Source organism: Cheilinus undulatus, linkage group 5, assembly GCF_018320785.1.
Source record: "Cheilinus undulatus linkage group 5, ASM1832078v1, whole genome shotgun sequence".
Classification (NCBI taxonomy): domain Eukaryota; kingdom Metazoa; phylum Chordata; class Actinopteri; order Labriformes; family Labridae; genus Cheilinus; species Cheilinus undulatus.
This window is the reverse complement of record NC_054869.1, coordinates 32043727-32286762: the sequence shown is the minus strand read 5'-3', so window position 1 is coordinate 32286762 and position 243036 is coordinate 32043727. Positions and strand designations below refer to the sequence as shown.

Sequence of the window (243036 nt, the reverse complement as noted above, 5' to 3'; positions counted from 1 at the left end):
AGACTATGTCGCTCGGCTGGCCTTGGGATCCCCCAGGAAGAGCTGGACAAAGTGGCCGGAGAGAGGAAAGTCTGGGGCTCCCTGCTTAGGCTGCTGCCCCCGTGACCTGATCTCGGATAAGCGGAAGATGATGGATGGATGGCATTTTAACTGGGGTGTGAAGACTTTAGGGGTGGGAATAACTAGTGGCCCCATGATACGATATTATTGTGATACTTGGGTCATGATACGATATTATTGTGATACTTGGGTCATGATTCGATATTATTGCGATTTTGAACATTTTGCAGTACCGTGTGTATTGGGATACCATACATTGCGATATATTATGATCTAAACCCTTTTTTTAAACTGTTTAGCTGATTTAGCATTAGTCTTGCCCTCATGTTTGTCGTATTTCCGAAGTATTTTATTGTCATGTAGCACTTCTTGCAAACTTCATGTTTCATGTCCATCTAGTTCATGCCCTGCTGCATTCCTAATGTCCTTCCCTTGGTCCTGCCATGTTTGTTGTACTAACTTTCTCCTGCTCTATGATGGTCACCTCTGCTGACCTCACTGGATAAACAATTGTCCAACATTTTATTTTATTTTTCCATTATCATAGACTTCAGTTCATATTAACAACTAATATGAAAGAATCGATACTTGGTGAACAAGACGATTTGCTATATCACCAGACAAAATATCATAATACTATGCTGTATCGATTTTTTCTCCCACTCCTAGTAGACTTCTTAAAACCACTGTATAACATGCATCACAACGAATGGAAAAGTTTCATTTAAATGTTGTAGTGGCTTATATGCAGCTCATGTAAAATACTGAAGCTAGTGTTTTTATGTAATAATTAATAATTTAAATCATATTTTATCATTTCTCTTGTCAATATTAGAGTACTAATTGGCTCAATTCTATATAAAATATCTAAAATTCAAAGTGAATATGGTTGGAAACTACATGTATTTGTTATTTAACCTTTATTTAACTTTGTTACTCCCTTTGAAATCAGCGAACAGGTAGTCATTTGGTCAAAAATAAGGAATCTGAAGACATTAAAGTTAATAGTTTTCCTTTCAAATCTTTGGATAAAGAAATGGATTTAAAATGAGCCAAAAAATTAAGTTGGTCTGAACTTTAAATGTGTTATGGCATCACAGTTTGACATATTTCCCCTGGATTTCTTCCATTGGGCTAATCCCATTAGAGGATGTTTAGGCTTAATCCTCAGGACAACTGTAAACAGAGAGGCAGAACTGCCATGTGATCCCGAAACACCAGACGGGGACTTTTCAGGCATCTACGTCCCAGTAAAAACATTCAAGGAGGGAGTCTTACAGAGAGTCTGTGAACATTGTAACAGAAGATCCAGCTTCATTTGTGCTTCACTTTTAAATAATGTGTTAAATTGATGTGTGACTTTATAGTTGTAGGGTTTTCTTTGTTTCATACTCATGACATACTCTAAACTGACTCCATCCTTTCCATACTCTTAGACCTATCCTTCCATCATTTATTGTATACCATTGGTTACTGTAAAAGTGTAGGAATTCTCAGCACTCAAGCTGCCAGTTGACCCCTGTAAGCCAATCTAAACTGGTCTCTGACTTGACCTTTCTGACATTTAACCCTAATCCCCAACACCTTAAACACTATTTCTGGCTCTAGCTCTAAGCTTATTCCCACTACCTCTGCTGTGTTTGTGTGTGAGCAGCAGAGCTGAATCATCTCAGCACCTTCTCCTCTCTCTGCTCTTCACTCTCATCTTATTTGTGACTGACGATGCAGTTTCCTGACAGACTCGGGCTGCGTTTCGTCATCGCTGTTAGGGCAACATTAAATGAGTTCTGGACCAAATATGGCCCCTGCAGTGATCAAACTGCTGCGTGCCAGCACTTTGGTAAAACACAGGTGTTCTCTCTCTGCGCAGCAGCCGTGTTTACTAGATTGTTCCTGTGAAATACTCACTTTTTCTCTTTTTTTTTTCTTTCACACGGAACGTTTGTATTTGGAGAGCTGCAAGCTGCCCACATAGTGTCGTCACTGGAGCTGCTTTCCCCGTAAACAGTTTGGATTCAATGAGCTAATCCACCTACAGAGTTTGGCTCGTGGCCACGTAGCACACCAAATAGACCCTGATGTTGAAAAGGGCAAATTTATGAGCAACAATTAAATATTTACTGCAGATTAGTGACCGATTAATCACCTGTTGCTCCTTATACAAAACAGTCACTGTGTCTGGAGTTATCAGAGGCTAACACTCATAAAAACTATGATTAAAACCGTCAGGGAAGAAACTGTCACTTGTGTTGTTTTAGCGTTGATGCATCATCACTTTGCACAAAGATTTGATTTAATCTCAACCTTTTTCATAGAAAACTTCCTCTTGAACAAGTTTTCTCCAGAGCTATCTCCCTGATGCATGTACTTCCTACTGACATGAATTAAAGTCTGCTCTACATAAAGCCGCAGCACTTTCTGAGAGAGCAGCCAGAACACAGCTGTACTCCATACATGTTCATGGACTCTCCTGAAGAGAGAGGCAGTGCTCACACTCATACAGCCCTCCCCTCTGTTATCCTCTGTTTTTCTGAGCTGTGACAGTAAATTCTACAAAGTCCACAACAAGGACGGTCAAAGCGTCACGTCTGTCCGTCTTCAAAGAGTTATGACGAGAGTGAATAACAAGTAAAAAGGGAAAAGTCTGATAGCCATCAGTGGGATGGGGACTCTAGTAAACACAGCACTGAGTCTAGACCGCTCGAGACGGGCATGTTAAGGTCATGCTCATAAAAGTTCCCATAGACACGGTACTCCTTATAGGCCTGCAGGGGAAGAGCCGTAGCAGGAGTCACCTGCATAGATGGGTCAGGAGCTGCTCCGCTGAGAGCTGCTACTGGGCCCCCATCGCACGGCCGGACAAAGCAATAGGTTTCATATGTGGCACATCATGAATCAGGCTCAGCTTCAAATAACTCTAAACCAGGCTGTGTGTGGTAGGTATGTAGGGAGAGCGGGGCGGCTATCCTCAAAACATGACTGCAACATGACAGAGGTGATATCATACGGAAGAAAAATGACCAAGAGTGGGACTGTTCTATGCTATCTTTAATTCCTCTTTAAATGCACATTACATCCTTCAGTGGCCACCACTAATTGACCTCTTAAAGGAATGCAACACCTCCTCCATGACTGACATTTGCTTTTAGCGGCTCCTGTGGGATGGGGCTGTGGGCTGGTGGAAGGCGATAGTGGGGGAGATCCTCTGGAGATAAACCGCCGTGCCCCCTGTCCCTCAGACAACAAAGAAAGTGAGTGATGTTTGTCTGAAAACCAAGAGCCGTGATCCCCCGTGTTTTGATGTGTGGGCCACCTGGGATGCGGGTCTCCATCAGCACTCGAGCCGAGGAGAGAGGAAGAGAAACAGGACTAACACAGATCTCGTCCCCAGGACAAACAATGTGAGTGACATGCCTGCTGGAATCCCACGGAAGTCACCCAACAGACGAGGCATTCAAACACGCAGGAAAAACAAGAGGCGTTTAGGTCGCCACAAAGGGCTGGAGGAGAATTGCACAGCGAGCTCGCCTCAGTTTAAACGGGACATAAGCTGATGTCATTAAAGAGCCTGTGAGGAGATTTAGCTGGTTATTAAAACACTGAAATTAATCTGTATGAGATAGAAATCAAAACAGATCATAAGTAACAAGCAGATTATGAATTTCTTATTGTTTGAAGCCTGTTAGTGCTGGTTACATTTTCTTTCTTCTTCTTCATAGACTTTTGCCACCATTTTTTCCCAGACACACATTAGCGACCCAGGGAAAACAGCTCCGCAACCCACCTTTGGGTCCCGACCCACCAGTTGAGAACCACTGATTTAAAGGGTATATAAAGTTTATACCCACTTCTTGGGGTGTAACATTTCACAGAGGTCATGATTTGATTCAGAAATCAGTTACAGGGTCATGGTTCGGTACCGGGTCAGTTCATCGATAAAAAAATAAAATAAAGACGATAAAAAATTTTTGATTCTAGATTTCCCTTGCTTAATATTATTTTTTCTCTCACTGACATCAGTGCAGCTAATACTTTTTTTACTAGTCAAAATATACATTCGAATCAACCAATTAATCAGTCATTAAGTGTTATTCAGAACTATCAGTGATAGTTGGTACAGCCTGTGATTTATAAAATGAGATTAAAAAGTGGGGAAAAAAAACAACAACATGAAAACAAAACAGAAAACAGCCTAATATATATACTGGTTTGAAAAATTAAATATAAATGCAACATAATTTGCCAATTAAAATACACACTTTTTAGAGCAACACATCACATTTATGATTTTTGAAGAATACTCTGACACGGTTTTTAATAAAAACCCAGTGCAGTGGTTACTAATGTAAAATCCTGACTGTGACATCCTGAGCAGTGGATCTCGCTTCTCTTACAGTGGGAGCCGAGCAGAGAAAATTTGTCTTCCTTGTCTGTTTTGATATGCTGGCTACTTCTTCTTTGTTGGTGGTTTAATAGCGGTTATTGAACACTTAGCAGCATTACTGCCCCCAAGACTGACAGGTAAATACTGTCACATTTGTTTTCTGTTATTTCATTTTCTTTAATGGATGTATTCGTCATGAGACTACATGCACCAACCATGTCCCTGTTCAGGACAAACACAAAACCCGTTACACCTCTACCCACTTCTATAGGGTATATGTAAGTTAAACGTATATTTAGTTTCCAGCATTTTTCAGTCTGCAGTAATGCTCCCCTGTATGTGCTAAACAACACGTTATTATCTAATAAATGGGTCACTCAAGTTTTCATTGTTCTTTTGTAGTGTCAGACTAACACAGGATCAGAAATTATGCATTACATAAAGGACAGAAAATGTAAAAAGTAAAAATTAATTTTTACCTGCATTTACCTGTAGATCTACTTTAGCTATACGTTTACAAACTTTAATCCGTGAAAGTCCAGTTTGTAAATCTGAGGCAGTGCCAGGAAGGCACCTCAAATTTGTTTCTAAGAAAGAGATTTATGAGGGTTTATGTATTTTGACATTAAGAGAAATGTTAGTTTAAGGGATAATAAAAGTCTGGGTGAGAAAGTCTGAGCTTCCAGTCATCCCAGACGAACAGGACTGATTGGAAAGAAATGACTCTAACAGCTGTCTGGTACACTTTCCAATATTCTCAATGTCCACGTCTGATTGAATTACTTTGGTATACTCAGACTAATTCAATAGACTTGGATTTGCTTGTTTCATGATCATTATATCAGATGTAATGAACTGAAAGAGTTTAAGAGGTCAAGCAGACATCAAAGGAAGTCTGAGGTTAACTTCAATAAAGGCTTAAACTTGAGTTAAAAAGTAGAAGCACTATAAAGGGCAAATGAAGTGGATCAAGTTGTAATTAATTTGGCTGTAATCTTGATTATTGTACTATGCTGAAAAGTGCACTCAGGCGTGGATGTAACTTACTTAGACTTCATGATGTTTGAGGTTATTTTGTTTTCCATCTTGAACACAAACCCGCTGCATCACATGCACATCATGAAGTATCCTCCACCTTTATTCAGTGTCTGGGGAAGTAGACTCCTGCAGCACATAAGTTCACCAAGTTAGATTAAAAAAAGACTAAAATTTAGATTTGGAAATTTAAGACAGAATGTGAAAGTTTTATTGTGTCATTAGAAGAACGTGTCAGCATACATGCTTTATAAGCTATGCATTCACTTTAAACCTGCCATTTATTAGCATGCCTTTTAGCTGGATAATGGCTCTTTATAAACAACTACAGCTCCAAAAATCAGAAGCTCAAGTAAAAGTTCATTTTTTTCTGTGATTTATTTCAGTTACATTTCCATATATTCTAAAATTATCTCACACAAAGTGAAAATTTTCAACACTTGTTTTTGTTTAAATCTCGATGATAATGGCTTACAGCTCATCAAAATCAAAACCCCACTATTTCACTTCTTATCCACATACAGCATCATAGGTGTCTCACCTGGGTTAAGGAGAAAAAGAACTGGACCGCTGCTCTGACCATGATATCACTGTGCTTGATTGGTCAACCAACTGGTCTGACCTGAACCCCACAGAGAATCTCAGAGAATATGTCTAGAGGAAGATGAGAGACACAGACGAGCTGAAGGCTGCTTTCAGAACAACCTGGGCTTCATAACGCTCCAGCAGTGCCACAGACTGATGGGCTCCAACATTGCAACGTTGCATAGATGCAGTCATTTGTGCAAAAGGAGCCCCAACCAATCACCAAGTGCATATGAGAATAATTCTCCAGCAACACATTTCTGTATTCTAAATCCTTTTTTGGACTGATGTTTTGTGATGCTCTAATAGTTTGAGATAGTGGACTTTTGATTTTGTGAGCTGTAACCGTGATCATCAACATTAAAACAAATAAAGGCTTGAAATATTTCACTTTGAATGACATTAATCTAGAACATATCTAAGCAGATAAGACAGAGAACATATCAATTATACTCAAGTAAAAGTACTGTTACTTTAGATAAAATTACTTTGGATAAAATCAAAGTACCAGTAAAATTACTGCTTTATAAATCTATTGTATTTTCCTGCGCTTTTTAACTTTGTCTGTGGTGTCCATAATGAGTTTATCTGAGTTCTTTAAATGTTTTTAAGTGTTGCCCCTTAATCCCATAAATCACTGTATGACATGCCTTTGGTTAAACTTTAACCCGAATCCTATTTCCCATGAAGGTTAATCCATTTAATTAAGGAAAAATACTACATGGATGACTTAGTTTCCAGATCGTTAAATCAGAATTTTGTGGACTGACGCCCTTTATTGAATATTGCAAAGCTAATAACTGTACGTATCTTTGGAATCATCACCTCTCATATCTGGGAACGATTATTTTGTCCAGGGAACATTTCCTCACTAGCTTACATCATGTCTATGCATTTCCGTCATTTGTGTTTGTTATTCAAAGGGGTGTGCGTGTTGGTCACAGAGGCAGCAGAGTGTTGAAACAAAGAGGAAACACCTCGAATGAACCCAGAGGTCAAACATACACACATGAAACATGAATGAAAGCAGCGTCCCGGCTGCTCTCTGTGCTGTGTCACTGCTCCAAGATCCTGATGAGGGGAGCGGGAATGTGGGGTGTCCTGCATGGAGCGTCAGCTGTGGGAGGCAGAGCAGGGGTACTAGGCCCAGATGGATGTAAGGGCAACATCTGTTATACCTCCTGGCTGGTTCTTATCAGCAGAAAAGCTGCCACACACACTGGATGGGAGAAGACAAGAGAGAAAAGGGCATTCTTTGGAGAGTTTAAGAAAACATGCCTGCTTTTGTTTGTCTTGTAAACGAAAGTTAGGTTCCCTGTCAGGTCGTGCATTTGCATTGCACAAAGCTCACAGGCTTTATTTTGTCATGTGTGTGATTGAATTTGTTTGTACTCATGGTAAGTCGTTATACTGCATCAGGCACACTACCCTGTAATTATGACTGTGCTGTATATCCTAAACTACAGCATTACAACAACCAAATTAATCTACTTTAATTGGTCCATAAAAGGGCACATATATACTGAGTTTAGGATTTGGAAATTCTGTGTCAAAATCAAAACTTGAATAACAATCTAGTAACACTAAAACATCTTTAAAAGGGCATTAATGGAAAAGGTAATCAAGTTATTTTAAGTGTTATCAAAGTAATTATTTGCCTTGATAAGGAATTGTTTTCACTGTGACTCTGACAGCTGAAAAACCTATCTAACTGATAATTAACATTGAAAAAAAAAACTTGATAGTACTTTCTTTGCAGCACACAAGCTGTAGAAGGAACATGCAAGTTTATAATGACAAAGTGATAAATCAACTTTGAACTCTTTTTTTAGTGTCTTATAAACTTTGGGAGGTTTGGCGTTTTGTACCCATGATAGGTTAAAAAAGAATCAGTCATAATATCACAGGTAATTTTATGGCTGTCAGGATGTGTCCAGTAAGTGCAATGTAATCAAGTTCTACAATTAGTTCAAACTTGTGAAAACTGAGGCAGTAAAATCTGCTCTAGGATGGCGTGTCAGTGAAATGAGCAGAAGGCAAACCCACTCACATGAAAACAAATCCTTTCAGATATGAAAAATGGCTTCTGATCAGAGCTAAGCTGCCTGGCTTTTTGCCATAGCAGGGAGACAGAAGTTAGGAATTGAATTGACTGTTTTCTGGCACAAATCTCCCTGTTATCATACCAGAGTATGAGAACATAAAGGGGAAATTTACCTCACAATGAACAGACACACAGCATGTAGCTTGCTGTTAACTTTCAATAAAGGCAGTGACATCAGCTAACAACAGATGAGATGAACTGCTTGGTGATTTTGTATCATTGTAACATTAGGCGGACGGGGTATTTTCCCAGGAAAGAGGTCAACAACTTCCTTAAGATCTGAGTCCAAAATGTAGTCACACAGATCTAAGTGTTTTCACATGTTTACGGCAACCTTATTCCAACATATCCAGTACGTTAAGACACAAGTCTGGACTTTACGCCCAGAGACTTAGGCACACTTTGGTTAAGCCACTGCACCATCTTCATGCAGCCGCAGTGATGTAAAATAAGTCCACTACTGCTCTTTAATGTCTCATTTCACTCTAAAAACTCACAGAAAGGTCAGTGGACAAGTCAAAAGTTATATAGAAACATTTGCTTTTCCACGGTTTCCTTCATTTTTTTTCCTTCCATAACAAGTTCCTTTTTCTGTAGTTAAGTACATGTCTTTGATTTCCTTGTTTTATTCCATTCATTTATATATTCATTTGTAGAAAGAAGGTCTGTATCCTAAAAGGAAGTTAAACACCCTTGGTTCAAGACAATATGATAATCCAAAAAGTTTTAAATGAAAAACAATGGAATTTTAAATGCAACAAATGAGGAGATTAATCACAATAAAATATTGTAATAGCTCTACAGCCCAGGTAAATAGCTAAACTCGATAAATGTGCTTGCTCTGCCATAAAAGAAAGTTATGAGTCTTACATTTGTGATCTTTGGAGCAAGGTTATGATAGTTAACTAAAACTAACTAAATAACTAAAACTAAAATTCAAAAAAAATTTCAGTGAACTGAAACGAAATAAAAACTAAGCTTTACTAAAAAAACGAAAACTAAAACTGTAAAGTGCGCTTACAAAACTAAAATAAAATAGAAAGGGAGACAAAATATCTTTAGTTTTAGTCTTTGGCACAACCATACTAACCTGCACCTACACTCAAGTCTGTGGAGTGTAAAATTGCCTGATCTTATTGGTTAAGACTTTACACAATGGTAGTTTTATGTCTGGAGTTACATTCAAACATCATTATTAAGTAAATAAAATGATAAGTGAAGAGTAGCCTGTTTGAATATGTTTTTAAAAATGTATTATGCTCTCCCAGTCCTACACTAAAACTAATAAAAACTACACTAAAACTAAGCATTTTTGAAAACAAAACAAAACAAAACAAAACAAAACAAAACCTAAACTTAACTAACAGACCAGCAGTCAAAACTAATAAAAACGAAACTGAAATTGAACAAAGAAAGTGAAAACGAAATAAAATAGAAACTAATGAAAAATCCCAAATTATTATAACGTTGCTTTGGAGGCTTTAACAATATCCTATAATCCAGCATACATAAATCAGAGCACAGCTAGAACTTGCATTTCTTCATGAATACTTAATAAACTAATCATATTAGGACTCAAAGGCCTTCTTAAATTATTTTCACAGCTTTTACAAGGACCTACAAAGTGCTGCAAAATACTTGTGGTTGGTGTTTGACTGCTGTGTGATGTGTTGATTTTTGTTAGTGGATTTACTAAACAGAGATGTTTTTCTCCAAACATTTTCTGTCCTAAAGTAAATGGTCGCAGACTTTTTAAAATACAAAGAAAAAACAATTCACTTGATCCTTTTTTTGATTTTTAAGAAAACTTGGGGGGACGAGCAGTGAAAACCCTTTCAGACAGCTAATACTTCATGGTTTAAGGAGTCACGTTGAAGTTGTTCTGAAAATTAGAAAATGTGGCAAATGTTTGAGGAGAGTCTTTTTAAAATACTCACATGGTTTTATTCATGCATCATACCGCTGGCCAGCCTCCTTCCTCCACAGTAAAATCAGAAGTACTGATTTACAAACCTTCAGTGTAAAACTAAATGCAGCCCATATCTAAATAAAATCCACACCTTTCCTGTGCTCTCATTCATCCTAGTGTGGCTGTAGTGTACACACTGTAACCAGGCTGTGCAAACAGAGATGACTAGTGAAGACATGAATACAGGGCCCTTCCTACGTCAGAAAATCATTCAGGACAAATGATTTATAAACTACCCTTGAGGCTACTGCTGCATATTGTCTGTGGTTTCAGAGTCGAACTCTACAGCATACTTTTGAAGGTTTTGTTTTATTCTTAAAAATGCAAAGCTCTGGCAATCAGTGTGCTCCATTTTCAAACACATTGAAAGCTGAAAATTAGGCCTGCCATTGTTTGATTGGATATTCCATCCTTCCAGGCAGCCATTATTTACCATTCAATTTAGTGAATTATAAAAATCAGCATGCAGCGACTTGAAGTTTCTAGAGATACTGTATCCATCACAATAAACATCACATCCCTGTTATTGTTGCATGGTAATACAACCGTGAACACAGATTGATTAAAAAATATCCAGACGGTATTACAACACTGCAAAAACAAAATAACTGAAGGTTTTTATCTAGAAGCCACATTGAGGGTCTGCTGAAAAGAGGATGGGCAAAAATAAATGAAAAAACACAGCCAGACTCCAGCAATTAAACAGTCAGAGCAGGTAAAGGCATGCGTAAGAGGGGAGGGCTTGCCACATCTTTTCAGAGAGTAAAATTAACAGTACAGAGAGAAAAGAGAGAGTGAAGAAGCATGAGAGAGAGAGAGAGACAGAGATCCCCTGCCTCTGGTCTTTTTTCTCCCAGGAGGGCTGCTCGCTGAGGTCCTGGCCTTTTCCCTTCCCCTGGGCATCCTGGACGCCCATGTTGAGGGAGGGCTGCTTCGGCGTGACCAAAGAAAGCAGAGAGAGAGAATGAGAGGGAGAGACAGAGAGAAGGGGAGAACCTGGGAAATAAAAAAGGGATAGGAGAGAGAGAGATAGAGAGGAGTCAAAAATCAGAGAGAAAGTGAGATTAACAGGAAGAAAAAGGGGGGCGAGGCGAGCGCAGCAGCCCGTGGTTTGTCTTGGGGCTGCAGCAGCTTCCAGAGCTGGTGTGCAGCAGACTGAAGAGAAGCACGTCTGCCCCAGAGGCAGAGACTGGAAAACAGGATCAAAGAGTCGCCACGGCAACCTGCATGACACACATTGTATTAAAGCCACACGGTTAATTTGAAAGAGATGGAAGAAGGGCAAAAGGAGAAGAAAAGGGGAGGCAGAAGTAGCACGGAGTAGAGTATATTTATCAGGAACTCCTGTCTCACACAGTTAACTTTCCACTCTGAACTCTCTTCAGCAGCTACATTTGGACTTGATGGTTTCTTTGAAACCGTTGTTTTGGTTCAACCTTTAATGGCTCATCTGTGATTACACCATTATTCTCCAGTAACTTTTCTTTAAAGGTCACCTAAATCACAAATCTGAGACATCATGAAGCAACCGTTTCCGAAGCTGTGTGTAATTTAACTCAAATCACGCAGATATAGATAATGAGAATGTTACGTTATATGAGTATTTACTTTAGAGAAGACTATGAAACCAATCAGAGTCATACCTGATCTGACTGAATTTCAGAAACTGGCGAAAAGCTACAAACAGTAGCTACAAAAAATAGCACTAATCCTGTGAAGACAGAAACAGACTAATATCCATGCTGTTAACACACTGTTACGCATTAAAGACTCAGAAAGCTTATGGTACTCTAATGGGGCTTTAAAAAATGTAAAACATCAAATGTTTGAACAAGTAAAAGTAAATACATTTAAAAAACAAAGGCAAGATTTGACATTTTTTAAAACTTTAATAACCATATAAGACAAAAAGCTTGATTGGAAAAAACAGACAAATTACAAAAACAACAACAAAATAAAAGAGACTGTTGTGAAAGTGAGAGCTGATGATATGCAAAGTCCAACATTTGTTTAATCCCTCGTCCACACTGATTTTGCATTCAGGTGACTGTATGCAGCACAGATCCCTACTCCAAAAGCTACCCGACAGATCTCAGTCAGGTACAAAAAGTGATTCAAAACTTGACAAAACGAAAACAACATAAAAATACAAAACACAACGGGAGCCAGTGTGATGATTATTCGTGACTCAAGCACGTCTTGGGGAAACTTGTGGCACAATACGACTCATTTTAGAGATGTGAAGTCCACATGAGGACAGCCGGCTGAAAGATGACACGTAGGATGATAACCCTACGGAGTGGTAATTGGGATGGGGAGCGGAGCTGCAGTGGCAGGGTGTACTGGGTTGGGATGAGGTGGGGCGGGGGTCCATGATGATCGGCAGACAGGGAGGGGTCTTCACAGACAGTTGGAAGGCATTAGGGTGTCGGACAGGGACTTGTCAGATGCAGCTGTTGCTGCGGCTGATTGATAGTTTGTATTCCACCCCGATGGGGGACTGAAGCAGCTCTCCAGGGCAGACGGGGATTATGTCAGTTTTAAAAGGAAAAAAAGAAAAACAATAAAAATATGGAAGTAAAAAAACAAACATAACATTTGTTTAACATTGACAGAAAACTAAATCCATCACATTTTTCTACTTCAACGAGCCCAGTCAATCATCACTGCTGTTGTTTTTTTTTTCTTTTTTGGTCTTTGATTTAAAAGAATTCATAAGTGTGGTGCAATATATAAAAATCTGAACATAGCTCTAAGAGGTTAACATACAGAGCTATAAAATATATCCTAAGTTGCACATTTATAAAAGCATTCAGACTTGCTCTCACTTCACCTCTCAGTAAAGTACTTAAAGCACTTAGTCACATGATTATTAGTACTTGTGTATGGCTGCACAGGAGGGTACACAGCAATATACTGTTTGCATGTACATAATACTCCATGAGATACTCAGACTACACTAGACTTCGGATTAGATATGTAACTACCGTACATAACACAATGCTTTGGACTATGCACTCCAATCACACAACATTCGTTGTTAGCTGTTCAAAAGGAGAAGCACACTGACAGCCATACAGTACTCCTCAGTGACAACATCAATAGTGCCCACCCACACATCCTGTAAAGTCATTACTGAAGATGTTAAACGTATCTACAGAAAACCTGTGCTCACTTTGTGTGTGACAGTGTGTGCGTGTGTAAGAGTGAGAGTGTGTGTGTTTGTGTTCATGATGACTGCAGGAATGCCATATGTCCCACATGCCGCTGCTTTAATCCCAAAGGCGCAGACAGTAGTAAACAAGATTTCCATTTCTGGCAGAGTTCAATGATTTTCCTGTATAAACTGCTTTACATCGGCTGTTTTGATGGCAGCTCTCCTCGGTCCCTCTGTAATAGCTTACTGCTTGTGCACAATCTCAATTTGAAAACATGAGAACCCAGTGAAAGGTGGATAACATACAATACACTTCTCAGAGAGAGGCCAACTTCTGCTCTATTTTCTTTAGTGTACATGTGTGTGTCTGTGCATGTGTGTGTACATGGGCACCAGCAGCATGTGGTGTTTTTCTTGGTCATCAGCTGCTAATGTCTCTTAGCATTAGCAGCATTAGCATCATATCCTTGCAGGCTCTGTGTCTTTGTCCTCCAAAAGGCTAATGAACTGACCAAAAATCTCCTTCACTGTCTCCATGTTGTCAGTGGAGCTCCCCTCCAGGATCCAGCGCTTCCCTCGGGCCAGTGGCTCCAGCTCAAAGTATTTCTTGATCTGCAGACAAAAACAAACAAAGCAGTTAGTCAAAACACTCAGGTTTTTAAATCATGTTTAATCATGGATGCATGTGCAAAATCTTGTCTTTACTAACAGCTATACCACTGACTCCAAACTATGCATCATTAAAAACAGGCAACACAGCTGTATAAGGGGTATAAGGCAATTAAGATACCCCAGACATGGGACAAATTCTTTTGTGTTTAAGTAGCAGGTGTGAATAATATCCCTTTCTAGGCAAAGCTCTTGGATGCCTTTAGATTGATTATATTATGTAGTTGTAAAAAGAAATTTGAGCAGATTGCAGGAAAAGCACTGAGTTTTATGGCTATATTGCTATAATCAGAGGTTGCAGAACATTTAAAAGAAAAAAGCTCTTGTATTATCTCTGACCTCACTACAATGACACAAGCACTGACTGAAGCTGCATGCCCCAAAGTAAAGGGAATAAACACAAGTTAAAAAAAATAGTGTGACTCAATGAATTAAGGCAGGATTCTTCTTCGAGAAATCAGTTGCTGATTGTTTGGTGTTGTTCCTTTAAAGAGTTAATTAAAAAGCTCATAAGTTGGATTTAAAGGGCTCGTGGCAGAGGGGGTGCAGAGAAGTTGGTGGTAGAAGCAGAACCAGCTGTTAGGAAAATGTGAGCAGAGGAGAAGCATTGTCTCAGACCTCCACTGAGGGGTACTGAAGGTTGTTAGGAGTTCTTACATTTTAAAGCCCAGAGTAATGGAAGCAATTTTATTTGCCCGATGTGGATGAAGTTCAGCTATCTCCTCCTGTTTGTCTGATAGCCAGCATAAAAATGTGGCCTGTCAGCAAGTCTGACAAAAAATATATGACAACAGATGCCATAGATGCAATGAAAAAAAGCAAAGCAGGTTTATCATTTATCTTTAATTTTAAAGAGGTTTATTTAAAAAAAAAAAAAAAAAAAAAAAAAAAAAAAAAAGCCTGAATAAGCCATTTTTTCTGTCCTGATTAAGCTACACCTAGCCTTGATTAAGCCTTGGCTTGGGTGATAAGTCAATTTAATCAATAAATTGTAAAAGTTTTAAAAAAATGAAGATGGAGAGCTCACTGAAAATGAAAGCATCTGCATTAAAGCAATTCATGATGCTGGATGGTCTCTGAGACAAATATGACAGGTGTTCTAATAAATTTGTTAAGCACTGTCTATTTCACATTCATCTGGGAAACCTCCCAAACAAAGCATTTGGGAGGGGAAGGACTTTCAGAAAATTCTCAGAAGGTGAGTGGTTAAATGTTCTGTCTGTCCCAGTCATTATGGGCAAATCAGAGAAACAAGACAAAATGAGGTAGTAGGCATGCGCCTAGTTCAAGCACCTGCAGCAGCCATTGTATACCCTGGCTTCCAGTTCATAATTATTATTTGTTTTGTCTGTATGTATAATTTAATCTGTACCAACTTGTGGTACTTGACTCGTGTCTGCAACACACGTGGAAAATTACTCCTTGTACTTAAAATAGCACTTTTCAACATACACTTTATTCAGCACAATTTACATTCATCTCGTTATTGCGTGTTTGCACATTGTGAGTACTGTTTTATTGTCTATTAATAATTGTTACCTACTAAGGGACTACGGATGTATACGAGCAATTTTGTTAACTCCAGCATGTTTACACTGGTCTCTTCTGCTCATGTTCATTAAGGTGCTCTGTCTCTTTTAAATAAATAAATACCTAAAATAGATAAACACTACAAAACTCATGCTGAAGCAGACTGTTAGAAGAGCCAAAAAATCTTTTCTATCATGAAAAGCTTTCAGTGAAGTACTTTGCTCTTTATCATATGAGGAATTGTGGTCCAGTGCTGATAAAAAAGTGTGGCCATACTCTTGCTACACCTGAGCTAAACCCTGGCAGCAGCCATTGCTATCGACTTCCAGTACAACTAAACCCTGTTACCGCTTTGTTCAACTCAAACGATGCTGATTATTCAGGCACAATCACTTCAGACTTGAGCTTTGCACAATGGATTTGTGTGATAACAGAAATGGAATCTGGACGACCCATCTACTTTGAAACTATTTGTATGGGGAATGTTAAATTAATTAGGGCCAACTTTGTATTTATAATACAATGTACAATAGTAACAATAAAATTCCTTTATGTTACTCTTAATACTCTCTTAATAAAAAAAATGCCCTGCTGAGACTACATAATGCGCTTTCAAGACAAGTTCACAGCTTATACATAAACTCACAAAAGGGAAATTCAGTTCACCTTTATTAAATGTTGATACAATTAGAGCAAAACATGTTTCAAATCATTTATGTTTCATATGTAGTTTATCTCAAGCATGAAAGAAAACTGATTAAAAAAAGTACTGCAGATTAGTGTGAAAAACCGCAGATTTAATTTCTAGGCCATATTCCCCAGCCCCCAGCAAAGTCTATTTCTTTAGACTTAATATCAATAATGTAGGGGAAAAAAAGTTGCAAAGGAGACCTTTATCAATCTCTGCACAATCAGCAATGCCAAGAAGCAATTTAAATATGTGAAAAAATACTTTAAATACATTGATAACATAGCTTTGGTCATATTTTATAAATATAATAAAATATTGATGTATTTGCTTTTTTTTTTTCAATCAACAGAGCAGATAAATTTAGTACAATTAGTAGCTCTTTTCTCTACAAGAAGGCAAAAACATGAAAGCACACCAGCAAATCGACACAGGTGCCTGTCACACAGTCAAATGACTTTTCAACTTCAAGTGAAATTGCTTTTGTCTAGACCGTGCTGGGCTGTCTATTTGTGCCATGGTGTGTGGCATGAAGAGGATGGGGAGGGGGTGGGGGGGGGGTGAAGGGAGGTGGGGGTACTCTTTGTGTCTGCTCAAATCCAGCCAGCCATGCCAGTGAGTGGGAGAGCGAGCGCTGTCTCTGCCCCTGAGCTGAGTCTCTGTCCGGGTGTAATGTGAGTTTAATGACAGATTAAGTCACCTCAGCCGCGTTTGGCTCAGAGGTCTGGCTAGAAAGCTGAGCGGACCCAAACAGTGTTAACAAATCTGTCTGGGTAACTCGAGCTGCCCTAGTCCAGGCTCTAGCCCCAAACCTAGACTGCAGACGTTGCGGCTGGCTGCCTGTCTGGCTGGCTGGCTCACTTGTCTGCCTGTAGCCAAGGCCCTCTTCTGGAAGACTCTGGCCCCTGCACTGGCAGACAGTCAAAAGGGCAGCAGTGACCTCTGTGCAAGTGCAGACAGGCTCAAGCTTCTCTCACTTCCCCTCCTTCCCTCACGGGCCAACAGAACACAACCAGGGGTATCTCACAGTGCGGCGAATGCTTCCAATCATTTGTGACATCAGACAGCTGATCTTACAAACCTGACACCGGATAACTTATCAAGTTTTCAGCACAGCTTTACAGTTGTGCAGTCATGAAATACCAAAGAATCTTCCATTTATTTAATACCTGGTTGGCATGAACACCTTCTTAGGGGCCACATTTCATTAACAGGGCACACTCACTCCAAATATTTTATTCACACAACAACAGGCAGCCAGATTGGTCACCAAAAAACACAGTCTCAGTGTTACATGACCAAAGGAACCCCATGACCTGCAGTAACAGACGGGTGCATCCACACTGGCAGTTGACAGTGTGGCCCCAACCAGTTTCTCTGAGATTAAGTCTTCCTAAGCACACTTATGCTTGCTTAAGGAATTGCGTGAGGCAGTGGGAAGGGTAAGCCACACAAGACGAGGGTTGCCAGATGGCTCCTAGGATGACCAGTGGGTCACCCAGTCTAGCTCCTTCTAGGTCATAAAGACCGAGGGCCTCGCCTGGTGCATGGGAGAAAGCGGCTTATGCATACATGAGGGTGTCAAAAAAATCTATAATCACCTGTGTGCATACGTATGCACGGGTGTGTAAACTGTATACCCACAGCTGGAACACACTCATGTTGTGGGGAGAGCCACATTCCATTGATGAGAAAGCAAAACTTCTTGGAAACAGACCTCAAGTGTAAGTAAGGCAGCCAGGAGATTGTTATGACTGCATGGACTAATCTTTATTTAATCTAATATTAATGACTATTTCACTGACTATTACATTGAGTAAAATTGTATTATTCTATAATGGAATAACTATCAAAAATCAAATTTGCACAAGGGTTTGTAAAGCGGGTATGTATCTTATGTAATTTACTGTATAAAAGCCAAGAGAGGTTTATTCTGAAATCTGACTGCTAAACATCAGTATGTAATCGAAACTGATGAGACTCCCTAAATATTATAAAACTTCTGAGGTAATCATCAAGCTGCTAACAAAGCTGCAAAATTAGACAGGTGTGATGTAAACAGTGCTAGAAGGGAACATCAGCACTGTAACTTTGCAATTTGATGGTGTTAATGCCCATGTTGTAGTGACCTAACATTCCCATCAAGTTCACAGAAACACAGCAACTTTGCTAGTTGATTTGTAATAAATGGTTGATGGTCTAACCATGGTAACTGTCAGAGCATGATAAACCAGCAGTTGGCACAGACGTCTGATTTTTAATTGCAAAAATGATTTCTGTAGAACAATTTTCCTCAATAAGGACCTGCATTGTTGTTGGCAATTACTCAAGTTTAGAAACATGTTAGAAAGACTTGATGATAAAATGATTGATGGTGGATATACTTAGCAATCAAGCACACAACCCTTTAAATGACTGATGTAGAGTTAAGGGACATGTCAGCCAGGCTGGGAAAATGTATATCAAGGAATTTCTAGGAACATTTCTTCAGTCACTGTTGGAAGTCAGAATATAAACTATTTGTGGGGCGGAAACCAAAATAAACTTGGCAAATGGGACCGAAAGATTCCTTTAGAAAGAATTCATTCTTTCCAATATTTGTGTTAAACTTCACGTTGATTAAAAGAGACAATTCAGCAATTTCTTTTTGGAAAATGGGTCTTGAGGAAATGTAAATTCATCAATGACAGGCTGCTAACTTTGACACTGAGTGACCCAGTGTCTGAAGGGAGAGGCTTGCACAGCTAGTCAGCTAAGCTTAAGCTCCAAACCTGGCAAGCCAACTTCATGCTCCTTAAGACAGAGGACTGGCGTGTATGGCACGTGCACCCAGCTGCTCCTTGACCTGTCTGCCAGATTACTACATTTGATGGTCACTGTTGGCATTGTGTCAAATCAAGAGGATATTCTGGTCGAATAAGAGGAGCTTTGGCAGCTGTCTGCTGTCGGCGGAGCCCTACTCTGGCCTCCTGACCAACTAAACACACACCATGGAGGCAGACAGAGGCAAAAAAAAGGACTGGCTGGAGAGAGAGAGAGAGAGAGAGAGAGAGAGAGAGAGAGAGAGAGAGAGAGAGAGAGAGATGCCTGAAGCCAAGTCCAGTCATGGAGGTGCATAATGTTGGCTGCTGCTCAGACTATACGTGAGAAAAGACCCTGACAAATTTATATCCCTCACAAATTTATATCCTCTGTTCTGCAGCAGTGTTCAGGTCAAAAATAAAATTGAGAGTTCAAACTAGAAAGCAGCTGGTATTGTGCAGTACATCATTCTGCTGGGTCTTTGAGAGGGGCTTACAAATTGCAGTGGAAATAGGCACATGGATTAGAAGCAGGAGAGGGTCCAGTTCAACCCCAGGCATGAATGATGTACCCTTGAGCAAGGCACTGAGTGCCTACCCACTTGGAGTGTAAAGTCTGTGGCCTCCCCATCACTCTGTTACTACATCGCTTTCCACATTATTAAGCAAATTACATTTTTCTCTTGTTTTCCTAAATATTAATGCAAATGACAGTCAGAATATTTTTCAAGTCATCAGCCATTACAGCATAATTCAAATGTTTTTGAACAAACTTGATAATGATAACAGTTTAAAAAAAAAAAAAAAAACTCAAAATGCACTGTTCCACATTAGTAAGCACGACAGAGTTTTAAAACATTTTATAGGTTGTAAAGAACTGAAAATGATCATTTTTTTGAATTTGCAGCATTAAGAGGTCATATTTACTGAAATCAAAATCTATTTCAATCAAAAACATCTTAACAGGCCAAGTTACATGTTAACATAGGAGCCCTTCTTTGATATCACCTTCACAATTCTTGCATCCATTGACCTTGTGAGTTTTTGGAGAGTTTCTGCTTGAATTTCTCTGCAGGATGTCAGATTATCCTCCCAGAACTGCAGTTTAGATGTGAACTGCCTCCCACCCTCATAGATCTTTTGCTTAAGGATGCTCCAAATATTCTCAACAGGGTTAGGGTCAGGGGGGATGGGGGCCACACCATGAGTTTCTCTCCTTTTATGCCCATAGCAGCCAATGACACAGAGGTATTCTTTACAGCATGAGATGGTGCATTGTCATGCATGAAGAAATTTTACTACAGAAGGAACTGCTCTTCTTTTTTTACCGTGGAAGAAAGTGGTCAGTCAGAAACTCTATATACTTTGCCGAGGTCATTTTCACACCTTCAGCGATCCTAAAGGGGCCTACCAGCGCTCTCCTCATGAATCTGGCCAAAAACATGACTCCTACCCCTCCTTGCTGACATCACAGCCTTGTTGAGACATGGTAGCCAGCCACCAACCATCCACTACTCCTCCATCTGGACCATCCAGGGTTGCACGGCACTCACCAGTCAACAAGACTGTTTGAAAATGAGTCTTCATGTATTTCAGGGCCCACTGCAACCGTTTCTGCTTGTGAGCATTGGATCGGGCGGCCGAATTGTAGGTTTATGCACGACTGCAAGCCTCTGGAGGATCCTACACCTTGAGGTTGGTGGGACTCCAGAGGCACCAGCAGCTTCAAACACCTGTTTGCTGCTTTGTAATGACATTTTAGCATCTGCTCTCTTAATCTGATGAATCTGTCAGAAACCTTCCTCATTATGCCTTTATCTGCATGAACCCGTCTGTGCTCTGAATAAGCCACAAATTCATTCACAGTATGATGATCACGATTAATTTTTCATGAAATATCTAATGTTTTCATTCCTTGTCCAAGGCATTACACCATTTGACACTTTTAAGCAGCAGAGAGATCCTTTTTCTTCCCATATTGCTTGAAACCTGTGGCCTGCTTAATAATGTGGAACATGTGGAAAAGTGCATTTTGAGGTTTTATTAAAAAAAAAAAAAACGGTTGTCATTATCAAGTTTGTTCAAAAACATTTGAATTATGCTGTAATGGCTGATGACTTGAAAAATATTCTGACTGTCATTTGCATTAATATTTAGGAAAATAAGAGAAAAATGTAATTTGCTTAATAATGTGGAAAGCAGTGTAACTAATGCATGTCTTTAGGTTTTGATCGTGTGCAAGTGTGTTTATTTATAGCTAGTGATTCATAAGCACAGCCCTTGTCACATCGTTCCAGGTTCAAATCCCACCTGGCGCTATTTAGTTCATCCTCTACTCTTTTTTTCTCACATATTTTGTCTATCCGTCCAATTAAAAGCAAAAGATTAAAGATTAAAGAATAACCACAGGTCATGAATGGATTCATTTTGTGTCTCAGTGTGATATAAACAATAACATAATATGACTGATTTTTCCCAGAGAGAATCAATAATGTAACTCTTTCTGTACTTCCAGTTCTTTTGAATTGCCTGAACAAAGTACCTTTGTTCAACAATGTCAAAGAGGCTTACAGGACACAGGTAGTTGATAAAAAGCAGCCTGCAGCGGAAAATGACACATCTTGGTTGTGTTTGGAAAAGTGATTTATCAACTTCAGAACTAAGGTCATTTTGCATGGTGCATTCACAGTGGTTTATCTGTATCTGGTATGTTTCTTAGAGTCATTCTGGCAGTTTGAACCGATTAATTCGGGTTAAGTGCCTTTCTCAAGGGTGCAATGGCAGAGGTCCAAGGCAGCGCAGTACACTCAGTTAATAGGCATGTTCAGGATTATCTGATAGCACGACTTGCTGTGGTTCAATGGCCCTGCGCTTTTGTTCACATATTTGGGAAATCTGAAGTCAGTTCTAACGTTCTTGCAGAAGTTAACAGCAAAGCCAGATGGTACAGATGCAGGTTTTTTGGAAAGACTCCTACAGCAGATCAGTATCGTAAAAGAAAGTTAAATGACCTGCCCTGTCAACTCTCAATTTCTCATCTAGGGGAGGTTTTTCTTCTATTTTGTTTAGTCTGGTTTTTGTAGTTGCCTCAGGTTACAAGAAAAATATCGAAACTAAATTCAATAATATCAAATAATATTAATAATCTCTTCCTGTTCAAGTAATTAGATCATAACAAGAAGAGAAGGCACTGTTTACTGGAGAAGAGTTTGCCTTTCAGCCATGTTTAGAAAAGCCAAACCCTAAATAGAAGCTGATGAAAAGACTCACTCAAACAGATAAGTTATCCTCCAAACACTGCTGTCCTGCAGGCAACTATCAAAACGCCTCTGCAGAGCAAGGAGAGCTTTACTCAGTAAACTCAGCTGAGAACCAGTGAAATCAGCCTTGAGGTTTTCACTTGGATAAACTTCAGCAGGGATCCACTTTCAACCAAAATAACATCCGTTGTTGAAAGTGTTCTTTGGAACATGTGTGCATAAGAAAACTACATGGACAGGCAACAGAAAGTGGCACACAGTAGGGCTGGGAAATATTGGAGTTTTAAAATATATCTGCACATTTACAAACAAGACATACTGTAAGACAACACTGATTATAATGATGTAAATAATAAAATACTAGGCCTAATACTCAGTAAAAAGAGGGTTTACAGTAAGAACCACAAACAGTAACATGCTTACTGACGACAAGGTATTCTATTTGAAACGTTAAATCCAAATAAGTAATCATCCTTTAATCCATTTCATTTAATGCAAAATCATTTCTGTTAGTTGTGAAGTTCTTGTGATATTGATGGTGATCTTGAACACCCAATATTGGTTCATTTATTGTTTCAAATCATGAAAAATTACAGGCAAACCATAATATACGCTCTCAATTGCACAAATATGTGGGCAAAATTCAAAATTGTGTGGAACTGTTAACAGTGCTCACTCTTTGGTTGAAATATGTCTGTAGATCTTAAAATTTCTGTAATTTTTGACAACCATTTGTAGTTTTTGTAAGAAAACCAAAATCAAGGTACTGACTTGTATCACCATTAAACTACAGCGGGGGGGTTCTAAAACTTTTCGGGGCCAGGGACCCCTTACAGAGCAGACCCCCACATAACCCTTGCGCTGGTTAAACATATGCTAACTGCCATTTGTACTCCTAGTTGCTGTATTTTAAACTCTTCAACCTAAAAACAAGCTCTTGTCCTGTTAAGTGTGGCTTCGTACTTTTTGCAATCCTTTGAGCAGCCAAATAAGAGGGTCCCTGTGCTTTTTCTTGTGCTTTCTTTATGTGTGAAGAGTAATACATTTACGTGTTATCTTACAATGATATGTGAGTTTTTATTGGCCCAAAGCTGAATTATGTAGGAGTCATTGGTTTAGTACAGTTGTTTTGTGATGCTGTGGTCCCTATATGTATTTATTTGACTTTTAATTACATGACATTACTTAAATAATTTATTTTGAATTAATTGCGGACCTCCAAGCTGTGGCTCACGAACCCCCAGGGGTTCCCTGACCCCAGTTTGAGAACCACTGAGCTAAAGAACATCAGAATATGAATTTGGCCCATACTACCCATCCCTAATATAAACATCTTTGTACATATATTTGTTTGGCATTATCAGTACATTCTTCATACATTATTTGCTTTAAAACACCTGTCTCAGCCACTCAGACGAAGACATGGCCTCCAGTGCCCTTGTCTTGTTTTGCACTATGACCATCTCTACCCTACTTTACCATCAAGTGTCAAGTGCTTCAACACACAAACAAGCTTTTTAACTGGAGAAGGGCGCATTAGGGGGCCTCTGAACCGGGGAAAGTGGTATACTCAAATATCCAAGACAATCAATTACACCATCCCTTGACATGTTGGCCCCTGTGAAACTATCAGTCACTTGGAAAGTGTCCCACACTGGCAACTTCATTGAAATGGGAGGTAATGGGAGATCCACTTACCATATAATAGATATGTCTTTGTTTGCTTTTCCGGCTCACCTAAAGAGCCTTAAAGACAAGAGAAAGCCTGGAGGTCCCCAGGAGTGAAACACTTGGGAAGCCTTTGAAAAAACAAACATTGCACCACAAACTGTGGGGGGTGTATAATGCAAGAGCCCACTGGCCTGTGAGTAAAGCCTAAAGCCTATTTAAGCCAGGCAGTAACACGTTGGGCAATGGACCCACACTTTCCCATCTAAGGGGATTACTGTCCCTGAGCCTAACCAAAGGTATATAATGGCCTGATCACCTGTTAAGTGAAAGAATTAGCTGTAGGTGAGGCACATGACACCATCAACTTTGTGTCCTGATACCTGAATTATGGAAATAATGGCCTCTTTTGTTGGGACAGTGAGAAGGCTGTAGAGCACAGAGAAACAAGAGTGATATTTAGGGTTGTCCTGATCAACACTTTTGGCCGTCGATCCCGATTTTTTAATACTGAATATCTGCCGATACAGAGTCCCAATCCGATATTCATAATTACTTAGATTAGAGTTTCAATTGTTCTGTTTACAAAAATAACTGAAGTAAAAAGAATAACTACTAGATGTCTATAACGTATTCCATTGAAATTAGTACAGCCAACATTATTGTACAAAACAAAATCACATTTCTACTCAAAATGGTGTATTAGCTCTGTTTCACTTTAATAATCCATCAGTAAACAAAGTTACATATTAACTTGACTATATTATGATGGCAGGGCATAGTGTGGGTCTGAAAGCTCAAGATGACGAAAACCCAAATTCTCCACCACAGAGATGGGATGGTTGTCCAAAGCGATGAATTCAACCACTTTTTCTGTTATCTTTTTTAGGGATGTACCAATCCACTTTTTTTCAGCTCCGATCAGATTCTGATAAATATGTGCCGATACTGATTCTGATTCTAATATACATACATATACATATATATACATACATATACATATATATATATACATATATATATATATATATATATATATATATATATATATATATACATACATATACATACATATACATATATATATATATATATATATGTATATATATATACATACATATACATACATATATATATATATATATATATATATGTATATATATATACATACATATACATATATACATATATATATATATATATATATATATTTATTTTAACAATTATTATTGTTGGTATAATGTGTGAGGTTACATGAGGCTGTAGTAAACCACCCAGCTCCTCTTATTAAAAAGCAAACAGAAAAAAACAAACAAACAAAAAAAAAACAAAATGAACTGAATTTAAATGTATTCCAAACAAATTTATTTGAACTACTACTAAAAAAGAAATATCAACATTATCCAAAAAACGGCTTGAAATCCCTGTCTAGAATGCTCTTTAATGAACCTCCCGCCACTAGAGACCGCTGTAGCTTCAGTTAATGGCCGCAGCCTTCCTCTCTGACCCTTCACCGGATGTAAACAATGATAAGCTCGGCAGTGGCTAAGCTGTTAGCGTATAGTAGGAAGACCGCAGTATGGCAGTTTTCCAAAGTAGTAAATGGAAATAAAGTGGTATGTCGGCTGTTGAGGGTTATGCTCATGTATGAATACTCACCCAAAGAGAAAAGAGGCCAAATATCAAAGCACGATATTTATCTGCAAAGAGGAACGAAGGCGGGCGGCGCTAGCTTTCGATACTAGCCACACTGTAGAGAGTATTATCAGGCTAACGTCACACCCTCTCTTCTTTGTGTTCTCTCATCTTTAGACTAGTTTTGACTTTTCTAAATATAGATTTACATTTAATCGACTAGGTAATTATACAGCTAAGAACATCCTAACTAATACTAGCTCAGTTACACACAGACTGTCCCGTGTTAGACTGCGGTGCATTTATGGTCTACCGCAAACTGTAGGATGGATTTGGATCGGTCACTTGGATCAGCGTCGTCAGTCAGATATCCGATCTATTAATTACGTCTTTATCGGACCCAATACCGATATTGGATCGGATCGGTCCCATTCCTAATCTTTTTTACCTTATCTCTCTCTTGAGGGTACTTGTCTGTTCTCTTAAAGTCCAGAGGTTGTTGCTTCGGTGAAGCTGCCTGTTGCTAAAGTGAAGTCAACACAAGGTTTCCGCTACATGTAATTGATCGTGGCGCACCGCCACGCCGAAATAAAAGCCGCCATGCCTTCAGAATTACGATCTTTTTTTTTCAGATGTTAAAAATGTAAATAAATAAATGGATCCATATAAACATATCGTCTATATTTCCGCACATTTTTGAACCATAATAAGAGTTTGAAACTGTAATCATGAAATGTGACACTGCTCTGTAACTTCCTCAACTTCCTGTCTGTTGTCACACACAGACGGCTGATAAACTTTAATTTTGTTAGTTTAGTACTTCCCTGATTATAACCTGATGATTAGCAGTAAACCTGTGTAGATATATTCATCATCAACCGTGTCTCATGATGGAGATGAGACGCTAGCGATCTTAAAAGAGCTTATTGTCGTAAAAACTGCGGATCTTTAGCTTCGTTTCTGTTATGATACAAGACTGGATAAAAACAACAGGGATGGACCGTCAGGCTCCTGTCAGGAGCTGTTGGGTGGGTGTCTGTGTGTGTGTGACAGACTTGGGGAGAGCCAGTTTGTGTGTCCGTCTGTGAGTGCGGGTCGGTCTGACAACAAGCATGAACGAACTAACGTTAGCTTGTTGAATATAAGAGTGATAAATGTGTATAAGTTATCATAATATCAACAACTTTAATAGGCTGAGGCTTACCTGTGGTTCCTCTGGGATGAAATAATTGCAAGAGGACATAATAAAAGCAGAATCCCACTACAAGAGTCTTTCATTTAAATCATATCCCCAGGCTGTTGTCATTAGTATGATCTTAAAATGTTTTTGTATGTTTGTAAGGAGGGAGGTAAAGTAAAGGCATAAAAAATATCATTTCCATTTTGGAAAGTTTTGAGTGTGTTTATTCTGTGGCATGTCCAAGCTATCTAATTTAACAGAACCAAAAAAAAGTTGTTTTCAGAACATAGACATTTAAACTCTTAACATTATTTGATAGCTTTGGAATATCCACGTTCAATTTTTAGTTAAGGGACCCTAATCATATGTTATTTGTAAAAGTCGTGACTATATGTTATGTTAAAATTTCTGGGGTCCGAGTGTGTGGGGGGAGGGTCAGGCAAAGCCCTCTCCCACAGTTTCAAAAAATCCTGGAGGAAACCCTGTAACGTATTCAGCTGCATGTTTAGTTTGGAGACGACGGATCACATTTTTAGTGTTTACCGCTGCTACCAGCTCCTGAAATGGTCATATTACAGATGCTGCAAGTGGCAACTGGACTGTTTTCACTCTCATGTTTAAAGTTTTTCCACACCGCTGACATTTTAAACACAGGAACGCTAATGTTGCTACTGGTGCTTTGTTGTGTTACTGATGCGTTTACAGCCTGTTGTAAATTGTTCCCTGTTTACAACAGCTGACGTAAATGATTGGCTGGGCTGATCAGATCAAAGTGCCGGTCTCCGATCAATTAAAAATGCTTATATTGGCTCCGATCCGATACATACGATTGGGATCAGGACATCCCTGATGATATTCTTAGCATGGTTCCTAAACCAAACTAAATTTCAGTTCAGCATTTTTTTCCACATGCTCATCCTTGCAGAAGATGTCAGTGTTCTCTCTCTCAGTGGTGAAATCTGTGGTTAGCATTACAGGTAGGGTTGTTTTTCCTAAAGATTCTTTTTTGGGGGTTTTGCCTTTATTTTGATAGGAAAGCTGAAGAAAGACAGGAAATATGGGGAGAGAGAGTAGGGGAAGACATGCATCAAACAGTACCAGGATCTGGAATCATTTCTAAAACCAGCATACCTACGACTCTAGCCTCTGTGTACGGACACCTGCTCTGCCAACTGAGCTAACGCGGCACCTAGGTCGGTTGACTTTGGAGTAAACAAAGCAGGAAAAGCTGAATGTGATGCTTTGAGAAATCTCCAAACAACTCCATATCATCTCTATAAAACATATGTTGATTTCTTTATGATTCTTTACTCATTTTCAAAAATGCTGGCTTGGCATTCAATTGAATTCAGTTGGCTAAGAGAATTTAACATCCACAGGGGAATTTAATGCAAGGTGCACAGTTGGCACAGTTGAAAATCTTGATGTTTCTTATGAAGTAGGTGCTGAGCCAGATACAGATGAATAAAATACAGTGGTTACTCGGTGCATCTAGAAGTATGAAAAACCAGAACCTTGCAGCAGGGCTTGAAAAACATCAAGAAACTATGTCATCAGCAAAATACAACACAGGAGCCATAAACTAAAAGTTCAAGCATTAGATAAGGGAGTTGGGGAAAAGCAGAAGATATGGACTTTCAGCCCAGTTTCTTTTGCTGTGGAAACGATCCAGACTTAGCCAGCACGTAAAAGTGTTAAGACCACCCTGGACCCTGGCCATAGTTTTAGAACTGTTGGACCAGTGGTTTCAACAGGCAGCAAATTAAGTCCCAAGTCCTTATGTCACAGGGCAAAAACTGAGCTGCCTTTAGATTTACTGTCCTGTTCCACTCAGATGGGACCATGGGTGTCCCTAAGGCTCAGCTCAGTGCAGGTTCAAAGTGATAACTCGAGGTGCACTTCTCTTCAAAGCCAAGTGACCACTGCCAGATCAGAGCCGTCCCCAAAGGTGCTGTAAATCTAAGCAAGACTGCACAGGGAACATTCTTCCCAGCCCTTGCAGTTGCACAGAGGCATTTATTCTTATTTTTCTCGTAGCAGATCAAATGATTTCCAAAAACACTGGCTGCTGCTACCAGGGTAAATGATCCATGCCTCAAAACTGGTAGTGACAACTGCAGATGCAGTATGTGTTTCCAGAACACAGTTATACAACCTTAAAACTTAGTAAACAGGGTTGGGTGACAATTCACTAAAGTTTATCCACTTTATCTACCCAATCATTCTCATTAGTGTCACGATAAAGCTTCTAACCAGATTGTTATCTCTACAAGATCAGTTATCCAGACAATCTGGGAACAAATGGATTCTGACTTGAACTGGAATCAGACACATAAAACAAGGGAAACACCATTACAAGGTTATTATAGTTAACTAAATAACTAAAACTAAAATGTGAAAATCATCTTAGTTAACTGAAACTAAAAAACTATAGCCTAAACTATGCGTAACCAAATAAACGAAAAATGAACAAAAACTGTATAGTGCACTTACAGAACTAACTAAAATAAAATAAAAATAGAGACAAAGTATACTTAGTTTTAGTCTTTGACACAACCATACTGACTTGCACCTATACCCAAGCCTGGGGAGTGTAAAATGACCTGAATTGATTGGTTAAGACAGTCATAGTTTTTTTTATGTTTTGAGTTGTATTTAAACATCACCTTTAAATAAATAAACAAGTGAAGAGTAGCCTGTTTGAATATGTTTTTTAATATGTATGATATTCACTCAGCCCTGACATGTATCTGAAAAAACTAAAACTAATAAAAACTAAAATAAAATGAAGCATGTTTGCGAAATAAAAACTAAACTAACATACCAGCAGTTAAAACTAAAACAAAACTGAAATTGAACATAGAAAGTGAAAACGAATTACAAATAACTAATGAAAAATCCAGAACTATTTTAACCTTGCACCGTTGATACCATTTTCCTGAAAAAGATTATTTAACCTGATGCATTCAATTTCTGTTACATCATAACATCTTGAAGTGCATTCCTCTATGGATCAGAACCCTGGCAGAGATCAAGAACTGTAGGTCAGAGACCTGGTCATGTTACAGTCTAGGGGGATAAATGACATTTTCTGTAGTCAGAATGCAAGCTTGAGGCACAAGGGAAGAAAAACATCCGTCTTCTTGAGAAGGTTGGAAGTAATTGGCAGATTCAGTGGCTGGAACATGGCCCCTTCCCCAGGGGTTGACCTGGTGGACACCAAGCAAAGTCTGTGAGGGCACAATATCTGGGTTGTGTGTGTAGAGGGGGAGTCTAGGTGCCCATGTTTGCCTTGCTTTATTACAGATTTACAGTAACTCAATTTATTAAAGGCCAAGAGCTCCCTGACAAGGAACATCTGGTGTGTGGGACTTGAACGGGTGAGCTGGCGTCCTGCCCATGCTCCCCGCTGCAGGGGCCAATGCGCCAGCACCTTCCCTCAAGCCCGCCCTCCCACTCTCTGAGCCTCTTGTGAAAGGAGCCGCCTTGCTGTAGCAGCCCACACAGAGGGCCCTCAAAGCCCAGGGGGTCCATTACAAGCCACCCCTCCTCCTCCGGGACCCCCATATTGGGACCCTCCACCTCTTTCACTCTAGGGCCCCCCTTTCACGCTCCAGTCCTGACAGTTGACCAGCTTTAAAGCTGCTGCAGGCCCCTGCTTCAGCACACAGCACGCGGCATTACTATCAAAATGCTCCCCTTTAGACCATGCATCAAGTTGGAGTCTACAAACACTCACGCACATTCTCACTCTCAAACAAGCTGCAGAGCCATCAGATTTGAAATCCAAGGTTCCTGTTTCTTCTTACCTTTTCTGTCTTACATACACTTTCCCTTTGTGTTCATGCTTGTGTATATTTTGTGTATGTCCTGTAAAACACTCCCTGAGGTTTCTTCCCATAGAAGTCAACAGAGCTGACAAATGGGACAAAAGTCCAAATCAGACAAAAAAAAAAACAGTCAAGAAAGATTGCGTGTCAGGTTGCCCTTCAGTTATATGTGAGTATATCCTGACACAGCCTCTTGGCAAGTGCACCAATTTTATGGATCAAAATTGTGCTCAACCATGCTGTTCCTATTAGATGATATTGATGTTATAGCAGTCATACTGACTCATAATTCTGGTGCTGACTACAAAAGTATCCAAAATTTAGTGTTTAAGCCTGCTAATTGCATTCATCCCTATTCAAGACCAATCTGACTGGTATCTGTTACAACTGTTTCAAGTTTCAAGCTGCATCCAATTGGTTTTAATCATCACCATGATATCAGGAGTGCACGGTCAATGCTGTGAAAAAGCCTGAGCAAATGCTCCCAGCTTCAGCATTTACAAATATATTCATTTCACAACTGTGGAAAATAGTTATCCAGTGTGTTCCTTATCTTTTAGTTAATTGTGGGTACTTGAGAAATGAGAACAAAAGAGACTAAAATTTGTCTTTCTTAACTGTTACGTAAAGCCTGGAGAAAACTTTTTCAGGAGAGCCACATTTGTAAAACATTGTTATGCCATCAAGGAAACTTAGAAAAAAATCATTAGTCATTTTGTTTTTTTGTCAAAAGGGTAAGTTTCAATGGACAAAAAACTCCATGGAGGAGAACCCCCAGAGATTCCCAGTGTTTGATCCCTGTGAGTCAGCAATGGAACCTGGGGGTCAAATCGCATGCTGAATAGGCTTTTCGGAAGTCTTGTCCCGGCTAGTGGCGGCCGGTCATCCAACCCCGCTTGACCAGCAGACAAAGGCAGGGCACTGACCACAATCAGGAAGGGGGGGGTGTCTTTTCTCCTCCAATAGAGAGCCCAGCCCTGAATAAGGTCTGGCTGGCTGAATTGTGCTCCACTCTGATTTTGAGAGTGAGGACCCAGTGGGGTCAGGGTTCAGCAGCATTTGATGTGGGAAAAGGCGAGCACAGTGCCCACACAACCTGCCGACTGCCCTCTCACCCACGGTGCCCCTTAACCTCCTAAAGGGATGGACCACCAGCCCAGGACTGACAGGATGAGAGACGCAGTATGGGTGGGAAAAGGAAAAAAAAGCAGAGGTGAAAGTGGGTGGGAGGGTTGGATATACAAAGATGTAAGAGAGATAAACCATCAAAGAAATGCAGAGTTCCTAAGTAGCTTCACATATTGCGCTTTGAGGATCTAGCAAACGTTCTCCAGAGGGTAATCAATACGTGTTGCTTAGTGCTTTCCCAGCCATCCCCTCCCAAGGTGGGACTGATGAAGCACTAGGTGGTTACTGTAAGATCTCTCCTGACACTGGGGGTCCGCCGTCCTTGAATGTGCAATCACTCAAATGTTACTGATGCAAGCAGAGGTCATAGGCACCATGCAGATGTATGCTACAGAATCCTTGAAAGTGACTTACCATTTAGAAAACAACAGTTATATTTACAAGCAAAAACATCTGGACACAACTCCCTTTAGCAGTGAATTCTGACACAAAGCCACCTGGTAAAACTGCATTGTACTATAACTGTGTTCCTCTTCCAGATATATTACCCCACACTGTGACTCTGTCCTGTTTTCTAATGTGACTAACTAATGGGACTGACAGTTGTGTTTAATAGACTTCTTAGGACAGCTTTAACACTCCTGTGCTCTTAACATATTATTAGAAAGAAGTAATACTTATGGCATCACTTGCACTACCTTGGGGAAATATAAATGATAAAAACTCCAAACCTGACAGGCTGAAGCAGCTTTAAAACATCTGTATTTAGTTACATTATTAAGTGATTAAATAAACCGTTGGAATGCAATCACAAGGTAGAGTGTTACGCAAGATTGAAAGGCAGATAGCTTGAGTGTAACAGTTTAACGTTTGGCTGAAAAATCAAGCTGCCAGTGCTTTGTTTTACCAGGGGCGACAGAGTCACTGACTGCACATGGCAGAAACACTGGCTGGGAGGAGATACCTCTTAAAAAACGATCACGCACTGCTTTAAATGGACTGTCACACTTCAGAGTGCCTGAAAGCACACCTCATTGACTGACCTGAAAGAAGACAAAACACTCAGGCAACAAAGTATGCTGCATCAGGGAGTGGGATTTGTTTGAAATGCCATCTCAGAGGAAAAATCCTCCACATAGTGTAATATTGTTGATGAACAGTATGATCTTTACTTAAATAGTTTACAATTGAACATGTCTGCAAGAGCAAAGCCTTTGTTGTTTTGTTGACAGTGTTTTCCGACTTTACACCAGATATTTTGCTTAAGTACATAAAAGCTGTTATCTTTCAAATTCCTGCCAGCTGATTAAAACTGATTTCCCAACACAACAGTCTGTTTGTGCAAAGTAAAACAACAAAGACCACAATTATGACAGGCATGCGTTAATCAGTTAGCTGCCAAACAGGAAGTTAAAAATTACTCATTAAAGTGAACATCAAACGAGTGCACTCTGGCACTGGTATTTGTATTTCATATAAAGAGACAGCCCTCTTTTTTAACAGTTTACACCTTGTAAGGAAAAAGAAACAAGGTAGATTTATTCTAGTTTAATGCTAACAATAGAGCCCTGTCATTCATACATAGAGTACATGCAGACATTGCTATGAATTTAGGGGAAGACTTGACAGCAAAGGGAAAAGGACTTGCACATCTGCTCCCATACCAAGTTGAGCTTTCATTACATTGGCACACTGCGGTCATTGTGTTTATATAATCCGTCCATAGAGCCGCTTTACAATCGTTTACAAATGAGGGACAGGGCTCAGCAAGGTCACCTGCTCCTCATCCGTTTTTCCACTGTAGCCAGCAACTCACAAGTCAGGGGCTGAGGGTGGGGGGCGGGGAGGGTTGGTTGCTGACTGGCTTCAGTCTAGACGGCTCAATACGCGGTTGACTTTTTAAACCCGCTTGTCTGGAAAAAAGAGCAGACGTGAGGTAAGAGGGGGAGAGCTGCAGCAAAGTGGCGGTGGTGCATTTTGACAGGGCTGGGCTCACTACGAGCAGAGAGAGAAAGAGAGAGGGGATGAGAAGAAATAAAAGGGTAAGGGAGGTAGAAAGAGAACAGACTGAGGAACAGGAACAGACATTGAGAGTGAGACAGACATGAGAGTTGCTATCGGAGAGAGGTATCTGAGTCGCTGGCTGTGGCTCCATTGTCAAGGTCAGTGAGCTGCCGAGTAAAAAGTCAAGCCACCTGACCCCCCTGTCTGCTGTCCTGCTGTTCATCCTCTGTCCTTCCCCTCACTTTCTCCATCAGCCTCCTCTGCTCATTCAGCATACACAGGGAGACTTATCACTGACACCACATACACCTTAAAGTTACCCCATCTTTATACAAAAGATATTTTACAATATGAAATTTGTAGTTCATTAATGTGATTACAGAGATCAAACCAGGCGTATGTGATACTGCCAAGCATCTGATCTCTTCGATTTTTCTCCAAAACATTTCTAAAAATAATGACAACAGTATGGTGTCCTCCCTCCTGACACTTTTACTAAACTGCACCAGAAATCTTCATGTAACAGCTGGAAGTTTAAAGCTCATTCTTCTTCTTAATAAGAAAATTGCAGAACTCAAAAATGTCCCTTGAAATGCTGACTGTACCCAACGTCCAGCCTATATCTTCTCGATCTTTAGCTGTCTAGCTGATAAAAAATATTTGACACTGCACAATGATGTCATCTTTACAAGACTGGCAATGCGCCCTTTTAGAAGTCCTTTTAATTATTATTCTGCTAGGAGAGAAGAAGAAAAATTGTATTGGCACTCTTCTACTTTTGCAACATTACTTCACTCTAAAAAGGCAAAAGCAAACGGCTAAAGGATACTGACATCTGCTGAATGATCTGACAGGACTGCAGCAAACTGTTACTGATTGTCTGGTGGCTCTCAAAGCTTACTACTTATGATTAAATCTAGATGGGCAGACTTAGAGAGGTTAGAGCTCACAGCCTGCCCTTCTGATGATTAAGCACTGACTGGAGCTTATTCCGGCGATGAGGTATGTGTAGAAACAAAGGGCAAGCCAACGCATCAGTGACATGCTGTGCAGTGTTGAGCAAAGCATCACTATTGTCGTGAGCATCAGCCTTTGCTCTCAGTAAAAAAAAAAACATCCATGACAATTAAAAAACAAGCCCAGTGAAGAGAGAACACACCCATGAGGATGCATAACTTGTTGATAATCAATCAACAGACATGTTACATTAGATCATCCACTGTAGCACCCCTCACTCATGACTGACTCAAAACTTTACTTTTGCAAAGGGCTGTGCTGGCGTCACTTCATAGGCAGCTGTCAAAGTTGTGTGAAAATAGCTATTCCAGTGAGAGACTGACATAAATATTTTTGAATGAAGTTGAGATGTTCTTGTTTTTCATACAATATCATTTGGCTCACTGTCCTGCTACGTAAAAGCTGTCCCCTCTTCTGCAAATGTTAACTGGACATATTTAAGTTCTAGTTCAAATAAAACCAGAAAAGCACTCAGAGAGCGCAGACCTCCGCCATTAGCCCTATCTCCTGATAGTGAAGAATTCTTCAAAAACATTCCTGGATCCAGACAGTGATGCGGATCACTCCCAAAATCTAATTCGCCGATTACTTCCTCCCCAGTGGGGTGGAGACACGGTGAGGCAAAGCATTGGCTTTGCTACGTGTGGAAGTCATGGCAGAGGGTGAATATTCCTCTATTCCTCCCAGCATTGTGAGTATTCTCGCTCCAATTTGCTGTCTTTCTCTCTGTTACACTCCGACTCATCTCCTCGACCGGGCGGATGTCTTTCAAACTCTATAAACTCCAAAACGTTGAATAAGTTACTCATGTCCACCATCTCCTGGTGTAAAGTGGTAACAGCACAGACCACTGCCATTAGCCCTATCTCCCAATAGTACAGAATCCTTAAAAAAATTCCTGGATCCAGATGGTGATCCGGATCAATCCCAAAATCTAATCAGTTCTTCCTTATGCCATTTTTGACATTTCCTGAAAATTTCATGAAAATCCGTCCGTGACTTTTTGAGTTATGTTGCTAACAAACGAACAAACAAACGTACAAACCCACCCCATCACATAATCTCCTTGGCGGAGGTAACAATAAAAAAAAACAATATTACAATAAATCATGTATTATTTTAATGTATTCTAGTTTAGATATTAACACAATTAGCACAAAAAGTAAGGAAATTTGTGTTTGGTACATTATTTCATTGTTGTAACAATGCTTCTTGGCAATAAATCTTATACTGCTGGAAAGCCTGTTGGTTTCCCTTTCCAATGGTGCTACGTTTGTAAGGAACATGCATCTGTGGGATGAGCAGCAGAGCTGAGTATGTGGGTTGCACCCATGAAAAATTTGCCAAATCTTCTCTGCCAATGCCAGACCACTTATTCTGTCATTGACTCTGGTGTGGTGGATTGGATGATTGAAGTATGAAGAAACAAGACATATTGGCAATTAAACAATTCATTCATTTAACAAACAGGAGCCCCAGAAGGGGGTGGAAGAACCATACACAGACATGACAGCCTGGTAGCTCCTCCTCATGCTGGTCACCAGCCTGGTCACACACTGCTGTGGGATGGCATCCCATTCTTCAACCACCTTTTCTGCAAGTCAGCCAGTGTGGTTGTGTTGGTCACTCTGGCATGAACAGCATACCCAAGCTGGTTAAGTGTTTAATGGGGTTGAGTTCAGGACTCTTCTCCATTCAATAGCTCTGGAGGTAGACTATTTTTCAAAATTTTAATGGGCACAACCCATTCAGCTCTACTGCTCATCCCACAAACGCATGATCCTTACAAATATGACACAATTTAAAAGGGAATTAAGAGGGCTTTACAACAGTATTTTTAAGATATGTTGCTAAGTACACTTGTTACAACAAATAAATAACACACCAAACACAAATTTCTGTACTTTTGTGCCAAATGTAGTTAGTTTTACACATTATGAGTTTTTTTTAATGCTAATTTTAAGTTAATTTTTGAGACTGGATTTGTTTTGTCTTCTTCTGCACCACAAAAATGCAAATCTTAGCAACAGCATTTGTCTGCTTTTAGTCCGAAGTATCTTAAAGTAATTATATGAAAAGTGAATGAAAATAATACGTTTAGACAAACATCATATTTTGAGATGTTGAAAATGAGTCTTGCATTGATAGTATTAAGTATTTTATCTGTAAGTATCAATATCTGACAATGGGATGAGCTAATTTTACTTGAGTGTCTTAAAAATGAGACGGCTGTATCTTCCTTAATTAGTAGGTCATCTCATTGAAAGAAATATAACAAGCACAATTAAGTTTCCCAATCAATGCTTTTTTTTTAATCATATGTAGAGCAGGCCTTCCTTTTTTGTATTACATCTTGAACAAGAAGTTTATCAGATTTTGTTGGATAAATGTGGCTTAAATTATGCATAATGAAACACTTTGAACTAAAAAAATAGAAATCAACAAAATGGAAATAGACACTTTCTTGGATATGAGATTTAGGGTATTCGTATTCCTAGAAATTACCTGGTTAAATGAAATTCTGAATAATAAGATAACATAATTTTCAAATTGCTGAAAGGATTTCTAAAATGAAATTAATAGTCTTTTATCAATTAACAAGGTGGTATGTCAAAATATTTTCAAAAGTGAACAATTGGTCTGAAAACTAACTTGGAAATGTGAGTGATTTTCCACTTTTATCCTGTTGATTATTCTAAATGAGCTGGCAATAATAAGACATTTCCACTCAGTAATGACGCAAGTGCAAGGTATTGTCAGGGTGATCTTATCAAGTATGTTGGAGCCATTTGGTAGGGATGTTGCTCACACTGTGTTGTTTCCTTCTTAAGTTTCATTGATTGGCCCTTACCTGTGCCTCATCTTGTTCACAACCAATCAGCAGCCTCGGGGGAATTTAGAGCCACCAGCGTCACAGGCCAAAATGACACACACACCATGTGCCAGACATTTGACGAAAGTTGCAGACACTATGCGCCACATGAGTCATGAGCACAGCCACCACCCAATGTGTGCCAAGGCCTGCAAGTTCACCATGTGCAAAATGTGACAGAGGACAGTGGTTGACTAGTTTATTTTCCGACTCAGACTTTTCACAACAAAGTTTGATCAAAAGTTAGATTTACTTAGTGCAATTCCATATGACTGCAATGAACTCTGAAAACAGAAATACTTCTTTGTATACTTTGAGCTGAAAGGGTCTTTCACAGCTGAACACAGCAGCATGAGCACAATTTTATTCTGATGATTGCTCAATTCAACATTCAGCATTTAGAACTGTAACCTAATCTTAATGGGTAAGTGAATTTGGCAGTCAAAATGTTTTGTAAGCTACCATTCATACTTGTATAAGATAATTAGAGTTAGAGATTAGAGAGCTGCTTTTTAATAAGTCAGCAGATACATTCAATGAAATGTATGTATAGAAATTCCTGTAATTCCATGGTTATCAAAGCATGATTTATATATACTGTCTGTCATTAGCTCGGACTCAACATGAATCATTTTGAAAGCCTCCATCTTAACAAATTATCTGTTTTGATCATAACTGCCAGAAATTGTGCCAACAATTATGAGGAAACTTTTGACATTTAGATTAGAGCAGTGCTCGATATGTTAAAGATGTACAGAGGACAAGCAAGATACAGCATGTGCTCTGCTCCATAAGCTGTGCAGGATATGACCTGTAGCAATCCATTACTTTTTTGGCAACATGAACTACCCAAGTGCGGCATGCTAAGCAAATATATCAGGTAAGTAATGGCTAAGAACAAGTGGTCTTTTGGTTGAAACTGCCTGGATTTTGTCCATTTTTTTCAGAATTCTTTGAAACGAATTTCAGTTCTTTTAGAGTTCTATCTATTACAGCAGCACTATGTTTGATCAATTTCTTTATTAACTACTCGTTACGTGCTTGTTTTGATCTGGTGATGTCACCATACGACAGTGGGGAATGACACCGCCCCTCACACAGAGCAGTTCATGTCAGCACAGTCTTGTTGTTCGCGGATATCACTGCCTTAATTGAAAGTTAAGTCAGTTAAATGCTGTCTTTTGTTCGTTGTGAGGTAAATTTCCCAAATCTATCAGCCACAGCTGCCTATGGATCATTCAAAATATCAGAGATTTGAGCCAGAAAACAGACTTTGTCTCTACTTTGGACCAGAGCCAGGCAGCTGCGCTCTGATTGCAAAGGTCAACGTAAGGTCAAGGGACAGGTTGATAGCATGCTTTACTCCCTTCAGATTGTAGCATTTTTAAATCTGAGAGGGTTGTGTTTCTCCTGCGTGAGACAGGCCCACACCGTCCTAGAGCAGATTTTAGTGCCTCAGTTTTCATGATTTTGAAGCTTAAAATCTTGTAAACCTAGAGATGTTGTATTTGACTGAAATTTGACCTACTGGTTCATAACACAATGACCTGTCATACAGCAAACCTATAAACAGATTTATTTTCACTTTACAGGGTCTTTAAGTGTAAAGGAGAAAACAGAGCACTGTGCAGAGAAAATATTTGGGAGTAAACTCTTGGACATGAGCTACATGTAAGCAAAGCCATGTCTGTGTTCTCCTCCTGTGAGTGTGGGGGCTGAGAAGAACATGTGATCTGTACGAACTGCAGCACCCGCAAACAGATAGAGGGACAAATTGAGTGGACTGAGTGAGATCAAGCAAAATTTATCCATTTAAATCAAATGAGGGAGGATCAGGATTTAAAGTCAGTAAACAGTGATGAGCAGACCATTACATGATCAGAGTGAGAGTAGTCTCCAGTTGATAGTGTTTGTATTCTCCAGTGGGTCACTGAGTCAAACACAAGTCTAAACTAAAAGAGTTGATTATACTAGCACTTCATTGAGATTTCCGTTAGGAACACAAACTGTCACTGACTGACAGAGCTATGCCAGGAAGCTTAAAATCATTATCACCCGTTTTAAGGATCTTAGAAACCTGTTTAAAGAAATACTCTGAATGTATGTTAAACAAAAGAAAACAAAGAAGGTGTTTGTGACATATGGAAGTTAGACTCTTGACAATGTTTTTCTGTGTTTTTCTGCAACCAGCAAACAGGGCTTTGAGTCCATTAAGTGTATAACATTTATATCGACCAACTGTCATCAGATTAATCAGGTATTCATGAAAGATGAGAAAGAGCTCTTCTCTGGTGTAGGAAAAAATTACATCAGAATAATTAAGACGCCTTTACTGTGGAGAGTAAATAAGTATGTTTGGATAAGATTCAAACAAAGATAAATTAATTAAAGTTATATGAAATTACAGTAGATAAGGCATAGTTCGCTAAGTGAGCAATATTCTGGTAGCTGGAACTGCTCCTAAACTGCAGCACAAAGAGCTGTTCATCCATCTGACAGAACAATGTTCATGTTTCTTTACATTCAGCCTGCAGCTCTGACTGTTCACATCAGTTGGACTAAAAATCTTCATCACCTGCATCTTAACTAATGCTTCTAATACATATTACTTATTAAGGTGCTTTATAGTGGTGCCAGTTCATCAGTAGATTGGTTATAACACTCAACCTAAGTACAATCCAGAGTTACTCTGTGTTTTTTATTTTATAAAGTACTTTCTACTTTTCCATCTCCCTTGAGGAATACACTTTCAACTCCACTACATTTATTTGCTAACCATGTTCACTCTGCATATGTTCAACTTTAAATGTGAATTTAAAGAACAATGAACTGTTCTACTGCACGTTATTAAAACATCTAAGGGGTTAAAAAGTTAACTTAACATTTGAATGCAACAAAATCGATGACCTGCATACATGCAACTGCATCAACAGTAATGTAGCAGTGTAACATTTAATCATCTACCAGTCATTTGTCATTTTAAACCCTCAGTACTTGCATATTTCAGCTTGTTTTTATGTATTTGTATCTCACAGTGGTTTTCTTTTGGTGGTATTTTAATTAAAGTTGAATCTCAAACTTCCGAGACTTTTGTGTTGAAGTGATTCCTCTGGAGGTGTGAGCAACAATCTGGTGTGCATGTCAGGTAAACAATAACAGCCCATCAGCACCCCTGCGTCACTTCAAAAGGCCTCAATTACAAGAGATCATTACACATAAATGTTTCCGTTAAACATGCCATTGTCCGGATGTATTCAGTTTTCAGCAGTAATTGTCTGAGGTGGAAAGCCATCCTCTCCATTGTTAGTGAATGGCAGTGTACTTCCACAGGAGAAAACCGGTTCTATCTTTCCACAGGCTGGGATTACCAAAGAAAAGAGAAAAACAATATCATAAATTTTGTATAGTGGAAAGCCCCTTCTGCACAACAGATACCAAAGAGTCATTTAAATAGAGTAGGTAGGGTAACACATTTAAATGCTTTGGCAAATCAAAGATTTCTGTCCTTTTCCCCTAATAAAAGAAAAGGACCCTGTTTCTGTGTTTGCATTCCTGGAAAGCAGAGTCACAACAGTTTTCTTCTGGAAACTGTGACAGAGCAGCTTCAGAGCTTGAGAAGGTGTCAACAATGAGGACCAGCCATGCTGCAGGGTGCATGCATTAGGCAAAGACCATGGAAGCTAACCTACACAGGGTCATTCTGGTCGTATCGCAACATTAACATTTTACCATCCAGGCTGGCTTAGTCATAGACTTAGTCCCTAGACACTTAGTGCATTTCCTCCAAATCACTTATTAAACCTGAGAGCCACTGACTCGATGGCAATACTTGCATTACATGCCACATCCAAGGAGAATGCATGCAGGGACAAAGAATAAGAAATATTCCTTTTTTTTTCAAAATGGTTGTACATAAAAAAAATCAGAGATGCACCGGTTGTAAAAATAAGAGCAGCAAATGCCAACACTAAGTTTTGAATCACCACATATGAGTATCATTGGTAAGACCGTGCGTCTAATGCTGATGTGCTCAGGAGAGTGAGGATGGCAAGGGTCAGCTGCCTGATGCGGGATCAGGTACGCCTAGTGCTTTTACAGGCACTTGGCACACCTGATCCAGCTCACCATGTATTGGGTTCCAAGGGCTAGGTGGAGGTGTCAGCTGGGAGGATACCTGGAGAGATGTGTCACGGGCCTGGTGCAGGCCTGGAGGATGGCCATCAGGAGGCCAGAGCAGTACAGGGCCAAGGCTGACGTGGCAAAGTGCCGAACTGGTATGCTCCCACACCTGGCCTGACCTCTTTAAGAGTAGTAGTCCCATAATGCCATTGTTTTCTCTCATGTTTGACTACAACAACAGATCAGAGTTTGTCCACAGGCTAATCTTCTACCTGATGATAAATCTCTCCTCTAAATGAGCTGTTAGATCTGCTAAATGCCAGTATTAAATTGATATGACACAACAGATAAACAAATGCTCCTGACATCAATTCATGGCTAATGTTTTTCAAAAGGGCCAACATTGGCTGATACTGATGCTGAACAGACAGTCCTTAAAAAACTTTTCAAAAATTAAGAATGAAAAAAAGGTTGACTTTTGTCCCTTTCTTCAAAAATTGCTTTGAGTCTGCCAATAAACACCAAAAACCATACCGCCATACAATCATCCCACAGCTCCTTCATGGTATAATACAAGATGGCACACTGGGGGAAATGCTTTAAATCTGTCCCCACTTATCCACAATGATAAAACAGGATGAAAAGGTGCTTCTGCAAATCTGGTACACCATTGGTACAGAGACAGTTCTGTGCTATGCCCACAGTTTCAGAAACAAAATTGACAACAATTACAACCTCCCACTTGTGGACTGGATAGAAATATGTTGTGTGTGGGAAACAGACAGATTTTCTTTTATTTTTGTACTTAGCAACAGAGCAAAATGCACATCAGGCATGACTAAACATGTACTACCAAAAACAAACTCATCAGAAGGAATTTGAATTCTGGTGTTCACTAATGCGGCTCAGCAATTCTTTGATACCATTTTGGGTGAGGAGGAGGTTATTTAAAAGCAAAATTTAACTCAAAGTGACATACGTAAAGCACCAAAGCAGGTTCATCACAGGTAACATTTGGACACCCTCAGTATGTCAAGCGCGCTCCTATCATCTCCAGAATAACTTGAGTAAAAGGGTAGTAGAAAATAGAAAAAACATTACACTGCAAAAAAAAATCTTGTTTGGCTTCAGCCCAGAAGTATTAAGGTACACAAGCTTGAATAATTTAGGCTGTGCTCATCTATTAAAACGAAAAACTGTTTGACTTTTGATTAGCAAAGTAACTAGGGATGCACAATATTATCAGCATGATATTAGTATCAGCAGATATTTGCTTAAAAAGTTCATTATTGGTATGAAAATTTTCGCTGATATTCAGAACCGGTATAGGCTGTAAATATTGGCCATATGTATGGAGTATGTATGGAGTTTTAGGCAGGACCAACAGACCTTGTCAGCAAAAATCCTTCCACACTTAAAAGTGTGTTTTAAAAACTGAAGTTTTAGTTCTGAACTACATTCATATATCGATATCAGCCAAAATGAATTTGTAATTATTGACATATTGGATATCAACATAAATACAATATTGTACATCCCTAAAGTAACAGCTGTAAAAGAAAAAAGACAAGAGACTCCAATCTTGTCATTTCTTTGAGTACAGGAAGTACAGGTACATCAATATTTTTTGTCACTTATTTCAGAAAGTGAAACCCATATATTATATAGAATCAGTACACACAGAGTGAAATATTTCAAGCCTTTATTTATTGAAATGCCAATGATTATGGCTTACAGATAATGAAAACCCAAAACTCAGTGTCTCAGAAAATTAGAATATTGTGAAAAAGTTCAATGTTGGAAAGTCATTGTGTCACACCCTAATCAGCTTATTAACTCAAAACACCTGCAAAGGTTTCCTGAGCCTTTAAATGGTCTCTCACAGGCCTGCCCCTACCTATAGGCAAATTACTCACAGCGCGTAGGGCCTCATCACCTTTGAGGGGCCTCACTCTGAGGGGATTTTTTTTCTTCTCTCTCTCTATGCACATCAGTCTGGTGTTTGCATTAAATATATATGATCCAGGTAATACTACAAAGCTGACCAAACAAACTTTACCTGACCGTTGAACATTAGTACGTTAACCCTAAAGATATATATTTTGGGAGATCAGCGCCATCCATGATCTATGAAGTGCGTGCAGTGTCTGCTCGCTCTCCCTTGCTCTCTCTCTCGCTCCTATTTGCAGCACAGAAACTCTCATCGCGTCTGTCATCCGTTATTCTGCATCCTCTCTTGTTAAACATTAACTTCTAACATCATTTAGTTTTGTGAAATTATGATAAAAACTTGACAAACTTCTCACACTGGCTCTGATCTGGAATTTATTGACGTCGTCAATCTTCCTCACACAGATCGGCTGTTTTAACATGAGATTGTGGGTAAAATTAAATAAAGACAATGCATATTTTAAGGTGATTTAATAAAAGAAAGGCCACTGATGATAACACTGAAGAAGAAAACCAGCGAGGAAGAGAAAGAAGCAAACGGATGAGCTGCTGTGTGTGAGTGAAGGGGAAGGGTCCAGGGCTGTGTTTGAGGGGGAAAGAGGGGGCAAGATTACTGGTTTATGCTAGTTTAATTTTAAGGAAAAGACCCCAATAAAATACATAGCTAAGAAAGTGGGATTAATGTTAATGATGAAATAAAAATAACCCACAGTGTTTACCCTAAAAAAAAGGACGAATGGAAATCAACATTATTTTTGTGATAATTAAAAGCATGTTAATTTTTGTGACTTTTTCAGATAAAAGTTAGTTTTGCTGAAAGACACAAGTCTGTGGTAGTTTTTGGTATGTTAGCCATGATAATGACTCAAATACAGCTACGAACTGTGTCTTTTATATTCAGCTAACTCAGACTAAATTGCAAAGACTTTGTATTAATTATTATAGTAATAATATTTCTTGTAGTTATTTTGAAATAATTTTTTAAGGTTCATTTTGGGTATTTTTGTGCCTCTATTTGATAGAGGAGGACAGTGGATAGAGCCAGAAACAGGGATGAGAGTGGGGGAGAGACATGTGGCAAAGGGCCTCAGGCCGGACTCCAACCCAGGCCGTCTGTGCACATGGGGCGCGCCTCAACCACTGGGCCACCTGCACCCCATTTTGAGATAATTTTGTACAAATATTAACTGAGTATGTTGGGGGGATGGGGGGCAGTGTCGGAGGGCCTCATATCAGAGTCTGCTTAGGGCCTCACTTTGGCCAGGGGCAGTCCTGGGTCAATAGGCTACACAATCATGGGGAAGACTGCAGACCTGACAGATGTCCAGAAGACAGTCATTGACACCCTCCACAAGGAGGGTGAGCCACAAAAGGTCATTGCTAAAAAAGCTGGTTGTTCACAGAGTGCTGTATCCAAGCATGTTCATAGAAAGTTTAGTGGAAGGAAAAAGTGTGGTAGGAAAAGGTGCACCAGCATAAGGGATGACCGCAGCCTTGAGAGGACTGTCAAGCAAAATCCATTCAAGAATTTGGGGGAGCTTCACAGGGAGTGGACTGAGGCTGGAGTCAGTGCATCAAGAGCCACTACGCACAGACCAATCCTAGACATGGGCTACAAATGTGGCATTCCTCGTGTCAAGCCACTCCTGAACCAGAGACAACATCAGAAGTGTCTTTCCTGGGCAGTGGAGAAAAAGAACTGGACTGTTGCTCAGTGGTCCAAAATCCTCTTTTGAGAAGAAAGTACATTTTGCATGTCATTTGGAAATCAAGGTCCCAGAGTCTAGAGGAAGAGTGGAGAGGCACAGAATCCACGTTGCTTGAAGTCCAGTGTGAAGTTTCCACAGTCAGTGATGATTTGGGCTGCCATGGCATCTGCTGGTGTTGGTCCACTGTGTTTTCTGAATTGCACAGTCAACGTAGCCATCTACCAGGACATTTTAGAGCACTTCATGCTTCCTTCTGCTGACAAGCTTTATGGAGATGCTGATTTCATTTTCCAGCAGGACTTGGCACCTGCCCACACTGCCAAAGGTACCAAAAGCTGGTTCAATGACCATGGTGTTACTGTGCTTGATTGGCCAGCAAACTGGCCTGACCTGAACCCCATAGAGAATCTATGGGGGATTGTCAAGAGGAAGATGAGAGACACCAGACCCAACAATGCAGACGACCTGAAGGCCGCTATCAAAGCAACCTGGGCTTCCATTACACCTGAGCAGTGCCACAGGCTGATCACCTCCATGCCACACTGCATTGATGCAGTAATTCATGCAAAAGGAGGCCCAACCAAGTACTGAGTGCATAGAAATGAACAGACTTTTCAGAGGCCTGACATTTCTGTTTGAAATATCCCTTTTTAATGATCTTATGTAATATTCTAATTTTCTGAGACACTGAATTTTGGGTTTTCATTATCTGTAAGCCACAATCATCAACATTTTAAAGAAATAAAGGCTTGAAATATTTCACTCTATGTGTAATGAGTCTATATAATATATGGGTTTCACTTTCTGAAATGAGTGACGAAAATACTGAACGTTTTCATGATATTCTAATTTTTTGAGATATACCTGTATAACCCGTGGAACCTGAAGAAAATCAGGTATTCAAGTCAATACTTTACTTCTTTAATTTCAAAACTTACATCATATAAAAAGACAGATCACAACCTTTGGTGACTGAACAATCTGATCAAATAGCATGTTAAAACAATAGACTTTTCCACAGCCCTTTTTGTCTGAGAGAGGAGACCATTGCATATCAGAGTAGGACTGAGGTTCAGGTGTAGGCCCCCAGGCTCAACTAATCCTACTTGAAGTGCCCGTCCCATTAGACCATGTAATCAGGAATGTGCTGAAGCAGGTGTGTTAATAATGCTTATTAAACAAACAGCGTTTACTGCTGTCTGCTTTGGATACCTGATGTTGGTGATGTCATGACAGACGTGAGAAGGGAGGGAGGAAAGGAGGGAGGAAGGAGGAGGTAAGGTTAGTGAGGAGTATTTTCACAGACTAGCGAGTCCAGACAGAGAGACGGAGCGAAAATAGCTCAAGGGGCAAACAAGGTAACCTTTTTCAAAAGACGCTTTAGGGGGTGTCTGCCAAGTCCCACACAATGCTGTCTGCAGTCAATGTCTGTGTTGCAGTTGTGTTGCACTGCAGAACAAAACGTCCAAAAATGTCTCGGTGCATCTTCTTGCTGCAGATCAAATCTACTGGAGCAGTCCAAAGCTGCCCAGCTGAGTGCCAAACAATGCATTTCAGCCCAGTGTGTAACCAAATATGGTCCTAGCAAAATCATTATCGCTCAAAGATCATGAACATGTTAGGACCCTTACTTCTGGAATAACCTGTGAATCTATACCGGCCTTGAAATGACACCTACTTGAGTTTTCTCTTATGCATCCTGCATTGTGTAACTCATCTCTTTCAAACCTTTGCTTCAATTAAAAACAAATAATATCTAGGGATGTCTCAGCAAAAGATCAGTGGACTAAATTTCTAAAAGATACTGAATAATGTTAGCTGTGCATACAGTGATTATTTGAACTAAAATGTGCAATAAAACCAAAACATTACTTCACATTCTAATACTGCTGTGATAACACTCATGTAAGCATGCAGAACCATTCTGGACTGAGGCACCATGCCATTATCAAACATTTGACTGAATTATGGCACCCAATGCACCTGAGGTAAAGGCATTTTCCAACTCTTTCATTACAGCTGATTAGCTCACCACAAACTGAGCTCCACCTCTGTTAGAGTACGTTTTATCATTACTACCATGTCTCCTTTTCTAATGTGCAGTGTTTTGTGCCTGTAATGACACACTTTAGGGGCAGATTAAGGGAACTTTAATCATATCAATGTAATGCTGCATGTCATGAGCTCATAATGCACATGTAGAGGTATGCCGACGCTACACTCCCTGCTGGTACCCTGGATTAAGCCGGGCATATAAACATGTTTCACTGAGGTCATGGACATGTCTTATATTCATGACATCATAACCACAGAATAAGCCATGAACAAACCTGGTCTTGGGCTATAATCAGATCTCCTGCATGGTAACTGTTGTCAAGAATAAATCCCAGATGATAACACTGCCTAATTTACTTGAAAGATGAGCATGGGCAACTCCATGATTCACAGGAGAGCACCTCTTGTATTGGGGGGAGGGGGTGTTGTGGTAGGAGCTAATGTTGTATGACAAGTCTGGACACACCCACGCCAGCCGGGACATCCCCATTAAGGGGCCACTTGGTTCTAAAAGTGGAGAGAGATGGAGAATGTGGATCAAATGACCAGTTGTTTACAAGGTGTTTGGGCAGTAACATAGATAAGAAGTCAAGGGGCAGGAGAGCAGGTGATGCTCGGTTTGACACCAAGACCAGATGAAGTGAAACACTGAATAATGTAACAGAAAATAAGGGGAGGATAGCAATAAATCCTCTGTATTTTGGTTTATTTTGATAAATTTCTCTATTGAGAATGTGTTTATAGATATGTAAGGTTTTCAAAGTTGCCTCTGATGTAAATTAAGATAAAGTTACATGAAGCTCCAAAACAATCCGAGGAATACTGCATGAAAAGCTAAAGGTCATGCACTTATTGAAGATAAGACGTGGGTTCAAAAATCTAACAGGAAAAAAGGCCAAAAAAATGACTGAAGTGAATAATGTGGGGAAACGGGAGCGGTGGATTTAAGTGCTACAAAGTGACTGGCCATGCCCTTTCTTTGTCTGTGGAGGCCAGAGTGCATCCTCTATGAGTCCCCTGACAGGCTCAGGCCTCATTCATGGGTAATGTACCAGACAGAGCAGATTACTCCCCTTTCTTCTTTTCTGCGCTCAGCCGAGGAAACCCTCCCTGACCATACCTTTTCACCCACTTTCTCTGCTGTCATGTTTGATAATATGACTGAGACTCTGGAGATGATAATCTGGACACCTCAGATCAAGAGAAAGATTAAACACTGAAGTTGTGTTCATCTCGGGAAAAATGATTGCCAAAGACACAAGCCCTAAATGTTTGATAATGTACATGCTTGTTCTCCACAAAGAACAAATAGTTCACAAAGGTAAATATATATTAGACTAGCATGCTTAAATGAGACATTACATATAGGTGCGTGCAATCTGTTTATCTTGCTTTGAAATTTACATATTCTGTTCTTTGGAGTAAAAGTTTCAGCATCTTTTTTAAAGGGATAGTTGCAACCAAATCTCAGAAATGATAGATGCCATCAGTGACTTGTGTTTCCTTGAGTCCTTAAATAGCATTCTGAAGGTTTCTTCCTTGGTTCTGCACTGTGAGGAGTGCTGGGACACTGTGCAGTGTTTACATATACTCACTCATTCATCTCACACACAACAGTGATGGAAGAGTGTTTGGCAACGAGGCATTAATGGTTCATCCATGGCCTATCTGTCTCCAATGAGCAGTGGCTGCTCAATTGCAAATAGATGAAAAAATATTCATTTTTTAGTTTGTTGAGTGACAAAAACCAACACTAAATGGATGAAAATACAATTATTGGGTTAGTAAAAATGTTCATGTTTAGTATTGTGATGAAAAACGTAATTGGTGCGACTGTTATGTCAAGATTAAATGACAAGGGGGCAAGGAATATGACTTTATTTCCACAAGATACATGTTTAAGCTTTTTGTTTTGCATTTAAAATACACATGCAGAATATATAGTAAAACCTGAGGCAATCTTTATCAGTCAAATTGATGAATTATGATATGTTTAGTTTTTCCTTATCCTCTTCTTGTGGATTTATTCCGAGCAAGCACATACCTTTTGAGAAACTTGGCTGTACAGCATCTAATTGAACCAAAAAACTCTGTACAAATACAAACCTAACTCAACAGAATACTCCTCACTCTATTACCAAAAATGATCAAATATTACTGGAAAAAATCGAATTAATAAAATAAACTCCATATAAATCTTCATATACAAGCAGTGTTAATAGGCAGGGCTTGTCTTGTGGATCTAAGACAAAAGCCTTGCAGATATCAGATTGGGGTCTAAATTGACTAAAGTATACATTTATGAATAAACATCCACTGAAGGAGTAGGAAAAGATTATGGCAGAGTTATAGCAGCTAGTCATGCACAGTTTTAGATGACAGAAAGTTTGCAGAACCAGCTCTTAAAGAGAAAGTCTTTGCTTTGGGCTTCATAGTCACAAAGACTTACAGAGGTATTGCCTTGAAGGTTAAAATGAATCTACAAAATGAGATACAACAGAAAACCTGTGAGGAATTTTGCTCAACTGATTTGATATAATCATGAAGGTAGTGCAAATATCAAAGGGAAAATGTAGTCAATTCACTGATTATTGTGTACACAGTGCAGTACGTTCCCTGTCACATCACCGCACAGACAGTCCCTTCTCAGGACCCTTCGGCGCAGGACTTGGACGTTGGCACCGTCACAAACTGAGGCAGACAGAGTGAAAGAAAGAGAAAGAAAGGGAAGAGCTGGCATATGAGTAAGGTCCACAGGTTTGGCACCCAGTGGGGCTGGCAGAAACACAGCTAAAGATGGCTGAGTGCATTCCCAGCCCTGGCAAAACAAATGGAACTGTTGTTTGGGTTCAGAGGAGCTGGCCCTCAGAAAGGACACCACGGCAGGGAGGTGGAGGGGTGGGCAGGCCAGACGGGGACAGGCGAGGACACTGGAGCAGGGTGGCAGGGTTGCATGGCTCACACCACCCACATCAGTTCCAACAAACAATACTGAGCAGTTCCCAGAGTGGGATGTTTGTGAAGAAAAGAGGAAGACACAATCTAAGTACAAAAGGTATTTCACTTATTTAAAGAACATCGTTAACATTACATGAAGGAAAAAAAGAATTACAACAAATCTAACAACCTGTTGCTTCCTGCAGGCATTTATACCTTACAGTCTCAGTCACTGACTTTTCAGCAGCTTTAAAATTTTCTAAATGAAAGTGGCTCACGAGATAGTTCAGATTAATTATTGAAATAAAACCTGTGCAGATATCATTAAGTCAACCTTAATTGTTTGTTTTTAACAATGACACAATATTTGTTCTTCTTTTGAGTCTTCTCTCACATCTTTTTAATGGAGCTCAGATCAGAGGAAGCTGAAGAGGAGTGTCTTGTGTGGCTCAGACAGCCCAGGGGACTTGTCTTGTCAGTCACTGTGATAAAGACATAAACTGTGCTGAAGAGTCAAACTGTCCGATGCAGCACACGCTACAAACTGCAACAGTTAGGCTTTGAGATAAGGATACCTTAGGAGAGGAAGATGGATGGCTGCCTCTGGGGTTGGTTTTTCCTTCCCCTGTTAGCTGCACAGACACTCTCAATTACTGCTCTTTCAGTGAAATACCCCAAAAACTTTAGAGAGAATGCTGAAGACCTAGATCCTTTGAGAACAAGTCTGGCATGAGTCTCCGAAATAAAGTTGGGGCTTGGTCTGTCCCACTCTACTTCTGGGGGTTTTGTGCCCAGCTCTTTGTGATTGCTTGTTACATTGCTGAGGTGTACTGTAAAAAACAAGAAGGTTCTAAAAAACATGTGCACATTGTCTCTCCAGCAATGCACGGCAGCACCGATGTCTGATTGGACTCGGAGCACTTACTGATGTTGTTTCCTCTTGTCTAGATCTTTGCTTGTGTTGTACTTACTTTTAGATGTGTGTCACTTTGGACAAAAGTATCTGATAAATGACAATGTAACACTGTAACTTCATAATGCAGTCAGCAACTTAGTTTCCTTAGGAAATCAATCATTTGAATCTTAAAGTTTAGACCAAAAATTCAAATGATGGACTGAGATATATCAGCCTGGTTTTAGATTTTAAGAAAATGTAATCACAACTTGAGCCACAGTTGTAAGGATTGATATGGATGTATTGTAAAGATGAGTCAATTTCTTCTTCCTTTTTTTTTTGAGAAAAGATAAAATTCAGTAGATCCACTCCAACATAATGAAAGAATTCAAGCAGAAATGTTTCAAGTCGAAAGTCTGCACATCTGCCTTAGTTATTCTTGTTCACGACATCCAGTCTCTACACTTAACTTTCACCTTTTTCTCTGAGGTCTTCATGGAAAATGAGACTTGGTCACAGCGTGGACAGCATACAAACAATTCACCACAAGAATAGACAAGATGGAAAAAAAGACAAAGAAAAAACATGGAGGTGAAAAGTGAAAGGTAGATTAAATACGGGAAAATTGATTCTTTTCTTTATAACCAAAAAAAAAAACAGCCAAATTAACCCACTATTTATCCATTTGAAATGTAAGAATATGTAAGCACTGTTTAAACTCAGTAAAAGTATAGTTCAGGTAGCCCTAGAGCATGATAAAGTATCATGTAGATAACATAAAAGACACAACATAACATATATACATAATAGAGATTCCTGAGATTGGATTTTTGCTGATATCCACTGTGCTGATATTTACAAATTCATTTCAACTGAAACCAATACTGATACCAATATTTCAATGTTTAGACCTAAAACTTCAGCTCTTTAAACTAGGGTTGAACAATCTGTGGATATAATCTAATTGAAAGCAGTTTTACATCAAAACTCAGCCTCTTCAGTCTTTACACTAATGTAACATTTTAAATCTCTCTCTCTATATAAAATCTATCATCTCTGGAGAAGAGAGAAAAGGGTTCACCTTCATGTTTGCTTTCATGCCCGCTTGTTCCACCCTTTCTTTACTCTTTATATAAAACATCCAGTTTCTTCACTGGTTGCAAAAACAGCATATCCCTGTTTAATAAAGTATTTTCATTACATCAGAGTGCCTCAGATTCTCAGTTCTAACTGCCATCTATACTATGGACTTTTTTTGATAAGTTAACAGGCAAGTCATTGCTCCCTTTTAAATAATAATAATAATAATAATAACTTTATTTATATAGCACTTTTTAAATTATATCTTTGTCCTCTAATCCTGAAGAGCACCTGATTCTGGCAACATAGTTTTGGATACTTTTTGACCCCATCTAGCACTCACCCACCATTTTCTAAGTTTGCAAAAAACAGTAGTTTGAAATTGAGATTAGAATGTTTACTCTGACTTGTACTGTAAACGTTTACACGTAGTAAAATCAACAGCTGTTTCAGCTTTTAAATATATTTCTGTAGTGTTGACATTTCCAAACTTTATTATTTGAATGGACATACGGCCCCAGTCAAGATCACTCTGTCCTAATTAGAGTGAATGTTTTAACACTGAGAGGGACAACATACAAATCAAATCTCGCTGACACGTGTCTTTGCTGTGTGGCACAAATGAAGTACTGACAGATGTGCACACAGCTTTCAAAAATGTACAGGTGAGCAAATACATACAAGTCTTAACATCTCCCAAGCCCAGCTCTGCAAACAACCTTTTCTTCCTTTGACAGCTACAACACGTAAAGCCATATACTGTATACATGAAAGACAATGCTTTCCAATGCAGATGAGCACCTCCCACGCAACTACCTCACTCCCCACTTTCCACTTGGCAGAGCATACCGATTTCCACCTGGATGGTCTTCAACTATGTGCCAAGAGGATATCACGGCAGCTCCATATCCTCTGTGTGACAGTGTAATTCCCTTTGCCCTGCAGCCATGTCTGCAAAACTCAGACAGTTTACATGTTCATGTAGCTACATTGCACTGGGGAAGAGTGACTTGCCAAGTATTTTGTGCATTCATCTGATTTCTGGCGTACACACTTTAATATGAGCCGTCAGGTGTAACAAGGTAAAAAAAGGGCGAGATATGTTTGATCTTTCTTTACGAACAGCAAATAGCAACCAAAACCCAGCACTCTTGACTGATGGACTCTTCTGCTTAGTTACGTTTTAATATAACACTACTGCCAATCAGGTTAAGGGAAAAAGTGTTGAGCAGTAAGGTAATGACTGTGTTATGTGGATGAATGGATATGCAAACAAAGATGTGTCAAGTTTCAGACATAAAATCAAGGAATGCGGGAAAAATGAGCTAATATTGTATTTCACACCTGATTACAGTACAAAGGACAGGAGTAATATACAGTTCAATCACTTAGATTCAGCTTTTAATTAAATCCTATCAAACCCAGGGCAAAAAATCAGATCACTGACAGATGGTTCCTTTAATCTGTGATGAAAAGTCGCAATTTTAGTACATGAACCATACCATTATGATGTCAGAATGTGAAACCACAAAATTCACTCCCCTCCTACATTGCAGAAGTTACTATGAAGAGACAAGATCGTCTAAATACCCTTTCAAAAATAGTCTTCCACATTTTTCATTGAAGGGGAGGAGTTCAGGCAGTAGAGAGTTAATTTACTGCTCCTACAACACAAGTAACACCCTCACTCCATGATTTCCATGTTAGTTACCTCATTCAAGTAAAGCAACTCAATATTTGGGTTCAGGGCTGCCCTCTTTCGGTGAAGTCTTAAACAAATTGTCTAGTAGGAATACTCTTTGAGCAGAAAAGAATGAAAATAAAAAATGTGATCTGGTCTTTGTCTGCATTCTGGCTTTGCTACATAAAGGTGGCCAAACAAGAGCTTGGCTCACATGAAGTCACTACCGTCTATAAATTACACAATTAATAAGGAAAACTGCTGACCAAACATCTGTTGGAGTGTGTGAGGTGAAATTTAACGTTTCATAGTGATCAAAGGATAGGGCATCATTTTCTGTATAGTCCATCGATGTATCATAACATTATACTATGTCTAGATACTCATATTGAATCTTTATTCAAATTTCATTGATCAATAATTGAGCAGAACATTCTAAAATGTTATTAAATTACAATAAACTTGGCTAAATCTCTATAATCTAACCTTTTTGATTGCTGAAAAATTAAAAATGCCATCTTCTTATCTCTGACATGTCAACATGGCCCCAGACTTTGCTTTTTTGAGCAACTACATGTTATTTCTCTACATTCAAGGTGACCTTAATGTCTTTGGCCAGACTGGTCTTTAGGGGAGACAATCCTGCAAAAGTCCTAATCTACTGTGTGAAAACTCTTAAAAGTTTTCGAGATTAAAAACTGATGTTCCAGGATGTTGCATTCATAAGCACAAGCCTAGAAAACCCACACACAGCTGAAGAAGCAAACAGAGGCATATGTTTGTCATTTTTTTAAACCGCTTCCCATTGTAGACAGCCAGCACAAAACATCCCCCACCCTCCAGCCCAAGCTAAGGCTATCAGACAACTAAAGCTGCAAAAGTAAAATGACCTGGTGACTGTTAAAGCCCCTGGGAGAGTTTCTGTCTGGTTTCTGTGCTCATCAATCCTGAGATTGGATTATTTATACTCCACTGTTTTCCACATCTTAAGACACACTTCAGATTCACACAATCAAGAGACATGCTTTGAGATAACAGAATCCACAAAAAAATCAAAATCATATAGATGAAATATTGTCCACCTAGATATTCATGAATTGAGGTAACCAAAAAATCAGCTAATAACTAAAAAATAGAGAAATGATGTTGACAAAAGTTCATATGAAATCTTCATCTATCTAATTGTGTCTGTATTCATATTTAATATGCTAATGTGAACTTAATAGAATCAGACACAAGCGTTAACTATGCCATTCTAATCTCCTGACAGTCAGAACTGAATGAATGGATCCTCCAGTTTACATCCTCTTTCCTCTCCACACACACGCTGGCCACAGCACTGCGGTCCTGCCCTCCGGCCTGCAGGTCAGCGGACGCACCGATTACCCACAGGTCCTTGACACAAGACAGATCCGAGCGCTTTCATCTGTGTCGGTGGGTCGCCTCTCAAAGCCTTGTTACAGGATTGGCGCTCGCCAATTAGCACAATTAGCTTTTGGCAAGCTGCCGAGGGCGTCACATGGCACCAGATTTGCACTGATGGTACCTGACAAGCCTGCAGATCAGTCATGTCTGCCATCACAGGGGGTAAGGTGGTTGTGGGATAGAAGGCAAAACAAAGATGTAAAGTGCAACAGTAGAAAAAGGGTGCATTCCTGGTATTCGCATTAGTTAGCCACAAACAGCTATTTGGAACAGAGTAGAGTGAGAAACAGAGGCCCTACTATGAATGTGATCCCATCGGTCACTAAATGAAGACTATATTTCAGAGTATGTTCTGTGTGACAGCAGAACACATTTAACACCTGTTGGTCTTATTATGGTCCTGTTAATTTTTTTCTTCTGCCTCCCTCTCTTCCTTGCCTTTTATAAAACTGCTCAGTCATATATTTCAAGCTGCTATTTGTCTTTTAGGACAGTGAAAGTTTGTTTGTGAGGTCTGGCTCTCCTGATCTTTTATCCAGAATGCTCTGTTGAGGGGCTCCCTCGTCAAAGTCTTTTGAAGAGATGAAAAACATTGGCAAATAAAGTAGCTTTATGGGGGGAAATCCAACCCAAGCCAGGGTTCCCTGCCTTTTTAGAAAAAAATATGTTCATGGGTACAGTATAGGAGGATAACATCTGGAGGTGGTTGTGCCATGAAGGAATGCAGACGCTGAAACACGGAGGCTTTGGACAGAGTGCAGAGCATCACTGCACCAACGTAAGTGTGTGCGTGCATAGTACACCTTGATTATATAAAATCCTCAACAATGTAGTGACACTTTCACAACAACCAACAAGAGCTAATGTATAAAACATAGGCAATCCTCATGGTCCGTATACAATTGGTGTGCTGATGAAAAGCCCAGACGATGGGCACAGAGATAAGCACGGGGTGGGGGGTGGCTCTCTGACGCTCTTATTTGCAGTTTTGTGTTTTCCCGGTCTTACTCGCTGTTCCTCTGCCCTTCAGTGTAATCTCTGAACTAGCCCGGCTATACTGACAATCTGAGGTAACACTACTTGAGATCAGTATCTCTTCTCAAAACAAGAAGCCAGGAAGTGTCCTGTCTGTCATTATCACAATTCACGCAGCACTGTGGTTTTCCTCCTCACATCAAATCCATTCTTTATGGTTTCCTTCCCAGGGATTTGTGTAAGTTAGTTTTCTAAACCTTTCCAGCTGAAGACAGTAAAGAAGAGGGGGACCAGAGTGCCTATGAGTGTGTGTCTATGTGTGGTGTAGTCTGAGTGCAGCTGCATTCCTGAGGGTGAGCAGTGAACTGACCGCCTAACACCGCGGTGTGTGTGGGAGTGTGACACAACACGGAGGGAGATTAAGGTGGATAGGTTTGTTGATGTAAAACACAACAGTTTGATTTCCATGGGTGCGCGCATAAATGAGCACATCCGCGCAGCTGCTCGTGGACGGACGTGTTAGAGCGACACACCTTGTCTGACAACACTCGAGCACATCTGGAGGTCTTGAAGAGGAGACAAGTTAAAAGAGCTACTTAATTATCTGGCCTGGATACCAAAACACCCAAATGAAAACATTCCTATCTCTTTTTCTCTTCCTGTCATGGAGTTTCTTCATCTCACAAAATGGCTAGATGCTTGCTATCCACATGAAAGCCTCAAAATAAAGAGAGTACCAAACACCTTACAATCAGTTGTTAATTGCACTAGGAAAGAGCAGTTACACAGAAAGGAAAACACGATGACATCAATAATCTGTATTGCAAAACTGTGATTAATGTGAGCAAAACAAAAATCAAAGAAATGAAGCTGAAAATTTCAACTTTTCTCAGAAGTTACACATAATTTGTTTCAAAACAACTTGGTTGGAGCTATTCCCTGTAATTAAATCAAGCAGATCACCTGAATCAGTCAGTTTCTTGCACCCTTGGGGGTTTTGGATGTCAATCTGCCTAAGTGATCTTAAACTAAAGAGAGTGCTTGGGAAATAAGTCACACAATGATCTCATCCGATGTGTGGTAGAGGAAAGAACGTGTTCAAAATTCTCAAAGTAATTGCCCTACTACTGGATTGCCCTTTGCTCAGCCACAACAAAGTTGCATTTGACTCACTTTTTAAAGTGGTTTCTGTTAAACCCTCAAAACAAACAAAAATTCAGCATGATGAAAAGATTGAATTTCTTAGTTAAATCCAAGATAAGAAATAAAGTGAATACGTAATAGGCTGGAACACAGTAAAAACCTTTTCACCTAATTTGTTTCCATACACTCCAATTTTCTGTTGATGACAAATCCTAAAATGCTGTTTTGTAGTTGCTTGGTCTTTCTTGGGCTTGAATTTAATTTTGTGAGCAAAACAAAACATCAGCATGATTATGCAGGGGGGAAATAAACTATAAGATAATTTCTTTGACAAGACTAGAGCCCTGCACGGGACCCTTTTCATAATCCTGCTCCAGGCCCCTCCCGCTAGATTTCTAACTATTAACACCATAAGCACATGCTACCACTCCTGCTCACACCTGCACAGGTATGTCAAATCTCACCTGCATCTTGCATGGATTCTGCTGGGAGTCTCAGATGGTTTTAACTATTGGTTATGGCTTAGTAATAGCAATGTCAAAGTAACTTTTTTCAGACCTTGTTTACACATAATTTATCATCATATATTTTAAAGTCATACAGAGAAATTGTTTCTGGATCTCTTGAAAGTTTGTGCATCATAAAAATTGCGGCACACTTCCATCAGCTCTTGCAGACAGTAGGCTAATCTTTACTCCATTTATGTGGTGCCGCTACCATCCTCTTCAATGGATGCTTAATGCAATGAGGACAAGTTGCATGGAAAGGGGTGTTTGTTCCCCAAATTTCTGCAAATGAGCTCAGCGTCTCGGTGCTCTGACATCCTACTTATGAGGTAAATGAAATATAGCAGAAGTCCTTGAATGATGATTCAGCGCAACATTTTGGGATTTTAAAGAAAGTCTGTTACTTCTGATATTTCATAGCTCCAGTTTCAAATCAGTGCACCCAAGAAGTCTTCTGAGAGGCATCAAGGATAATTAGAGTAACGATGTAGCATGCAAATCAAGACAGATACACAGACAGACACGTCACCAATTACAATAGTAAGATTATTGCTTTAATTTAGCTTAATCTTTAAAAACTGCCATAGCCTGTTAAATATATGAATCCTGGCACATGCTAGACAGAAAAGACTGGCTTCTGAATTTAACAGAGAAATAAACTTTCATTGGCCCTGCAGAGAATGCTAAATATTGATAACATAGATGGTGTAGCTAGACAAACAGTCCTTTGAATGGCAGTTGTAAAAAGGGACATCATGCCATGTCTTGCTGCAAAACTCCTGAGCTGGGACACAGTATAGCCTAGCAGGTATGTTGCAAAAAACAACTATAGTCCTCATAGCATACAGCTTAGATTCAACACTGAATAGGGGTGTTAGAAAATATTGCTAAACTGATATATCACGATATTTTGCGGGGCAATACTGTATCGATATTTTAAAATGCAGAATCAATTTTTTAATCAATAATTTACTTTATTGTAGTAGTTTGTGGTGTAATTTCACCTCCTGACTGCTAGTTGGCGGCAGGCACCGCCAGCCGGCTGCAAGCAGTTGACTCTTCCCTCTTTCTCCTCTGCTTAGACAACAAGTGGCAACCTCTTGTCCTAAAAAATGTAGTTGGAAGTGCAAAAAATTGCTATACCGTGAGTGTCCACTTGAGGCTGGCTGCAGGAACACTGGAATTCCTGTCTGCACACATGTTAAACAGCCAGTTTGACACTAGAAATAAACTGGTTTACAGCCTGGTTCAAAACACCAAACGTGTCTCATTAGCTAGTGTCTTATTGTGCTCCCACTGTACAGGGGCAGAATTTTTTTTGGACCACGATCGTTTGGATTATATTTAGGATGAAAGTTGATTGGTGCGTCTCATTTGATTGACAGATAGCTCGGCAGGCAGAGGCTCTGTTTCTGTCAACCAGAATGCTAGCTAGCAGGCTAACAGGGAGTCGCACTAAGTGGGCTGGCTGTAAGGTTGATCTGAAGTTCGGTTGAGACCAAGATTTCAATATGGAAGCCTCCACAGATTGGCTTCAAGAGCCGTTTGAGTCTGCCTATTGTAAGCAGACGACAGACATCACACGGGGTTTTTCCAATTCTTTCTACAGTCTATGTTAGACAACCAGAACACGCAAGACTTCTGAGCGAGCCAGTTACTCATGTCTACCCAGCAGTGCAGCTTCTGCTACATTCGTAGCAGATATGTGGGCTTGTTTTGGCTTCCAAAACATTAAAGACGGTACAGACTTCTACAGGAGTCAAGTTGTTAGTAAGATATGCCACGCCAGAGTGAAATACTTGGACGACACAACGAACCAGAACATGAGACATCATAGGGATAGATTAGCGGCTAACAGCTAACATGAAAGAAGCCTGCTGAAGCTACTGCTGATTTTTACTCATATAACCATAATTACCCAGTCAATACTTTTTGTTGTAGGGACCTGTGCCATCGTAGTGCCGTTAAGAATGACGGCTTCTGTAGTAAGGTTAAAACAAATCAAAAACAAACAAACAAAAAAAAAAACAGTGGCCCATCACGTCATACCCTCCTCACAACACGGTCGATCAGTCCTTAAAGCTGGACATGAGGATCAGTCTTCCTCCATAAGCACCTTGTCTTTAAGACATAGCTGATGTACCATGAAATATAAAAGATTTTAGTGCATTTACTTTATATTGATGTATTTTCCACTTTTCTTTGAGAAATCCTGAAAGCATTTTTATTCATGACAACAAATGGGAAAAATCCTCATCTTCAAATTGCACAAAAAGAGTTAAAACTCTCGATGATGCAGGAATATATATTTTTTAATACACCATGTAATTTTTAATTTACAAACTATACATATAATTTTAAAAATGTTATTAATAGCTTAATTCTGTTCTGTTATATTCCATATTAAGTTTAACCTTGCAAAGCAGATGGATACGCCCATTCCCTTGTTCCTCACTGGCGAATCCATCTCGCAAAGCTCCCGTCTGAAATGTTTGGGCCCGGTTAGACAGTGACAGGACCAATCAGCAAGGAGGGGCAGTACTTTCAGGCGAGGCGGAGTCGTGACGTAAGCAAGCAACAACAAGAAGCCAGTGCAATTATGGAGGAATAGCTCAGTGTGGATGCTGCTAAAACGCCAGTTTTATTAGAACTTGACATCATTTCTTTGTTAAAAGAAGAACAAAGAACAGCAATGAGTTGTTTTCTTCTCAGAAATGACAAAAGTCGTGTACTGACATGTCTATAGTTGCCATGGTTTGCTTTATTCCCCGGTAGCTGCACACGCGCACCTCAGTAACGGCGACAACGTCATGTGTTTTGTTGCTCTGATTGGCCCGTAAAGATGTGACAGACAGAACGTTCATCCAATCACACTCTGAGTTTTTTTCAAAACCTCTGCCCTTTCCCAAACACTTCGTATTGAAGGTTTCATCCATCTGGTGTGTCAGGTTATATTTACTTGACATTACATAGTTATTTATTTCTATAAAAAAACATAGCATATATATATATATATATATATGTGTATATATATATATATATATATATATATTACAAACATATTGTAATATATATCACCTTGCTCATACTATCGCAACATATAACAATATATCAATATCGACACCTCTGTATCGCAATACGTATTGTATTGCCAGATTCTTGCCAACACACAACCCTAGCACTGAACCTTTACACTGTAAAAAGCAACATCCATTTTACCCATAAACACTGAGTTGAAATTACTCAGTTCTTCTTAACCTGTTCTAAATACTTATTATAAATAAGTTAATTGTACTTCTTGGCCATAACAGCAAAAGGGCTTGATTTACTTAAGTTTACTTAGTTTAAAAAAATTAAGTAAAAAGGGGGTATAATTAAGTTGCGTTAACTTAAAAATCCAAAACAGCGATTTGAACTCTATTTTTACGAGCTGATAAAACTTATTTCAGTTTTAAGTGAACAGTACTCAAACAATTAAAGTATTTTCTGTTATAACTCATACTATTTGAGTTGTAGCAAATCTGCAGTTTTCCCAGAATGCCTTTGGGCACTAAACCTTTATCCACTCTGTTTGCTGCAGCTGTCTTTGCCAGGACACTTTTGAAAAAGAGATTTTTAATCTCAATGAGGTTTTCTCCTGGTTAAAAAAAGGTGAAATAAGATAGATGAATAAAATGCACCACGAGTGAAGTTGCTGTCTCAATTAAAGATGTCCCGCCCAAAGGGGGCACTGATACTGTTATCAGCATCAGTGAAAGCTGTATGGCACACTGCCATTGATGAAGTGGGTCACCAACAGCCATTGTTGCAAATGGTGGCATAAGATAGTCCACCTTAGGTGAAATGATGACTTACAAAACTTTTGTACTAGCTGATGTTCTAAGGTAGTCAGTTATCTAAGATATTTTGAGTGCTATTAACTTATCAGTGTTTACAATGCACTAAAAATGTTAAGTATTACACACTCAAAGTAGATGATTTAGGCTAAGTCCTGCAAACTTAAATTAACATTTGAATCTCAGTTGTGAAAACTTAAAATAATTAATTTTAAACTAGTAGTGAATACTTAAATAGTTCAAGTAGAACAAGTACTGCACACTACTAACAAACAAGTTTTTTTTAACTCACAAAAGTCAAGTGTAGTTTACTTGTTATTTTTGAGGCAACGACTTTCCATAATTTTTTTAAGTAAGCTCATCTAATTTTTTCTTACAGTGTACTGCGTTTCATTCCCTCTCTCACATCTCCATTTCCAACTGTCCAAAATAAAAGCATGAAAGTCCCAAAAATGTATGTAATAGTTAAACTGACAAATTAAGTACATTTCTTAAAATAATTTGGAGAATGCATAGGCACTTATTACTAATTAAATGCTCATAGGCCTTAGCTGATTATGAGAAGAGAAGAAACAAACATTACTGTATCTTGTAACAATCAACATTAATTACAGCCAAAGAGAATTCTCATGACAACAAGCCAAATGTTTAGTGTACAGAGTTCCTCACTTTTGGCGCAGATGTACGTAAACAAGTGCAGTCTGGTTGTCTTGTCACAACATTCAGAGTAAACTGAAGATGGAGGCACTTTTATGCTCTTACTGTCATGGAGAAAAATGCTTGAAAGACCTAAGGCACAAAGAGTGAAGGAAAGTTTGCCTGAAAGCTTCTTTGGGGATAAAAGACGACATATCATGTCATGGGAAAAACTCCTTCACTTTGGAATAATATCACTTTTATGTCAGCTACTCACCATTACGGTGGCATTATTACATTTTTTTTTTTTATTGTTTCCTTTAATCGGGTATAGGCTAATGATACCTCTTCATTTCTATTTCAGCCAGTACAAAAATGTAGACAAAAGCAAGGAAAAGCATGCTTGTGCTAGACAACAAAATCTGTAGGTGAAACAAGACTATATAAACTCTGATGATGATATTTACTTATAGAGAGAGAACATGCATGTGTGTATTGGGATACAAAAGCTGCTCAAATTGCATATCAAAGATTTCAATCACATGTACACATGTCGCACACCTTGAACATCACACCCTGTATATCTCTTCAAATGGAAGAACACCCCCATCACTTTCTCCACAGCATCCTAACTCTCCAGATACCTCCCAGTCAACATCCACCCATCACCCTTCCTCAAAAAAAAAAAAAAAAAAAAAAAAAAAACCTTGAGGAGGAGGTCAACAGAGAGATTAAGACTCTTCAAATGAGGTCATGGAGATCAATGATCAAACAGAGAGTACTGCCCCGCCCCCATACCCCCCACACCACCTACTTCATTTCAGAAAGGCTGATAATAGAGACAAAAAGGTTGGCTAACAACTTCTCTATGGTATGACCCAACCACCCTCTTAATCTCTGACGGTGTACTAAACTACAGCTGTCATAGACAGTTCCAACGCTCACTCTTATCATCTCCATTATCTGGGTATGAATCTCAGAGATGAATGTTCATATAAGATCATTCTGATTGAGAAAATGGGATCAATAAACATGATATCTCCAAAATGGGATACCTTTAACCTGTGTTCTCACATTTTCTGATCATTACTAAATACCAAGATTACAACACATTATCAGGAAAGTAGATATACTCAAGAATAAAAAATAGTAGAGCTACTCAAACATAAAAATTAGACATGTAAAATTACAACCCTGCACTAGGTGGATCCATTAATAATCAGACTTTGCAAAACCATGCAATTACACCTGTCACACAGTGATCTATTTCATTTCCCTGCTGAGAAAATGCTCTCTGACTCCTATTGTGCAGCAGCACACAGCTACTGGTCAATTGAGACCCCTTACATTGGAAAAACTGTTTGGTGGTTGTGGGTTTTCCATCATTGTGTGAGCCACATTCCTGTGGACCACAGGAGAAACACTCTCTGCTGTGGGCTTGGTGAGATTGTTCCCTCCATAAAATACGCCTCCCAATGAGTTATAGTGTTTCACATGCTGGAGTAGGTTCAACATTTTTAGAGCTAACAAAAAAAGGAAGATCACTTTGAATTGGAGAATAAAAGTGAGGAATGGGAAAGGAGAACATGGAAAGAGATGAAAAGAATAAATGACACAAGGCTTGACAGATGATAAAATAATTGCCCTTGGGCTGTGACTCTTAAATAATGTATACTGTATGAGCGCAATGTACAGAATTGTACCATTAGTCACTGGAGTGATACATTTCTGTCAGAAAGTTCTTGGATTCCAGAAAACAGTTGGCTATAGCCGGTACACTCCTAGAATAAGTAGAGCTTAATAGAGCTTTCACTAGAGCTTTGCTGCTTTTGGGGGTTTCTGAATTATTATTTTGGCAGCTCAATTTGGAGATTTTTTTTAAATATTAATGAATGATGCTCCAAAAAACCTTCCTCATATTAAAATCTAAACAGAATACTGTTTAGATTTTAGACTTGTTGATTTGGAACTTTTAAGGATAAATACTGTCATTGCAGCCTATGGCAGTAATAAAGGGTGATGGCCAAATAAATGAGAAACAATCATTTCAGTGATAAATTATTTTGCCCATTATCTCAATAATTTCATCCATAATATTAGGAGATACATTTCACCAGACACATATTGATTCCAGCCATCTTTGCTAAGCAATGTAATGATATACATCATGGCTAATGTCTGTCATGTTGAACATAAACCTTAATGTTACAGATAAACAGTTTGTGACACTTCAAAGTTTTACTTAGTGACTTTCAGAGTAGATTTTTAGACCAAAACAAAAGTTCTCTTGAGGATAGTCCCTCAAGTACAAGTTTCTCTGAGACAAAGTAGAGAGTAACAAACAACATCTGAAAACAACATACTGAGATCCATAAAGTGAACATATTAGAGATGTAATGAATCATTAATATTGTGATATTGCGGTGACAAAAGCTTTCAAATATTGTCATGGACGTGATGATTCAGATGTCAGGACTTCAGGGCAAAAAGTGTAGCGTTTTAGTGGAGAAGGGTGAAGGGAAGTGGGGACTACAGTTCCCATCTGTCTCTGTATGCCCGTCATCTTTTGCGTTCCACTTGCTGGCTTGATCTAACAGCGTAAAAATAGTGAATGCTACAAGTAGCAAGGGAGAGCTGTGTGACAAAGTTTTAGAGATTGTGGAGGCTTCAGCGACTTTTATATCTGGCCTGTGGAAGCTTTTTGGTTTTCCGGTGTCAACAAATGAGAAAGGGGAAAAGGTGATGAACAATGCAGACACTGCCAGATTGCAGTGACACACTTGATGGGGAATATAGGAACATCTCAAAAAATTTGAATATCATGAAAAAGTTCAATATTTTTGTCACTCATTTCAGATAGTAAAACCCATATATTATTTAGACTCATTACACATAGAGTGAAATATTTCAAGCCTTTATTTATCGAAATGTTGATTATGGCTTACAGATAATGAAAACCCAAAATTCAATGTCTCAGAAAATTAGAATATTACATAAGATCAATAAACAAAGGATATTTTAAACAGAAACGTCAGACCTCTGAAAAGTATGTTCATTTATATGCACTCAGTACTTGGTTGGGCCTCCTTTTGCATGAATTACTGCATCAATGCAGCGTGGCATGGAGGCGATCAGCCTGTGGCACTGCTCAGGTGTAATGGAAGCCCAGGTTGCTTTGAGAGTGGCCTTCAGGTCATCTGCATTGTTTGGTCTGGTGTCTCTCATCTTCCTCTTGACAATACCCATAGATTCTCTATGGGGTTCAGGTCAGGCCAGTTTGCTGGCCAATCAAGCATAGACACACCATGGTCACTGAACCAGCTTTTGGTACCTCTGGCAGTGTGGGCAGGTGCCAAGTCCGCTGGAAAATCTCCATAAAGCTTGTCAGCAGAAGGAAGCATGAAGTGCTCTAAAATGTCCTGGTAGATGGCTGCGTTGACTGTGGACATCAGAAAACACAGTGGACCAACACCAGCAGATGCCATGGTAGCCCAACTCCTCACTGACTGTGGAAACTTCACACTGGACTTCAAGCAACGTGGATTCTGTGCCTCTCCACTCTTCCTCCAGACTCTTGGACCTTGATTCCAAATGACATGAAAATTGACTTTCATCTGAAAAGACGACTTTGGACCACTGAGCATCAGTCCAGTTCTTTTTCTCCACAGCCCAGGAAAGAGTTGGTGTTTATTTGGTCTTGTTTGGAGTTGATCAACCAATTAGGGTGTGACACCATGACTTTCCAATATTGAACTTTTCACAGTATTCTAATTTTCTGAGACACTGAGTTTTGGGTTTTCATTATCTGTAAGCCAAAATCATTAACAATACAATAAATAAAGGCTTGAAATATTTCACTCTATGTGTAAGGAGTCTATATAATATACGGGTTTCACTTTCTGAAATGAGTGACAAAAAATATTGAACTTTTTCATGATATTCTAATTTTTTGAGATGTACCTGTATGAGTGACAAAAGGGGCCAATATGCAAATTAAAAGATTCACAGATGCAAGGCACAGAATCTGGCCAGGACAAAAGACTCTTAAGGAAGCGTTCACAATCCCACCTCCCCACAACAGTGCAAGGGCTAGACAGAACACAATGTGTATCACTGAATATATCGCCAATGACCTACAGCTATTTTCAGTGGTAGACAATGAAGGTCTCAGAGGATTAGTGAACATACTGGAGCCAAAGTATATATTTGTAAGCCTAACGCACACCTCTGGGCCTTTTTTAGCACATATAGTAATATTTAAAGTTCGATTGTTTTTGAATAATTGCTGATGTGACTTTTTTTTCAAATCTTCATTTGTTGTTTTGCTTTGTTTTTTATACTGCAATAATACTGTACTGTGGACTTGTTACCAAGGTATTATCATATGTGAGATCTGATATCCCTCGACGATGCATGTCAAAGTTCATTCAGTGTTTATCTGTACTTTTGGGCCAAACAACCTTTTTTTGTTGGAATGTTTGCTTGTACTTACTAAAATGTACTCTTGGTTTAACATGGAAATATTTTCCCCTAAAAGCAGCAACTTTGATTGGGAAAGCTCCACCCAACCTAAGTATGAACACAGAGCTGAGAACAACAAACCCATGGGGGGTTTGCCTTTTAGGAAGTCATTACTCCACGGTAAATAGAAGAAATATTTGATTTTTGCTATATTAATATAAAGTGACACATCGAGCCTTTAACAAAAGTGATAAGCTATTTTTAACATCAAAGCTAACCTATGTTAGCTTCTGCTACTGTCAATCCCCTGAAACAATCAAAATAACTCCATTTGAATTTAGAAAGGCTCTAGCTATATGAACACTAAGTAAATATATTGCGGCACTTTTCTTCTTACAAGCAGAACCTGTGTTAAAGAGTTGTTGAAGAAAATTCATCTCTTTCTTTCCTATCTTGGCAAATAAATTTCATCTTTTTGCCTGATTGAGTCTGATATTCTGTCAGCCTTGTTACTCTTGCCATCAGCTTTTGAATAAGGATTCTGTCCATATAAAGCAAAGTGCTGTAGTAATGTGAAGCTTGGTTTTCAAAGTTCCTAGCTACTAGAATTAATATGATGATGCTCTTCATCAGCTTTGAGATTTTGGCAATGGCAGACTGGACAGACCAGTGTGAAGACTGGGATACAGTGAGAGGAAGCAACCAGACTCAGGTGTCACTGGGATAAGATGCAGACTGACCCCATTCTGTCCATTCTTAAAGACAAAATGAACCTGACAACAGTAGAGTACAGAGAGTTCTTGGAAAAAATTCCACTTGATGAATGTTATGCACTCTGATTTTCACCAAGCCAGTTTATTTCCTTTTCATTTGTTAAGCTTTGAATTCTATTGCATTTCAGCAGAGGTAAGGAAAAGATCCAATCTCCACAAAAACATACAAATCATCAATTCTATGTAATATTTGTGAATTTTTTTCTAATAAGCTTAGATTTTATTTATCAAGGCCTGTATATGATGGCAGCTGTGTTACTCTCTCACATTTATTTATTAAAAAAGAATGGACTCTAAGCTTCCTCTAAAGGATGGACAATAAGATTACCTTACAGATGCAAATACACCTAGGTCTTTATGAGTTGGCTGGACATCATAGAAGGTTTTAGTCAGCTATGAAATATGTAAAAAAAAAAAAATCATTTTAATCAATTATGACTATAATATATGTACACGAGTGGTGTATTTATCGCTGGGTAGATGAAGTAGTGCTAAAAAATAACAACTTGAAAAGTAGTGTATAATCAGGAAGATCAATGATTGAGAATTGAAATTCTGTAGTTATGGTCGTTATGTTAATTTGGGACTGTGATGAACACCTGTAAGGTTGGTGTGTCACTTACTCTTACAGGACAAATACAGGACATTAAACTTACCCAAAAAATGTTAACCTGGTGGAACAAAGTCCAAGACATTCAAATAATTGTTCTTTTCTTTGTAATAACTAAAATCCCCTCAAAATAACATGTACAACAATGTAGAAATGGAAAAAGAATGAATGAGAAGATGGGAATAAAGAGTTAAATCTGAGGCAGCTGGCCAACAGTGACTTCACTGATGCAGTGCAGATGCAAAGTCTCACTTCACTACTCATCAGATGGCATTTCAGTAAATGTGTAATGGTTTTTCTCACTGTCTATCACCCCTAGTGCGTGTGTGTGTTAGTGTGTCTCGCTGACACTATCGTACATAAACAGTATGTAAGTGTTACAACGTTGGATAAGAGGCACACTTTGAGAATATTGTTTTAAGAAATTCAAAAACTTACAACAAAACAGTTGTACTCTTAAAAGAGCACAGACAGTACAGTGTGTTATGGCAGAACTCAAAAGAAGCTTTTCACTTGACCTACAATAAGAAAAAACTAGTTTACACAGGTCATGACAAAAAATGTAACAATGTTCTTGAAAAGTGAGTCTAAAAAAATCATTCCTACATGGATCAGCTGACAGCAGAAGACATGGCAGATCAGAAACAAACACTGTCAGTGTCAATGTGCCCGTGTGTATCCGAGTGTAAGTGTGTCTGCCTGTCTGTATGTGTCAAAACACAGCAAAATGATGATTAATGATTGTTTGCATGCTGGATGGTGAGGAGGTGAAAATCTGTCACTCTCTTCAGTCTGCTCCCCGGTACAGTTGCCTAGAAATTATCTGACAATTTAGAGAACTGGAACAAAGTTTAGAAATTAACACTAATATGCTTTTCAAGATTTAATATTGAAAAGTTTCAATAGATTGCCACACAAAATGCCCTGCAAGTGTATGACATTTATGAATGGCTGCTTGCCTGTGTGGTGTAACTTTGTCACAAAGCATAAGCAACATCAGATCTAGCTCTAGTACACTGAAAACAGATGTGCTTCAATTCATTCCAGGCTGTTTTCCTCACACTGGTCTAAAGCATAAAAGGGAATGAATTCTCAGGAAGGGATTGGTTTGATTTTAAATCTGAGTGTGTGAGCATGTGTGTGTGAATGAGTGAGGGACTTAGAGTGTGTACTAGAGGGTGACAGCATGGTAGATCATGTGGAGGTGTTTTTCCTGTTGAGTCATCCTGAGATTTGATTGTTTCAATGCCTTGATTTTGGAGGAGTCATCGTCATAAAGGTTAGATAATTCAGCCTTTTCCTTTTTCCTTCATTTAAAATGTCTGCTTTTAATTTCAGTTCTTTCTCTGTTTTCAAATAAGACGGCTCTATCTTTGGTTCTGCCCTTTATCTCTCTGCTTTTTGTCTCACTCCTTTGTTTCTGTGTCTATTGTAGTTGCACTCTGCTTATTGTGCTTCAACAGTTTCATTCGGAGTTCTTTCTTCTTCAGATAGCACAAGTGCCAATAGAACCAAAAAACTCCACCCAATAACACTGACAGCGTTTTCTACAACAAGAGCCCCTCATGGACGCACTCCATTAGGCCCATCCATCCAAACAGGCCTGCTTTGTTGAGGTGTTATATCAACAGGGTCTACCTCCCCTCCACTCCTCCCCAGCTTCCTTGGGCCCCCCAGCAGCAGGAGATTGATGTCAACAAGGAATTTTGTCCCACATTTCCTTCGACCTCCTCCAGACCCACCCTGCTCCTGAAAAACACTTGCACCAGCACAGAGGCCCCCAGTGAGGCCTTAACAGGCCCAGTGAGCTGTGTTACCCCACCGCCACTTTCTCTCACCCCTCGCTTTAGTAGTGCCAGAAACACCCAGAGTCACTTACATGACACCGTAAACAAAGAGTGCCCCTGAAAACAGCACTAGCAAATGCAAACGTGCATATGTGTCGGTGTGTGTTAAGGAAATGAGCCACCTTGTTCTGTAAACAGAGTAGTTGCGGTGAGAGGAGGGTCAACATGGAGACGTCATTTGTGTACAGTGTCAGAGCCAAAAGAACTGCCAATAGGAATCAGACTAACTAAATTTGGGCTTGTTTCACGGTCAGTGCCTGTCAAACACTCACAAGAAGTGAGAACCTGCAAAGCAGCTGCTGTCTTTGGAGGTTTGTGGAGCTGAGATGAAAATCCGCTGCAGGATTCAGGTCTACCACACCATGTTAGCAAACCTCAATACATGCTCCAATAAAACTCCATCTGTTGGCCTAATCTAATTCTGCAATCTAGATCACGTACAGACCCTCAGACTGACTCACTGCATGGCGTTCTCCACAGACTTGTATCCATGGCTGTAACATTATACACCATGTAATGACTGTCCAAGGGAATGTGTGCTTTCATATTTACATACACAATCCTTTTGAATTCCATGCGGGAAGTTTAACACAATTTGCAGAGGAACATTTCAAAGCATGTCTCTGGAGAGTCAGGCCTAGGGTTACTGAAATGACAAAACTATCAAAACAAATTATGAATGAAAGAGTTCAAGTGAAAACTTTGTGGCTCTGATTATTCCTGTTTGGAAAAAAATATCAACTATCATCACTATGGACTGCAATAGCCACCCAGTTTGGAAGCATAATATCTTAATAATGAACCTTTAAAGCTGTTTTTTGGAGGGTACAATATACTCACTAAATATATAATAACGTTAACCTGAAGTGGTGACATTGAATGGCATTCCAGGAGGAATCCCAGCATACCTAAATTAGCCAAAATGTGTTGAGGTATTCCTCATGAAAACAGTTCCACTTGAATGTGGGAACTAAGGAGGAGCACAGTGGTAGGCCATGCAGCATTATATCCATAAGTCACATGCAGTATATACAAAACCTTACGCATGACTTCTTGTTATAATTTAGAATGACCTGTCTCATAAACATTTAGACGTGCTTAAACCATTCAAACATTTTAAAGGGATTACTAAGGCTGTAACTAGACCGAGCTTTCTGGAGCTAATTGATATGTTAGATCAAAGGTTATGGCTTTGGTGGACAAGGTTATTCTCTAAGTATTATGGATGATGATAGTTGTACACATTATAACAAGCAGAAATATAAGAAATAAAAAAATATTTTTTTGAGAATGCCTTGGCCTTTGTGACTGCACAGTTTTAAAAAACAGCATTGTTTTAACTTCAATGTATCATTTATTACAGCTGACACCAAGGATGCATGATAATGGACTTCTGTTGATATCCAATATGCCAATACTTATTTTAACTGGGAATGAAAAAAAGGATGAACACTTTTTACTGTATAGAACTAGGTAATGGTTTGGGAAAATGATCTGATTGTGACCCCCCCCCCCCAATTTGCAATTGTATTCTCATATCAATTTTTTTTAGTTCCTTATGTATTTCTCAACAAATAAGCAAAAAATCATTCTATCATAACAAAGACAATATTTGGTAGATTAACCTAAGGCTGAACAATTTAGAAAAAATATCTAATCATGATTATTTGGACTCAGCAAATTCTATACGAGTTGATGTATTGGAGGGAATGATAATTTTATGTCTCTTATTTTAATAGATCAGACTTATACAAAAGCAAGGAAGGCAGGATTTTTTGCAGATTTTTTTAGTAAAAATCGACACTTGAATGTTTGCATAGTGTGTGTAGAGCATACCATCTCTGCTGCAAAAGATATATCATCTAGTTATCTTTTGTCTAATATATCATCAGACAGTGAGCTCTTTAGTGCACTTCCAAATTAAAACTCATTCTCATGATAAAATTCCAAGTTTGCAAGGTGGTTCCTGGAGACATCCCTGACTATGCACTTAACACAGCAAAAAACACTCCTGAATTCTTCTCAAGTGAAAAAAGTAAGCAGCTGTGGTTGGAGCTGAAATTTTATACACTTTAAAGTAAAAGGAGAAAATAAAAAAAAATCTGCTGGTACAGATAATTAACTTTTTTAAGCTTTTAGCTGCCAACATCAGTGTTACACCGAAAATACTGAGCATTGCTAGCTGAAACTTATTTAGGTTAAGATATAAAAAAAGAGATCTTTCCTCAAGACTGACATTAGATGTACAGTTATTCTGCTAACCTAGGGATGACCTTATGAACAGTGTCTGAAGCAGGAGTTTCACTGTTGTAGCTCCACTGGCCTAAAACATCTCAATGCAATGTGCACTGACCCTTAGAGGGACTTGTTTACTCAGGAAAAAGCTATTGGAAATCCTGATAAATAATGAAAAGATACATAACATACTGGTTATATATGGTGTCTTGTAAGAGACATTTAAAGGATGCATGCATGTGAGATTGAATTCCACAGTAACACATGAGGCTGTATGGCTGGTACGGCCACTTTTTTTGTAAAGGGACAGAGGACAGGCTAGGTATAGCAGTTTAACACAATAGATTTTTAAAAAGTCCACAAGAAGATAAAATACTGCTTTGACTTATTTGTATGCAGTACACCTTTGTATCATATTGAGAAATCTACATCTAGGGCATAAAATATCTCCCCCACACATTTATCTAGATGCACATGTGCTGAACTTTCAGAGCAGCAGTGGCAAAAAATCTAAACAGAGGTACGCTGGGTTACCTTAATGAGTCAAACTGTAAATGAGAAATATTTTCAGAGGTGCTGCTGGACACAACGTACATAATGTACATAAACCTGACTTTCTTGGGTTCACTCTGAGGCCTCAATGTGATGCTTCCTCTGACCCTGCTGCTGAGGGTGATAAAATGCTGGGAAAAGGAAGTGGCATATCTTTAATTGTGCTTTTATCCTGAGCTGAGGAGACACACTGCACTTAGACTGGACCAGCCAAGCCAGTGCGCAGAGTGGTTTGCCACCTGTTTCCTGACATGTACTGTGGTACTTTTAGTGTAACTTTCATTTAATATTAAGCAACTCCTCTCTGGAGTGGACCATTTTGACAACCTTTATTAATAGTTAATGTGAGCACATAAATATTCCCAAACTTCCTAAAGACAAAGCATTCACAAGTTATGGGCCAAAGGAACAACGCTTTACGAGCTGGCAGAACCAGCAAATAAGTTTGTCATTAGAAAATAATAAACAAGTAAGAGGTAAATATTTTAATAAGGAGGTATGTGATGGACTCTACCAGCACACAGAGGGATGGTTGCTGCAATGAAGTCAGTTTAGAGATCTCTCTCCGGAAAGTCTTGTCTGTCTGAAACTCTGAGTGATCAGTGCAAAGGCAACATAAATTTAGATATGCCACCAATAGATTTCTCTGGAGCCTATTCTAGACTAAACAGAGCCATCTTGTGAGCCTTCATGCACAACTATGCACATGCACTAATAAGAAAGCTGTTTGATCTTTGGAACTCTCTACATGGTTTTCATTTTTGTCTGCATGCTACTTTAGAAAATGTTTTACTACAGCTTATTTCATTCTTTATGTTTCCTTTATGCTCCATAACTGTAAAAACTCAAAAAGCTGCCCCTGAGCTTACAGGAAAGCATGGGAACCTGGGGAGAGCTGAAAATCAACTCCAGGAAGAGACCCCTGTGGATCTTGATTAAATGTTTGGTTAACATACACAGGGTTTGCCCTCTTGCACTCCAGTGGCTGCTGAGGCTTTATATTTTCAAAGTCTTTTAGTTTGGGGTTTGTAATATGATAAGACCTAAAGATTGATATTAATTTATTAGAAACATATAGGGTTATAACTTTGCTCAAGGGCCTTAAATGCAATATGGAGAAGAAAAGATGCAGAAGGCCTGAAATTTTGTTTCATTTTAGCAATGACTTCTCATCATGAGTCAATAAACACTAGGCTCCTCGAGTGACATAGTGATGAGTCAGAAGAAAATATGTGCACAGTGTCTCTCTAGTAATATGCAAACCACTAAGAAAATCATCCCAGATAAGGCCATCTCTTTTAAAACTTAAACTGTGTTTTGTGCTACAAATGCAGCAGCCAAGAAATGTTGCCAATGGTTAATATTAGACCAACCGTTAAATTTACTAGATTTAAAACGTCTGTTACCGGTGAGAGATTCTTTTGGAGCCATATCCTAAGAATGACAAGCTTGGCAAAAGAAAAGAAATAGGACATCTGAATGTAGACTATTAGGAAATCAATATATAACCAGCAGCTACAAATAACCACAATCTGCAGGTAGATATTTCTATTAATATGTGTTACTGCAGTTTTGGTTGACTAAAACATTGGGAGTTTGCTGACAGATACTAGTAAATACAGACAATACCTAAATCTCTATTGACCCTGCTATGTTTAATCAGCTAAATAGACTCAATAGAAGTAACAACTGCATTGGTGATAAAATGAGCTTTCTCAACCTCTCTGATCCTCTCACCAAGTCATTCATTATGAACTTAAATGGCCTAATGCATGAAACGTCTGTAGGTGACATCTATCTCATGCCTCCGTCCCCATAAGCCAGTCTCACGTGTCATGACTGTTTGCAAACAGTTCAAAAAGTCGATACACCCAGAGATTGATGCAATGACAGGTCAAATATGGCAGAGGACACATCACGCTATGACTGGCGGGCAAATGTGGCTCACAGACTGAATTAATTGGCTACGTTATGAAGGCCAACAAAGAGTCCAGTATTGTTGGGCTCCAAGCAAGCAGTAACCATTTAAAATATCAATAAGATTAGTGGGTTTACGTGACTGTGGTGGCTGGTGCTCAAGTGCAACCAGTCCATACTAATTACTTAAACTAAGTGTAATTGATTCAAGTTATAGGTTTTTCTCAGCTGCTTTCAGTCTGGACAATCTGGTACAGTACTTTTCTCTCCATCTTTCCCCACTACAGATGTTACATAAGTGACAATATGCAACACTGGTGGTCTAGACTAGGATACGCAGATGGTCTTCTCTCCAGGCATCCATCTTTGTTAACCTTCAGACATTAAATCGGCCCCTGCAAAGGTCTGTGTATGTGTGCTTTTGGGATGGTGCAGCAAAGTGAGGTTCCAGGTTTTTGAAACATGAGTGAGCAGAGTACAGGGAATGCTACATGAATAACAAACTACTTCAGGAAGCTCTTCCAGGTGAGAGGTAGAGATGTATACATGGCTATCAAACAGAATGACAGGGAGAGAGAGAGAGAGAGAAGGGTGCCATGCTGTCCTAGTTGTGCTGTATGATATCAATGTGTCCACCAGCAGTGATTAACTCTTTCCGGTGGGAAGGTAGTGACATGACCTACAACTCTGTTACTACTGCATCCTCTATCTACTATCTTCTTGAGAAAAAAAAAAAACTGCAACAAGGAATCATACTAATGGGTTCTGCACTGGCAATTAGAGTTGAGACCGTCTAGCAAAGATTAGAAGAGCAAAATCTGTCTAGAAGTAAGAACGATGAATGAAAAAAGACACAAGTGGACACAAAAGACACAGAGTGCCAATCAACTACTCTCCTTGATTAAGGACAACATGTGTTATGGAAATAAGTTGTAATCTGAAAGAAGTCTTTTACATTGAGGTATCTGATTAAAGTGTCTGAAAGTAAGTGAAGACCAGTGTTAAATCATTAATGAATCATTTTATCAGTTTTGAAGATGTAATGCCTGCCAAACAACAACTAAAAATAGGAATCTTTAAATTTAATAAGGGGAAAAATATAAAGCCTAACAGAAAAATGGCTGGAATCTATGTTCTAGAGCCAAAAAGTTTCACGGTCAATTCCCATGCATGGATAAAAAGCAAACATCTTGGAAGCACATGCCCTGTATGTTCTCTAACCTGTGAAACAGATGAATGTTTTGCAAAAAAATCAGAGTTAGACACAAAATCTTGCTTCAATTAAAAGAAAATCAACACTCGTGATGGCTGTTTGTCATGTTGGGTATAAATCAGTTTCTTATGTTTGTAATGTAATAACTTGGAGAAGACTTTGAGAGAACTGCTGGGACTGATGCTTAGCCTTGTTAACATAAAGAATCTCCCTGAAGAGCATATAATCACTCTGATGGAGAATACTATGACCCCAACAGACATTGTGATGCTCAGATAGGTATTTAGGCCGTGAAGTTGCTGACTGTGTGAATTGCTGTCAGCAAGACATTACCAGCTCAAACAGGCTACATGCTTAGCTTTAGGAAAGCAACTAGTGTTGAAAAATAATCACCAAGTGCTGGTCAATACAGCCCACTCAGTCCCAAATCTGGTGTTAATTTTTGAAAATAAAAAGCACAGAGCATAAAACCATAAAACAGCATAAAAACAAAATGGCCCTGAAAGACCATTAAAATCCAGTCAGCCCCTTGGTTTCTCCGTTGTAATTCATAGGAGCCTTGAAGTCACAGAACCCACCCAGAGACCCCAAAAGGCTGGATATAGCCCAAAGAGCTCACCTGAGGGAATATAAAACAGACATTCCCTACCACACTGACTATGACATTGAGTCAGCAGGTTAAGTTTAAACAGTTTGTTGAAGCTGTATGTTTCATTGTGAAAAAAAACTATTAAAGAAGATGCATGGGATTTAGTATGATAATAGCACTGTTCACAAGCCAGGTTACCTGGTTTGGTGTCCTCGCGGCAGGCTTGTCCTGGTGGTTGGCGAGGATGAGGAAAGGCAGTGTGCAAAGCTGTGGGTGCTGCAGGGCCGAGTGGAGCTCGTTGCGTGCAGCCTCAAGGTCCTCATCTGAAGAGGCACTGTCCAACACAAAGACCACTCCCTGCGAACCCTGGTAGTAACGACTCCAGTATTTCTTTATGTTGTCTGCTCCTGTGGACACATTTGACTGCATCAGTGAACTCTGAGGATTCGTTCTGATCAAAAACTAGTTTTCCTATAGTTTCCATCATGTAAAATCTACACAGTGTTTTTGCCAGTTATTTTTAATTTTACCAAACCTTTCCTGAAGGTGAATGTTGTGCATTGTCAGAATAAAAATATATATGGATTGACTTGAAAGAGAAAAAAAAACCTTCAATTGAAGAGTTTTTTTTGCAAGCAATCTGAGATCAGACCACAGCCCAAAACATGACAAACCTCTTTGATAGAAATCAAGTGAAATAAAGAGATAGGCATCTTGAGACATTGCATTGAGATACACGTTGAATGATTGTTTATCATTCAGTATTCATCTGCTTAAATTAGACATAATTTCATTTACGCACTGAAATGTATTTACCACAGCATCTCTGATAGATAACAATTGTGGCAGTTTAGCCTTTAGCACAGAGGTTCAGTAATAATTTATTTCCAAGTGACTGCAGCTGCTTTTGATGATGTTCAGTCACTTTAGGGACTCATTTGGAAACATGAAATTTTAACCTTTAAACATTGCCAGCATTTAGTTTGTCTCAAGATTCCTGACAGATTCACAACTCATTGTTAAAGAAAAAGGACTGAACTCACACATATTCAGTGGATTATTTGAATGGAGTCTAGGCTAATTTTCAAGGCCACACTTCCAGTGAGTTCACAGTGAAAAACACATGGTTCCTGTTTGTGTGCTAATCTGGAACACAAACATCTGCTTACATTAGTTAAACTCAAGGAACTTTATTGATGTAAGTCATTTGAGGAAGAGCCCAATATACTCACAATATGACTCAGTCCCGTCTCTTACCCCACTTATTCCATTGTTTGACCACCAGCCCACCTTTTTGCTTGCTGTCAGTGTGGTGATTTTGAAAAAGAAAACACTTTTTGAAAAATGTAATCCTTAAAGTATCCTGTTCAATTGTTCTCAAAAACATAATGCTGTTCACTCAATTAAACTTAAGGGCACTTGTTTAGCATCTGTCTGGATCTTATCTGCTACACAGGGTTAGATATGCAGTACTCTTATTTCCTGTATACACGGAGATGGAGATGGGGGCGTTTTGAAAAACTTCCACTCTGGAGCCTGTTTCCAAAAAGTTCAGTTTTCAGGCACCAAAATGCCATTGCCATCTCAAAGGACAGCCAAAATGCTACAAAACTTTTGCGTTTTCACCCAAAAACGTCGTGTAGACAGGGCCTTAACTCAGCCTCAACCACTTCCTTGACCCCTGTGTGACCTTATTAGAAAAACATTACAAAGTGCTTAGTAGAGCTTGGTTAGGTTATTACCTTGGACTTTGTGGACAGGCTGATTTCAGTAACTTTACAATCTTCAAAATCAAAATCCCCGCCAAAACAATCGTCTCAAGAACTTTTAGCCCTATCTACATACTAGAGACTAGGGATGGGAACAATTAACCTATGATCAATTAATTGGTCGTTAGGAATTTGGGTGGATCACGGGGAATTTAGTCGATCTGATGTTGGCATTTAATAAAGAGACTAAACACATCTTACTCTAATCTGCACAACAATATCTACCATTCTGACATTGTGATTGGGTTTTAACAAAAGCAGTGAGACTTCTTACCCAAGGGGGGGAGAGTAAAAGTAGCCTGATCTTACCACATCTACTGTCCTGCGGTGCTGGGGTTGTTTATCTCCTCAGACGGCAAGCATATGGCTAATTATGTATGCAAGATGACGTAAAACCCAAGCCTTCTCTCTGAGCACGCGCAGTACTGCTGGGACTGTGCTGGAAAAGTTTGACCAGAGCTTTCTCGGAAAGCAGAATTTTACTCTAAGTGAGGTTTTTCCTGGTTAACTAAAGGCTTAATATCATCAGCGGTATGTAGAGTATTAGGGTATCTTGCGTCATCGCTGTGAGTGGTGAAGAGGTTGAAACAAAGGAAACTGTATAGCTGAGCGGCTGAAACACCGACGCAGCAGCAGAGAGAGGGAGAGGCCTACACCGAGCAGAATAGTGGACTTCGATAAACTACCTATGACCAATCCTCAGATAAAGCTGGATTGTAGTCAACACAGAATCACATCCTGCAGAAAGGCAGAGACCGCTGGAGCTGATAATGATGGCTCTGTCTCTTCCTCGTACGTAGCTGGTTGTTAATGCTCAGGATGTTTTATACATACATAACGATTAATCAGTTAATTGATCATTAACATTAATGATGCTCGAGTTGGCAGGTTTCTTCCAAACGCCCATCCCTAATAGAGACCAATATGACATTATATTCCCACATTTATAAGCTGTAGTTTTCAGAGTTGACTGGTCTTCCAGATCAATTTTTTAAAAATTTCTGTTTGATGTAGTCATTAAGTGGAGGTGGTGCCAGTTTGACTTTATATGTCAGACTGGCAATTTTAAAGTTTTGAAAATTTAAAAGCTTGTACTTTTGGCGGATGTTACAATGGTGGTACATGAGTGATGTTTTTTTTATATATATAACCATTATTACTTCTCATTTATCCACTGATTGTTTCATCCCTTATTTTTAATAGATATTTTCATAGATGCAAAGTTTTCTTGTTTGTGCCATTCTGTTAGGAGAGGGAGCACACTGATGGAGAATTCCTAACATTCATTTGTTTCATTTCCCTCAAATTCCCCCCATTTGGTGCCCCAAATTTCTATATGTGGTAAAGGTATGAAATATCAACTGTGGGACAAACTTAAGATGCTTCATCTAAAACTTTACTGGAAGTGACAAAACTATTTCTATCATTTGTCATCAACAAACAACAGTATATCCATGAAGAATAAGATATTAGTTATTTGTTGGAGGTAAAGGTGGGTTAAAAATGACTGCCTGATGGCAGCCTTTGCTATTCCTCTACACTGTTGTTGGTGTATTCAGTACCACAGTTATAGTTAGTCATAGTTACTCATGCTCTGTAAGCATTAGGACATTTTGGTCCTGCCTGGTAATAATTGGACATAACTGACCAAACACAGCATGACCACAGATGCTGCTCCACTTTACCAAGAAAACAAAGTAGGAGTCAGGAGGTTAGCGCCAATGCAGAGTCAGAAATTAAACTGGTGATGAAAACATGTTTCCTCATCACAGCTTTGCATTCTGTGAATTCTGCTAGGTCAGAAATCTTCTGGGATGTCCTAAAAGTTCCTTTTCTATTGCACAAATTTATTTGCTTTTTTCTTTAACTTGGTTCCCTGACTCAGATAAACAATGTCCTTATCAAAACATATTCTTCAATAACTTGTTCAGTCACACTACACACTCACCAAACTCTTTAGCATCAAACAGACTCCGTTACAGTAGGCCATCTCACAGTGTATATATAAGTCCATTTGTTTGTAAAAGGATGTGCTTTGTGAGGATAAAACTATCCTCCTCCATCTGCAGAGGTTTCCTTTACAATCTTGTCAACTGTTTCATTTCATTTGCTCATAGTAGGGGAACTGCCAAGCAGTGACGAAATGTGAGGCTGGCAAATGTTTTAACATCACGAAGTGCTCTCAGTGATATTTATCTTCCTTCCCCCCCCCCCCCACCCCCCACCTCCTCACACCTCTCAGTGGAGTGAAAAGCTATCAGACAAAGTGGCACTTGAGAGATTGACTAGGAAGTTTCTCTCATCTTTGCCTGGAAATGGTGGAATGTCCCGCACGTCTCAGTGGGTCTTGTTGGCAACTCCTGCCACCTATTGGTCTGTTCAGAGGATTTCCAAACATGACGTCATGATTCTGGAGGAAGCTGGCAGTGCTGTATATCATGAATCAAATAAGTGCACCATGACCCCCCCGTGTTTCTTCTCATTTTTTCTCCCCTGCAGTCTAGTTTTGTGCCCATTAGCTCCTTTGTCTAAATCTTCACTTACATTGAAAGGAATGTTTTACATCTCACTCAGACATAAATGAGAGCACAAAGGCAAATTCACCTCAAAACAAACAATGAAATCGACTATGTCTCTTACTGACTCTGTGCAGAACTGGCTCATCAGCTGGAACACTTTTTGTCTTATTTCTTAACAAAATCAGATCTGACTGCATAAATCAAACTATAAATGGCTCTGGTAAAATCAATGGATCAAGTCAAGAGTAACATGAAAATTCACTGAATTCAATTCACTCAATAAATTAAGTAATAATTGGCTCTGGAAAACAAATCACTAACTGGATCCTGATCTAGGTGTGATAACAGGAAAAGATCACACACTGAGTCATCTCAAGGAACAGGTCTGATCTGTCCAGGTCTCCTTAACACCTTCAGATATGTGTTACATTTCCCACAATATCTGTCTATGCCTTTTCACTCACTTGGACTCACTTTTCACATGGAAACCCAGAGAACAACAAATTCTAATCAGCAAAAATACAGACAAATGTGATGCATTATCAATTTTCCTTCTTAGCCTGTATAAGACAAATGAAATGGGCAGTGGTGCTCCTTTTTTGCAAAAATCAGCTTATAACCTTTTCAAACCATCGACAACAGCATTAAAAGTTTTGTTAAAAAGTTTATAGAAAAAATATTCTCTTGAATCAGTTGCTGATAAAAGGTGCATTGAAGAAGCTGTATGTGTTTTCCTGAATGTGTTCTAAAATATGATGTGTAAAGTGAGGGTAATATTTGGAATTACTTACAAATTATAGACTGTACTTTTAAGGTCCAGTTCAGTCAAGGTGAGTGCCCAGTGATGGGTTTTTTTTTGGAATTACCAGGTATAGCACACAGAGTAGCAACAATTGTTAAACTTTCAAATGAATACCAAAAAATAAAAATCTGAATTGATTTTGTTACAAATAGTGTCAAATACAAGATATATATACAGTGATTAACAAATTTATTAGACCACCACCCAAAGTAAGGTTTATGCCACAGCTGCCCTAAATTAACAGCATTGGTAATTACCAAAATCATTTTTTTATGTTTCTGCAATGGTTAATGCACCAACATGTAGAAGCTCTTTAACTGAAATGATATTTTAATGCTAAAATATAATTATTATTGTTATCCATGAATTTTCAAATTAACTGATTTACAAAAATAATGAAAAAATAGAAAAGCACATTATTATTTCTTGATTACTATGTCAAATTATAGTTATTTGCTCGAACAGAACAGAAAAATTAGTTTTAGTGGTTGAATGTTATGCTTGATTAATTTCTGACTTCTCAGAGAGGCCCAGTGAGTCGGCTCAGATTTGGGTATAAAAAGGTGAATTCAGTTTAAAATTCCTCATTCCTGTTCAAAATGGTAAAACGTCGAGAGCTCACTGAAAATTAGTCCGCATTAAAGCACTTCATGATGCTGGATGGTCTCTGAGACAAATAGGGAAAGACACAAAGTGTTCTCACAGTGTGGTCAAGTATGCTTTGGAGTCAACTGCCGAGACTGGTTCTGACAAAATGCACCAAGGAAGAGGCAGGAAACCAAAGTTAACTGAAGCAGATGTCAGACACCTCAAGATGTTAAGTACTAGAGACAGAAGGAAGATCACTGCTGGTCTTCAGGCAGAGATAAATGCTTCTAGGTCAGAGTCTGAGAAAGTCTCCAGAATGACCATAAGCAGACGACTGACGGAGCAAGGCCTAAAGGGAAGAATAGCTGCTAAGAGGCCATTATTGAGGCCTGTAAACATCCAGAAACGCCTCAGATTTGCCAGGGAGCACAAAAACTGGACTGTTGATGACTGGAAGAAGGTACTCTGGACGGATGAGTCCAAGTTTGAACTCTTGGGTCAGCATCATCATGTTTGTGTCTGCAGAAAAGATGGAGAACGTTTTGATGCCAGATGCATTGCACCCACAGTGAAAGAAGATGGAAATTCCATTATGGTATGGGGTTCCACTTGTGGATACGGCGTTGGCAAACTAATGAAAATCCACTGTAACATTAACAAGAACATCTACCACAACATCTTAGTGCATCATGGAATCCCTTCTGGACTGAATCTAATTGGTCGTGGGTTCATATACCAACAAGACAATGACCCCAAGCATACTTCAAAGCTGTGCAGAGACTATTTGACCAAGAAAAAGGAATCTGGAGTACTGAAACTGATGGACTGGCCAAGTCAAAGTCCGGATTTGAATCCCATTGAACAAATTTGGGATTTAGTAGATTCAAAGATTGATTGCACAAAAATTTCATCCAAAGCAAGTCTGTGGGAATAGCTAAAAACTATTTGGAACTCAATAACAAAAGAGACTGTGGAAAAATACATAAAAACAATGCCAGCAAGAATGCAAGCTGTTATCAAGGCCAAAGGAGGCCATACAAAATATGAAGGTTTTTTGTTATTAAGTGTGAAAAAGGACTATTTAGTTGTTTCAGTTTGTTATTTGCCAAATAAATAACAAAACATTTTTAGTTTTAAACAAGTTTTTGAAAGATTTCTAAAATATTTATGCATTCTTGTTTTTATGACAGGTGGTCTAATAAATTTGTTAAGCACTGTATATAAAAGAGGCAAGGGGAAATATGATCAGAAAAAGTTACCTAGGTCTTATTTTACTCCTTCTACACTCCACAGGATGGTCCTGATAATCATTAGTGTCTGCTGAAAATACCAGGTGGAAACAGGAACTTTACATCCATTCTAGGAAAATGTAGAATACATGGGAAAGTGTTTAGGTAAAGGAACGTTCTGTCACATTCATGACAGGCTAGGCTATCAGAACAACAAAACAATGGATACAATGACAGACCCCACCTGATCACAAACCTATGCCGAAGCAGACCAGGAGAAGAGTGAAAACATTTATCTGTTATGGAAAGCTTTCAGCGTTGCCCTCTGCCCTTGATTTAATAGAGTCACGTTGTCGATTTCTGATAAAACTGTCGCTGTGGCTAAGTCTGAGCTAATCACTCCACTAGCACTAGCAGGCATTGTATACAACCACTCACAACAACTAACCTTTCCCCACGCAACAATCCCATAGCCTTGCCCAAGCAGGCCAGCAGAGGAGCAAAAACATCTTTCACATCATGAAAAGCTTTTAGTGTTGTTTTAATTCTTTATTTCATACAGAAACGTGGTCCAGTTCTAGTAACACTGACGCTCTGCTAAAGCTGCAGTGAGGTAAACACCACACTGGAGGCAGCCATTACTAGCAACTTGGAGCACAACTAAATCCCGCCCATAGCGCAATTCTGTACATACAGCTCTAAAAGTATAGTCAGTCAGTCAGCCAGTCAGTCAAACACAGACCCATGTGTAGGGCTGACCCTTTGATGGTCAGCCAAAAAAGCTGTCAAAATTAACACAGGTGCACGGGAGGCCTTTAGATGTTTTGTGAATAAAGGGGATGGTATTGCCTGCAATTTTTTAAATAAGTTTTTTTAAGAAGTGTTTTGGGGAAATATCATGAAACTTTCCACCAGTGGTCAAAAAGGGAAAGATAACTACAGACCATATTTTTGTAGCTTTAAACCCGCTTCTTTATGGAAGCACTTTCAACATTCCTGATACTGTTTCACTGCAGACAAAACCACTATGTGATACCAGAGAGGAACTTCCTTTCTCACCCATCTATCTTTCACTTCACTGATTAACTTTTGATTCATCTGAAACAGGCAGTGCAATTACTTATTAAATGTACTGTATGCAATGTATGAATGTTTAACATGTTTACATGGTCTGAGCTTTGGGAGGCATGAATCTTAATGACTGACTTGTATGTGCCATGCTTCATAGACATGTGATGATTCATTGTGTATGCATAGCCAACTGCTGCAGGCAACTGTGATGTGAGACATGAACCAGAGGTACCACTCCAAAGATATACATGTAACATTTCCTGTACATGCATATATGTCTCATGACTGTTTTCCTGTTGTGTTATTCATGGTGTTATGTTGTCAGAAACATGAGGCCTTTGAAGAGACTTCAACTTTAGAGTTCAAGTGGTTGATGCTAAAGCCTTTACTGTAGTGTCTTAGGCTAAATAGGTTTGGTTCTCAATATCATTTAGAATTATTCCTCAATCTAACATTTCATGAAAAAACATACATGTATTATACATGAATAATAAATAAGTGTTTTTGCTTAATTTACTTGATTTTAAAGGCAGACCAAAATATTATGCATCTTTTTTTACTGTCCAATAAAAAGAGTAAACCATGTTATGCTCATCTCACAAAGATTAAACAACCACACTGTGTGCAGAAATGCATCCTGACATGAAGGCCAATGGGAGGGAAGCTTGGTGGGATACTGGCTGTGTTTTTTATTAGCTCTCTTAAAGCAGAATTCAGCTTTGTCCAGTAATAGAGAGATTATGGTTCAAAAGACGGAAGATGGAGCTAAAAACACGTTTTTCATACTAACTGAACAAGTCCCATTCATTTTCTGAGTGTGTGATGAGGCCAATAGTGAAGGAAGACGAGATAATAGGGAAAGCAGTCATTTACTTGTTATACACATTCAGCTGCCAACAATGTTTAAGTGATCATATTACTTTTCCTTAGCAAAGTGTGACTATGAGATGATAAATCAAACTGAAGACGCAAATGCCAGTAAAACACAAGCAAACAATTACACTGAAAATTAAAAACACATTTTCTTGGGCTGTAATTCGATTTGTCTTTCAGCTGTGTTTACAGGCTGGGGTTTGAAATGGTTCTAAAATTCAAACAGCTTGTGATGATCTACATTTCACACGTGTGATTACAGATGAAACCTACTACCCTATATTGTTTCAAGTTAGGCTACTGTTGAGGCTTGTTCTGTTTGTTGTTGGGTATTAGTGCAGGTATGGTTTCAGGTTCTCACGCAGCTCCAACAACACTTTCGCATACATTTCTTCTTCCAATTGTACACACTTTTTCCAGATTTTATCTTCTATCAAACACAAATGTGTTGCTAATCAGGACGTTTTTTCACTCTTGAAAGTTGAAACGCTGAGAGCAACCCTCTTTGAAGTGTACCTAACGAAAAACAGACAGTTCTCTGAACAAAACAGCTACAATAGCTGCAGTGATGGGAGGGAGTGCTGGGACTGTTGAAGGAGGCCTCCCATAATAAAGTTTGCTTACTTCATTGAGGAATGAGCCGGGGCAGGAGCTGCAGTGAGGTGGAAAACACTTCAGCTGTTGATACACTCATCAACCTGCAGTATCAGCAGTGTCTTTTTTTTTAGGTAAACAGTTCCTGTGTGAGGCCCTAAACATAACTTGGCCCCTGTTATTTATTTACATTAAAAACAAATCTGTCAATAACATCTGCTCACTCTGGCTCTAATTATGTCAAATCTGGTCAACAGAAAAGTATCATAGCTTAAAATTTTAAAATAGAAGACCTGGTGTTAGTAGCCTTATATCATCCCTATGCCACTCTAGATTCATCCTATTTTTATTGATATATCATAAATCTATCAGCACACCCTTTTTTTAATCTCATTTTACTCCCCAAGCCAATCCTATAGTTTCAGAAGCACATGACTTTGACCTTACTGTCATTTCCTTGGAATAAATACTATCTAATATTATTTTAGTGCAAAAAAAATCTATAGCAGAGCAAAAGCATTGTTAAAGTACATCACATTTATTTTAACTGAAACAACCAGTTTAAAAAAATGTGCTGTCAAGATGTCAGTGGGCCCCTTAAGTATCTATGATGCACCATTTACCAAGTATCAACACGAAACCCAACATCAAATCGGATAATATCCTTGAATGAGGCTCCAAATAGAGTTCGGTTACATGTCTGCCCTTAGAACTTTAAAATCAGAACAGTCTGTGACCCTCACATCTGCTTTAAACCCAAATGACAATTTACAAATTATTCCAATTCTGGTCAGTTCTTTTCCAATGCAAAGAAAAAGCTTCCCTGCTGGGCAAAGTAACACACACTGTGGTCCTGTTTGATAGTAATAAGAACCACATTGGGTCTTGATGACTAACATGTAGTGGTTTTGTTCTTAGATGTGCACACATACTTTGGCTGCTGCTTTGCAGAGACACTGGTAAGTGCGATGTCTTTGCAGCATACTTGTCATCTTCTTTGAATGTGAATAAAATGAACAGTGAATACTTGATGAACTCTACAAATAGGGCATGCACATGCATCATTTATCTCAAATGCACACATTTGTTCTAAAAAACAAATGACAACTGGCTAACTGGATCAAACATCTACATCTGATTTCAGATCAACTCTACCAAAAAGGGTTAATGGTAAACGTTTTTGACTGCTGCAGGTGTACGTATCCACTGCTCTACTTTAAATCAACAGGAATGAGCGATGATTATTGGGACCCCTTCTTCGTCAGATGTCATTGTGTGGCATGAATGCACACTGTGAAATGGCTTGTCTAGACTTGACGTCATGTCACTGCCCAGACATATACACACAAATTCACACTCTAAATAGATTCTTCCCTGTGTCCCCGGAGGTGCCCTTCCCACCTAATACCTGCACCAGCTGGGTAACAAATGTCTGACAGACCAAAGATGGCAGATGTAAAACTCTCAATGTCAACCCACTGAAAAGACTTTAATACATTTTATTCAGACAAAGCTTTAGCTTTAACATTTTGATACCCAGTTCTGCTGCAGTGTTGCTGCCTGATTACTTAATTCAACTATAAAAAGCATATCAGATATATATCACATGGATATGCGACTGATTCCTGATTGCGTTTTCATTTTTTTTAAGAAGGTGAGTGATACACAATGCTACATAGGTAACATTTTCTTTCGGTACTGGTCTTATTTTTAATGAACATTGTGATAGACACAAAATATTTTCAACCTTCCTCAACTCTGCACTTTCTGTACTGTTGGAACAATACACTTTTTGACTCCACAATTTTGGTTTACAAAGGAAAGTAAGAAGTAATATGATTTGTGACACTGTAGCCTAGTGATTGGTTTTCATTTTATCAGGAGAGACCACACAGTTTGTTTTCCAGCATCCACATGTCTCTGATTTAAACAAAAAGTCCCAATTCAGCTGTGGAACCTTCGTTGCATTCATTTATTAAAACTGGATTAATTACAAGTATGTAAAAAAACTGAATAACAGAGACAAGCCCTGTCAAAGACTGGGGACAGGAAGCTTTATCAAGGCCAGGCAATGTGCTCAAATCAATAAGCAAAGAGAGTCTGACAGAACTGAAGATTAAAAGATGCAGAAGACAAAAAGATGGAATATATAACACAACCCAGAGGCCATCCTTAAGAGAGGAGGGGATGGGAGGCAAAAGAAGAGGAGGACAATAATAAATAAAAACCAGAGTTAAAAAAAGAGGAAAAAATAAAGTAAAACAGGACAGAAGAGTCCTCAATGACATGTACATGAGTGAGACAAACATACAGCTTGGTCTGAATCATTGCCGACACAATACATCACTGTTGCACATAAGCTGCTTTGTGCCTCTGGTTTATGGGACAGCTTGTGCTTATGATGATCTGGTCCAGTGCGCCCAAGTCAAGAAGAGTTAAAAATGCATTATCAGGCTTAGCAATAATAAAAATACAGTCATGAGTCAACCCCACCTTCTGGGGTTCAAAGTCTGCAACATTTTAATGGCTTGGCTCTTAAACCAACTCCAAGTGCCATGTTAGGGTCACTTTCTGCTCTTTGCTCAATGCAAGATTTCTTCATGTGCCAAAGGTGTTGACCTTCACATTTGCTTGTTTCCCATGTGCCCTCCTCCTGTTAAACCTGAACCATGTTTGTCTCCCAGATGAAGTGGGTTGAGCAATAATCAGGCTAAGCCTGCCAAGCAAAGAGCGAGGTTAGAAAAACTGCATATAAAAGAGTGAAGGGTTGGGTTTCTGTTGGGAAGAATTTCATGTGTTTTCACTGCTCTACGAAAAGAAGCAAAGCCTGAGAAATCCAAAGTCCATATATCCTCAAACATTTTTCTCATTTCTTGAACATAAGGCAACCCATATAGGCAGGAGATGATTTGTATTTCTTACTGTATAGAGAAAATACCCTCTTGACATATAATGGGCTTTTCAGTCAAGAGGAAAGAAATATGTGGAAGGACTTTATTACTCAGACCTTGCAGAATGCACATCTTCCCTTGCCTAAGTCAAGGCTAATCTATCCAGCCACAAAGGTATGGAGCAAAAAGAAGTTGTTTTGGATCATGAGCACTGATTTCTGTGCATCACAAATTGTATCATCTTTCTGCATCGTTGATGCAGTGCAAAATAACATAAAACTAAACCGAGCATGCATGTTTGTTCTACAGCCGAAAGGAAAGCGGAGGAAAAAAAAATTACTGATAGAAATGGGAAGTGTTGAGTAAGATACAAATAGAGTGGAATTGGGCTGCACTAATCATAGAACAATCTGAAACGCTCATTATGACTATTTTGCAACAGCACTGATTGGCCTGACTCCACATTTACATCACAAACATTTGGAAAACAAGAGGACGCCTTCAGCCACCCAGACAAGAGGGTGGCAAGTCAACAGCTTTCCTCAGACTGAAATCTACATCAAATGCTGCACTCCAAAAAAGTATTCAGAAGAGGCGTCAAAACATCATGTGCTTGTTTTTACAGTCTTCGACCCATCCATAATGTATGGCACCATAAATCGCTCTGTGAATTTATGAGAAAAGGAGCAAGGGGGCAAGGGTCTAAGCAGAGGGGAAAAGTAAAGAAGAGAATGATTTCATCATCCTTTGCTGTGGTGGAAGCCTATACTAACTTATCTAAATCAAACGTGTCATCCATGGGACCAGTGTTTTTCCAACCACAATAATGTCCCAGTAGACTGGCTTTCAACCAATCCAGAAAACCCTCTTTTGAAAACCCCCTTATGTGCTCTGTCCAAATATGGTAGCACCCTCGTTGGTGGTCCCCTGGTGCCTCTTTTTGTATGTGTGTGTGTGAGTGTGTGCAAGAGTGTGTGAGTTTTTGAGTGTGGGTCATTTTGCATTTATGTTTTTCATCTTCTCATGAGGCTAGGTTGGGTGAACCTCCGACAACATGCTCTGCACCTGTCATATCCCTAGAGTGCACAGAGAATCACATCAATTTTTTAACACCTCAACAAAACCATGAATTTTTCTGTGTGACTAAGTGGCACGAGGGAGACGAGGTAGGACTGATTTATTCCTCTATAACGACTCCCTTTAAGGACTGGAAGTCTCCCATCGCTTTTGTTATGTTTACATGTCTCCACCTCTAGAGCCTTCATCAGTGCGTATTAAACCACTTCCATGAGTGCAGTGCATTTCCAGGAATATCAGGGTGCAGACTGCACAGCTTCTACCAAACACAAGCAGGTCTTGACATCTGTACACAAGAGTTAGTCTGTGGCCAAAAGGTGAGAAAGTAAAAACCAAAAGCACATTTCTCATATCTTAACAAATGAGAATTGTTTAGACCGAGTTTTATGATGTAAAATTTGAAAAATGTAATGTTTTAACAGGGCAAAAACACATTAAGGTCACTTAGATTTGGGATTTTGAAAAATGTGGCTGCTTTTGTAAAACAAGATCAAAACACCTCCACTAACACTTAGATTTAGTGATAAAATTATGCAGATAACAGTATTAAAATTAGGGCTCTCAATAACAATTATGATTAATTGAGGTCCATATTTACTGAAATATTTTTTATTGCAATCAATCACCAGCTTTATCATCCCTCTGAGGACACTTTGGTTAAGCCAATGCAGCATCTCCCTGCAGTCAGACTGATGTCAAATAAGTTCACCACAGCTCCTTAATGTCTCATTTCACTTTTTTTAAAACTTACTTTTGTACTGCTACCTTATCACATTTTCAATCTATTAAAACTTACTTATAACTATGTAAAGTTCATGTCATAATCTTCAATCCACCCAAAGTTCCTTATTTTCTTAAAAGCAGGTCTGCATCCAAACAGGAGGTCAAATACAGTTAGTTTTTGATAGAGCTGTAAGAGCTTCTGTATTCATCCAGAAACGTCACAGTTTGGGAGTCACGGTTTGGTGCACATAGCCACACGACGACTACGTCCAAACTATTAAAAAAAAAAAAAGAAACAGTATTTACCCACCAACCTCAGTGGCACCAATGCTAACTGTTTGCTAACCAGTATTAAACCACCACGTAGAAGAGGAGGTAGTCGGCATTTCAAAACACACGAAAAAGAAAAGTTGGTTCCTGGCTTTCACTGCAAGAGAGGCAAAGCATTGAGACCCACTGCCCTTTCCTCCCTATCCTCATGTCAGCACGGTTCTTAAAAAGCCCCTGGATGCAAAAGCAGAGAGGTTCTAGGATATCACAGATGCTTATATATTTTAAAGACTACACAGACTAGTAGAAGAAGAGGACACAGACAACAAATTTTGATTTAAAGCGCTCTGCTCAGGCTCCGTTGTAGTGCCCTATCCTGTTTTTACTTGAGCTAGACAGTGATGAACATTAGTCGGGAATTTGCAAAAGTAACCACTGCACTGGCTTTTAATTAAAAAGTGTGTTACAGCACTCTTCATAAATCATAAATATGATACTTTGCTCTTGAATTGATTTCACATTTTTCAAATCTGGAGATATTGGGGCTATCATCTGTTTTGCACATAAATATTTTGTTTTCGTCTTTTTTGTCTCATGTTTAATTTATCACAGGCTGTGCCAGCTATCACTGATAGTTCTTAATAACACTAGATGGAACAAAGTATTGATTGATTGATTCAAATGTATATTTTGGAGATGTTAAAAAAAAGTATAAGCTGCACTAACATTTGTTAAAAAAAACAAAACAAAAAAAAAAAACAATAACAACAAGTGAGGGACATCTAGATTAGTAAATCTGCAACATTTTCTGGTTCTAATGATGAACCGAAACTGTAAAGAACCATGACCCCAAAACTGAGGTAGGAGCTGAACTGTGACCTCTGTGAGTGTTACACCCCTATTTTTAGGAGGAAATTCTAAAAGGAAACCAAAACAGTTTAAATACAAAATTGTGGAATTTCAAAATGCAACTAAAAGGGGATATTAATCACAATGAACTACAGAATTTCTGAGATCAACTGCAATTCAAAATTGTGGTTGTTTCCAGCTCTAGTTAATACATACAATGATGAGTTTACAACTGGTGTTTGCTGTTTTATCTAATCTTATTGTAAACTCATGAGTGCAAATAACCAACTTTTTAAGAATTGCTTATCAAAGGTAAACAGCTAATTAATCAATTAATTAATTTAAGACTTTTTAAGACTTCTGTTAAACTACAAAGAATATCATGTCAATATTCTCCAGTTGTTATTCCTTTGAGTAAATATTGCATTGTCCATATTATCTGAGTCACCTTTTTTACATCTAAAACCATAGTCAGATACTCTGAAAATCTGCAGGGCTGCAGCTACTGAACCTGCTGGTGTCTGGTATTAAAAGCAAGATATTGCATGGTGAAGTTCCAATGGAAAAGGGGACACTATCGATATATGGCATAAATGCTTTACAGGACAGGGCTTAGTATGCATTTCTTACCTCCAAGTTCTTTTACATTCAAGATGGCATTTGGAAATGGCACTGCTTTGATGCTGAAACCTGAAAAGAGAAAAATGATCATGTGTGACGTTAAAGACATAAGGAAAATATGATTTTGTGCTTATTTGTTGATAGCTTATGCTAGGACTGATGAGACTCATCTTCAAGGAATGTTTCATGATCTCCTTTCAACAATGAGAAGCCTGAATTTAAAACACTCCACTTTATCATTTAGTATCCTCAGGATATTTGGTGTACCTTTTCCAAACCTCCAGCTGGTGAACACAACAAGCACAGACTACATATCTGTGCTGCAAAAACTAAAGAAAATAACACTTTGTGTGGTCCGAATTGGAAAAAAACAGAAAACCAAGAAAAGCTAAACAGAAATGTTTTTTGTTCTATGTTGGAGTTAGCAGAGGACAGAACTTCTGCCTAAAGTGCTACCATATTTATTATGTGGTGTGTTTCTGCGGCTGAATACGCTGGGAAATAGTAAAGAAACTCACTGAAATACGAGATTTAATGTTGCACAAATTATGCTAAATTATCACTGTGGGAATTCCCATCCGGGAAACATTGACAAACAGAGGAGAGATTCAGAGACAACAGATTATGATTTATAAACTTATGAATTAACTGCTAACTGTGGTTTTTAAATGCATTACACCAGAGCAAAATCATGAGGTAAGCAGTGGGGGAGAAACACATGAGACCTCCCCGTCATTGCTCTTCATTATCTTCCCTCTGTAGATGTTGGCAGACACAGACAGTGCTGACAGCTAAATCTATTTTCAGAGAAGTACACTAATATTAATCTGCCAAGGTACGAAATCAACAGTGTTTTTAATCTTTGAAAGCCTACTCAGCGGCAGATGCAGACAGGTGTTCACTTCTTTAAACCACCCCCACCGAAGCCACATATATTCACAGTATAAGGTAGCATATTTAGGAATTACTGTTAATTCAGTGAGCTTGCAATGACTAAATCTAAAATAGACCTCATGCAACAGCTCAAAGCTGACTGCTGACAAAGCCAAGGGAGGAAAGAGGAATGTCAGTATCCTTGGGGGACTGCACATCATATAGAAAAGATGAACACTGACTACAAAGAGAATGATGAGCTGAACCTAAAGACTCTTCTTCTGGACATACTTAACACCAGCCTCTCGCCTGACCGGAAGAACAAAGCTGCATATTGGACGGTGAGATACAACAGAGCGTTTCTGGCTTGAGCACTGGGACTTTGGAGGATGTACTGAAGACAAGCTTCCCTCTGTTGGAGGGAAATAATACCTGGACAGCATTATCTATCTGTTATTGTAATCCAGGGGACTATGTGTTCTTAAAACACGAATGCATTTATGTGAGGAAAAGGGTGGTACATGCATCTGTATGTTACTTTAGAAATTTACTCTCTCTCTATCTTTCACTGTTCCAAATGTTATGTTAGCATACCTGTTGTAGGTACGATGCCGTCACTGCCCTCACTACAGAGGCGTGAGAGCAGGCTGGTTTTTCCAGCACCTGTCAGGCCAATGCACACCACATCATACTCTGGTCTTGGTGGTGGAGGTCCTTTACAGCACAGTGCCCGGAAACACTAAAAACAAACAAACAAAAAACAGTAATTGAAACATTGAGCGGGTGTAGGGGGTTCACTTATCCTGCAATGGATGAGATAGCTACTGACACTTTTGCAATTGAAATAAATACTGGTTCTGTTCTTGGGTACTAGTTCCTGTCCCTCAGGCTCTGTAAGAACACTTTAAAGGGTACTACAGCTGCCTAAGAATGGTTACACAGGAAGCCTTGCTACATTACAGAGATAAGTCTGGTATAAGAAACACTCCAAGACTGTCATTTAATAGAAAAGGAGAAAAATGTCAAGGCATGTTTTTAAATCAATAAATAAATAAATAAAAATGAAAATGAGGGAGAACAGATGAGATTAGAGCTCAAAAATGCCCGCCCACCTTTTCTACAGCTCAGTCCTCTGTTGACATTTCTCAAAATCCTTAATTCAACATTTTGCAGTCCAGGAAACAAGCCGCCCAGCTACCCCTCTACTCCTGACTATAACACATTTGATTCAGCACAAAAATGGCATTCCAAAACAAAGCAATAGGCAAGACTGTGTAAGGATGAAGGAACTATGTATCCCATAATCTATTACAATGACCTTTATACATTGTGAATGGAAGTTTTTTCAAACCATACATGTACTTACTTTCAACATTTATCCTTATTGTTGTGTTGACTTTAGATGATAACAATAATAGTAACACATTTTATTTCTAAGTGATTTTCAAAGATACTCAAAAACACTTTACAGAATGTTGTAAACTACCATAATTTGCTTATTACCTCCGCCAAGGAGGTTATGTGATCAGCAGGGTTTGTTAGTGTGTTTGTTTGTTAGCAACATAACTCAAAAAGTTATGGATGGATTTTGATGAAATTTTCAGGAAATGTCAGAAATGGCATAAGGAAGAACTGATTAGATTTTGGGAGTGATCCGGATCACCGTCTGGATCCAGGACTTTTTTTTAAAGGATTCTTTACTATTTGGAGATAGGGCTAATGGCAGAGGTCTGCGCTCTCTGAGTGCTTTTCTAGTTGCTTCATACTACAGCAGTGTGAACTGTTGTAATCCAAACCCAATAGACATTATTCACGGGTGCGGTAGACATTTCCATGACAACAGCAGGCCCCACTGATCAGATTTGAGGCTGCAACACTCTGGGTTTGTGGGTTCTGCATTTTTGGCTGAGATTGCGCTTTGCAAACAAGCCACAGTTTTCTTAAAAAGAGGGCAGTATCTTCCAACTTTTATCTTCTACAGGCACATAACCCATCCTTTCATGCTCGGGTAGCTTGTGGTAATTCTGACTTGGACAATATTGGACCTTTGCTGATGCTCATTATGCTGATATTTACAAATTAATTTAGGCCAATACTGATACTAACGTATAAATCTAGATATACAGTATTTTTAGAGACAATATAGATCTGCTGGTCCTGCCTAAAACTAGTTATTAGTAGTTAAGGTCAATATTTACAATTTAAGCTAATTTCTACAGGTGGGCCATCAGTTGTATTGACAGAAATGTTCAAATGTGCTGATAGTGATAATAAACTTCTTAAGATAACATATTCTGATAACGATACTGTACTTAATATAAGGCTGAGTGAAAACTTTTGCTATGGGCTCTACAAGTGTTTGGTGTAGTATGTTTTTGTCTTCAGAGTGTAAGTGGACTCAGTCTGACTGGGCCCTTATGGTGGCCAGAGGTGGACCTGTCACCCCATGAATCACGACCTGGGACTGAGGACCTGCTGTGAGACATTAAGGGGCAAATTCGGTGTGAACCGTGAACGAGGTCTTTAAACTTGTGTGAAGAGATCAGTATCCAAAACTAAAAGAAGACCTCTTTTATTAGCAAGACAGGAACCAGTCTGGACAAGGTAGGGCAGACATACACACACTCTCCCTCTCCCATCCACTGTATCACATTTCAAGTGGAGGAACATCAACACAGATTGCTTACTGCTCTTGTCAGGGAGCAACCCTGCTCAACACACTACTACTCTGTTCAATCAAAGTCCCTGACAGGAAAGAAAAAACATGTACGCAAGTGTACCTGAACTGCTTCACATGTGCACTCACATTCTCCAGGTGTGCTTTGGCATGCTACTGAAAACAGGGAGAATCAGATAGAAACAAATGAGCCAATAAACAGATATTCAGAATCAATGCTCAGGTATCTTTGGAAAATGGGGAAAATTAATCCTTCCTGCATATGTAGAAGAGTTCCTATCAAATATGATTGTAATTTTACCAAACTTCTTATCTGGAGATCAATTTAGGAAAAACAGTGTTTTTTCAGACAATAGCAAATGCAGGAAGATACAGCAATAGCAGTGCTGCAGCCTTGATTCTTCTGCACACCCTCAGACATCAGTGACCACCAGGGTCAGTTTTCAGAGCTGTGCCAAAACAGAACTGCTGTTTGATGGAGATGTGGGGAATCTGCTTCAACAGAACCAGACGCCGACTGAGCAACCCTACCCCCCGACTCCTTGGTGAACCCATCAGTCTGCTCAAACAGGAAACATTTACCTCTTCCAGAAAAACGGTAAGATCAGAAACACACGCGCGTCAGATGGGGGAACACATGTAAAAACTTGGTTTGATGAGGTCATTCTATTCTCTTTCTTGCTTTTTGCTCCCCTTGCTGCCCCTGCACGCCCCCGTCCCCCACACATACCTACCTACCTGTCTTAATACCACATGTAAAGTTATCTGCACAAGGTAAAATCTGCCCTGCAGCTGTCAGCCCGCTGAGCTGACAGTTGGTTTTACTGAGGAAGTGGGAGGTTGAGATGAGGTGAGATGGAGGAACTGAACAGGCTTTGAAGTCTAGAAGTTTAGGATTGTTGTTTATTCACATCCTTATGGAGAGAAAAAAAAAAAAAAAAAAAAACAGGACCAGATCACACAGGGGCCAACACTGTACCAGCTATCTGGGAGCAGAAAAACAGAACCACTCCCAGCACCTCTCGATTGCTTGTACAGTCTAGATACCCCAACAGTGAGCATCCAAGGCCTGACCCTGGGGTCCCTGTGTACACAGTAGGCCCTGTGAGATCGAGAGCAATGGTAGATCCCACCTCTGGCCCTTCTCTGACAGCGGAAGATTGACGAGGAGAGCTTGGTCAAAAGACTCACAGGAGAAAAATAAATATGTCCAAAGGCATTTACTTGCCTCCAGACATGCCCCTCCCCTGTCAACTCCACAGTTAGTGGTCTAAAGCTGATGTGCTGTGTCATTGACACTGAGAGATCAAATGAGACCATTGGATGATGACTAGCTCAATAAATCTAAAAGGCATCCGGACAAACAGCTGAGATTAAAACTAGAAAGTGATTTCAATATACACTGTCAACAGTTCCCTAAATGCTACTGGACTGATTTACAGTACGTTCTTGTTCACACCGACCAGAAGTGACTTCAAACATTTTCACATTGACTGTCACATAGAGAAATCTATGCGTACATAGTTCATTCATCTGTTCTTTTTACAGATAAATATTAAACTAAACTATCAGATGCTACAGGTGCATTAAAGAAAAATAAATCCGGGTTTAATAAGCAATTCAGACCCCCGCATTAAAGGTGCAGTGTGTAAGATTTAGCCTAGTAGCATTTAGCTGAACAAACTTGGTAAAATAAAGCAAAACATTTCTAAGACGGTCTATCTAAATAAGTGTTTAGTCATCTAAATTCAAAAATAGCTATTTTGAAAAAAAAACAACTCAGAATAAACCTTTAATTCATACATAGGGAGGGTCCTCTCCATGGATGCCGCCAACTTGGATTTTTACATGTTTCCATGGTAACATAGAGGAAAAAAGGATAAATAAAGTTTTTGTATAGTATTGTATTATATTGTATTATATTCACATTACAGATACACATTAAATTTGACTGGTTGCCATAGTTTCCAGCAGAGAAATGCAATCTAGAACCCACTTCTACATGTTGATATTCAGTTTTACACACAGCACCTTTAAGACCTTAAATCTCATATCAGTGATGTCTCAATAAATTAATTTTATTACTGAAAAGAATCTTGTTAGAGTGTGACCTTTCCTCTCTCAAGCTAATGAGGCAAAACTTGTTCATGCTTTTGTTAATTGCAGACTTCATTACTAAAATGCTCTTCTCTCTGGTTTTCCTGAGAAAGATTACTTCCCAGTTAAGCTGCTTCAAAACTTAGCTTCAAAAATGCTGGCAAAGACCACAGAGAGAGCATATTACAGCAACTCTAAAGTCTCTACTTTGGCTGTTTCCCCAAGAATTGATTTACAATCATTTTAATGGTTTTATAAAACTCTATATGATCTTGCTACTTTCATATTGTTCAAAGTTGTGTTAACCCAGTGCAGTAGAGCCATCAGATCTTTATAACTAATAGGTGTGACCTGAAGGTAGCATGAGATGTTAATATTCTTAAAGGTACAGTAAAGACCAATCCTTTTCAGTCTGGCTTGTAAGTGAATTTTATTTCAACTTCTTTAGTTTTATTTATTTATGTTATTTAAACCATATCAAACTCAGTGTCATTGAATTAAATATGATCTATCACATATCAAAAGCATACAATATATTTTTTATGGAAAGTGCTGTAAAAATTAAAGTTCGATTGATTGATTGACTGATGAAGAGAGGGCAATCTGTAACCAAAAGCAATAGAAACTTGCGACTCCATGCCAAAACACTATCCATAAAAAGTCTGCCATTCCTCGGCTTTATTGATTGGCTGCCTCTTATAGGATTGGACATGTTTTAATTGTGCCTCCCTCAAAGACCTGCCCAGACATTACCTCACTGTTGTTTTGAAAGCTGATGAGCTAGACTTTATGTAAATGAGAAAACACTGAGAAATATATACAACTTTATACACAGGCTGCATATTTCATATTGAAGTATCTTTAAAGGTGTACGACAAACAGAAAGCCCTCATTTTGAAAAATATGTCAGGAAGCTTACTGGCTGTCTTAAGTGGATCTCCTGGCATTAGATCAAGACTCAATCAGGAGCAAGGAGAGAAAAGGTCAGGGCAGCTCCAGTACTCTCAAGGCTGAATGTGCCGTCTATGTTCAGAGTTCAAAAACACAAACGTTTGAAAGGAGAACAATTACAGCAGCGAATTTTTCTTGAATGTTTTTCCCTGAAACACAACTCAAAGTCATACCACATGCTACAGCATCACTATCATGGAGCCTTCTGACCTTATACAGTATGACCTTGTAATTATTTGCATACTGTTAACACATGACCCATCCATGAATATTTGAAGAGTACATAAATGGAAATAGTTTGAGGTTCAACCTCTTCAGAATGACAGGTTCAGTTGGAGTTGAAAAGTTTTATGGAAAACTGTTTTGTCAATGAGTCACAACCCATCATGTTACAAGTTCACCTGACATAGTTGGACAGAACAGGAGCCAAGCTCCCTTTAGATAAAACACTTTTTATTTTTAGAGGTAGTAAATGTGAGGGAAGCCACTACCACTGCAGCAGACTAGTTCATGTTTCACTCTCATACTCTCCAACTACAGTTGAAACACCACAGGACAGAAAATTGGGGGCATGACAGCATGATCCAAGCTGGAGTACCCAAACACAATTCTGGTTTTTATGGAGTGGCTTTGCTCCTGCTTTACCTGTGAAATAAATACTAAACAACTGGACCAGCAAAGGATACATGTGGCATTTAGTTGAAAATGTTCCTGCTGTGTTATTTATGAGTCATCCCCTTATCTGTACAGGTATGCTAAAGGTATATGTATTTTGATTTTAAGAATAAATGCTCATATAGAACTACTAGCCTATTTTACATTTGAAATATCTACACAGACGTCTAACATCAACAAATGTTTTCACTGGAATAAATCCAATATCTTTCCAAAAAAAAAAAGGTTAGCAGTCTTACAGACCATTAGTTTGTTGTGAATCCAGGCGTTTGCTCAACATTTTGAAACCTAATTTGCTTTCATCAAGCACGTATGATCTCAAAGATGATTTAAATTACAGAAAAAATCACTTTACAGCTGATATAAAAATGGAATTCCACAGTTATTAAAGCAGATGGATGATTAAAAATGTTTTGAAACATACCACAAGTTAGTCTGAATCAATAATGATGAATAAGACATGAACTGACCACTTGTTCTAGAGGCACAGCCAAAACAAACATTGTTAGATTTGAAGGAGCTCAAGCCAGAGGACAGAAAATACACAATACCAAGTATGTTAAAACTCAGTGTCAGAAAAATGTTAGCCCGCAATGATATTCTGAAGGACAGATTATGTTTAAAGATTAAATAGATGATTTCAGTTTTAACTGATGTTAGACTTTTTCCAACTATCTACACATGCCAACAGAAACCTCAAGCAACAAGGTGAGTAAATGAATGAGGGATGTTCAGTGGGTGGAAATTAAACATCAGATCTTCACTTTGTTGAAAACAATCCACATGGGAGTAAACCAGAAATACCTAGAAGACTGAAAAAAAAAAACTATCAAAGTGCCCTAGTTTAGAGGCGGATGACTCAGTCACTGTTCATACATCTTGACCACATTTAGTCATAAAAAGAGGGTGTTCATCTGGAAACTATGGCAAAAGAAATCTGTTAACAGGATTTAAATGTGTATACACCTGACACAAAAACCACAGCACAATAAGTAAAAACAAATGCAAAGTTGTGTCATTTCAAATGTATGTGAGCTAAATAAAGTCTTCCTATAGTATTGATCTCTCATCACAACAGGGACGTGGCACACTGCCTCTGAAAAAGTAGGGTCTACAGAGGTGGTGCTGAAAAGTTTTGTAACACATGATAAAAACAAACTGCAGCTTAGTATCACATTAAGCATCACTAGGCACACCAAACTGTAAATGATTACTTCCTCCCTGTGTGCCAGTGTAAACGAGCCGAGTAGGTTGATTTCACAACAACAGTGGAGCTTGTAAAGGTAAGAAGAGAGGAGGAGAAAAGGGAAAGGACAGAGACACTTGCTCCTGGGAGTCATAGCCTCATAGACAGACGGACACAGACACAGACACGGACAGGCAAGCGGGCGGTTTTTATTTTTTCAGACCAAGTGTCGGGACAACACTTGTGTTCAGGGCTCACTCATGACCTTTGGAAATGACAGTCCTTTATATGGGCGTCCCAGTGGAGGAGTGGCGCTAACAGATATGTGTGTAATACACACCAGCCACAGTCATAACACAGGACTGCAGAACCGGGGGTGAGCGGTGGGTGGGAGCTGAGAAGGGCATGCAGAAAGGCAGTCTGTCAGAGAGGGAAGGAAGGGTAGAGGGGAGCAGGAGAGCAGGGGAGGCGGAGGGGCCGCACGGGCAAAAGGGGGGGATGGAAGGGGCACATTCATTCATCCTCATTCATCTTCCCCCTCCCTTCACTTGTTGTTATTTGCCGCTTTGAAGCTGGATGGGGGGTGCACGGTGGGACACAGAGTGGCTCAGTACAGTGAGGGAGAGGGGGTGTGGGGTGCACTGCATGCCATTCTCGTTAAGGGGTGAGAGAGACATACTAGACACACAAGGCTGCTCACTGGACTCTTCTCATGCTCAGTTGTTACCACGCCGACCACAGATGGTTTCAGGCCTGGGACGCCGGCACACCTTACCAAACCACCCACCAGCCTTCGTTCTGCTTTGACACATATTCAAGTTGCTCAAGTCCTCCAGATGTTTTGATAACACTTCCTCAAGCTCTATGACCACAAGTGCTGACACTTTTTCCCTCCCTGAGGCTGCAGACCAGATGATACCGGAGGCCTGATGCTTATCACTGCAGGAGACATGGGCCACCGTCTTAAACCTGTCATTGCTAGATACGACAAGTGAAATGTGTAGAATGGTGAGAGCATGGACATGCTTTTAACTGTAGCTGTAGGTGATGAAATACAAGATTTACTGCACTTTGAAAAATGATGGCCAACTAAGGACACTAAACAGGTGCCATTCATTACCCCTGCCTCAGAATAGACCCCTGTACCAACACAGACACTACACACAAACACGCACACATACTCAGAAATGCAATCCCTAAGAGTGTACTGGAACTAAGAATGGGCAGTAATACAGTAATGCCATTTACCAGGGTATTACATTTTTTAAATTCTCTTTACTCAGTCTTTATTAACCCAGACAAAGATCTGTTGAGATCCAGATCTCTTCATGAGGGTGACCTGGCCAAGAGGTCAGCAGCATACATGATAACAAACAGACTAACACATATTCACAATATTGCTTTCAGTGCTGTCATTACAATATTTTTAATTAATACCTTAAAAATATGTGTCCATTTCCACCCGCAGCACCACTGCCTGTGTGTGAAGATGCTTTAAAGTGATGACAGAACTTTGACGTGATGTTCAACCAATATGACAAAAAGCATCCGTGCTCATATATGTAGCAGCACATATATACTCGCACCATGGCATGACAAACTGCTAAACATGCACTGCTGTTTGTAATGTGATCCACGGCAACATGAGTTTAAAAACACTTTAATTCTTCTGTCTGGAAGAAGATCAGTGATGAGAAAGGATAAAGCTTGAAGAAGACTGAGGAAAAGGAAGAAGGGGAGTAAAAACAGAAACTTCATTTGATCCTCTGTCCTGATGTAACTCAGTTTACCGGTGAAGTGTGAAAACATTGCTTCAAATATAAATTACTTCCAGTGCTCCTATAAATGTCAACTTATAAAGGCCAGGTTTTTCCTGTAAGAGCCAAAGCATTTTGTTATCGGAATAAATGAAACGCCTGTTGAGGCGTGGGCTCTGCTCACTGTGCATGCGTATGCATGCCTGCAAGCACCTGTATAACATGGTTTTTAAACCCCTTTTTTGAACAACAGGTAAAATCTGAGTGAGGTTTGGCAGTATTAAACAACGTATACAGCTCTATCCTAACCGGAACATTTAGGGGGTTCACTTCACTTCCATTCCACAACTAAACTATGCACCTCCAGTTGTCTTTGTAGTTAGTCTTGGTTTTTAAAAGCAGTGATCACAGTGCTGAATGCTGTGTTCACTGATACATTCACATCTTTAAACACAGTATCACAGAGACCTACTGGACTGAAATGACAGACATACAGCAACAACAAGATGACCCTGTCTGCAGCAGCTCAACATCCAGTCTGGTGAAGTAGACCGTGTCTTACTTAAGTCGACAAAACAACCCACAACCCATTATGTCTGTGTGTCTGTGTGTGTACAGGGAGGCCCTGTTTTAAAGCTGATTTGCTTGTCACTATTTTGCAGGCACATCATCCCCTTATTCTAAAGCAATAACACCCGCTCTCTCTCACTCCCTTTCCCTCTCTCCCTCTCCTATCACCCCCGCTGCCCAATTCATTCATCCCACTTCTGTCTGTCTGGCCCTAGTTTAAGAGCACGAACACTATTGCCCTGATGCTAAGGTGTCTGGACAAGGAGACAAGCTGGAACACACACACACAAAAGCACACATACCCACACATGCACTGGAAAAGGCAGAGAGCGAAGTAGGAGCGCCCCCCAGCTTTATGTTCGAACACACTGCATCGACTGCATTGCAAGGGAGGAGCAATGTATTGCGATCACTGAGTGTCTGTACCTGAATTACATAGTTCTGATAAAAAAGGCAACAATTTCAATTATTTTGAAAGAGACAGAAGTTAAAAAAAATGACCACAGAATTAAATTATAGTTAGGATGGAGTTCTGAATATTCCCTCAAGATTAAGTTTCCTCAACAATGTTCTTAAGCACAACGATGAAACAAGTATGATGTACGACTTAAAATTGCTGAACAAGGTGGACTTTTATCTGAGGTGAGGTGATCAATCAACCATCTGGAGCATTAAGTCCACTTTTAAGGAGACAACCATGGCATGTCCAGGCTACGGGGCAAGATTTTTGTACAACACCCCCCAGTCTCATTCAGTGAGCAGCTCCAATGCTAGCCTTCTACTATCTGGCCTGACATGGTAGCTTCTGACCCTGTGTGTGTTTGAGGAGGTCAGATCAAAGGCGGAGAAGCAGCCTTGTAAAAACATTTGGGCTGAGAACGGACGGGATATCTGTCAGGAAGCCTTTCTCACTGGGCTCACTCGTGCTAGGGCCCACTGGATCAAGTTACCACCCAAAAACGCCAACATGAAAGAGGAGGCGATACTAATCCACATACATGGACTCCGCTTGCACTGCATAACCAACACCACTAACAATGTAACTCCTAGTCAAAATCTCAGTACTCTGTATCTTTGGGTCAATCCAAATTACAGCAACCTTGCCCTCCCCTTCGCAAGGGTGCATTTCTATGCACCACCACCTCGCCCTCCTCCCCAACTTCTCCCAAAAACACTCAAGCTTCATCACAGAGGATTAACAGGAAACCCTGACACAAGCCATTGTTAGGGAGGCAGAGGGGGCTTGGGTGGTTTTGCCACCCCAAGTGGGTCTTTTTTTTTTTGCACTGGGGCTTGTGGTGCCTTTAAAGTGGGAGACTGCAGAACTTCATGGCCTCAGCCTCCTTTCTCACCTCCTAATGTACACACAAAACAACATCCCAGACTTTTCCTACTGGCTGAAAAGAAGAGGCTGGGAGGTGTGCAAGAGTTGTTCAGTAGCAACAAGCATGGTCCAAGAGATGAGAGATGGAGCAGGGAAGGGTGTATTTGTAGAAGGCACTTGGATAAAGGGGGTGCTCAGAATGAGGATTGTGTAAATGTGTATTTGTGTGGCAGGGGGGTTGGGGATGGGTGTCAGTGCTGTAAATCTTGATGTCACTGACAGGAAGACTGTTGCGGACCATTACCATAAATCTGACAAACGCTAATTTGATGGGAGGCTGTATCTGTCTGGTCAGGGACCAGTCTAGACGCTCCTATTGAGGGGTCCTATAGCGTAGCTCTGTTTGTTTCAGCACCATCTGGATTTGGCAGTAAGTGCCCGCTGCTATGGTTCACATACGCGCACACGTTAACACACAGTCACGACTTAGACTTCATCTCTGTGATGAAATTGCCACAGTTAACTGTTGCACTGAGTGTAATTCCTCCTGTATGACCTCAGTAGATGAGCACAAAGGCATTATCATCAGTCACACACATTAATCACAAACGATTCATAAATGATTCACAGAAGTCTGAAACCTTTAGTGTTATGCCAGAAACTTGGCTGTACAGGTAGCTCAAGGTTTCCCTCACCACAACCAAATATTCATTATAGTGACTGAACATTAATGGTGTTCATGGGTAGACTTTAAATGGATTATACTCATTTGCTTTTGGACACATCAGATTGCTTTAAGGCCAAAGAAATATCTAAAGTATCTTATGGTGGAAGAAATAATAATCCTGAACAAAAGCACTTCGCTGAAAACTTCCTCTATGAACATTTAAGAAGTATCCATAACTCTCTAAATGAAGTTGTAGTGTGGAGATATTTTCTTAGTGGAATACTTAAGCCAGTGTTTATCTCCAAGTCTCACATTTTTAAATCTCAAAGTAAACCGTCAAAGACAGTTAACACATTCATTTCAGAATGAGCTGAACTAAAATAGATATACTTTGAGTTACTGCACTTTTTTGGAAAGAACATGTTCCCCCTCAACAAGCAGGACAAGGGTTCACCTGAGGAAATCCTGGGACAGATCCAAGTGCTTCGGCAAGTTCAGCCAGCACTACACGAGCTCCACTTTTGTCCCATTCAGAGGGGCCCGCAGTGGGCCACAGCACAGAGTGACGATGAATGGTGTTTCCCTATAGCGTGCTACTCATGCTTTGTTGGTGAGGGGACATTTGTACATTTGTAAGAAACAAAGTTCATAAGCTCTGTGTCCAAAAACACCATTTGAATTTAAATTCTAACAGCCTGAAGGGACAAAAGGAAAGAGAAAGCAAGGATAGGAAGAATAAATTAAGATGTGGTCTGAAAAAACAAACAAACAAAAAAACGAATCAGTGGCTTTCAAGAAGCCCACTCATGTAACTGGTTAAAGACAAAATGGTTTAGACGGGTAAAATACTGATAGAAAAATAATCTAAACAGAGGGTTCAATAGACATGCCGAGGGGACTGAGGGGCCACAGCTTTTTTACTCCGACACATTTATCTGTCTGGAGTCTACCTTGGAGCTCCTGTGTGCTTCATGACATTTACTGGAAAAGTACATTAAGCAGAGAAAGAGGGACAGCATTAAGGGGCCCACCCACAGGACTGTTTTCATGTCACCCTCTTTTTGAAAAGAAAGCAAGGGGCTGAGGTGGTGGCAAGGCAGCTGCATTCACAGACAGAAGACACCTTTGCTCCATGGGACATCCAGAGGCTAGATAAGGGGCCACAGAATTGAGGGGTACCACTGGGCGCCATTATAGTATATAAATCTTGTAACTGGGAAGGGTGATTAGCTAGGCTACATTAGCATACGGCAGCGGCAAAAACTTTGGTTCCTGGGCACAGTGTAGGGCAAAAAGATGTTTTTTCGCACCCATGTAGAGGATCAAAGCTTGAGGGGCCCCCTTTTGAAGGCCCTGGAACCAGTGTGCAAGAACCAAGGGGGGTGGGGGGCGCCCCATCTCATAGACATAAAAAGGTTGGGTGGATGGGGAGGGCACTTGTCCCACTTACATCAGTTATGGAACATTTTCATACAGCATCTATCTATCGACGACCAGCTCAATTTTTGATAAAAACAATTCTAAGGGCCCCATTCTCCCTGTATAAAGTGTGGGAAAGTTTCAAGCTTAAGGACGTTGTCATTAGATGTGAAAGACCCCTCCCCATCAACTATTTCTAGGCCCCTCTGAGACAAAAAACCTGATGGGGACCTACCGAACAATAAATCTGTTTTTATACATAAGGCGGTGGCCGAGAATTAGGTTGATGAGGAGAAGGGGGGCAAAGTGGATTCTCACAGGATATAGGAAATGTTCAACTCTTTATAGTACACTTTCCCTCACATCACGTCATACATATGGCCACAATGCTCATTCACAACATCCCAGATGACTTTGTTAAATACGGAAAAGTGTGCAGATTAAGAGAAAAGCTTCTTTTGGGGGATCCATGACAAACCAGAGACACAACAAGAGAATCCCTCTTTCTACAAATCGTAAACAAAGATGGTAGATCGACCTCCAGAGGCTTTTAAGACCAACAAAATGGAAAAGCCATTAATAGGAGTAAACCACAAACGGTGACGTCAAGACGAGAACAGAGGGACACTTTCAGGATGAGAAGGATCATGACCCTTGAGTACAGTTAGATGTTAAGGGAGCACCCAGCGGTGTCAGCAATATAAGCGAACATTAGTCATAACACTTCAAAGACCTCTGAGTTCAAGAGAAGTGACAATTACAGAGCCCCAATGTTTGACAATTTCTTTCAACACACTGGGTTTTGTTTCCTTGCATCCCAAATGTACTGGAGATTAAAATTCTTACATCAAGTAACCATCATAAAATGTGTGAAAGTCCATTTATTACTGTGAATACTGTTACACACTCACCTCTATTTCATGTCTAGCTTGGACAGATTCAGACTCATACTCAGACTCATATTAGAAAGGATCTTCGATGAAAGAGTGACCACTTGTAGAACACATTTCCTTATAATTATTTTAAAGCAAATACAAAATAAATAAATACACATATTTTAAAAATCTAATAAGTTGAGTTTCCATTACAGTTTTTCCCAAAATAAAAGAGATATTACTTAAATTTTGACTAAGTACAATTGCGCCTTGTATGTGTTGCCATTGAAGGGTGTTTTGGGCATGAGCCTCGCACTTCTCGTCTCTTCTCAATTTGCACTGTAAGGACAAACACCATTTGTTTGATTCATAAGGTCTGTGCAAGGTCTGCTGTGCTGTGAATAATCATGTGAGATCTGTGACATTGTGACAGATATCACCTAATGTTTCTTTATAGTCATGTTTAACACTTATTAGAAGTTAAAAATAACTGTGAAATATTCAATCACATTTAATGCAACTTAATATAAAAATCTAAATGACATACATTAATAAATCATTCCTGAAAGTCATGAAAAAGGGTGTAAATTCAGTTCAGTTTTTACTGTTTTTTAACCAGAAACATAAAGCGGTGAATAAGCCTATTTACAAGGATGTATAAAGGGATCACAGCCGTATACTAAGTGGTGTTTCAGTGTTTTAGTGCATTCTCCACAACAGAGGCTCAGGCCACAGCCCTCTCTAACCACACACCTCTACTTAACACACTGTTTGCTTTCACTTGATATCTGGTTTTTTAATGGCCAGAAAAGTAAATGGTGCCACCCCGCTCAACTTATAAACTTCCGCTTGAAACCCAAATACAACATGCACCCAAATCGACACCATCCATAATACTATATATTAAAAAATGATATTCTACTACACACTTACATTAGTTTGGACTGGAATACGTGTTGCTATTGCTTTTTTTTCTTTTCTTTCCTCCCTGCAGGGGAAGGAATAAACCAAGACCGAAAATAAACATTTTAATAAGGAGATATTATGGCTAACTAACTTGGAGGTAGAACATTCCTTGTGAGTTTACATATTTTACAAAAATATTAAAGCTGTAACATAAATCACTGTTAGTGAAATCGTTTAGTAAACATGTCCACCAAATTGGAAATGAAGTGTGCAAGATTCCTTGAATCATGGTACTGATCTAAAACTATGCTATTTGAGACTCTTACACAATTCAACTAACACTTTTCCTTGAGCATAACAAAGAAAATTGTGCAATTAAGTAAATTCTGCAAAACAAAAATCCTAATGAGGGATGAAACACTGAAGCCAAACATCTGGTGATATTTCAGGTCTGGGAAATCAGAGGTCGTTCAGTGCCATAACCTTGTTCATTGAGCATGAATCTTTGAGACTTTGGGGCGTTTCGGCATGTTTGTCGGAAGTTAACCAGACACATTGTTTTAACCTTTGGCGGAGGAGCCTCTCATTCCCAGGGGCTGGCTGTGTAAAAGGGTCAATGACTTCAATAGGCCTTCATTAAGCACAGTTAGTGTCAACAGTTAATTATGCAAATAAGGAGAATCCTCATGTGGTTTGTGGGACCCTGGCCTCCTCCTTTCATTGCACACTCAAACACACAAAAAGTACCACCCTGCAGACACACACAGTCCATATAGCACATACATTCACGTGGACACACTGTATGCCTTTCAGACATTACTTCTCCTCCTCACTCATTTCTTGTCAGGAATCAGAAATGGAGTGTTATGGTGACATAAATGGAGGCCAATGAGGCCCCTGAGATCTCCAGTGGCTTTTCTTGCCATCAAAGAACCTCCGGAAGGTTCTTGCTGGGTGAAGCTGAAAGCCCACCAAGTTCTCCTCATCAAGACTGAGGAGTGGGGGGCATCAGTGCCCCCTCAAAACAAAATAGAGGAAAAAAAACCTGCATCAAAACAGTCAATTAGGCAAAAATGCATGACAGCCAAATTCGAACATTGTTTCTGTGATGGTAATGACAGGCCTTCTGCTCCTCTGCCTCTTCCACACATCTGATGTCTGCGGCCCCCTGGTTTCAAAGGCTGGGAAGCCATCAGTAATTAATAATCACACGCTTTGGGCCCCTCAGTTGTGACTGGCGGACTCTTTGTAGGGCCAGCCTCAAAAAACCTCAATTCCACTTTCACCTTCCTCCTCTAACCCCATCAGGGCTGGTTTGTGTCCATCTCTATAGCACATTCCTCAATTGCTGATGCCTCAAATCGCTGCCCGCTGTTTGGTTCAGGTATATTGTTTATCACCCATTTAAGGGGGGTCCTCTCCATTGTGGGGAGACTGTTATTGGCACAAATTTTAACCAGCCCCCCCCCCCCATCTAAACCCGTTAACCTCCTGCTAATTGTGAGGAGATGGGGGGTTTGAGGGGCGGATAGATTAAATAGCCTGGCTGTAAACCCATCAAACACCACACTGAGAACTGTTTACCAACCACATTTGCTTTTGGAACCATGTTCTTGTTTGTTTTTTTAAATTTTCTTAGTCTTTTTCCCTACAAAGCAAACTTCTCAAAAACAACAGTCTCAAAGCACTTATGTAATAGTAAATCAGGACCAGATTGTAGTCTCCACTGTCCCAAACCCACCCAAGAACAGCTTTGAGAGCAGGAGTCTATTCTTTCATGGTGGGATACAGGTATCCTTTGTTCCTTTTGAAACAGATGAGAACATCTTGCAACAACCTCTTAACTCAGCAGAGACTATCAATGATTCATGGAATGGAGGTGCTCTAATGTCAAATTGAGAGATGATGCCTGTGGTACTGTTTTTCATTATTTAGAAAATGTTTAACAGGTGTTGTATGATAAATACACATCAGCAGAGTGGAGAATAAAAGGTCAGTATGGTTCAGCTGTTTCTAAATATTCTGTATGCAGTCGAGTCGGAACATCTTAGGATGCTGACAGGGTTTTTGGCAAAATACCGCAGCACAGTGGATGTTTAAAAAAAATAACATTTATTGAATGATGTTGCAATGCTGACTTTTTTGAAGGGTGTGTTTTGTCAAAGCCATGATATTTTATGTATGCAACCTTTAACATTTAGTATAATGCATTACACACAATACAAAGAGAGCTGTTATAGGTGAAGTAAGTATATGGAAAGGGCTATGGGTTCAAACTGCCTGTAAATTCTCTACAGTTAAATCTGAAAGTCAGAATTTACACTCCATAATCACTTTTTCATTCCAAATTCACAATGCTGGAGCACAAAGCCAACACCACAAAACATGTGTCACCGTCCTAATACTTTCTGACTGCAGTGTACATGTGTGTGAAAGATGAAAAGGCTACGGGCTGAAGCAGAGAAACATGTGAGCAGGCTACCATTGCAAAAACTGCACCACTAAATCCCACACACGGAGTGTTTGACTAAAGCCAGTGGACTTCACATGTCTTTTCTACTACAAAGGGATAAAAGAAAATCACATCATGCAAGCCCATCCTCCTCCTTAATGTGGACAGCCATAGACATCAGTGTATGATACCAATAATACCACTCACTTGTTTAACTACCTCCCAAAAAAGTGCACATTCAAAATCATCTTGAGGGGGAAAAACCTTGATTCAATACAGAGATGAGCTGCTGGTTGACATAATTTAAGAAAGTAAATTTATCACTTAGCTAACTCAGTAGCAGACAACAATATGGATGTGACAATTACAGCCTATTTAACCAAGCTTTACATTTGGAAGTGCCTCTGGTTAAAGACAAAATTAATAGGGTTGTCTGATTCTGATACCAGTATCAGAAATACGTCAGATACTGCTGAAAATGCAGGTATCGGTATCGGCGAGTACACAAGTTTATACACCGATCTATTACTGTTTGGTTCAGCTTCATATTTTCCTTCATTTAGCCATGCTAAATGTTAGTGCTATAAACTAAAAAGCAATTCAGGCTACTGTTTTTAGCGCAGCGAAGAAGAACCAAGGGACCCGCCGCAGCAGCAAGGAATGGTGGCTGCTTGACAGTTTTTTTCTCTGAATGTGATCGTTAAAACGCCTTAGAGACCCGCGTTGTTGTACAAGACAAGAAGGGACACAGTTCATCAAAAGTGAAAGAACTTTTGAACCATAAATTGTTGCCTCTCACTTGTTTCTCCTCTTGAAGCCACTGTGTTCTCCCATTGACGCTATTGATGCTTTTGAATCCCGAGGGCTTTCACCAAGCCCGGGGCTCGTATGATTTTTGGGAACTTTAATGATTAAATCCACACCAGCAAACCTGATATTTAATGTTTTTTTTAATCCATTTTAATCGAATTACAATCATTTATTACCACTGGCTTGAATGCTAACCGCCATATAGTTTCTCTCTGAGTGTCTGTCAGCCAATAGCAGGCTGTTCCGTAATCACATGATGCTGCCCAAAATAGCAGAAAGGAGAGATAGAGTTCAATGCACTTGATGATTTTTAAAACTGTATACATTAAATACATATCTGTACACAACAATTGTTAATATGCGAGTTGTAAATTTCATATTGTATTTGGAAAAGTGCAATAAAGTTTGTATTAAAATAAAAAGAGAGGTAGAGAGAGTCTGTGATGCAGCCCCCTGTATTATTATTTTAATATTTAGCAGTAAAACTCAATAATCAGCAGAAAAACAACTTAAGGGTCACAGAGATGCTGTACATTATGATTCCATTTGTGAGTCATGTTGTGAGCCAAATAAAGGTCTAAAATAATTTGCTAGTTTGAACAGTCATTTCAGAAAGTTCAGACTGCTATCGGATCAGTACTCGGTATCGGCAGATACCCAACACCTTGATATCGTGTCGTATGGGAAAGGAAAAAAATGGTATCGGAACATCCCTAAAAATTAACAAACAATCAAACCAAGAAGACAGAGCAGATTAGCATCATGTGAGTGTGTACAGTACACCAGCTTACTGTGATCCAGTAAAACATAACACCACTCCACATTACAAACTCATACTTTACCGGAAGAAGAGATGAACACCAGACAAGTAGGGAAAAGCTCCCTCACACTCACACACATACACAGACACATACAGAAAGTAAAGAGCCAAGGCTGATGGATAGATGTGCCTATGGCAGTATTGCGCAAAGGAGCTTTCATAAACGACTGAGCACAGAGGGAAACGTTTACTTAACCAGAGACAGGAAAGAACAGACTGAGGCCAACTGTGCCATGATCCATCACAGGCCTACCTATGACATTACACAGTGCAACCCGATTCTGAGGTTGTCCTGTCCTGGAGTTTTGCCTCCCAAGAGAGAAAGCATCCAGTTGTAGTTGAATGTAATATGTATATGAGAAGTGACTAGAAAATATGTGCATGCCATAAAGTGATACAGAGATCTAGAGGAAGTAGCTTGGAAGGGTGCACTTAATTATTAACATCTAACAAAAGATGAAATAAAGAATAAGGAAATGCTTTTTTCTTCTGATTATTATAATATTTAATCTGTGGTAAACATTTTGCTCTGATAATGAAGATCAGGCTAATACTGACTCAATGACTGGACTGGGAATCAGGACATTGCGGTCAGTTCTAGGTCAATCTAATGAATTCACTTCTTTATTTTAATCTACATGGAGATTAACCCTCTTGTCATCAGTATGTTTTTGCAACCACTTTAAATGGTAAATTGTAAGTGACTTAACAAGACTTTGCAGGTGCTTTGTAAAGTGGTGATCAGCATTAGTTAATCCTATTCTTGTACCACTGATGCAGCAGTAGGAGCAATTTGGGGTTAAGTGTTTAGCCCAAGGACACATTGACACATAGCTTCTGGAGCTGGGGATCAAACCCCAACCTCCTGCAGGAGAGATGACCAACTGAACCACAGCTGCCCTGGAAACTCCAAATAAGATAAAGCTATCATGCGTGCATGGAGGTAACATAAGTTTTGGGGACGTATCAATGTTAAAAGGAGTTTTTAAAATACTAAATCAAACAATATCGGAAAAAGAGAACAAACAAAAAAACTAAATAAGTGATATTCTGTACTGAACTTTGACCTTGTATCAGTAGAAACCAATACTGGAACTGAAAAAGTCAAATGGTTGAGTCCAGTGAACATTTTATTTGGAAATCTGGTCACATTCAAAGCTAGACTTAACGTATGTTGTTTTGTTGATTCTACATAAGGATAATCTGGCTCAGCTAACTGATGAGAAAAATGGATCAGGAAGAGGGAAAAAATGGGGCAATAAAACATCCACAGGTAACTGGTTTTATTAGAAGCTGTGCAAATGCTTGCAGTGTGTAAGTTTTAGTGCTTCTTTCATCTTTAATTTTTGTTTTAAAGAGTTAAAATGACTACATAGTATGAACATGCTAGAAACAAAAGACAGCAATCCTTCACCAGACAGTCCTTGAAATTTTGAGTATCTTTCATGTGGTTTCTGCCTGCTATTACACATTGCCTCAAATACCACAAAAGATCCTCCACTTTCATTTTGCCCTTAACTGCCCAGAGGCTCTCCATATATCTCCTTATGGCCACCATAGTTAATGCATCTTTAAACAAACCACACTGAAGTATGGGAATAAACTGTCAAAAGAGTACAGGAATTTCCTTTACCAGGTCCAGTAACATCAGTTGATACTTTGAATACAGTGGTCCATAATTTACTCTGCATGATTCAGAAAGTCTAATACAGCAATGCATCCAAAAGTTCATGATAACAAAGTTAAAATCATAGCTGTGTGTACAGTGAGGTGTTTTCTTTTAGTATTTTGCCATCAAAATACTGATCTGCTTTAGTGGGATTTAGTCTATAACAGTAGTTGTGGATGGTTCTGCATCTGGGCTGGAAAGCCGATCAATGACTATATGGCTCCACCCAGAGGACACAGGAGGGAGTTCATCAATTCCTTCAAGAGACCATTTCTGATGACTGAATTTGATGGCCAGTCTGTCTTAGATTGTCTGTATGAATTCTAAAGAAACCTTGCAGTTTTTAATTTTGTTGTTAAGAATGAACAAAGAATTCTTGTTTGAGTGATAGGTTGTCATCAAATATTATATGTTGCAAGTAATACAAAAAATACAGTACTTGAACTTTAAAAACTACAAAGAACAAAGTTAAAATCTCAAAACAGTATTTGCACAATGCAATCTAGAACTCAATGGTGTACACTCCAAATAGCACAATTCATTCCTAATTTTAAAAACCTCAAACATGGGTTCAAGATAAGGTCATGGTTGTGGTCAAACCACACACAGCAATACACAAAACAGTTCACTGTCTTTCAGATCACTCTTCCTGCAGACATTCGTGGCGCTCCATCTCTGGACATTTTCAAAAAACGTCTCAAGCACCACCCTTTCACCACAGCCTACAGTCTTCACTAAACCACCCCTTACACTCTTCCTACCCCTCACATAGTTTGTCCATGTTTATGTGTTCCTGTAAAGCGTCCCTGGGTTTCTTGAAAGGTGCTATATAAATTCAAGATATTATTATTATTATTATTATTCATTATTAAAGAAAAGGAAAAAAAAACATCAGCAAGCTTAAGGGCAAAAGTAGCAAGTAATGAGAACATCCTAAGAAGTTCATTTTTCTGGAATATAGTTGAGTAAACATGATATATTTTTTGAAAGTATAATACTTCAACAACATGCTTTAGTACAGTACGTAAATACATGCACTTTGTTCAGTTTACCACTGCTTTTTTCCACAAACAAATGCAGTTGGAAGGCCTTGTTTTTGCTTTAACAATTTATACTGGGAAAATATGCTTTATTTTGATTGAATCAATCAATTGATCAATTAACTAAATAATATTAATTGTATTAGATCCAAATCCAAACAGTTAATAATTGATACAGATGATACTTCAAGACGTATCTAATGGTAAAATGGACCAAATCTTCAACATCTGTACAGACAAGAGACCATGCACTGAAGTGTCTGTCAGTGAGGCTTGGTTTGTGTTGGAGTTGTGTCATTTCTATCTGAAGCAGTGTCTTTTGGGATGTTGAACTGTTCTTTAAGAAGAAAAAATCTCAATCTCTTTTGACTGATGAGGGGGATTTGGACAGTACACTTTTACTCCTTGCCACTTACATCCCATAAGAGTTCCGACTCAGTAAATCTAATCATTTTGAAAGGGAGATGGACTCTGTCTCATAAAAACACTCCAACATCTGTGTGTAAAGAACGTCATTCTGGAAAACTAGACTATCATCAGAGATCATGTACTAACACAGCAGTTCTCAAGTGGTTTATTTCTGCCCAGTATACAACTATGCAGAGCAATCATGGACTTAAATGAAGCCAACTAGGTGGAACACTGCAAGTACAAGTACAGATATAATGACATAAAGACACTTTCTTCAAGCTAGATGGCCTCCATCTAAGAAGGGATAACCGATCATTCAGCTTTTAACTTTCCATGTTACTGTTCAGAAAAAAGTTTCACCTGCTATGCCTTTTTGAGAGATGTATTTCACAACTGATCAAGTTTTATTTAACTTTTAGGGTTAATTCTAGTGGTAGAAAATAACTTTTTAAGTTTCTATATTTATCATTTGCATCTTAACAAGTCATGAAATCTCTTTACTTCTATGGAAAGTGATATAGGAAAAATCTGATCACTTCTGGACTTTCATAACTTTAAATACTGCCTCTATTGCTGTTGCTGCAGAGCCATTTAGTCATTGTCTTCTTTCAGTATGGTGAATAATGTGTAATACTTGTGAACCATCTAGTAAGGAGGAACAATTTCCTAGTATTAATCTAACAAACTGCAGTGTTTCAGGTAAAAACTTCTTGTAAATGATTTATTCTATCAAGGTATCAAATACGTTGATAGGCAATTTGTCAATTACTTGGTCTATGAATGACAAAATACTGTAAAAAAAATAGTGATTGCTATTTCCCAGTTTCAAAGTTATATCTTCTGTCATCTTACAGTACAAATCAAAGAGACTCAAATAGCCCAGAGCTTAAAAATGACCAAATTAATAAAAGCAACATTAAAGTAGTTGGCAAATTACTTATTGTAGGGGCAGCTCTTTCATTTTCCAGATTAATTTTGAATTTTCTTTTTCTCCTTTCAATTCACACACACACACACACACACACACACACAGACCCCTACTCACCCCTACCTGCTTGCCTGTAGAGAATTTTTGCTTCACCCCGACTTCACACAGAAAATATTCAACAGGGAAGGAAAAGGTTGGGTAAAGTCAGAGTGAAAATTTTGATTTAAATAAGGTTTTAGACATTAAAAAATCCCACTTAAGCAGTAAACATTACTTACAGTATTTAATCTGATACCCTTAAACACTGGACTAAAGGTTAAGTCTTTTTCCATGTGGTGCTGCCAACATTTGCCTGCTACCTGTGTTTCCCTACATTAAACAAACCTCTCTTAATTCTTAAAAAGTTTCAGAGCACAGGCATTTGGCACTAGATTTAAGTAGAGCACTAGTTTTAGAAGCTGCAGTGTGCTTTAAACAACAGTCTGTAGAGACCTGGACTAAAAGATGCATGACCTCCATAGATAAATGACCTCAATAAGTGCAGCCCCTTGTATTAAGCAAACTAACAGTGTCTGCTCAAGAACAATAGAGGGCACCATTACTCCTTTTTAAATCAGCTACTGAAACAAAGCAGGGCAGGCTCACACACAGTCCTGTCACTGGTGTTAGGGAGAAATCCTGATATTTGATGGAACTGGTTAAGTTTGCAGTTAAGATCACTGTACTGATGATAGAGTTTCACTAAATATGTTATCTGATGGCCTCAAAACAATAAGATACCATGGAATAGAATTTCTATATCATTGTTTGTTTTGCTTATATGGTCTTTAGACCAACCACTATCCCTCCACGATGTCATCCTATTACGTGTTTTTTTAATCTTTTTTAATACAAAACATTATTAATCTGAATAATGCCATCAAAGCAAAGTAAAAGCCTGTGTCATCTCAACAGATCCATGAACATGACCTCATAGTGTGATTAATTTGGCATTTTCTAAGCCCTGTTGTTTCTCTGTTCCTGAACAGCTTTTTCTGTTCTTCTTAAAGAACCATTAGCTTCTAATAAAGAAATATTACTTAAACTGATTTGACTTTATTCTAACCTAAACATACTGGGTATGTAATAGTATACAATAATATATAAAAATATACAATAGTAATGCTACTTGTTCAGCTTCGAATTGCCTAATGTGTTCCACTACATCTACTGAAAAGTGTAGAAAACAACAACAAAAAAAACAACTCAATACATACACCATGAATGTTGATCGTGTAGGAAGAACTATTTCTGAATATGCTACTTTGGGAAAACCAGTAACCTTTATCAATTAAGGCTTTGTTTACACGGCAATGTTCTGTTTCATTTTCCATTTTCATTTTCTAATAGTTCCACCTTTAGATGGCAACATTTCAAAAAACAATCTCTGTCTACACAAGACCACACGAAACACAAAAACATTGAAGGGATTTTACTGCACAATAAATCTGTCTCTACAACAAGGACCGAACTGCAATAAACTTTTTTTCATGGTTTTTTGATAATGTGTAACATTTTTATCATGCATGGGTGCATGAGAGTAATTCATCACTAAATCCTCATCACCAACGTAGCACAGCAGCGAAATTTCACGGCAGATATAAACACAAAAATGCTTTGCTAGATCAGTCTTGTTATAATGAAAATATCCTTTAAGACTGTTTAATTTTCTACAAACAAATTTTCCTCCAACAGACTTTTATTTCTAGTGGATTTCCTCAGAAAGTGCAGCGCTTCCTGCTTAAAGCACAGCAGGAAAGAGAGAGCCTTTTAAGAACAATATTTCTATTTCTCCTTTTCAATTTTATCCGCTTCTTGGAAGTGATTACAACCATCTTTTTCAACCTTAACACAGAAGCTTCAGTCCTGTTTCCTCCATCAGCTGAACACTGATGTGCAGCAGATGGAGGACATGGTAGTCTATGGGCTGAAGTTTCTGTATTAAAACTTAGTATTGTATTAAAAAAAGATAAAGGCTAAATTAATTACTGTATCCAATGACATCTATGTTATCACGAATAGGCTAGCAAGGAATTTTTTTGTTTTTATGAGCAGTGGAATTTCTCTGCCGTGCTACAATGATGACAGTGATTATCACGATGATTGATAAAAAAGGCAGATGTCATCATTTCCAAAATTAAAAGCATGAATTTATCTAAAAAACTGGCATTGATAGCCCCCCAAACAAGAACAATGTTTCCCCTTTTCTAAATCAAACCTGAATCACAGGTAACTACACTAGACGGCTCGGGTCGAGTGGCCACAGCTCGGTTCAGAGTGCTGCAGCACTTGCACTCAACAACTGACTACAGCCGTAGTGTGCATGTGCATTTTCCCTGTCTACAAGGAGACGGAGACAGGGGCCTTTTGAAAAATGTTCACTCTGGAGCCTTTTTCCAAATTGTTCCGTTTTCAGGCACCAAAACACCGTTCTTGTGTAAATGGACAGCCAAAACACTACAAAAGTTTTATGTTTTCACCTTAAAACCTTGTAATGTAAACAGGGCCTGAATGAAAAGATAAAGCATGCCTAGCTGCTGATTCAGAGAAGAGATTAATCAAAAGGGCAGAAGATTCAACATGTTGGACAAACTCTGGTCTGTTTCATGGTCAAACATAAAATATAATGTTTGCATTGTGGGAAGCTTACGCCGAAAGAAGTCATGAAAAAACATGGACACCTGTATCAGACAATGGCTCCAATGCTATTCTAAACATTGGTTTTGGCACCTGTCCCGATGCATTTCTGAAAGTACTTACGTATATTAATAAAATCAGTAAACGTTACCGTATGATAAACCTGATTTTGCATTTATTCTCAAATTGCAGTATGAACTGTTCACCACTCTTGATACTACACATGTATTTTGGCATCCAGCCTTGTCATCCTCCATCCATCCATTTTCTATACCACTTCGGGGTCGCAGGGGAGGCTGGAGCCTATCCCAGCTGTCATTGTCATACACATAGAGACAGAAAAAACAAGCCCAGTCACATTCACACCTATGGCCAATTTTAGTGTCACCAACTAACCTAACAAGCATGTTTTTGGTGGTGGGAGGAAGCCGGAGTACCTGGAGAGAACCCACACGTGCACTGGGAGAACATGTAAACTCCGCACAGACCCTGACCAGGAAGCAAACCAGGGACTTTCTTGATGTGAGGCAACAGCGCTAACCCCTGTGCTGCCGTGCAGCCCGCCTTGCCATCCTGACCATAAATATCCATTTGGGATTGCAGGATGTCCGTACAGACCACCGTGTGCAGACTTCAAACAGTCAGCACTCGGTTTATTTTTAACCCTGAATTACATCTAGAAGGAAGCTTACAGTTCATAAATGATTAAATGTGGGTGTATACATCTGGGCATATCCATGCAGAGATCAACAGCACAGCTGCCCACATTACTTCTTGTCACACTTCCTCCACATAAAGCCAAAAATATCAGCACTCAATGAAAAAAGGAAAGAGGAAACCCCTTTCTGTGCGATTGGGTCTCTCTCATCACTGAAATTCAAAGAGGATTACATGTGAGGATGGGAACAGGCTTCTCTGGGCTCAACATCCATGTGGTCACTAAGCATTATCTAATATGTTCATCACACAGATCAGACAGATAACAGATAGATGCTGATGCTCAACAAAAATTGAATCCAAAGCTGCATTGCTCCAAAAGCGTTGTTTCAAAAAGCTCCTAAGACATGAGTTAAAGCGGTGACTCCTCTCATTCTTGTGTTTAACAGGTTGAAATGCTTATTATACTGCTGTGAAATATAACTGTCGGAAATAGAAACTGGAGCAATGTCTGCCACAGCTCCATTGTCATAATTAGGAGTCCCTCAGAGATTGCACTGACTGTGTGGCTGACAGTCAGTGTCAAGCATCAGGTGGAATATTGTTCCCTGCTATGGGAAAGTAAGTTTAGTCTCTATTAGAATAACTGCTGCAGATAACATGAAGGTTAAAACATGACCGTTAACAAATCTTGCTGCAAATCTAAGTTTCACAATTTTCCAAGTTAATAATCTAATAAAATGCTCACTATTACAGCTACATCTTTAGGCGGGTGCTCATTCTACAGTGACTGGCACAGAAAATCATCATGAAAAAGGAGCAATTGATCAAAAGAGTCTGGCTCACATAAAAAAGCTAGAAGTTCTTAACAAAATGACAATCTACTACAAACAGATTAAGTACTTCAGAGGAATGAAATTTCACTAAAACCAGCTGCTACATTAATAACAGAAAAGCACAAATAAAGACAGCATTTATCAACAAAAGAGCATGACTCCTTATCTTGAAAGTTTTTAATATAAACCGATGAATATGAACAGAATGTCATTGGGTAACTGGCAAGGATGATCAGTAGGGATTTTCTTAGAGGTTGTTTCTGACAGATATTATGGTATTTTACAGGGTTTAGAAAAATAGAAGATTTAGAAATGTTTGTTGCAATAAAAAAAAAAAACAACTCTTAAGTTTACAAGCATCAACATTCCCCTGTAAAGAAACTGTATAAATGCAATAACTAATTAAGGATGATCAACCAACACTGTTTTATAGATGTATTTGAAGACTGCATTCAGAAACATCTGAATTCACTCAGTTTTGAAAGAACAAAAAAGAAGGAGGCCCTCTGGCTTGGAGGATTACGAAAGGAGATTGCAGCCTGCTCATGTATTACAATGTCTTGTGGATAAGCATATTAAAATATGTGCGTCAGGCCGTGAGCTCAGTGTGAAGATGGGCCCTCGTCATGTCATGGGTACAAAGACTATTGTGTAGCAGCAAGACGCTTTAAGGCATCTCACAACAAAAGCCTACAGGGAAAGGTTTTATATTCAAGGATATCACAAGGGAGGACACTGAAAATACAGGGCCACAGAACACAAAAGTTGTGCTCTATAAACAGACATTTTTCTTAAAACTACATCTGAATGGTAATTTAGTATACTTGTTGCAATATTTCCTAAAGCCTGCCCATATAAAAAAATGTTTCTGCCTGTTTCACTTTCATCACATTCACATATGATCTGAGGACAATGTCACATTCAGGTCCTTGGGGTGCTGTATAGTGGAGCAGTGCATGTGTGACACCAGCTTTTGGATGTTTGACCTTCACCGCGCAGAGTGGTGCATGTGCAGTCTGTGAAAGTTGCATTTCTGTTTTCCACATAAATCTGAATTTAAGGCCTGTACAAATAATACGCCTTTCCCACTGGCCGAAAAACCCATTTAAACACACTAACAGTCTACTCTGTTGGCAGTGGGAAAGCCTCTAATCGGCATTCAGACCCACGTCGACTGACCCTGCAATGGACACAGGTTTTTATAGGCTCGCCTCCGATCGGCCCCAGTGGGAATGTCACACCCGGGTGAATGTGGGATGACTTTGGCTACATGTACGTGCCTACGTCATAATATCGCGCCCGTAGCTTGGGGCAACAAAAGGACGCCAGCAGCTAAGGGACGAGCATTGTTGTGGTTTTTTGGACTTTGAAATTCAATCCACCCTCGTATCATAAGTATTCGAATGTCGTTCACTCTGCACTGAGTTTGTATATTTTGAAAGAGGGACAAAAGTACAAAAGCACAAAGTACAGAAAACAGGGGACCACCGTGTCCATGGCTTCCATGCTCCTTTCAGTTGTTTACCTAGCTGTGTTTTGGCGCACTGATGATGATGTCATCAATGTGATGAAATCAGCTTGACGCACCAGAGGGGAAAAAAAAACAACCACGCAGCTCATCTGCTGGCGATCAGACCCGGGCCTGCTGGCAATGGGAAAGGAGTTACTTGCTGATCTATAGCAGGTTTACCCGCATTTTAAAAACACGCTTTTAAATGCCAATTTTAGTGGAAAGCAGTAGAAGATTACTTTATGACATAAAATCATAACCATTACGCAGGTTACAAGTGTGATGTGAAAATATGAATTTCTCCTTCACATACACTAGAAATAAACTAAAGTCATTGTTGAAGAAAAAAAATATCTTCAGGTTAAACTGGAATGAGAAATATTCGTATGCTTGCACATTCTGGATTTTACATGATGTAGGAACAAAAAAGGAGTACCTTAGAAAATGTATACAAGAGGTTTAACTCTTTGTTAAAGCAACAGTTTCCTCTTTTCATTTGGGATGCACAGATGTATTGGCAGGCTTGCCTCTCCCAATACACAGACCACGCACAGCGCATAGGGCCCCATCAGAAGGGCCTTGCTTTGAGTGAGTTTTTTTCCCCTGTTACTCTCTCTGCACATCAGGACAAGTTCGTATGATAAATATGATCAAACTTAAGTATATGCAGTGTTGACCAAAGACAAACTTTACCTGGGCATCACACATTAGTAAATTAATCCTCAAATTATCAATTTTTGGAGATTGTCGACATTTGTGATCAATTAAGTGTGCAGTGTCTGCTGGCTCTGTCTCTCGCTCTCCTGGTGACTGACCCCCCCCCCCCACACACACACACACACACGATGAAACTCTGTAGTTTCTGCCCTGGTTCTGATCATGAACATCAAACATCCTCATGCAGATCAGCCATTTTAAATCCAGAAAACCAGAAGAATAAAAAATTTTAATTTAAGGTGATTTAATAAAAGATAGGCTAATGATAACATTAAAGCAGAAACACAGAGAGAAAGAGAATAAAAACTTCGGATGAGCAGAGATGGGAAATAGTACACAACTATTGTACTCTAATAAAAGTACAGTTACTCCACTTCAATTTCTTTTAAGTAAGAGTACTGGTCTATTAATCTACGCAAAAAAAGTAAACAAATAAAGCTGTTTTCTGCTTATTTCCTACTGATTTCTGTCACTCATCCTTTCTATAACTCTGTGGCTAGACCAGCAGACTCACGCTGCATGTGACTTCACATTCATAGCCTTTACAGCCCGCTCACTGAGTGAGGGTACGAGTGTCCGTGGAAACTGATTTAGCGTACTGAACCATACCAAACCATACACAATCAAACCGGACCACCTGGTGGAAACGAGGCTTAAGTTTTTTCCTCTCTTTAGACTATTCAGTTAAAGCAGAATTTAACTTGGCGTTTAGCTAAATGGGGAAATAAGACACCTCCAGGAATTCAAGATGTAATGTAGATATATACATCCAGGGTGCACAGTCAATATTTTCTTATCTCTATTAATGAAACAAAAACATTTAACACCTCCTAAAGGCACATTTGTCAGACTTATGGTAGATTTGATTATTGCTGGAAAAGAGCACAAAAAATATCTGGACTGAGATTTTTTTTGCCACACTTTGCCCTCCTGATTAAACTAACTTTGTAGCATCATTTGCTGTTTTTGGTTCTCAACAGTCCTAACGATGATGGTGAAAGACTGTTGTGTGAGCCCTGTGTCTGCATCAAGCAGTTACTGTTTACCCTTGCAAAGCAGATGGATACGCCCGTTTCCTTGTTTCTCACTGGTGAATCCATCTTGTAAAGCTCCCATCTGAACCGTTTGGGCCCGGTTAGAAAGTGACAGGACCAATCAGCAACGAGGGGCAGTACTTTCAGGCGCAGCAGAGTCGTGATGTAAACAAGCAGCAGCAAGAGCTGGTGCAATTATGGAGGAGGGGATTAGCGTGGATGCTGCTAAAGTGCCAGTTTTATTAGAACTTGACAACATTTCTTCATTAGAAGAAGAACAAAGAACAGCAGTGAGTTGTTTTCTTTTCAAAAATGACAAAAGTCGAGTACTTATATGTCTATAGTCGCCATATTTCGCGCTATTCCTCAGTAGCTGCGCACGCGCAGCTCGATAGCGGCTATGTCATGTGTTCTGTTGCTCTTATTGGCCCGTAGAGATGTGACAGACAAAACATTCATCCAATCACACTCTGAGGTTTTTTGAAAGCCTCTGCCTTTTCTCAAATGTTTCCTATTGAAGCTTTTCCAGATGGATGTGTGAAACAAATCCATCTGGCATGTCAGGTTATTTACTGTTAAGCCTGCTGTAAAACTCATCTACATACATGTATGACTTCTCTAACTGCTTCCTTTGTCGCAGTTTAACCAACTTTACCTTTACAACTGCTGTCTATTCCTAGTAGTTTAACTGCTCATTTCCATTTAGTACATCTGCTTGAGCCAAGTCTGTTACTGGAAGATTCACTGCTTTTGAAGAACATATTCAGAACGCTGGAACAGAAATCTCTGCAGACATTCATTCAAGTCCACTTATGAATGACAACTTGAGGCATGACTATTATGTGGGACTATAAAGGATTTCTGGGGGAAAAAAAAGATCAGCTTTAAGTTCCTGTTAGATGGTGCATGAAGGCCAAATGTGACGTCGCACAGCTCTGTCAGCCAATACTTTTTGAACAGGAAGTTAGCCTTTGTTGTTTCCCAAACAACCAGAGTCAAATTCCTTTCCAAAATGTCCTTGATGCAACAAAACAAATGGGTAAGGACTGGCAACAGGATTTTAGGAAACAGTACAGATAGTGGGTGGCTGACCCTTGGCGATCTTTCAGTCATCGTTCCAGCAGGTCGTGTGGTTATTTTGAAGTGTGGGATATTCATGGACCAGGATGGGGGAATGGCTGCTCCCATCCTGCCTTTCAATGGCACGGAAGCAGGTTGGAAATTTATGCTGTTCACACATTGTGGGAAGAAGGCTTTATTTACTGTGGTGAAACTCACTGACATAACAAGCATAAAACACAATTACTCTTTTGGATTTATGATCTCCTTTCAGGCCAAAACATTTCTGAATCATGCATCTCATGAAATTTTCAAGCTTTCTGGTTCAGTTTGATGAACTTTCAAAGGAATAAACCTATTCAATATTTTTAGCAAAATGGTTGTACCTTGCTGTGAATTTTGTTCACAGCCCTTGTATACACAGCAGTTGAGACTATTCAGGTCTAAGTGTATGTTAGGTTGTGATAAGTGAGATAAAGTCTTCACATGATGAGAGGATTAATCCCTGAGCCTGAGCTATCTCGAGATAAGAGAGCTAAAAATACATGATGCTAAAAACAGTAGAACTGTTTTTGTCAGGTAATAATAATAAGAGATGATCTGCTGCTGAATCAAAGGTGACATGACTGCTGGCAGATCTTTAATGATAAGGAATAATTGTTTTTTAATATCTAACCCTAACCCTACCCCTACCCTAGATGTTGTGCTTTGGTCTGAAAAAATGTGCTATCAGTGGATCCCTCGTTTAAGTATGCATGTGTTACCCTGATGCTAATTTGTGCTTTGTTGTTGTTTGATTATTTAAAAGAGAAAGCATTCTTACTGTGATATCATTTCAAAGCCAATGTTAAAGATCTGACTCTTTAAATTGTATGGTACAGATGTCATTCTCTGTTTTTATGAGCCTCCGTATCCTGAGAAATATTTTCCCCAAATATAAATTATACATTTTCTGATACAACTTAGATTCTTACACATAAAGCAACCATTTTTTACCTCTTTTGACAATCAAAAAGTTAGCTTCCCCCTCGCCTATCTTTACAATGAATATCACAGAAACAGTCCTTGCTGTTGAAACAGATGACATCTAGTAATGAAATTCAAAACTGCTGTGACATAATTTATAGAGCAGATTTACACCTTCTTGAAGTCACTTTGTACAAAAATGTCATCTGCTTAACAGAAAGTAAGTAAGCTCCTCTGTTTTAAACATTTGGATAATGAAACAGCTCTTGGTCATTTCTGGTGTGAACATGGTAAATCATTTCCATTGTCTCTGTTTGTGGTTCACTAAGTGGTCTTTTTGAACTTTGTAGCCATTTCACCATGTCTAGAAGTTATCTATTCTAAGGGAAGTGTGCAAAGGCTTTCCAACTATTAAGATGTGAGCTGGGCTAAACTTTCAAATTAGAGGGGAAGAATTGGTTGATATTGATGTGGTCTTATTTATATAAAAACTTTTTTAAAAATCTGTGTTTTTTACCTCCACCAAGGAGGTTATGTGATCGGCAGGGTTTGTTAGTTTGTTTGTTAGTAACATAACTCAAAAAGTTATGGACAGATTTTGATGAAATTTTCAAAAAATGTCAGAAATGGCATAAGGAAGAACTGATTAGATTTTGGGAGTGATCTGGATCACCAACTGGATCCAGGAATTTTTTTAAAGGATTCTTTACTACTGGGAGATAGGGCTAATGGTGGAGGTCTGCGCTCTCTGAGTGCTTTTGTAGTTTATTTTATGTGCTACTGTTGTTTTGCCCTCACTGTTTGAGGTTTTGTTTGATGTCCCCTGTAAAACACCTGAGATGTCTTAGGGTATAAAATGTGCTGAATGAATACGTTTGTTTTTATGCTTTAACTCTAAATAAAATCTAAAGTCAGGCCCCTTTTTTTCTGAAGTATATTTTTGATTAAAAGAAATATCGGGAGGAAAAGCACTTGTATCACCTATCATCCTGTTTTAATGTAGTGAATGGTTGCTTTACATCACAGTATAATGGTAGTATAGCCACATAGTTTTCCAAAGAAACAGAAGGAGGTTACTGGGTTAACAACTAGCAGGACTCCTAACCATGGTGAACAGGTAACAGGAGGAGAAGCCTGCTCACAGCTGTTGGTGGGGACACACAATTCTCAGGCCTGTGTTAACAGAAAAAGGATAAAGCCAAGCAGTGACAGAACATGGAAACCAAGGAGACAAGAAAGAACAAAACATTCACACAGGCACTGCCTACTCAGGTGTCAAACACAGCCTTCAGCAAGAGATTGACAAATGGATCAAGTAAAATGATACAGACACGTGGTATGCTGCACGGCATCCGACAGGGAAAAGTGGATAGCCCTTCTGCGTTAGACTCATACGTTACAACACAACAAAGTAGTCTACTCTTTTATAGCATTATATACAGGCACAAAATATTTTCCTTTTTTTGATCATCCTAATGTTCAAAATCACCCATTCAATTTTTAGAAGAGATCCTGCTGAACTTTTGAACTGAGCCTTGAAAACGGCTCTAAATTGCTAAAGTTATCGTTTATTTAATGCTCATGTAGTGAATAGGATGCAGGAGTTTCAACTACCAGATAACACTTCTTTTTAAGATAAACTGTTGATTTTTCATAAATTTTACACCCACATCTCTGACTATAACCTCCTGCACAAAGGTTTTGGGATTATATTTGATTCACTTCAGGTTTCTAGTAGAGTGCATCTTGTGCTGAGCTCCAGTTTGTATTTTAACTTCAATCAGGTCATTCTCTCTGAGCTCCCTCAGTGGTATTTCTTTCCAAATTAAGCATGAAACAGCCTCAAGACTGCTGGTTTGAATGATGTGGCCTGGGCATGGAGGTCAGAGCCTGCATTCAGTGGAGAAGCCATTTTCCACACCATTAATAACATAATGAGGTGACCATGAAGTGCCTAATAAGATCACTTAGACCCTGAATGACTACGATATCTTGCAAAGCTAGGGTCTGTAGAGCAGTAGCTACGGCACCCACACACAGTCACTTTTACTAATGCCACCTGGCACCTTTTGTTACCAAGGACTAAGCTAAAAGGGTCTGAATTATACTTAGTGAAGGATAGATAGGAGGCAAACTAAGGCTTGAGTTTTAATGTAATGTTTAGCATCTGGGGTACAAATATGGGACCAGTCCATGCAGTTCCTATATTTAAATTGTATGATTTATTGGTGTCAACAAGTTGCTGAGAGCAAAAGGAGGTGTACAAGCACCACTGGATAAGGGAGAAAATAACTGAGCTTTAATCACTGTCCGTCCGCTTAAAACTCTATACAGTAAGGGCAACTGAAGAAGAAAACAAGCAGACAAGCTCCCTTAATTATTTCCATGTGTAGCGGTTGTAGCTTGAAGTGAAATTCACATTTTTGAGAAGGAACTAGCCTTCAGTGGACAGTGGCTGTTGAGGTCAGACTCCACTTGGACGAATCACTCCCAGACTATAGAAGACTGGTTATGAACACCAGTAAGGCCATGCTGCTGTATTTACATTTTATTGGAGTTAGAAGATAACTCTTGCATTATAAGACAGAGGAGCTAAGGCACGTTTGACATTTCTGTCCCAGTTCTATTAAGAGTAAAAATCAGTTTTCATTTAAGAGTGAAAACTAGAAAAGCACAGACTGGATGCACATGTTTGACCATGAAAACAGATTAGAGTCTGTCTAACTCGTCGCTTTCTCTGTCCTGTAAAAACATCTCCCCATTGATTCACCAACTAGATATACCCGATGCCAACATAAAATGATTTGGCAGACATAACAGATTGACGTTGGTAACTGATATCTGTTCATTCAACATCATCTGGCTGATGACTGATGTTTGTAAGCACAGCCAACAAAGGCAGATACTGATGTTATAACAACCCTTTAGTGCATCCCCAGTGAAAACCCATGCATTGAAATGTGGAAAATTGACTTTTCTCCCAGCTTGAGTAATATTACTTAAAAATGTTGAATGAGACGATCATTGGTATGAAGCTCTGTAGGTTTTTTGGTCACAGACAATACTGCCCAGTCCACTCATTCTATACTCCTAAGTGACATTACAATGTAACAGACTGATAAAAATTAACCTGACATGCCAGATGGATTTGTTTCACACATCCATCTGGGAAACCTTTGATATACAGCGTTTGACAAAGGGCAGAGCCTTTGAAAAAAAAACTCAGAGGGTGATTGGATGAACATTCTGTCTGCCACATCTTTACGGGCCAATCAGAACAACAAAACACCTAACGTTGTCGCCACCCTTGAGGTGCGAAAGCGCAGCTACTGAGGAATAAACTCCACATAGAACTTTTAAAATATTTTATAATTTTACTTTTAAAATAATTCTAATGAAGGTTCTGATGTAAATAGGTACCCATATTTGTACTAGGTATCAGTGAGTGTATTTGTGCATCCCTAATTTTTAATCTGCATATGTGAGTGGATGATTCTGCAACAAGAAAAAAAAAACATTAGACCTAATATGGGGATTCCAAAAAAGCATAAAAAAAAAACCTGGTTTCTATAATACCCATCAAACATAAACACACACAATAAATCTGGTGGGGGACTGATGAACTAAATTAATGACAAGAGTAGAAGGAAATAAAAACATCACTAAAAAGATGGATACGTCTAAAATTCTGTTACTTTTTATTTCAAAGTCTTATTTATGGAAACTAAGTTATAAATGTATCTTTTTCTTTACAGTTTCTTACTACAACAACTTAAACACAGTTATGTATGTTCTATACAGTCAATTCAAGTTTGCTTGTGTTAAACATTAATAAAAACTTTCCAGCAATGTTCTTTAAGAAAGCTTCACCAGCTGGTAAGGGAGTAACAGAGGATCGGACAACGGGCAACATGAGTCATCAGCAGTGGTTACAATACAACCATCTTAAAAATATATTAATAGGTGCCACTATGTAAAAATATTCAGCACTTCACATGCGCATACACTGATCAAAGTGAAATGTAAAACAGATATATACTGTACATGCTAGAGTTTTTCTTAGAACTAATTTTCTGCCATTCTCTGTCACTGAAAAAACAAGGCAGCATCAACTTTAGCTATATTTCTAAATCCGTAATAGCATTTAGTAATTATTAACCCATACATTACTGTCTACATGGCTCTTATAGCAGCTTAAACTACAACCATTGATCGAGCCAGTTGCTAGGAGCTGCAGGAGAAAGATAATCTATCTTTATTTCTATTCTCAGAGAGACAGTCTACACTTAGAGGCAGCTTGTTCTCTGTAGGTTCCATTTAAAGCTCATCACACAGACATCCACCTGTTTCAACTTAATATTATGTGAACATCCACTGGAATGAAACGGAACATACTCTCCTCTCAGTGACAAAGCTACAGTGAAGCAGCATGCTCAGAATCTGTTTCAAAACACATCAAGCAAAGATTAAACCATGCTGAAACTGACAGAAATCAATCCAGCCACACATACGCACCTACAACACAGCACATTGCCACTGTTCTCTACAAACATAGCAAAGATAGCAGTGTGTCTGTGTGTGTTTTCTTACCGTGTAAAGCCCAATCCTGCACAAGGCAAGGGAGAGCTGCAAGTGCTCCGACATTGTGCTCAGCAACAAGCGTAACCCCCGGCAACAAACAAGCCAAGCCTCTGGAGTAAGTGAATGGATGGAGGAGGATCATAAGCAAAACAGTGTCAGGTCATCAACATGGGTCCTGCCCTTTACTGCTTCCCCGGCAGCAGCTCAGAGGGTCCATTTCTTTTTTAAGCAGAGCTATACAGCAGGGATTCATGAGGTCGAAGATGAGCAAGATGAGCTGAATGGTTGCCTTGTGTTTACTCCTCAAATTCTCCACAGAAAGATAAAAAAAACTATTGCCTCAAGGATCAGCCAACAGACACAAGCTTGAGATTAGTTTGTGAGAATCTCTACAAAGAGATTAAGGGCTCAGTGACAACTAGGGATCTAGAATAAGACTACAAATAGGATTAGTCACCATTACCCACCCACACACACTATGCCCATACTGTACGCACAGCTTCATGAAAACCACTGCTTTATACATAAAGGAGGATCAAGTGATCGACCATTTAGGTCCACAGTGGTCATGGGGATTTTAACAACTGTTGTGGGATGCTATGTCTGAAGTCTGTAGGTTCAGAAAGGGGAGTCATGTTCAAATAGGCTGTTTCTGTCAGATCAGCTGTCTTGCAACAGAAGCTACCACCACCTGCAGACATGGTGCTCATAAACAATAATGCACACCTCTCAGATGTAACACAACATAGGACTACATTAAAACTAATTACCTGCAACAGCTAACTGAAAACTTACACTGGTTACATTTCTGAAGAATGCAAACATCAGTGAAACACACGATATTTAATAAAGATTTTCACTTTCACTTTTGGCACCTCACTCCCCGGCAGATTTGTGGACCAAATAGTATACTATTGCATCACTTTAAGATTGAAAATAAGGATAAGATTGACAATAGGACACGGATATGTAACATGCTCCACTGAGTTGAAAAAGCTTTGGTTCGTTTTTACAACTGCAGACTCAATAGCTATGAAAAATCACACAATGTGAATATGGGGAAACATTTCATGCATTCTGACTCAATGGGTAATAAAAACAATAGTCAGGTATTTTTTCTTCCTCATTCATAAAAACTTAAACAGTGCACTAGTGTTCATGAGATATACTGTATATATTTTACATTTCTAAACAGTCATTTTTTAAAGATTTCATGCAGCTATTTTATCAGTTTGAATGTATTTTCCCCATGTTTTCACTGACACCTTGTAAAATGTGGTGCAACCAGATATAGTAGTCTGCCATTTAAGAACAAAAGAAGAAGAAAAAGGTAATATCCAATGTTACAACTGAGGTGCTATGAAACTAAAAGTGTGTTTCTTACCTAATGATTCAGTGTTTTGTGAATCATTTTATCTAAATGATCAGTTAAACAACCTTTTGTGGTCTATTTAATTCTTCAGTTAAATATAACATGAAGCAATGCTAAATCTGTTAGCCTGCTAACACACTCAATCAACAGTCCATCTCTTTAAATCTTCAATGTCTCTCAGAATAATTGCCAGTTACTTTCAAGAATGATATCCCTTGAAATTCATATCCTTAGTGTCTACACTGTGATTTCTTTGCCACATAATAATGCAGATTTTCATTCAAAAATAAGGTGTTCTTGGGTCTAGTGCTTCAAATTACTTTTTAAGACTATAAATAAGCCAACTACAAGCTGCTGCCCACTAAGTTCTCACTCCCAGATCAATTATCTTATCATTTGGTTTAAAGTCAAGGTATTTGGGAATGTCTGTGTCATTTACTAAAGACCACTATCATTAAACCAAAATTTGCTGGTTTAAAATCAACCAGAGAATCCTGTTCACAACCAAAGAATAATAATGGCATGCATTATCTCTTTATTTCCATTTATTTAACCAGAAAAACTCATTGAGATTAAGAATCTCATTAACAACAGTGTTCTGAACAAGACGGGCAGCAGTTACTTTAAAAAAGTTGCAAACCGAATGACGCTTGGAGAAGTGCTAAAACGTTGAGTGTCTTTAATAGAGTTAAGGCAATTCAGCTCATGAGTCTACACAGAGCCCACATCTGTCCCTCCCTACAACATAAATTCAACTCTAATTTATCTCCTCTCTGCTCAAAGTGCAAGATAAAAACTGGTAATCTTACACACTGCCTGTGGTATTGTAGTAAAATAAAACAGTTCTGGCAGATAATAAGTCAAGAAATTCATACAATATTGTCTGGTAATATGAATGCTGACCATTTATTTTTGATACTTGGTGTATCTAAGCCATCATTATTGACAAATATATGAGGAAGCTTTACAAAGTGTTAACTTTCTGTGCAAGGAAATGTATCCTCTTGAACTGGGTTACAGATAAAGATCCATCAAAGATACAACGGCAGAGAGTAACACTGAACTATGTTTCTTTGGACTATTTAACCTGTAAACTTCATGGGAAGGACGACATCTTTCGTAGAGTATGGGAACCTTTTCTGTCATATATTGGGTTGAATATTTCCACTATTCTCATAAGAGGGTTTGTAACTTAGACCGGAAGGCTGTGTCTTGAGAAGACTGCATTGCAGTTGATGTGTCTTCCACTGCTGTCCTGGCTAGTTTTACGATTTTATTTTATTTTCTGTTTGATTTATTTTCATTTCATTTCATTTAATGAATTTACTTACAATTCTTTTTTAATTCCTTTATATATAGTCTGTGCCTTGAAGATTATGTAAAGAACACCATGTATATAAGGACATGCACTTACCTTGTATATGATCTGAATCCTGAGTCCCCCTGTCTGTGTGAATTTGACTTGATTGTATGAGCCAATTGTTTGTTTGTCTGCCTGTTTATTTGTAGGTTTGTTCCAAATGTTCCTTCTTTTTATGTTTTTAGAATCTAAAACTCAATAAAGATATTGATAAAAAAAAAAGTTGCAAGCATAAAACATGAAATGACTAAAAACACAGATCAACCCAACAACTGAGTCATAGAGCACAAAGTCATCTGTCAAATCATCTACAGTCTAAACCATCTTCTTCTAATGCCTTCAATGTACTATAAATGTCATATGCAATATACATTTTTACAGAAGATATCTTCATGTGTTGTGCAACTGCTCATGTAACAAGATGGTAATAAAGAATAGTCAGTTACAAAGCTCTACCTAAAAAACTCAATCTGCTTTAGGCTTTCATAGATCAGTTCCATGATTAATCAAATTAACCTAGTGCAGGAAAACTACTGGCTTCAAATACCTTAACCTAGCCAGGTTCTTTTGTATTTGTTCATCCACGGGGCAAATGAAAATTAGAGAGAAAGGAAAAAATGCAGTAAGAGAATATGAAAACAGTTCCCTGATGCTTCTTGAAAGTGGTGCTACATAAGATGCTATTGTAAAAAGAGCTTAAAGTGCCTGTGCAGGATCATGACAAGAGCATTATGAAATCCCATAAATATTCCCTCATCTCCAACTATTACACTGATGTAGCTCCAGTCTGGGATGCTGACTCACTAGCACTCTCCACAGACACCAGGGAATCATGACAATGAGCCTGCAAGCAGACAAAAACATGGCCGGCACACTCCTTGCAGGTTAACAGCAGGGACTTGGTTTTAGAAATGCAGGGTTTTTTCAGAATGGTATTTCACTTTATAGCTGGAGGCTGTGCACTTGCAATAACAGAGCCAACGTAAGAAAATGGGACCAGTTGGAGCAAACTTTAAGTAAATATCAAATCACATGCATTCAAGCTGAAACCTGAGTAAACATAAGCCGCTATTAGCAGCAAGTCAATGATTAGCTTTTTATTCTTTAGCATATAAAAGCACACACGTTGTGTGGGATTGTTGGTTATGTTTATACAGTAGGTCATTTTTGTTTGGAGACCTGTGCCAGCACCAATGAGGTGTGGAACATGGTCAGATGGCGGACAACACTATGAGGAAAATTAACAGCAGCCTTTCACTCAATAGGCGCACAAGCTGTATTCATATGCTGCCAAGAACTTCCCATCAGCTCTCTCTCCTCTGTGTTCAATGGTGAGAAGTCAATCTGCTGTAGCCTGCTGTGTGCCCTTGGATTAGAGATCTGCTCTGAAATACAGTTAGTCAGCTGAAAACAGACACAAGGCTCTGCTAGGACTATTTCTTTCATGAGGTGTCATCTTTTTGCAAACAGCATAAACCATAGGACATCCAGATAGCCAAACGGTCTATATTCAACCTAACAACAGCATCTTAAAAGGAACCCTGCATGATCAGACAAGTTCATCTTGTTGCATAAAAATTTGTATCTCTCATGTATATTGAACTCACTAGATATCTCTTTTGAGTAATTAGGCTGCCATGTTTTGGTCCACACTGGCACTGTGACGTCACTTAGCCGCAGCACTCCTCACTGTTCCTTTGCAGTAACCGCTGTTTGAGACTGGCAGCCAGTGTTAGGGCTGCATCTCAGAGATGCTGCAAGTCTCACGCATGGAGGATTTTAAGATTTGAAATCTGTTTCTTGATGAACCTGATGAAGGGCACAAGCTAAAATAGCTGTTGTTCCCAAAGTTTGAGGAACAACAGCTAAAATGCGTCTGTTTATTAAAGTTGTTCCCCAAACTTCTACTGTTTCTGAAGCTTTCTGTTTCCACACGGTTCAAAATGTTGCAGGTAAAGAGCTTTAGCATTTCTCTGGAGAAACTCCCTTTGTTTGTACATAATGCTTTTATTTTGAAAAGCTACCAGCACACTTCCACTATACACTGGATCAAGTCACTTGTAGGGAGGTTTGTTGAGGTAAAACTTAGGAGGACAGAGCTTTGATGGCAGCGAAACAAAGCCTAGTCGACATACATTTACATACTTTTATTTAGTGTAAAACCTGCCCAGGTGAGATTTCTACAAAGAGGTGAGAATAAGTTACCCAATATGCCAGATAGACTGTTTCACATATTCACTACATAGGTATATTTACAGGGTTTCCTCCAGGATTTTTTGTAACTGTGGGGGAAGACTTTGCTGGCTGGCACTGCCGTAGTTTATGAACGGTGGAGCTTGTTAATGGATAAAACTCATGCCAAGGACTGTCAGAAGAAGAGTGAAAAAGTCTTCTCAAAGAGAGGCTTTACATATAGCTCTTTGTGCTTGTGTTAAAGGTCACATATTTTACCCCTTTAGGACAAGTTTATATTGGTCTCAGAGGTCCCCAAAATCTTAATGTGGCTCTCCTCCTGATATTTTTTGTTGCTGACAAACTTTTGCTCCACACTTCAGCCCAGTTGTTGGTGATAATGCACAAATGAGCTGGTTTGCCAACTGACATTAACTCCAAAAGAAGAAGAAAGCGGACCAATGTGTGTGTGTGTGTGTGTGTGTGTGTGTGGGTGTGTGTGTGTGTGTGTGTAGGGGTGTGTGGGTGTGTGTGTGTGTGTTGGTGGGGGTGGGGGGGTGACCACTGTGATTGGCTAATGTGTGAACTGAGTCTTGGGGTTATCACGCAAATCTGCAGGTTTCACACTCTTGTAAACCATCAACAATGGCGAAGAGGACTATCGGTGCTTAATTTCTCCCCACTAAAACTAGTGTACCAGAGGAGACAAATCCTGATAATGAGTCCGACTTGATTTGTGAGGAAACGGTCATCGCAAAAAAAAAAAGCAGGAAATTCTGTTTTCGCATGACTGGCTGTGTGAGTTCACCTGGCTGAGGTATTCCAGGGAGACAAATTCAATGAACTGCAAATTCTGCTGTCGATACCCACAACATGCGGGGAACACGAAATTTGCTGATAATACTGGCACTACACAATTAAAACACAACACTTTGAGCAAACACAAATGCCAGTCTGAAACACAAAATGTGCCGTGACCCCTGTAATGACAGTGCAACTCCACAGTAATACAGTGAAAATGAGAGGAAATGTAAATATTTACTTTGCAAGTCAATTTACAGTGTGCGCCCCTAAATTTTCTGCTTGTGCCCCTAAAATTTTAAGTTAGGGGACACTGTGCTCCTAGTAAAAAAGTTAGTCTGGAGCCCTGCTTAAATACTGACAAAAGCAAACTTGTAACATTTTCAAACTCTTTGACTTTTAAGCTTCATACTGAGCAACTTGTATAGAGGTTAAAGTTGCAACTGGGTTTTATTTCAGGAATAAGTCCCTGACTGCAAAGAAAAGAGTTTTTACTGCCACTTTCATGCCTCTGATTGATTATGATGATCTTCTGTACATGCATGCATCTTCTCGTTGCCTTGAATCTTTGCATGCAGTTTCCCATGAGTTACTGAGGTTCATGACCAGTCTTAAGTCATTAACTCATCATTGTAGACACGTAGACAAAAGCACTGGTGAAATGTTCTGGAAGTTACAGTCTTCACTCTGTGACTCAGTGACAAAGTTTACTTTTGCTCTCCGTGCCCAAAATCTGTCTTGAAATGGGTAAAAGGAGTTAAAGGTATGCTGCTCCTGCAGCCTGGGATCTGTTACAGGAGACTTTGTGTTTGGGGGAGCTGGTCTCTTCAAATGTTTTTAAAAGTAAATTAAAGGTGTTGAAGAATGATGCATCTGGTTGTAGATGTTTTGCCTGATGGCTTATTGCTCTGTAACATGGATTTGTTTGATCTGTGTTTGTAATAGTTTCTCTGTTCTATGTCTGTAACTCTGTGTTTACGCTGCTGCCCGTCTTGGCCAGGACACTCTTGGAAATGAGATTCTTGATCTCAGTGAGGTTCTCCTGTTTGAATCAATTTAAATTACATTCATGCTAATTGCTCTACCAGCAGCCATTGTATATACTTATTGCCAAAAGAAGTAGGGAGAAGAGGAAATCAATCTTTTCTGTCATGCTTTCAGTGCTGCTGCATGCTTTTTGTTATAATAACAATTCAATAAATAAATGAATGTGATCTAGTTCTTTATGCCTGATGACAGACAGAGAATCTGGCCAATCTGCTTTGTAATTTTAGAGAATAACTATTTCAGTTACTAATATTAAAATACCTCAGACTAAGTTGCCTTTTGATTGTTTGTTTGACATGGTAATAATAATGTACTAAAAGAACAATACCCGCTTTTATTCTACTCTGCATCCTCCTAAATAAAATACCCCACTGGTACTGTTAGCCATCAGAGCCAAAGCATGCCAAAATAAATGCTATTTTATTGCAAATACAATTGATGTTCCTAGATGCAGTCTAAAAACCAGAGGTGACAGGGCATTTGCTGTAGCTGCTTCTAGACTGTGGAACAGTTTACCTCTTAACATTAGAACTGCTCAGTCTATAGATTATTTTAAATCTTTGCTGAAAAATCACTTATTTGCACTGGCTTTTAAAACAAGTTAACTTGACATTTTGATATGGATTGTCTTTTATATTGCTGGATCATTATGTTTTCGTGAGTCATTTATTGTGCTTTTATTGTTTTGTCAAAGCCTGTAAAGTACTTTGGTCAACTAAGGTTGTTTTTAAATGTGCTATACACCGCGTTCCAAATTATTATGTAAATGATATTTTTCTCTTTTTTTCCTGAATATTAATGCAATTACCAGTCAGAATATTTTCAAGTCATCAGCCATTAGAGCATAATTCAAATGTTTTTGAACAAACTTCATAATTATAAGTTATTTTTTTAAGAAAAACCTTTTAAGAAAAACCTCAAAATGCACTGTTCCCCATTATTATGCAGGAAGCAGGTTTTAGCAATGTGGGAAAGAAAAAGGATCTTTCTGCTGCTGAAAAGCATCAAAAAGTGCAATGCCTTGGACAAGGAATGAGAACATTAGATATTTCATGAAAACTCGAGCGTGATCATTGTACTGTGAAGAAATTTGTGGCTGATTTAGAGCACAGATGGGTTCATGCAGATAAAGTCATGATCAGGAAGGTTTCTGCAAGACAAATTCATCAGATTAAGAGAGCAGATGCTAAAATGCCATTACAAAGCAGCAAACAGGTATTTGAAGCTGCTGGTGCGTCTGGAGTCCCACAAACCTCAAGGTGTAGGATCCTCCAGAGGCTTGCAGTCATGTATAAACCTACTATTCGGCCGCCCCCTAACCAATGCTCACAAGCAGAAACGGTTGCAGTGGGCCCTGAAATACATGAAGACTCATTTTCAAACAGCCTTGTTGACTGATGAGTGCCTTGCAACCCTGGATGGTCCAGATGGAGGAGTAGTGGATGGTTGGTGGATGGGCACCATGTCCTAACAAGGCTGTGACGTCAGCAAGGAGGTGGCAGAGTCATGTTCTGTGCCGGATTCATGAGGAGAGAGCTGGTAGGCTCCTTTAGGGTCCCTGAAGGTGTGAAAATGACCTTGGCAAAGTGTATAGAGTTTCTGACTGACCACTTTCTTCCATGGTACAAAAAGAAGAGCAGTGCCCTCTGTAGCAAAATGATCTTCATGCATGACAATGCACCATCTCATGCTGCAAAGAATACCTCTGTGTCATTGGCTGCTATGGGCAAAAAAGGAGAGAAATTCATGGTGTGGCCCCCATCCTCCCCTGACTTCAACCCTACTGAGAACCTTTGGAGCATCCTCAAGCAGAAGATCTATGAGGGTGGGAGGCAGTTCACATCAAAACTGCAGCTCTGGGAGGATATTCTAACATCTAACAAAGAAATTCCAGCAGAAACTCCAAAAACTCACAAGTTCAATGGATGCAAGAATTGTGAAGATGATATCAAAGAAGGACTCCTATGTTAACATGTAAATTGGCCTGTTAAGATGTTTTTGATTGAAATAGATTTTGATTTCAGTAAATATGACCTTCTAATGCCGCAAATTCAACAAATAACTATTTTCAGTTCTTTACAACCTATAAAATCTTTTAAAACTCTGTTGTGCATAATAATGTGAAACAGTGCATTTTGAGGTCCTTATTTAAAAAAAAACTTATCATTATGAAGTTTGTTCAAAAACATTTGAATTATGCTCTAATGGCTGATGACTTCAAAAATATTCTGATTGTCATTTGCATTAATATTTAGGAAAACCAGAGAAAAATATCATTTACATAATAACTTGGAACACAGTGTATAAATTAACTTTGACTTGACAGTTTTTAAATTAAAGAACATACAGGACCAAGCAAACAGGTGTCAGGCTGCCAGGATAAGAGACAAACTAAAAACAGGTGTTTTACCCGACTAAACTATTCATAGCAATAAAAGCTGAATGAATGTTCAATTGAAACCAGCGGAGTTAATTTTTAACTTTCTTTATAAATTTAGAAGTACAGTATACCTATACTTTTTTCATCTTGCACACATTATGAGTTTATTCACCAACCAGAAAGCAAACGTGCTTTTATTCCAAAGGAAAAGCAGTTTAAATGTTATTATGAGGTATGCTCTGAACATAATATAACTAGGGCAAAAGGGCTCAGCATGAAGAGAGGGAAACTTAATACTATTTCAGTTTTCCTGACTGTTTCCTCAGTCAAAACAAACAAAACAGCCTTTCTTAAACTGCATGGTTAAAAAAATTCATATGAGTCTATGTTTGTACTGGTTTTCCTTATATTCTCTCTGAACTAAGTGAGTAGAGGTTCAGTCCAGCCTATCAGCTGATAAGACTCTACTCCATGTTATCTGCCACAACCATCATTACCACAGTTTTGTGTGTGGTCAGTAGTTGTTTTCAATGATGCTTTGACATAATTCAAATTCCTAAGTGGGCTTTGGTTGCTGCTCTAAATGTATTTATTTGTAAATTAAAATGTATAGCTGTCATCTCTTCAAATAAAGAAAGAAAAAACATGTTGTGCAAGACTGGAAGGGTTGGGTTGACACAATGTACCAGTAATGTGGGAAGTCTGTTTAATGGCAACAGCTAAAACCAGATTCCTTCATGAGTGCAGTCATTTCTGTGGTCTTTTTCAACATTTTGCTGACCATTCAGGCCATCCATAGTCCTTCAGCATGCTACAGCTCCCAGTTGAAACAGGATTCCCTTTAAGCCAGACAGTTATTATTTAAACCACAGTTATTAAACAGCAATGTACAATAATTATGCTTTCTCACTCCTGTTTACCCCATACTCTTTAAGCTATTATTTGATTTGAATCCTATCCCAACAGCATGACTGGGACATAATAATTTCTTTCTGATTTATAAGAAAAGGAGAGGCATAGACAGTTCTGGCCTGGGTTTTGTGCCAGGTCTCCAGTGTTTCACAGCAGGTGAGGAGGCCTTGTGCCTGTTGTGAGCGTGACCTCAGAGGACAGAAAAGCACTGTACTCCAGCAGTCCACAGAGTTACAGCTGTGCTTTCCACAGAAAACTGATGGCCACAGAGAGTCTTAAATCCCAAAGCAAGTTAGCTGATTCTTTTCCTTACTCAGAATGCAGACAAAGACTAAACATGGACAAAACTGAGCACAACATAAAAGGAATGGTGATGTTTACCGAACAGCCCAGGGAAAAGAATGAGCTGAGATTTTTATCATTGCTTGTTATTTATGTGTACCCTTTCACAACAATACACTTTGTTTACATTTGATAGCAACAACTGTCTATAAACTTAAAAAGATTAGATTATAATAATGCTGTACTCCATAAATGCACCACTTTGTTCTCTTTTTGTTCCACATAATATTTGTGTCCCTAAAGCCAGAGAGCACAGACAATCTAGACTGAAATCTGTTGCCATTAACTGCAGAATAACTGTGCTAGTGCCAGTTGTAGGGAAGGATTTTTTTAGTCTGCCTTAAGACGTATCCTAATAAAGCCAAAGTTCAAAGTTCCTTTTGGGTCTCACACCTTGGGAGGCCCATTATAAACAAGCTGATAACACTGGGTGGGCAAGTTCCTCTGCATTTCACACTGTCACTGTGCCCCCACCCCCAAGAGATGTCAGCACAATGTCTGTTCATTTTTTTTCCTCTGGCTTTATAAATTCCCAGGGAAAGCTTTCGGTTACAGCTTCCTCTCTATTGTTACACTTTTTCAGCAGCACCCATCCCTACAATGTGGGCAAAGGCCCAAAAGCCATAATCTCCCAGGCTAAAGTTGGCACAGTCGCCAGGACTCTAATATTTCTTTTTCTGTCACAGGTATTAATAAACATAAACAAACTAGTGCAGTTGTGTAGTGTCTCACTTCCAGAGACATCTGGGCTCAAAGTAGCCCTAAACAATACAGCTGTGAGTTTTGTAGACTCAGTAGTTATGTTGCAACATTACACAGCTAGCAGTGCCTCAGCTGTTTAGCTACATGGCTAGTTGTTTCACATGTAAACAGATAGGGGGGTCTGGGTCAACCAGTTGGACCCTGTTCACACGTTACTGGTGGTCAAATGCTATAGGCTAGGGCTGACAAATGAAGCATCAATCAACAACCGGTACTCCAACTAGCTAAGTGTTGAAAGCCACACACCTGATTGTCATTACTGACTGATTGGGAGACCAACTGGCATAAACCAAACGTTAGAACTGGTCTTTGGTTGAAAAACGGTACACCACAGCAGTTCGGTTCATTTACTCACCAGATAATCCATGTACTATCGCTGAATAGACACTGCAGCCCGACAACACTTTGTAGTAATCCCGTTTTTGCTTGAAAGAGTCCAAAATTTACTGGATTTGACCACACGTCGCTTTGTATTCCCCGCCTTTCGACAGCCAGAGCAAAATAAAAAGCAGCCTTTGGTTGGGTTTAAAAGTAGGATTTTTTTCGCCGTCCTCTTCACCTAGTAAGCCTGTTTCACTGCAAAGACGACCGAGTTTGTCTGTCACGATTAGGGCCGCAGGGTTCGTGTGCTTTTTCTGAATAGAGTGCCCCTTCGTCCACAGGCTGACTTCCAGTTTTATCACACAATTATCAGTTGAGTGTTTGGTTGAGGAAACTGGCGAAGCCTACAACGAGCTACGTCACGTACGTCGTCCTGGGCACGTAGCGTGGTCACATGACCAAACACATGGTGGCTATTTTCAGTTTGATGAGGTTTTCTAACATTTTATCCGTCGTGTTTTTTTGTTTGTTTTTATTTTCATTTTTCTAAAATACAAAAAAGCTTTGGGTCTTACGTGCTTATAGTTACTTAAAATGATATCGGTTATCGCTCACTTTGCCCCGTAGAAAATACTTTGTTACTTCTACATATTGACATACACGTGGCCTATAGGGCCAGAGGTTTAAAATCTGGAGCATTACAGAGGCAGAAGACCTTTTCTAAGCAAAAATAAAAAATAAAAATTTTTATAGTTAAACATACATTTAAGTCATTAGCTCAAATTCCACTACAGACAAAAGTATTTATTTTTAGACCTGCTACCTTATCTGTGCAATGGTTCAGCTGCAAATTCACCTTATTGTACAACATGTGTAACTTTATCAATTTTTTAAAACTTTTTTTATGAGGTTTACTTTGTTCTGTGATGTTTTTTATCATCTTTTTCAAGAGAGAGTGGCCGAGTAAATTTCCTTTCCATGGTATAGACTGTCTTTACTGTGCATATGACAATAAACTTAATCTAAATACATCTTAAATTGGTCGCTGGAGTGGTGCCAGTTCACCTTCTGAGCACTGCCTTTATGTCCTTTACCAAGGCACTAAACCCCAAACTGCTTGGGCTCACCTTTGTGTGCAGCTCCTTTATCCTGATATCTCCCCATTAATGCATGTCCAAAGGATCCTGTTTAAGTATGTGTGTATATTTCTGACTCATGTATGATGTTCCATAAAAGAGGCCTCTTAAAAACAAGATTACAAACTATTATGACAGAGGCTGCTAACATTCTAAAGGGTACTGAACAACTTGATGACTCTCTGTTATATCAAAAGGATTCTGTTTCTGTTTTGACCTGATAAATCAGCACCACATCGAGAAATAGGATCATGGGCCTTCATGCCGTTACATTTTCCGTATTACCAAGCTTGAAGTGGCAAAAACTGCAGCAGATTCTGATGTTGTACATTACAAAATACATAATGAATGAAAAAAGATGACACAGTCAGTACAAACACAGTTCCAAGTCAACGTCTGATTCCTCCTAGCCATGAATGCCTAAAAACAGGAAAGGAAAGGATATGCATTTTTTTTTTCTCTAAAAATACATACTGGAAATACATCTGACTTAATGAAGAGCCTTAGGCTTATCATCTATCCACTACACCCCAGAAAAATATTCGTTTGACTAACACTATACAACGTCTGCACAGAAGCCCTCTTTTTAATTCAACTGCAACCACACAAGACAGGACCAGAATAACAGGGCAAATGTGTAACATTACCAGAAAATAGGGACCCCAGACGAGCACTTATAAGATATACTCCCACTGATTAGAGGAATAAAATAAATCACAAATCTGCTAATGTGATGCAGGCTGCACACTGATGTAATCCTGCTCCCTGGAGATCACACTCCACTTTAATATTTTATGTGCTGTGCTATAAAGGAAATCTCCCTGAATGCTGTTAAGCAGAGGATGAACTAGATGTTCTCTGCGGAGCTGTGGCAGGTATGAAGGATGTTGACAAGACACAAGAGGATTCTATGCATTTTCTTCAATGTGCGGATTATCCAAGCATGTGTAAATTAGATTTAAGAGTGCTGTTCTCATCAGGATATCTGACCATGGTGTAATGTGGGAGGAGAGACCTCTGGTGGCTTTAAGTAATATGCCAATATGGTTGATTTAAAGAAAGGTGTAAAGGAATCTGTTCCAAAGATATTTTGTCAAAAGAAAATTTAAATTCTTCTCATACATATGCATCAGGAGCTATTTGTAGCTGCATGGGCAATTTTACAAATGGAAAGACAAGATAAGTCATGGACCACCCAGGTGTCTGCTCTGTGCTCAGTGATTAAGATGATAAGTCATATGCAAGAGAAATAAATGGAACAGTTAAAAAGAAAATAAACTTTATTGGCCTCAAAACTCAAATTCTTCATCTGCTCATACTCGGCCAATGAATTTAGTTCTGATCCTGATATTGAAGTCTCCTGCCTAGATGAACCCAGAACAGCCACAAGGGGGCAGCATCCACCAGAAAAAATATTTATTAAAGGCACTGCCGTGTTTTCTGCCTCAACTGTCTCCCATAGGAAATGCTTTGATGTAACAGGATGCCAACCAGGCCATCGTGGGTGGTTGCTTATCTGCCTCAGAGTAAATAACACTGATTACAAACAGCAATAATACATAAACACAAATCAGTTTATGCAAGTCATTAAGTATTAGCCTACTAGATTTTGTGAGATATATCTTTCAGTCTGGATTTATTCATTGTTTTTAGAGAAGCTCACCTTATTTTTAAACATTTAAACTAGAGAACAGAACAGTTCTAAAGATTGTTCTATGAAATATTAATATTTTACAATGTTTTTTCTTAATAACATGGCAAAAACGTTCAGTTATCAGAATGAGTCAGTGTTTCAATCATGCTTATTTTCTTTGCATTGAAAAAAGCAGCACAGCTAAAAGGGCTTTAAATGCAGCATTTATTGCTGTTATAACTTAGCAGCTCCATAAAACAGGCCTCACCGCAGGTTTTTCTGACAGACAGCTCTTGAGATGCTTTATGCCAAAACCAGCCACTTTTTCCCATAAATTACATATGTGTGACTGTGGATGTGTGTCATGTGTGCTAAGCAAAGAATAATTTCTGACTGAAAAGTACAAACAGAAAGGGAATAATATCCTCATAGAATAAACTCATGCGTTGAACAAACTCAGAGCCATGATGGATATGCACAATAAGTTTGTGGTACAGATATTTCTCTGCATGTCTTTAAGAAACAAAACCCTACCAGACACTTAGCTATTCATTTTTAAGACTGCATTACCACTAGGGCTTGACATTAACTTTTTTTGCTCACTGGCCAATGTGGCTACTTGTTTATGAAAAGTTAGTAGCCACCGAGCATTTCCATTGGCCACAGTTGTGTTGATTAGAAACTATGTGTTACATGCCAAAGTGGGTATGTTTGTTATGAGATGAAACACATACTCCATTTCTTTCTTTAATGGCTACTAAGTTTATACTATTATTAAGACATTGACTTTTAGTTAACTTCACTCAAAAAATCAGAAATGCAGCTGATTTCATCTAATTTTTACTCAAATATCCACCAGAGAATGCTGAGGTTGTGACACTGATAAATGCCACTGGCCAAAGTGGCTAGTTGAAGTCAATCTGGTACCTGCCACAGCTGAAATCCACCCGCATTTGGCTAGTTGGCCAGTTTAAATGTCAAGCCCTGATTACCACCCACATAAATAGTTAAGAAATGTATCCTATGTATTTATAGGTCAGTGGATTGTATATATCTTACTTAAAAACACTGGGCTGAAAAGAGATGACAAACCAAGTGATTAGACTACTCAGGTATGAACTAAAACAATTTATGGGTTTAAGGATGATGCTGTGCACCAGTCAGCATGATGTCAGCATATTTTGAATGGCATTCATTTCACATGAAAAAGATGGGTGGAAAGGTTGGCATGGGTCCAGGTTAATCTGGCATATTTTAACTGCTTATTTTAAACTATGCCAAGATAAAATGTAGTTTTTGGCCCAGTTTTATCATAGTGTTCCCTGATCAATGGGGAGTGGAAATTTGAAATAATTATGTAGGCTGACATCTTTACCTTTTAACTGGAACTTCAGGACTGTCTTTGTTAAAGATCATCATGTACTCATCAGGACAGAAATTGTGTTTTAGACCTTTTTACTTTAGCTGACAGCTTATCATGTGATGGAAAACTTTAGACAAGAAAACTGACAACCAGAGGTGGAAAAAGTGCCTGATTACTGTACTCAATTAAAAATACAATTACTCTGGTTAAAAGTACTGGTCTATAAATCCACTCAAGTAAAGTAAAAAGTAACTCATTCAAAGTTTACTCAAAGTACTGAGTAGCTGTTTTTTAAATAGTGAAGCAGCTTTCACAGTGAAATATGGTCTTTCCTCAATGTGCAGTAACAACAAGAGAATGTGGATCTTCAGCCAGGTTGTTTATAATAAGACGTGACTTAACAGTAATCTTGATGAATTTAATTACTTATTTGTCGCCCTGCTGACAACAACAAAACAAAGTATATCTATTCTAAGGCAGATATAAAAAATGAATCATGAATGAAATAAGAAAATAATGAAATAAATGTTCATTTCAGTATGAAAAAGGTTATTTTGGCATTAGCTCATACATTCATTGTGACTTGCAATAAAATTGAGAACGATTTTATAAAAAAGAATAAATGTATTGGATAAGGCTATACAAATCTGTAATTTCCTATCTAGACACCAACTTGTTTTTAATTCAAATTTTGCACACATAAATCAAATTCTAAACATCTTAAAAAATGTGTAATATAAAGTCAAGAGTGAGAAAAGAAAAAAAAAAGATATCCATCACAACACAAGATATGCATGCATACACCTACATATGTTCACATGGACACATGCACGTGCATATTAAAAAAATTCCGCTAAACAAACATAAGCAAAACAGCTGAATAAATGACAGGAATATAGAAACTGTAAAAGAGACAATGGAATCAACAGTAGAAAATATTTTAAAAATTAAAACCAAGCTTCATTATTTAATTGTGATGACAGTTTCCTTTTTAGAGTTTGTAAAGCTGATTAGCTTTCCCCTACAGGTGTACAATGGCATAACCTGTTCATAAAAATAATAAAAATATGCAGTAGGTTTATTTAGTCAGGGGTATTTTATGAATAAAACACTTGTTTGTTGTCTTATTTGTAAAATAAGGTCAATTTTTGATGGCACTAGCTGCTAACTCCTGGTAGTCCTCTTCAGTTACCTCCCTTCTCAGAGATAAACTCCTCCTAAGTGGGACATAAAGTCCTCGTCAAACTGCGGAGTCTGTGTGGTTTGTTTCGTGTTATCAAGGATAAAATACTCAACAAGTGGTGAGAAGCACTGATGTGTCGCTCACAGACGGTTGATTTGTGCTGTCTGGGTGGAATGCAGCATCTTGTAGCTCCGCCCTCGATTATTCAGCCTGGTCGACGTGCGGTTGCTGCGCAGCGCGTGAAGGCAGAAGCGTCCGACTGATATCGGAGGGAGACTGGAGGGCTCGGATTAATGTTGTTGTAGCGGTAAATACCTTCACCCCAGATTCACACACTGCTACCGCTGCATTAAAAACAACCGCGGTGTCCTCTCAGGTCAGTACACGGAATAAGGACCACGCAGGGAGGGATATAAACAACATATTTTCTCACACTGCGGGAAGTTTGTACGCGGAGTTTCAGGAGGAGTTTCGGGCTGTGGGCTGACTGAGCTAGCCTGGCTGCCCGCTGCTCTTCCCTCCTGCCCCGGTCAGGCTGCCGTAAGTTAGCCCGCTGTCCTGGTCTGCTTCCAGCTGTGGTGAATCATGGCGCTCAGAGCCAGGGCGCTGTACGACTTCAACTCTGAAAACCCCGGGGAGGTGTCGGTGAGGGAGAATGAAATTTTAACTTTGTACAGCGAGCAGGACATTGACGGCTGGTTTGAGGGGGCGAACAGTAAAGGGGAGAGGGGTTTGTTCCCCGCTTCCTACGTGGAGATACTGAGAAACGACGCCGCCTCCACGTTCAACAACAACAGCTGCAGCACATCTGGGGACACTTACCCGGATTCCCGATATGCCAACATCCCATCCGGACGGTTTGAAGGCTCAAATAAGCCTCAGAGTAACTTTTCTAAACCGTCTGCACCTGCTTTTACCACTTTCTCTCCACCACCAGCAGCACAGCAGCATCCACAGCAGCAGCACTTCTACCAGCCCAGTCCTGGCAGTGATGATGACTGGGATGATGACTGGGATGACAGCTCCACTGTTGCAGATGAACCAGGGACTCTTGGAGGGAGGTATCATGACTATGAAGGCAATGGTCCATCAACTTACAGAGTGACAACATCCTCAATGTCCAGAGGTAACGCACAGCAAGCAAAGAGTTCTGCCACAGTCAGTAGGAACCTGAACAGGTTTTCTACCTTTGTGAAGTCAGGGGGAGAGGCGTTTGTGCTCGGGGAGGCTGCAGGATTTGTGAAAGATGGGGATAAGATCTGTGTGGTGATGGGTCAGTATGGTCCTGAGTGGCAGGAAAACCCATATCCGTTCACCTGTACGATTGATGACCCCACTAAACAGACAAAGTTCAAAGGCATGAAAAGCTACATCTCATACAAGCTGACCCCCACACACACTCAAACCCAGGTGAACAGGAGGTACAAACATTTTGACTGGCTGTACGCTCGGCTTGTGGAGAAATTCCCTGTCATCTCAGTGCCCCACATCCCAGAGAAGCAGGCCACAGGCCGTTTCGAGGAGGACTTCATCTCCAAGCGGAGGAAAGGCCTCATATGGTGGATGAACCACATGGTCAGTCACCCTGTCCTGGCCAGATGTGATGTTTTCCAACACTTCCTCACCTGCAACAGCTCAGATGAGAAGGCCTGGAAGCAGGGGAAGAGGAAGGCAGAGAAGGATGAGATGGTTGGTGCTAACTTCTTCCTCACCATCAGCACCCCTGCTGCTCCCCTTGATTTCCAGGAGGTGGAGAGCAAAATAGACGGATTCAAGACTTTCACTAAGAGAATGGATGATAGCACCTTGCAGCTAAACGCTACTGTCAATGAGTTTGCTCGCAAGCAGATCACTGGCTTTAAGAAGGAGTATCTGAAAGTGGGTCTGTCATTTAAGGTCCTAAGCCAGGCCTTTGAGATGGACCAGCAGGTTTACTCAGCTGGACTCAACCAGGCCATCTCCTTCACTGGGGACACATATGAAGCCATTGGAGAGTATTTTGCCGAGCAGCCAGGGAAGGATCTTGACCCTATCATGGATTTGTTAGCGCTTTACCAAGGACACCTGGCAAACTACCCAGATATCATCCATGTCCAGAAAGGTAAAACAACAACAACAACACTGTGTTTAACATTTTACACGATGTATTTTCTCTCACTAATTTAAAGGAATGGGAAACACAGGGTAACTCATAATATGATATGCAATGCCCGACCCATAATAATGGTATGACAATACAGCAAATCTGTGAAAGATTTATAAAATGACAATCAAATGATGATACATCAAATATCTGATTAACTGAAGAATACAAAGGACTCTTAAAACTGAGATGTACAGGATTTATGAATTTAATTGCAGCAATATAGTAGTACTATATTGCTATACTATAGTATAGTATAGCTCACATCACTCACCACCCTTTAACTCCACTTGTTTTTCAAAAGTAAGATAACAAAGAGACCCAAAGATCGGCATTCGGCATATATCCAAACTCCTCCAAAGAGGCTGAAAAAAAAAAACCACCAGGGCACAAATCTTAGCAAAAACTTCAAAAGTGCTTCATAACCTCAATGTTCCAGGTCATGTAAATTCACCACAAATAGACACATAAAATACAACCATATGGTTGCTCTGGGATAATAAGTCCACCCTCCATGGCTCATTTTATACCACAGATTTTTCTCAACTCAAATACTCAAACTCAAATACTTAAAGTAAATATAAAAGTGTGTCTGCTTGTCATAAAAGGACAACCTATGTTTTTTTTTTTTTTCAGCAAGTTTTGTAGATAGCAGATAGCAGACAGCAGCCAGGAAACAGCTACAGCTCATGCCACTTTGCAAAACAAATATGTCGTGTTTGCCTTTGGAAATCAGATGACATGCTTCTGCCCCTGTTTGTCCCACCTGCTGAATCAAACAGGCAGCTTCCGTTTGGCTGTTTGATTTTCCATTACACAGGAGGAAGTACAACATATGAGTGCCCAGAAGAAAGAGGATCCTCTACCTGGCTTTTCAATTTAAAAAAGTCAGCAGAGGATTATATGTAGAATCCATCATAAATGATTATCCGAGAGTTTCTTTGCACAGAAAGTCAATGTTACACTGATTTAGGCCATCCTCCCACATGACCCTAACTCAATGATTGTTCTCATTGTGTGGCAAAATGTCACTTTCACAAAGTGCTGCAAAGTTACACTAGAGAGAATGTGGCATAATCACTTCCCTCTGTTGGGGAGAGAAATCAATATGAACATGCTAATACAACCAGCACGTTCCTCCTGAGGGTGATACCTGACTGACAGTTTTCTGAATATTTTTTGTATTAGTATACCAGCCCTTCATAAACTGATTGATCTGTTTTAAAATAGAAAAGTCAGCCCGAGATAATACCATGTAGAACAACAAATAGGGTACATATTTACATACACACAACATTAAAGGATGATATGAAGTAATCCTTATCATTCAGTGCATTAAATACAGTCCCACTGCTCTGACCCACTGACCTCACATGGTTCACAGATCTGCCTGGGAAAATATTTTTTTTTCCCATCAATCAGAGAGTCCTCCTGTGCTCTCTGCTACTGACTGACAAACCATAAATTGCTATGGTGACTAGAGCTATAACTATTGTTGAGGATATTTCTTTTAGTTGTGTTAAAGGTAAATATGTAACTTTTCCTCATGGGTAGACATGAATCTAAGCACATTAGCTCCATAACCAACACATGTGACTTTCATAGAAACACAAAATTATGATGACAAAATGCCACTTAACACCCCCCTCTTTCACATTGACACATCAGTCAATGAAATGACATTTACAGAATCATTGCAAATTCTCATCTTTGGCTATTCAAAGTTAAAAACAAGATTTATTTGCATACTTACATTATTTTCTATCTTGTTACAGTCAGTCTGTCTTTCTTTTCAATCTCTTTCTCTGCTTCAAGACCCTGGACATCTGCCTTTGCTAGTGTGGAAAAATCAGGATACTTGTGGAAGTGTTGTTTATGCTTTCTGGTGTCGGCTCCTAGTGTTAGGATAAAACTTTGTGGCCACAACGGGCCACTTCCAGAGAGTATTTGGTGGCCACTCTTTTGTGGCTAAGGGCCATCAGACCATGCTTCACATCAGACCTTGTATGATAATGTCAAAAGATGCATAGACCTAGACATTTTTTTTCTGTTGAGTTGGGAATTAGCATTATCTTAAATGTCTCAGGGAATGGATGATAGCACCTTGCAGCATTTAGCTGTAAGGTGCTATCACTTAAATGACACTCTTGATTGTCCTTTGATTTTGCTCTCAGCTGAGAACAGATCTTAGGTAAGAAACCATTGGTGAACATCAGAATCTCCTTATAAACTGGATAAATGAGTTCTAAGAACAAACTTCTTCAATTAACCTAAACGCAATCATACAATCTAATCAATTAAAGTCAAAACCAATACTTGGTCATTTGTAATCAACAAAAATGCAGGTCTACTCTTTCACATTGCTTAAATGGACAAATACAGTGCTAAGGTGTTTGAAACATATTTGTGAAATTTAGACCGTGCTCTATCTCTCTGTGCCTGCAAATTTAGTGTAAAAAATTACTGAAGATTTCTTTTTCTTTTTTTAAGGTGTGATCATTTTCAATTCTACTGATCATTAAAATCATGGAAATAGTACCATTTTAGAGACTTTACTTTTAAAAAGTATTGAATTATTAGAAGTAAACAGTGCTGCACAAATAATCTAATCACACTCACAATGTCAGGCTTACAAACATGCCTTCAGAAAGGCCTTTAAGTTTACAGTAGTACCACTATTGTTCTTTATAGGAGTACCTGTATTTTCAATAAAGGACAAACTTTTATTTATTTTTGTAATATTAGGTTATTTTGAAAACAGTGCCTTACAAACTTCCAGTTTTGTATAATATTCATTGTACTTAATATTTGTAAGTTTTGAGTTGAGAAATACACACTTTAAAACAATCACTATTCTCTGCATTTTCCTTTATAGACAAGCACAACAAGCTTGATAACATTTATGTATTATATCGTAATCGCACATTACCAAGTTGTGCAGCACCACTTCACATGTTGAAATCAGTGATTTAACTCAAAGGATTACATGGATGGAAACGATCATAAGAACTGCTGTCAACAGAGTTACTTCCAATTATTTCATGTAAAATCTACTTTATTACCTCATCCATGATGCTTAGTTCTACCTGAGTCATGTTGTTGTGATTGACAGACACTTGTCAACACAAGCAGCATTCCCTGCATTTGACTCCCTACTTTGTCTAGAGTCATCATTGTTCATCGTTTTCAGTCCCCTGCAAACACTGGCCCATTCACTCCACAATAGAAAACACTGGGGGAAATAGGACAGACAGTGTTTAGGCTGTAGTGGGACACAAACTTCCCAGTCAGCTCAAATCCAGTCTGCCACGTAGGCCCCGCACACAGCCCAAATAAGGTGACGCAGCCAGTTAGACAGCGTGGTGTGATAAGGCCGACCTAATACCACAGATAAGAAACTCTGATTTGATACCACACATGGAAGACCTTGCTGCAGGCAGAATTGAGTGATGACAGAATGCAGGGAAACACAGTTACAGCACAGTGGGGGACAGGGAACAGAGCTGATGGGAGAGCTGGAGCTTATGAAACAGATGAAAGGGGAGCTGCACGCAGCATACCTAATGTGAAATTACTTTGATGTCATCTTGTTTTAGATGCTCTGAGGCTGTTTATCTGTGCTATTTCTTTTGATTCAGGTTTAGCAAGGTTATTTTTCCATGTAATTATTCCAGGGAAGAATCATACCTAATTTCTTTTATAGACAATTTAAAGACCTAAATACAGAGACATGCCAGTTTACCCTTGGTTTAAAACTCTGTCTGTATTGTGTAATGCTCCACCATTCAGAACAGCAGTGACAGTGATACATTGGCACAGTTCATGTGCATACATTAGATTAAATACAGCAGCTCTCTCTCTCTTGACAACTGAATGGCTGCTTGTTACTCAGATTGCCTGCATGTTTCCAGGGAGCGTTCAGAGCAAACACTAATTGCAAAGTTCTTTGACATTTAAGCTCTAAAGTCTACTTATGTTGTCTGCTCTCCAGGAGGTTTTGTGGAAACATCAAGGACTTGAGAACTGTTAATACTGCTGCAAAATGACTGTAATTAGGGGAGAAAGGTGCATAAAAGAATGGCTTGATTTTATTGAAACCATGAGCACTGTTAGCATCAGTTAGCACCGGCACAGCATGAATGTGTCAGGACAAAAGTGTGCGGCTGAAACCAGCGTGGAACATGTTCTGCATTTTGTCTGGCCTTTTTTGTCTACCTTCTCCTTTTTTTGCAGTGTCTCACATATCTTGAAACCACCTACATCTTTCATTCCTCTGTATATAAATATCCCATCCGTTTTTTGTTTTAATACTCCTGATAAATGTTTGAAGGAAATGTCCACAAGTGCTGATGTTCTGTCTATTCATAGACTCATGAAAAGAGGATAGACCACATCCTCTGTTATCATAAACCAGAGTGGACATTTCCATAGCAGAAGTGGTCAAAGAAAATCTTGGACAGATTGCTCTGTTAGCCATGAATTAGTAGTGGAGGGGTGATAAAAAAACTAAAAAACAAATTCTGTATCTGCCTTTTGTTTTACAGTTAATCGATACAAAAGTGCACAACTTTGTTTCCACTGTGAAGTGTGTGTTCCCCTCTGGCTTTATTTTCACTGTACCGTCTCACCATAAAACAGAATCTGATAAACTAGATGTCACATGAGTACCAGCCAATCAACACTTTAGCCCGGGTGCCACTGACACAGTGATAGATGGAATTACTTCCTGTTGTCCCGCTGCTGCTACTGCTGTGTTGTTCTGTGCTGTTTCTCATCGACAGATCTAGGGCTAAAATGTTTCTTTTCTGACATTTTTGACATGCAATTTTACTTTTGCCACATGAAATAAATTTTATGTCATAAAAAAAGCATAATGGTTACAAATATTGGTTATCCATGTCATGGATCTCTATCGGGATTGGCCCTGAACAAAAAAATCTCTCAAGCACTGGTCACTAGTGCAAAACATACATCAGTTCTTGCACTCAAAGAACTAGGCCTGGAGTCAACCAAAGAAAACCTTAGTCACATGGGGCACAACTCACTGACCAGGGTGATCTTGATCTTGGACAAGAGCTTTTCAACCAAACTATCGACCAACCGAGTGGAAGCTGTCAGCCCTACAGAGCACATCACCATTATGCATCAAATTAAACTAAAATGCAGTATAATTGACCTTAGGCCTTAAAAAAAATCACTGACTGCTGCTTGGCGTAGCATGCACTCATAACACTGGCTGTAGCTGCTGCAGGACAGTTATTCTCCTCATCTGCTCACAGTTATACAATGATGAGCTCAAGGTTAGCTCAGTGAAATATCATGAAAGAAAAGATAAAGATACCAGATTTTGACAAGAAAAGTGAATGATCACAGTTGTGATAATGAGATTTTTTTTTGTTTAAGTGCTATAAAACAGATATAAGAGATGGAATCATGACTCATGGGCCCTAGGTGAACACAGGCCTGGGGCCCTCCACATCCATTATTCTCCACCATTTAAATTCTTGTTTATCAAAGAAAGTATTACAGCCAGAATACAGGCCAGTGCGAGAGAAAGGGTTAAGTTAATATTTTGTTCACGTCGCGCCCTGTGGTCCACGGCCCCAGGCAATTGCCTACCTTCCTAATGGTAAAGTCTGCCTCTGCTGTCACCATAACACTCTACTATCCAGATGTAAACAATCACACTGAATGGACAGCATCTTTCAGGAGCAGTGTGGCAGTAGAAAAATGGAAATAATGTTTTATGAGGCTGTGTCAGGTTAAATTAAGCGTATCAGAGAAGCAATGAGTAATCAAAGCACTCTGCATGATTATTGACCTGCAAGGAGGATTCAAGGCCAGTATGTTAGCCACATTTAGCAGACAGTTTCACATTATTTTTTTTGTCATTTTGTCTGGTGTTTTGCTTAGTTATGGCTGTTCCTGTTTATTGTTTTAACTTAAGAGTACTGGACTCAGAGCTATTCTTCAACCAGATGTGAAATTAGTCACCTAGGAGCATCCCTAGCATCATTACATCCCTAGATATTACTTAAAGCTTGGTCTTCATCTCTTTTTTAATGGGTATCCTACAACAAGTTATCTGTTCTTCTTTTTAAAAAGAAACCTGTGAGCACACTTAGTCTTATCATTGGCTACTTTCTATTTTAGCTCTCTGTATCTGTCTCATAGGGACTTCAGGCACCAGACAGGGTTTTATTTAATCCCATCTGTCCCACATCAGGAAACAGAATATCACCCTATTGATCTGGCTCCTCTCAGGGACACCATTAGCCATTAGCATGGAGCTACACTGGGGCAGTTGCACTGACATCACGTCTGGTGTTGTTCTCCAAACATACCAAGCATCACATTATTTATTTTTGGAGTGTTTATTTTTGTCTTAACTGGATTTGGTTGCCAAGTTGACAATGTTAAGCTTTGTTGTTTCTTTTTATTTAGAGCTCTTGTGAAAGAGGAAGGGAGGGGACGATCCCATAAACGCTCATGTTTACGCTCAGCATTTATGGTTCACCCTGCTGTGGCCGGTTACCAAAGAAGCCACTTTTGTTTTCATAAATGAAGACACAGAGGCTCACATGCTTTTATTTGGCATTACTGAAACCAAGTAGAGATGAGAAGAAGAGCTTATGCCAACATTTAACAGCATTGTGTGTTCTTTAAATAGTTCAGCAGCTTATAGAGAAAAAGAAAATCCTGTTCTTTTTTACTGCAGTTCAAAACGTCTCATTTGTAGTGTGAATTTTGAAATGCAAACAGTAAAAAAAAAAAGAAGTCCCTGTTCAACCACCTCCTCACTATGAAAATATTGACTTTGCCCGCAGTGCATTTTAGAGGACAAACTTGTTTTTAGTTTAGACTGAGGCATAATATCACTGAAGTTAAAATCGAAGAGCCACACCTACTTCTGGAGAAACTTTCAGGCAAAAATGTTCACAGTGCTGGGCTGTGAATGGTTTATTGCACTAAAGAGAATATATTGAAATGGTATTTCTTCAGTCATATTTGCAGTTCACAATTATCTGTTTTTCTTGTCAAATCACTTAAGCATTAATAAAGAGCACAACCCCATCAGGATAACTAAAGCCTATCAGTTGTAGATTAAGTCATCTTGTTTTTTTAGCATGGCCTACTTTGTTAGACTTGACTATTTTTATCTATGGAGTCAACACTGAGATTGCGTGTGATCTTATCAAAATTTCATCGTACAGAGGGATGAAACAAAAGAAAAGCTAGCTTTCATCAGCAGAGATTTCAGATTGTCTTGTTAAGTCAGCCTTTCAGCTGACACTGCTTCTGCACAGGTCTGTCTTATGTGTTGTTTCATGCCGCTGAAATGTCCTCTCGAGCACAGATGGATGACAGAGGTGGTGCAGTGATGAGATGGGGATTGCCGCTGGTTGTTCAGGTCACCGGCTCGCTTCAGCTCTTGTTGTGTAACAGGAGGATTACGTAAGAGCTGAAGCTGCTGCCTGCAGTGAGTCCAGGGGGATTCGATGCCACCTCCATACAGCCAGGGAGGATTTCTATCAGAGGCATTCATCAGGATTAGATCCTCTTTTAATGTGACACTGCAGTATGCCATCAAGTCCATTAATCACTGTACATGATGCTGATGTTGAGCTGAATCAGGAGTGCTCTATCTTCAATCTCGTACAGCAGCACTGTATGTCTTTTGTAGCTCTATTTTTCTATCAGTCATTCAGTGACCTTGTAAAATAAGAGCACAGAAGCAGCTTTGTACAAGAGCACAACAAATGCAGGGCTGCATAAGTGATTTAAAGATAATATATTGTTTTACATCTTTTTTAAACAAAGGATATTTGATGATTTAGTCTTGTGGCTCTTAGATTGTGCATTAGGGCTACAAAAAACGATTATTCCAATCATGGATTCATCAGAAGATTATTTTCTTGATTCATCGATGAATGGGATGTTTTCGGATCAAATCGTATATATATATATATATATATATATATATATATATATATATATATGTATACGGTGCTTCAGAAATTTATTAGACCACCTGTCATAAAAACAAGAAAACATAAGTATTTTAGAAATCTTTCAAACACTTGTTTAAAACTAAAAATGTTATTGTTATTTATTTAATTATTTTGAACAGGAATGAGGAATTTCAAACTGAATTCACCTTTTTATACCCAAATTTGAGCCAGCTCACTGGGCTTCTCTGAGAAGTCAGAACTCAATCAAGCATAATATTCAACTGCTAAAACTAATTTTTCTGGTCAGGAATGCAAGTAAATAACTATAATTTGACATATTTATCAAGAAATAATAATGTGCTTTACTTTTTTTCAGTTTTTTTGTAAATTGGTAAATTTAAAAATTCATGGATAACAATAATAGTTATATTTTAGCATTAAAAATATCATTTGGGTTAAAGAGCTTCTACATATTGGTGTATTAACCATTGCAGAAACATAAAAAATCCTTTTGGTTTTACCAGTTTTTACCAATGCTGTTAATTTAGGGCAGCTGTGGCATAAACCTTACTTTGGGTGGTGGTCTAATAAATTTGTTAAGCACTGTATAAGCACTGTATATACCTGCACCCTCTGTTGTCCCTGACACTGGAATCCAGGGTTCAAAAGTGGCTTTGTGGCTCCTCTCCTGCGTAATTCCCCACTCCTACTCCCCACTTTCTTGGTTTGTACATTTTTCTTATCTGCAGTAGAGGCAGGGAAGCCCAAAACCAGTTTAAAAGTAAAGGATGCACACAAATAATTGTGCATTCATTGTGACTGAGTTGTTGCTAGAAAAACATTTATTATAACACAATGTGAAATGTAACACTAAACGGTTATTGCTGGTGGTGCTATATATCATAAAATATCTAAACTTGGAGGACAATTTCAGTTGCAAATCAACAAACAAAAGGTCGATATTTGCAGAACAATGAAAAGAATAGGTGTCGAACAATAAAACTGATATTTGCAAACAAAAGAATCAATATTTGCAGCCCTTCTTGACTCAGTTTCTTGACTCTGTTAAGTACTTGTGTTTCTGCAGCAGCTATAAAAACGATGAGTCTCTTCAGTTCAGTCTGCTGACAGTGTCTCTCGTACAGCTGAACTCTGACTTTTCTCATAAAGTCTCTATAGTAACAATTGCCTCTCTTTAGTCCATTAGTGAGCTTTTAAAGCTCAGGATGCTGGAGACCTTTAAGGTACAGTAAACACCTTTGGGGCTGGCATTTAAGTCTTTGGACAGCTGTGTTTGTTCTTGTCTCTCTGGTTTCCACCCCCGTCTCCACTCTGCTGTTATCTTAGCGTTTCTCTCAGTCATGTTCAATCTGTTGTGCATTAGAGGAATCTCAAAGATCTGGGTTAAACTGCGGCTGAGGGAGCGACATCCACAAGGCAATCTGGGCAGATTTTGAAGGGGGAGGGGCAGGGATGTGTCTTTTTGGGTGGGATTTGTCAGCAAAACTGTTTGCTGTTTTTTTTGCCTTACATCTCAAGGGTTCAAAACTGAAAAGCAGCCTAAGGACTTTTTTGTAAACTTAAGACGGGTAAAGGAGTGCAGGTTGGGGTCAGTGAGTCCTCTGTGGTCACATTTCAGGAAACAGTCGTCTGAATCAGACTTTCAACAGTGTTGCTGTTGACTAAGCTCATATAATAGCTAGAAAATCCCATGACAGCCCAATACAGGAAGTTTGACTTCACACCTTAAGGACAAAAAACTAGCTTTCCTCTGCTCCCTCAAGCTGGAAATCAGAGATGACGTTGTCAGTCAGCTGGTTATGCCATGTGTAAAGTTACACCCTTCCTATTTCATGTTGTCTTTGTCTTTTGCATCATGTCACTCACCAGTCTTTAACATCGCATTGGTGCAAAGAATGTCAGTGTTAGTTCCTTTGTTTTATGGTGTATTTCTGGCATATTAATGGGGAAGTAGGGCAGAAGATCTGTCTGACAGAAGGCTTCATTTTTTAAAGCATCTTAGGACTTTGACTTTTTAATTATAATCTGCATATCTGCTGCAGTTTTTTCAAATTATTCCACATCAGAAAATTACATGCACAGTTTTGTGATGCAGAAGGCGACACATACAGTTTAAAACCAGAGTAAGAAAATATTGTAGATTTCTGACAACCTACTTAACTTGCAGTGAAACGTCTGGTTAGACAAGAACACCTCCAAGGCTGCAGAGTTAATCAGAACAGAGTGCAACATTTTAAACTTCCCTTCTATGTCCAAAAATCATTTTGCAAATCTGGAAATCAATTATGACAGCTGTAAAATGAAACACACAAACATTAGGAAAGAACACATGGATTAACATAAGCCACAACCCAAAGAGTTGTCTCTCCTTTGCTTTGTCCTCTAGGAATCTGTCCGGGACATGCAAACACTTTTAAGTAGTTGGATCAGACAGGAGGTCCTGGTCTGTCACATTCTCTTCCCCTTCATTTTAATGTTCATTGCTGGGGACATTTTTTCTTTACTCGGTCAGGAAATGTCAACAGTTTGATAAGTCATCTGTCATGAGCTCGTGGTGCTTTGACCCAGCCTTCTGCTCCTGTCCAACCATCTGTCTGCAAATTTATGGGCTAATTTGTTGTTGTTGCACCAGTGTAGCTGAGGGCTTTTTCTGCAGCAACAAAAAATGCTGCACAGTGGAGAAAAGGAAGAAGAGGCTGCAGCTGCAGCTGACTTATGTGTCAAAATGGGAGGTTTGTAAACCAACATGACTCGATCACCAGTCCACCACAATGACGATAGCAAGTTGCTCTTCCTGGCAGGCTGGAAACTCTGAGGGGTTTTACTCTCAGTATAAGTGACATATGACGGATTTCCTCTTTGCAAGTTGTGTTAGATATGTGAGAGCGGGGCCATCCAACCTTGTCAGGATTTACTCCCACCTGAAATGAACAAATCGGTGTCTCTGTCAAAAGTTACTTGTTGAAAGAATTGAAATATCAAAATCAGTCCTGCAGATTTTAAGCTTTTTTAGCTTTTTAAAATCAGATCATTCATTTTTAAGGCTCTCATGTTTCATAAATTATACTATCTGCACAGCCTGGCCCTTATCGTTACTGTTGAAAAGTGTTTTCACACAATGAAGATAGCAAATTTACTCAATATTGTTTTTCACACTCCTGAATATTTCTCAAGCATTTGTAGAGAAGGCTGCCCGATGAAGATGCAACTCTGATGCTATGATGATGTTTTTTGATTGCTTGATACACATTGTACTCAAAAAATAGACTGATTTCATGTGATTGTTTTCCCATCTGGACCAGATTCAAGTACCCTTGACCCCAACGTCTGCTTCATTTGATCAGTGGAAACACATGCATACTGGACTTCGGCACAGTTCTGGAACTTACTTAAAGAAGTGGTCTCAGGCTTGATTTATGTGTGTACAAGGAGTATCTGAGTAGTACAGGAACTAACTGTACCAACATCTTCTGTCCCTTTAAAAGTTGTTGTTCATTCAGGAACCCTCTCATTATACATTTGACATTTTGTTGCAAATAGATTTACAGTTTTACTTGGTGGAGAAGGCTCTGCTCAAGAGATACTCCCTGGGTTGGTCAAGCAGCATGCTTTAACTTTTCAGGGAGCACATGACTAGAAACCCCCACATTGATAGATACATTTATGAAAATGTGTGTTGAATACAATCAAATTAGTTTAATAGAAATTAACCCATACTGCATTGGATCTGAATATGAGGGTGCAACAAGCTTTATGATATAAAGAAGGAGGCTGGGGTGGAGGAGGTAAACTTTTTGCCAGCAGCAGTGGTGCATCAGCATTAATACAAGCAGGGATAAGTGAGAATTGTGTCATATTTAAAAATACTGCTGTGGTGAGAGAAAGAGCTGTGATTTGCTGTGGGAACTCGGAGGTGAAAATTGGGATCAGCTGTCTGCTGATCATGGCTGGGAATATGACTGTCATGTCCTTCATGCACTAACACTAAGCTTCATTATCTGCACAGCACAGGCCTATTTAATCCTCTGTGTAGATGTAGAAGCAGAAAAAAGGTAATTGACGACATCTCAGAAATAATAAAAACATCCATAGTTGCAGGATGGACCTGCACTGAACTTAACTGAACTATAACCCAGCCTCTCACTCACTGACAGTTGGGATCAGCTCCAGCCCCACGTGACTTTGAATCCAGCAAGGGAAAAAGATGATGGGTGGACAACAGAGGAGCTTAAATGATGTATTTGGACAAGTATGACATCTCAAATTTGATTTATGTTCATATTTTCAATCAGGATTTTTAACTTATAATCAAGTTTGATAGAAACAGTTTTAGAAAAAGGTTCAACTAATAAATTAGCAAAAGTAGGGGTACTCAGATATTGGTATTAGATCAGATATTGTTTATTGATTATAACTTTATCCAAAATGAAAAGAGAGCAGGAGGGAGTCACTAACTTTAGACTTCAGTCTAAAAGGATTTTAGACTGGTCTTCATATAGCCAGGCAACTTTTGACAGTGAATCCACATGCCGGTAGTTTTTGACCCATAAAACCAGTCAAGTCAGCAGATGGAATGCTGCATTAGAGATACCACTCATTCAGGTCACTACAGTTAGCTAATGCTAATTGCTGGGAATGCTATCATCGTGTCATGTCCAGAAGACTAGATAACCACACTGTTCAGTCTATTCTTTATTAAACCTTTTTACTGAGATCAGAGAAAAAAACATCCCTCAAAGGGCTGATCTTTTTTATTGCAGCACCCATTTTCATTGTTTTTACTTGAGGTTTAATTTGAACATTAATAATGTATCTATGCTACTCTTCCACTACTGTTTTGTCACTAGCTTTAGCATACAGTGTATTGCTTAACCATGAAATGAAAGAACAACTAAGTATAAAAAAATCTGGTCACTGTGTTTGTACTCCGCCCTTGAAATTGCCAACAGTAATTGTTAGATGGTATCAAACTGCCAGCAGGATTGCCTTAAATGGTTGTTCATAAAAGACCTTAAAATAGCATAATCTGATAGACATTGTTTTTTTTGTCTCTGGCCTGCTCACATTCCCTAACTATAGACACAGACGTGGTTCCCAGGGATTTTATACCAAACAGTTCATCAGACTATTTTTGGCTGCTTCTTTGAGGTTATAAATGTGCTGTTGAGCTGTGCTGCTAAATATCAATAGCACAGGATTGTCAGAGTGCTAATCATCTTTACTTAGAAAGTGATTGAAAGTAAGACGTCTGTTTGATGAGTAAAATATTTAGTATGAGGAAATAAATCTCATGTCCTCAGGAGGGAATATTGTTGAAAGATTCTCTGCATCTTTGCTGTTTTCCCACACAAGTGAAAATAGCATCCTGTGTTTTTCTCATCGTGCAGCTATTTCAGAAATAAACGTAATAACAATTTAATCTAAGGCTAAAAATGACCTAATGTTGATGTTTATTTTTCCCTGTCCCCGAACAGGGGCCCTGACGAAAGTGAAAGAGAGCCAGAAGCACGTGGAGGAAGGAAAGATGGACCGAGCACAGGCTGAAGGCATCAATGACCGCTGCAACATCATCTCCTGCGCCACACTAGCAGAGATCCAGCACTTCCACCAGATCCGGGTGCGGGACTTCAAGGCGCAGATGCAGCACTACCTCCAGCAGCAGATATCCTTCTTCCAAAAGATCACAGGCAAGCTAGAGGAGGCTCTGCAGAAATATGACAACGCCTAATAGGTTGCTTCCCTTGATGATCCATGATCATGCACCTTCCTCGGCCAGCCAGTGAAGATTTGGCAAAAAGCAGCCAGCACACATACTGTGAATGCTGTTCATCCAGCAGCGAGGAGCGTTCAAGGAGATTTTACTCCGATAATATGGACACTTCTACCAAATCCAGGTTTTACTGTGTGTGTTGGCAACATTTTTGGGGGGCTGGATGTCTTTGTTAATCAAGGACATGTAATTTAATGACTTGTGAGACAAAAATATTCTTATGCCTTCAGACTCAAATGGATCAGCGATGATGCTGCACCACTTTTTCTGGTGCATGCACTGGTGAAGTAAATCAACATTATGACCTGCATAGAGAGAACCTTGTGTCTGCTGCTGCCACATTCATACCAAGATTTCATATATCAAGTGTTTTAAGCCTTATAACACAGTTTTTAAAGTGACTGCCACTCCAGGGGTAATGATGCTCCACTGCCTTTTGGAAACACTCAAGCACCAACTGGTTTCTCTCTCCTCAGACCAACAAGAAATGTTTACAGTCTCCTCCGTGATCAGGCTCTCTCACCACTGTCTCGCTGTGCCTTTAGGTTACGTCTCCGCTCATTTTTTTATTAGTTACTAAAAAGCTTTATATCATGTGTATGTAGAAATATATTCTAATTGTTTTTACAAAGCTACAAACAAGAAAAATCACTGTGCTTTAACCAGGGCAGTATCTTTTATGGGAGATCATTTTGTTTGATTCTGGGGGTTTTTTCCATGGTGTACCCAGGATTTATCTTCAACACTCTCAGTGTGACAAAATAAGGATGAAAAAAGGATTACCTACTACGACTATAGGAGCTATCGCCTTACACACAGCAGAGCTAGCACTGCTGCTTGCAGAATATAAGGGACGTGTATGATGGACACTCGCTAACTGAGATAGCTGAATTTGTTGACAAATGTTGGTTTTCAGGCTTAGCTTTTGAGTAGTGTTCATTGGCAGGCTGTTAGGCAGATCCTCCCCTTGTTTAATATGCGGTCTTTTTTAATAGGTCGATTTTAGACAGTTCAACTGTTCTGCTGTTTATAACCTTCAAGATGTTGGGTGCAACATGAAGAGATTTACACTGAAGCAGTGACACAATAAATTTATCCTTCACAGTTTGTTGTGTTTGTCACACTTTTTATTAGACTGGGAATATTTAACCAATTAAGTCTATGGTTTCACGCTAAGTAGAGTAACCAACTAGAGTAAAGAAAATAATGTAATGATGTGAATGTGCTGACACTTAACATACTTTTTAATGGTCCTTAAAAGTGCCTCAAAAACTCAAATGATAGATTTTATATGACCCGTGTTATGAAGGCACAAAGACAAAGAGAGCAAACTGTTCAACTCTGCAGGTTTCCTCGCCTGCATCCCTGGAGGACTTGTGTGCCGTGTCAGTGTTTCATGCTAAGCTCACACCCTGCTCACAGATCTGCTGACAGCGCAGAGCCCGGCCAGCCATCTGGGACATCTGGCCGCTGTTAGAAGTGCCGTAGAGGATGACAGTGAACACGTAGTGAGCAGAAAAAGGTCAAATTCAGCTGGGAGAGTCTTTCATTAGCTGTCATCACCAGGACCTACAGTATGACCAAGATAACTAACATGCAGGACAGCACTTATCGGAGATAATATTTCAACCCACACACAGATGGTCTGATTGGTTAAAAAAAATCTGTTTGTGCACGTCAACAGATGTGTGCTATGCTGGCCCTTTGTTTACCATCTCCAGGCAAAAAACATCAGCAAAGCGCTGTCTGTTTTGGCCGATCCACTTTGACAGATGCGATGTTCAGCAGAAGGTCACAGAGTGCTGCGGCTTTTATCACCACAGGCTTTTAAGAAGCAGTTCTGTGAATATGTTTCTTTAATGCTATTACACCAGCACTGGCAGATTATCTATCACAATCTCCCCTAAATGTGTGATATGACACAGTGCTTAAATAAAATGCTCGTGGTAAGTCTAAATTTTCTAATGCTTTTCTACAGATCTCTATGAGCTGGATGTCTGAGTGCGTTGTGTAGCAGTAAGAAATCTGGTTTGTGGTGTTGGAGAGCAGGACTTGGCAACAGGTTAATTATGGGGGCTCTCTGATGTTCAAAAGATTTGTGATGAGATCATGAATATCACATTATTTTTACATTTATTCAGTAACACCTACTCGATAGCTGTGTCTTACTCTGGCCTAGGTTCCTATTTGCGTCACCAGCTGTCACACCTGCTAATCTAACTATTATTATTTTACAGCTTATTTGAAGTTTCAAGGAGGTCGCATTAGTGGCTGCATTTGAAGGAACTTCCAAAATGGGACAACCTTTAATATGTGTTGTATGATACACAGCTAAATTGGGGTCATAGTCTCTAAAAACTACAAATGTCAGCCCCTTCAGTGACATAAGAGGGATTTCCAGAACCCTCAACATCCTTGTGATACATCATTTGGGAGCAATGACAGAGCTCTCATTTTTGTGCCAATAAAAAGTACCCCACCCCCTCACCCCTTGAGTGTTTTACCCCTTAATTAATTTTATTAATCAATCATGATCCATATAATTTGGCCTTTTTGACAAAAAATTGCCCCCAAAAAAACCAATTTAATGTCAAAATGAAAACAGATCTCTACAAAGTGATGTCAATTGAATAAAAAATATATAATATAAAAATGGAACTAAATAGATAATCACCTCCTGCAGTCACAACACTGAGTCTGTGTGGATAGGTCTCAATCAGGCTTGCACATCTGGACACTGCTGCTTTATTCCATTGTACTTTGAAAAACTGCTCAAGATTTGTCAGATTGAATGAGGACCGGTTGTCAACAGCCCTTTTAAAGTCCAGCTACAAATTTTCTATTGGATCGAGGTCTGGGCTTTGACTCTGCTACTTCAGAACATTCACCCTGTTGTCTTTAAACCATTTCTGTGAAGTTTTCACTGTATGCCTTGGCTCATTGTCTTGCTTGAAAATACATGTTCTACCAAACATAGCATCTTCTCTGATTGCCAAAAAGCACCATTTTGGTCTCATCAGACCAAAAAACATTCCTCCACTTGACCATAGAGTCTCCTATATACCTTTCGGCAAACTCTGTTCAAGATTTGAGTTTTTTCAACAGTGGTTATCTCTTTGTTACTCTCCAACAAAGCTTTGACTGGTGAAGAACCCGGGCATCCGTTGTTGTGTACAGAGTCTCTCCTGTCTCAGCTGCTGAAGCTTGTAACTCCTTCAGAGTAGTCATAGGTGTCTTAGTGGCCTCTCTCACTGGTTTCCTTCTTGCACGGTTTCTTTTCAATAACCTTTTCTCTGAGTTGATGGGGGGATCTTTTGTCTTCATGGTGTAATGGTAGCTATGAATACTGATCAACCAGTGACTGGACCTTTCAGACACAGGTGTCTTTATACTACAATCACTTGAGACACATTCACTGCTCTTATGTGATCCCCATTTCTCTAATTGTAAGACTACAAGCACCGATTGGCTGGACCTCTGTCAAATTAGGTCACTTTAAAGAGGGTGTATATATAGGGACCATAAATGTGTTTAGAAAATTATCTGGTAATCATTTCAGTAGATGTTTATTTTAGCGTGAACTTGTGAGGGAGCTGGGAAGCACCCCCCTCACTGAGGTGAAAAAGGTCCCACTAAACTGCAGAGACTGTCAAGAGTTTATTAATGCAGGATGTTATTTGCTAACTCTTCCTGTCTGCAAAATTCACTTCCTGTTGGGCATGTCTTCATGGAGTGCACATATAGGGATGTCTTAAACAGGCCAGAGCAGCTGCCAATCACCTTGTTAAGCTAGGCTTGATCAGGGAAGAGAGAGAGGAGGAAGGAGGGGAAGTTAATGTAGTTATATTTGCCTTGGTTTATTTATTTATTTAGATTATTCTGTATTGCTTAATAACTCACTCATTTCTGCCTCTCTTTATGTCCTATACTTTCTTTTCTTATCTCTGGTTTTCGTTTTTTGACATAAACTCAACACGATACACACAGCCTGTTGTAATTTCTTCCCCCAGGCCTTCTGTCAGCACTGCCAACGCCTGAGGAAATGGGTGCTCCTGTTTTTACATTCTTGCTCTTCCCTGGCCTAAAGCTTTGGTTCTTCTAAATAAGCAAAACAGATAAATTTTGAGAGCATGAGGCTTTGGAGAGAAAAAAGAATTCAGATGAGAATATTTACACTTATCTGCTCATGCTAAATGTGACAGTTCCATATATGACTGGACCCATCACCTCATAGTGGTTTCTGGTTTCTGGCTCTTATGTAGTGGAAAAAAAAAGCATCCAGAATGAAGATGCTTTGTTTTGGGCAATCATTTTACTCACCACAGTCTTGAAAGCAGGAAACAACAGATCTCAATTCAGACTGAACAGCTGACCACATTCAACAGACACAACATTAAGTGTGAGAGAGTGGCATCCACAAGATAAGCGCAGGAAAAACCTTTCAGATGCTGTGGAAGAAGACTGACTAAAGAGCATGACACAAGTAAAAACCCAAACGGTAAAACATGGGAACACAAGACAGTGAGTTTAATTTTGTAGAGGATTTATTAGAGACAGAGTTTGTTATGGAGGCAGCCATATCTACAGAGGCCCTGAGCAGACATAAGTATATTATTTTTTGTCACTCATTTCAGAAAATGAAACCCATATACTATTATATAGACTCATTACACATAGAGTGAAATATTTCAAGCCTTTATTTCTTGAAATGTTGATTATGGCTTACAGATAATGAAAACCCAAAATTCAGCGTTTCAGAAAATTAAAATATTACATATGATAAATAAAAAAGGATATTTTTAAACAGAAATGTCAGGCTTCTGAAAAGTCTGTTCATTTCTGTGCACTCAATACTTGGTTGGGCCTCCTTTTGCATGAATTGCAGCATCAATGCAGCATGGCATGGAGGCGATCAGCCTGTGGCACTGCTCAGGTGTAATGGAAGCCCAGGTTGCTTTGATAGTGGCCTTCAGGTCATCTGCATTGTTGGGTCTGGTGTCTCTCATCTTCCTCTTGACAATACCTCATAGATTCTCTATGGGGTTCAGGTCAGGCCAGTTTGCTGGCCAATCAAGCACAGTAACACCATGGTCATTGAACCAGCTTTTGGTACCTTTGGCAGTGTGGGCAGGTGCCAAGTCCTGCTGGAAAATCTCCATAAAGCTTGTCAGCTTTATGTTGCTTCAATGCAGGCAAGGTAGGGATAATGGAGAAGAGAGGAGACTTCTGAAAGAGCAAAGATGCGCCAGTGTTTCTTTATCTGATGTCTTGTCCAGAGGTGCAATATGATTGGTTTGGAGGTACAGCATCTTCCCGTGGTTCATTACTTTTTTGTCTGTTTATTCTCCAAGCACTGATCTGCTGAAAATATGTTCAACACACAGTGATGATAAAACATACTGGTAAGCTGTACATATTTATACAGGATAATGAAATTATATTTAATAACAATATCAGTATAGCAACATATCACATACCTCTGTGGTGCATTGTACAGATCCCAAGAATGTACATGAACAAGCCTTATACATCAAACCTAATGACACTGATCTGTACACATAAAGCCCTTTTCACTCAAAACCCTGACAATTTCACAGTAACCTCCCTCAAAGCTTTAGACTTGCTTGTTCATACTTGTCCTCCATAGCAGAAAGTTCTCTTTCTTTTGAGTTTGGGGGGACTGTGGCACAGTGGAAGAGTCCAGTCCCTCAACTGGAAGGCCAGGGAGTTCACTTTCTAATTGCTCCTGCAGTCACATGTTGATGTGTCCTTAGGCAAGACACTTAGGCTCCGTCCACACGGAAACGAAAACGATATATTGGCGTTTTGTTTTGAACGAAACGCTGATATATTGCTGTTTTGGCTGGACCCATGCAGTCGATTAAGAGAGCTACGCTATGTGTGACATAACTGTTTCAAGAAAGATGCAGTTGGCTGTCCACATGGAGACGAAACTGTAGTCGTTTACTGATTTGTGCACTCTGGGACCCGTTTTCAAAAAGTATCATTTACAGTCGCCCAAAACGCCGTTTCTGTGTGGATGAAACGCCGATACTACAAAAAAACGTTTGTGTATACTCCTGAATTGAGGCCTCCGTGTGGACGGGGCCTCAAGGTCAGTCCCATTTCTACCCCTTACCCCTTATCTTAGCCCTTCCTCTTGGTTTTGCGCGTTCATGTAAGGGGAAGGGGTGTCCCAATTCTCTTTTGAATAGAGGGCTAGGGCAAAGGGCCAAGGGCTGCGTAGCCCTGGAAAGAAGATTTTTCAGGACCACACTTGAAACCAAAGGGTATGATGAATTTCCCACCATGCATTGCATTCACTTGTGAAATGGGACAACAGAGTGGGGAGGTGTGTGAATATAAATTTTTCGCCATTTATAAATAATTGTAGAAAATATGACAGTTGTTTTTTTTTCTCATATATTCAATCTTTGGCCACTAGGAATGGGAGTTTAATGTATTTTTGGTATGTACATTAGTAAATGAGAGCTATTAACTGTATAAATAAATGTCGAAGTTCAACACGGAGATCTGTGACAAGCTTTATTGTCATCTTTGATAATGCACTGTTTATCGGTAATGTGTGATGATGAACAGCAATCAAGTGGCGTCTCATTTCGCAGGGGAATGTTTTCACCCCTACCTCTCTTTGTTTCAAGGGGCAAGGGGAAGGGGTAAACATAGGGGTAGATGAAGGGGAAGGGTTAAGTGGAAGGGTTAAGGGGTAGATATGGGATTGGCCCTTATCCCCAAGCTGCTTCCACTGCTGCGTCAGCGTTGTGTTAATGCTCATATATGCATAGTTAACACTCATATTGACATAGCAGCCTTCGTCATTGGTTTGTGAATGTGGAGCCAACAAGTGTGAATGGGTAACTGCAGCCTGCAGTGCAAAAGTGCTTTGGGTAGTCAGACGACTAGAAAACTCACTGGGAAGAGATAAGACACAAGGAAACAAGAGTGGGGAATGGAAGGGGAGAGAAATTAACTGAGAAGGACCCTGTGACACATTACATCTCTGGTGTAAGTTGTCCCTGCTGCTTTGCCTCTTTTAAGCTTCAAAAGCTTATGTTGTTTTCACCATCACTAATACACAAATGAAGTCCCTAACTGATAAATAGAGTTCTTTGAATTTGAATTGAATTGCTCCTGTGAGACTTGGCTCTCTTCTTTTTGGACTCTCTGTGATTCCCTGGAATTTACTGAATGTGACCCAGAAACATTCTGTACCCTTGTCGTCAGCGTGGTGACCATCCAAAAATTGAGAAATTCCAGACCAACCCTATCCCAGCTGTTCGTTACAGAGAAGAAAATGACTTTATATTTTCCCCTTTTGTTGCTCTTTTTTTTTTAACCCCTCTGTGTATTTTGTAGTCTTTTAAGCCTTGTTTACTCATTACCAAACCGTGAAATGTCTTTGTTTTCATTCTGCTTCAGTAGCTGGCACAGAGAGGCAGTGCAGAAGCTGTGAGAACAGGGTTTCCCCCTCTAATGACCTGCTGGCACAGACGCTGCTGCTGACCACACTGCTTTCATAAGGACTGAATCAGTGTCTCGACGTCCTTGTGCAGAGCACGCCCAATTCCTGTTGCACCCTTCTGTGCAACACTCAGGTCTGATTTCACCAAGAAACGAGAACTTAAACCTCATAAATCTTTGAGTTTGGGTTCACGTTTATAAGAAAATGTCCCTCTGTTTGCAACACATGTGCTCGTCATTCATTTTTCAATCCAGCCATGAAACCAGTGCTTCATTTTGGATCTGCTATCTGTTACAAACACACCCTCTTTTCAGTACTTCACATGAAATAATTTCACACCAAGTGCCATTGTGTGCTTGACCCTGATTTCCTCTTATTGCTGATTTAATGTGACATTATAATGCCAGGAAATGCCCAAGGGAAACCACAATGATTTCATCCTTCATATTCCTGCTCATAATAAAACTATATTGAAAGAGGAAGTGCAAAAGCAAACACAGGATTTCTGTTAAAAGGAAATGGTTTGTTTGAGATCAAGTGTCATATTCCAAGCCCAGGTATAAGTATGAAAAACTGAACATGTTGTTATTGCATGGTGTGTTTATACAGCTGCTGTTTCTCATTAGACTTTGAGAAAGGCCTTTTATAGATTTAGAGAAGCAAATGTTCACTGTCCCAACTTATAAGATAAGCTAAAGCACATACTGATAAATCAGGATGTTATTTTAAGTGTTTGATGGCATGAAAGCAGAAATACAAAGATGAAAACTTAACTAGCAGGAAGGTACACCTGTTCTTCTCTGATGGTTCCCTATTTCACAATCACCAAGGCAGGCCCTGGAACAATACCGAGATATTTTAGGAAATGGGCTTTTGATTTTCTTGTCAGTTCTAAGATAAAATTAATTGTGTTTTTGGCAACCTGGTAAATATATATACAGCTGTGATACAAACATCACAGTTCCCAAAAAATTGAGAATTTTCTGGTTATTATGTTGGTTATCAGGCTTTAAAGGATTAAAAAAAAGACAAAGGGGAGGGAACTGCAAAGTCAAGATACCTACTGATAAATCCGTCCATTATAAGTCACCATCTGCAGCTGCTTTATGATTTGATTTGTATCCATTTTTAATCTAATTTTTGCAGAGAATTCAAAAAGTTTGTGTTATGTCAAACTATTATCTATAATACTATTGCTAGAATACTACAAGACTATATCTATAATAATATTGACTTGAAGCCATATCACATATCACCAACTGGAGTGTTATTTATATCAGAGGAGTCAGAATCCACACGTTGTAACGTGCAAATGAATCGATTATTTACATATTCATCACTTCAACTGTGCATCTTCAGAAAGCACCTGCACATTAAAAAGCCTGTGAAGTAGCACTCATGGGGAGCTGCTTCAGGCTTGAATCTGGCTCATTGGTGGAGGGAGGTCATGCAGTCCATTAAGCATGGTAGATCAAATAATTCAAAAAATATGATCCCATAGCAGAAATTTTGGTTGTTATCAGTGCTGGCACAGATAACAACATATGGGTTGAAAAAAAAAATCATGCTTCAGAGGTTTTAATCACAAAGCCCCCCCACACACACACTCCCTCCTTGTCACATGTGCAGCAAACTTGGAGTGTAATTCCTGTTCTGTCTCTTTCTGCTGAGTTCATGTGTTTGGTATGCGTGGCGTTTATCTGGACTCAGCATATTCCTGCAGGCTGGGTCTGTTTTCAATTAGAGCCGGGTCGGTGCTGGCCTTTGATCGGAGTTTGGGCTGGAAGTCGCGGAGGGGAGACCCTGTCCTGACACAGCTGAGAGACCCTGGATCAGAAGAGACAAGGAGTACTGGGACTCTGGGCTGACACAGATTCTCACTCTCTGGGGAAAAACACAGAACAATTGCCTACCTGCCAGCTTCAAGTTACATCCCCAGTGGTACAGTCACCCATGAAAAACCAGCGTACATGTTTGCGTGAGAGAGAAGTGTACGTTAAGTCATCCTGGTCACCTCCTGAGACTTCTTGTTGGTCCACTGTAAGTTTCACTTTATCTCCTCCAGATTACTACAGTGGCTATACTTCAACTAGAAGCTAAAATCTGGAGCTGAAAATCTCCATTCTACAAAGACGCGTGATACTACCAAAACAATAAACATGCTTGACTGTAACTACCACCTGGCAGTTATATGCCTTTATGAGGTGTACGGATACCGGGCAATGTTGATAGTATATCTACATAGCTGTTTTGTGAGCTTAGCTTTTGCAGCCTTAGCTACAAAGCTATATTGTCAATGTAAGCTTTAGCAATGTAAGCTTTAGATAAAAAAATAGCTAAAGCTAACTTAGCTGCATGGATAGCATATCTACGTAGCTTACATAGTAATTTTTTGACAGAGCATTTGCAGCCTTAGCAGCATTGCTTTGTCAGATATTCATAATTATGTTAGCTTTAGCAATGTTAGCTTTAACAAAAATAGCAAAAACTAACTTAGCTGCATGGATAGCATATCTACGTAGCTTACATAGCAACTTTTTGACAGAGCATTTGCAGCCTTAGCTGCAATGCTTTGTTAGCTATCCATAATAATGTTAGCTTTAGCGATGTGAGCTTTAACAAAAATAGCTAAAGCTTACTTAGCTGCGTAGATAGCATATCTACGTAGCTTACATAGTTACTTTTTGACAGAGCATTTGCAGCCTTAGCAGCATTGCTTTGTTAGCTATCCATAATAGTGTTAGCTTTAGCAATGTTAGCTTTAACAAAAATAGCAAAAACTAACTTAGCTGCATGGATAGCATATCTATGTAGCTTACATAGCAACTTTTTGACAGAGCATTTGCAGCCTTAGCTGCATTGCTTTGTTAACTATCCATAATAATGTTAGCTTTAGCAATGTGAGCCTTAACAAAAATAGCTAAAGCTAACTTAGCTGCATGGATAGCGTATCTATGTAGCTTACATAGTTACTTTTTGAGCGTAGCATTTGCAGCCTTAAATGCATAACTTTGTTAGCTATATAGCTATGTTATCAATAATTAAGTTAGCTTTAGCATCGTGAGCTCTAACAAACATAGCTAAAGCTAACTTAGCTGAATTGATAGAGTACCAATATAGCTTACACAACTGCTTTGTGAGCTTAGCTTTAGCTACGTCAGCTACATATCTATGTCAGCTATGTTATCTATAGTTAAATACGCGTTAGCAACTTGAGCTTTTACAAATGTAGCTAAAACTTACTTAACTATTTAGATAGTGTAGATAATGTAACTTATGTAGCTACTTTGTGAGATTAGCTTTTGCTATGTTAGCTACATAGGGCCATTATCTACGTAGCCCATGCAGCTAACGGAGATGCATTAGCTGCACTTTCTGCTTTAGCATGTTTTCACACAGGTTGAGCTTTATTAAACATGCCCCAAAGACCTCAATGGGGAGGAGACCAGTAGGCATCCTTATGAAATGTAAGATGTTCTGTCTTGGGTGTGGAGTTATATCATCAGGCTTAACTCCATGTGACCTGCATTCATGTGACCGTGACACTGGAATGTTTGGTCTGCTGATGGTTGTCAACAGTCTGAGGTAAAACATGTTCACTTCTCATTAAGCAATGGTGATAAGAGTAGATTTTCTTCATGTCTGAAAAACACTTTATGTAATGGTTTTAAAGAGAACCTGTAGTTTACAGGCTGTACAGTAAGGAACATTTTTGTCTCTCTATGTGTGGAGCTTAAATGTGATTGACTGTAAAAGTCACTTCTATCTCTCTCAGGAGGTCAGATCTCAGGACCAGAAGTTTATTTCTCAGCATTTAATCACTTTTCCCACCTGTTGAATGGAAGTGAAATGATTTCTTCCAACACATCTGTTGATTTCTGTCGCTTTCTCAGATAAAATTTTGCTTACATGCAGTTGTGTTCCTTTTTAATGCAGGAAGTATGACTGCACAAACATGTGGGTTTGGTCAGCAGCTACCATTAGATCACCCACTGACCTCAGCACAGCAGCATCCTGCTAAAAATAGTTTTCATTAAAGACGACTCCACCTTGTTTCCATTATGCTCTGCATTCCTTAGAGATTTTCTCATTATTTCCTTCTTCTGTGTGTGCTTTCTTTCACTTACAGACAAAACGACTTCCTTTAAGCTTCCCATTGGTATTCATAGTCTTCACAGAGAGAACACTAATGTTTTTGATGAGCTCCCTGAACTTCCTGTATCACAACCATCAATCAAAAATGTCCTCTTGCATAAATAGAATATCCTAAAGGGATAGTTTGTCACTTTTTAAGTGGAGTTGTTAAAGGTACTTGTCAATAGCAAGTGGATTAGTCATAGGAGGTGCCCTTTAATGAAAGACCTGATGGAGTAACAGCAAGGAAGCCATGTTTTACACTACTGCAGATAGGGTCACAAGTACAATGTAATTAAAATAGTTTTAAATGTAAAGTCCACCACGGGGTGCTCTTAAAGGGATATTTAAGGATTTTTGAAGTTGGGTGGTATGAGGTGCTTGGCTATAGTAGTGGCATTAGCCTCCAGTGATTTCCGTGTAATTTGATCCTGTTGTTATTACGAGCCTGGAGAGAGCTGGCACGTAGCGGCTGTAGATGGGAACGTTTTGTTCGTGTAAATTAACGAGTTTTATGAATAAATGGGCCAAGAAAATCTGTTGTCTCGCCTGCTGAAAACATACACAGCACTTCATTTCTCCCAAAAAAAACCCTCTGTGTCATTTATGATGCAACTTTTGCCATTTTGTATCCTTCCGCCTCCGCACACTGTTTACTGTTCACACATCCACTGGTCAGCTGTGTGGGTCTGCAGACTTCTTCAGGAATAATAACACCTCATCAAGCTAAAACAAAGATAACGAGCAATTTTGACAAGAGTGATGATGATGTCCCGTTTACTGTGAATACGAGAGGATATTTGTATGAACCGGAGTTCACTGAAGAAGAACTTATACAGATGGATACAGACCAGACTTATACAGCAGGCTGAAAGAGAGACCAGAGAACCTTCATTTGAAAGCTTAGAGCAGGGGGAGATCCCGAGTTTACCTGGTGTGTAAGTGTGGAAAATATGACTCCATGCCAACACACTGTTCCACAGAAATTGCACTTTATACAGTGTATTTACTAAACACACTGTTTTTGTTCCATGGATGAATTTCAAACGAGGGAGAAGAGCTGTTAAAGTGGTCTTCCTGCTTTGTGCTGTGAATGTAGCAATATTAAAATTTCATATAAGCATTATAGAGACCTAAATAATCATGGTTATTGAGCAGTGAGCAGAAAGGAGAATTGACACAACCCTGGTCATGCTCTGGATGTCTTTGCATATTACCAGGGGCATGATAAAATAATCCTTTGAAAAAATAACAAAATCCACACCTACAGGGCAGAGGTAGGGGTGGATTTGGCAAGTAAACACAGCCTAGGCTTCTGTCCACTTTGGTGGTAGGGTTGTCACAAGCCCCTGGTTGTACTATCGGCCCAAAACTTCCAACAGTCTTCAGGCATATCACCAGGGGGGAGAAAAGGCCTGGACCAGAGAAATGCTGTCCAGCTTGACCTTGGCTGCCAAGCAACACACGTGTCTGTTGACCCAGCCCTGGGTTGTGGCACATGAGGTCTATGATGAATCAGTAGTGCTTATGCCTAAAACTTATGCACATAAATATATTAAAGAACAGATCAAATCAGAAGCACAGCGCACTATGCACTTTTGTTGTAAAGATATAGTGACATATCAAAAGTAAACATAAAAACCTTATGAAATGTGCATTAACATGTGGTTGATACGGTCTAATTATATACTTTGATACTATTTTGATACCACATGTTTTAAACGATAGGATATGTTATTTTAAAATTTGACTGGACAGAAAAACTGCCTACAACAGTTACCAATTAAAAAGCAGATAAGATCCTTATCAGTCTGAGTTCTCATCAATAGTGAAAGGAAATGTGGATAACAATGGTTAATAATGTCTCAACATTATCTACCATGATATAGAAGGGCAGTTATTGCAAACGTTTTCGAAGATGATGAAAATTTGAACATTGTGATAAGAGAGCGTACCTATTTCATCCCTTTCTGTGAGCAACCCACAAAGTATTTTGGAATCACTTACAGGTGTGGGGCCACACTGTTGCAGAGATCATGGGTTGGTAGGATGAGTTACGTGGGAGCCCTATGGTGGCAGAGCACAGGGCCAATATCAGGGACTAATCATGCTCTATCGCAGAGAAGCAACAAAAAGCATGAATGAGATACAGCAACAGAACAGCAGCTTCCCGGACCAGTTAATGCTTCCTTATGCGGCAGTATTTGACATAACATCCACAGTTTCCAAGACAGTGATAAACAGGTTGTGACTTGTCACGGTGGCCACCAGTACACCTGTAAAAATTTCTCTGACATAGAAAATTGTTGGAAATATTTGAGGGGATTTAAGTACTCAACTCAAACATAACACAGTTCAATAAGGAGAGACTTAATACGAGTTTAACACTTTTAAAAGTACCGCAGCAGAAGTTGAAAATGTTTAACTTGAAGGGGTAATGGGGCTGACAGCAGGATACCCCCCCCCCCTTATGGAGTCTAGACTCAGGTAGTGGTGATGGAAGGAGTGGGATAAAATGAGGATTGGACTTCTGAGAAGCTTGACCCCAACTCTGACAAGATAACTTGGAGGTGGCAATGAAGGGGTGCAGCATGCCGGAGAGGCTGGACCTGGACACTGATGAGATGTAATGGAGGTGGCTGGGATGGAGGAGGGTTGCATTAAAATGACTGACTGCGTAGGAGAGGAGAACACATTTCAAAATATGACAGCAGCAGGATGATTGGATCAAGAGGTTGTGGCAGAATGGGATTGGCTAAGAATTTAAGTGAGCAGATGTCATACCAGCTGATTACCAGAGCAGGCAAAGGGAAACACGTGAATGAGTGATTGTTAATGAATGGCAGGATGACACTAAGCTTTATTTGTCATTTTTTAATCAATATAGACATTTCAGTGCAAAAATTCTACACCTTTAACTAGGTCTGACCATAACACCAATGCTGGTGTGAGTGTACTCTGTATTTAAATCATTTCCCATATTTTTCTTTGCCTTAAAAAAGCTTTGGGGGGCACTTATGTTTATCTGCCTGTATCCCACGGTGGACAATTTGTTCCTCAATAAAAGGGGGTGTGCTGACTGCATCTCCTGTAAATAATTCACTTACTATTGTGCCTCAAATAAAACCCACTTAAAGAAAAAAATGAAAGTGCAAAATTTTTGCATTTAGTGTGCCTAATCCTGTTCCTAGAAAGATGAACCTTTTCCATCTTGAGTTCGCTTCATGTTGCATCCTCAACTGGGCAAAAATAAAAGGTTTATTCACACAACTGAATGAAACAAAGAGCCAGAAAACTGCTGGGGTCAAACATGCTCTCAGGTGTCTAATCCATGCCTTGTAGCAAAACACTCATATTTTAAGCTGCACCAATGGAAAGCTGCAATCACAGAAGCACAAAGCAGCCATGCATCCGTACATTTTATTGACTTGTATGCTTCCCCAGAGCTGCAAAAGTACAAGAAAAAACAGACAATAAGGCTTAAGATCAGCATATCTGATGTATTGTAATAATCAGCCTATTGTTTTGATTCCTAGATCCCAAGGAAATTATTCAAACACTGGTATTATTCATTATCACAGGAAAATTAAGTCAAATAGAACTAAAGAATATGTCTTTTGTTTGCTCTGTGACACATTTTTGTGTTTCTGGTTGTAATGGCTCTGACAGAATCTATGGACCACCAGCAGAGCTCTACACAAAACCCCCTCCATTAGCCCAGCTTTGACCTTTACAGATGAACATTTGCATCCTTCTGTGTTTTCCATGCCTGTGCATCTTGGGAATTGTTATGTTTTCTGTTTATCCAAGGAAAGAGATGAGGACCTGCTCCTGTATACCTGGCAGAACGTTCAGGAATGTGGGAGCACTCGGCATTCTTCAGCCCCGGTTTTGTTTTTATAGCCCTCACACAGGAAGCTGGCTCCGGTGGGGCCTCATTCATGTAGTTTGAAAAACGCTGACTGCCCTCCCACCCCCCACCTCTCTGGCTGCTCTCCAAGATACACACACACATACACACAACCCACATTTTTTGTCTTTGTGGGCCGATGTGCATTCTCCTCACCCCTCTCCCCATCAGAGAGTTTCATTTATAGCTCTAATTACAATAAACAAGCATGAACAACAAGGGAAGAGGACACTTTGAAGCTCACAAAACTGTTTTCTCACCCAGAGACACAAAGACATGTATGTACTGGCTGCAAAATGCTGGGACAAGCTCTGATAAAAATCACATCGGCAGATAAACTGCAACTTCTGCAGAATGAAAACTGGTTTGTTCAGACTGTGTTTTACTATTATTCCTGTTACCTATCTGCTTTTGTTCTTATTCTTTTTGCCCAGTGCAGTGGGGTTTAACATTTACTATAAAGGTCTGTTTGTCATAAATCCAATATTGTCTTCTTCCTGAAAAGGCATGGTAGTACCCTGACTGTTAAAAAACTACATCACAGCCTTAAGTCAGATGAACTGTGGGGAAACATCTCTGCTGTATTTGCTAAAGTGAAGTATCATTTTCAGATATTGTTTCATGAACTGATGGCAGAATGACTGAGAGGGGTCAGGCTTCATCTGAGACACCGTCTATTTCAGAACCGAAAGACGTGCTAAAACTTTCAAAATAAAATCAGATTAAACTACCGTTTAGTGTCAGGGTTCAGAGTCAAGCTAATGGTTAGGATATCAAAAGTTAAAAGTTAAAAACCTGACCTGCAAAACCTGATAACAAAATGTTAAAGCCAAGTAAAACAGTTTGCTTACAGGGACAGAGCTAATCCTCCATGAAAACATTCTAACACAGCTCGGTAGTTAAAACTAACGTTAGCCACCTAGCTAATGTGGCTATGTAGCTAATGTAGCAAAAGATAAGCTCACAAAGCAGCTATGTAAGCTATGCAGCTACATTAGCTTTGGCTATGTTTGTTAAAGCTCTTGTTGCTAAAGCTCACTTAGCTACATTAGCTTGTGTAGTATCACCTTTTACGTAGCCAGCGTAGCTATGATAGCTTTAGCCAAACGAAGCTAAAGCAAGCCACTGCTCATGTAACTACTTATAAAATGGGTCTATACGTAAATTAACCCCGAATTAGACCTTTTTAATTCCTCCGTGCTACTCAGCCTTGCTCAATCTAGTTAAAGCCATTACTTTTTATCCCCATTGTCAACTCAGTTTTTTTTTATTTAAAAAAAGTATAAGCCACTTTGTATTATATTCTGCTTGTTTGTTAAAAATACCAGCTGACCTATATGCAACGATGACTAATATATACAAAAACATTATTTTATTCTGATCAATACTAAAGGATAAGTTAGAAAATCATTCAATTCAGAGGTAAGATACTTCAAATGAGTGAGATTTTTTTTAAGTGAAAACAATGTATTTTATTATGAAACACCGTTATGGAATACTGTGATTAGATAACTGTTTTCTCAAGAGTCCGTGATATTTATCTTGCATGTTCTCTCTTGCACACATCCGCTGGAAATATACAGACATAAAAATAAAGGTTGAAAACATATTTGACGGTTAAAGCTTACTGCATAAGTGTGGTGAAAAATATTTGATCTGACTTGCATTTTATCATTTCTGAAGTCAAGGTTTCCATTTCATTTCCATTTATGGATTTCTGAGGGGCTTCTTTTTCAAAGTAAGACTTAAAAGAGCCAAACGTTAAGTTTCATCTTATTTATGAAATGTTGCTAAGTCCGTAATGTTTGCAATGTAGCTATTTCATGAACGTAAAGCCAAACTTTATAAATAAAGTTGATTTTTTTTTTTTTATCTAAAGCTGGTTGGCTGCTGAAATGATGTTATATCTAATGACTTGGACAAGGTCATCCATAGCCCCAAAAAGCCAACATGCTTGTTTCTTTTTGTTGTCTGAAAGCTGAGTTTTCAAACATGAACCCACATCCTCTATCTTTTCATCATGTGTCTGCCATGACACCACCACACAATGGTAGGATGTTTGTTGTTCTTTTGTGGTTTTCACATTTCAAATGTGAAATTTTCCTCTGAGAGCATCTATGTCGAACTATCCATGTGTGTAGATTTTGGCAGCACTTTCGTACAAAGATGTGTCTCTGCTAATCCTGACCTGTACATGCAGGTGTCTGCAGATATCCTGCTTCCTTTGAGTTGGACTTCATGACCATATGTTTACATCAGGGGGTGTCCAAACTATGGCCTCTGGTCCATTTTTGATTGGTTCACTGCAAATTCTAAAAAAATAAAAAAAATAAATGTGGCCCACATTACAACATTAAGCTTATGCCTGACTGTACAGTGCCTCTTAGTTTCAGCACACAGCAGTTCTACCATGCAAATTCTGTAAACAAAACTTCTTGTCAAGAAGGATTTATTTATGTCCTTTTTTTTCAAGACTAAATAGAGATAACACTGTAAATGGAAAACATATTAGCAACCAAAATGATAATGATATCTTGATTTATAATGTCCTGATGGATTACGGCAGCAATTAGCAGTACCAATGGCATTCCTGGGGTGGAGCTAGTGCTGATGAGGGCCCCCTTGAATTTTACTGACCTCCCCAAAATCCTTAATATGATGGCTATTAGCCTTGTCAGCCTTTAACTACCATACACAAACACTAAGAAAATCTTAACCTGTATCAAACTGGTTGTCCTAACTTTATTATCCTCAAGGTAAGGTAGATGAGAGTGGCGCCATCCTTGTATGTTTCTGTATCTGGCCCTCAGTGGTAAAACTTTGGACATGTCTGATTTACACGAAGTCAGAAAAAGTCAAATCATTGTCTTGGTCTGACTAAAACTGGACTTTTCAAATACATTTAAACTTCTCTCCACCTTTTTCTGCTTATCCAAGGCTGAGTCACAGTCTGCCTCTCTGCCCATTGACACTTTCCAACTCCTTCTGTTTTGTATCTACATGCTGCCGATACAGAGGATCTTTTTATTTCATCATCCGTCTCATAAGCCAATAGACCCATCACATCATATCACTCATCCGTTCGTTATATTATCAGTGACTGAATGATGAAATATAAATGATAGCGAAATCATTGCAGGGCCTCAGGGCAAACTAAACATCAGGACAAATATGTGCTGCATGTCAGTGTTAATGATCTTACTGCGAATGGATCAATAGACTGCTTCTGACAGGGAGGCACTAAATCGTTAGACAGTGAGGCACGTGGGAGTTAACCACATGTGCTTTGTTTTCATGGTTAGATACACTGTCAGTTCAACTATGTCGATGCTGCAAGCCTTAACTTGTTTGGCTGTCACTTTTTAAATGTGGCCTGTGAAAGAACAATAACCATGATGTCAAATGCTAGGAAGACACGTTTGTCAGGTAAGATCCTGCAGCCACTTGAACTAAGTTGATGAAGAGATAACTACATATTGTCTAACAGATGAGAGTATGTAATTCATCCGTATAAAACCTAACTTATTTGCAGTAGGATGAACTAGAACTACTGCATTAGACATGTGTCACTCTGAGGTTTACAATGTCAGACAGTGAAAATGAATAGCCTAACCTACCTGGCCCTATGTGAAAATTAAAGGCCCCTAAACCTAATAACTGATTGTGTTAACTTTTGGGGAAACAACTACAAGCAAGTGTTTGCAATAACTGCCAATGAGTCTTTCACGTCACTGTGGAGGAATTTTGGTCCACTCTTTCTTGCAGGATTGTTTTGATTCAGCCACATTGAAGGGTTTCGAGCATGTACAGCCTGTTTAAGGGAATGTCAAGATTGCAGAATTTGTGGTTCCATTAATTACAGCAAGTGGTCCAGGTCCTGAAGCAGCGAAGCAGCCCCGGACCATCATACTACCACCACCATGTTTGACCGTTGTTTTGATGTTCTTTATATGACATTCTGAGTTAGTTTTATGGTCTTCCAAAAAGATCAGATTTTTTCTCATCAGTCCACAGAATATTTTCCCTAAAGTCTTGGGGATCATCAACATGTTTCTATGACAAATGAGAGACAAGCCTTTGTGTTCCTTTTGGTCAGCAGGGGTTTTGGCTTTGAAGCCCTCCCATGGATGCCATTTTTGTGTCTTTCTTACGGTTGAGTCATGAACACTGACCTTAACTGAGGCCAGTGAGGCCTACAGGTCTTTAGGTGTTGTTCTGGGTTCTTTTTTGACCTCCTGGATGAGTCGTTTATGTGCTCTTGGAGATATTTTGGTTGGCTGGCCACTCCTGGGAAGTTTCACCACTGTCTCAAGTTTTCTCGATATGAGGATAATGGCTCTCACTGTGGTTTGCTGGAGTTCCAAAGCCTTGGTAATGGCTTTGTAGCCCTGTCCAGACTGATAAATGTCAATGACTTTGTTTCTCAGCTGTTTTTTAATTTCTTTAGGCCGCAGCATGATGTGTTGCATTTTGAGATCTTTTGGCCTTCTTTATTTTGTCAGGCAGTGGCTTTTGTCCTTTAATAAAATAAGTCATGATTTAGAAATTGCATTTTCTATTTTCTTTGGTTATCCTTGTCTTATATTAAAGTTTTTCTGATGATTTGAAACATTTAAAAATGACCAATATGCAGCAAGGAAGAAATCAGAAAGAGGCAGATACTTTTTCACATTACTATACCGTCATATGTCGATGTGTTCTTAGTCTAAACACTTGCCCCTTCTGATGATGTCATCATTGTGCAGAGTGGAGGGAAATCTGTGTTTACAGCTGAAATCCAGAGAAGACCCTGCCAGTGATTCATCCATCTTCCAGCAGATTAAAACCAGGCTCCAGCTTAGTATCAGAGAAAAGCAGCATGTGATACTGATGCCACACGGGTAAAAAGCTCTTAGAATGAAGAAAAACAAGGTGGATTGCAGAGCTGGATTCTTGGTTTACTTCAGTGTATAGTAGTACATAAGTGCTTCTCCTCAAGGGTGACTGCCATAGCTCTCAACACAAGCATGCTACATTCTGAAACCCTCCGCAGTATTTAACAAACCTTGATTAGCCTTTATGAATAACTTAATGACATTATGGGTGATTTATTAGCGCTACTTCAAATGCACAGATGTTGTTAGGCTTACAGTAGTTTATAAGTGAGGGAGGAGTAAAAAAGACTGTAAATGGTGGTTAAAAAGATTCAATTAACCATCTGAGGGTCCTTTTCTGTGTTTGAAACCTTATCAAACCAAACAAGCTTTGTCTCTCTCTAAGCAGGAGCATCACAACGAATTCTGCACTGCTTTGTTCATATTAAACCGCCCTTAAATTATACTTAATATCTAAGAGCATGAACTCTTCTCAATTATTAATCTCTGACTCTGTGGATTCCCCTGCACAAATGTTGGGAAATGAGCTGTCATCTGAGAAATGTTGAATGTCAGTGCTACTATTAAAAAAAGTTAACAGAAACTATGCAAAAAGGTGAGAGCTTTGTATCATCAGACCTCTAATGTAATCATTCTTTAACACCATACAGCTCTGAGTGTCCAGCATGTGACCATTTCCTGCCAGACATCCACATTTTGTAACTCAAAGTACTTTGATGTCAGCTTTTTCTCTACATCAGGTTCCTCTTTTTCAGGCCATAATTGACTTTTGTTCATGGAAGTCCAGATCAGTCCATTCCTTTAGAGTAGTCACTGGTGTTTTGGTGGCCTCTCTCACTAGTCTCCCTCTTGCACAGTCACTCAGTTTGTGAGGACGGCTGATCTATGCAGATTTAAACATGTGCCATATTCTTTCCATTTCTTGATGACGACTTTTTACCAAACTCTGGGGATGCTCAGTGCCTTGGAAAAAAAGTTGTATCCATCCCCTGACCTAAACTTTTCAATAACCCTTTCTCTGAGTTGCTTGGAGTCTTCTTTTGTCTTCATGATGTAATGGTAGCCAGGAAAACCGGTTAAACAGTGACTGGACCTTCCAGACACAGGTGTCTTTATACTACAGTCACTTGAGACACATTCACTGCACTCAGATGATCCCCATTTAACTAATTTTGAGACTACTAGCACCAACTAACTGGAACTCCATTGAATTAGGTCAGTCACTGTAAAGGGGGTAAATATTTATCCAATCACTTATTTTACATTACACATTTTTGTTAATCTGACATTACATTGTAGATTTTTTTTCACTTTGACACCGAGTTTTTTTGTGATTTTCTTTTTTTTTTTGCCAAAAGCCAAATTATATTGACTATGATTGATTTATAAAATCAATAAAAGGACAAAACATCCAAGGGGGTGGATATTTTTTTGTAGGCACTGTGTGAAGCTACAGTGAAACTTTTTTCCTTTATGTGAACTCTAAATATAACTAAAAACATTTACGGCGTCTTAGTAATAAAGACTATCCTGGTGACAAGAGTCTGGAGAAGCTTTATTTCATTCATAAAGATTGGATTCATTTAACACCAGTCAGAGAATATCTACACCATCACTCTCACCAGTTTACTTGCAGTAAATTTCCTGAATATTTGGGGTTTCATTTACACATCCATTCACCCAGACTTTATGCAGAAACTTTACCAAAGCACTGGCTGGAAAAAGTGTGGGTAAAGTTGGAGGGAAAAAGTTATCAGTTTGTTGACATACAACTTTATGTTATTAGTGAAAACTCTAGTAGACTCAATAACCCTTTCACATATGGGCTGAGTGCTTGTTATGAGCCAATTTAGATGTGCATACTTCACATTTTTGTGCTCAATGACTGCACATGGCAGAGGCCAGTCAGATACAATAGGGGCTTTTTTAATGTTTGCACAAAAATGAATGCCAAATACTCAGTCTTTACAGAAGCAGGACACCACATGAAATATGAGATATCTTTAACTGATGATGTTAAAGTTCAGACTGAAAGTAGGCCATACTCCAGATCTGTTATCAATGTTTCAAAGCTGACAGTGATGTGTAGATTAACACTGAGGCAATGTCATGTGACAGCATCACATATGTTATCAGTTGCCATGTGACGCATCTGAGTGTTCACTCCCTCACTGAAAAATGAATACAATGCAGAATGAAAAACAAGATACACATATCAAGTCTTAATTCAATGCTGACTGCAAAAGTCCTAGTCACACGTATTAATAAAAAAGCTGTTTTTTTTTTCAGCAGTACCTTGTGGTTGTTTACTTGGAGGTTTACCTCAGATCCACCTCTTTAAAAGTTATCTGGTTGACCTAAATAAGAGTGAGACACTATCAGATATGGTGACAGCCATCTTTGGACTTGTGACACTTCCCTAGAAACTAAAGGGTGAGATTAGTAAGACTAAATCTACACTATGGAAAAAATATTTGGTCATCTGACCACAACGTTGTATTCAAATACATGTACTGAAATATGGAGTCTACCCTCTTTTGCAGCTATAACAACCTCCACTCTCCTTGGACAGTTTCCACAAGATTGTGGACTATTTTCTGGGAATTTGTGATCTCCGCTCCAGTTCACCCCAAAGGTGCGTGATGATGCTGAGGTCAGGGTTCTGTGCTGGTCAGTCAAGTTCTTCCACACCAAACTTGTAAAACCATGTCTTTGTGGGCCTTCCTTTGTACACTGAGGCACAGTCATGTTAGAATAGAAATGGGCCTTTCCCAAACTGTCGCCACAACACTGGAAGCATAGCATTGTCTAAATTGTCTTGGTATGCTGAAGCATTAAGATGGCCTCCAGTGGAGATAAGGGGCCATGCCCGAACCCTTTAAAAAGCCATTACCATGCCATACCATTATCCCTCCTCCACCAAACTTCATACTTGGCACAATGCAGCCAGGCAGGTAACGCTCTTCTGGCATCTGCCAAACCCAGACGCACCCATCTGACTGCCAAATATAGAAGCATGACTTGTCACTCCATGGAACATGTTTCCACTACTCCACAGTCTATTGATGGTGTGTTTTATAACACATTATCCAAGCCTCGGCACTGGACTTGGTGATGTAAGGTTTGCACGCAGCTGCTCGAACATAGAAACCTATTACATGACACACTGCAGTTTTAATGCTTTTAATGCCAGTGGAAGTTCAGAACTTGCCAGCTATGGAATCAGCAGAGCATTCTGTGACTTCTACACACATGTGCCTTACGCTTCCACTTTCTGATATCACTTATATCTGGTGGTGAACTATCCAGCTGGAATGAAGTTTCATGATTTATCTTATTGCAAAGGTGGCATCTATCACAGTACCATGCTTGAAGTCACGGAGCTCTTCAGAATGATCCATTTAGTATCACAAATGGAGACTGCATGGCCAGGTGTTTGATTTTATACAAAAAACAAGTGTAAGAAAATGGCAATAATTCCATGAGAATTTTTCTGCTCATTATAAATCTTGGAACCTACTGTATGTTCAGGACAGAACTGGGAATAAGCCTACCAAAGAGTTGTGATCTTTACCTACAGGAGGCAAGTAGTAACCAATATCTGTAGTGTAGTATTAATTGATGAAAGTGGACGTGTCTTATCATATAATTACTGGTAACTAAAGATGTCTTTGATCAATCCTGATCAAACTGACTGGATATACAGTAGAACAAAAAACAGTAAAACAAAAAGAAAGTGCTGATACTGTGACCATATTAACGATCTTACAAGAAACAAAAAACATGGTATTTTAAAAAATGCTGCATCAAACCATCCGATTCATCTTAGACCAATCTGAGTCAACTTGTAAAATCAAACTAAATATCAAACCACTGAATGTTGATTTGATTCTGATCTCGGTTTGTGTCTCTGTATCCACCCTTTCTACAGCTTGTTGTGTTTAACCAGACAAAAGAGCATAAATCTGCTGTGACATACAAAACAAACCATGCATCTCTGCAAATGATTTCAGACGAGAAGTAGAGCGTGAGCTGGCCTGCTCTAGTCTGTGGAAAATCTTATTTCAGATGTTTCTCCAGTCATTGTGAGCCTTCCTAAACACAAACAGGCAGTCTCAGCATGTGTTGTGGATGGTCTTGATAAGAGTATGAGTTTGAATTTGTATGCTTGAATCATTTCTCTTCAGCACTTGCTTAAATAGCGAAACATCTGAGCCATAAATAAACGGTGTTGGTTTGACTGTGTGGGAGTGAGGGTGGATTTAGATGGGGGGTGTTGGAAAATGGGTCTGTCTTTGTGTGTTTATGCATGTAGGAGTGTGTGGATGATTTGAATCCTGGGTAACTGAGATAATCCCTCTCCCTAAAGCTGTGACATCCATATTTTACAAAGCCTTGTACATGTTGGTGATTCAACTTGTGCTACATCACTAGAAATAGTGATTTTGTGACACCAGTTCTGCTTTAAATGCCATCAAAGTAACTTGCATCATTTTCCCATCAATCTTCAGTCTAAGATGAATATTCATGTGAACTAGAGAGGGCAGATGGAGCAATGGTGTCTCACTCTTTGATCAGTTTTGGCCTTTTAAACTACGAGAATGTGCAATTAGATATATTCACAGTATAAACCAACAAGTAAAGAACAAACCTGCAAACACAAAAGCATAGTAAGCAGTTTCATTATGCATATGACAGAGTTGTCACCCACCATGACTCTAACATGACATCCAGTTTGCATCATCATCCCCAGCTGTTCATTCATCCTAAATTTCCCCTAAATTTGGCATCACTCACACATGAGCTCAGCCTGAATTCTAGAAGTTTTTACTAGGGGGCTGGCAGGAGAAATTCATAGTAAATGTTAGGAAATGGTCAGGAGTTTGGGAATGTGTTGCAATACAGATTTACTCAATTACCATAAAGTATAAGGACAGTGTACAGTGTATCTGAATATAATAATGTGTTAAAAATCAATAAGTTAATGGCATGTCTCACACTTAAAGACTTAATATTATAGCTGCAGCTCTGATGGTATAGATATGGCTTGGCTAATATGAAAAAAAAACAACCTTTCATCAAATATTTCACAATCATGTATCTAAAATGGAAAAAGGGTTTGTAGGTGTCTTCCTCCTCCCTTGCTCATTATGGGCTCACTGCTCTGTGATTGGGGTTTGATTGTGTTCAGGATAAGTTACTATGGTGATCTATGAAAGTAAGAGGTGAATCCCCTTAACAGTAGTGATAACAGACTTAACTCTAAAGTTACCTTTGCAAATATAAAGGATGGAAATTTGTTGTACTTGTTGTAAAATCTGTGTCCTGTTCACAATGAGTCTGACACAGACCACGTCTAAAAAGTTTGAAAAGCCAACCCCTCCCAAAAAAGAACTCTGAGTGTTAGTGCTTCATATGTGAAGCCAGCCTAAGTGAAAATGAAAATTGCTGATCAGGACTATATGTTTGGGGTGCTTGTGTAGTCAGTGTCCAAGAAAAACTTTTAGTTTTGCTAATTTTGTGGTTTGAGTTCCTCTGTTTTGTAAGGAATTCCAGACTCATGCAAATAACAACCTCAACAATTTGATGACATTCACCTTGAGCATTACTGAAAATTCCTTACAATAAATGACAATATTGTGCTCAACAAGTGTCCCAGTGAAGCTCCTGTTGTTGGACTCTGCCTTGACATCATTGTGTTAACTTTGCGACTCACATGTGATGCCATTACTCACCTCTCCTATTAGCTCATCGTCAACGAAGCAGGTCAACAAGAAGCAGTAGATCCTTAGCTGCATATTTGTTGAACCTGTTTGCTTTTCTATTTAAATCTTCAACTGACACCTGTGCACATGACAGACAAGTCTGACATGGTGTGTTTGAGGTCAGAAAGTCACTTCACTGCTTTTCTTTGTGCTGTATCATTAGTCATGTGGACTGACTCCCAGCTGCACTTAAGGATCTCTGAGCATTTTCAAATCTCATTACCTGTTTAAATGAGATTTAAAGAGGACATTTACAAAAAAAATCACATTCCCCTCTGGGCTGGAAACCACAAAACATCTTTATGCAGACAACGTGACAAACTCCTGCTGGTTTCAGTGGTTTTCAATGTTGGAAACTACAATGGGAGTAATTGCAGGGAACTGGGAGATGTAATGATGATAATTAATCTTTTTGTAATAGGTCCTCTGAGGCAATGTTTCTTTTGTTAAGAGGCTGCAAGTACAGTTTAAATTCTAGTGAAAAAAATAGATGGAGAAGAGTTTGGATACTACTAAATTCTGCTAGGGGAGAAAACACACAGGTCACAAAGAGACAACTTTTAAGAATGTGCTCATTTATAAAAGCAGAAATTAATTTCAAACATTTTAAAGTGGTTTATTAAAAATATGGTATAAATAAATATGACACTTCTGTTACACAGCAGGTTAAATCTTTCAGATGAGACCGGAATACAGCAAATAGACATTTCTCTTCAGTACAAAATTATCTCCCATCATAACAAGTTTACAGTAGTTTTTGTGAGATTATCTCGCAGAAAGCAGTCAGTCAGTAAAGCTGTGATTCCACCAAGCTGTCCAGTTCAGGTCAGTTCAGTTCAGTTAGAATTATTTTTTACTGCTTAAATCTAGAAAAGTACCAAATAACTGATCAGTCCCATCCTACTTTTTAACACCTTTCTACTCAGGTACTAAGTCTAGCTAGGACCCTAAAGAGTGGAGCTACATGCACAACAGTCCGTTGACTGGTTGAAAGAATCTTTACGTTCTGTGTGACAGCAGTAATAATGTAAAAATGCAAAATGCATGATGTGACAAAAACATGACAGATAGTTGAGACAGACACGTCCTTTGAAATAAGAGCACATCACAGACTAAAAAAAAATACCAAATGTGGTACCAAACGGTGCTGCTTGGGAGCGAAAAGACCATCTCTATAAGGGTGCTTTACTTTCACCATAGGCCTGATTGTTTCGAACCGCCCCCTGGTTGCCTTCACCCTAGCACCATCGATCCGTGCCCGGGGCTCCTTGCATATGTACGGAGTCTGATACAGAAGGTGGCAGAATGCATGTAGCTAGCTGGTTTGCAAACCTGCCAAGGAGGGGAAAAGAGAAGCTGCTACCATGGCAACCCCTCAGGTCATGACCTTAGCAAAGATTGTTTATGTTTTAAGAGTCCATCCTGCCACCATGGATAGTTTAAAAATCACTTTTTAAGATGACAGCAACGCCCCTCTTCATATATACACATCTACATGCAGCTCAGAGGATGCAATGATATAGCTTTTTTTTTTCTTTTTGCAACTCATCTTGCTGACTCTAAGGTGAGTCATAACAGACCATTTGTTGACTTGATTCTAAAGATTATGAACAAAAATGTGAACAAACTGCCTCGCCAGGGCAAGATGATTAGTTTTTATGATGCTGTTATTAAGCTGATGCAACCCTCCTTTTCATATCTGGGTGTGACTGCATTCACTTCTTTTTCAAACTGTGCCAGAGTGCACATGATCATCAACATCAACATCGCGCCTGAGACCACCTCCCCAAGTGGGCCCTGCATGCGCCCTGACCAAAAGGAACTGAACTCTGGGCTCAAGTGTACTCAGATCTGGGAAAGCTACCTTACTGAGATTAGCCAAATGATCCAGATCTCTAAAAAGAGTAGGAATCCCCATCACTGCGAGCAAGGCCAGGCAAACTTTGCAAGAAGTGCAAGAAATGCAAGCAATACCACACTGCACTGAACCAAACTGGACTGCTTGTTGGAAGCACATCATAAGGTACCTTTAATTTACAGTAGATACATCTTTACAGTGTCAACAACCAAAACCTCCAGGAAATACTTGGAGAAGAAGCAAGTTAAACCGGCCTTTTAGTATAAAGTGAAATAAATTCTAGCAGTACCATCATTTCAGTCAAAGAAATATTCCCTCTCTTGACAGTTTTTTAAATTCAGAGCTCCTTTTGTTCAATACAGTAAACCCTGCTTTAGCCTACTGCTAAATTATCGGCTGAACAAAGCCGGTAATTCATGTTCTGTATTTAATAACTGATTATTTTAGGGTTATCTGCTCCACAGTGGCTGGACCAACATGTCTACTTAGCTGTAAGTGAAACTGTGATATCACAGGATACGCCTACAGATTGAGTTTCAATCACTGAGGTGAACAGAAGGTTTGATACAACAGTGATTTGTGTCGCTTTGAAGTCAGTGTTTTGAAGTAGCGCTCACAAATCTTAAAAACATATAAATACTGTGAATAATAAAATAGATATAAAAAATAAAAACAGTGCTAACATTTTTACCATTGTGATCTGATCAGGGATATAAAAACAAACGTTTAAATAGTGGTACAAAACCATCTGTTTCAGAGTTAAAGATACAGTAACACTGTGAGCATTTGTGACAGGAATTAAGATTTAAAATATTCAGTCTCATAATGCATCTTAATTATTCATAACACATGCAACCCTCTCTAAAGGTAACATGTTAATACACGGCTGCTAACAAAATACCTGAGTTTAAAAAAGTGGCTATATTATAATATATAATACACAACAGGAATAAAAAAAATATGCACAATCAATAGAAATGCTTCAACCATACGTCTCCGTGCCAGTGTCAGTCTTAGTAACTCACAGTTTTAGATTGTTATGATCAGAACTGATGGAAACATCAATGTGCATATGGACAAGATTACATTAGAATGATTAAACATAAATTAGGCACCAAACACGGGTCATCCTCAACACAGTGGTAATCATTTTGTCCTCAGTCTGTTGGTTTTAGAGTGTAAACCAGTGTTTCAATGAATAGTGCAACTCAGGGATGGCACAAAGCTGTCTAACTGATGAGTAATGTATCACAATGGACTTTGGCAAAAGTAGTTTATTACTTATCTATACATAAAGCTGCATTAACCAATTGTTGACCAGCAAGGGAGGATAAAAAGCCTCTAATGCACTGTAATAAGGCCTTATTCCTGAACATGTTCACAAAAACTGCCTTATTACCCATTCAGACTAACAAATCACTGGAACTGTGGGGCTCATGGCTATACAGTACGTTAATATTTTAGCTACCTTAGGGTGGCTATGCCCACTACTACCTTAGTTTATTGCACTGGTAGAGCCCATTTCCTATACAAAAATAATGCAGTCCAGATTTTTACCCTCATATCACACTCAGGTGTAAATAGCTCAGCTTCTAGAACACCACAGCACTCATAGATGTCACTTCTTCCTCACAAATCAATCAAAACAAAGAGATTGTAAGACTTCTGATTAACTCTGTCAACAACAATGGGAGGAGAGAAACTGCTCTGACTACTTCTGGATCTCAGCTGCTACTAATAAAAGGTTATTAGTGCTTGAGCTATTTTCATCAGTGAAATTTTCCTAATTGAAGGAAAAAAATTCAGTACACAGAACTATTTATACAGACGTAACTGTAACCACTTGTGAATCAGAGGTTACCTTTCTTAACGTAGCAAAATCAGTGCTGCTAGCATGGAAACAGTGGTAGTAGACACAGACCTTCAATCACTGTGTTTCCTTGTCTAATTTTCAACTTTGCCTGGTTGCTGTTAATGGAAACAGCCTGTGCCTGCTAAACTGAGCCAAATAGCAAAATTCAATGGAACCAAAACAACCGGCTAAAGTAGGATAAAAGTGCCATAAAATGCAGAAGTGGGTGATAAGTCTGTATTACTAGTGACACCTCAAACCTATGTCCAAGAATAGTGGTTAATGCAGCTTTGATAAATAATCTAACAGGTGTTCTGTTGAGATGTGCTGCCCTGTCAAAACATGCTACCATCGCATAGTCTATCTGGATTGATAAGAATCAAACATTACTTCCTGTTCTCCAGAGTGGCTGTACCCCCATTTTGGTGAAAACAACTCAATTCAGTTTCAGATTAAGCATATATCAATAGATAAATAGCCCCTATCAAACAATGCTTCTTGTCCTACACAGAGTATAATGATAGCACATTTCAATGAGTAGCACTAATCAATAGATCCCTGACAAAGAGGTCATTGCATCATTAAGTTCATAGCAACACTTTAATCTGATACAAAACCTGCCACAGCGCCCTTGAACACATAAAGCTGAGAGTTAAGTTGTGTAGGATCATACCCAGTACTGATTCTTCTGCAGAGTGGGAGTGGTAGCGTGAATGATCGTGGAAGACGATGCAGGAGAACCACTACTCCAAGAACTAATGAGAATGTTTGAATCAACAGTGTTGTAAGCAGAGCTTGGATTTACTGGTGAATGACGATCAAAGACAGGACTACCAGGGCGGGTGTGGTTTAATGGAGTGACAGTCACTGTGGGGACTGTCGTGCTCCTCTGGGTTTGACCTTGGTAGGACTGACTGCTTGGAAGACCACTGGAGGTTGGCTCATTTGGCGTAGGTGTGCTTTGCTTCCTTTCCCTGTGGTGTCGAAGAAAAACAACCAGGACTACAAATATGATGACAAGCAGCAGCAGGGCAAGCAGAGGTAAGATGACCAGGAGAGGACTGGACGTTTTTTGAGGGAAGGACTCCACACGGACCGGCGTGTTCCTGTAGGGAAAATCCTCCGGTCCTCGTGTTGTCTTGCCAAGAGTTGTCCCAAAAACACTAGTCCTGTTGGAGTTTCCCCAGCGGTTGCGTGCCTTGAACTTTTGATGGTTTTTACTTGGTTGCTGAGTGGTGAAATAAGCCGTAGATATGAACGGTGAGGCGGTTCCATTTCTAGAAGTTTGCACTGGTGTGCGCAGAGCCGTTGATGTGGTTGGCACAGGACTCTTTGTAGTTGGAAAAAGTGCTGGATCAAATGGCACTACTGTAAAGTGGAACTCCCCTTTAGCAGGTTGAATGTTATCAGCTTTCAGTACAAACACCAGTGAGTCATTTAGCTCTTTAATCCCAGTCATGTTTGTGTTCACTTTAAAGGCTACCAACTTCTGCATCACCTCCTGAAAGGTGAAGGACTCCACTGCGGCAGCTTTCTTGGAAAATTTAGATGCTGTCCGAACCACCTTCCCACATTTAGGATGGGAGACTATTTCAAATACAGGGTCACTCTCAGTGATTTTAGCCAGTTCAGAGGCATTCAGAAAGTTGGTACTGAGTTTCACATCAACCCCATTAGGAATCCTCACACCTTTACCAAACTGGATCAAAGGTGTGACGGTTATGTTGAGCACTTGGCCGGTCAGATTTGCCTCTGAAGTGAAGGCAGTGAACTCGAAGCTATCATCTGCAGAGGACAGAGAGATCATGTGATAGGATAATCGTCCAGCCCGGAGATCCTCCTGTTCAAACTGTGTAACCTCTTGGTTGCTCTTCAGAATTTTACCAGAGGTTGGAGGCCTTGTGATCTGGAAGTGAATGGTGATGTTTTTTCCATTGGTCTCAGCAGAGAGGTTATCCTGCGTCAGAGATACTGATGTCTTCCCTTGCTCCAATGTCAATCCAGTGTTGTTGACCAAAGATATCGTGATTTCCATCACTTCTAGGTTAAAGAGTTTATAGATTGGTTTATGATGGCCATCTGTGACACTGAAGTAGAAGACCCCTGAGACAGAGCTTCCATCATGGACGAAATAAACACTTTCATTATTGATTTGGGCTTGTGTGAAGGTCACCACAGACTCATTCAACTTCCCTTTAAGAGCTAGATAACCATTGTTTGGCTTACTTATTACAGAGAACTTAATATCATCAGGAGGATTGTCTAAGTCTTCAACTTTGAGATTTTCAGGCCTGAGGGCTACTGAATCTCCTTGCACAACCCTCAGACTTGGAGCTTTGGTTTTAAGCAAAGGTGGCTGATCATTTACAGGTGTGATTGTAATGTTAAAACACTCCTCAACAACATCGATGTCATCTTCAGGGCGCTGTGCTGTTTTGCCCTTTGGATTTATCCATGCACTGAACGCAAATGTATCATGAGTTGTCTCTGAGTTGTCATGCTTGTAGGTGATTCCATACTTATTAACGATGAACTGGGAGAAGTTAGGTTTCTCCTTGGTGAGGTTTCTCTCTCCCACAACTATAACGCCATGCTGAGGCAGAGATGTCACCTGAAACCAGACCTCATGGCTGCTCCGCTGAGGCGTTGGCAGCTTGGACATCAGATTAGAGGCATCCAGCTTGGATTCATCAATGACCACACTCCCCCCTTCTGTTACCTCAGCACCTGGAACCAAGCAAACATTGACTTCATCAGCAAGAAAAACAATGTTCAGACATTTTACAGTAATAAAATCAAGCAACAACATTGTCTTTTGTTTATGCTGGTTCTAGTGGCATGGCCTTAATAAATGAAAATGTCTTTGGGTTCAGCTTTTTAAAATATATGAGTTCTCAATTTTGGTCCTGACTAAAACACCTCTTCAACTACTGAATGAATTGCCATTTAAAGATGATGTTATGGGGTGCAGTTTAGCTCAGGTGGTTCAGTAGGCACAGGCTTGACCTCTGATCCTGATGCTGTTTTGTACATATTATTCCCTCCAGTTCCACTCTCTCTGCTCACATTTCCCCTCCAAAAAAGCAATAAAAAAGGCATGCAAGTCACTTCACTGATTTCAAAGAGATACGTCTTAACTAAGATTCTTATAAGTTTTTTTTTTTTATATTAGTTTTAATTTTTATATCATTTTCACCTTTTTTTCAATTCTCAGTTTAGTTTTAATTAGTTTTACGGCTTTTTTTTTCTGTTTCGTTTTGTTTTTATTGTGCAAAAATTCTTTGTTTTAGTTTAGTTTTTATTAGTTTTAGTGTTAGTTTTGTCTGTCAGGGGGAGACCCAAATGTCTCTTCGCTTTTTACTTTAATTACTGAATTTTAATGTTTGTTACAACTCAGGACCTAAGATTTCCATGGTGTAAAGTTGCCTCAAATCAAATTAGGCAATTTTACTCTCTCTAGGCTTGGTTGTTCATGTCAGTTAGTATGCTAGTGTTAAAGACCATAACTAAGGAAATTTTGCCCCTAATTCTATTTCATTTAGTTAGTTTTGTAGGCACACAAAACTGTTTAAGTTAGTTTTCGTTTTATTTGTAAAGCTTCGTTTTTATTTAGTTTTAGTTAACTAAAAGGATTTTTACATTTTAGTTTTAGTTATTTAGTTTTAGTTTACTATAATAACCTTGGTCTCAACACCCACTGGGTGGATTGTCGTTAAACTGGGTAAACACCTTCAACTCCACGTTTCCCTCATGTTGAACTACATGAACTGTAGCTGAATGTCCTCAACAAAAATTTTACCCAAGGACCAACTATTTATTCAATGCATATCCAATACAATAAACATGCTCTTAAGTCCAAAGGACTTCCCTTTACCCTGAGATGTTTCTGGGAAGTACAGTGTAAAGTTCAGGGAATTTGGGGCATGGGCTGTATGATAACAAACATTTCCATTTATTAAAAAAACAACAACATACAAATAGAACCATGAAAGCTCATGGTAAATAAACATTAAAAAAAAATCAATAAATAAAAGATGGATAAGTGTTCATGACGTTGTGGAGTAACTGGTGCTTGAAGACAAAATTTTCATGATGAGGCCAGAAATAAGGCAGTATTTCTAAGCAAAAACTTTCTAATGGCCTTTTTGATAGAATCAGCAAAACCTTTTAAGAGATAGGCATCATCTCTACTCAGGTGTTTAGGGATGTCAGTGTGGGCACTTTGATGTTACCTCCAGCAGCAGTGTGCTTCGCTAAAATTTCTGTTTAGGAGGTAGTTAACATTTCTGATTGGTTAAGAACATTAAACATCCAGGCAAGAAGGTCTTACTACTGAGGTGATAGGTTAAATAAGTTTAGCACAAAAAGAAAGAAAATTTGTGTTTGGTAGATCATTTATTTGTTGTAACAATGCGTCTTTGCAATAAATCTCATGCCACTGGAAAGCCTGTTTATATCCCTTTTAAAGTGTCACATCTGTATAGAACATGCATTTGTGGGATGAGAAGGAGAGCTAAGTAAGTGGGCTGCGCTCATAAACAATTTGCCAAATCTTCTCTGCCAATACAGAGAAAAACATCACACGTGCAGCCCTTGCAGACTTCTTTGGCTTTAAATAGTTTACTGTTTATCTATCCTCAGGTAAAATAGCTTAAAGAAGGTGAAAATAGTTAAATGAAAACAATATATCTGATCTGCATTAGCACTGTTATAGTGAGCATGTCATCATGGTGACATTAGCCTCTAGCTCACAGTGATAGAGAACTGACAGTATACTTTGGTTCATACCTGTGTTTGCAAGCAGGACTGTGCTGCGTTCAGGTCCAGTATTCTCATAGGAAATGTCGATTTTGAAGGTCTGGCTGTCCAGCGAGGTTGGTGGTGTGGCTACAGAGAAGGTCATGGAGTCCATGGCTTCCCAGCCCACTGATTCCATGGGGGTTTGAATGTAATAGACCACTTTCCTGTCCACCTAAAGAACACAAACACCACAGATCATCACCCAAACCATGAACCAGTGTGAATTAACAGTTGGCACAATATGCAGCCTGCAGATCAGCCATACCTAAAGTGAAGTGATGCTTTAATCACTTGTATAAATGTTTCAGTGACCTAAATAATCTTTCAACATTAAAAAAGACCATAGGTATGTATAAGACTCTATTATTAATTTAAATATGCTACACTTAGCAGTAAATGAAGCACAAGAAGCTTTACAGCACAGCTTTCACTGTGTTGGATCATAATCCATCAAAATAATTGATTACATAAAAGCCTTACATGTTCCATTCAGCAAAAGGAGCTCAAAGTCAATTTCCTGAATGAGGATGCAGAATATGAATTATTCATATCTACTGTAAATCTGGCAACTTTCCACATAAATGTATAAGCTCTTACGTTTAATCCTCAACCGCTTCACACCCCTTGTATTTTTCTTTTGCGACCCTCAGTTTTTCCCTCACCATGTCTTGTGTGAAAGTTGAGATGTCCACAGTGGAATTGTCTGGCTGCCTGGTCACCAGACGACCCAGTTTAGGATGACGAATCACACTGAATGTTATGATGCGATTTGAGGTGTTACTAATGTCGTTGGTCACTGCTTGTAAATTCTCACTTGTGACTGGTGTAGAAGAGCCTGGAGGTCAGACACAAAACATAATTCAGAATATTAAGGATGAAAGAGCAGAAATAACTGATTATGAAAATGAATATATAAAGCATAACAATCTTCACATGCCTGGTACTCAGCTTAACTGTGACCAGCTATTTTGAATACTGTGAGATTGCAGCAAATACTGCTGGTTTGTCCCTCTGGAAGTATTACACATCTTTTGACTTCATATTATGCAAAACAAGCTCTAGGATAAACTGATGGGAGTTCTTTGATGTGTCAAATTAAAGCAGCTCTGCAGACATCACAGACTTTTTATAGCGCTGTCCGACTGCAGTGTGGCTTGTTACATAAAAGCCAAACAAGAAATCAAAAGTGGATCAGTTCCTTGAAGGCCTCATGATCTTCCACTAGGGGAAAACGTAAAGAAAAACATCTCCCACACATGATGACGAGGACCGACTACAGGGAGCTTCTTTTCTTCTTAGAAACAGTTACATGCATATCCAAAGCTCTGCTGCCACTGAGAAGATTGCAAGGATGCTAAAAAAAGACTGCTGATAAATGATGAAAGGCAATGATACAGGGAAAGAGGGGTCATAGCACAGTGAAATTCATTCATCAGTTGCCGTGAACACTCCCACAGTACTTATCTGTCCCTCATGGGAAATTTCCCTCTTTCAGGAAGAGACAGAAACATGCGTTCTTTTTATATCAAAGAAAACCTAGCTTGCTCTAAATCTGTGAAAAATGAGTTTTGCTTAAGGTTCTGAAATTGGATCAGCATTTCAAAGTGGAGGCATACACATGCGTTATGTGGGATTTTTCTTAATAATGTAATAAGAACATAGATAAATCAAAACATCTCATCCAAACTCAGGTGAGATGTTTAGTATTTCTCTGAGAAAGGGAGAGTGCCACTTCAGGATTTTTAGTGTAACTACACTAAATATTGACATCCACTGATTGTGTGTTTTGAGAATATGTCCTAATTAGTAAGTTTATTTATATAAAGCAACACAAGGAATTGTAAGAATAAGCAACATACCACTGAGACAGAATTCTTCCTCATAACATTCTCATTTGGATGACACTGTACTCCATTTGTAGTGTTTACATTTTATTCAACAATATTTTTTTGTCTTGGGGTTTTCCCTCCTGTGATGCAGCTTCACCAGATAGGTTGGCTACAGTAAACTCTTTTCTGCAGCCAACATCAATCCAGCCTCACTGTTAGAGGTGGGTATTACAGCTCTTTTTCGAGATCTGGATCATTCTGCTCAACTCAGTCAGTTTGTATATCCTTCAAATCCCACCCCTATTTGAGTGTCTACCGGTGTTCCTCAAGGTTCTGTCCTGGGCCACCTACTATTTATCATCTATTAACTTCCTCTTGGCCACATCTTCCATAAATTCAACATCAAATTCCACTGCAACACAGATGACACCCAGCGCTACCTATCAAGCAACCAAACTCCACCCTCCTCCCTCTGTGAATGTCTATAGGAAATCAAATCACGGTTCTCACACGACTTCCTCAAACTCAACAGGGACTAGGGATGTCAATATTTATCTACAGTCCTAATCGAATTTCATTTATTATTTTTGACAGATTTTGAATTATATTTGAATATTTATGCACATTTTTTAAATGTAAAACATTCAGTTGCAGTAATCACCGTGTAATTACAATTTTGTCCACTAGAGGACTCTCAATTATTACATTACAGAGTGCAATGAAATAATAATGAGCTAAAAGCAAAAGTAGTTCATGTTAATTTTTATGTACTTTTTTAGTGCAAACACAGCTACCTGCACCATTTAGAGCCATTTAACAGTTATCTTGGTACTGATGGTCAACTTTAAAATGAAAAACGGGTTAGAAATTAAATGTCAAACAAAAATAAATTAAATTGTGCTGCATACGGCAGTGAAGACATCATGTTTATAATGAACAAAACATTTAAAAAATGTTGGTACTATTTTGTTCCTACATGTTTTACCTAAAAACATGAGGCGATCCACGTCTTCTGAATTAAGATCAGAGCGTTTTTTGTTCACTATAGTCCCAGCTGTGGAGAAAACCCTCTCCGCCCTGATGGAGGTGCACAGGTAAAGGCATGCCAGCTGGGACAGGAGAGGATACCTGGACCGGTGTTCTGACATATTATGCTTCCTTGTTAGATTTTGCTACCTATCGACTACCACTATAGAATACCCTAACCCTAACCCCTATCGGCATGACGCTGATGGCGTAGGGCGCATGCGCAGACATGTGCAGAACCACAAAGTAGCAATTTTTGATGGGTAGCAACAAATGGCTTAACACCAGAACGTTTACATCCAGTGTTCACATTTATTTATTTAATATTATTTAACCAGGAAAACCTCATTGAGATCAACAATCTCATGTACAAGAGTGTCCTGGACAAGAAAGGCAGCAGCACAATGAACAGGGTTACAAACATAAAATATAACAGTTATAAACACAGGTCAAACAAATCGTGAATCTGAGAGCACAAAGTCATTGGTCAAAACATCTACAACTTGAAGCATCATCCTCCAATGCCTTCAATCTACTTTTAAAAAGATTTAAAGAGACCAGCTCCCCAAGACATAGAGTCTCCTGCAGTAGATTCCAGGCTGCAGGGGCAGCATACCTGAAACTCCTTTTACCCATTTCAAGACGGACTTTGGGAACAGAAGACGGACTTTGGGAAAGAACATTACTCCTGGAATAAACTCCCAATAAACTTGACCGTCTGTACAGACGAGCCTTCAGGTAACAAAGTTCAAACTTCAAGTAACTATTAACTTACAATTCCTTTTGCAGTTGTTTTATTTCTGGATTGTGCCTGATTTTAATTTTGCTCTGTTTATTATTGTGATTTATTTATGTAAATGTACCCCTTTTTGTTTGTTATTATTATTATCGTAAAGCACATTTTAACTGGGTGTTTCAAAGGGGTTATATAAATTAAGTGTTAGTTGCTTACTTTCAACCAATCAAGTGAGTCTAGCTCCCTCTTTAGGGTCTGATAGGTATGACTGGTACCCTAACAGAAGGGTGCCAAAAAGTAGGACAGTACATAGCAGTTATTTTGGTACATTCCTGAACTCTTTTAACAGCAAAAATGTAAACCCATATGTAAAGTACTGAACCAAACTGAACCAGACTGCTTGCTGGAAATGCAGCCATAGTCTCCATTCCTCCGTGAAACAATCACTATTTTCTTATGTTAAAGCTACAATATGCTGCATTGAATAACTGGTATAGAGGAAGTATTAGGAGTGTGACAGAGTTACTCATAACTCCCTCAACCTGAAATACAGCTAGATATTTGTTTGTAACAACACATAACTCACAGTTGGGGCATGTGCTACTATTTTAGTGAAGGGTCTGTCCACTTTTACAGACAGCCTCCAGACATTTGAGGACTTTGGAAGAAAGTAAGAAAAATGAATGTAAACTTTCATAGTGAAAAAGTGTTTTATCCCCATCAATCCCATCAAACCCTTTATTGTCAGTTAGAGCTCGCCTCTCCCTCTCTGCCCCGCCTGGCACAAAGAACAAACAGGGCTGCCTCAGACAGACAGTGGCACAGCTTTTCAAGTACCCACTCACCCTGTGGCTGGGAAGCTCAGCAGAGCGTGCCAGTTGGCAGTTTTCTGCCCGCACAGCATCCTCTCCCTCTAACTCACAAACCAGACCTCTGGAAATCACACAAAACCTTAAAGAGCCCTCACAGACACACATGCACCAAGTCAGTCTATTTTTAGCCCTAGAGTTTTAAAAGTAGCATGCTACAGTACATCAAAACATTTAGCTAAGACAGCAGCTGATTCACCAGTCTGGTATTTCAGTAAAGTAAGGATTCGACTGTTGAAAATGTCTAAATGATTTAGCCAAAGGGATTAAGGGGAGAAGATGTAGAAAGTGAGCATTAAAGCAGGTTAAATCCTACAAATACAGAAAATTAATGGGCAATATGCCCACAGAAACATTTAAACTCTTTAAAAGACAGAAAAGGAAAGAAAAAGCATGGTAACAAACATGCTAACAAAAATTCTTATAATTCTTTAGAACTACAAATAAAAAGGAAGCAAGAAAGGGAACTGACTTCTCTACTTACAGATATTTATAGCAGGGCTAAAAGAAAGTCTGAGTAGATGAGTACTAAGATAAAAATATGTCGTTTCAATTCAATTTTAGAGCCCAGCTTTCCAGTTTCATCATTTTCATGAATAGAAAACATACTTCTGAAGCTTTCAAAGTCTTACAAGAAATAAAGGCATCAAGTTTATGCCAAGTTTATAAGTTTAAAAACATCTGGGCACTGTGGAAGTAAAAATAAAGGGGCAAAATCATTATTATTATTTTCAGAGATAGATGTTCTGATGTTACCTCAAACCATAAAATGTACTTTTTGCCTGCAAAGTTTGGATTAAATTCTACAAATCTTTAGGTGGTGAATTTGTGTTTTGCATGCATCGACATATGCTTATGTGTATGCCTATGTGGTGATGAGCAGCAGTTTAAAAATACACCAAAGAGGGGCCTGACAGGAAAAGTTTGGCAACCACTTTTACAGTTTGTATATCTGAAGGATTATAACATTAAAAACTGGTTGCTTCTCTCTGTGGTCTTACATGTTGTCAAAATCATTTAAAATCTGAAAATCATCTAGTGTGTAGCCGGCCTTGATCTGAACATTTCCACTGCAGTTTCTTTGTAGTTAATCCTATATACACCCTCCTGCTGTTGTAAATATTCACCACAACACCACATGTGTATTAATCTATGGCTAAAAATAGTCCCCACTAAGTCGCACCTCTACTACACTGGTTTTAATGAGTTTTGTAATAAAAGCATGGAAGATTTCCACAGTAATCTCTTCATAATGAGTCTGACTCATAGTTACCTGGGAACACCTTCAGAGGGCGGTTCTTCTCCAAGCTGAGGACTAAGGCTCTGGCTGTGATGCTGAAGATCTGCCTGGGAGTGAAGTTCACGCCATCGTTGACTTGGAAGTTGAATCCTCCAGACATGGCACCTAAATATTCAGTGAAACGAAATGAAATCAAAAACTCAAACTATCAAAATGAACTCTGAGGCATATCTGTAAGATTCTGTCTGCTGTGGCAAATAAACAACAACCAGTTTGACGAGTGTATGTTTTCACTTTGTTTTTGGCCGGACTAAAGACACAAATATGCTGGCTTTGGTTTGTGCAAAATACACATAAAAAGCAGCAGATCAGCATTTCTTTTGTTTGTCTCCAAGAAAAAACTGCAGTGCAAGCAAAAACATCCTATTATTCATAGAAATATCTGTTTAGAATAAATCACTGTAGGTTTGTGTAAAACAGAGACATTCCTCCGTATATACGGTAGGGTGAGACCCTTAAACACTGTTATTACAACCTTTTCTGGAGGTACAAGTACAGGCAAAGAAAAAACAAAGATAGGGATCAGAACAGTAAGCAGAAACCTGATCTGTGTAGGGACACAAAAGGAGGCAAATCAAAGCAAATGGATTTATCAAGAGCAGCTTCTAGTGGACAAAAGGTGAACGACAACAACAGTTTATCAGGCTGGATAAGAACATGAGTAACAATCAGCATCAGTGTATTTGATCAAGAGCATGAGGGAGAATCAAAATAAACGTACAAGACTTTGAAATCAATATTGCTATATTAAAAGAATCATTTTCTGAAATAAATATGCATAAACCACTGCACTAACCTTGGTAGTGGGTCCTGGGGATAGACAGAGTTCATACAAACTTTTTAAAATCAAATTAAAGACTTTCAAAGTCGTTTTTAAGGCCTGAACATGGAGAACTTAATACCACTTTTGTGCAGCAAAGGGTCAAAGTGAGATTTCCTGGTACACCAGACCTGGGCTGGAATTCTTATCTAATGTACTTATGAAATGTCAAATGGTATAGGACAAAGAAGGAATTTTCCAGCCATAAAAGCCCAAATTTTAAGATTTCTGTCACATTTAATGCCTCTATTCTATCAATTTGCCTTGTGGTAATATTCATTATAACAAATTTTAGCAGGTGAGCTGAGCTGATTCTAAACATTTTGATTTTTAAGAGAAATGTATATCTGAGGAATATTCCGGGGGGATCACTAAAGCGGGGCACAACTTGTGCCTAACTTCACAAACACTCACTCCACCCCCTCCTAAACAATAACAGCATGTCGAAGCAGCTGCAGAAACACCGGCAAACATCATGTAGCTCAACACCGGGCAGTTCCGTGTGACATAATATTGCACATTCAAGAAAACTCATCCGTGCTTTGAGTTATTTAACCTCACCACACCAGAGAGTCAAGGATAGAGAGAGGTATGTCTGCATGCGAGGCACACAGCTGAAGTCACAAATTGAAGACCTACTCACCCCTCAGAGGCTTCAAACTTGAGTCAGATGGACTTGAGATTTTATGAAGTCCCACAGTCTAAATGATGTTAAATTCCAGTATCAAATAGCTTAATAATTCCTCCTGTAGATACTGTAGTTCCCTTTCGTTGCTTAACGAGCCAATACGTGTCTGCATTAAGGTAACGGTCTGATATGAGGCAGACGGACAGACAGCAATGTATGGAGGGAGACGAGGAGAGAGCCGTTACAGTCAGGAGTAAAACACAATGCAGCATCAAACTGCATGGACTGTTACAGAGTGCGAGAGTACAGAAAAGTTTGGTAACAGGTTTACTTTTAACCATTTAACTTTAATGTTACTTTCTTATCAAGTTACTATCACTCTGTGTTTGAGAGAACAGAGGGATTTCTTCATTTCTATTTTAAACATCAGTTAGGATGTGATTATACATGTGGATGTGTCTTAAAATGTTGGAAATATCTGACTGTTACACTGGTTATATTCATTTTATAGCAGGGTTATCCAAACAACGGCTCCTGGGCCAACTGTGGCCCTTTTTCAATAAATTTAAGTTCATTTCTATTTAATTAGTGAACATTTACATCATTTACATAAACAAGAAACTCTTTTTATGGTAAAATTATTGGAAAGGTTAAAAAATGGAATTCAAAAAAATAAAAACGGAAAAAACAGAATTTGGAAAAATAAAAAACGGATTTCACAGGGCCCTATCATCCCACAGAAAATTTTGAGCATTCAATACTCACTAAATTCTGGATAATATGTACACACTTATTTGTGGAGAAAATTAAGTTAAAAATTAAAAAATATTTTTAATTCATCATAAAAAAGCTTATGTTGTAGTTAACTTAAATTTGTGACTTTTAAGCTGAATAGTTTCATTTTAAACACATGAGCAAGCCTTGTTAATTGCTTTAACACTTAGAAAACAAAGACTATCTAAGGTTAACTTTACATAAAGCCAAACATTAAAAAGAATAATCTACTGATTTCACTAAAATAAAAGGATTAACATGTTGATGTTGCACAGAAAGACTTAATAATTTTAAAACCTTACTTGCTGACTGTAGCATGCTAACTCCTCCTGTCTCAAACTTTTCCCTGCATCAGTGGCTGATTTTATACTTTTTTAGATGATTCCTCTGGTTTTTGCTGATCAACTATTGAGAAACTGTTTTTAATAATTGGTCTATTGTGTGCGGATGTGTCTCAGTAGGAGTTAAAAAAAGGAACGGGAAGGAAGTGCAGACATGAGGGAATGAGTACGGACAGAGACTTCTTGATGCTTACTTTACAGCCGTCATGTCATTGACGCTGTTTTTCTGGCATAGCCTTTAACAATGATGAGTCCTTTGTTTGTGGCTGAGTACATGTAGCTGATCGTTTCGCTAAAATCTCTCAAACACTGAAGGATCCCCTCTGATCCCCGCTCAAATTGAGGAGTGGGGCCGACACGAGTTAAGTACAGGCTGCATGGCTGTCAATGTCGTTTACTGTTACGTGGATAAGCATATACGCAAAAAAGAATGAACTGAATCCTATAATGTGGGCTACAAAATGAAGACTGTATACAAGCAAGTCTTAGTCAGTGTGCCTCCTAAAATTTAAGACCTCTCACTGGTAAAAGTAAAAGAATAAGACTTTTTGAGATATAAATTCTGTCCAATTTAAATGTCCAATTTAATACTTTTTAAGATTTTTCAAGGATCAGTGGGAACCCCGGATAGACAAGTTCAATACTGCTGCTTTACACAGTTAAAAAACAGAGAATTTTTAACATCATTCAATAAATAAGACATTAAAATACTTTGTATTTAAATAAAAGCCAAACAACTGATTTGATTACCTTTCTATGTTGTACTGCTTAGGTGCAAGTTTTCTCTCACATTCTAACAAATACAGAAAACCTTCACACAAAGTATCTTGCCTTATTTGTCAATAAAAATCTCCTCTCTCCTCTTGAATGTTGTGTTGGTTTCTATTTGAGTGGCTGAAGCCGATTTTACCTTTGTGTACAAACAGCAGCTGCCCCTGGTCAATGTGCGCCTGGGTGAAGTTGAGCACGACCTTCATGGGAGCACTCTTCAGGGCCAAGTGTCCGTTGCTGGGCGGGGTCACCATGAAGTAAAGCTCCTCTGGGGGGCTATCATGGTCCTGGGCTCTCAGATCCTCCGGTCTGATCTCTGTCACGGAGGACACCCAAACCTGGATACAAGATGGACAAGGACACAGCAGGTGCCATCTGTAATTCACATGACAACAAACCTCGAGGGACATAGCAACAGAGATATTTTATTTGACATTATATGACGTGACAGCCAAATGTGGGTCTGACATTTACTGAAAGATGGAATGAAATATCCTATTGTTAAGTCACATAAGGGGAAAGGATGTTACTTTGAAGCTTATTTTCATTTCTTTAAAAGATCTGAATAATCCAAGTTTCTTGGGACAAAATGAACTAAATTGCCCTCAGGAAAGAACCGTTTTAGGGTAAATCAAATACTTAATTCATGAATTAAAATCACTTGTAGAATATGTAGAGTATGTTAAGCATTAAAAAGAAAGTGGGGCACCTATAAGACTAATAGAAGCAGCTGATGCATCCTTGTCAGGCATTAAACCATAGAACAGAGGCTCCTTCCCCCTTAATTTCTCTTTATCCACAACATTTTCAACCACACAGCACATCACCCCATCACACTGAGCTGCCATAACAAAAATCCCTAACCGAGGCACCTAAAGACACAAACAACCTATGGAATAAAATGTCACTCTTGGCATCTCTCAAGCTACTTTCTACGACATAATCTAAAACGAAGGACATCTCGGGACTAAAAATAGCCATGCAGATTGTAAGCACAGTTGGATGAACCGCAGCGTGTCGGCAAGCCACAGTTTAGGTCCTCCTTCCATGTAAATTCAAAGAGCCTGGAGCTAACACGAAGGAACAGAGGAACTCATTGACACACAACACAAAACTGCTGAAGCATGCAGACTCCTGACAACAAAGGATGAGCTTCTGTCCAGCAGGCTTGAGCAGCTATTGTATAACATGTCAGCGTCCCTCACACAGGTTCAAATTCCGCTGTAATTACTGGACACAAAAATCTCTTTATCACATGAATTCTGACTCATAATAATAGGAACAGAACAGGTACTAAAACATTATTCAGTTCTGTCCCTATAAGCCATGACACTGAGTCAGAACACACAACAAAGCCTTGTATGCTAAAGAAGCTAAATGGAATTCAGCAATATGTATCTTAGTAGTCCCCACAACCTCATTCTGACTTTTTTAAAAATATCATCTGGACAGGAATAAATACTAACACACAAAAAGACAAACAGCCATCAATTTGATGGAAGAAAGTAAGTATGTTACAGCTCTAAGTGGCCCTGAACACTGCAGTTATCATTGGAACATTTCTACATACACGGAGTATGATCCTTACACTTAACAAAAAAACAGGTGATTTTTTTCCACAGGTTGACTGATTTGTCTGGTATAAAGGGGACTGATATCACAAATCAATCAATCAATACATGACCTCATCCCACCCAACCTTTAAAATACATGACATCACAAATGACTTAGTCCTGCAGACCTCTGACTAAGCATCGCATGACTTAAGAATTTTTAAAGTCAACTTTCATGTGACAAAAGTTGACTTGACTCCGACTAGTCATTGATGAAATCATGAACGAATCTACAAGAGAAGGGGATAGTTTAAAATAACTAACAATATATACAGTATATATTGGGAATCATAATCCATATACTCCTAACAACAGGCAGCTTACAAAGATTTTTTGGTGCGAGTGCAAACAACAAAAAGGCTAATATGATATATAACAGAATTTACAAAAAAAAACAAAAAAAAAAAAACAACAACAACAACACTGATGCACTGTCTAGATTTCTACAGTAGAACTTTATGCCTTACCTGCCATGTTCTTGCTGTCCATTGTTCCATTTTATGTTAATTTAGCCTTTATCTAATCCATTTAGATATAAGACCACCTAAAAAATGCCCTCTAAAATCCTAAGTACTGCTCAGATCACTAAGTCAACACAGACATGTATAGTTTTGACACTAGCTCAGTAGGTCAGCCTTGTGTAGTTAAAATTGTCGGGATGTTCCCTGGTAGCTTACTTGTATTTGAACTTGTATTGACCATGTGTTTGGTTTTATCAGCATTTAAGACCAAGTTAAGTTTCTGCAGACAAGACTGAAAAACACTCAAAGCAGATTAAAAACTCAAAGGCCTACAAAATGTATTAACAACAAAAAAATAATGGTGCTATCTGCTTAAAATAATATGAGGCATTTGACAAGTTATCACAGACTGTTGACATAAATAGAAAATAAAATAGGTCCTACAAATGAATATTAAGGCACTCCTTTAGGACCTCCAGAGAGGAGAAGGTGGATCCAGCCATCTGAACATTTTGCCAATCAAATAGTTGGCTAATTATGATGCTGCTTGGTATGACATGCCAATGTGATGAAGCACATTTATCAGTAAACTGTGGTCTGCAGAGTCAAATACCTTAGATAAATCAATCAAGAGCTACACACTGTCAATGCCCAATCTTGTGATGAATGACTGGTCGACTTCAAGCAAAAAGAGTCATCACACAGCAGTAAAACCAACTGGCCTATGCAGCCCCTACCTCTGACTACATACTACTCTGAGATATGAGGTTAGCTGAGCCCCTTTAACAGCTTTTCACTTGGTGGAAACAGACTGTATGTGAGTGTTGTCTGACTCTGCTCCTCCAGACTTTAGACAGTAGGGCCTGACTGGTATGAATTTTTGGGGGCCGATACTAGCATTTGGAAAAAATAAATTTAAATATACGATATATCAGCCGATTAAACTTTTACATATATTTTTTAATGTAAAAAAACCCATCCCCACCCTCCAACCCATCCCTGCAGGTCGTGACTATTCCTCTTAGGGCTGCCTGCGTGAGCGTAATATTATTGTAAGATACTCCACCATTATGTTTATTGTGTTGTGACTGACTAAGCTAAAGTTTTTAGCTAGCTAATGTTAAGCTAGATAATCCTAAAGACTCATGGACAAGCAGGTTGAACTAAAAAAAAAAGGAAACTTAGGGAGTTTTATTTCGAAAATTATTTCTAAAAATATCATTGACACGAAATGTTCTCTTCAAAAAATCTGATGCTCAGCCAAGCTGTTCTGAGCTCTAGTCTCTCATGGAAGTAATCAGAGCGCCCTCTACTGGACAAATAATTAGGGATGGGACTGATCCAATCCAATATCTGTATCGGGTCTGATATGGACGTAATTAATAGATCGACCAATCTATATACCGATAGAAGTGGCCGATCCAAATCCACCCTACAGTTCGCGATAGACCATGAACGCACCGCAGTCTAACACGAGACAGTCTATGTGTAACTGAGCTAGTATTAGTTAAGGATGTTCTTAGCGGTATAATTACCAAGTCGATTAAATGTAAATCTATATTTAGAATAGTTAAAACTAGTCTAAAGACGAGAGAACAAAAGAAGAGTGGGTGTGACGTTAGCCCGATAATACTCTCTACAGCGTGGCTAGCATTGAAAGCTAGCGTTGTAGTAGTTCAAATAAATTTGGAATACATTTAAATTCAATTCAAATTTTTTTTTTTTTTTTTTTTTTTGCTTTTTAATAAGAGGAGCTGGGTGGTTTACTACAGCCTCATGTAACCTCACACATTATACAAACAACGATAATAATTGTAAAAAAGAAAAAAAAAAAATATATATATATATACATATATATATATATATATATATATATATTTCCCGGAATCAGTTGGTATTGGGTTGGAACTGAAAAAAAGTGGATCAGCGCATCCCTATAAATAACAGAACGCTGACATCATGTCTAGGTAAAACAAAGTCATATTCCCGACATTTTAATAGTGAAAATACAAGTGTTAACATCGGCTGCAATCAGCCTCGGGCCAAAATAAACAGCACAAAACTTTGGCATTTCAATCGCACTTCTACATGCAGAAATCACCTTCTGCCCCCCATCTGGAGTTCTTCTCCGTGACTAAGGTCATCTGCAAACAACAAATTTAGACATTTCAGTGTGAAATCTCCACATGCTGTACCTTTCAATCAAAGTTAAATCAAATGAATAAGTAAAACCTTTTTTCTTACATGAAGTAAGTCAGAAAAAATTGACGCTTGTACTTTAAATGTTTTTGATTTATTATTTGGGTACAATCATTTATGGTTAATCCCTCGTACCTTCTTCATTTGATGCTATAAAATTGTGTAAGACACCATGATTGCCTCCCCTACAGGAGAAAATCAAGAGAAAACAGAACAAACTCCTAAACAATAGTAACTGAACTTCCAAATCAATGAATTTCTTCTTTAAACTGACTCAAGAATCTGTTCTGCTGCGAGCTAAACTGTCTTGAGGGATTTTTGCTGCTGTATTTGTTAGTTTAATGTGTTTTTAGTGAGAAGAAGCTGCTGCTCTTCCAGCAGATCCCCACTGCTCAGACTCATTCTTCAAAAGTGCAACAGCACCTGCCAGAGGGGCATTTTGTCTTCATCTTCAAACCACATGAGGCTTACAGGCCATCTTAATACAGAGCCTTTGTCTTGAGTATTTCTGGTTATCATAGTCACATACGCATCTTTTATAAATGAGGGGAAATTTCCTGTGATATTTTTAAGGCCATGCTGAAGTGCGAACTAGCCACAAGGTGCAGAGAATTCAATTTAAAGGGTGTGATCACAACATCTCAGTGTTAACAGCCTGGTAAATGTAACAGGGAGTTCTCACTATTAGTCTCTGATGGTTGGTGCATGTGAGAAATGTTGGTTAACCTACACTGCAGAGATGACAGTTGTAGAAGGAAAAAGAAGTATTGTTATAAAACAGCTGCAGAGGTGCAGCCTGACCGGGCTAGCTTGAGAGTTTTGAAGAACCATAGGATAGGTTTTACCTTTTAAAACCACTAAATATGGGGTGACACTGCAGTCTTAATGGCCTTTAAATGACAAAAATTAAAGGCTGAGCAGTAACTGCTGGGAATCTGGCCTCTCACTTTGTTGAAGGCGTTACTTACTGGAAAAGAAGCATGAGGTACTTTTTTAATTTAACACCTTGAAACACCACAATCACTTACTACATGGTGCACCAGCACCACACCATCATATTGCTCGCACAGCACCATGTCCTCTCATGTGAGAACATTTGCAGTTGCTGCACACATTAATGTGTGTTGGAAATGACTATACCTACATCAAAACAACGATCCCCCAACAGGAAGTCACAGCAGGATCAGTCTTCTGGGTTTGATGATCAGTGTGACTCAGAAAACTCAGGGAGGAAACATGAGATTAATTTGCACAAACAGGCCCTTTGAGTCAAACATGGCAGGGGTCTGCTGCTCATCAGGCAGCAGCTTAAGAAGCAGAAAAGAAACACAGCACTTACAACCTTTGATCCATGTTAAATGAACTCCTGTGAGACTTGACTGATAAAAATTAAGTATTGTCACAATCATTGTTTACTTTTATCCTATTAAAGATCTTCATCATCTGACAGACAGAAAAGAAACGTAATTTTTGAAATCCTTTCAATCTAAACAAACTGCTTTTCAAAAAAACAAAAAACCCAAGACACTCAGGACATAACTAAAAGGCAGTTGGACAACTCAGATCATCAAAAGCTAAAATAGAAGTGTTTTTGTCAAACTTCTGTGAAGAACATTAAATTACAGCTATTCTATGCTACATTAACCTGGCAAATCTGGATAAAGCATCTTGTTTCAACTTACAACAAGGGGTGCAAAATATTGGACTTATGCCAATATCTGCCCAACATCTGAGATACATACCAATATTTCCTCATTTTAACTGATACTGAAATACTGAAACCCATTCAGATGCACGCCCCCCCTCTTTTAATTGTAGAACACTAAGTGTCTCCTGTACAAAGGGAAGCTGAGTCAAGGGGAGCAGAGAGAGGAGTGGGTCTACTTCTGAAACAGTCACAATAAAATAAAAAGCTCAATTCTGGTACAGCACAGACCTGGTGTTCTTTACAGTAAAGGATGTTTGTATATCAGTATCATTATAAAGGTATAGACTGAAATGAGTTTGGAAATACTGGCAGAATGATTATTTGCAAAAATCCAGTATCCCGCATCTCAACTTGAAACAAGATTTTTTCTTGACTTCTGAGTGAAATGAAATTAGAAATTTTTTAACAGAAATTGGACAAATATATTTGCTTAGATGAGTTTTGCATTGCACCTCTGAGAAACCCTGGGTGTTCAATATTTGCTAACAAAATTTTGAATCCATCAGAACGTATGCTATGTGGCATTGTGACAGTTCTTTTGGCTTTATTTAGGAAATAGGTGGAGCAAGAGTAAGGGAAGATGCACCAAAGAGCACAAAGACCAAGATTTGACTCTGCAACTAGTGCACCATAGACTGTGGCATCTGTATATGAGGGTCTGCATTACCAGCTGTGCCAAACCAGCACCACATTGTGACAGTATTATGCATCGATGTCTGGGAAAGAGAAATAGGCCAATGAGAAGTTTCCAAAGCGACAAAATCAAGTGGTACTGAGGGTGTGAAAAATAGTTAACACTTTGGCAGTGGAAGATTTAGCCTTTTTTGGGCCCTAGGTAAGACTTGTTTTTGGTGTTTTTAAAGGAAAAAGTAAAAGAATAATATATCAGGATTCACACAAATACCTGAAATAACCATTTACAGCTTGCTCTTATACCACTATAACATGACCTAGTTAACTTTATATTCCATGCTTTAATGTGTTAAAATTCCAAAGGGCCTGAGTACAGGCCAGTGTAGGAGAAAAGGGTAGTTAGTGTTCAGGGCTCCGAGTAGTCCGGGGACCCAGACACTTTGCTTAATGGTAAAGTCCACCTCTGCATTTTGATGGTGGTATTTTGTTATTCCAACACAGATTTTGCTTTTCTATCTACATTTATTTTTCTGAATGTTGACTGCAAGCTTGTTTCAGGGTTAATTCAACACTGTAACAATTTCATGTTACATTTAATCAATTTCAAAACAGCTTCACTTTAATAAAGACTGTGAGTAGTAATCAGGAAATCTTGCAGCTCTAGTAAACAATGCAGGTATGAAACTTAACCTGAAGTGCAGGAGCAGAGAGCCACCTTGTGGACAGTAAGCACCCAGTTCACTTCCACCCAACACCTTAACACTTAACTGTTTATCTCTCTTAAATCAGTTCAAACAAACCTGTTGGGACAGGCGTTTGGGTAAGCTGTTTGCAGATTGTCTGCATTTTATGTAGGCAATGTGTATATCTGCCATGCTTTTTAATGTGAATTCAGTTCTGCACATTTGGAATTACATGTTGTGGGTGGTCACCTCATCAAAGTGCATTGATTCCTGTGTTTTGAAAAATTTTAAGATCTTTGAAAGAGGACACTGTATGTCTGTAATATTAAATAAATGTACTCAGTTACAGCTTTATTAGAACACATCAGAATGACTAATACATCGTAATTAAACAGAGCATGTGTAGACAAGTCTGTCAGTGACCTAAAATCCTCAACAGCTTCAGGAAATCTGATTAATTGAGTCAGTTCGTTCACTATCTGCGCAGTACATGTAAGAAGTGTCTCTTCAGTGAGTCTGCAGAATCCTAGAGGAATCTAAGGCATTTGGGGCAAAGCTGCACAGACAATGGAGAGCTATACTTCAGCTCCTCTTTCCAGCTGGACCTCACCCAACTCCAGCCACTGAAGCCCACAGAGTACAAGTCGGCATGGCTCAGCACATGGACACACATGACAATTTCCATCAAATTTACAAGCAAGAGTCCTAAAACATATGTAATTACAAGCTCTTTTTACAGATTGGTTGTAAACAACCAGTAGGTCTTCTGGGCAGACACAAAGAGGTAAAGTAAAAGGAATCTGGATTGAACCAGAGCCATATAGTCAGTGTTTGCTTATTAAACACAATACTGTCATGTAACTCCACATTAGGATGCTGTGAAAAAGACAAAATTAAAGCAAAAATATTTAAGTAGCATAGCCTTATACAGTGCCCAGCAGTTGACTCCTTTTGTTTTTAAAATTTTAAAGTCATGATGGGTCTTAGATATCAGTTCCAGTCATACATATTATATATATATATATAAACAATGTAAAGCAACTCCCTCTTCAAACCACGAAAGAAACTCCTTGCAACCATTGAACCTAAAAGTGAGGGCTTTATTTCAATCCTTGGGTCATTTCTTTGAGCATTGAACTCCTTACAACCATAATAGACTTCCAGATAAGTTGCAGGCACCTCTGAATGTGTGTCAAAATCTTCTCGGCAGACAGGCCCCTCTGGACCCTCCTCCACATAGCAAACATAGTTCCCCTCTTCCAACCAGCCACAGCTACTTGTAACACTGCCCACACAAAAATTGTCTGACAGTAAGCGATGGTGCCAGACTTGGAAGTTAAAAAAAAAAAAAAAACGGTTAGTGTTTAAATATAGAGCAGCATTGCAAACTCACCCTGAGGACGCGGTTGGCTGTAATAACAGGAGGCTCGTCGTTGACAGCTGTAACCTGGATGTACACCGTCTGTGCTGCACTCTGCTTCCTCAGGCCTGTGTCGTTTGCCACTATGGTGAAGTTGTCAGATGAGGTTTCGCTGCTGTCGTGCACGTAGTAAATAAATTCATGCTCCACCTGATTAAACATAGCAGACATAATTAGGAAACACCTGAGATAAAGGACTACAAATACTATTTTAAAAAAGGGAAGAAAACAATAATGATGTTTGACTCTTGGGTTATCTCTCATTCCATGTGATAGCACATGAATAAGGAAAAAAATAACACATTACTTTTAGTATTTGTAAAATTAATTAGTGTAATAATAATGAGGGTAACCTCAGGGTGAAGACATTCCAGATGGGATAGGTTAGGTGTAAAAGAGCTAAGAAAGGGAAATGCTGTTTTTATCAACCTATTAGTGCGCAAACATAATAAGTAGGGATGACTATAAAGTAACAAATGTTGTAAACATGCTTGTTGAAAGACCTGAAGCTGAAAAAGCATATTGTTTGGAAAAGCACAAAAAGACAATACAAGCTTTAGGTTACATTCAAGCCTGAAAACAACAACTGCACTAATATTCAAGCTGCTCTGAGTGACTTTGGGTTTGTATCTAATTGCCTAAACTGACTATACATTTGTAAATAGTGTTTACTTTTTCAGGGCTGTCAAAATATAAAATACATTAACTGCGATTAATTTCGTAATTTCTGTAGATAACCATGATAAAATTCAAGAGGCATCTGGCTGAAGACCTCTATGGTGGGTCGGGAAGTGACTTAATAACCCTTGTTGTGCTTTCTCTTAGTTTGCGGTATCTTTAATTTCATCCCCCTTACCCTAACCCTGACCTTTAGGGTCTGGGGGCCTAACCCTAATCCTCTTTGGGTTTTCCTAAGTTTTTTGTTGTGTTAAATTTTAATTTGTCCCCCTCAGTCAATTTTTGATATTTATTCATAAAATTCTGCTGTTGTGAAAAATAGCCACTTATCATAATCTCTGACAGAAAAAAATATGTCATTGAATACATCATTCTGTATCTGGCTTGGGTAATATATGTCACTTCCCGCCCCACAGTCGAGGTCACTCTATTGTAGAGGTCTGCAGCCAAACGCCCCACCATAGAGGTCTGCTGCCTGATTATCCAGATTATTTTCACGATTTTGCATGCAGGACTATTTTTGTGTTGTTTTTCAACTGCCTTAAACTAGGGGAAAAAAAAGTGCACTAGTCGTGCATCTTAATTAATTGCAATTAAGTCAAACTTAAAATGTCATCCTGCTTACTGATAAGGAATCCCTGCAGTGGAAAGTGTAAAAAAGGTATCCAAGAACATGGAAGATGGATTTATGACCAGAACAATCACATTCTGCACCTCTCTCCTATCTTTCATCATCTCCTCCTTCTCTCTTTCTTCACCTCCCGCTCTCTTTCTCGCCATTTCCCACTTCTATCTTTCTGCCCTTTCCTTCTATCCCGTTACAACCCTAGCACAGCTTTAACAGACGGCTGCTCAGCATGAGTCTAGTTCTGTTCTGTTAAAAGTAAAGCCTTCCTTGTCAGTGAAACTTTGCTAGATGTTGCTTAGTGCTCAGCTCATAGTGGATTAATGTTGGGTCTTTATTTATAAATAAGACCAGAGTGCAGTCTAGGTCTGCCCTCTTTGAAAAGTTTCTTGAAATGACCTGGGTTATAAATCGTCACCATACATATTATTGATTGCTTGACTTGCTCTACAACAGCTTTCTGAGGCATTTATAATTACAATTTAGTATAATAAATCTTGTCAATGATCACTTCTTTTTTGCTCTTGCAAGACATAAAAAGACATTGCAATTATTTTTATTCAGTTTTAAAACCCGGTTAAAACTCCTCACAGGATTTTAAAATTATCTATAAATCAATCCACCAAATCATTCTTAAATTAACAAAACTGTCAAAATGTTGACTTGACCATCTTAAATTATTAATTCTACAAATTCAGCCTCAGTGTCTTGCTAAGGTCTCTAGGTATGAACATGAAAAATGACATGAAATCTACTTATTTACTCATTAGACATTTGTAGTCAAAGACAAATCTCCCCATGCAGGGAGACAACACATGACATCGTATCGTATTGTATCGTATCGTATTGATTCGTATCATATCCCACCAATTGATTAATTGGACACATTATTAAAAATAACAGTTATTTAGTGGGACTTTTTCTGGTGCAAGTATGGTAAGAAAATGGGTAAATAATAAAAATAAAAAATATTGTTTCAGAAATGTATGACCTGCATGATTTCATATGTATTCGTATTAAACAAAAGCATGAAAATGTGCAAGAGCATCTCACCTGTCTCCTGCTGAATGAGGTTAAGGGTATACCCGGGTGTCGGGAGTGTTCGATGTGACCATGCTTGGGTGGCTGAGTCAAACTATACAGGAAATTAATTCCAGCAAAGTGTTGACTGACAACTTTGAGCACATCCTGGGTCAGTGCCTTCGAGGCTCCCTCGTTCAGCGTGAAATTAGAGACCTGGAGTGGGATGAGGCGTGGGATAATGTCAACAGACATCCTAATGCCAGTGACGTCAGTGATCCCGTTGGTGGCATCAAGGACAAAAGTGTCGTTGACTTTGCTGGGCTCCACCTGCATGTACTGGATGTTCCCACTGTTAACGTCCTTTTGGGTAAATGTCTTGACAGGGGAATGTTCAGTTCCGATGTAACGCTCCTCAGCTTCCACAAAACGCCGGAGAAAGCCGTGAGACGGCCCTGCCGTGACTGTGAATACAATCTCGGATGGCAGGTTGTCCTCATGAATGACCTGCATCAATCAGAGAACATATTCAGTGGTTAAATTTGAAATGTTCCATGTGTCACTGTGGTTTAGCTTTCCTTTTGCTCTCAATGTAACATGGCATCATCATAAACTGGTCAGTTTCTACCCTTTCAGCAGCCTTTAAAGACAGAACAGGTACTACAACCTTTTATCAGAACATATTTTCCTGTCTTTAAGGTAAGATAAGCTGCTGCATGTGTTGTGTTTGTTTGTAAACAAAACTAAACAAAAAGATGCGGGCTGTTAAAAGAAATAATTTTAGAGTTAATAATCAAGTTTTTGAGGGAAGATAAAACATGACATCGTAACTACGTTAAACATAAAATCAAATACTAGTCCTTCTCATATGGTAAGAAAAGATAACCCTCCAAAATATCCATCATTCACATGAACTTTGACTAAAAATTATCAATCTGTCCCTATAATTAGAAACTCACCTCCAATATAGTCTCATCTATCTTTGCTGGCTTCCCTTCTTCCACCAGTAGCATGTTTTGATGCTGCACGATGGGTGGCCTCTGATGACTTTCAAGATAAACCTTCACACTGATTCTCTCTGTAAGCCGCAGGTCTTTAGCTTTGACTGTTAAGTTGAAGCTGTCTGCCAGATGTTTGCTGTCATGGTGCCGATACGAGATCAATCCATCCTTTAAATCAGACTGCGAGAACGTCTCCACTTTGGTTCCATTGAGATAGAGTCCACCATACTTAGGAACTTCATCCAATGTGTATATAACCTCCTGGTCATCCCTGATGTCCAAATTTGTTGTGACACTAAAATTACTGGAGGTAAATGTGACTGAATGCCCCTTCTGAACAAGGAGGCCAGTGTTGTTAGCAACTTTCAAGAAAGGATCATGTGCACTGATGTCTAAAAGGCTTGAAACAAAATGTTTTCCATCGGAGACAAAGAGCACAAACCTGCCAGTGCTAACACCTCTGTGAATGAACAAAACTCGCTTTTCTTCTAGATCTTTTTGTTTGAACTGGAACAGCCGATGAGTGGTGTCATTGACCAGCACCAGGTCACCCATTGGGATCCCACGTCGAGTGTAAATCAACTGGCCATCATCAAAGTCAGAGTCTGCATCATGATAACGGAGATCATTTATAGTTAGTAACCTCTGTCCATCCCTTACTACATGAAACACTTTATCAATAGCTCGTACAGGCTTTTGATCATTGAGCAGCTGAATAGTTATGTTAAAAGTTCCTTCTTTAGATCCAAGTTCATCCTCAGCAATGGAAGATTTGAACCCTTCGCTAGTGGAGGCAATGAAACTAAACTCATCTTGAGTTGTTTCACTGTCATCGTGGATGTACATAATCCGTTCATCTATGATGTCCTGATTACTAAAGGTTAAGATGTTACTGTAGCTAGCATTGGAGTTTGACTGGCTAATACGGGCCAGCTTACCATGCTTAGGGCTTGCAGTGACTGTGTAATACATCTCCTTTGTGCTCAAAGTCTCTGCAAACAGCTCATCTTTCGTGATGAGTTTACTCTCTCCTTCCAGAAGTGAGAGTCCAGCATTTTTCATAAACACACTATTGACATCAGCCTTAATAGAAAACTGGAAATCATAGTTTTGTGACTGAGCATGCTTGGAAACCAGCTGGAATTTAAACCTGTCACTGGTATCTTCATAAGGCCTGTCGACTAGCTCGTAATGTACTTTCAGATTTGTGAGATCTCTTTGGCTAAAGGTTGAGTTCTTTCCCAAGACTGTGGTATCCAACAGGACTTTTCCCTTCTTTGGTATAGTCAAAACACGATAAAACAGTTCATCCTCTGAGAGGTCCACACCTTCAGCTGAAGCTAAAAGACACTCAGAGTCCAGTGTCACTTTTCTAATTTTATCCAAATGTAACATAACATTTCTCACCAGATGGTACCGCACCCATTTCACTTTAATTGGAAAGACTATTTCAGTTGTTGCCCTTGAAGCAACTGTGACTTTACTCTTAAAGAAGTCAGTGGCATTGATTGTCTGGATTTCTTGAAAAGAGCTAACAAACCTCAGGCGTTCTTTTTCTAGAAGCCTTTGGGAAAATGAGTCAGTCGGCCTCCATTCACCACTTGAGTGAAGTCTCTGGAGTTCTCCATACTGAGGTGGTTCAATGATATCATACCTGATTTCTACAATTTGTTTCACAGCATTGGTTTGTACAGCCAGCTGCTTTGTGCCAATTATAGCTGCTTCTCCTTGAATAAGCTGAAGACCTGTGTTGTTGGCAATCTTATACTCCAGAGCTACTGCCATGACTCTTAGGACCACGGTGTTGCTAACCTTTTCCCCATCACTGACTCTAAAAACGATCCTTGAGTTTCGCACTCCGGTGTGAACATAGTACACCCTCAATTCCTCCAAGTCTAAATATGAGAATGAGGTCACTGCCTTGCCAATGTTGTTTTCTATTTCCAGATAACCTGCATCAGCATTCAGGTTACCAAGCACAGAGAAGACAAGGTCTGTGTTGTTGCTGTCAATGTCTGTAGCCTTTAAAACATCTGTTGTCAGGCGCTTCTTTGAGTGTTCCAACAGGACAAAGAGGTTCCCCTCAGGGAGACTCAGTTCAGGGGCGTCATTGGTTGGTGTCACAGTGATATTATAGCGGTATAGCTTGTTGTCTTTCAGATAATTAGGAACTTCCTTTCTACTGCTAGAAAAAATTGAAAACACAAAGAAGTCATCCAGTTCCTCTGAGCCTCCGTGAATATACATAACTCTTCCATGCCAAAGGTCCAACATGCTGAAGGTGTTCTCTTCTTGGTCCTGGTCAACATCAAGTCTTAACTGACCACGAACCGGTTGTTCCTGAATTTTAAACATGATCTGAGACTGTCGAATCCCAAGCTTCTTGAAGTCCAAGAGTACCTTTATATGTTTGGCCTCCAGTGAAGCTCGACCACCTTCTGGAACTACAAGGTTTTTAAGCTGCATAAAATTTGAACCATATCGTCTGTCAAAACCCCTTGCCAGTGTGGACATGAAAAGTGATGGTGTTGGTGTCAACAAGTGAAAGAGGGATGCAGGAGTACTTGTTGGGCTAATAGTGGTCGACGGATCTGGTGCTTTCTCAGGCTCACAACCAACTGAGATATCCTTGGTGACTACGGTGTTGGAGAGACCCATCTTTGCTCTGTTGACCTCAATGTTCTTCAAACATCCCTTGAAAGAACCACCTCGAACACGCTTCCCAGAAACAGAGACTAGTCCCATCTTTCTGACTTCTGATCTGGTGCTGTCATCAATACCGCCAACATAGAGATAACCTTTAAACTGAAGTCCCTTTGAATGAGAGTTAATGCTGCTTTTCACCATCTCCCCATCAACAGTTAACTCAAGGCTTTTGGAACTGAAAAACAACTTTATTGAATGCCATTTCCTGTCATTGATGAATGTGAGGGAGCGGAGCTCAGTTTTTTTACCACCTTTTCCAATGATGGCTACTGGCAACCCTTCCTGAATCTCCATTGCCACAAAGTCCCCTTCTCTGGCAGAGTTGTAGAGGATAATTCCCTCCTTGGCTGAAGTGTGCACGATGCATTCGAATACAGCTTCCTGCTGGGCGTTCCAGGTTGGAAGAGAAATATAAGCCCTGGAACTGAAGAAGCTGATTGGGTCTTCCTCAGTGGCAAAGAACTGGGGACTACAGCCCAAAGACACCTCATGGACATTCTTGAATCCAGTATATGGCCTCAGTGATGAAAGCAAATCATGTTGATTGAAAACAACCTGGTCCATGCAGCCTCTGAAGCCAACCGGGTCCCTAGGGAGGTAAGGTCTATCCAGGCCTCCTGAGCCTCCAACAAAGAGACCATCCACAATGTTTAGATCATGATGGAAGCCTGGCATCTTTACAGTCGTGTGGGAGTTTTTGTCTACAGTCAGAGTGACATCTTGCTGCACATGGCTGATATCCACTGAGTGCCAGGCCAGGTCATTGAGCTGGGTGCCACTATCTGAATGTAAAACTTGCTCCCCAGATCCGAGGTCCACTTTGAGCTAAGAGAAGAAAAAAAAAGTACACAATAAACTGATTATGTTTCAGGAATCAAATGAGTTCTTTTATGCAACCAAACAGCATCTTAACACTTACAAACATTTTCAGTGGTGTACCATATTTTTGGTGGGGGCAAGGAATCTCAGAGTTGGTCTATTGGCAATAATTGGGAGGGTCAAGATTTACTCTTTATAGGTGTACTTCAAACACTGAGTTAAATGTCTAAAATGGCTAATTAAGGCATAAAAACAGATTTTGATCATCCACATAAGTCCATGGGGAGGACCCCTGGTCCCAACAGATCCAACAACAGCAGATCCAAGTCCTTCAAAAAGCCCCAAAATATCTTCATACCATGTAGATTATAGTGAATCAGATTCCTATAGACAAACTGAAAAATACATAGGGGATCACTAGGTGGAACTCTTGCGTGCTGCAGTATATAAAAATGTATGATTTGTGGCAGAACAATGGATAATGCACCAACAGTTAGCATACATTTTTCATTTGTATAAGTTACACTCAGCCCAGAGATATGTTAAAATATTTAGGTGTGGTGACTTTGAGTTGTTATGCTCTTCTAAGAGGTGATGGGCAAGTACTGTTGGGTATTTATATTTCAGATTTGTCCTGTAGTTCTCTAGCTTTGTTACCTGAAAAGAGATGCTTCAAAATATATTATTCAGCCATGGTGATTGCTTTAGGCTAAATGGGAAAAGGCCTTATCTTGGTCTTTGCCTGGGGACTTCGCTGTAATCCCTGGTGGTAGAATGAGTTACCCAACCACTTTTGTCCACATAGTCCCTTTCTACTTCTGAGAAAGTTTTAGAGCCAGATCTCTGTGAATAACTCTGCACTTGGTAGTTTGGTACCAAAGACATCGTTGATTTCCATGGCATTGATAATGATATTAGGGTGTCATGATGATGATTATTTGCCATTTTGTTTCTCCGATGATGATTTTTTTTAACCTGCCACCATACCCTGTTCATTGCCACTAGTACTGCATGTTGCCAACCCCTGGTCTAGATCTCTGCTTGTACTGTACTTACTTTGGGATGTATGTGACTGTGGAATAGGGCATCTACTAAATGAAATTGTAAAAATGTTATAACTAACAAATTAACAACGCAATCATCCTTTGAATGAATCCGGCTAATATTACAGTTCCCGTGATTTTTCCATTAGCACTTTTTTGCTTTGTTTTAGAGTGAAGATTCTCAACAACTATTGCATTAATGGCTATTTTATATGTTGCAAAGGTCTATATTGCTCAGAAGATGAAGCCTACTGCCTGCATTGATCTGCCAACTCACCAATGCATTTCTTATCCCATAAAAAGCCTCTTCATCTCACTGGTGGACTGGTAACACACTAAACAAGTAATTTGTTTTTTTAAAGAAACACTCCTGATTATATTTATTGTCCCTTAATTTTTCTCTGTAGCATCATCATGGAGTTGACTTTTGGGAGTTCGAGGTAAGTAGGGATGCACGATAATTATCGGTACCAATAAATTATAGGCTGAAATTGCAAATATTTTATAACTATTGTATTTATTTATTTATTATTCCGATAATAAAAATAGTAACCAGTAAAACCCACTAATAATTAAGGCATATGTTATTCTGAACGATTCTTTTCGCGGACCAGAGAGTTTTTTCTCATACCTGACAGTTTCGACTGCTCACTTGCAGTCTTCCTCAGAGTGGTCACGTGATGTTGCTGTGACGTGTCTTGTCAGCTGATTTACACAGATTTTTGGCGCTGTCTTCAGCTGACAAGACACGTCACAGCAACATCACGTGACCTCTCTAAGGAAGACTGCGAGTGAGCAGTCGAAACCGTCAGGTAGGAGAAAACACTCTCTGGTCTGTGAAAAGACTCATTCAGAATAAATTCTCAGTAGACCGAATGAACCTTATTGGACTAAAGCATACGTTGGCTCCCCCACAAGACTATACATTCTGAAACAGTAGGTGGCGTCACGAAACGTGGCCTGCCATTTAGCCCCACAAAAGGAGATGCCTCCGCTGCGCTGAGACCACAGTGCAGACTAAACATAGATTTACTCATCTTTATTAGAGGTTTTACATGACTAGTGTGGGAGTTTTTGGTGTTTCAGAGGACGATAACATGACTGTGTTTGTAAAACATGCTCTGCATAAAATGTAAAGAGAGTAAAAACTCCTCAAGTTTTAACACAACAGATCTTATAAGTCACATGAGTCATCATCCTAATGATGGAGTATTGGTGCAGTCCATTTAATCTTGGAACTCGGAAATGTGAAGAAAAAAACACTTTAAACCAAAGTATGTGGTTTCCTAGTTTATGATGTACCTTGTTTGGTACAGAAATGTACTAGTTAAAGTAAAAAAGAATAAATAACAGTTCTGCTCACTATATATTAGCCCATCTAACCCCCAGATGTGAATTAATACATAAAATAAACTTCTTTATAATCAACAACTGAAAATAAAATATCTGTTCTTATTGTTATCGGCCATCAGGAGCAAGAAATTATCGGTTAAAAATTACTTATTGTGCATCAATGGAGCTAAGTCATTGGCAGCTTTTGGATAGATTACCTTTAAATACAGAAGATATTTATGTTGCCCTGTGAGATGAATTGTAACACTTTTACTCATGATACCAAAACTAAGACATCTTTTGGCATCTAAACATCCTTTAGCCTGTTTTAAGCCTCAAAGGAACTCTACCAAAGCTACAGAATTGATCATTAAAAAAACATGTAGATAGAGGTTGCTACTGCTTATGAGAATTAATGAGGAAAATCTGTTTACATACTTAAAACTGGAAAAGCGCTTGGAGAGCACACCATTAGCCCTATCTCCCAATAGTAAAGAATCCTTTAAAAAATTCCTGGATCCAGGAAGTGATCTGGATCACTCCCAAAATCTAATCAGTTCTTTCTTATGTCATTTCTGACATTTCCTGAAAATTTCATCAAAATCTGTCCATAACTTTTTGAGTTATGTTGCTAACAAACAAATTAGCAAACTAACAAACTCTGCTGACACATAACCTCCTTGGTGGAGGTCAAAATATTAAAATATGAAAACATTGCATAGCAAAATTCAGATTCTGTTTGCACTCCAGCTAGAATAATTCATATCCATATGACTAAAGACATATTTTTCTGTACAAATTGAATGATTAACTGCAGACACTGTGACCCCTGTAGAGAGGAATGCAGGCTTTAGATTGCTTATATTCCACAGAGTGATTTTGGGTAGGAAGAGAACTATTATCTGCTGGCCTCCGGCTATATACTTTAGCGCATCATGTCACCATCTCAAGCTAATTCTGCATTCAGATGACATGCTTGTCAAGGCTTGCTGCTGAGTCCCTGCTATTCAAGCGAGGGTTTCCAGGGAGTGACGCTCATGTCTGACTCACATGGAATGAGACCCCGAGCCTGAGGATAACTTGTGCAAGTGAACAAAAAAATATATTTGGTGACCTGTGTCAGTTTAAGGAACAAGGATGGGCATGCTTACTGAAGTACAACAGTCCAACACAGTCGATGTTATGATTCATTTCAAGTAGCACGATTGTAATGCAAAAAGAGGCTTAGTCACAAAGATTTCTTGATTTTAAAGCCAAAAAGGTATCATGCATATGTGCTCCCAGTTTTTTTGATGTATATGTCCGTGTATTACAAAGGCTTTCTACAGTTCGTCTGTCCATTTTCTATGCTGATTTAGCCTGGCAGAGCTGCTTATGAGATGTTTCAGAGGCAGTCTTGAAGGGACAGATGTAGTTAAGCCTCCGGGGAAGGCTCATTTGTTAGGCTTAAAAAAAGGTGCATCAAAATTGGTACACAAATCCACAAGAAATCTTTTAAGTGGGCCTGAGGTGAACATATTTTGTCATTAAATTAGTAAAGTTTTTTTCCTGAGGTGTGTTCTTGCATATTATGATTCCTGCTATATTTAGAACAAAATGAATATTGTGGCATTATAAGTCTTTTCATCTGCACGCACACAATTTTACTTGGGACTGCTGCTTGCTGCTCATATTTTCTGACCTAGTAACTTAAGATTGTTCTATTGGGATAATTGTATTCTCTATGTTGGAGACTAACTGTGACATATAAACAACCATCTACATCATCTGTTAAATGTTGGTACATATGTTCAATGTATATTTTATTTTTTTTTAAAAAATGGACAGCTTCTTTTTTTTTTTTACCTTTGCCCATAGTATTTATTTAGCCTTAAAGCATTAAGTACATTCTAGCAAAGAATTAATGATTGTTTTTCCTCCGAAAAAGCCTTTAATGCACAAAGTATTTAATTGTCTGATTATAATTTATGACGGGAAATTATGGTAAAGATAAAAGTATAAAAAGCTTGTTAAATAAAAGGATTTTTGGCCTTTTTTGGACAACATAAAACAAAGAAAGACATTTCTTTGGAAGAAAAATCCTCACTTGTGACCTACAATACAGTATATATTAGTGTGGCTCCTGTTCATAAGCAGCTTGCAAATAAGTATTAGTATTATTGAACCTATGGCAGCATCACAAATGTATAAATCATGTTGGTCTTTTGCAGTCGGAGGAGGATGTCACTTACAATGTAATTAAGTCACAAATGATCCCAGTAACACAAATTATCATCACAATACTATTGCAACCAGTTGGTTTGGAGTTAGCGTTCAGCTCACATCACATAGGCTTGTCTGCTCGTGTTACTGTGTTGAGAGAGTGACACTGTCAGATGAGATGGCGCAATAGCTCAAGGTGGTGAGTGTATGTGTGTCGTGTCTTTCAATATGAATGCATGGGATCAAATCCAAAGATCTGTATGGACTGTATGCTCAACGTATGTAGCATGTGTGTGCTCATGTATGCTTAAACACATATGCTCATGTGCAGGGGGCATGGATGTACCCACCTGCAGGTGACCAGCATGGAGCTCTAGTAGGAAGTTGTCGGTCTTGCCGGCGGCGAGAAACAGCAGGCCTTTGGTGCTTGAGGTTCGGAAGCTAATGCGAAGAGTGTTATGGTCGGACGACTCTGATGCCTTAAGCTGTACAAAGCCATCGCCGTAGAAGGAAGCTGCAGAAAAAGACATTAGAAAGAGAAAGAACATTAAAAAAAAAGAAAGATAAAGTGTGGTGTTCACTGTCTTTTGCAGGGAGTAAAATCACAACTTAATAGTGCTATGGTGAACTTCAACAGAAAGAACAAAAGAAGAGAAAACAGTAAGCAGGACAAGTCAAGTCAAGCATTGTGGTCTTAATATATGTGACATTTAGATATAAAAGCCAGGCTAATTATCATTCTGGCTGTTCTTTTCAAGTGAGCAGAGTGTGTGTTTGTGGGAAGCACACACACACAAACACACAACCACAGAGCTTCATAACAGGGCACATAAATTATACCTCACCTGGTTTCAAAGAAAGTTTCTAGCTCTCTTTAGATGTGTTGAGTTTAGCCTTCCAGGTGGGCTGGTTGTGTTTGTACTTTAGGTGCAAAACTATAATGATAAACATGCATTCAACAAGCTTGCAATTTTAGTGCATTTAAGCTTTGCCTTTACAATAATAACCACCTTCAGGACCAAAAAAATGCAGCCTGTGCATTTTGGCAGAACTGCAGGTTGCTGTCGCTGCTCGTTTGTAGCGTTAAGATAAAGTTGTACACTGACTGTCCAAAACGATAGGACTGATAAAACTGAATTGTAAAGGTATTTGACTACAATGCCACAACAGCTGTGTACAAATTGAGACAGTGGATGTGTAGGTGGATTGGAAGGACTCAGACATGTCAGGGCCTGCCCTCCCTGCCCTGACAGGAACCTTCAACCTGAACATGAAAGGCTCTGACATCCCCACATTGTCTGTGGCCCCATGTCCCAGAAAGAGCCGGGCGGACGGACCCAGCTGTTTCTTCTACGTCACCTCCCAGCCATCTCACATCACCCTGTAATCGGGGCTAATGCGCTCTGAAGCATTCTCATCTAAGCCTCCGTGCCTGGGCAGCACCAACTCAGTTTTTAATGAGCACAACAGAGTCCCACTCAAATTCAGAGGTTAACAAACATCTTCAACTCTATTAGGAAAGATGTTCATACCATGTTTGGATATTTCATTCTTAATGAGCTCAGGGTGGGAACAGAGAAAGGGTTATCAGGGGAGACTGGCTCTTTAGTGGTAGTTTGACCTGTGGAAACTAGGGTAAGTACGAGTTAATGTATTGATTTTACACCTAAAAAGGTTAATGCTTTAATGGGAAGGGTTTTTTTTTGCTTAATCCAGTCTGTATGGACAAATTAACTCCATTAAACAAGGAAATCCCTGCAGCCATATCAATAAACAACCTTCAATACACAATATCATTCAACCTATGAGTAGTACGAGCATGAAAAAAAGAAAAACTTCCCTTAAAACATAAAACCTGAACACACTATACAATATATAAGATAATATACTCACACCCAGTCTGTATAATCAAGACGACATATTGAAAAAAATCTGTTATATTTCCTCGAGGCTGATAAATTCAAGTTTAAACAATGAATGGTGAAATGATCACAAATTCTAACAGTACAGTAGTCATTGGCAAAAGCAGAACCCTCATAGTCTTTAAAATCATAATAACAGTTATTTTTTGCAAACACATATTCCCATTATTTTTTATGAATGACAGGAAGATTAAAAAAAAAAACACTGACTTCAAATTACAACGTAATAGTACTACAGAGTGTCTGTTGCCAGAGGCTTTTAATTAGCTCTCGTTAATCGACCAATCAGGTGAAATGTGCCATTAACAACCATTAAACACATCTGAAAAAAGAAATTGATTGTCCTACAGGCTTACAGCATTACTTATCTCTTATGTGACCCACAGTCAGACGGACTGAATTATTGTCCTTTTTTGTTTATCACAATGACTCTGTGTACAAAACAGTGAGGAAAACTGTCCAGAAACTGCCAAGAGGAATGCAGTAACATTTTCCCCTTAAATTCACAAGGATGCACATGCATGCACACTTGTGTTTTGCTATTGCTACTATGACTTTCAGGTCATGGGAATGAACACTGTGCCTGGTTAAACCAAAAGGCTCTTCTCCTGCAGCCTCTCTCCCTTGGATGATTCTTGGAAAGCTGTACAAAGAAGCAAAGAGGTGTTGTTTGGAAGAAAACCTTTTGAACTCACGTGCCTCAGAATGGACTTTTTAGTGGGGGGTATGTAAATGAAAGAGCACAGCAAAACAATACCCATGCATAAACATACCCGTGTGCATGTGAACAAGTGCCCAAAGACGCCGAAGCAGGAGGTGTGTGGAGCTTGTTCTGTAATCTACATGTTTGCAGGGGCGCTTTCACGTCACAGCAGGGACATTTTCTTTTTGGTGAGAATTTACACACCGTTCTCACAACAACAGAAGCAGTGACCTTTGAGCAAGCACCAGCTCACAGTTAATTTGAGAGGTGAGGGACCAGTGCATGTCACTGCCTGTGTGCTCAGTTTATCCAACAAATCAGAGATGCAACTTGACTGAAGTGCCTCATTGTTTTTTTTTTTTTGGCTGTCATACCCCTCTGATGCTGATGCACAGTCAAAACCCTGGACGTGGGAGTTGTAGCAACGGCTGGTTTCATAATGCTACAGAGGGAGTAGAGAGGATGCAGAACACTATGACATGCATTGAACTAAAAAGTATATACTGTAATTATATTCAATAAAAGCTATGTTAAGGATGAGTCATGGATGATAACGCCTGATTATCCCCAGGGGGAAAGCCTGGGCGAGCACTGAATTTAGATGACACATGCACAGGATCAACTCAAGCAGAGAGGATAATGAATACGTACATAGAAGTAAATATACATCTGAAGCTCTCTCCCTTAAAAAACATATTTTTGTTCTTAGATCTCTCTGCATAGAGATGGCTGTCAATTCAAGGGTTTCATTTGAGTGTGCCATTGTCACAGTCTGATAATTCTTCCAGTGCAGTGGGCATCACAGCCCCATCTCCACTGCTGCTGCTGCTGCTTCTGACAAGGTGCACAGCATATCCTGCAAGGGCACCATGCATGTAAGGATTAAAGTCATAAATATAAGATAACTACTGATTAAAAGGCTCATTAATTTGAAATAACCTTGCAGAACCGTGCCTTTCAGAGGCCAAAAATAGAACTAAATAAAGTATCATTGAAACAAACGCCTTCAAGGCTTCATTCAGTATTTATTCACTTTTGTTATGATGTTTAAAGACCTTAAAAGCAGTTAAAAAGCGTGGATATAAAACATTTAACATTCATCTGTAAAGTGATACTAAGCCTGCATTTGAAGAAAATGAAAAGATACAGGAATAGCAGCACAGCGTAGGGCGTTTAAATAGCATTTCGGTTAAAAGGGGGTATCTGGGCAGGTTTTTATGCTATAGCCTACCTACTGAAGGCAACCTGGCGAGCTGCCTCAAGGGTCAAACTATTTCTTTAGTTTATAGGAGGAAACTTGACCAATGTAAGGACACGGTTTCCACGCAAACTTATAGGCAATGAAGGTAAGGCATTAACTTCATCTTTACGTGTGTTTTCATTGGCAAAAGTCGAAAAGTTGCATCGTTACCTCCCAACGCCGCCTCGAGCAGGAGCGACCACCAAAGCAGACCGCGGAGCCACAACTTCTTTGGGGTTTTTCTCACAACAGAGTCCATCTTTCTTCTCCCGAAGGAAACGCTGTTGTTAGCCGGACTGTGAAAGTTACATATTTACAGACGTGTTTCCACTCATTTACGCTCCGGAGGCTCCGACAAACACAACTGCTCAGCGAAACCCACGAATGGACACGAGAGAGAGAGAGAGAGAGAGAGAGAGGGTGAGGGGGGCCGAGCAGCAGACCCTGAACTGAGCAAAGACACCGATGTATCCGGGATTAACTCCGCCTCGTGTGTGTGTCTGTGTGTAAGTATGTTCAGATTTCTGAGTCTCCAAATAAAAGCAAGAAGAAGGAGGAAGAAGGGGACACAACTAGGAAGATGAGGAAGAGCAAGAGAAACGTGCTCCTTAACCGACGACCCAACTTATAAATTAGGCCACTGTAAGACAAGAAAATCAGCATTAACTAATATTGCTACTTTTGGATTATCGTCATTTTTCCAAGGTATTGGCCTATATAATCTCAGTGTTGTTCAAAGTGTGATTCCTGACACTCAGAGGGGTCGCCAGAGAGTTGGAAAAAAGGAAGAAAAATCCGCTAACAATATTTTTGTCCATTATATCAAAACATATTATTTTTGTTCTTTACATAGACCTCAAACAACAAACAAGGAAATTTGTGTTTGGTAGATTTTTTTTTATTGTAACAGTGCTTTTAGCAATAAACCTTACACCAGCTGGAACATCGGTTTATTCCCTATGCCACATTAGAAGGAGCATGCATTTGTGGGATGAGCAGCAGAGCTGAGCATGTGGGTTGCGACCATGAAAAATTTGCCAAATCTACTCTGCCAATGCCAAACTGCTTATTCAGACAATGAATCTTGTTTGGTGGATTGCATGATTGATGTCTGAAGAAACAAGACATACTAGCCCATTCCCACTAAATTCAACTAGCTGACAAGCTAGCTAGCTAGCATTCTGGTTGACTGATAGGTAGCTTCTGCCTGTCAAGCTATCTGTCAATCAAATGAGAGGCGCCAGTCAGTGCGCAGTGGGGTTTTTCCTAAATATAATTGAAATGATTGTGGTACAAAGAATTTGCTCCCTTTACAGTGAGAGCACATGAAGACAATACTAATGAGATACGTTTGGTTTTTTGAACCAGGCTGTGAACCAGTTTATTACTTGTGGGACATCCGGTGTTCCTGCAGCCAGCCTCAAGTGGACACTCGCTGTATTGCAATTTTTTTGCACTCCTGCATTGGCTTCATTTTTATGGAACGGAGGTTGCCACTTGGTCACACAATAATGTGAGATGGCATCCCAATTTTTCAACCAGCATTTGAAAAACATACATTCCCTTACTTTTTAAAATATGTTTTTTTATCATTAAAATTAGGGCTGTCAAACAATTACAAAAAAACCCAACTCGATTGATCTCAGGATTTTTGTAGTTAACTGTGATAGATCACAACCTTATTGTCAAATTTTAAAGTTTTATGAGTTTTATAAAGAGAAATAAGACATTAAGGAGCATTGGTAGACTTATTTTTCATCACTGTGGCTGCAGAGAGACGCTGATGTGGCTAAACCAAAGTGTGTTGAAAGGGAAAATAAGGCAGGAGATTTGATGGAACCTAAAAAACTTAATACTGAATCTTAGTTAATCGTGACAGCCCTAATCTATCTATCTATCTATCTATCTATCTATCTATCTATCTATCTATCTATCTATCTATCTAAGTTAGCTTCGTAACCAGCTTTAATATCTTGTCTTTGTTGTTAGAACTACAGATAAGAAACTAAATGTGAACTTTTGTGTTCCTCTGGTAATAATTGTGCAGCCTGGTGTGTGGTTGTGTGCTGAAGCAGAGGCTGACTCAGGTTGTCTAAGGGGTGGGGGGTAAGAGAACAAAAAAAAAGGGCAGCAGCTGCATGCGGTGGGGCATCAGTAAGTAGCACGACTCAGTAATAAAAACAGACAGGGAAGTGTGAACTATCTAACCATTCAGAGGCACTTTGGGGCAAGGGCAAACTGGCTTTCTAGCATGGTGCGGCCTGTATGGCTCTGCCGTGCATTGACTCCACCAGGGGGGCACCCTAAAGGCGACTCTGACACATATCACTCCACAGTGTGACACAGTAGAGGGCGTCTCTACGTCCCCCAAGCACGTCAGAGTACGGAGGAAAACAGCTCTGTCCTTATATTGCACAAGGGTTTTTCATATCAAAACTGTCATTTTGTACCAAGTTCTAGTTTGATTTTGAGGCTTTTTGATTGAAATTGTGTGGGCTATATTGTCAGAAAATATCCAAATTTATGTAATTTTATGATATTTGAGGGAGGATAGTACAGAGATAAGGGTTGAAATAAACAGAAGATGGTTTTGCTTATTTGGTGAAGAAAGATTATGTCACTTTCACTGGTAATGTAAGAAACTATTAAATGTTATATGTACATTTTAATGCTGTAACTACTTTTATACATATGTTTTCTAACAGAATGAAACTTTACAAAAGATATTTGTTCAAGATGATGGTAGTTTTTATATGTAAGCACAGTGTAACATACCTCAAATAAAACTTTGATTAAACGCATTTGAAATAAAAAAAAATATATATATGCAGGTGCATCTCAAACAATGAGAACATTGTGGAAAAAAATAATTTTATTCAAGGAATTAAAACTTCCATTCTTCCTGATATGTTTAATACAAATTCTCAAAACATCAGTCCAAAAAAGGATTTATAATACAGAAATGTTGACCTTCTAGAAAATTATGTTCATTTATGCTCTCAGTAATTGGTTGGAGCGCCTTTTGCACAAATTACTGCATCTATGTGACGTGGCATAGAGCCAACCAGTCTGTGGCACTGCTGCAATGTTTTGAAGCCCAGGTTGCTTTGATAGCAGCCTTCAACTCGTCCGTATTGTCTAGTCTGTCATCTCTTATCTTCCTCCTGACAACACCCCAGAGTCTCTATGGGGTTCATGTCAGACTAGTTGGCTGGCCAACCAGTCACAGTAATACCATGGTCAGCAAACCATCTTTAAATGTTTCACTTTGTATGAGATGAATCTAGACTTCATTAAGTGTACATGGGAAAAATGAACTTTTATATGATATTCTATTTTTTGAGTAAAAACAGTTTACTGAGAAATATACAAGCTATTTATAATAATTAAACACTGCACTGAAATTTTGGTGAGTTATGTTTGAAAAGTGCAAATAGGAAGAAAAAAAAGCTCAGTTTTTGAAGCAGAGATTTCTTTGAATGTGTTTTCCCATCTTCTTCTTCCCTTGCCATTTACAGTTTGTGAATGCATATGTTGCCTTTAAGGCTTCTGCATTTGTAGAAACCCTAATTTTAACATTAGATTACATTAACTAGGCTGTGAAGTTCTTGAAAACATCCAGACATGTGCCAGCTACAGCCAAAGAGTTTTTACAAGTTAAAATATGACTTTCAACTTTGAAATTCAGGAATACCATTCAAACCTTCTTAAGGATCTGTAAGAACCCCGTGCTATCGTGCATGATAGATTCACACTCAGTTACAAAAAGAGAACAAAGACAGAGTTCCTTCACTTGGTTTTAATGTGACTGAAATCAACAAAACAAGTTATTCAAGATAATAATGACAATCGAGAAAACTTTCATTTGGTGACATCATGAAGGTTAATGAATAAGCAGTGTACAGATGGGGCCAGGTGCAGGTCAGATCTGCTGCCTGGACTCCAATTTCAATAATATGTAGAAAGCTTCTGTTGTTCCTCATAATATGGTCATTGGTTCACAGCTGGTAGCTCAACTTTCCTTCAATCTGAATAATGCCACTATGAAAATATTAAAATGACATTATCAGGATTTTAGTCACTCTTTTCCAAAACACAGATTCAAACTTACTCAGTAACAATCAGGAAACAGCTTGGAATATAAACCAAACTGATGGAATTACTACTTAAAGGAATTAAGTTAAAATCAAGGCTTACACGGTTTAACTCTGAGGTATAAGGTAATTATGTAAACAATCACCACAATCTGTAAATAAAATGGATGAATGGATGATTTTTCTGTGATCTGTCTGGACATCAGCAGGATCCCAAAAGTTTTCTGTACTCCTGTTTGATACAGCTGTAGATGGGATGGTAGAAGCGCCTGTCAGACGCCATGAGGTCGGTGACCATCTCGGTGTGGTCAACTTTTGGCAGCAGGTAGAGTGACACCTTTATGGACAGTGAGGTGAGGAGCTCAGAGAACTTTGTGGAAGATTCAAAAGGGACGATTATGTCATTGGTCCCATGGAGCAAAGCAAACGGAGGCACTCTGGAAAATACAACAGAATTCATGTGTATCATATCTCGGTTATTCCAGTCTTTGAGCCAAAATATTCTGCAGTCTTTGGAGGGATTTTAATTATTTATGTGTTACATTTTTTTTTGCAATTCCTCTCAGTTCTACCAACATAAGAAAAGATGGACATGTGATACATGCTATAAAGCTTCTGTAATGAGGTTTTATCTCACTATGAAACAGACAAAAACTGAAAGACATCTTCAGCATAAAAACTTACTGTAGTTGTTTATAACATCTAAGACTGCTATCATAGGATAGGTTTCAAAAGAAGGGATTTTCTGCATGCTGTTGGGGAAGCTTTTTCCACAAACAAGATTGTCAATGAGTGAATAATTTGACTGTTAAAACAGAAGGATGAGATTTTATGTGAAATAATACCTCTTACAGAGAAACAAGAGGTGCACCATGGTTCACAGAAGGCCTCATAATCAACTTAAACACAAGAAGCTCCCAAAGAAGCTGTAATTTAATTTTTATAATCATCTTGTATAGATATACAGAGCTGGGAGCATGCCAGTTTATCTCTTGGTGTTTGAGTCAAAATGCCCCAGGCGCTTTTATTTTGAAAAGCTGCATCACTTAAATGAAGTTTCATACCTCCAAATCTCTACTAGGTTTGAGCAAAGACTGGCAATATATATAAAAAATACATATAATTTGTATCTTTGAAGCAAACTGTTGAGCTTTATGGACGTTATTTGTTTGGATTAAACCTTTTTACAGGATTTGGTTCATGGGGGCCCTTTCCGATGTAGGATGACTCTATCTTGAGAGTGTAGGGTAGAGCTGCTTCAATGACTGTGTATCATTGTTTGTCTCTGGTCAGAGATGTGTAGATTGTGGCTGCTGTGTTGGTTGGATCTTGAAATGGCTGGAATCAGATGAACCCTAACTTTCCAGTGATGTATGGCATGACACTAAAACACAGCAGTTGTATAAATAATTTTGATAATAAGACAGGAACACACGTATGGCTCATAGGCAGACTTGAAACAGAGTTTAAAGATAACACTTATGTTAACTCCCATTCATTTTGAACAGAGCTGACTGAATATTAAAGTTAACATCAATGTTAATGGGTTAGCAGGGTTACATGTTATATGTATTTTGCTGTATGTGTTTTTATTTATTCATTTATTTATTTATTTATTTTTCATCTTGTGACTCTGGAGTTATTGTCACAAGAACATTTTGGAATCGCTATAGTTCACCTTGTCTTTTATTGCCTTATGCCACTGTTGCCTTACCTGCTCAGTGTGTCCTGACTGAACTTCTTCAGTAAATGTGCTGGTGAATAATACGGGAAGTTCTCTACTCCATTCATGGCTTTATGCATAGTGGAGACGTATTCGATTGCACGCCTCTGCTCATGCTCATAATGATCCATGATGTTGTAAACCCCACTCAGACCTGACCAAGAAACAAGGAGGGAAATTTTAATGAAAACTTTATGACTTGTTTTTTAAGAATTAAATACAGTAAAATTAAGTTTAAAGGTCATAGACATAATAACATGAATAACAATTCAAAAGTCACTAAATTATTGTTGTAGCTCACAAACAATTATGACAGAGATCCTTACCAATAACTCCTCTTATTGCCAGTGTGACATCCCTCTGCTTGCTGACCTCTATGAAAAGCTCTTCTCTTGCATCAATGAGAAACAGTGTGGTCAGTGCACACAAATGTGCACCCGCTGAATGACCAATCAACACGATATTATTCTGTAAAACATGGAAAAGAAGACAACATGAGTAAGGACATCTTCAACATGAACACTGGGTACAGGCAGTGATGTAGAAACATCTCTGTATGGTGATCTATCTGTAACAGTGAAGATATGTTCACCAAGAAAACAACAGTACTTTAATATTATGAAATACAGCACATAGGTAGGATCAGAGCACCTTAAAACGTCAGCCTTATTTTGACAGTAAATTTAAGCTGTGAGATTAAAGTACCCATCTTCCACACTTTAAAAATGTCATGCATCAAAAAGGATTTTGGTCAATCGGCTCAGACTAAGGAAAATTTTAGCAGCCTTGAGGTTTTCAATGAATCCATGACACCTTTAAATGTTTTTCCTTCCTTTAGGCTGTTATTACTGCCATTATGATTCAACAGATTCCTTCAGTTTCCAAGAAAACAAAAAGTTATTTCTTACTTTGTCAAAGCTGAACTTTGCTCCACTCTCTTGGGCCCAAATTAAGCAGTCAGCGATATCCTGCGCCATTGCTAAAACATTACCCTGGCAATCAGATGAAATCAGAAGTTATTTAAAATACGCATCTGTTGTTTGGGTTACTACAGTACTGTTAAACCCACAGATTTATGAAAAGTACCAGTCATAATGAAGTCATTCATATTTTACATATAAGCTAAAGATCTAAAGACACTTTCATAAACTAACATTATTTACCTTTGGATATGTGCAGTAATCAGGACAAATGACAGTAGCATTCAGTTCTTCAGCCATCTGCCGGGCCAGCAGACAATAAATGGATCGATCCCCGGAGCCCCATGCCCCCCCGTAGATGAAAACCACCAGTGGCGAGGGCACATCTTTAGATCTGCCCCCATTTGGAGGGTGGTACAAGTCAAGCCTGTTACCTCTGCGGCCAAATGTGATGCCCTTTTAAATTTCAAAACACATAAAAATGCAACCTTTGACATGTATTTCATTACAGACTTTAAATTTTTCAAAGGACCACATCACGTCTAGTGGTGGCAACTGAGGCAAACACATCAATTTTATACTGTGTGAATGAATGGCTCTAGTTTGGCTCTAGACTCATTGATTATATTTTAAATGTCTTTCCCACTTCTCCTGTTATACCTTTTCATAATGTTTACGGTTTTTGTCATTCTTGTACCATGACTTCCACTGAAAGTAAAGTCTCCCATACTGCAGGTACTTCAAGGTCTCCAGGACAGCTCTTGTCAAACAGTATATTCGTCTGATGAAAAGAGAAAAAACAAACATGATTAAGTGGTTTAATAACTAACTATTCTTTGTGATTCAAAAGGTACACTGAGTCGGGGAAAAAAGTGGTAAACTAGCTTCAACTGACCTCGGTTTTAGAGCTTCCATGTACTTCTTATATCCGGGTTTGTTTGGCCAGCCATACAGCCACTGAGCAGCTAAAGAGATGGAGTAAGGGAGGCCCACCAGCATAAAGCCCACCGCCACAGGCAGTGTCACGTTGTATTTTAATCCTGACCTGCAAACATAAAAAATATATATAAATAAATGCATAAATATTAAGACTTAAGTCTTGCAAAACAATTATTTTTGTATTAAAGAGGCTCTTACATGCTGTGGTCCAATGTCTGTGTCACCTACAAAGAGAACACAATCTTAGTTTCAGTGTCATTGTCTGTATAATTAACATGGTTTTAAAAAGATACCAAATACAAATATACCCAGACCAAAGTGGGTTAAGTGACAACAGTTTACAACACCTACTTGTACCATGTCACTCTTAAGTGTGACATTTGTCATTTGTAATTACTGGCCTATTAAATATGTTGTAATACTCAACTGCATTTTGACAAGTCAGTTATAACTTCATAAATACCAAATTAAAATATTTCATATTCTCCTCACTTTTTTTTGTCATTCTATTTTTTGTAAAAGTTAACATTTAAAACCAGGAACTTTTAAAATAGTTATAAGTCTTATAAGTCTCTCAATTTGTGCATCCTGATTGTTTAGTTATGGATACACTATTTTTGTTATTACAAAGTGTAACTTGTGGCCTATTTGTTGTCTTCAACCAAATGTAAAACTATCTGCTAGACTGATGACAAAAAAAAAAAACAAATAAAAATCATCTTCCTTAATTTAACTACTCGTGCAAAAAAAAAAAAAAAATGTAACCTTAACAATTTTGATAAACGGCTTATGACATATATCTGGAAACTTGACAGAATCATTTATACAAAAATTATAATAAATTTAATTTATACGCTATTAAACCTTCAATAACATGGCGCTTAGTTTTGTTTAAGCCATGTACCAGGGAGTCCTCTAGAGGTCTTTTATACAATAACACAACAAGGGGATGAAAGACTGAAGCTTCATCAGTACTCCTTAAACCCGGTTTTCTAAGTGAGTGAAAATCCCATTAACGTCAGAAAGCTGAAAGTCTAACTGATATTAGCTGGTAGCTATGCGATATCAGCTGTTTGTATAACAAAGTGAAGTATGCTGTTGACACCTGTTTATTGAGCAAAGTAAAGTTAGCACGAAGACTTTTAATAAGTACACCCTTAAAGATAAAAACTTTTGAAGTTAAGTAAATTTAGCAACAAATTAAAAAAAAAAAGAAACGTGAACTAGCTAACGTGAAATATCGGGATGTAGCTTAATGTTTCCACTACGGGAAACAACACGAAACTCTACAAGCTTAAACTAAAGGAGCAGACTTTTATACTGATGTCTATGGCCCGGTTTTAATAACGTCTATGTGTCCGGTTTATCGGTGCTGAGGATAACCTCATTAAGTACCTGCCTGTCCTCCAAACGCCGGTGTCGCCTGGCACAGCAAAGAGTACAGCGGCATACAAGATTAAAAAATCTTTGAACTTCCGTGTATGCACTTCCGGGATTGTTAGATACTTAACACTTTTTTTTGCCGTGGAGTTTAGCTGTCTTGCTAATAACGCAAATATCTGTTTTTGTTAAGAAATATTCATTTTATTTTATTGAGATTGGCTCAAATCCAAAGTAAGCCACGTAGATTCAAATAGGCACACAGGCAGGAAAAGACGGATTTGATCTTGTCCTCGTAAACATCTCTGCTCTGATACCCCGGAAATACATAGTATCCATTCAAGTGAGATCTATTCAAGTGAATCGTTGAAGGACTTAAAAAGTCTGTAATATTCCTATCTTTTTTTCCCCCCTAAATAACATTAACTACCTGTATTCCTGTAGAAGAAAAAATATATTGATCTGGATGGTTATATAAATATTCATAACTGAGCCTGAAATTTAACTTTAAAAAATTTGTTTAACAGATAAAAGAAGATTGAGCTGGGGTACCAAGGCAAAATAAAGAAATGTTTAGCTGGTGGCTAACCCCAGCAGTATTCTTACAAGGTTAGCCACCAGCTCCAGTTACTCCCGCTTTAAAGACCATTAACTATTCTGAAATAATACTAATTTTTCAAAACTACCCAGGATGATAATCATAAACTGGAATGTAATAGCAATAGCAACTTCAATGTTCAGTGAACTCTATCAGCCACACTGAAGTGTGTGTGGTTGTTTCCAAACACAGTTGCAGTCAATAACTAATCAAGAAGCCACATATAGAGACTTTTTTCTTAATAAGTTACAACCTCACCATTACGTCATTGTGCTGGTTAGTGGTGTAGCTACCTTTGTTTTCATCTGGCACTAGCCTGAGACCATGCAGGACTTTGTCCTTAATCACTTCCCTAAGTCTAAATTTAATAAAGACTGACTTACTGACAAAGTAACAAATCATTTATGCTCAAAAATTGCTTGATTTAATCACTCTCACTGAATGTTTTGCAATTTATCCAGCACTAGGCTACATCAACAAATCAACAGCTGCAATCAACCTCTACAGGATTTTTAACAAATCATCAAACAAATCATTCTCCTCTCCACGCCAGTCAGTGGCCTTTAAGCTGCATGATATCCTTAAATAGCTTAATATTGCTGGCTCTAGAGTAATCCCATGGATGAATGTATTGATTACAAACATCATTGGCCTGTAAGGCCACTGTGTGTCCAGCAGGGGGAGGGATAGCTCTTTTAGTTACTCTTTGGATGATAGTTACAGCTCTGACTGCAGCAGTCTATCTAGAAAGTAATTACAATATTAAAAGGGAAATTCGTCATAAGACAAAAAAGATTTTATAGAATATAAGACGTGTCAGTTTTGATCAAATTCAGTGTTTATGTCTCCTTGGAGTTAGAGCTTTTTAATAAGTTCTCCTATAGTCATGCATGTTTGAGCCATTCTTCTGTACACCACAGTCATGTTACAAAACCCGGCATCCCCTTGCACAAGTTTCAGTTTTTGCATCATTATACTTTTTCAGTTGTACCTTTATTGATTAGATTACTTCAACTATAAAGCATTTGGCTGGATGACAGGAAACCAGTATTGTTTTCTTTAAACAATGAAAATCAATGAGCAATGTCATTTATCATTATTATTTTACATAGATAAGTATTAAATACACCTTTGTGCTCTGTTAACGTCCATTTTGCACTCAGTCACCCTTTGTAAATCCACAGATTGTTCAGCATACTGGACAGAGGTTTTATTGGCTGTGATCATGGAAAACCTTGGCTTCAACCTTGCAAATTCATGGAAAGCAGAGCAGCATACGAGCGCTGACCAGCCTGAGGGTTATTGTTATGTTTGGCCCCACAGAGCGGAGCCTCCAGCCCTGAGTGGGTGTGTGGTGGTTCCTCCATCTGCTGCCATGTGGGGAGGCCCAGGTGCTTTTTCAGAAGCCACAGTGGAAAGGGAGCTGTTGAGTGAGTGCAGAGTCAGGCGTTCAGCTGACAGCACGAGCGGAGTCAGCCCGTTTTAAACATTGTGGTAAAATTTCAAAACATTTTCTCGTGCCTGTTTAAGAATTATGTTATCCTTGAGGGAATCATTGTATGCACAGTGGTATTAAGATAATAACAACTGACGTACATGAGCCTGTATGCTGTGTAGGTGTGAAGGGTTATTAAGCACCATATGATAGCAGGACTTGAGTTCTTTGTGGAAAACTTTAAATAGTCAGATAAAAAAAATACAAATATAAAGACTGTCAAACTAATTTGGACAGCTCCTGCTTTTGGCCCGTATTGAAGAAAAGTGTAGAAATGGTGAAAGTCAGTGACAAGATGTCACAAACATCATACTTTTTGCACTTTGAGCCTTTCAGATCAAATCTCTTCTTGATGACTCCTCTGATCCTGCAGGAAACTGCATGAGCAATTACACAGTGTGTCCTTCAACAGGAAAGTACAGCCTCAGGACATCTAGTGTTCCTCTGACGTGTCCTTGAGCAAGACACTGAATCATAAGCAGCTGCTTTGCTGCAGAGGAATCCAACAGTTTCCTCCATTCCACAAGATTTTTTTTTTAGGAAAAACACTGTCTTGCCACAATGATAAGTCATGACATTCCCCCCTGAGTGTGATGCAGACACACATTAATATATCAGTCGACATGTTCTCTTTCTCTGATAACTGGTGGATGCTCCATTGTGGAAGATTGAGGAAGCAATATGAGCAGAGTAGCGGCTA

At 39.1% G+C, this 243036-nt stretch overlaps 4 protein-coding genes across 7 annotated transcripts; 1 reads left to right on the top strand and 3 right to left on the bottom strand.

Annotated features, from left to right (window-relative positions):
- Nucleotides 1-12006: 12006 nt before the first annotated feature.
- LOC121509664 (ADP-ribosylation factor-like protein 15) lies at nt 12007-142600 on the bottom strand. Of its 3 annotated transcripts, none has more exons than XM_041787229.1 (5): nt 142243-142600; nt 94064-94208; nt 92606-92665; nt 76919-77127; nt 12007-13906 (listed from the first exon to the last, which is right to left on the bottom strand). In XM_041787229.1, the coding sequence occupies exons 1-5, from the start codon at nt 142252-142254 to the stop codon at nt 13754-13756; spliced, it is 579 nt and encodes a 192-aa protein (XP_041643163.1). In that variant the 5' UTR covers nt 142255-142600; the 3' UTR covers nt 12007-13753. The 3 variants fall into 3 exon arrangements, with proteins under 3 accessions (XP_041643163.1, XP_041643164.1, XP_041643165.1); XM_041787230.1 differs by lacking the exon at nt 12007-13906 and adding an exon at nt 29741-29934; XM_041787231.1 differs by lacking the exon at nt 12007-13906 and adding an exon at nt 49393-50100.
- Nucleotides 142601-147411: 4811 nt separating this feature from the next.
- On the top strand, nt 147412-164506 carry snx18a (sorting nexin 18a). Its single transcript, XM_041787228.1, has 2 exons — nt 147412-149624; nt 163114-164506. Exons 1-2 carry the CDS (start codon nt 148109-148111, stop codon nt 163365-163367), a joined length of 1770 nt encoding a protein of 589 aa, XP_041643162.1. The 5' UTR covers nt 147412-148108; the 3' UTR covers nt 163368-164506.
- A 25689-nt stretch (nt 164507-190195) lies between these two features.
- On the bottom strand, nt 190196-231624 carry cspg4ba (chondroitin sulfate proteoglycan 4ba). Its single transcript, XM_041787114.1, has 10 exons — nt 231359-231624; nt 227673-227836; nt 219179-222751; nt 218253-218726; nt 215870-216046; nt 207319-207517; nt 203819-203950; nt 198748-198920; nt 198074-198257; nt 190196-196012 (listed from the first exon to the last, which is right to left on the bottom strand). The coding sequence occupies exons 1-10, from the start codon at nt 231444-231446 to the stop codon at nt 193953-193955; spliced, it is 7224 nt and encodes a 2407-aa protein (XP_041643048.1). The 5' UTR covers nt 231447-231624; the 3' UTR covers nt 190196-193952.
- Nucleotides 231625-234971: 3347 nt separating this feature from the next.
- Nucleotides 234972-240294, bottom strand: si:dkey-193c22.1 (uncharacterized protein LOC567837 homolog). 2 transcript variants are annotated; one of them, XR_005991917.1, is made up of 10 exons: nt 240259-240294; nt 239062-239087; nt 238820-238969; nt 238585-238705; nt 238168-238380; nt 237913-237996; nt 237331-237472; nt 236996-237158; nt 235385-235718; nt 234972-235228 (listed from the first exon to the last, which is right to left on the bottom strand). XR_005991917.1 is itself a non-coding variant. In XM_041788053.1 (9 exons), coding segments are annotated over exons 2-9 (1110 nt in total). In that variant the 5' UTR covers nt 239064-239087; nt 240259-240294; the 3' UTR covers nt 234972-235483. The 2 variants fall into 2 exon arrangements, 1 of the variants encoding a protein (XP_041643987.1); XM_041788053.1 differs by having other exon boundaries at nt 234972-235718.
- Nucleotides 240295-243036: the final 2742 nt, after the last annotated feature.

Bases quoted from the DNA above. Each gene is read 5' to 3' on its own strand.
- cspg4ba (XM_041787114.1), bottom strand. From the start codon at position 231,446: ATGGACTCTGTTGTGAGAAAAACCCCAAAGAAGTTGTGGCTCCGCGGT. The intron at 207,518-215,869 runs GTGAGTTTGCAA...TCTTGTATCCAG, and splicing joins CAGCCAACCGCGTCCTCAGG to GTTTGGGTGTCCTCCGTGAC. The intron at 196,013-198,073 runs GTATGAACCAAA...GCTTGGTTCCAG, and splicing joins AGTCCTGCTTGCAAACACAG to GTGCTGAGGTAACAGAAGGG.
- snx18a (XM_041787228.1), top strand. From the start codon at position 148,109: ATGGCGCTCAGAGCCAGGGCGCTGTACGACTTCAACTCTGAAAACCCC. The intron at 149,625-163,113 runs GTAAAACAACAA...GTCCCCGAACAG, and splicing joins TATCATCCATGTCCAGAAAG to GGGCCCTGACGAAAGTGAAA.
- si:dkey-193c22.1 (XM_041788053.1), bottom strand. The intron at 237,997-238,167 runs GTAAATAATGTT...TCTGATTGCCAG, and splicing joins ATTACTGCACATATCCAAAG to GGTAATGTTTTAGCAATGGC. The intron at 235,719-236,995 runs GTAAGGCAACAG...TGTATTTTCCAG, and splicing joins AGTCAGGACACACTGAGCAG to AGTGCCTCCGTTTGCTTTGC.
- LOC121509664 (XM_041787229.1), bottom strand. The intron at 92,666-94,063 runs GTATGCTAACAT...TTCTCTTTTCAG, and splicing joins CGGCATCGTACCTACAACAG to GTTTCAGCATCAAAGCAGTG. The intron at 77,128-92,605 runs GTAAGAAATGCA...ATGTGTCCACAG, and splicing joins GAATGTAAAAGAACTTGGAG to GAGCAGACAACATAAAGAAA.